The following is a 288358-nucleotide window of genomic DNA, read 5'->3' as shown; positions in this document are numbered from 1 at the left end:
TTCCAGGGTTTTCTATACCTCAATTCACACTGCAAGACAGAGGCAGATAGGGGTCAAGAAGAAAAATATATGTGAGTAACTGGTCTGTTAATTATCTTCACAGTGGTAATGTCACCTCTGACATGTCAAAATCTGTCAAATCATACCCTCTGAATACATGTAGCCTAACATATGTCATGGCACCTAATTAGTTGCTGGGCTCTAGTCACTGCTCTGTGTACAAGGCTCAGGAGCTACAGACAGAGGATGGCAGCATGTGCTATATGTATCAAGCCAGGGCCTGCTGCTCAGAGAGGCTCCTGGTATATAAATCAAGGGCACCTAACTCAACTGCTGCAAGCTTCAGAGAAAATACAAGCTTAAAAGAAGGGAGCAGGGGAACCCTAGTGTGGTAAGCCTGGGAGCATTTGAACAGAGATCACAAGAGTGGGCACAATGACAGTTTTCACAACACTCTGCTCAGTTTAACCTCAACTCAATTCTTCCCATGAGGTTACTTTCCCCCATCAGGAAAGGGGCATCATGATACAGGATATGTGAGATCAAGGAGAGAGAAAGAAATGAGCCACCCTGAGCTCTGGTCCTTATCTCACAGAGGGCTGGGCCTAAGACTCATCTTCCAGTCACCTGAATCCAGCTCTGTCTCAGGAACTGGTCTTCAGATTCTGGAGTTGAGAAGGGAATAAACAGAACAGGGTTCTGCAAACAGTCAGTATGGTTCATAAGAGAACAAGAAAACCACATAAGTTCCAGCCCTAAACCACTGATACGTGCATACTGAGTTCACAATATAGTAGGTGTAGAGAGAACATAGTCACCAGGATGAAGATTCTTCAGGCTGAGGAATTCTTCTTCCCTCAGTCATCATCTTTCCCGTGACTGTGTGGCCCAATTCTCTCATACAGCAGGTCCTAGTGGCTCTTACACTGGCCTTCACTGTTCAAATTAGAGCAGGAGGCTAGGGGTTCCTTGCCTTTCCACTTTCCACTGGGCTGGGCCTGAGGCATCCTAAGGAGTGTTCCCTCTGTTCGTACACCCTTGTAGTTTTACCTGAATCTTCTGAGAGTGCCTACCCTGGGTCTTCAGAGTCTGCATTTGGGGAACTTTTGAGTCTGCCCTTTTTGTGTCAGTGGAATGTGCCAACTGTTTGGGCTGCAGCAAGTGCATACAGGGCACCCCATCCCAGAGGGCAAAGATGTAGTTGGACAGTGTTCAACTACCAAAAGAAATGTGGAGGGAGCTCACATCCTAGTTTTCTACCTGGAGTTCCCCCATGGCTCAGCATGTTCATAGACTAGGAAGTGGCCATCTGATATCTCACTGCTCCTCATCCAGCATGCCACTTAAGAAGCCTTAACAGACAAATCTGTGTCTGAACCCAAGAAGAGCCAGTTGGAGGAAGGGTCAGGCTGGGAAATGGACTCTAGAGTTTTCCTAGGCAGCCTTTGCTTACCTCATTGTCTCAGGCCTGATATGGCCAGAAAGGGAAGCACCTGTATATAGCCTAGACATCTTATCACTCTAAGGTGGAACCAGATGAATGGTCACCAAGCAGCCTGACTTCCCCCCTGCTGAGAACTTATTGTGTGCATTGAGCACTTACCATGAACCCCCATTAGGTAATCCACCACTCTTATTAAGCCCCCACAGACAGTCAGTCAATACAGTGGATAGGTGGGTGTCAGGACCAGAAGAGCATAGTTGTATGTGGCCCTGTGTTTCAGGCTCAGACAGCATCATCTAGTAGGCTACCAGTGGCCTAACACTAGCTGCCTATAAGAATAGGTATGCCCTTGGCTGTTTTCATGCCATCTATAGTTTTTTTTTTCATTTCCCTTGCGTTTTTAGTAAAGTTGCTTTGGGGATTTTTTGTTGCTGTTGTTCAGTTGGGCAGGTCCAAAAGAAAGAGGCCTCTGGCTGTCTAGCTCTCAGTGTAAGGGGCAGGGTCTCTTTCTCATGAGTGTACCTCCCAATACCAACCTCTCTCCTGGTATCTGGAGAAGCAATACCCAAAACAGGAAAATAAAGAGCATATTAGGGGCCATAGAGAAGAAGCAGATCAAGCATTTATCTTTAATAATAATCACCTGGGTTGACTGTCCAAAAGCCACACATGTCTAATGGTGTTGAATGTCCATTCTTATCTAGAAATTGCTTAGAAGTGATCACAGATTCCAAATGTCTAGCCGACCCCTGACATTTTGCCTCTAAGATCATTGGAGTGGGCAGAGCCAGTGCACTGGGGAGATCCTCCCAACACGCTTGTATCTCTTCCCCAAGAGCATACTGAGAACTACTTTTCCCAGATCTCTTATACCTCCTCAGCACATTCAAACTATTTCCCTTTCCCTCCCCTAGCCCTAAGCCATGAAGAGAGGATTCTTGCTCCTGAATCCTAGCCTATTACTATTCATTCTTCCTCATTTCACTTGCAGGGTTTTCTTTGGGTCCCTAGAATCTGCTCTTAGGCCTCCTCTAAGCTATAGCCCTAAATCTGCTCATGACACCCTAATGGCCTCAAACTCTTTCCACTCTTCAGCTCTATCTACACACCCCCCACACTTCTACACAGGGTGCTAGGCCTGCTGATAGCAAGGTGGACATTGGAAAGAAGGAAGTCCTTCATTTAGGCAGGGAGCAGAACTTAGAGAATTAATTTAGAAGGTTAGCTGATTAGCCACATGGAGCCAGCAGAAAATGGAACCTCAGATGAATGACAAGAAGTACCATAAAGGATATGTCAGGATGAGCTCTGACAGACAGAAAGGCCCCAGAAGGGAGGGAAAGCAAAGTCAAGTGGGGAAGGAGAAACTTCTGAGTAGTGTGGCAGCAATGGCTGTGCATGCCTCACAGACTCTGTCCATTTGGTGAGGGATAGTGAGCTGAGACAGGGATCCTGTGGCCTCAGGAAATGTCACTGTATTCGCTACACACACACACACACACACACACACACACACACACACACACACACACACATACACAGAGAGAGAGAGAGAGAGAGAGAGAGAGAGAGAGATAAACACACAAAATGAAGTACACATACATACACACATGCAGTCACACTCAAATACGAATATGCCTCTTGGTGTTCCACCATAATTTGGCAGAGATATCCCATTTCTGTCTTCCTCTCTCAGCCTACAGCCCCACAGCTCCTATATGACCCTCACATGGAGCCTTGAAATGCTTTTTGTTGTTACTTTTGGATTTTAGCCATTTTTTTCATCTTGCCTCTGATCAAACTGATGGTGCAAAGTATGTGACTTGTAAGCAAAATTCTGAAGGTGAGATTCCAGAGCTCTGGCCACGATGACCTTACCACCCAATACCTACCAACTCTTAGCTATTTTTATAAATCATTGCCTTCCTGAGTAACAGTGCACAATGGCCTACTGTTAATGCTGGATTCCTCACGTTCTTCAACATCCTTCATTCTGCTCCCACACAGGAATACAGAGCCACCCCTACCCCCAACTCCTCACCTCCAGCAGCCTTGCTGGTCTGGGACATGTGTTCCCTGGAAACCCTTGCCTTGAATCATGTCATCTCACAGAGCATCTATCAAAAACAGCATGATCCTCTGAGCCACATCCTCTCTAAGACCACATCCTCTCCACAGGGCCATGTAGTTTTTGAAGACTACATCCTCCCCACAGATTTGCATCCCCAAAACCCTGCCATGGCTACTTGACAATCTCCAATTATCACTTGTATGCTTCCTCCTACTTGGTGGACACTCACCTGTAAAGTCCCAGGAGTGTTGACCAGCCTCAGGACAGCTCCTCAGAAGGGATGGAACCCAAGTGCCCATTGTGTACCTCACTATAGGAACTAAGACCCTGTATTCCTCTCAGGACTGAAAACCTCCTTGGGAGACCTCTATCATAGATGCTATCTATAGTAGAAAGGCTAGAAGGAGGGCTCTTGGAATCCTCCCAGAAAAGTGAGAACGCACTTGAGACCAGAAAACCAGAAAAGTCCAAGAATGGCTACCTCATTCTTACAGAGGGCCCAGAGCTATGCCAATCTCTCTCTCTCTGGAAAGTTCCAAGACTCTGTTCACATACTCATCTTACTAACACAGAATGGCATCCCCATAGGCCACGGTCCCTGTACCTGAAGTACATCTTCCACCCATGATAATGATTGATTTAGTGTAGGTGTGAACTGAGATAAACCACACAGAGTAAGCCTTCCCTCAGTACTTACCAAATGGATAGTCAGAAAGAGAGTTCAGGTTTTATGAGCAATCTTAAGATCCTTACTAGCACAACATTAACTAGCATAAAACAGTATTGAAGAGGTGTACAAGGGAGTGAGCACAGCCAGTGAGTGGCTGGACCTAGACATCACTAACTCCTCCTGATATAATCTAGGAGTTGCTGTCCCCAAGTTTACTCTGCAGAAAGACATGCAGTCTGGCTGGGATCAGTTCCCATTACACCTTGGTGGCACTAATGAGGAGTTCCCAACTCAACCTGTTGGACCAAAGCATCTGTAAGTCCTGGGCAGGTCCTCCTAGGTAATGTGGTTCAGAAGTGGTGTCAGCCTGGCCCTTCAACCATTTCTGGACACCTGGCATTGTTGCCAGGCTCTCCTAGAAGCCAGCCTTCCCTTCCCTCTTTTACAGCCCTGGGAGTTCCATACAAGTCCTCCTAGATGAGAAAGCATTAGAGGGCCTCATTTTGTGAGCAAAAACTCATGTCACTGCAAACTTATCACCAGCAACTCAGAGACCTACAGCACAGATGGGTTCACATGGGTGATGGGGGAAGTTCTGTGTATATGTCAATAAAGCACTCTTGGCCAATAGAGAAGTTAGATAGGTGGGACTAGGAGTCCAGGAGGACTCTGGGTAGAAGAAACACAGGGAGTCAAGATGTAACGCCATGGGGTAGGAAGCCCAGAAACTTCTCCGGTAAGAGAAATACTTAGATTAACCATTATGGGATAATTACTTAAGTCAGAGCTAGCCAGTAAGAAACAAGCAAGGCCAACAGCTTCATAATTAATATAGCCTCCTGTGTGTTTATTTGGGACTGATGCAGCTCTGGAACCAGGCTGGCAGGAAGGCTTCTCTTTACACATGGGTCTCTAGGAGTCAGAAGTCTGAACAAAGTCACAGTAGCCTGAACTCAAGGTATTACAGACTTGGTTCCTGGATCCTGGTTCTTTACCTGTTCTGGCTTCTGGAAGTACCTATACTCCTAGGCTCACAACTTTCCTCCTCTGTCTTCCACTTTACAGGGCTCTGTGCGTGCACTAAGATCACTGGAGGATCAAGGATAATCCCCTTCCTCATGGGCAGCTCTAACTGCCCTTTTCATGCCAGGCCCCAGAATCAGGACAGGACTCCAGGACCATGTAAATGGAGGACAAGATTCAGCATAGAGGTGGAAACACAACTGTTATGAAAAAAAAAGAAAGAGGAATTGCTATTTGGAAACTTTTGCTGATCTCAGATTAGAAAGTAGAGGAATCACTAGAAATCTAAAGAAGGCCTGTGTGCTCTTTCCCTGACCACTTCATGTCTGTCTGTGTTCCTGAAAAAGCCCATAAGCAGATGGTTAGGGGATGTCAAAGCCAGTGACCACAGGTTAGGCATAGACTAGCTGTAGGGATTTGAGTGTCATCATTAGAAAGACCCTGGCATGAACGTGCTACATGGAAGCATTTGTTTCTCCTTCTCCACTATTTTCAATATTTAAAAAATTGTTTTAGTTTAATAGCATTAATTTTATAATCATTGGAAATCCTTTAAAATCTGGTGTTAGGGGAAGGTTTAACTGAGTAAAGACAGCATGGTCCCACTAAGAGACTGTGGGTGGGAAATGCCTACCACACATTCCAGACACCCATTCAGAGTCTCTGCTCTGACCCTGAATGCTCAGAGCCTTCCAGAAGTAGGAGTCATTGATTATGGGTCAAGAACGACTCAAGTTATTGGGTATTTACAGCACAACGTAACTGCAGGAGTCTGGGTTTAAATCCAGGTGGCAAGGCTGGCAGGAGAAAGCTGGAGGCCAAAGGCAAGCCTTTGCAGCTCTGGAAGACTGTGGAAACCTCTAGAAGTTAGAGTACTGGAGTAGGGGAGAAGCACCGATGGCAGAAGTCAGGTCTGCCTGTCTGGTAAAGGCAGCATCAGTGTGACCACAGCAGGTAACCTGCAGGCAGATCTGTTAGTGTGTGGCTCTAGGTTCCCATTCCTTGTCTCTACCGTAGAGGCATCACATTGGGCCTTGTTTCCTGAAAATAAAAATGAGATTACCAACCAAAGGATGTATGTTTTCTTGGAAAAGCTGCTGATATGCTCCCAGGCAGGTGCTATTGAAGTCAGCTCACCCACCTGTAGGTCTTGCTATCTTGCAACTGTATCAGTGTGGAACCACCTGAGCATGACAGGGGCACCCACACAAACAGCTTGATATTACCCTCATCCTAGTATTCCACAGGGTAGAACTCCTTGTACTCCTGTGGCATGTCACATTCAGAATCTTTTTTTTTTTTTTCGAGACAGGGTTTGTCTGTGTAACAGCCCTGGGTAACCTATTTAACTCATTTTATAGAACAGGCTGGCCTTGAACTCAAGAGTTCTGGGATTAAAGACATGTGCCACCACTGCCCAGACTATTCAGAATCCTAAACCGGTACCACAAAGCAGAAAATGAGGTCCAGGATATATCAGGGACTAGCCAGAGTAGGGTGGGGTGGGGTTTGGGTGGGGCTGTGGAGTACAGAGATTGGGGTCAATGCAAGGGCAGGGTTTGCCTGTCTGTCAAGGAGAAGTAGATATTCACCACCAAGCTTCTTGGGGCATTCATCCAATAGGAGGAGGCCTAACAAGCATCCATAGACGTTCCCACTTCCTATCTGTAACATGAAGCCCCAGTAGGTAGGACTGGGGAGGGAATGGGCTCTCCATGCACAGGAGATTGTCCCAATATCCTGAAAATGACAAGTCATAGTCTCCCAAATTCCAGCATGCCTGAGGAACCAGAAAGGTCCACGGAGTTTCAGAACTTAACCAGAAGGCAGCAAGTTCGAGAACAGGGCCTGTGAGCTGGGACACAGACAGGAGATGCAGCCAGCAATGAGTTCCGATCCACATGTTTAAGAGAAAAGGAAGTAGAAGAATCATGGGGTCTGGGCTTGGTACCTACAGCAGGGCATAACATAAGGCAACAGAACAGAGAGCAGGGACAGGCAGTAATGGGACAGGGGACAGCGCAGGAGAGTAGGCAGCACTGGGGGAGTGTGGACAGTATAGTAGAGGGGACAGTGAAAGCAAGGGGCAGAGACAGTCCAGGTAGAAAGGGCAAGGGAGCGGGTCAGTGGGAAGGAGGAGAAATGCAGGAGAGAGGGTGATGCAGAAGGAGAGGACAGCATAGGGGGAAGGAAACGGAGCAGAGGCGGAATGGTAAAACAGAAGGGACGGTGCAGGGAAACAGGACACTGAGGGAGGTGGGGCAGTGCAGGGTTAGGAAACAGTGCAAATGAAGGGAACACGATAAAGGGGCAAAGAGAGAGAAACCTGTTCAGGGGGAGGGAACAGCTGGGGGCTGTGTATGGGACTAGAACAAGGGATGAGGAGGAAGGGAAATGAAGGATAAGGTACGAGGGGGCAGTTCAGGGTAAGGGGGCGGTATGGCAGTAGGAGATTGTGGGAACAAAGGTTGGACTGTGTCAGAGGAGGGAAGAATTGAGGAGCAGGGCAGTGTGGGAAGGGGTGGAGGCAGTGTAGAGGAGACAAGACAAAAAAGTATGTGGATTTTGGTAAGAAAGGTGAAATTTGGGACATAAGTGGGCCAGGACTTGAGGCTCCTACATAGCTCCCCTTCAAGCTCTGGACAAAGTCACAGAGTAGCTCCCACAACTTCGTGGCACATGCTAAGGCTGTGTGGGCTTTATGGTTCTCTGAAGAGGCATCTTCACCTAGCACCATGGCTCCCATCCAGTACCACGGCCCTTCCCCAACTCTGCTTCTGTCCCAGGACCAAGCAGCATAGGCCATGGAAAAGGACACTCCCACACGGAACCAGGTATCCACCTAGACATAAATGTTAAATGTAAGGAGTTGTCTACAAATGATGTCAGCACCTCCCAGTCTCTTGGGCCCTGCCAGCTCCAGCCAAGGCTCTATCACAGAGAACTTTTTTTTTTCACCTGTTGGGAAGCCCAGCTGTCTCTCATCTTGTGCAAGTAGCCTCACTCCCAGGTGTGTCAAAAGTTGAGCGCTCCTATGAGTATGCCATTCACCTTAATCTGGTAAGGCTGACCCCAATCTTCTGTAGAGACAGGTGGTGGCCAGCACACCATTCCTGTTCTGCAGCTTCCTGTAGGCTGAGAGGAGGAACTAGGAGGGGCTCAACTGGGCATGGCATCTGTGTGACCTAGTCCTGCTAACACAAGGTACCATAATCACCAGTCCCAGTAGGGCCCAGCCCATCACCAACTGCTGCTTCACATCCTCATCCATGGACACACACTAGAGTGGTGCACACCTAAACTAGCACCCCAGCCTGGTGCTCATTGGCCGTATCAGTCTCTCCTTAGTCTTGCAGCAGAAGCTGTGTGGGAAGAAGTACCTGGTGAATAAATAAAACAATTGAGTCTGTTTACCCAGGAAGCCTATAGCTGGAGGGGGAGAGGGACACAAAGTTTTCAAAACTTGCACAGGAGGCAGCAACTCCAAGAACTGATGAGGTTCCAGGCAGGATGCTAGCAGGACAGGACCTGTGAGCTGGAACACAGAAATGAGATGCAGCCCACATCCAACTCCCTATAATGGAGTGAATATTCTCTTTTTGTTTCTTTTAAAAGTGTGTGTGTGTGTGTGTGCAAGTGCCTGTGGAGGCAGAAGAGGTTGCTAGGTCACCTGGAGTTGGTGTTATAGACAATTACAAGTCACCTAACATGAATGCTGGGAACCAAACTGAGGTCATTTTTAAAAGTAGTAAGCACTCTTAACCATTGAGTATCTTTCCAGCCCCCAGAATAAATATTCTTTCTCCAGATGTGGTATTTATTGTAACTTTTGGCTGTGACCTAGTTGGAAGTGGAATCATAATCATGTGAAGATGAGTTCATCAGGGTGGGCCCTAAATCAGTGATCTGTGTCTTCCTAAGACAGAAATTTGACCCAGCACATACAAAGCAGAAGTCACGTGGCAGGGAAACAACACCAGAGTAAGATGGTCACAGGCTGAGGATGCCTGGAGTCACCAGAAGCTAAAATGTCCCTCCTGGAGTCTCTAGAGGAAATGTGGTCCTGCTCATACCCATTCTGGTTTCCAGAACTGTATGAATTAAAGCCTTCTATTTAAGCCTCTGAACAAATGGTGTCATTAAGTAGGCTAGCCCATTGGTGTCCAGTGATTTGTAGTGTATATTTGGGGAAACTTGTGGTCAAAGGACAAGCACTGACTCAGTGGAAAAGGTGTAGACAGATGCAGAAGGCAGGAGTGGCCTGGTAAGAGCAGGGAAGGAGCACATGCCTAAAGCTAGGCAACACCATCTAGAATTGTCCTGTGAGCAAGAGGTCTGGGGACAGCAGTACCACAGATGAGCAGAGAAGGTTCAATGCAGGCACCCATATGATAGGTTAAGATGGGTCTAATGGTTTCCTCTCTGGAATGGAAGAAGCATACAGTCTGGGAAGGTTCCCAACGGTATAGATGGCCTTTAAAAGTCGGAAATAAAATGAATGGAAAAATAAAAAAAGTATTTGTTCCATACATTTCTATCACAAGAATAATAAGGTTGAGTGATAACCATGGAAGCCTCACAGCCACCACTGTGCACCATAGCCTGTCTCCCACCAATATATCAGACCAAATGCAATGGCTAAAGTCAGTTTTCTAAAAACACTACTAAATGGTACACCAAAGATATCCTCAGACACAAGAGTTTGTTTCCTATGGACATTTCTTTTTTACAAAAAATATAATAACTTAGTTTGCATTTTACAGAATTTCCAATGGGTCAGGGCATTCTTGGCTGAGACCTAATGGGTCAGAGCAGCATGTACCTTCCCAGTTCAAGCACCAGGCTGGACCTGTGCCTCCACCCGGCAGCCTCTATCAGGATTTGATAGAGCAACTCAGGACTCAAATCGTGGCTCATTTGAAGAACAGTACCATGTCACCCTGCAGGTCACTCCATATTGATCTCACAAGGGTTTATGCCCCTCTCTTCTGCATTCCTGTACATCCTTTGAAAGTCACTAAAACGTGGGGCACATCCAAGCTGTGCCTCCCCAAAGTGCACATGTCCAGTGAAGAGGAATTCCCCATGTCCTGGCCGTACACCACACTCCAGCAGTGTTGTGACATGGCCCAGCCAGTGGCCGCTGCCCTCAGGAGCTGGATGGAAGACCCTGCTCTTCTGACGGTGGAGCCTGCTCACCCGCAGGTAGATGACTGATGCTTGCTGCTCTGGTACATGGGTGACATCCTGGATGAAACCTCGGACAACTGCAGAGGAAGGAGACTAAAGTCAGCAGATCTAATGGACCCTGTCAACGATGGCAGGCACATATAGAACATGTCACTCTGGGCACATCCTTGCCTATCAAAGACTGAACCTGAACTCACTCTGTCACCTACTAGCCTTTAGAATGCTCAATGATGAGTAGCAGTCCATGATATTGACAGTGTCAGACAAAGGTATTCCACTGAGCATCAGCTACCCAGCACATGCTCTTCAGGTAAGAACAAAAACACAGGCAAAATGCTCTGCAGTTCTGCCTCCTATCAGGCTTCACAGCACAGCTCAAAGGACAAGAATGATGTCAGGGAAGGGGACAGGGAATGGTTAGGGCCATAGAGAGTAGAGCAACAAGGAGTCAAGATCCTACCAAGTGATAGTTCTCAGCTTTTGGATGAGGGTTTGAGGAGGGCCAGCTGGGCCCCAGCTTAATATGGCCACTATTATGGCTGCAGTTCAGCAAGGACTGCCCCTGGTCTATGACCAAGAAGAGCACTGTGCAAACTAACCCTGACTCCAAAAAGGCTTCCAAACCTCCAACCACCTGGATGAAGAATAGGCAGAGCTCTGAGCTGGGGCTGGTGCAGGGACACACCAGGCTGCCCTCTGAACTATGTTCCCAGAGAACTTCTAAAAAGTTACTGGGAACTTAAGGACTTCCAGAGTCCCCAGGAGTTTGCGAGCTGCTGTGCACAGTGAGAACAAGTGACACTGATTTAGGGCCCACCCTAGTGACTTCATCTTCACATGATTATGAAACACCTAGAATGCAAACCCCAACTCTGCCTGCATGTGTGGTGTGCAGACTTACCTTAGTGCATACAGCGCATTGTACCCTGTGATTCCAGGGTGAAGTCAGGTTGAGCAGCTTCAGCCCTGCCCACCCCCCAACACACACACACATATAAAAGAAATTTATGTTGACTTGGGAAAACCGTCAGACCCTGGAAAGACAACCACGGGACAGACTTACCAAAGTCACTGGTGCAGATGGCAAGGAGGACTTCAGTGTCACTGCAAGGTCGACATGGGGCTGGAGAGGAAAAGAACAGGGTGGATGATACAGCCCAGACAACACTGGTTAGTCACAGACCCTCCCCAGCCCTGACACTGCAGAATATAAAAGGCCTGCCTCCCTGCCCTACATTTGGGGACACAACACCAAGTCAAGGTGAGACCTCTGGCCAACTCCAACTCTACCATGGAGGTGAACAGCAAAGCAGGAGGCAGACCAACCTCTGTCAAGCCAGACCACTTGGCCATCCTGGCTCATACTGTAGCCACAATAACATGAGCCCAGACAAAGGAGTTCCATGACACTGTTTACCTTGTTAGTGTAACTCCAAAAAAGCAACAACTATACTCATTTGAAAACAAAACAACAACAACAAAACTGTTATCAAATGCCTGCCACAATGCAAAACATCCCTAAGATGAACTGAAACCATGTGTCTATACCACCCTACCAAAACACCTTCCCCCAGGTTCTACACCCACATCCTAAAATGACACGGTCATCTCACTGGAAAGCAGACTCTCTACTGCAGCACGATGTCTGCTTCCCAATCATAGCCCCAGTGGAGAATCTCCCTCAGACCATCTGCCCCAGGCATTTCCTACAAGAACCAAGGCTACAAGTCTGCAGAGAGTGTTAACTGAAGTAAGGGTAAGTGGGAAGTGAGTGGGGAAATCTGTCTGCTGTGGATACAGGGTCTTGGACTAGGGCCATCAGTTTAGCCCCTACTCTAGGCCTACTCTAGTTATATACTATGATAGCCATTGAATTGAGTCCTACTCACAGGACTCTTAGAATGAGCTACCCCACTGGTCAACCACTTATACAACCTACTTCTCCAGAGATAGCCCTCTCCTGCCCTTTGTCCCACTTCCCTGGTGTGGAACAGAAACTGGCTCAGCAGCTTTTCCACAGACCACTCAGAGTGGATTCAGGAAGATGGAAGCTTGTTATTTGCTGTGAATTAATGTCTCAAGGCTTTGTCCTCAGTTTCCTTATTGGGGCCAAGTTCTCCAAATAAACAGAAACCCTGAGGTATAAAATCTCAGTAGATAAACTTTGCTAGGGCCAATCCCTTGCAAAGGCTTGGAGGCAGCCCTTGTTTCGGGGGTTAGCTTGGTCCTGAAGAAACTCATGCTACCCACATGCCTGGAGGCCACACAACCTGACCCTGAATGCTGGTAACTTGGCCCCAGGGGAATCAAGACAACACTCATGTGGGCGAAGGGCAAGCAGGCCAAGTGTTTCCAAGCCAACAGAAGTTCAGAGAAACTTTATGAGGTCCTAAAAGAGTGAGCTTCAGACAAAGCCTTAGGGTTTACAGTGTCCCAGTCAAGCACAGCTCTCAGTGGACCCTTGGGCTGGGTGTGTCTGGGGCCCTATCCTTTGGTCCTACCCCAGAAAGGGGGTGGAGTGCCTCCCAGCCTCAGCAATGCTGACTCACCCACCCACTCACCTGCCAGCACTTTGCTTCTATTTAGCTATCAGAAAAGGGAGAAGCTGCAGAACAAGTACAACCTGTTGGCATCAGCAAAGCCCATCAGAAAATCAAGCACTCCCACCCCCATGCCAGCCTTACAGCCCAGAGACTTCTACTGGGGAGACCTGGATGCAGCCAGACTCCTGGAAGCTGCAGCTTCCTGGTCCCTTGGATGTCCCCCCTTAACCCTGGTGGGCCTGCCACTTCTTTCCTTCCTGTCATATTTGCTTGGGTCATCACAGCCCCCAGCACTGGGAGTCACCTGATGATCAACTCTGAAGCTGACAAGGTGTGTGGCTTCTGTAGCATACTGGTCATCCTCACACTGACTAGGAACCAGTGGCTCATACTGGCTGTGGGCAGACATGGGTTGCTCTGATCCAGAACAGACAGGGTCTGAGTACAGGAGTACTCCTGCAGTACAGGAGACCTCAGAGCCTAACATTCTAGGCAACATTAGATTTACAGCACAGTACTCTAGGAAGTCCACCCTGGTTGGCACCTGACCAGTGCCTACAGGCAGGTATCGACCCTGGCGACCACAGCCCATCTGAGGATCCCTTCAGGATGGAGGGCAGCAGAAGCTAGGGAAAGGGTTGAGGGTCAGGCCACACAGTGTTGAGAGTTGGAGACAAAAGTCCCCAGAAGCTACCCTAAAGCACCTCAGAGCTGAGAGTTGAACCAGGGCAGCAACTTACAGTGGAGAGGAGCTGAGGGGCAGGGATCCCAGGCCTGGGAATGTAGCCTGAAACATGTCCATGAGTTTTGCCCTCTCTGTGAATCATGTGTTCTGGGACCTCAGGTAATACAAGCAGAGAACATGGAAAGACCACCTGCTTCAGTTGTGCTTGCCCTGGCACACAGCTACCTGCTGGATATGCTCCTTTGTCAGGCTAGTCAGCCCACAGACCTGTGCAAGCCTCAATGAGTCGGTGCCATGAGCTAGCAACCCACCGGAGGCATCCCTGTTCTAATTCTGAGCTTCACTTTTGCAGAAACTCAATGTGATAATAAGGACCTCAATCTAGGAAGAATTATCAGACATTCAAGTTCATACCAGTTGTAAAATGTGCTGGTCACAGATGCTGGCATCACATTTCCTGGGAGCCACTTTGGAAACCAGGCAGGAGAGTGCATAAAAGAAATCAAATGAGGATAAAGAAAACAGAATCTAAGGAAGCCTCCTGAGGACACCTGAAGAGTCAGGTGAGGGCTCAATCTGGGCACAGTTGCCTAAAGGAAGGAAAAGCAAACACAGGCAAGAATTGCTGGATGCTAGGAGGGTCTGCAGACCTGGTAAGCCAGACCAACTTGTGTGTGGGCAATACTACCTAACGAGGATAGCCAGGACGACACACACAGTCCCAAAGAGAAAATCTTACACACCAAAGCCCTTTAAGGTCCCTAGTACACTCTGTGACAGATGGTGGGTACAATGATTTAACAGGAACAGAGAAGCTGGACTAGGAGCTGAGGGCTAGGCTTCCTCAATGATCACCACTACCAGGTTCCATCAGAAGGATGATGACCCAGGGGATTCTCTGAACCCTTCATCCTAGCAAGGAAGTCAGTGTAGACACACCCTTCTTTACCCAAGGTTGGGAGAGGGTTATGACAAAGATAATTACAAGGTAATTATTGTGGCCTGAGAAACCACCAAGACAGGAACAGACCAGAGGATGCATAGCTCCAAATATCACACCCTTTGTTCTTCAGCTTCCAGGACACAATGTTTCTTCCCACTTCAAGACATGGCCACTGATGAGCATGGTGGTGCACATCTTTAATCCCAGCACTACAAAGGCAGAGGCAGGTAGATCTCTGTGAGTTCAAGGCCAGCCTGTTCTACATAGTGAGTTCCAGGACAGTCAAAGCTACATATAGGGAGACCCTGTCTCAACAAAACAAACAAACGAACAAAAAAGACATGGTCATCAACCCTCACACCATCAGGGAAATGCCGGAACTCTGAGTCTACCAAAGGAACCTGGGCAGCGGGGCTCCATATAGCTTCTCAAGCCTACTAGCCACAAGCAAATCAGGATTTAGAAAGAACAAGAAGACACACTTAGAAGCCACCAGCTACACCCTGTAAGTTTGAGCTCTATGAGCCAGTAACAGTGATGGGAATGAAAAGTGTCCTGCTGTCAGTCAGGCGGTGGTGGCACATGCCTTTAGTTCCAGCAATCGGGAGGCAGAGAAAGGTACATCTCTGTGAGTTTGAGACCAGTCTGGTCTACAAGAGCTAGTTTCAGGACAGCCTCCAAAGCCACAGAGAAACCCTGTCTCGAAAAAAAAGTGTCCGGCTGTCCACCTCTTCAGCTATGTGTCTGGGATGCCAGTATTGCCAACAACCCCCTCGTTGGCCTCTCCTAGAGTTCCACAGCAATGGCAAAAGTTATAAGCCCACCAGGATGGAATGGAACCAGAACCTACCCAATCTGTACCTGTTTCCTGGACCAGACAGAACCTCCCCCTTGTTGGTCACCCCGCAATCATTTCTCCCACATAGTTGAGCCAAGGGAGGTCAGCCTCCAATTGTAGTTTTATCTTTAGTCAGATGTACTGCCTTTAGAATTCTGTCAGATTTCTCTAAGGGTCAGAGGTAGTGCCAATGTCCAGATATCCTGAGCAAGGCCACAGGGGCAACAGATGCAGGGCAAGCAGCCAAATCCAGCATCGCAGATGCTGGGGTCACCTCTCATATGACCTATCTATGCCCATGGAACAACACCATATCCCACTGTTCTGGCCTTTTCTGTTTTGATGCAGCTCACAAGTGAAATATACGATCCTAGTGGACATTAAGCTAATACTGCAAACACTCCGATGGAACTCTCCAAGAGCAGTGGCAGGTTCCCTCCTTTCTGGGTGGGGAGCAAGACTCACATGCACATGTGCATGTTTCCACCAGATTCATACTCACACGTTCTCTCACGCACTCTTGTCTGAGTTCCAACCCGCGGCACCAGCGTTCTCTTGAGTCAGCACAAATGAGAATTGATTCATCTAAGAGCTTGTCTGCCTCTGGCATAACCAGGTCAGGTGCATTCTTCCTTCTCTGGCTGATACTGCCTTAACTCTGGCTTACATCTTATTTCTGAACCTGCACAAGGCCAGAGCAGGAGAAGAGAAAAAGCCTGCCACTAGCCATAGAGACCTTGGGAGCTGGCCCAATCTGAGCAGGGCAACATTTCACATTATATACCCATTCCTTAGGCACTAACAGCTCATGATCCTCATTCCCCAAGAAAGCCAAATGTCCAGGTTGAGACCATCTCAACTCTGAGTTAACTAATGCTCCCTAGGAAGGGTGGCACCCAGCTCTGAATAATACAGATGTCTATGACTGTTTTCAGCAATGCTAGGGTTGGGCCAGAGCTCAAAGCCACCTCAGTCTGAGTCCCTGTTCTGAGTTTTAATAGTCACTGTATAGCGACTGACACTAGCAAGGTGTGAAAAGTCACTGCAGGTTTGATTTCAGACATCCAGGACCAAGCAGGTGTATGTTTTAGGATAGTGAGGGGACCCTGAGTCGCAAACACAGCAAAGTCCTAGACACAGGGATGGCATGACATTTTACCTGGTACACTGCGTTATGTGAGATCCTGTGGCCTGAGAGGTGCATAAAGTACTGAATTCAGGACTACAGCTAAATACCCATGCTAAGGGCTACTGTCTTCCTGAAACCCCAGGAGAACCTGAGGCCACTCAATTGACCCCCACGGGTCTCCCTCCCTTAGCCTGGAAGTATGGACACAGAAGCAGCAGTCAGTAAGGGACAGAGAGGAGAGAGGGCAGCTCTTGGGATATATCAGTCATCCTTGTTTATGACCAAAGAAATAAGACCCTGATGGATCACAGCACAACATGTGAGACCTGCCTTCCCCTAATGTAGAGTCCTGACGCTGACATCTCTCTACCATCCACCCACAAAGCCACACAATCCTGAAGGCAATTTGCCTGTCACACACACCAAAAAAATCTGCTTGTGTCAAAACAAAACAAAACAAAAAAACAAAGCAAGCCCACAGTTTTCAGTTATCAGGCACACATGTCACCTCATCTGGCATTCACCGTCTTGAAGAAATGTGTACCAGAGCCTCATCATCAATCACTGTCCAGAGCTGACCCTGCATTGGTTTCTGCTACTCTGTCCCAGTGGGGAACTCCTCTCAGGTCTACCTACCACAATCCCTAAGGAGGCACCTAACTACACAACTCTCTCAATCTCAGACCCTAGGTACTTGCCAGAATCTCCATGCAGAAGCCTCTCCATCAGGTTCCTGACTCTATCTTGTGGAGATGGAACTGGGTCAGCTGTGCTCTCCCTGGAGACCTTACATGGTGATTTTCTTAATCCTGACTAATATCCATTCACAAAAGCCTTGGAATACCACAGCTTTATGTTGTTCTGCTCCCCACCCAAAACTATCTCAAGGTCATGGTAGACACTAAAAACCCAAGCCAGTTTGTGGGACAGCTGGAACGGTAGAAGCCCCATCTCAAATGAGTTATAAAGAGTCCTTTAGGGATCAGACCATAAGCCACTCCCGGGGAACACAGCCTCCCACCATCTCACTCCCCCAAGTCAGAAACTCCAGGGTTCTAAAGGAACACCACAATCAGAAGTCTTCTTAAAGGAGATCTTGGTTGAAAAGACTGCATTAGTTTTAAGACCCAATACCCTCTTACCTTGCAGTCCCTCGGTAGGACAAAGGGCTCATGGAATGAGCATACCACATTGAAGCCACAGACACAGGAATGTTTCACAGAGGTGAACAAGGGATAGGGTAAGAGAAAATCAGAGTAACTATTCGAACTTCCAGTGTTCCCTGAGAAAGAGCAGCAGGATTAACTGTTAGCTAGCCCATGCTAGGCCTTCATGAGTACTCACCAGACAGCACATGCAGGTCCAGTCCCCTCTGCCCACTCATCAGCTCATACTGGAAGCCTGTGGTCCTCCTGCTGATGTCCTGTTGGGGTGTTGCCTCTACAAATAGGCCACCCCGCTCTAGGCTGAAACACTGCACCTGGCCAGGTTCACCACTGACGTCCCGTACCAACAGTCTCAGTTCTCCAGTTTTTTCCAAATAAATATTGGCCCCAGAGGAGCCCCTGAAAGGCTTGATGCACACAGTGAGGTTCCTGGCATGTGAGAAGGTGTTGGGTCGCAGGTTAACAATGAGGGCCCCAGTTGGGTACATCCACTCCACAGAGCCTGATGAGCAACGCAGGTACACCTGCTCCACCTCCTTGCTGTGTGCCTCTCGGGTCAGCCCACTGTGGGAAGAGGGGACACAGTCAGGCAGACCTCAGAGCAAAGATCCCCATATGCATTCACCCCACATACAGCCTCATTCAGGAGTCATTCACATTCACCTGACACATGTCTAGGTACCCACCACTCTCAGCTTCCAGTGGGCCTACCCCAAGAGACAGTCTGAGCCAGACCAAATCTCTGATGGTACAAGCCATGCAGGCTCCCCAGGCCCTAGATAATCTTCATGCTGCACCTCAGGGCACCAGAATCTTAGTAGGTTCCTTAGTCAAGGAAATGGTACCAGAAAGTTACAGCAGGAACACTCTGGGTAGTCCAAGACATGGAGAAAAGCAGCCCAGCAGGACCACTATACTAGTCAAGGTTTCAGGTCACTCAACGGAGTGAAAGATAAGGAAAAAACTTTCATGTAAAGATGTCATGGATGTACTACATATACAATAACATATTCCAGGGAGCAACTTCCAGTGCAGTACTTAGCCACAGGGAATAAGAAATTTTGATTTTCCTTAAGCCACTGATATGACCATTTTTTCACTCATTTTTGAACTTGAAGTTTTATATCACCAATCATATTTTTTAAAAAAATGAGCCCAAGGGCCATTAAAACAGGATTCAGTATAAAAGCAAAGGAAACACCCCTTGGGCAGGAGAAGGGAGAAGTCTAAGGGCAAGAAGGCTTTTGGATGGGATTCCTAAAATAATAAGGTCCCTAAAGTAATAATTTGGCCTCACAAGTGACAAATGAAAAGAGACATGTAGTATGCTACACTCTTGGGAGGCAGTATTGTTTTCAAAACTTCGAAGCTGCCGAAAATGCAGTAGTTTCTCCTGCTCAAACTAAAAAGCAAAAGTCAGCCTGTTGTTAAGGTTATGTCATAACCACAAGTGGTCTTGGACAGAAACCAGTGACTTCAGCTAAGAGTTCTATTACATGAATTTGGTTCTGATCACATCTAAGACAGGTTCACCCACATTCTTAGGATTTTTATGCAAAATAAAAAGGTTGTATCCAGAAACTAGCCTAAGTGAGTTACCAGAAACCCTTTCTGCAAGAGAGAAAATGTATAACACATGGCATACCTTTACTGCTAGTGACTCATGCTTCCGGCCCCCAAAACCTCATTTTGTATACAAGGACTGAAGTAGTCTAGGACTGTAAGTCACCCCACAGACCACATCAGAGATAAGCATTGTGGGTGAACCCCTCCTGACCTGCTTCCCACCCCAACAAATCCCTGGGCCAGGCAACAGTCAGCACTACCCAAGACACACACATAGAACAAACTTAGAAATTACAGTCAATAAAACTCACACAAGCCATCTGACACCTATGTAGGAATGGGCCTAATTATAGGCCTAATGGGCCTATTTGAAGATTAGACTAAATGTCAAGTAGCTGATAAACATGGCTAAAACCTAATTGTTGTGTCTTTTTCTCTCATGTCTCCAGCATCAAGGGGGAGCTGACACTTGTACCAGGCCGGTCATAAACCTCAACTCTCTTCCATACAAAGCACCCAGCTTGAGGTTTTGCTTCCTGAGGCTCAAGAGGGTGGAGGCCTCACCACAGAGGTTCTGTGGGCCTCAGACCACTGAACCTCAGTGCAGCAGAGGTAGATAAAGGGGAAGACTATCCTCCATCCACAACACAAGCAGGAGCAGAAGGAACCCAAAGGGCCAGCCCACAATGCCCAGGTTAGGGGCTGCCATCCCATCAGTCACATGCATTATGTGGTGGCTATTGCATTCCACCTAATTGGAAAGAACAATATGAGTGCAGGGTACCCACGGAAACAAGAAATCTGCTAGCTCACCTCTACTTAGGCCTCACTAGCTAAGGGAAGGTTTATGTGTCCATCCCAGGACACATATATCCCTTACACTCTCTTAAAATATTCAGGTCAAACTGGGCAGTGGTGGTGCACACCTTTACTTCCAGCATTTGTGAGGCAGAGGCAGGCAGATCTCTGTGAGTTCAAGACCAGCCTGGTCTACAAGAGCTAGTTCCAGGACAGACTCCAAAGCTACACAGGGAAGCCCTGTCTTGGAAAAAAAAAGAAAAAAGAAAAAAAATCAGGTCATACCAAAACTAGTGCAATATGCATAATTCACATTTAGAAGTAGGAACTAAAGTAAAGGGACCCTCAGCCTAGGACCAGACAGAAGATCTTTAAAGCAATCAAGACCAGACATACAGGTTCCCACTGGAAACCTAGTACCCTAAATCTCCATTTTCAATACCCAGCACCATAAATTCAAGCATATCCTAAATGACCATTAATCAACAAAACGTCATCATCTTCATGAGATGTAGATGATACACCAGCTACACAAAATAAAGCAAATCATTGCCATGGTTAAGCTACAGTACAGACAGAACTGACCCTAGTCTATACCATAAAATAGACAAGGCTGAGTTCATCATAGATTAAACTGAACAAATGGTGTGTGTGTGTGTGTGTGTGTGTGTGTGTCCTGAGTAAAAACACAATGTATTTCACACTTGCATATGCTGGATAAGCACTATACCATTAAACCATATCAGTGGCACAATGTTTGTTTGTTTTGTTATTTTCAATCATCAAGAGTCACTACCCAGATGAACATACATATTTGAGTGGCCTTGTGAGACAAAGTGTAAATTCCAGATTGGTATGAGGACTCACTGATGTGAGCAGGGCTTATTCAGGTACACTACTCATACTGGGACAAGACAAGGGCCTCTAGAAAGGTTTGGGATCCAAGTGAAATCTAAAGCCTCTGCTGCTAAGTTTTTGCTTTTCATTTTCTACCTTGCAAGACAGCCCAGGTGTGATTACACCTGCCATGCGCCTGCTGGTAACAGCAGGAAAGTTCATGGTCCACATTTATGACACTTTCTAATAAACATGGACAGAGAATGGGATTTCAAAATTTCTAACTTGGAAACACGTAGAGCCTACATGAGTTTAACAGAGTGGCCAGTGCTATGGAGAGCAACTCCCTTTTTTTATCAGAGGCCAGAATCCAACATTTTGAGGCTTGCTCCACCCAATGATTTGTTCTAGATTGCTTGAAACAAAAAGTCATAAACACTGTGGCCAGGCAAGCACACCAGCGTGCTGGACAATAGTAAATTGACCTGTGAAGCAGGGGCAATGGTTCTAACACAGGGGACTTTTATGTGTTCTCCCAATCCCACCTATCTACCTATATCTTCCATGTGCCTTCAGCTGTCTTCTGCCAGACTGTGCCTCAAGCGAATCCCAGAATAGGAATGAGTTTGTGTTGATGGAGGAGGCCCAAGTAGGCAGGCCTAAGTGTGACCAGTTACTGGACACTTCCCAGCCTGGCTCTGGAGGTGGGCAGGAGAGAGAGGGAATCTAAGGGGACAGATAGCCAGCTAACAATGCCCAGACATGAATCTGAGTGCTGCCATCCAAGCAGTCATATGCATCACGTGGTGGTCATCTGAGTCCACTTAAATGGAAGGAACAACGTGAGAGTGGACCCACAGACATAAGGTGTCTTTTAGTTTATCTCTACTCAATCCTTCTCTAGCTAGGGGAAGGCCACCCCTCACCACAGATCTCTGGGCTGGGGGAAGGAATCTGGAAGAAAAGCAAGTGTCTGGAAATCTCATTCAACGGCAAGAGTTCGGTTTCTGGTTTTGGTCTGCTGTAACAGGGCACCCCAAGACCCGAGGCTGGAGTACACTGATTCAGCAGTGCAGTCTGTGAGCAGAGAGCTAATTACCATCGGGAAAAGGGCAGCCCCATAAGAGCTCAACATCACAGGCTCACGGCCAGCTCTCTGACGGCGCCAGCATTCCCAAAGCCAGTCCTCCCCCAGATCCCATCTGCCCTGGTCTACTGACTCCCCGCTATTGCCGGACAGAAGGGATTTCTACTAGAGATAGAGAGCTAAAACTCCCTGAAAGGAGGTGCGGGAGCATTCAGGAGGCAGCGTTCAGTCTTCCAGTCCAAGCACTCCAGCAGGGGTCATTATGAGGGTTGATTGTGGTCTCCGTGGTTCCTTCAGAAAGTTAGGCACTGTAAGTGTATAACTATTGGTGCCCTGCTTACGCAGAGCCTGGGCGTCATTCAACATCCAGCCTTCACAGAAAACCCTCTTCACCAAAATCACCCATCACTGCCCGCATGAGACCAGATCGCGTACCCTCACAGGCCTGCGCAGGCGCCCTGCCCATGGGATGAGCCACACCAGACCCCCACCGCCGCCCCAGCCCACGTTTTCAGCGGAGACCCGCATCTGCGCAGCGCGCTAAGCAAATCGCTGAATTGGCAACTTGCAGTGTATAAAACTGGCTCTGCAAAGAGGGGGCCGGCCGCTGTGCCTGACGCGCCCTCAGTGTCCAAAGCAGCTACAACTCCTCAGGCACCCCGCCCGCGCACACTTGTGACTTGCGCTCTTTTCCACACGTCACACTTCAATTAAAACAACAACAAAAAGTCCTGGGCTGTCACCGCTGATGGGGACCGAAGGGGGCAGGGTGCCACGGCAACCCCGCGCCTGGCTGCCAAGGGCGGCTTGACCTTCACCGAGAGGGCGCGGGGCTCTATCCTACTGCATTTGGCCGCGGACAGGTGTCGATCCAGTCTCACTGCCCACAGGCGCGACTAGTGCTGCAGTCGATACCGGTCGCGTTTGGACTCCGCGCTCTCCGCGCCACAGCTGTCCCTCTGGATGTGCTCAAGACCAAACCTTCCTCAGGGGTCAGAAATCCCAACCGTTGGAGCACCGAACCCGGAGCCGGTCGAGCTCAGGAAACTCATTAGGGCAGAGATACGCGCGCGGAGAGTGGGCGTCTTCCGAGACCGACCCAGACACTGCCAACTCTTTTGTTCAGAAACCAGAGCTAGGGCGGGGGGTCACCAAACTTGGCCAGCATCGCGGACCCTACCCCGCCGCCGCCACCAACTCTGCATCTCTCAGCGGAGGGCTCTGGGCCGGGTCCAGGCGGTCCACGCTAGAATCGCCCGCAAGACTCACCTCCCCTTCCAGCTGCACAGGTCACTGGAGTACTGCGCGCTCGCGCCTCCCAGCAGCAGTAGCAGCAGCAGCAGCAGCGGCGGCAGCAGCGGGGGCGGGCCGGGCCCAGGGCCCGGGGACCGAGGCCACTGCTGCCCCGCGCGCCTCCGGGCCGCCCACGCCGCACCCCGCATGCTCCGGCCGAGTCTGCGTCCCGAGCGCGCTCGCCCCGGAATAGTAGACTCTTGAGCCACTGCGGCCGGCAGCGTGGTTCCGTTTACGAGCTGATCACGTCGCGCGTCCGCAGCCCATCCCGGCTCTCCCCTGGCCGCCCACCACAGGAGCCGCCCGAGCCTCCCAAGCTGCAACCAGGGAAGCGAGCCGGCTGCTGCTAGAACCTCTGAGCTGGCAAGTTGCAGGACCAGGGTCTGGCTCAGCTGGGGGGCGGAACCATAAAGCTGTCCCGCCCCTGCCCGAGCTCCGCCCCTGCCTGGCCTTCGGCCGCGGCCAGCAGACCCGCCCTGTGCCAGCTCAGAGATCTGCGTCCTGCCAGCTCTGGCCTGGAACGCCCTGGTATCATACCCAGTGGTCAGCATCTCGCGGCACAGGACACGGGAAAGTGTAGCTCGGGGTGAGGCAAACGAAGACACTGCAGAGAGGAGTGCGTGCGAAAGACCCGAATAAGATCCCGGAGGAGGACTAGGGTTGGAGTGCAGAAGCTGTGGGGATGGAGATGCCAGAGTTTGAGGCCTATGGGAACTGTACCGGGCTGCATAAAGTAAAGAAACATGAGACTTGGAGTGTTTATCGATTGAAGCAAGCCGAGCTCCTGCCAGAAGCTAGCCTCCATCCTTGAAACAGCCTGAGTGGCCTTAAATGAAGTAGAGGTTCATTGTCGAGTGACCCTCACACCTCACCAGCGGTGTGGACTTCCTGGCACCCTCTCTTACCCCTCCCGGAACTCAAAATTTGCCTTGGTGGAGATACTCTGCCATTAGTAAGAGTCGGCAGCTTCTGCGAGGTTAGGCGATGGAGCATCCAGCCCACAGAAAGGCCTCAGTGTGCAATCCCCAGGCCACATTTCCAAGGGACCTGTGATCTCTGTGTCTAATACATCCTTTATCATCTTGAAGCTAAGTCTGAGGCTTCTTTACAGTGGAACCTATCTTGGGCAGTGTGGGACTCTAGCATCATTCAATCTTGGTGCCCATTCTATGTATCAATAGTATCTCCCTCTGGAGAGATGGCTCAGCGGTTAAGAGCATTGACTGATTGCTCTTCCAGGGGTCCTGAGTTCAATTCCCAGCAACCACATGGTGGCTCACAACCATCTGTAATGAGATCTGGCGCCATCCTCTGGTATGGATGAAAACAAAGCACTCATATACATAAAATAAACAAAAGTTTAAAAAAATAGTATCTCCCCTCCCACTCCTAGGTTTGATAACTCAAATGGTCTCCAAATATCCCTCCCACAGAAACACGAAATAACCATCTGGGAGCTCAAAATAAAGGAGGGTTATTCCTCCAGTGTCTTCCTTCTATGAACAGTCATATAGATATCCTAACATTTGTCAGGGAGTGGCACAGGAGGAATTTCAGGTGACTGGTGGGGATGGAGGGGATTGTAGGATGCCCCTCTCCACCAGGAGAGACCTAGAAGTTTAGTTTATTGGATGGTGACCACACTGAGAGCAGGAGAAGGACAAAGGTATAAATCTTCAGGATAGAAGAAGAGCTAGCACCAACTGTGGGTTAAGGCCACTAAAGAGAGCTGGGAAAAGGTGAAGGGACTGCAGATCAGAAAAAGGACTAAGATCAGTGCCGAACAGTCCTACAACTGAGCAGGCCTTTCTATGCAACTAGAACCTACAACTGGAACCCTACATAGCATAGAAAATGATGTCACCCTGAAATCCAATGCCTGATTTGAAGCTCCAGGGACACACTTGTGCAATCAGAGTTAAGAGACCTACTCCACTAACTCCAAGGGCCTTAGATGATGGGCCTTGCCCCTGTCACTACAGAGTTCCAGTGTAAAGAATTACCTGAGCCAGGTGATAACCCCAAGCTGGTGAGGAAAGGAACCTGCTAATTGCACACTCTAAACTCCAGCCACTTTCTATACAGCAATTCCTCTTACCAGGGCCTCTGTAGAGCTGAATACACTATTTGCATGTAACCAGTCATGTCTCATCCATCTTGGAAAGGCTATACAGCTTGTCAGACCATAGCATCATGGAAGCAGGTAAGAGTAGTGTCCAGTGCATTAAGAGATAACGACCTGCAGTCACTAATCAGTGTCTCAGGTTGACCAAAGCTGGTTCTATCCCAGGGGATGGCACAAGTTCATGTGTGTAGTGATAGATCTGCCTCCACACCAGTAGCACTGATCCCCCAACCCCTCGGGGGCAAGGAGTAGAGTTTGGGTTGGAAGCCCCTTCTGGTCTTGGAGAGCATCAGGGAGCAAGGTCTGTCTTCTCAGAGTAGGAATGCTGTAGCAGTTACTAATTGCTTTCCATGTGAGTTATTTACTAACAAACTCCACTTAAATTTACTGGTCTGGTGAATCCATATATCCATGCCTTTACATGTGCATTTGTCAAAACCAGTAGAACACAAGAGTAAACTGGAATGTAGACTTTTGCCTTCAGTTTATGGAATACCAATACTAGCCTCACTAATTATCACACATATATTAAGATAAAATGTTAATGACGGTGGAAGGAAGGAGCAGATATTGGAGATTTCTCTATTTTCTGCTCAACTTTATGTAAATCTTTAAAAATCAAATTAAAAAATAAGAAGATAAGGATGAGTATTTGTCTGTTAGGGTTCTTGCAAGAATCCTATAGGACATCAAGGAGCCTGGTACTGCCTTCCAGGACCCTGATCCTCCTTCATTTTGTTCTCCCTTACTGGTTTTCAGAGCTGCCACTGGAATAACTACACTATGCTGGTTTGTGGAATTTTACACTGTAGAAATCCTCAGAGACTCCTGGACCTGTGCTGACCACTGTTATGCAGAAAAAAAAATCCATCTTCGGAGAGGACAGTCCCCAAAAGACAAAGTTCCTGGAGGCAGGAGAATTAGGTAGGCTAAGGCTGTTAAGTTGCCTACCAACCACTGCCTCCTTCCATGCCTAGTTCCTGCAGGTTAGGGTTAGTCTCTCTGAGATTTTCCAGGGTCCCTTTGGGAAGTTCTGTAAGGAAAGAGCCTGGAATGTATTATTCCATGATAAGTGAGAAGGGACTACTTCTCAAGTAACACTTTATAGACTAAACCCACAAAGGGCTTCAGCATCTCCCTCCTGCCCTACTATGGGGTGGGGAGGGAATGACCCATAGTGGTCCTTACAGCATTAGTACAGAGTTTGGTGCAAATATCTACGATAAAAGTTTAAAGTGCTCCTGGATGGAGCATCTATAGGTAGTCAGATGTGAGACTAAGAAAGCATGTGACCTCGCAAATCTGAGGACCAGGGTAACAAGTACAGGATCAGCTATGTATGTGTGGCCCCAGAGATTTTCTGCCATAAAATGTGGGCTAGCACATTTCATGGGACCCAGCAATAGAGAGGAGATTCTGGGGCCTAGCTAAGTGAGACTGGATACCTCTCAACCTTTTTAAACTTTAGCATGCACATAGATAGACCCTTGTGACTGATAGACTATGTGGTTTAGATACCAATGCCACATTATGGTTTCCACAGTTTATGGTATTGGGGCCCAGTTTTGAACCTCAGTTACTTCCAAAGTAGGATAGCTCTAATTCCCAGAGTGAGACAGTGTTCCCAATGTCAGCATATAACACCTCATCTTTGCCTGGGAGCTGGTCATCCGAAGCTCTTGGGGACAAAATTCAGGTATCTCTCCTTTAATGGAAGGCACATTAGTGGGAAGTCTCTGTTTCCCCATAGCAGGGACTTTGTTCTATAGACACAACTTAACAGACTGGAGACAGTGATGGGTTTTGCCTAATCTTGAGGTTTCCATTGTATATCGATGACTATTTTGTTAGTCTAAAAATGACTATCACTAAAGAAATAGCTAGGAAAAATTGTGTTTTCTTTCAACATTTGAAAATTTTTAGGTCAGTCAGCCATGGCCCTGCTGTGCCCTTTGGTGTTCAAATGAGAACACCTATCCCACTACCCTGCTCAGTCCCAGCCCCCAAGTGATCTGTCACCCCAGTATTCCCCCTCTGAGGTCACTCTGCTGACCTCTGGCAAGGACATAATTATCATAATTGTGGTCAAATGATGCACACAGAGCCAACGCTTGTAATTTAACATTTAGCAACTGCAGTGAGTAACCTGCAATTACGACATGAAACAGCCTAGAGGCTTCAACTCGGCAACCTTCACCTAGCCCCTCCTAACCTAATTTTCTAGCAGGTTTGCTATCTGTGAGTCAGAGAAAAGTGGGAGGAAGAGAGTCACAGCTGGCTTGGCTGGAGCCAAGGGCCTCCCTCAAGTCCATAGCTCAGATTCAAATCCAGGCAGACTGGTCAATGTATAATCTAAGATATGTAAATATGGGGCACAGAAGTATAGGAAGTTGTGTGTGGTACCTGGAAGATCACAGCCCAAGGGGAAGCAAGCTGTAGTGACCCCACCAGTGGGCCCTTGACTCTTGAGGCAGCTCTCAGGAGAGAAGGGGTGGCCTTAGGAGAGGTTCAGCTACATCAAAATTCATACATGGAAATGACAGCTTGGCATGCAAGTGGACCCAGGTTGTTAAGCAAATAACCATAGAGGCCTGAACAAAGAAACATATGATAGAATACCAAGCTATTGCTGTGCAGTGGTGGCGCACGCCTTTAATCCCAGCATTCAGGAGGCAGAGGCAGGTGTGTCTCTGAGTTCAACGCCAGCCTGGTCTACAGAGTGAGTTTCAGGCCAGCCAGGGCTACACAGAGAAACCCTGTCTGGAAAATTCAGGGTTAAAAAAAAAAAAGACTACCGAGCCAGCTATGTGTCTAACCTAGGTAGGCTGCACATCATGATTTCTTATCTGAAATAGCTGATGTATATCAGCAGTTGCCTGTGAACTGGGAGTCAGATAGTTCTGCCTAGGTCAGGAGAAGGTGTAGAAAAGCCAAACACCAGGGTAAGAACTGAGGGGCAAGGGATACTTGCGTGGGCACCTGGTGTAGCAGCAGCTGAGAGCATTGGGCAAAAGCATGAAAAACAAACTCAGAGAATAGGGTGGAATGTGGTAGGGCCACCATATGACAGTGACCATAACCTAGGGTATGGCTGAGTGACCCATACACAATCAAAGGTGGGAAGCTCTCTGTATGTAGAAAGCGGGGAGTGGGGGAAACGACAGTGGACAGTGTGATCACCACTCAGTAACTTCAACTTCCCAGATGGCCTGGATTTGGTGTCTCTCCTATAGTTCATAGCTGAGGTCCTCAGTGAGAGACCCAGGGCTGGTCTTCCCCAAAAGACAACAACAATTTGCATCTCAGTGACTCAGCCTAGCTGGCAGGAATGGCTATAAACTTTGATCAATAAGGATTTGTCAACTATATAATCTAACTATATTATCAACCCATCTAGTCCTGTCTCTGGAGAAAAGATAGACTCTGAGTGTGTAGCTGGAAGCTGTCCCAACCCAGAGGGTCTGAAGCCAGACTTTCAGCCCTGGAGCGATGAGAGGCATGGAAGTGCTCTTCCAGGGTAGGGCCCCATGCTGGGCACATCTGAGACAAAGGCAAGAACCTGGAGTTCACCTGTCCTAAGGGTTCCACTGGACAAATGGTTTTACCCTGAGTCAAGAGGCAAACATGTAGCCAAGCTCAGGGGATGTTAGTTGGATCCTGTATTCTGTCTCCAACATAGCAATAAGTTACCTGTGTGTGCTACCTTGTCCTCAGGCAGGGAGCATCCGATGCTCCAAATACATAGCTTGGCAGAGTCAGTATCCTTCACCCCAGTCCACTATACAGTGTCCAATAGGGCTGGTAAATAGCTAAACAGAGACCTCAGAGGGCTGGGCAGGGTAGATGCTATGAAAAGAGGGGATGGCAGGACACAGGGGTGACCTAATTCCATCACACTGGACCTAAGCAAAATAGGCAGGGGTAATACTGAGCCTGACATACCTTCTGTGCCATCTGTATCCTGCCAGTAGGAGAAAATATACCTAAGGAACCCCAGTGGACTGGGCAGTGGTGGCACACACCTTTAATCCCAACACTCAGGAGGCAGAGGCAAGCGGATGAGTTCTAGGCCAGCCTGGTTTACAAGCTGAGTTCCAGAACAACCACAGCTGTTACACAGAAAAACCCTGTCTCAAAAAAAGCAAGAAAAGAAAAGAGGAACCCCAGTGGTTTTCTGACTGCAAGAGTGGTTGATGGGGTCCTTCCAAGATTGCAAAATTGTGAGTAAGCATCCTTTTCCTCAGCATCACCCCCACTGGGATGGGATTTGGAAAATCTTTGACCCACACAGCAGGTTAAGACAGTCCTTGCAGCAACATGGGTTTCAGGCTCCAAACAAGGTGCCCAGGCTCCAGCTCTAGTCTTACCTTACTCTCCCCATCTTTGGGGAAGGGACACTGTGGTTTATTTAAATTTTTATAAGTCAGAAAGTTCAGAGGAACTCTCTGGCTATCAATTCAGCTTCTAGAAAGACATCTGAGCTCTAGATGCTATGGACCCTGGACTCCCTCCCCTCATTCTCCTATCCTACAGTCCCCTCACCCTTCACCAGATTGGCTTATCCACAAGTGTTCCTCTTTTTCTACCCTGTTGTGGGGGCTAGATTATTTCCACATAGGCCTCTAGGTACAGAGGACCTCCTTACCCTGGCTCTGCTCACAACTAGTCTTTGAACCATTTGTAACAGCCAGTGTTGGTGGGTATACTCCTGTGGGGCTGACAGTTGTAAGTGACCCATATGCACACACCTTCCCCTAAGAGGTCAGTGCTAGGGCCGTAGGTGTCATAAAGAGGCCTAGCTCAGTTTAAGGGAAACTCCAGACAGCCTGACCCTGGGAGGGTAGCACAAGCTGTGTAGAGGGAGAAAACAATGAAACCACATTAGTAGGAAGAATAATACCACACATCTTTATATACAGTGTGTAAGTGTTGCATCTCTAAGAGAAAAGGTATCCTGGCAGTCCAGAGGCAAGGAATGGCCCTTAGAGCATTCTGGGGGACAGGGCCTGACAGTTGGAGGTTCTCAGGGATGGGCCCCCATTTCGTCTATTGATATGTAATCAGGGGTCGAGTAAGGGGGGAACATTATCCTCAACATTATATCAACAGGACTACTTCCTGTTAAATGGGGATGTTGAAGTCCTTGCAGGCCTCTGGGCTAGGGGCTGGTAATCCCCTAATAGCAATTGATTAAGTTTGGCTAGAAATCTTTTGGATCCATTGTTAAGGAAATTCAGGCAAGAAGTTTGTAAGGCAGGGTAAGACTAGTAGGATTAAGAAGAGGAGGAAAGGGGGGCTGGAGAGATGGCTCAGAGGTTAAGAGCACTGACTGCTCTTCCAGGGGACCTGAGTTCATTTCCCAGCATGGTGGCTCACAACCATCTACAATTCAATCTGGTGTCCTCCTCTGGCATGTAGGCAGAACACTGTATATGTAATAAATAAATGAATCTTTAAAAAAAGGAGGAAAGGATGTTTAAGAACAGTAGTATCAAGCCAGTGGTGGTAGCATATGCTTTTCATTCCAGCACTCAGGAGACAGAGGCGGGCTGATCTCAGAGTTCAAAGCCAGCCTGGTCTACAAAGCAAGTTCCAGGACAGCCAGAGCTGTACAAAGAAACATTGTCTCAAAGAAAAAAAAAGTACCCAGTTCCAGAAGCATCAAGCTGTTCCTCATGGTTTTTGGAGATCTGACAGGAGTTGTTGGATCTTGTCTTTTACTATACCCAACTGGTTGACATTGAAGCAAGATTCCTCCCTGAGGAAGAGGCAAAGGCCACCCTTCTCTGCTATTCGTAGATCTAATCCTTACCAGTTTTGTGGTACCACAGTGGCCAGCAAGTCTATTTGGCCCTGAAGCCACCTGTTGGGGATCTTGGATGAACTGAGAGGAAAACTAATAGCAGAAGTTAGTACCACTGTTTCTAGTGGTAATGTACAGTCATATCATCTCTAATGGTTTGGGTAGAAATAAGAGGTTTTTTTCTTAAAGCAACATGATGACCTTCTTGTTCTGAATGGAGTAGATCAAGTGCCCTATCATATTGTAGAACTACTTTAGCTAATGAACTACCTATTGATAGTTTTGGGCCTATTTGGTTCTAACAGGAACCTTTCCTGTTACTCTATTAGGCATTATAGGTAACCATTTGTCTCCTATGTCAGGGAGTTTCCGAACATTCCAGCCTTTTGTAGGCCTTTCAAGGCCTAGAAAGTTTGGAATGCTAGTCAGAGGTCTGGAAGGGATTTAAGCCAATAGGCAAGGCCACAAATGGTGGTGATGAGTTTGACCCAGGAGGGACACACAGCAGACATTCTCCAAAGTAACTAGGCAGAGTGTTATTTAGTATCTGATATCCGGATGTTAAGGTCTGAAACAAGAGATGGAATGGCCGTGAGGGCAGACAGGTGGGGGTCAGTCTAATCCATGCTCTTCCCCCCCCCAGATGGCTGCATGTGACAGGAGAATACGGAAGGCATATTTGGAATCTGTATAAAGGTTTAGGGATTGTTCCTTTGTCCCTTGCTGGGTAAGAACTATCAGTTCAGCTCATTAGTTTGTTAATTCTGACTGATCATCTTGGTATCTAAAACATCCTGCCTTTCAGATCTCCTCATGGAGAAAGGAACTGCCATCTGTGAACCAAGTGCAGGTGGCCTGAAGTAGGGCTACCTTGTGGATATGTGTGGGACGAGGTAGTATTTCTTCAAGGGTTTTGATGCAAGAGTGAGATGGGGAATATAGCAGGATTGATGGGGGAAGGAGATTTGAAATGTTGAGAGGTGGGCATGGATTAAAAATAAGTGTGGTGTCCTCTACCAATGCTGTCTGAAGAGAGGGAACTCAGGAAGGGGATAGTGTTTGGAGACCATTGTATGTTAGAAGGTGGAACAGGTGATTGGGAGAAAAAACGGTAATAGGTGACCTGAAAGTTAACTTCTTTGATTCACATATAAGAAACTTGGTTGTGGCCACAACATGTAGGCAAGTTACCCATCCTTGGATAGTATGGTCCTATTTTTTTTGATAAGTATGCAGCAGATACATAGGAAGGTCCCAGTTGATGACCCAGGACCCTGAGGGCATATCCCTCATTTTCTATAACATAGAAAGAAAAGGGGTGAGTTAAGTCTGAAAGGTGTAGGGTTAGGACCTAGAGGAGGGCCTGATGGCACTTATGGAAAGGTTTGGTTATTGGTGCAAGGAGGGGTTTGTGTGAGGGGCCAAGGGCTGCCTCATATAGAGGGTAAGCAAGAAGTAAGAAAAGGCATTCAAGAGTGTAGGAAATCAGTCCTCCTTGGGAAGGACAGAATTTCATCCTTGGTGGTTAGGACTGTGAGTGACGTGACTGAATTATGTGTTTTCTGTCTAGGATAGTGGCTTTGTGAGTTGGAATAATAGCTAGCCTCAGATAAGTAACCTGAGGGGTGGACAGCTGGGCCTTAGAGGATAAGACTCTGGCCCATATCACTGGCCATAAACAAAGTTTAGTAGAGTAGAGGTGTCTGGCTAGTTCATTTGTAGGGATGGGCTACAGAGGAAAAGATCATCTAAATATTGTATAAATTTGGATTTAGGAAGATACAAAGAGAGAAAGTCAGAGGTCAAAGCCTGGCTGAATAGATGTGGGCTGTCCTGGAACCCCTGGCGTAGGACAATTCAAGTAAGTTGGATAGAAAGTTGGGTGTCTGGATTAGTCCAAGCAAAGACAAAGATATTTTGTTACTCAGGATCAAGAGGAATAGAAAAGAAGACATACTTGAGGCAAAAGACAGAAAAATGAGAGGTTCTTGCGAGGATGGTGGAGGAATTAGGTACTATGGGGTGAAGGGGAACCACTGCTGAGTGGATAAGTCAGAAATACTGAACCAATCAGTAGGTTCCATAGGGTTGCTTTTAAAAAACCAAAACAAAACTGTAGTTTGTGGCTGTTAAAGTAGACATGGATTGCAAAAGGCCTTTTCTTAAAAGGTCTGAAATAAGAGACTTCAGTCCCCTGAGACTTCGGAGAGAGAGTGGGTATTGAGCCTGGGTAATGTAATTGGTAAGGTTTTGCAATTACATCTAATTACAAAAGGGGAATGATGTTTGGTTATAGAGAGGTTTTGGGTGTCCCATACTTGGGGGTTCACCTGGGAGGCTGGTAAAAGGAGAGGTGTGTTGGATTGTATAGTTTGGAGGAAAAGGAAGAGGGAAACAGGGGAGAGTCCTGGTGTCAAGCAGATGGCTGGAGCAAAAGAAATAAAGGCCCCCCACTTTGGCTAGAAGGTCCCTTCCCAGCAAGGGGATGGTGATGGGGGAAGTCCTGTAACTGTGTTCTTACTTGATAACTGTTTTGTTATATATAATCTGACTATGTTAAAGTTAAGACCTTTTTGTTTAGACAGAAAAGAGGAGATGATGGGGGAAGTCCTGTGTATATGTCAATAAAGCACTGTTGGCCAATAGGGAAGTAAGATAGGTGAGACTAGAAGTCCAGGAGGACTCTGGGTAGGAGAAATACAGGGAGTCAAGATGTAACCATAGGGATAAGAAGACCGGAAACTTCTCCGGTAAGAGAAATACTTAGATTAACAATTATGGGATAATTACTTAAGTCAGAGATAGCCAGTAAGAAACAAGCAAGGCCAACAGCTTCATAATTAATATAGCCTCCTGTGTGTTTATTTGGGACTGATGCGGCTCTGGAACCAGGCTGGCGGGAAGGCATCTCTTTACAGGAGGGGACAGGTTGGTACCACTAGGAAGGACTGGGTAAAGGAAATACCTCTAAAGATACACCTAAGTGGTGGGTTTTGGTAAGGCTGCTAAGGTGGTCCCCCTACCCTGGGAGAAGAAGTTGGTCATAAGGAATTGTTTCCCATCTACAGTTTCAGGATCCAAATTGGTATATTGTAGGAGGGCCTTTGCAAGGCAGAATTAAGAAGAGTTTTCATGTTTGTCCTGGATGACTCGGATTATTTTCATAATTTAATGCTTTTAAGGCAGTTTATAGAGACTGGCCAGGAGAAAAGTTATAAATTGGTCTCTAGCTAAAATGCCACTCCCACTACCACCCCCGGGTTTGTAGTTCCACTTGGATCCTGGTTGGGGACCAACTCAGCCCCAACTGGGTGGTCAGTGTTAGTTAGTCTGTTGGATTTCATCTGCATGCATCCTAGTCTGGTCCCAGACTTGCCTGTACTCCTTGGGGAGAAGGTTGTTGGTGAGAATCATATAAACATCATGGAAGGTGAGCTTCTAAGACTGGGTAATATATTGGAACTCATTAATGAAGAGGGATTGGTGGTATAAAACACCAGTATTTTTCTCTCTGAGAGAGTTTTCTTAGTGAGAAGGGGACATATACCCTGACTAAGCCATCCACATGGGTGACTTCTCACAGGGAAGAACTGTAGCCAGGTTAGGCCAGGTAGGGAAAGGTAGAGAGGGTGCCATGGTGGAACAGGAGTGAATAGCATGAGGACTAAGGGCTACCAGTGGGCTGAAAGTGGGTACTTGAGAGGGTTGATTTGGACAGCTTGTAACTGAGAAATGAAGAAAGGGAGCTCAAAGAAGCCGCAGAGGGCGAGTAGGAACTGTGGGTTAAGGCACAGATGTTCTGAACCCTGGGCCCATCTAGCCACTCATTGCCTTAGCGTTCTATTGCTGTGATGAAACATCATGCCCAAAAAGGAACTTGGGAGACAAAGGGTTTATTTAACTTACATTTCCACATCACAGTTTATCATTAAAGGAAGTCAAGGCAGGAACCCAAGAAAGGAACCTGGAGATAGGAACTGAAGCAGAAACCATAGAGAAGTGCTACTTACTGGCATGCTCAACCTGCCCTCTTATACCATCCAGAACCACCTACCCAGTCATGGCACTGCCCACAGTGGGTAGGGCCCTTCCACATCATTTGTTAATTAAGAAAATGCTCTATAGACTTTCCCATAGGCCAGTCTTACAGAGGCATTTTCTCAGTTAAGATTCCCTCTTTCTGGCTATGTATAGATTTGTGTCAAGTTGACAAAAACCAGTGAACACACCAACCAAGACCTAGAATCAGAATAAGGACACAGGGTAGGCCATCTTGCTGCTGAAGGAGCCTGACCCATGTTAGAAAGAAGAGCACGGATGTATTTTGACTTGGGAAAGGAACTATCCTGTTGTGCACATAGCACTTGAAGATAATTTGGAGGTGTTAAAATCCAGATGTCAGCCAGGAGTTGGTGGTGCATGCCTTTAATCCCAGCACTCGGGAGGCAGAGGCAGGCGGATCTTTGTGAGTTTGAGATCAGCCTGGTCTACAAGAGCTAGTTCCAGGACAGCCTCCAAAGTCACAGAGAAACCCTGTCTCAAAAAACAAACAAAAAATTCCAGATGTCCCTCTAGTTCTAGGATAATTCAAGGGTAGGTGGAAGGTCCCTTCAGAGTTTTATTGGGATACAGCAAGCTACATTATCCATCTATCTTGAACAGTCTGTTTGATAGAGGGACAGGAGTAGCCCATGATTAACAATCATTTATATTCAGCAAGACATTGTTCTCTAAAATGAGAGCTGGAAGGTGTCTCATGTGAGCTACAATAATAAATTTATGGAACTCATTAATATGAAAAGGCATGTCCACAGAAGTTTGCATGTAAGAGAAAGATCTGAGCCAGGCATTGATAGCACGCCTTTAATCCCAGCACTCAGGAGGCAGAGGCAGGTGGATCTCTCTGAGTTTGAGGCCAGCCTAGTCTACAGAGCGAGTTCCAGGACAGCCTCCAAACCAATACAGAGAAACCCTGTCTCGAAAAATCAAGAGAGAGAGAGAGAGAGAGCTGAGATCAATCAACAGCAGAGAGCATGGAATGGGAGTGGGGGAGTCAGAAATATTGGGGACAACTTGATGTTCCCTGAGACCTCAGGAAGGAAAGCAGTGCTGCTAATGTAACTGTCAAAGCTAGTGATCTTAAGTTGACAGCCTCGACTTCTGATGAGGCTTGGGGGGGAAGGGAGAAGACTGCTTCAGGATCTTCCTTAGCAGTCCCTGACCTCACAGAGGGATGTGCTGAGAAGCAAGCTTCAGCACCATCTCCTTTGCAGCCAGGAAAGTGCCAAAACATGTTTATTGACACCTCTTTTGGTCCATACTACAGTAGCGTGTAGGAAAAGCTGTCACTGGACAGGAGCCTGAGATAGAGAGTGAAGCCAATGGCTCAGGGGCACATGGGACCTCATTCTCAGCTCTGCCTTATTGACCCTAGCCTGGCCATTGTGGGCCATTGTGCCCACAGAAACTTGGGTACCTTATTGCAAATTAGAGACCCCCACCATTAACAAAAGCTAAATTGCCTAAGGCAGGTGACATACCTGGTTACCATAGTTTGTGGCAACAATCTTATTACCAGGAGGCTTGTTAGGCTGTGTAGCCACCACTCTATTCCTTGTTCCTCTCCAGTTTTTCTGTGAGCATTTTTAGCACCTTACTTCGCCATGGCCTGTGGTACATTACATAGTTTCAAGTTATCCTCAATGGTCAAGTCATTATGGAGGTGGAGGCAGGTGTCACCAGGATCACCCTGAATCCTCAAACATTACTCCTGGACATCCATTCTAGAGCAAGGTCCAGGCAAGTGCCTAGGATGATAGATAAGTTGCCCTAGAGAACTTTCCGACACACTGGGGCTACAGAGTTGATGATGTAGGCTGCCACTGGCAAATACAATCTGAGTCTATTTGTGGCTGTTCTGTGATAAGTTTATCCCTATGGCTACAGTGAAGACACTGACTAGAAGGTGCTGGCCCATAGGACGTCCTGTAAGCACAGAGGAGCTACACAAATAAATAGCTATAGGGTCAGTAATAGACTAGGCCTCAGAATCTAAACTTGGCTTATGCAACTACAAAGGGCTCAGGAAGAATTCAGGCTCATTCACAAGCTCCCGGCCCAATGAAAAGCCATTCCATGGTAATTCCAGACTACACGTCTGCCGGGGATAGCTGCCTCTGTGCTTTTACTGTTTCCCCTTACCCCCACACTTTCCAAGAACACCATTCTAATCTACATGTCTGAGCCAGCTAGTTTTATGTCACTGTGACACAAGCTAGGACATATCTAGGAAGAGGGCATCTTAATTGAGAAAATGCCTCCATAAGATTGATATGAGTGGGCCCAGCCCACTATGAGTGGTGCCAACCCTGGGAAGGTGGTCCTAGGTGCTATAAAAAAAGCAGACTGAGCAAGCCAGTAATTGGCACTCCTCCCTGGCCTTTAGGTCAGCGCCTGCCATCAGATAGCTGCCCTGTTTGTGTTTCTGCTATGACTTCTCTCAGTGACTGACTTTGCTGTGGAACTATAAGCTAAATTAAACCCTTTCCTCCCTAAGTTGCCTTTGATCATGGTGTTTTATCTCAGCAATAGAAACGCTAAGACAATATCAAATTCAGTCCTCCTCAGATGACAGGCATCTGTGACCCCCTAATCTTGTTTGAGAGCTGCTTTAGGCCACCCCACCTCTGCCATCCCCCCAACCCCACTGTCTGCTCTTCCCTTCTACAGGAAGTCCTTCTATTAAGGACCTTCCAACACTGTCTCCAAACTGCTGGCTCTGTGGGGGCAGGGACAGGGTCTTTTTTTGTGCACTGCCAAGTCCCCTTTGGCTGGCGGAGACCAACAGTCACGTGAGCTGGTTGCTGATGCTGGTCTAGAATTCTGGGGCCAGGAAGTATCACAGGCAGAAGGGAGGGAAGGGGCTGGCTCCTCAAGACAGACCCTGAAACATTTGGGGACTAACTCCCTGAGGATATTAAAGTTGTAGATGCCTCATTTTATTAGCCACACCTTCAGGAGTTACATTTCAGCAGCCCATGAACCAGAGTCATCCAGTACCAGGAACACCAAGTTTAGTTCCCAGAACCCTACGTATCCCACACCCAGCTGCCACTTCCTATATGTGGAACTTTAGGACATCCTCACATCCACCCCTGTGTTAATCAGTATTTCTTTGTTGTTGTTTTATCTGTATTTTATGTAGTAAAAAAAAAAGTGCATTACTTCTGAAATAGAAGCCATGCTTCGGTCTCAGGCCTTGCCCCTAGTCACCTTTCCCTCTGTTTTGGATGGCTTATTCTCTGGGTCCTGTCCCCACAATAACACACAGGTGTCATTATCTAGGCCATGGGCAGTCACAGCAGAGAAGATGTTAGGAGACAGACATGCCACAAAGGACTCTCCACCTGGAGATCCAGCAAAACCTGGAGTGGGTCTGGTCCCACAACCAGTGTATGCCTTCAATGAGCACTGAATTCTCAGGCTGCTGCTTTCCCCTGTGGGATATAGGTAATGGTGAAGATGGAAACCTGGGTTTGTGGCAGGGGTAGTGCTTTGTATGCTAGCTCTTTAAGTTTGCAATGTGGATGCAGAGTATCCCCTTTCTTCCTTCTCTGTACTATGAGCTGAACCCTTAGCCCTGAATCCTCATGATAGATAGTGAAGCTGTTAATATTGTTGTCCACATGGGTCAGCCCCAAGGCAAGAATCTCCTGGGACCTGTCTCCTCTCCGGGACTGTTTTTTTTTTTTTAATAGACACCTACAGCCACAGCATCAGGCTTGTTGGTCTCCCTGGTAACTAGGGGCCAGAGCCTAAGCTTAAGGGGTTGTGGGATTCAACCTGAGCTCCTCTGGCTACAATCATTTCTAGTTGTGTCTCATTTCCAGGGGGTTGTTTGTGTCTAAGGACCACACCTAAGCAAAGCAGTCATAGACAGAGGCCTAATGGTAGTCCTTTTGGAAATGAATGGACTTGTGTCGGATAAGATTTAAAATGACAAGACCTAGTAGGCCCAGAGCTGCAGTGCTTGGTAGCACAGTGACTCTGTGTCTGTAGGTCATGCCCCTTGGGGAAGAGTTAGCTATTTTTGCTTTCTGAGGTTTAGTGCTTCCTGCCTGGATGCCTTGGAAGTACAGGAAACATGGGGTTTAGCTGAGGGAAAGTGCTTCCCAAAGTGTGAGCCTTGGGTATGTGTGGGGGAGGCTCTTTACATCATGGTGCTGGAGAACTAGGCTGGCAAGATGGCCAGTAGAGTCTCCTAGGGACCCACAGGAGGTTATCTTGCCCAGTTCACCTTTTCCAGAAGAAACTATCCCCAAACCTTACTTAAATTATAATTTTAGGATAGAAAATAAGTCAAAGCTGTTTTGTGGTTATGGAAATCACATGTTCACAAGCAGAGAAAAATTAGGGAACAAAACCTGAGTGAAACCAAGATGCATAGTGTGAGGCCAGCATTCCACAATGGGAAACAGGGTGCTACATACACTCCTGGAACTCCAGCAGCCATGCTTACCTTGCAGATACTGGCGTAGGATCTTTCTGGAATCTCTAGGGGCAGGCTACTCTGGTCAGACCTATTCTGAGAAAACACCGGAAACTCCCTTCCCACAAAACTAACATGAGTGCTGGGGCCCTCGGGCATGACTGACCCAAGCTGGAGTTGGGGCCTGGGCCATCCTTCCTCCCCCTTCCTGGATCTCAAACACCTGGCACACACCTGCACATGCCTCCACACGCTGGTACATGCTGGTCATACTAGTTTGTCCAGTGTCTTCTGTCCCATCCTCCAAGTCAGAGAAGGACATTCAAGGCTGGAGTTCTGCCCAGCTGGTCCTTGAGCCCAGAGCTTGCCAGGACGGTCCAACTAGTGTCCACATCCTTCAGCTGATGTCTAGTGTCTAGGAGGAAGTGAGGTTCAGATATTCAGTACCAAAGTGCTGGATACTCTCCTATGGCAGATGTGCTTTTCTAGTTAGAATCTGGTGGCGCCCACTTGTAAAGACTCCTAGAGCCTCTACCATATGTAGAACTTACTGGGCCTCATTGACAGGACATGGAAGTTGCCATCTAGGGAATTGAACAGGTGCTGCCTGGCCAGCTGTGAAGCTATTTGAGAAAGGGCTGGGGGTAAGGGCAGGGTAGACAGGAATGGAATACCTGACACCCAGCCCATTGGCAAGTGTCACCCTAACTACCTCCCTAAAGATGACATTTGGTCTTCAGCCTCTCAGTGTACTCTCAGCTCCACTACAGAGTGGAGATTGTGGGACTGTAGGGCTCATGGGGACCATGAAACCCTGGGAAGGGTCAGGAGCAGGTAGAAGTGAGTTGTACTGGGAGACAGCCAGGAAAATTATCTGGGGATGGTGGTCACCAAGGGAGATGACAGCCATTCTGCCCACCGTTGCTGGACTTCAAAAAGACAGCATTCAAAACTACCCACAAAAGGGCTTCCTGTTGACACTTTCACTCCTTCCCCTTCTCTGAGGCCAGAGCCTCTTTGGGCTCCACCCACCCTGCTGGAGTAACAGGCAGACCATGGACATGAAACCATGCCACCCAGCCTCCAACTCCGCAGTGTGCTTTTTTGAAACTCAGTTTGAAAGCCAGATGTTACTCCACACACCAGCCAGCACTAGGATGCCCACCATCACTCTACAGTTTATGCTGAAAGTCAGAAGTGAACAGACTAACATAGACCAAAAGTCATACAGAACCCTAAATATATACACACTCCAGGAGTCCAAGATAACACATGCTAACATGGGGTCACTCCAAGGTGAATGGAGGGATTCTTTTTTACCTTCACGACTCTGAAACAGTTAATGTTTTTTTCAATAGACACACATATTTATAGGTAAGAAGAATGCCTTAAGCCTTTCAGTTAGATGCAAACACAAGCCCTATTCTTTCCCACCTTTTATCATCTATGACACAAGGCTCCTAGAGGGCACCAATTCAAGGGGCTGGGTAGGAAAATAGGTAGCAAACCCTAGCAGATGTTTGAGACAAGATGTGAGGCACTGGACCATTCAGAGGGTAAACAGACTCCAGAAGGCAGTGAGGGAGTAGACATTACTAGTGGCAATTTCTAATGCTCACAGATGAGGTAGGATGGCAAGCCAGGGTGGCTGAGTTCAAGGATGGGCAGTGGAGAGACTGAGGCAGAGGGTCTTGTTCCAAACAGCCAGAGAAATGAGAATCTTACCTTGTTGTTGAGCAGGCTGATCCCTTCCCTAACTCTCTTCTCACCCAATTCTGTAATATTGTCAGTTTACTTGAGAGGGAACCAGCTTCATTGGTCACTGGTAGCCAGTCACATAGGACTCATGTCTGTGGTGAATACTTGTCAGATGTCCACATCCAGAAGCCCCTTGTGGGTAGTCTCCCTTCAGCAACATCCAAGATCTGAGCCCAAGGAAAGCGCTCAGGCTGCAATTGGTTTCTAGGTCAATAATGTCCCTCGGAATTTGGAATAGTCTGTTTCCCTTTCTCATCCCTTTCTTCTTTCCTTTCTTCCTTTTAAAATAGTTTTCTTGCTGCCATAACAGCAAAACCTAATCATTGTAGAAATTTGAGGGAAATACTGAAGAATGTCATACAAGCTAATCATCTAGCTGATCTGGTCTTGTTTTTTAATATTAGTGTTACACTGTGTAAGCCTCTCGGGATGACCCAACTCTGCCAACCACCAGGCTCCACCCACAGAACATTGGCTATAATGCTTGGACCCTGCCCCTCAAGACGCAGGCAACCATACAGGATAAAAAGCCCAAGATCAGACCACAAAATCCCACAAATACCTGAAACCACCCTAGAACGCTCTGCCCCCAAGGAACGCTACATAAAGCCCGCCTCCCCGCCCCTCAGTTCTTTGCTGCTTCTCTCCCAGGCAGAGGCAGCGACCCTCCAACGTTTTTCACCATAAATCTCATGTGAGGTCTGTTGTTTGGTGTGACTTTGTAGTATTTCTTGGCTTCCAACTGCTGGGATATCTTTCCCCTCAGAGCTGTACCACTTACATTAGTGTCCTGACTCAGATAGGCTCTCCCAGTGCCTGTGGTCCCCCTCGGGATCTGAGCTGCATTGGGACCCAATCCCTCATCTCTGGTCCACCATCAGGCTCACCAATCGATCAGCACCCATACACCAGAGGCAATTAAGTAAGTTTCCCCTTTGGTCAGTGTTTGAGTCCTAGGAAGTGACCGTTGAGTGTCTGGCACCTCTCTAGTACTCTTGGAGGCAAAAGCACCCCAGCCATAGTCTTTAGGCTATGGCTGGTTCTCTTCATTTGATCCCATCCCCAATCTTTACAGCTGCAAGCCTGCAGCTTCTTTAGGCTCCACCAGGCTATTATGCCCCCTTCCTGCCCTTTTCTTCCTGCCTTTCCTTCAGAGCTGCCCGTAAATCCACAGCTCCTCTAGGCCCTCATGGCTTTTGTGACCTCTCCTTGAGTTTGGTTCTCATCCTTTCCTTCTAGCCTCTACCAAAGCCCTGGTACCAGGCACTGAGTGTCTCCTTGGGCTTAGCCAGGCTAAGTCCTTGACCCCTGTTGAGGGTAGTGATGACCCACTGAACAGCTTGTGTCTTCCTCTGGCCCTTCCTGAGTCACAATCTGCCATTTTCTATGGCCCAGGCACCCTAACCCACAACAGGAGCAGTTCAATTGAGGTAAACTGAGGTTGGTCCCATTTGGAAACTTGGAAAGAACACTGGAGTTTGTTGAGGTTTCACTGTGCTGAGAGTCCACCTGGGCATTACTTTAAAGCTTTCATCTTGGCCTTGGCTGGTGGTGAGCCTGGCAGACTGTCACTGAGGGCCCAGGAATGCCCGAGAAATCTTGTCCTATCTGTGTAGATCTGCAGTGAGTCTTTGACTTTGGTACCAGCGTCATGTAGTCATAAAATTCAGAAACTAGCGTCTTGTATCAGCCTTTTTCTTTTGGGCTGCTACTCAGCTCCCAAATCATGACACAGAAACTTCTTATTAGTTATGAATATTCAGTCTATCTCTTTGAACTTAAATTAACCTGTTTCTCTTTATCTCCATTTTTTTTTTTTTGGTTTTTTGATACAGGGTTTCTCGGTGTAGCTTTGGAGCCTGTCCTGGAACTAGCTGTTGTAGACCAAGCTGGTCTTGAACTCACAGAGAGCCACCTGCCTCTGCCTCCCAAGTGCTGGGATTAAAGGTGAGCAACACCACTGCCAGGCTCTTAAACTACCTTTTGTCTCAGGGCTTTTTACCTTTTTATCCCTTCTGTATATCTTACTTGTTTCTTTTGGTATATCTTGGTGAGACTCTCTCTATCTCAAGGGGATCAAGCTCAGGCTCCACTACCCTTTAGCACTCTAAATGTTTGCAAAAAGGAACTTCCAGGTGTTGTGTGACAAAGCTTTTCCTGAGATGGAGCACACATTCTAGATAGGGAACCCATGACAGACTAAAGTACAGCCACCACCCAAGTCCAGTTTGGTGAACCAATGAGTTTTATTGGGGTTGCTTTCAAGAGTAGAAATGACTCAGACAGTTGCATCACCAAGGGCCAGCATGGTAACACCTCACAAAAGCTGAGAACCTTGAGCACACTGCACAGCCTGCAGGCAGCTCAACAGGTTGGAGAGTGTCCTTTCCAGGTGCCTTAATTAGTCTAAACCTGTTCTAAACAGCTTGGCTAGTTTCTGTTTCTTTGAGGCAGCTGTTTTGACCTAAGCTGCCTTTGCATCTTTCCTCCTCTGAGAGTCTTCTTTGCAGCCCAGCTTCTTTTAGTAGGAGAGGGATTTTTCTCAGCTTTTGTTTACTCTGGCAGGGAGGGGGGGGGCTTGTGAATCTGGTCAGTTTCAGGGACTTCCTGAAACTATTTTGAGCTGTTTAGCTTCCTGCTTAAGGAGTTTCCCTGCAGGATGAAATTTTTCAGTATCAGAGGAAACTATTACACAACACTAGGGCTGTCAAAATGGCTCAGTCATGAAGAGCACTCGTTGTTCCTGGGAGGATCTGAGTTTGATTCCCAGCAACCACAAGTCAGTTCATAACCATCTGTAGCTCCAGTTCTAGGTGATCTAGTGCCTTCTTCTGGCCACCACAGGCACCATACACAACGGTACACATATATACATGTTGAACATCCATACATATTAAAAAAATAACCATACTTTTTAAAAAAGGGAACATCTAGTCATATTGTGTTGGAGGATATAGCAAAAATCAACTTTCTTACCGAAAAAGATTACAAGATGTGAATGAAGGGACTGGTATTACACCCCAAGACCAAGTTCTCAGCATAAAGGAGATTTATTTGTTCCAGAGGGACAAAGTGCAGGCAATAAGAGACAAAGACAAGAGACAGAGGATGAGGGACAAGGGGAAAGCAACAAGGGAGAGAAGGAATGGATATTTGTCCTGGAGGGACAAAGGACAGCCTCTGAATAGAGAGACAGATGTGAACCACAGGCAAGTAGCAGTTTATAAAGGTAAAAGGGGTAACCCTGTGTTAGGATGAGGTTTTTGTCTGACTGTTTTGCTTTGTTTGAATTGGGCATGTTAATTAGGGCAGCCAAAAGCAAGGTTTTGATTGCTGGACTTCATTACTGGATAATGAAGTTGGATCTTGGTAGTTAGCCTCAGGAGGAGGAAGTGGCCAAATCAGGGAGTAAAACTTGGTGGCTAGCTTCAGAATGTAATCTTCTAATGTTTTTTTTTTTTCTTAGCAAGGAAGGGGTAGTGGTCAGAGGGCAAGGCCATGCTTGCCATGCTCAGGTCAGCTAGAGCCCCTGCGATGAGAGATAAGCAGCGGGAGCCTACTTAAACGCCATGTGCTGCAAAGGTGCAGAAACTGCCTGTGTCTCCTTATCTTTGACCCCTTATTTCTAGTCCCTTCTGGGAGCTAGAATGTTGCTTACTACTAAGTCATTTAAAATGAAACTATTCCGCATACATTAATTCCGAGAGACCCCATTAGGTCTTTGTAAACAAATTCTTAGATTGCTTTGGTCAGACATCTACTCATCTCATCTAATGCTTTATACATTCTGTTGGCTTTTCGGATAAGATCTAGTTTCACATGTAACATAGTGCTTTGCTTTGTAAGAAGTTACGGAATATTTTGCTTTTGACCTTAATTTTTAAAGAAAACTTTTTTTTCCTCTGAAGGAGGTGCTCATAGACAAGAACACTTAAGAGTAATGACTGAGGGCCGGAGAGATGGCTCAGTCGTTAAAGGCTAGGCTCACAACCAAAAATATAAGAGTAGTGACCGAGTTAGTCTAGATTAGAAAGGTAGCATAGCACTAGCCAAAGCATACTCAATTTACAGAGTTCTCACGGTTCTTGTTGCCTGCTTGCCTCCTCTATGTGGGATAACTTAGGGAGCTCCCACAGTGACCTGCAGAGGTTCTTCATAGCCCCATCCCAGATTAAGGGAAGAATGGGAACACCCTGTTTATACAAGCAGGAGAAGGTTTGATGATGTCTGGAACAGGCTGTACAAACAGGTTGAGTGCCACTGTTATCTCCTAAGATCAAGCTGGTAAGACTGCTAAGGATACTAGGTCCCTTTGCTAAACTACTGGGGATGCTGTAGATTCTTTCCTTGAAAGAAAAGCATGCTGCTGTATTTTACTAAGGAAAGTATTTCAATGCATCAGCACTGCAATCCTTAGCTGGAGAGCTGGCTCACCAATTAAGAGCACTTGCAGAGATAAATGGTTTTGATTCCCAGCACCAACTTGGTGCCTCACAACTGTCTGCAATTCCAGCCCCAGGGGATCTGACACTGTCTTCTGACTTTCATGGGCACTAGGTAGGCATGTGGTACACATATACATGTAGGCAAAACACTCAAATACATATAACATAATGGATCTCAAACCAATTTTAAAAAGGCACTGCAGTGCCCCAAAGCTTTGCTGAGATTGTTGTTTTTAAATTACATTTTCTTTAGTTGTTTTGCGTGTGTGTTGGGGTGTGGGTGAGTATGAGCCACTGCCTATATGTTTGGAGGTCAGAAAATAACTTATGGGGTAGGTTCTCTTGACACCATGTGGATCCCAGGGCTCAAAGTTGGGTTTTAAGGCCTGGCATCAAGTGCCTCTACCCGGTGAGCCATCTCTCCCATCCCTTCCTTCTTCTGCTATTTTTAAGTGTGGAAACTTTTGAGGGTTGTTTGGTGCCAAGGCCAGTGGGTGACCTCAGTGTCACCCCTCAGAAATGAAGGGTGTGGATGACCAAAATATGCCATCTTAAAATACACTTCTAGTTGTGGGATGAGAAACTGCAGGCACAAGCATAAGCCAGAAAAGCACGCTGGAAAAGAAATGCACATGGGTTATCTACATTAGTAATCAGGCCTATTAGTACCTTTCATTCAATCCAGAGGTTGTCACCTGACCTTTGAGAGTATTTCCTGCAGACTTTTGGCACTATGGATCTCCTGCACTTTGGGACTCCCACAGTTCACAGAACACTTCCTTCCTTCATCAACCTCCAGGAGCCCTTGGGCCAGTGAATCGCTGTGTGGCATAGAAACTCAGTCATCTGGCTTTGACTGGCTTCGCGCCTCCAAATGCAGGCCACACACTAGAGTGGCTGGGTCCATACACACTATCTACTGCTGGTTTACTCCATGCCCAGCCCAGCCCAACCCGGCGATCCTCCCACCAGGCAGGATCCTTGTTCCTCTTATGGCTCAGTCAGACCAAACATAGTTCAGATGAAATGTCGACTATTTGTTTTAAACTTATTGCCATTTTCCTTCTTAAAGTTATACAGGCCCAACCTCGGGTGGTCGTGTTTGTACTTTTAAGTCATCACCTACCCCACACAGGGTGGCGCCCCTCACAAGTTCCCCCGTTTCTAAAGTGTTTTTGTAACATTCGTTTGACTGTGGACTTCGGTTTGCGATTATTTCCATCAGGTGGGGCAAGACGACTTCCTCAGGCCAACAAGCCGCAAAGATGGGCGGGCACTACGAGAAGGGCGGAAAGCCAGGAGCACCCACGGACGAGCCAACCCTTTGCTCGGCAGACCCCGCCCACATTCGGTGCAGGCTACGGCCGCCTCTTGGCCCGAAGTCCCGCCCTGGCTGCTCCGGTTGAGGCCGGCGGCTTGCCCGCGGGCTCACGAGTCCTTGGTAAACCAAGAGGCCATCTCGCTTTGCTCTCTGCGTGAAGCAACGCCCTCTATGACTGACGTGTCTCTGAACCTATAGAACGTAGCTATTTTCTGCCTCTGCACGGCCAGTGCCTAGCAATCCACGTGGAGCTGCGCCAATCGGAAGTGGTCCAGTGTCTGCACCGCCTCCCGGAGCTCGCTGTGCACGCCTTGGCTGCCTTAGCAGGACGCGCGTGCAGAAGAAGGGCGGTGGAGCCCTGCCATGCAGCTCCCAAAGGACGCCACCGGGCACAGCCCGCTGGCCTCAGTGGTAGGTATGGCGGGGTGAGACACGGCCCCGCCCCCTCGTCCCTTCTATAGCCTTTTCTCCCTCCGGACCGGTAATTATCCTTTTGGACTGGCAGCCTCTAGGGTCTTTCCGGAACGCTACCACTGGTTCAGGAACCTCAGCTTGGAGGGCTCCCACCCTTTTCCTGTTTCAGTGCGTGTGTACAGATGGCGTTCCTGCCCGAGCTCCTACCGTATACTAACCTACACACCCACTTGCCCAGCACACTGTTGCCACCATCCCCACTCTCTTAGCCCGTTCACCTCGCCAGCATGCCACCCTTGTCCAACGTACACAGCTGGTGAGTTAGATGTCAGGGGCCAGGACTCATTGTAGGCATGGTTCACAGGCTCAAGTGGATTGCATTTTTCATGCCAATCTTAATAAAATTGGGAACTGGTAAGTTAAGGCCTAACCTTGTCAAAAATTCGCGTTATATCCCCTTTTTGTTGCTAGGTCTCCTGTAGCTCTGGCTGGCCTGCAACACAAGCAGCTGAGAATGACCTTGAGATAACCCTCCAGCCACCACTTCCCACTTAACTGATAACAAATTTGAGCCACCACACCCTTCTTTAAATCTTGTGGGTTTTAGAAAACGAAAAATGTTCTTTTCCTTTAGAAGCTCAAATAAATAATAAATAAAAAGTATCTCGGCAATCATTTTCAGAACACAAACAGGATGAAATGCCATTTTTGGATCACCAGCTCCTTAAGAGCATTTCATTTGTAAAGAACTTGGTAAATTTTGTCTTCAATACTCATTTGTAAGCTATTTATAACTATGTTCACATTCAGTAATTTAAAAATGATTGTGTAGATGTTACCTATAGTGATCTATATAGATATTGTAGGTAGACCTTGGAGACTATGTAGTTATTGTCTGTGTCACATAATAGCTATGCAACATGTGCGTATATGTGTGTATATGTCCACACTTATGTAACCTATTGGTTTTCCATCCCAGAAACTTGTTCACTTTTGTTTTTGCACGTTAACACAAGGGTGACACCGACTGTTAATTTCTGTGGCTATTCTTTTCTGCTTACTGTGTTATATAAAATTGAGTCAGTTCCCGTGACAATTGTAGTTTTAGTGATTTTATTTCATACCACTTTAGAAACATTTGACTTTATGAGACTCCCCAAGAGAGTGCTGGTGCCTGAATTCAACTTTAGAACAAAGATACAGACCTCTACATACCCCTTGGTCCAGCTTGGCTGTGTGATTAGCTGTGCAGTAATATGAAGGGGCCACTCTGTTAGAGTTTTCCTAAGGGTGAGTTTGCCATCTAGTCAAGGGCTGGTTCTCATGAGGAGGAGATAGATGGTTTAATCAGAATAATGATGCATTTGCCCAGTGATCATGAATTTACTATGGAGCTGGGGGGGCATTTTGATACTTTTCAGCCACACACCCCCACCCCTGCTTCAGAAGCATCTAGAAGGGAATGTGGATAGATAAATAGATCAATGGGCAAAGGCACTTTCCATCAAGCTTGACAACCTGAATTCATTCTCCAGTGTCATGCGTGCATATTGATAATAGATGAATAAATGAAATAATTTTTTTAAAGCATCAAGAACTTGAGGGGACGAAACAACACAGAGAAACCCTGTCTCGTAAAAACCAAAAAAAAAAAAAAAAAAGAACTTGAGGGGAACCTAACACCTATTAAGTCTTATGGACCAGATGAATGTCAAGAGCTTTAGAGAGGAGAAATAAGGAGAAATAGATACCTTTGGTTTGTTGGGCATGCCCTAGCATGAGGCCTGGTTCTAGGCCTTCTGAAGGCCAGATCCTCATCTTTAGGGATAACTGCCTCATGGATGCTGAAGGGAGTGCAGTTCCTCATGACTGTTTGTTAACCCATTTCTCTGAATTCTAGTCTATTATCCTCCCAGTGCACAATGCTGAACAGTGGTTGGATGAGTGCTTGGCATCTGTTTTGCAGCAAGACTTTGAAGGCACCATGGAGCTCTCTGTCTTTAATGATGCCAGCAAGGTATTTATGGGCCAGCTGTTGGGTGACTTAATGCTTTACAAACCACATTTAAGGGATGTTGCCTGACGTGCAGTGTCACACTTACAGGACAAGTCTAGGACCATCATTGAAAAATGGAAAGTGAAACTGGAAGATTCTGGCATCTCTGTAGTCATTGGAGGCCATGACTCTCCTTCTCCCAGAGGAGGTAACATACTAAGTTATAATTATGGTTTCTTAGCAACCTATAAACATAAATGATTTCATATTGTTCCAGTCTGGAGAAAAGTATCCTGGTGAAGAAAAGCATTTTGGTAATCTTCAGGTCTGGTGATTAGGTTTGCAACCCTAATCACCAGACCTGAAGATTACCAAAATGCTTGTACACAAATATTTGTATGGGCACCATTGATAAGAATTTCCACAATACAGAAAAACCCTGTCTCGAAAAAAAAAACAACAAAAAAAAGAATTTCCAAGTGGAAAAATCTAAATGCCTATCTACTGATGAAATTGATAAATAGAATACTCTATCTGTACAACTGAATTATTCTCTAGTAAGGAATGAAGTATTGAATTGATATAACAGATGAATATTAATAAAACTGTGCTTAAGGACATAAGTCAGTACATAATCTGGTTGTACTGATATTAAATGTCCAGAACTGACAAATCTGTAGACATGAATGACATCTGTGATTGCCTTGAACCAGAGTAACCCATGATACATCCAAGATCAATGCACTACTTGACTTGGTATTTGGTGAAGGCTAATTCCTGGTTCACTGAAACTATTCAAGGCCTCTATCCCATTCTCATTCATGGGTCTCCACCTCCATACCTCCTAAAACCTACACCTGGATTAGGTTCCAACTATACCTACACATGGATTAGGATCCAACTACAAATTGGGAGTGGACATAAACATCAAGACAGCAATAAATCCTTACCAAAGAATGAGAAACTGGTTGGCTGGGAGGAGGCAGAGATAGGTTGATCTCTGTGGGTTCAAGGTCAGCCTGATCTACATACCGATTCCACACCAGCTAGGACTATACAGAGACACAGAAACTGAGGTCCACTTGGTTTAATGTGCCTGGTGTCCTGGAGGCCAGAAGAGGGTGTCAGATTCCTGGAGACTGGAATTATAGACAATGTGAGCTGCCACCTAGGTTCTGGGAATTAAACTTTGGTCCTCTGTAAGAGAAGAGCGGTCCGTGCTCACCACTGAGCCATCTCTCCAGTCACCTATAGCTTCCTTCCTTCCTTCCTTCCTTCCTTCCTTCCTTCCTTCCTTCCTTCCTTCCGTCCGTCCGTCCGTCCGTCCGTCCTTCCTTCCTTCCTTTCTTTCTTCCTTCTTTTGTTGTGTGTGTGATTTTTCAAGATACGGTTTCTTTGTGTAGCTGTGGCTGTCCTGGAACTCACTCTATAGACTTGGCTGGTCTTAAACTCAGAGATCTGCCTATCTTTGTCTCCCAAGTGCACCACCATGCCTGGCATCAACAGCTTTCTTAAGAGACTTTTTTTCTCCAGAGAATTGTCTTGACACTCTTGTCAAGAATCAGTTCACCACAGATACACACTGTGGACTCTGTTATACTTCTTCGGTCTCTGTGGCCATCCTTATGTCAGTACCATGTTTTTGGCTATTATAGCTTTTTTGTTATGTTTTCTGTCCATCTGTGTTGCATGTACAAGCAAATACTTAGCCTTTGGTGTACATTCTCAGCCAAATAAATAGTTTTCTTAATTTCCTATTGCTTTACTGCTTATTTTTCTTATTGTTGATACTGTAGATCTTACAGCTTTGCTTACTTTATTTATTAACACTAATAGTTTTTTTCTTTTTAAAGGTAGTGTTGTGTATTCACAGAGATAGAGGTAGTCTTCCTTTTGATTCAGTTTGTGTGTGTACAAGTGCGTGCATGTGTGTGTGCATTTGTGCCTTGTAGCCCAGACTAGTGGCCTAGAACTCACTATGTTGCCTAGGGTGGTCTTAAGCTCATGACCTTTCTGTTAAGTATCCTGGGTATTGTTCTTGTGTCACCATGCCTAGCTCCCTATTTGGACCTTTTCTTTTTCATGTTTAATTGTGCTGATTAAAATTTCTAATAAAGTGCTGAAGTAATAAAAGTAGACATCCCTATCTTTACCCTGACCTTAGGGGGAAAGCTTTCAGTCCTCCACTGTTGAGTATGACACTAGCTAAGGGGTTTACTAATGCCCTTTATCAAACTAAAGAAGTCCTCTTACATTGCTGGTTTATGAGTATTCTATTTCTAGTAACCAAAGGGGTGCATGGGATGGAGTTTGTCAAGTAATTTTTTTTGGCATCAATTTGAGAAACTGGATGTTTTTCCTTCATCATGTTAGATTATGTATTACACTGATATCCATTATTGAACCATTTTTGCATTATTTGGGTAAGTCCCACTCAGTCATGCTGTATAATCTTTCTAGTAGACTGTGTGTGTGTGTGTGTGTGTGTGTGTGTGTGTGTGTGTGTGTGTGTGTGTGTGTGTGGTGTATGTATGTCGATTTGTGCATGGAGGCTAGATGTCCAGTGTCATTCTCCACCTTACTTTTTGGCACAAGGTCTCTTATTAAACCTAGCATTCACTCACTGGGCAAGAGTAGTTGGCTAGCATTCTTCCTGTCTCTGCTTCCCCAGTGCTAAGATTATAGGCATATAATACCATATTTGGCTTTTTATATGGGTTCTGGAGATGCAAACAGTTCCTCATGTGTGTATGGCAAGCACCTACTAACCGAACCATTTCCCATCTCTTGTTAAAGGTTTTTTTAAATTAATTTTTTTTAGACAAGCTTTCACTATATAGTTCTGGCTGGCCTGGAACTTGCTGTGTTGATCAAGCTGGCCTAGAACTCACAGAGATCCACATGCCTCTGCTTCCTAATTTCTGGAATTAAAGGTATGAGCTACTACACTCAGCTTTTTTTTTTTTAATGATGTATACAGTGTTCTGTCTGTATATCTGCCTACACCTACAGGCCAGAAGAAGGCACCAGATCTCATTATGGATGGTTGTAAGCCACCATGTGGTTGCTGGAAATTGAACTGAGGACCTCTGGAAGAGCAGCCAGTGCTATTAACCACTGCGCCATCTCTCCAGCCCCTACACTCAGCTTTTATTAAGTATGTGTGTTCATAAGGGATGTTGCTGTATGGTCTCCAGTTCTTACACTACTTTTGGTGGCTTTGATGTTGGGAACTCTGCCCTGTAGGACAGCTTACAAAACTGTAAATATAGGACTATGTTGACACTCCTGTTTGGTAGAATTCATTGGTGAATCCATTAATTAGATCCTGGACCTATTTCTTTGCTTTATTCTTGAGTTGATCTCTTGCTCCTGAGTCACTTTTTAGTTTGTTTCTTGGTGAATACAAAGTCCCATTTTCCCCAGCAATGAGGCAGCTGTTTCTCAAGAGCTGAGTTGTTTTCCAGATGCCCTGGGATGGCTTTGGGCCTCATGCTGTTCTTGGTCATCAGCATCACAGCCTTCCCTTGAAGAAACACACACGACCCCACTTTATCTGCCCCACTATGAAGCATTTTTAATGATCGTCCAGAAGTTAGGTGATCTTAAGGAAGCAGTTGGACTTGGAGGTTGCCTAGTCTTTCCTGGTTATTATGGCATTAGAGATTGGCATGGAAAGTTAAAAATTTATGTCACTCTAAAATTTTAGTCAGGTACTGCATTTGGCTTTTACCTGGGCTTGGGGATTAAAAAAAAGTAAATAGCAAAAGTAGAACACATGTGCGATGGTTAATCCTGGTTATCAGTTTACTAGATTTGTAATCAACTAAAAAACACACTGCTGTGCAGTCCCTCGAGGGGGCTTCTTGATCAGGTTATTTGAAGTAAGAAGACTAAATGTGGGTAGCACCGTCATACTACATTAAGAAGCTTTACTTTTTGCCTGTATCCTTAACACACTGGCAAGTTTACCTATCTGTTGGCTGTTGAACCCGCTACTGCCATCCTTCTCTCAGATCAAAATCTAGCTGCTTTGAGATTCCAGTGTGAACTGAAGACTCACACCCTCTAGGAATCCTCAAGGCCTTCAGCACCAGATTGGACTACTGAGATACCCAGTTTCATAGACAACAGGATTCTCAGCCTTTCCAGTATGAGACAGTGTTGTTGTACAGGACTATTGCCTGAGCCAAACTACTGCCTTTGTCAGGGGTTGTGCTCACAAAAGATTCTGCTCACAAAAGATCACCACAGCTGTGCCTCATAGAAGGAGAGGTGGGGAAGGTCTTAGAACCTTCAGTTGAGTATTGAGTTTCCCCTGCCAACTACCTGTATGCAATTTTGCCCTAATTACATGGGGTCTTGGAGGAAGGGTTAGAGGATATAGGTGTAAAAAGACCAGAAGAGGGGCCTCTATCTGCGCAACCCTAGAGAAGCTGTCATTCCTGCTGAGTGCAGACCTTTCCAGTGTGGCCACTTTAAGGCCAGTGCCTTGCCTGTAACCTCTCACCCATGTCTCTGTAAGTATGTTTAATAAACTCATCAGTTCCCCAGGTGAACTTTTATGAAATCATACCTCAGTTTGTTGTTGGGTAGATATTGTTTGTCTCCTACAGGGAAGGAATTTTAGTAACAGCCATTAATAGACTACCCAGACATAAAGTCAATCCAATATATTCTCATTCAATATATATTTATTCTATTGGTTCTGCTTTCCCCTTGAACTCTGAACACCCTGTAAGTGACAAGCCATTTCCTTCTTGTAACTATGTAGAGTTTATTCGTATCTTTTTGGCATTTTTTCTACATTGTGATTTATTTGTTTTAGAGTTTATTTGGCTTCCTAAATGTTCATTACTGTTTGTTTGAATGTATCTGGGCAGTTTCCTGCCATTATCCTTCCATGATTTTTTTCTGCTTATTTCTTTCCAACACTTGCAGCATATATACCACGAATATACATTGAGTGCTTTTTTTGGGGGGGGGTTCGAGGCAGAGTTTCTCTGTGACTTTGGAGGCTGTCCTGGAAGTAGCTCTTGTAGACCAGGCTGGTCTCCAACTCACAGAGATCAGTCTGCCTCTGTCTCCCAAGTGCTGGGATTAAAGGTGTGTGCCACCAACTCATTGTGTGCTTAATGGTGTTTTTTTGTTCTGTTTTGTTTTTTTGTTTTCTCTTGTTCTTCAAGTAGCAAAATCTTTTTTTTTTTTTTTTGAGACAAGGTTTCTCTATGTTGTTTTTGAAGGCTGTCCTAGAACTCACTCTGTAGACCAGGCTGGCCTGGAACTCACAGAAATCCACCTGCCTCTGCCTCCCGAGTGCTGGGATTAAAGGCGTACCCCAGCCAAGTAGCAAAATCTTTATTATCTATTTTTCAAGTTTCCAAATTCTGCCAGTGTTAATGTAGTCCTGAGTCTATTACTGAGAATCAGTTTCTGTTGTTACACTTTGCAGTTTTAGGGTTTTTGTTTTGTTCTTTATTCTTAATGCTATTTTGAAAAATACGACATTGTTGCAGCTTTATTTCTGTAGTCAGGGTTTCATTTGCACGTAATGTATTTGTAATGACTGCTCTGGCTCTCAGCTTTAAACCTGGTGTCTAGTCTGTTCTTACTGAAAGTTTCTGCTGCCTGCCCTTTGACCTGAGTGTAGGGCATGCGTTCCTGTTTCTTTTCATGGCTTCTGTTTTCTGCTGGAAAATGACAGTACAAATAGCAGGCATCTGGTTGCTGCTGATACTGCACAAGATGTGTGGTGATGCTCCTCAGAGGCAGGGTTACCTAGGATGGCAACAGTCTTGGCTGGGCTGTGGACCTCTTTCTCTTTCTATACCTTCAGGTATAGTAACTGCTGATTGCTCTAGGGTTTTTTTTTTGGGGGGGGATGTAGTTTGTTTGTTGAACATGAGTTGGTACAGAGATGAATCCAGTCAAATTTAAGCCCCTTTGAAGGGATAGTTCCTGAGGTCAGTGCTTTCAGTGGTGAATCTGGCAAACTGCCGTTCCCATTTCCTCTGCAATTTTTTTTAGGGCACCTAGGCCTGGGTATCACCACATTATTAAATGTAAGGTCTGTACCTTTATGGTCTGTATTCTGCTAAGCCCAATTCTCCTTGGCCATTGTGGTGGTTTGAATAGGAATGACCCCTGTAGGCTCATATATTTGAATGCTTGGTCATTAGGGAGTGGCACTACTTGAAAGGTATTAGGAGGTATGGTCTTGTTGGAGAAGATGTGGCCATGTTGGAGAAGTGGGCTTTTGTGTTTCAAAAGCTCAAGACAGGCCCTATGTGTCTCTTCATGCTGCCTGTGGATTCAGATGTAGAACTCTCAGCTCCGTGTCTGCCTACATGCTGGCCAAGCTTCTCTCCATACTGACAATGGACTAAGCCTCTCTAAAGGTTTCTTTTATAAGAGTTGCCTTGGTCAAATCAGCCAGATAGTCCAGTCACAGTTCTGCGATGCAGGTGAGATAGTAGAAGCTCCCTTCTGCCCAAACTTGATAAGTGAGCTGAGGGCTTTTGGCTAGCTGGACAGTACTCCCTGATGTCACCTAAGTTTGTCTCTCCCCATGGGATGCCTACTTTATGATACAAGCAAAGATCAGGACACTCAGGGCCCCACTTTTATCAGGGACACTGCTGCCAAGACAGAAGGAGCCTTCATCCTGTGGGTCTGGGAAACAGATGGGAACTCCCAGTTCTCATGCAGGAATTCCAAGTACTCAGCCAGTTCACCTGGGACTTACTAGTTTATACCCGGGAGCTGGATGAGGATGAGAAGTGTGTTTACTGGCTAGTTTCGTGTCAACTTGATGTTAGTTACCGGAAAGATTATGTTGGCTAGTTTTATGCCATCTTGACACAGGCTGGAGTTATCTGAAAGGAGGGAACCTCAATTGAGAAAACAGTTTCCATAAAATCTGGCAATAGGGCATTTCTTAATTAGTGATTGATGGGGGAGGGCCTAGTCTGTTGTGGGTGGTGCCATCCTTGGGCTGGTGTTCTTGTGTTCTGTAAGAAAGCAGGTTGAACCAGGCGGTGGTGGAACACACGTTTAATCCCAGCACTCCAGCACTTGGGAGGCAGAGGCAGGAGGATCTCTGTGAGTTCGAGGCCAGCCTGGTCTACAGAGTGAGTTCCAGGACAGCCTCCAAAGCAGTACAGAGAAACCCTGTCTTGAAAAACCAAAAAAAAAAAAAAAAAAAGAAAGAAAGAAAGCAGGTTGAGTAAGTCAGTAAGTAGCACCCCTCCATGGCCTCTGCATCAGCTCCTGTCTCCAGATTCCAGTCCTGCTTGAGGTTCTGTCTTGACTTCCTTCAGTGATGGACTATGATGTGGAAGTATAAGCCAAATAAACCCTTTCTTCCCCAACTTGCTTTTGATCATGGTGTTTCCTCATAGCAATCGTAACCCTAACTAAGACAGAAATTGGTACCAGAATAGTGGTGTACTGCTGTGACAGACCTGACCATGTTGTTTCTGGGAGGATTGTGGAAGGACTTTGGAACTTTGGGCTAGAAAAGCCATCGGGTCTTGGGCACAGTTCTGTAGGAGTTTGGAAGATAAGAATGTTCAGAGCAGTGCAGGTGAGGGAGGCCTGGCTTGTGGAGTTTTAGGGAGAAGCAAAGACTTTACCAGGCCTTTTGTGTAATGAATCTGTGATGTCTGGTCAGCTGGAACTGAAGAATCAGCTGTGATTTAACAAGGAACTAGAAACATTAAGGTTAAACCTTTGCTTTTCTGGGACAATGGACAATGGTCAGCTGGGACTGAAGAATCATCTGTATTAAGAAGAGACCAGCATCACTGAGGTGAAGTCTTTCTGGCAAGTGTTTGCTTAGGGTCAACACACAGAAGCTGTGGTACAGATTTTCCCAAGGTTGTACTCACGTTGGCAGCTGAGCTTCATAGTGTAAGAGTCATCCAGGTGGTACTGGTTTTGAAGGCATGAAGGGGTCGGTCATGGAGAGAAGCTGAGGCTTCACACTGTGTGATAAGGCTGGAGCCTCTGAAGTGAGCCTGGGAGAGGCTATTGGTGAAGGTGCAGCCCGACTGCAGCAACAGACTTCAGCGGTTTGGAGATGACGACCGAGAACAGTGCCTCAGTGGTTTCGTGGAGCCAGCTGGAGCCTAGAAGACAAGTTGTGTGTGATGCAGAGGGCAGAGTCAGGGAGGGCACAGAAGATCATGAGTGAATCCCAGACATTGGCATTGAGATATTCATACTGTTGGGGTTTGGTTTTGCTTTGTTCAGATTGTGACTGTGCGCTGGTTCCTCCCTCTTGCTGTAAGAAAATATTTAATTATTTTTTATTTTTACAGGACTCCACAGTTGAAAGACTTTGAATTTTAAAAGAGACTGGCTATTTCAAAGAGACTGAATTTTTAAAGACTGGAATTTTTAAAATTTGGAATGTTTATATTATAATGTTGATATTAATATATGATCTTGGGGAAGAACTATTAATCCAAAGATTCACTAGGGAAAAACCAGTTCCACCATTTTAGTCCAAATTAAGGCAAGTTTTATTAAATATTAAATACTGGCCAAGATGGAATTTGGTCAGGATGGCTACCTGGAACCTATCCCAGTTGGGTGGCCCTGAGACAAGTGTTGTCAGGGCTTTTATGAATAAAACTCATTTAGACCATATTTTCCCATGAAGTTTTGTTAATTTTTCAAGAACTACATCTCCCAGCATCCCAGGAAGTTACCTGGACTTGGGCAGGTGGGGCTTACAGGTTAGCTTAGGGCATAACCGGACAAGAAAGGAAGGATTATGGTTTAACAATGGTGTGTTTGTCATATTAAGTGGACAAGGGTCAGTGTGATATCCTGCTCCTCTTGCATCTGGGAACCAGGAGAAGCGACCACATGTCCCTGTTGCTTGTGGCTTCTGCTTTGCAGAGCAGGGAAGGAAAAAGAGGGAGCGAGTTTTAGTCTACACTGTTGGCATCCACCGTACTCACTGGGTTTGGGGAGATTTTCTTGGACAATGGTTTCTTCGTGTACCTTAGAGCCATTTCCAGGGACTGTAAGTGGTGTTTTGTAAGTACTCCTCAACAGCTATTCTGGGGAGCAGAACACTTCATGCTGTGTGCTGAAGCACTTTAGTCTCATTGACTTACAGTGCCCTTTGTTTCCTTTGTGACTCTGACTCCTTGCTCTGCTGTTTTGGTGTTCAGTCTAGGACGTAGAGTGTCTTTAGTTACTGCAACCTCCCCTTGGAGTGTATGAGCCAGTCTAAGTCTAGACCTGTGGAGTGGCACTTACTTACACACTGTCTTCTGTCCTCTGCTGCTAGTACTAATCCACACCTTCACACTTTGCTTTATGTGGTTATGAATCCCCAGCATTTTGTCACTAATGTAGCTTACGGGATATGAACAAAGAGAAGAAAGCTCTCGTATTCATGTCTTTTTCCAGTGTCCTCCTTTTGCTTCATGTAGAAACAGATTCCAATCTTACTATTGTCCTTCTGCCTAAAGGACTTCTAAAAACCATTTCTTGTAGTAATTGTCTGTAGGCAGTGGGTCCTTTCAGATTTTATTTTATTTATTTCTGGCCGTGTGAATGTGATTAACACAAGTGTGATTTCTTTTTTGCCTCTTTGTTGACTCCAGTTCTTCCCTGAGAATGCTGCCCCCTCAGCCATCTTGAAGCTCTTTGCCTATCTGCCTTTCCCCTCCCTCCCTTCTCACCTTCTTCCTTCTTTTCTTATCCTTCCGTGAAGCTCACTTCCCTTTTGTTGTGTGCCGGTGGGAGGTGAATTCCCTGAGGGTGCAGTCAGGTCTCGGACTGTACGGCCCTCTTCTTACCCAGTTTACACAGTGCAGAATCCTGGGGTGAGGTTATTCAACTTTATTATCTCACTGCCTCCTTTACCTCTTGTTAGACCTTCACACATTATTATGGACTTCTTACATAGACAATGTATTCCTGATTAGATATTGTACATTTGTTTTCTGATTTTTACTTTTGTATTTTTGCTTGGTGTGGACGTCTAGAAGGATAATGTGAAGTCATGTTCATGTTGGCGGAGTCCTGAGAGCTCCTGTCTTGGAAGGAAGCAGGTGATCCCTTGGTAGGCTGGGATGTGAAAGAACCTTGTTGCACCTTCACTGGTTTCACCATATACCTGTAACTGGCTTTCTTTTGGGACACCAGCCAGCTCCCAAATCATGACATGGAGACTTCTTATTGGCTGTGAATGATCGGCCTTGTCTTATGCTTGTCTCACTGGCTCTTATAACTTATTTTAACCTGTTTCTCTTCATCTGTGTTTTGCCTTGGGACTTTTTACTTTTCTTTCATTCTGTATGTCCTACTCCATGTCTGCCTGCCTGGCTGGCTGGCCGGCCCTGGAAGTTTTCCTATCTTCCTCCCGTTCCCTCTTCCTCTCTTTCTGTCTGGAGCCTAGATTCCTCCTTTTCCTAATTCTCTCTGCCTAACAGCCATGCCTTTCCTTCCTCTGCCTAGTTATTGTCCATTCAACTTTTTATTACACTAATCAGGTGCCTTAGGCAGGCAAAGCAGCACATCTTTACATAGTTAAAAGTAATATTCCACAACATAAACAAATGTAACACATTTTATAAATGCAGCATAGCCGGGTGCTGGTGGCACACGCCTTTAATCCCAGCACTCAGCAGGCAGAGGCAGGTGGATCTCTGTGAGTTCGAGGCCAGCCTGGTCTACAGAGTGACTTCCAGGACAGCCTCCAAAGCCACAGAGAAACCCTATCTCAAAAAACCAAAAAAGAAAAAAAAAAGGCAGCATAAACAAATATAACACAGTTAAACAAACATTCCACAATAACTGCCCTCCTCCCAATGACCTCCCTGCAAAATTACCAGTTTTTCACAAGTAAATGTATCCTTTGGTTAGTTAATTCCTATTCTTTCTAATTAGAGCTTTTATATTATTATAATATAGTTACACCGTTGAAGCTTGCTGAGGTTCTATTCTCATGTAACTCTTCTGCTACTTGTTTTGCCAGTAGATGGATTCTAGCATACAGACTTTATAAAAGCAGTGTTGGCAGTATTGTAAATGTGTAACTTACATAGTGTAGTAGGTGTTGACTCAGAAGGAGCAGTGATACCCTGGGGCTGGATTTCCTGAATGTTACAACCTCATAGAGCCTTGAACCATATTGTTTCCATAGTGTTCGTTTCTATTCACATGCTGTTTTCTCTTTATTTCCCTTTGAAAATTTTTTCTTCTTACATGTTCCTTTTCAGTTTTCTGAAGCTACTATTTAAAATAATCTTTGTGCCTGGGATATAGTTGGTAATGCATTTAAGATTCCTACTTGTCTGCAGTGCCTTTTTTTAAGTCACACTTAGTTTGGCTGGGCAAAGAATTCTAGGGGCAAAAATAGTTTTTCTCATACTTGTAAAGGACTCACCTCATTACCTTCTAATGTATCATTAAGACACTTGGTATTTTACTTATTTTTTTTTTGAGACAGGGTTTCACTGTGTGTAGTTCTGGCTGTCCTGAAACTCACTCTGTAGACCAGGTTAACCTCGAACTCACAGAGATCTACCTGCCTTTGCCTCCCTGAGTTCTGGGATTAAAGGTGTGTTGTGTACTACTACCACCTGGCCCCGGATTATTGTTGAAGATATTTTCTTTGAAAGATACCTTAAATGATATTTAATATTCTCAGTTTTGAAATTTTCTAATGCCGGATAAAGGTTGTTGTTTGTCTTTCCCTTTATTTTCAAGGTTAAATGATTTCACGTATAGTCTTTCTTCTTATTGTAATAAGTCAGGGGCTCTAAGGTCTTAGATTTGGAAAGGGACAGGTGAGGTCATTCTGTACCAACAGATTGGTTTTTAGATAGTTCTTTTTAGTGAAAAAAATTTTTAAATCTATCTTTTTAAAAAAATTGTGGTGTGAGTGTGAGGTCAGAGGATTACTTGTAAGGTTGATACTCTCTTGCTGCCATATGACTTCTGGGACCATACTCAGATCCTCAGCGAAGGTGGCAAGCACCTTTACTCTAAGCCATCTTACCAGCTCTGCACTTTTTTTTTTCAAGTGTAGAGCTAGTAAGTTACTTGCCAAGGATAGTTACTTGTATCCAGTGTTCAGTGTTGGCTGCATTTGGAACCATCCCTGTGTGATACTTAAAGACCCATGGTACCCAAGTCTTACCTAAGATGGTCTTGTGGAATCTGTCTGGACTAGAGTCATATTTCAGCATTGGAAAGTGGTAGATGTATCCCAGGAGTTCTGAGATAAATTTGGGGTTGAAAGTCATTGCTCTAGCATACTGTCTTAGTCAGGGTTCTATTTGTATGATAAACACCATTAACAAAAGCATCTTGGGGAGGAAAGGGTTTATTTCACCTTATAACACAGTCCATCACTAAGGGAGTCAGGACTCTAAGTAGGAACCTAGAGTCAGAAATTGAAGCAGAGATGGTGGAGAAACACTGCTCACCTGCTTTTACTTCCTGGATCACCAGTTTGCTTTCTTATATACCTCAGTACCACCTGACTAGGGTGGTATCACCTACAGGGGACTAAGCTACATTGATCACCAGCCAAGATAATGTCCATAGGCCAGTCTGATGGAGGCATTTCCTCAGTTGAGGCTCCCTTTCTCAGATCATTCTAGCTTATATCAAGTTAGTGTACAGCCAGAACATACACCCTGTTCCCAATTTTTTTTTGCATTGTCCAGATGGTGTAGTCCATTAAGCTCCAGTGTATTTTAAGGGCATGCAGGCAACAGGCAGGGTTCCCTCTAGAACATAACTTTTGACGGCCTGGATGTGTAGGACCTGCTGCTGCTAGGACTGACTTAGATCCAACACGTAATTCCCCAGGCCTGACTCTCAACAGCTTCCTTTGGGAATTTGGAGTAGAGCTGTGTGGATGGAAGGTGTGAGTGTGCTTGTCATAATCTGGTGGCTCTCAGGAAGAGGAATAAGAGGAAGACTTGCCTTGCTGTTACCAGACTTGATGCCACATAGCTGTCCTCCCTTCCTGCTCTTGCTCTTTTATGCTAATGTTGCCTCTGGATGACTGCTGTAAGGATGATAGTGATGACGGTCCTGTGGCCTCAGGTCACTTAGTGTTATTTCCTCCCTCCCTTCCTATCTCATCAGGTAGCCTAGGCTGGCATCAGCCCTGAGTAGCCCTCCAGGCTCAGCCTCCTGGTATTATATGCCTGTGCTACCATGTTTGCTTTACTTGATTCTTATCGTGTACATCACCATGGTCTTAAACAGTTCTTATTTCACTCTTGGGGGACAGGGGTCGTTATCATCCTCCAATATCCAGACATCAACCTAGGCAGCATGAAAAATTGGACCACAGTGTCTTAAGGACCTTAGACCAACCTTAGAAGATATGAACATTTCTGTCAGTTCTCAATAAACATAGTTTTCTGATCTCTGAAAGTAGCTTATACTTCACACCCTCGCAGTCTGAAAGCCTGCCATGCTGATGTTACTTCCCTTTTCTGTCTCCTGCTAATGTTTAGTTCTTCTTGTGTTTGTTGTTCTGGGTGAAGTACAGAGTAGATGTTGGAAGCTGAGGTCAGCACTGTTGGACTGCCGAGACTCAGCTGAACCTGATCCGTCAAGATGAACCCTAATGTTGCCTCATTAGTGTTGTTTGAGGAAGGAGAACGGCATGGGCAATTCTTAAGACAAAATTTAAATAAAACTATATTCTAGGGCTGAAGAGATGGCTCAGTCAGTAAAGTGTTTGCCTCACAAGCATGAAGACCCAAGTTTAATTCCTAGAACTTGTGTCAAAAAGCTGGATGTGGTAGCGAGTTGGGAGACAGCCAGCCGAGCCTGCTTAGTGAGATCCAGGTTTGAGAGAGACCTTGTCTCACAGAAGAAGATGGACAACATCTGAGGAATGATGCCTAGTATTCTTTCCACCACTCTTCATCTTGTGCATCTGGAAAATGTTAATATTTTCTGGAAATTATTTCCTAGTTTTATTATCTTTAGTTTGAAATAGAAAACTATATATACATAGTCTCTCACCGAATGTCTGTTTCAACTTCTGAGACATGAATTTGTTTTTTAAACTAAATGTTCCTTGCTATTCTTTAGTTAAAAGGGACTTTGCAGCTTCTGTCATTGAATGGAAAGGACATTTTGGTAACTGATGTCCCCTGTCTCCATTTTAAAAACAGGTTTTGTCGTTCATAAAACTTGAATGGCTTGTCACTGTGTCTGAATGCATTTTGTCTATGTAAAACTCAGGACCCAGGTGGACTGCTGGGAGATGACATCACCTCTTTGTCTGTGGGAAGGGAATGAGAATTCATGGCAGTCCTGTATGACACAGTGGAATTTAGCTGATTGTTCGGAAAGACATGTTTGCCTGTAATAAGTAGGATGTGTCTTTAAAGGTTCTGTTTTTCAGGAGTGTTGGGTTATTTGCAGTGAGTAGGACTCATTTTTCATAACATTCATATAACAACAGGAATACACTTCATCATGTGACTTTTTGCTAAAGGCGAATGAACCACAGCCCACTGCTCCTCTTCCAGGGGTGAGGAATGTTAATATCTCCATGGAGCTAGGTTTTTCCTGTTGGAACCATGACAACCATCTACTCTCACAAAGGGACTGGCCTCCCCAAACATGGAGCCCCACACACAAACATTTGACTTTCTTCAAGGCAATAATATTAGAACGAATTCCTTGTCTTTGCCAAACATAAGATTCATTGTGAGAAACTTCCAGCATTATATGGATTCAAGGATTCAGTTTCTCTCTTAAAATCTGACTTTCCATAAGCAGCTTTTGTAACCGACTTCTGTTAATTTCAATGTGCTTGTGACAAGTGTTGTTTTTGTTTTTGAGGTTCTCGGTTTTATTCTGCATGCTTGCCTTGCTCGGCTGGGATGGCCAGAGTTTCCTTGTGGTGGCAAATCTATCTCAGTAGGAGGCATCACATTACCTTTCTTGGTCATTTCCTCCTTTACTTTTGTTTATGCCTGTATCTCTTTAGAATCTGGTATCATTGCTAACTGGTTTGGACTGACCAAGTTCTAGGGATTCAGGGTGAAAATTGAACTGCTACTTGCTACGAACCCTGCAGAAAGATGCTGCTTTGGGCTGGATCTTAGGGGTATGAATGAATGGGGCAGCCTCCAACATCTTGTATCTTGCTTCTTAATCATAGCATTCCCCCCCCTGTGGGGGCGGGTTGCAGCTCTTTTGTATTAATAGGCCCCATATGAGGGGCCCTGTGGGAGAGTGTCATAGTTGGCTGAGATACACATTTGGCTGGTGTTCCCTCAGGACTGATAACTTTCTTCAGCTTGTCTTCAAGAGATTTATTGTTTCAACTTTGTAAACATCTGTTTTGCTTTGTGTGTCTTTTCTCAGTGGCATCAAGACTGTGACTATCTCGTTAATGTGATTCGGGTGTTGGTAGTCTCTTTTGTAGGAACAGAGTTTGTGTTCTTCAAAGCCGCATTAGTGCCCTCTTCTGGACTGAACACCCTTTAATGGATCTGCCTGTAACACCCAGCCAGAGCTTGTGTCACTTTCTGCCTGACAGTCAGCTCCTCCAGAAGTGGTTTGTTCTTCCATCCTAAACTGTCTGCACCCAAGTTACCAGGTGCTCTCCAGTGTTCTGCCCTGCAGTTGCATTTTCTGTTTACATCAATTAAAATGCACAGCTCTGTCTGTAATGCTCTTGTGGTGGTTTTTTCTTTTAAGCTCTTGCACTTTTTCAGCCCCATTCATTTAGTTGTCACTGCAGGTTTTTTGTTTGTTTGCTTGGTTTGTTTTTACAACTCAGTTATAATCTTTGAAGGAAACTTTTTGTTTTGTTCTGTTTTTGTTTTCCGAGACAGGGTTTCTCTGTGACTTTAGAGCCTGTTCTGGAACTAGTTCTTGTAGACCAGGCTGCACCATTAATGCCCAGCTGAAGGAAGCTTTTTTTTTTTAAACTTTAATATCTATCTCCTGGGGATAGGATATCACCAGCCTTTGAAGCCCACGCCAAGCTGGCTTCTCCATCTAGGACAACCACTTTCCCAGTTCTTAATACCAGATGGATCTCTTTGCTCTTGTTTCTGTGTCCTCTGTTGTCTCTGCTTCTTTGAGAGCCCTGTCACTCAGCAGTACAGTGAGAATCACCTATGTTGCTGTGTGAAACCCTGGGCTCTGTGTGCTCACTGTCAAATAAGCTGGTTTTTTTTTTTCCAATATGCAGTTAGTAGTCCCAGCTCTGGACTTTTAGGACTAATTGTGACTAAATAAGATTCTATTGGGTCTGTAATAAAGAGTGCATACTGCAGTCAGAGCTGAGTTTTCATGCTCAGGCAGTGATCTGGGTTGGATATACACACATGTCGCAGGCATTGTCAGTCACTTCACCTCACTAGGTGCTCAGGTAGCCATCCGTGAAGTATTCAAATTGAGGTATTTACCAACCAGTCACACATAAGTAGGCTCTGTGCTTCTCCCTTGTATATTTTACTTTTATTTTAGTACTGTTCTAGATGCCTGCCATGACTTATCCTTGGCATAGTCTAATATCATTAACGAATATGAACATTGCTTTCTGTTTACCTTCCTTTCATTCTTTCAAAACTATACCTGAAGTTTTGTTAGTAGTGTCAAATGACCTTAGCTTTCTTAGAGTATAAAGTATACTTAGTTTTATACTGTTGAACATTGAATTCTAAAAGAGATGTTTTTTCTTTTTTTCTAATAGTTGGATATTCTAAAAACCAAGCAATCGCACAGAGCACAGGGTCTTACCTTTGCTTTTTGGATTCAGTAAGTAGCTCTCTGTTTTGTTTATAGTAGCTTTGTGTATATTGACCAAATAATGATTGTGAATTTTAGTATGGTTCTTAAAATTTTAGATGTTATGATAAATCTCAAAAGTTTAATAGGTTGTTGCTACACACTGCCATTGCACTTAATTAACAATAAATAAGATTATATAAAAATGTGAAACAGGACCACAGAGAATATAAACAACATTAAAATAAGCACAGTACTAGTAAATATGATAAGAGATTAAGGTATAGAAATGGAAACAGTCCATGATAGCCAAAGCAAAACATGAAGCAGATTTATAGGTAGCGGTCAGGAGTAGACCCATAGATGACAGGTATACTTATACAAAGATTCAAATTAATCAAAGTTATACTAAAGTTTAAATTTGTAATCACATTAAGTTAGCAAGATACTTCCACAGAGCAAATTAAGTTTTCAAAATGTAGGTAGTATTTCATTGTGAATTGGTACTGCATTGACAGCATGATTGCACATTTTTGTTCAAGAACTTAAAATGCTTGTGCCTTTGACTTCTGATTTTCACGGTTGTTTATTATAACAGAAGTTAGAAACTGGTTTCTGTGTGCTGCCTGAGCACTGATGGAGAACACTAGCAGACTGTCGAAGAACTGTCACATTTATGGGGCATTCTTAGGAGCAGGACACTTGGTTGTAATGGGTGAACAGAGACTGTATACAAATTGTGCTGCCCTTAGGAACCCTGATAGCAAAGCAAACAAAGTGTGTTAAACAATGTAACTTTTATGTATCTAAATTATTTCATAGGTTGGGCTCCTGGATTCTTAGAAACCTGCATACCAGGGCCCATGTATATGTTGGCCATTGGCTTATACAGCTGTTACAAGTTTTGTTTCTGTTTCCAGTTGGTTATTCCAGGTAACACAGACCAGGAGGTGGAAAACCCCTCCCCCTTCATGCAAGGGACAGAAGGAGAATTGACCCACAGGGTTACCTTGGGAGGTCTGACATTTTGAAGTCAGAGTTCTGCGTAATGTCATCTTTATTGTATTTAGACAGCGTGCTTGTCCGTAACTTGTTGGAGGCAGATGTTGCCAGTTGGATGAGGAAGTGTCTCTGTGATTTTTGTATTTGACCTGTCCGTTGTAGTGTGAAATTATTTGTAAAACAGTGTTGGCGTTAGCTATGCAGAACCCACTTCAGCTTTCGGAAGCAGGTGAGGACTGTGGCTGTTTTTAGCCCCATGCATGTACCTGGCAGAAAGGATCTGTGTGGGCTGCTGCTCTGCTGAGCTTTACCATGACATTTCTAGCTTCACCTTCAAGTGTAGGAAACAGAAAACAAGCTGTTCATTCTGAGCCTGTGTGTAACTAACTAAGGAAGTTTATGAGAGACATGGAGGGAAAGAAAAACTGGGACCTGAGGCTCATGTCTCACTCCTGTCTTTTTTGGTTAGTTTTCTCTTGCTTTATAGCTAGCTCTATGCAGGGAACTACAAATTTTCATGTGAGTGTGTCTATAATTTAGGTGGACTTATGTTGTTTTAAGAGTTATACCAGGTGGTGGTGGACATACACTTTTAATCTCAGCACTAGGAGGCAGAGGTGGTTGGATCCCTGTGAGTTTGGGGCTAGCCTGATCTATAGAGCCAGTTCCAGGACAGCCAAAGCTACACAGAGAAAACCTGTCTCAAAAAAAAAAAAACCTAAAATAAAATGGAAGTTGCTCTGCTAAATTATAGAGGTCATACTTTTTATGATGTTAAAGTATGTCACAGTACCAGCCTCCCTCCATTAAAATAAGGTCCCATCTCTTCAAGCTTCCATTACTTCCCTGCAGTACTAAGCTTTGACACATGGGTATTGGGGAGATACTCCAGATCCAAAATACAGCACCCAGAAAATCTCATTTGTTTTCAGAAGTGATTTGATGGGCTGGTAGTCAGTATGAGGCTGGCCACCAAAAACTAGACTAGAGTAAGGAGCGTGGCACTTTTAGCTGCGGGTGTCAGAGGGGACCAGGGCTGGAGGTTGGACCTGGTGAAGCCTCTGTAAACCTTCATAAACAGAGGAGCTCAGAAAATTTCTGATTTGGACATGGTGAAAGTCCCAAAGGGTAACATACGCCAATCCCTTGGGCCTCACTGTATATACCTTACCATTTGGCTGTTCACCTGTGCCCTTTACTGTGTCCCTTCCAGTTAACTGAAAATGGAGTTTGTTTTTCACTCAGCCATGCAAACCTATCGCAGATTGCTTGAAAACTACTCATTTGTAGCCAAGTAACATGGCATCTGCATTGGGCATGTTCTTGAAGGGTATGAGCCTATAAGCCTGGAATCCGAGGATTACATTGGATGGAAAGTCCTAGCAGAGGCCTTCAGAGTTGCAGGGCTGCAGACATACAGAGATGAAGATAGCTCCATCATCCTCCTCAAGGTTCTTTGGAACAAACTAAGAAAGATGAAGTAGGACCACAAATATATGATTGATTATAGTGATGAGGGGGGGGGGGAATCGCAGCACATGTGTAGTCAACTCCAGCCTAAAGTAATTCAGAGTTTATATGCTGTTGCTTTGTGGGAGGCTAGGGAATGTGCATAGCTTGAGAGGAAGGGAGGTAATGTAGAGGAACTTCTGCTTTGGGGTATAGTCTCTGGGCAGCACATTCCGCTTGTCCCACAGAGTAGCAGTGGATTGCCAGTGGTTTACTGTGCCACACAGTGGCATGTGGTAGCTGTCTGTCTGGTATGCTGACATCCTGTGGCTTCTCTGTCAGAAGACTTTTATTTGGGATCCTCAGGGAATGGACCACAAGTGTTGGAGTTAGACACATAGGATCTTTGCAGAGAGACTGACCCACATGGCGAGGGGATCAGACCTGACTTACTGTCAAAGGCTACAGCAGGTTAGGGCTTGACAGCACTTAATGATAAGAGGAAAACCCAACACGTCAGAGTGCAGTGGGTCAAGGAACCCTTTGGCATATGCAAATCACAAAACCCTGCATTCAGAACAGGCTCAGGAAGTGATTGGGGTTGTTTCTCCCTAAGTTTCTACATCTCATCCAAAAGCCAAACACAAGGTGAGTGTGTTCTCTGTGGCTGGTCCAGTCAATGTCCCTAAGGTCTCTCTGCACCTGTCATTCTCAAGGGTACCTTGCTTGGAAAGATTTCACTGGAAGTCTGTCTATCATTTATTCTTAGAGTTCTCTTGACTAGCAGCCTTTCACCAGATACTTTTATGTCAGGATGGAATAGCATTTCATTCTTACTCAATGCTTCTTTAAAATGAGAGAGACACAGACAGAGACCAAGAGGCAGAGACTGAGAGGCAGAGACAGAGAGACAGAGACGAGAGATGTAGATGCAGAGAGAGACACAGAGACAGGGTTAGGGTTAGGGATAACAAACACCATGTGTATAGTTGCCCAAGAAGTTCAAAAGAGAATATTGGGTCCCGAGGAACTGGAGTTACAGGTGGTGTGAGCCATTCCATATGTTGGTGCTGGGAACTGAACTCAAGGCTTTAGAAACACAGGAAGTGCTCCTGACCATCTTTCTAGGCCCTCAGTACTCTTTCTACGATGCTTCCGGTTTCTTCTCTCAGGCAGCCCTATCATCCCTCAGTGGTGATTCCCTGATCATAATTGTGGGATTTCAGCCCCTCTGGGAATGTTGTGCATATCCTGGAATGCCAGGAATGATGTTTCAAATCTACTTCTCACTGAGGAGAAAGCTCCAGGTAATATTCCTTGGCATGAGCCCTGAGAAAATGTCCTCTGCTTTTATGGTTGGTGCCGACAGCATCTTGGATTTGGTCCATTAGCACCTCTACTCCACAATTCAAAATGCAAGCTGATTCCTGTTAACTGATCGCAGTGGTCTTGCCCACGAGGGAGTAGGAGCCAGTGGGTCAAGTTTGGCCTGCAAGAAGGGGAAATGGGGACCTTCTCCCTGCAGTAACACTTCTGGCCTGTTATCAAAGTTCTCCCTTCTTTTCATTTACAAAAAATAAAATAAAAAGACCTTTTTCATTCTCTAGTATCTGGTCCACCTTGTTTTCTATCTGGTGACCTCAGGAAAATAAAGACCTTATGTTGTTAGTCACCAGGCTCTGTAAAGTTTAATACCTGCTTCCCTGTTAACTTTTTGGATTGAATGTCTGTTCGCTACATCTTCTTTAGCTTCTCAGCTATTTGGCCAGTGTGTGTATTAATTCCATTTGTTCTCTCTTTGCTCGTATTGTAGTTGTTGACTCTTAAAAGCAGAAGTGGTAGAAATCACATTTGAATATTCTTTAGGTTCTTGAGAGCCAAACAATACTGACAGTTCATGATTTTTCGCATATATCCCCGAATTGTAACATTGGAATCTTGGTTAATTCCATGTGAATTAGTAAGAACCCAGACAAGTGGAGCAGCAAGGTGGTGTATGTGCATGTTTGTGTGTGTGTGTGTGTCTGTGTGCGTGTGTGTGTGTGCATGTGCAAGAGAGGGGTAGAAGTTGGGGGTATTAGTGTCTGTCCACTGATAAAAATGTTCCTCTCTCCCATACCCATCTTCACAGACATAAGCATCTTGCCACTTTTCTGTGCAGCCTTTAGTCCAGTCAGGTTAGCACAATAAATTAGTCATCACATGTCCACCCTTTGCTGACCTGGCACACATATGCATCTCCCTCAACAACACTTGGGTCCAGCCAGAGTTAGGTGGGGGTTGTAATACACAGTGAAACCATGCTGCTTATAACTGAACATTTGTAGTCTCTTCGTCAAAGAGGCATAGTCTTCAAGTGCTATTGAGTCTTCTGATGTCCCAAAACTGAAATGAGGAAAATAAGAAAAGGAAGAAAACAAAGATGTTTACCTAATGTGTTTATAACAAAATAAGGTATTATAACTCTGATAGCCTCATTTCTGTAATTGATCACATGGTCATAGTTATTATACTGCTCTCGAAGTCCACTCAGTGGGAAATGTAGTAACAACTGCTCTGATCAGTAAATCTAGGACAAATGAACAGATATAGTATCACTTCACATACTTAAATTCAGACCCTAGGAAAGTTGGCCATATTTGTTAAGTGCATACATAATGAAGACAGAGAAAAGTAAGGACAATGTGGCCCCAGAAGCCAAAACTTGAGGTCCCTTTGGGCAAGAAGTTGCTGGAAACAGTGTCAGGGCAGATCCACAAGGTGTTGGCAATAGGCACTTCTTTCTGTCTTCATTTCATAATTCTCTATCTCGTGATCCTTACAAAGCACCTCAGTGGAGTTGGTTCTTCAACTGAAAGGTGACTAACACCTTTATTCTGGAAATGGTCTGGGACATTGCCATACTACCTGGATTGTGGTGCTGTGGTTTCTTATTGGCCTGAACCACAGAGCCTGGTAATACTAAGAGACCCTTTTCCTAGTCTCCTTTGTAGAGAAGTCATCCGGTTCCCCCCAGTAGTCTGGGTCAGCCACCTTGGCATACACTATAACCCCTTTCTTTATCTGTTTATTTTTGGACATAAGGAGTCCAGAGTGGCAGGTAGCCCCTTAATTTCTGGTCCAATCAATTGTAGCATTATTTTTTAGAAGGATTTCCTCTGTCACCTACTCCCATACCCCATTAAGCACTTAAATCTTGGTCGATTATTTCTTTCATGATGCTACTTCAAGCAACTTCCTGCTTAGAGTGACCTGGGCTTGGGCTTTTGAGGCCACACTGCCTTCACTTCTCTTTATTGTTTTCATTATGTGTGCACTTAATAAATAATGTGGTCAACTTTCCTTGGGTTTGACTTAAGTGTGTGAAGTGATACTATATCTGTTCTCTTGTCCCAGATTTACTGATCTAAGCAGCTGGGACTGCATTCCCCCACTGAGTGGCCTTTGATAACAGTAATGGATGTAGTTTGTTTCTCCATCTGATGTTTATTGACATGAATGTTCTATGTCTGGAAAGTACTGCCCAAATCTTACTTGGGTAGAGGACCTTTTCTAAACAGATGGTGAAGTTGTTAAGTCTTAGGGAATCTTTACCTCCAGCTTTACTGGATGGTGCCAAAACATGTCTGAGAACAAGCATGATGCTTCACAGACACATGAGTGTCCTCGTTGTTCTTTATCCTGAGTACACTTGGACTGCCAGAATTTTCTCTTTTCCCACCAGTCATACAATGGCTTTTCCTTGATGACCAAGTTGGGTCCTGGTTTATGATCATCTGAGTTGCCTACTGACATTGTTTGCTGTTATGTTCTTGGACTTATGTGCCTTTCTTAGTATGTTAGAGTTGCTGTATGTTAATATAAAATGTGTTCTCTATACAGGATGATGTTATGATGCCCCAGAGAGTAAGGCTACAGCATGAAGCTGCTGTTCAGCACCCAACGAGTGTGAGTACAACACCCTTTCTGTGCTGTCACCATCTCTAATGAATGCTAGTCATTTTTTTAAATTGGGATTTTATTCCTTGGGATTAGAAATAATCTAATTTACAGTCAGATAGTCAGATCAGGGAGAGACTTGTGACTGCCATGTTTCTGAGCCTTTAAGTATACTTCTGGTTAGTGGCAACAGGAGTAGGAACTAGAGACAAAACTGATGTGGGATAATGCTCTTGTACACTGTAAAGATTTGTCACTCATAGTGGTTTGATGAAATGCTGATTGGCCATTAGCCAGCAGGAAGTATAGGCGGAGCTACCAGACTAGGAGAATTCTGGGAAGAGGAGAGCAGAGAGTGGGCCGCCAGCCAGACACAGAGGAAGCAAGATGAGAATGCCTTACTGAGAAAAGGTACCAAGCTAAACGTAGATAAGAATTGTGGGTTAATTTGTGTTAGCTGGTAATAAGCCTGAGCAATAGACCAGTTTATAATTTTTAAAAAATGGGTACCAAAATATTAAAAGGAGTTCTTAATTGGTCTAAATAATAAAAATGTGGAGTCAGATATAGAGGAAAATGCTGAGAGATGAGAGAGAAGGAGCAAGCGAAAGCCACCTTTACCTCCTTAGAGTCTCAGTTGACAAGAGAGTGAGTGCCCGTTTCTTTCTGCTTATATCCTCTTTCCGCTCAGCCATCTCACTTCCTGTCTGTCTATACAGACCTCCAGACTTCTATGGTTAGCTAGTGGCAAGCTCCATCCTCTGATCTTTGTACAAGCAAGATACCACCATGCTTGATGAATAAAACGCTGTTGACCAATAAGGCAGGAAGATAGGTGGGACTAGGAGATGAGGAGGATTCTGGGAAACGTAGGCAGATGGAGTTGCCATGAGGAACAGAGAAGATAGGACACACCAGGCGTTCTCCGATTAGATAAGGCCATGTAGAAATACTTAGATTAATAGAAATGGGTTAATAATTAAGACAGCACTAGCCAATAAGAAACCCTAGTCATTAGGCAACAGATATATAACTAAAAAAAAATCACCATATAAAACTACCTTGCTGCCTATAGAGGCCTAAGGTGTTCTTTTGCAAGAATGCCACTGAGATCAGAATTCTTAACTTCACCAAAGAAAAGGATTTCAGGACAAGTGACTATGAAGTAGAGTTGGAGTTTATTAGGAAGAGATTTTAACATAGACCCAAGCAGGGTGTTAATAGACGAGTATTTAGGTAAAGGTGTTATCTATACTTCAAGTATGGGCATAGACTTCAAGAGAATCATTTAAGGGTCTTACCAATAGCTATCTATATCCTGGATGAGGTGGCACACGCCTTTAATCCCAGCACTTAGAAGGCAGAGGCAGATATATCTCTGTGAGGTCCAGGCCAGCCTGGTCTGTGGAGTGAATTCTAGGATAGCTAGGGCTATGCAGAGAAATCGTCTGGAAACACAAAACAAAACATAAACAGAAGTGGAGCTTTTCTTTTGTCCTGACTGCTCAGTTCCAAGTAATCACACAAAAGCTTAATATGAATTATAAGCGGTTTGGCCTATTGCTCAGGTGTATTACTAACTAGCTCTTACAGCTTAAATTAACCCATTTCTATTGACCTACATTTTGCTATGTGACCTCATGGCTTTACCTGTTCTCTAACATGTCTTGTTCCTCTGGCTGCTGGCTCCCATCTCTCTCTCTCTGACTCTGCCCCTCTTTCTCTCTGTGTTTTCAGTTTGGCTTTCCTGTCTAGCCTTATTCTGCCATGCTATAGGCCAAATCAGCTTCTTTATTAACCAATGAAAACAATGCATATTTATAGCATTCAAAAGGATTATCCTACTGCAAAAACAAAACAAAAAAATTGCTATACATATAATTTTGGTGGCTTCTGAAGTTACATTGTTTAAAGGATTCTAAGAAATTCTTTTATCTTTCCTTTTTTGTTTCTTTTGTAAATGAGGTCAGAGGGTAATTCCTGAGGTGCGTTGGACAGGAATAAAAGTTAATAAGGTAAAACCATAGGCCAGAAGAGTTCAAGGGATATTTACTATATTAGGTTCCTGGGAGTTAAGACATGTTTTTACTGTAAACAAAGTTTACACTATTCTCAGAAAATTGAAGTTTCACAGCTGGAAAAGGAATAGGCCAAATGCAACAGGGTCATACATGCTTATAGACCTTCAGCACGATCTGTTGTCATTTTAACTCTTACTTGAAATATCTCTGTATAAAAACAAATCGTCCCTGTGTAGTTAACCTTCGCAGCAGACTTTTATTAATTATACTGGAATTCTTGACTCTCAGCTAGAGAAAGACTTCAAGCAAACTCCATCTTGGGTGAAAGGGGGTCCTTTCTCTTCTATGTCCCCTTAACATTCACTGTCTTTCTATCCTGTCATTTTGGAAAGCAGTTGTCACTTTGAAACAGATAGATTTCTTTCACCTTTCCCTCTCCCTTTGTCTCTCTCTCTTGCTTGCTTTATGATGCAGTGGTGTCTTTCCCTTGTAGCCAGCCACTTACCCAGGACAGGTATTTGCTTCCTTCTAGGGAGTTCGACTCCATGTGAGGTCAAATTGGACTACACCCGGCCTTTACTTCCATATTACACTGGTCCATTCAGAGGGGAAAGCTCGTAAAAAAACAGCCTTCCCAAAAGATACTTTTGAGGTATCAGGGAATTACCACCAGGGCAACTGGTTATCCTCCAACAGGCATTGTTCTGTGAATTCTGACTGTAACTCACATAGTGTCTGCTTTTACTAAATTGGCACCTTTTACTTATTTCTCACCTTCCCCTCCCTTTGATCCCGAGGACTAGTCACTGGAACTTGAGTGTGTAGGCACAGACCTCAGGCCTGCCTTTCCTGGTGTAGGGAGTTGCCTTTCCTGGAATTTGAAGTCCGAGGCTGAAGACTTAATGTAACCTGAGCTTCAGTTGTTGATACTGTGGAATATACCTGTAAGACAAAAGGGAAAATCATGATAGTCCTGGAGAGGTCCCTGGGCAGAGGGTGGTAACTTTATGTCCCATATGGTAGCTCTGTAACTTTTGGGGGTGGGGTTGTTCTAAGTAGGGTATGTGACCAGATCAGCCCCTATTACTCAGACAGCCTGCCTCATTCTGTCTTTCCAAGCCCATCCTACCTAACCAACCCTCGAGGCTGCTTCCAACCATACAACCACTTCTCTCTGCATAGAAGGTAGATGCTGAGATTTGCCATGGGAAATCTCAGAATAGTATAGTTTTAGGGCAGGGACACAAGCTACTCTGCCCATGTAGGCAGTAGTGTGTGTTAGTGTGAGAATAGATGGAAATACAGAATATGTTCACTGCCTTCCTAGGAGCAGAGGGGACCAATGTAGCTACCTTCATGTGATTACAAAAGGTTCTGAGGGACTCAGGACTCCAGGGTGTGTCTGCAGCACTTCTGTGAGGTATGTTTTTGTGAGGAAAATGAAGATCTATAACATTCATTATGTCCTGAAAGGGTTGTGAGACAGCAAAGGAACCACAAATCATAGTGTTCAGTGACCACAGACTCTAGAAGTTGCTTTTTTAAAGTTCAAAGGAATAGAATATTTCATTTCTCCCCTTTCTAACTGGGAAAGATGTCGGAAGATGTCCAGCAGTGTCTGACGGTGTGTGCTGTCATGGAGCCTATGGGAACTCCATTTACACCACGCAGTGGTGTCCTTCAGCTCCCTAGGGTGGAATCACTAGGTCTCACCCAACAGTTCAGGGTTTGCTACCCCAGCCTCCAAAGATGTTGGCAGGCTCCTTATCATATGGAAAAACAGACTGTTTTCTGGTGTGGTATGTTTGTTGGGAACAAGTCCCATCCAACGTGGGTTTCTGTGCTGTGTATATGAAGGTTACTTAAAGGCTAGGATTTGTAGAAGTTCCTGCCCAGTGGCTGACAGTGAGATAATGGTGGTCGTGGAAGTCGGAGAATGAAGGACAAGTGCAGCATCAGAATTACACTGCCCTGAACTGGGCCTGCTTGCTGCCTCTGACTCTGTGAGACATGTCCCTCAGTGCTTTACCTGTCCCAACAATCACACCCCTCTGAAAGGGAGGCACACAAGCCTGTCTCTGCCCCAGCAGAAAGCAGGTGCCTGTGGATCAGGTTTTCATGTAAGATGCCATGTGTTTTACTCAGAAATGAGAGTTTCCAATTATTTTGATACTGTATACACTGGAAACTTGTAAAGAATTTTGTAACAAGTATTGATGTTTTAGAAAGCTGTATTCTGTTCAAATGTCTTAAACTCTTTCATTTCTACCCAATACTAAAACTAAGCAGACTGGCTGCATTAATGAACATAATTCCGCAGTTTTTGTACCATTCATTGAAATGAACCGTGATATTTAGAGATGTTCAGCAATTTAAAAATAAAACTGTGACTTTTTCTCATAGTTAAATCAGCCTTGACTTCATTTTTTTCAATGTTGCTTTAAGTTCCGGATTATGACTTTTCTTGCTCAGCCTCATTGAATTCTTAGATACTCTGTCTCTCATTAAGTAGAGAACCTTGTTGCGCATTTTCCTCCCAACCTGAGAGTCTGGTGACGTACATCTGTTCTTTCTCTCCCTGACTCAGTATGTCCAGACCATTGGCTCTGTAACATAAAATTAGCCTGAGAAGAAGAAGTGACTGTGATTCTGGGTTTGAAATCATGGCTTACAAAGTCCTAATCTGTAGTTGCTGGTTGGTGGCTATGTTGATTATTATGCTTAGTTTGTTCAGAAGGAATGAAATGAATGTTGGCAATATGATCCTACCCAGTTGTTACTTCTTTTTAGGCCATTTACAAGAAAACCACTTACATAGGAAGGGAAGACCCCTGATGGCAGCTGTTATAATGTGTTCCATTGTTCAATCACTGCAGAATTGTTGGGTTTTATGTTTTAGGCATTATTAGCAGCTCTAAATGTAATTTATTATTATTATTATTATTATTATTTTTAATTCCTATCATCCGTCTCCTGAACCTTTGCAGCTTAAACTGGTAGGATAGTGTGGAAAGCCTCATGCTGGCTCAACAGGATCCCCAGTGCCTTCCCACTGGATTCCTGAGCAGAGGCATGAAGGAAAGAGTGGTGGTAAACACTGGGTGTCAGGGATGCCAAGGGTGAAGGCAGGAAAGTGACATCATCTCACCTGTGTGGCCCACTACAGTCAAGCATGGTGGTGAGTGGCCTCAGTACTAGCTGGCTGATAGTTCTTTTTGGAATCCTTGTATATAGGAAGTGAATGTCATCTGTTGTCAGTGTCAGTAGTATCCAGTAGGCTCCAAATATCATGCTCAATATTAGAAATAGGCACAAGAACATTAGTGTAGATGAGCCTTCCTCTTCCAGGGTCTGTCTCTACAGGGTAAGCTTTCTCATTAGGAAGTAGTTTCAAAGCATTTCCTATCCTTTCAAATCCCTATCTTTGAACTCTTACCTACTGAATGAGACAGGAGCTTCCCCTACAACTACAATTGACCCTCATTTAACCTATGAGGTAGGAGCTTCCCCTTAGGTGGACTTTTCTTTCCTGCCATCCAGTTCCCAAATAACTACACAGAGACTTACTATTAATTATAAATGCTAAGCCAATAACTCAGGTTTGTTACTAACTAGCCCTTATATTTTAATTAACCCATATTGTTTTAATTTAAAAAAAAATAGCGTGTGACAGAGCTAGGGTGGAGGGGAGCCGGGAAGAGGAAAGGGGGAGAGGAGGAGGGGAGAGGAGGACATGGGGGAGCAAGATTAAGTCGGTGGAAGAATAGAGGAAAACAAGATGAGAGGTACCATAATAGAGGGAATCATTATAGGTTTGGGGAGGGACCCTCTGTGGGGAATCACCAGAGTCTGCCATTTCATCCAGGGCAGGGCCCAGGTCCTTCCCCAAGAGATCAGGCTGAGAGAGCATCCCTCATTGTGGGAGGGGCACCCAGAGTCCATTTGTATGCCTGGGACAAACACCAATCTACCACCCAAGGCCCCATAGATTGTCCAGGACTCCTCGATGACACCCACATTCTGGGGTTCTGGATCAGTCTCATGCTGGTCTCCCAGCCATCAGGCGGGGGTCCAAGAGTTCCCCCTTGTTCAGGTCAGCTGTCTCTGTGGGTTTCACCAGCCGGGTCTTGACCCCTTTGCTCACCATTCCTCCCTCTCTGTCGCTGAGTTCCAGGAGTTCAGTTCAGTGTTTAGCTGTGGGTGTCTGTCTCTGCTTCCATCAGTCACTAGATGAAGGCTCTAGGATGGCATATAAGGAAGTCATCAAACTCATCATCAGGGATGGGCATTTAAGGTAGTCTCTCCACTATTGCTTAGTTTACCAGTTCATGTCATCCTTGTAGATCTCTGGAAATCTCACTAGCGCCAGGCCTCTCCCCTTATCTGGGGTACCATGCATATCTCTCTTAGGGTCCTACCTGATTCCGAGACTCTCTGACGGTGGGATTGTAGATTGGTACTTCCCTGAGCCATGTCTAAAACGATGGAGTCATATTCTAAGGGAATGTTTTATGAGATTGAGTGTGTTCACTATTAAGACACTTCTTGGGACTGTCCCATATGGGATTGTCATTCTGTTCTCTCTTCCTCTTGATGCCAGGGATTTTTTTTTCTTAAATCAGCCCCCAATTTATGGGTATCACACTTACTTATAAAACCTTAAAATCTATTTGTTGTTGTTTTCCACAGATCATAGGATGCCAAGTAAGGAGAGACCCTCCAGACTCTACAGAGCGATACACTCGTTGGATCAACCAGTTGACATCTGATCAGCTGTTGACACAGGTGACAACCACTGGGTGTTTGACCACTTATAGGCTCAACTGTTTCAGGTTTTAGTCCCCTGGGACTATGTCCAACTTCTTGACACATTCTGCCATGGTATAGTCTTTGTATCTTTAGTTATCTACACACTATTAGACAGTGTCTAGCTGGAACATACCCATGTTGTTTTGAGCTTTGATGGGTCAGTCAATGTAGGACAGTATCCCAGGTACTGTTGCTTGGAATCCAAAGAAAGCATTTTAGTCTCTGCAGTGTGTCTTTAACATGTCCCAGGTAGCTATGCATAGAGTTAGAAGCCACAGTGGCCCCAGAATTAAATACAGTGGACAAAGGGTGGCTGTGACTGTGCATGAAGAGCAGATATAGAAGCAGATAGACGATGGCTGTAATATTGGTATGCTAGTATGAGACCAGACATAGTTTCACCTAGTAGCCACTGACTTAGGTCTCACCAGTTCTGTTAAGTAGGATTTGTGGGCATCATGGAGTCAATGATTGTGGTTTTCCTCTGTGGGGTTCCCTGTCTATCCCCCCAGGCAGGCAGAGATTGTGTTGTCACCTTGTGTAGAGGCAGTCAAGGCCCAGCATCTGCCACAGAGCCCTGGCTTCATGTTGCTGTCACAGGATTGAATGCTGTGAATAGGAAGATGTGCTTTAAGTGAATTTTTGAGTGTTCGCAAAACTGACTGCCTCATGCAACTGCCCCTGAGAGCTGTAAGGTAATGCCATACCAGCAGAACCAGTGTGCACTCAGTGTATCAGTGTGGCATACGTGGTGGCTGCTAGGGACCCCTGCTTATCCCTTCCTCATTCAGTGACATCCCTCTAGGTTCAGAGTCAATCTTAATAAAAGAGAAGGGAAGGGTCTGACTATCTGCCATGTGTTTGGGTTTCTTATATAGCCCTTACTGCTCCCATAGTACCTGCTCTTATAAACTCTTTTTTTAATTTTTTTTCATTCATTTTACATTCCCACCACAGTCTCCCCCTCCCTTCTCTTGTTCCCTCTCCCCACCTCCCTTATACCCCTCCTGCATCCATTCCTCCTCCATCTCCATTCAGAAAGGGGCAGGCCTCCTATGGGAGTCAGCAAAGCATGGCACATCAAGTAAAGGCAGGACTAAGTGCCCCCCCTCCAGTATCAAGATTGGACGAGGCAACCCATCATGGGGAATGGGTTCCCAAATCCAGCATAAGCGCCAGGGGCAGAACTGTTAGTTACTGGGATAAATGTAATGTGTTAGAGGTGCTGGAGGGCCAACTGGGTAAATCCTTTTATCTCCTGTTTACAGAGCGTGCTTTCTCTAAAAATTGTTTTCTAAAGTTGGGAAATACTAAATATACAGATGTACAGAAAACAAGGCCGTGTTATAGATGGCCCCAGGCCTCGTCAGCACATTGTATGCTACTGAGGCATGACACCATGCCCAGGCCTCATATGCTTTCATTTTATATATAATCATTGGAGAAAGGTCTACTTTTTTCTTAAGGATCCATATGCTTCAATATGTGTAAAGTTACTGTGAATATGCCCTGTACCCTTCTCTTTCTGGGGTTCTAACATGCCTGGTACAATGTCTGTTTCTCTATTTTTTGTCTTTGCTGGCAGAACCTGAGTCTTCAGTTCTAATAGACACCCTAAAGAGCTACCTAGAACTCAGTTTTATTGTTTGTAAATGTGAGGGTTTCACCAATAGGCCTAGTTCTTTTCATGGCTGACCATACAGTAATCCATTCAGTTGAAGATCTTTAACAAAATTAATAGAGGAAAATTACAGCCTTTTCTCTGAACTGTCCATGCCCCTCCTAGCTGTTCACACCCTTCTTTCTTGCTATGTGGTCCCCATGCTGTAGGTTCTGGTGACCCGGGACCCTATTGTCTGTAGCCATGAGAGGCCACTAAGGCCTCTTGCTCACCCAGCAATAACTGAGACTCTTGTGAACAGGTAGAATGAGGACCATGGACATGAAGCAAAGAGGAAAAGACAGACAGGCATTCATTCCAACTGGGTGGCACCTACCCTCCTTATGTTCTTTGTGTTACAACAGAAAAATAGACTTTACCTAGGACATGATGGCTTACTTTGTTTCACTTAATTGAGTGTTTTAAGGTTTTTTTTTAAACCATAAAATGTGTTTGACCAAGTGTTTTACTGTTGATGGCAAAAACCTAAGAGCAAACTTCAGACTAGGACTTTGGAACAGAGTCAGAGAAAGTGAGGTCTTGCCTGTGAACTCCGAAGCAACAGTTTAAGAAAACGGATTGTCTGATTTCCCATAAAGGGAAGGTAGCCTTGCATGAAGGAGGTAACAAAAGCAAACAGGAAAGGGAGGAATCATTGGTGCGGCCATCAGTGCCACCAAAGCTCTCCTCCCTGTTTCCTGTTCCCTGTACTCCGTAGTCTAACCTGTGTGATGCCCTCACAGCCTTCACCCTTCCCATTTCTCTCCTGACTTTCTACTCCTTTCCCTCTTACCTGTCTCCCTTATTTTCTCCATGTCTATGGCCCTCATTTTACCTGTCTATACCCCTCATTCCTCCTAGTTTATTATACTCCCTTTGCCTGATTAAAATCCCTCTAACCTGTCCATAGCCTTTTCTCTTAACTGCCCATGCCCCTCCTGGCTGTTCACACCCTTCTTTCTTGCTATGCTCCTGCCTGTTCACACTTTTCCAGAATTCTTACCTGTCCCCTTCCTATGTATGGCTTCCCTTTTTTTTTTTTAACCCCCTTCCTGTCTCTTACCACACTCTTCACTCTGCCTGTTCATTTTTCACTCAATGCAATACCCAAATGTAATTTCTTGAGCTGGGTTAGACCTGCTTCCTTGCAAGTCTGTGGGGCCTTACGCTGAGTGCCTTATGACTGTTCTACTGTCCTTGACTCAGCTTCTTGAGCATCAGTGCAGTTGTGTCTTCAAGACCACCGTTACCTAGCCTCATGTGAGCAGGTAGTATAGGCCTAAATCCTCTCAGCTGCACTTTACTGACTTGGGCTCCAACATCAATCCCGAGACACCTCTCCTCAGCCTAGGCCTTGTGGGATATTCTAAAGTCCCTACGCATGACCTTTCTGCAGTTTGAGCCTAAACACACCTGCATGGTTTCCTCCTTATTTCTTACCTGCTCCCCAAGTTTTCCTCCAGGAACTGTTCTCCCTAGAGTTAGTTCTGTGAGGTTCTTTAGGACTAACTGCTTTCTCTGCTGTATGTTTGCTAACTCTCTACCTTCTGCATTTCAAATAAAATTATCTTAGCATTTCTACCTCTGTCAGCTTATAGAGTGGGTGGCTGAGGGTATGCTGCTCATGTGTTGGCTGAGGCTCTCTACGAAGCTGGCAGCTCAGCATTTCTGGTCTGCCCTTTGGTCCTTGTGCCTCTGATGTGGTCACTGGCTATTAGGGGCACAATAGGATTGTCTGTAACTTAGTAGAAGTTGCTTGGCAACAATAAATAAATCCCATTTCCGTAAGAAACTCTTTTCTTTGAAATTTTAAACTTGTCTTATTTCACTAAACACAGTGTTTTCAGAGTTTATCCGCACTGTAGAAAGCACAGAGCCTTATTTCATTTTAAAGCTGCCAAACAGTCCATCATGTGTATTCTCTCTGTGTTTTGGTAGACAGCAGGTCTTCTTTGCCTTTTGGTGATGGGGAGTAACACTGCTGTGAGTGGCTGGTATGCATTCTCTGAGTCTCGGTTCAGTTCTGGGATTATAGCACGGGAATGGTATTGCTGGGTGAGATGGCAATTCTGAGTGCTTTTGAAGAACTCCTCCCTTACTGCTTTCCACAAAGGCTGACGGTTTGATTCTTACACTGACAGTGAAATACATTCTCCTGTTCTAGGAAGCATCTTTGTTCTTGGATGTGTGTGGAGGATACTGATAAAATAAGAAACAAAAGTGGCACTTTAAGATGTACGTGGGAAGCAGCAGCCCTGATGCAGGACTGTGTGTGATCCGCCCTTGCAGTAATGTGTGGTCTGAAATGGTTCTCTGTACTGAGATGTTTATTTCCTCTTTCTCACCTGTCTTGGGGACAGAGATATAATCCCTAGTATTTGCATAGGGTCGGATAAGGCGAGATAGCACCAAGGCCCTCAGGAATCTGTATATTTACAGGTGGAGACCAGAGCTGCACTTTCATGTGTTCTGAGACCACTGTCCTAGAGAGAAATGCCAGGGACCAATTAGTTAGCTTGTGGCCAAAAACTGACACCAACTGTTTACTAGGCAAGAAACTAGTGGTGATGGCCAGCCTTCAAGTAATGGGGGCTGCCTACCTGACCCCTGGAATGTAGTTTATGAGCCCCAAATTGGGATTAAAGCAAATAGCTCTGTGTCAGCTTTAGGGTATGACTGGGGTCCTGTCCCCACCACAGGCCCTACCCACACTAGGGCAGCACCTGATCCAGTAGAACATATCTTCCACAGGTAATCCAGACCCTCTCGTTTCTAATTTCAACTGTCAGAACCTTTTCATCCATCATTAGTTCCATAAATTTTGAGACTTTTTGTTTGTTTGTTTGTTTGTAAGCCACGAAATATGGCAATCTGGTCTTGTCAATATAAGTGAATGGACAAGCTTAAGTTTAAAAATCTGAACTAAGCCACCCATGTCAGCCGGACAAAACCAGTTCTTTGGAAATACTTTCCTTTGCTTATGTTGACCTCAGTGGTAAATGCCCCTGTCCTTGGACCTGAGCATATTGACATGGTGTTCATACATATAATGCCACCATGGGACACAAGGTATCCACAGAGCACTAAAACATGGCTGCATGACGATGTTTGCCATCCACAACCTTTGAGAGGGGTTTCTCTGTATCTGAGTGTGGTGAAAAGGACCCTCTGGAAACCAGGTGCTTCCCAAACCTTTGGGAGAGACTCCTCAGCTCAGGTGACTAGCATTCACAGGTACCACGCCACTGCCTTCAAGCCACTGTCAATTTGTCTAACATTTAAAACTGCTTGTGGGTGGCCTGATAGCATCTATGCTATCTTTTCTGACTGAGTGTGGCCTGTGCTGTGGGAGTGTGTACCACCTCAGCATCTGATGACTTGGACCATAGCTACTTCACGGGCCTGTGGCCTTTGTTGTACAACCTCTTCACTGTTGATCTCCCTTGGCAATTCTTCTGGCCATTATTGGAAATTGCCACACTGTAGAACGTGGGGCAGGGGATGGGACATATTAACTGTCAGAGGAGTATGTGGAGAGAGTACCTAGTATTAGGGCCTGTAAAAATAAAGGTCTACACTTCGTTTTTCTTAATTTTCAAAGGCTAGCATTTTTAATTCTGATGAAATCGCTTTCAGTTTGTGAGTTTATATTCTACTTTGAAACACAGTGCCCAACTTGCAAACATTTTATTGCATATTTTCTTCTAGAAATTTTAGTTAGGACTCTTGTTAGTATTCAGGCATACGTACTGGCCTGTCCTTAGGGTTTAGCTGCAGTCACTAAGAGCATCACCTATGCATATTCATTATTTTCCCTTTTAAAAGGGCCCTGCCCACCCCCCATCCCTCTCTCCTTCTGTCTGTCTCTCTGTCTCTGTCTCTCTCTGTCCCTCTTTCCTTTCTCCTGCTGCTCCTGTCCCCAGAGGCCAGTCTCCCCACTCCCCTTTCCCCTTTTTATGATCCCTTTCCCTAATTAAAAAAAAAAAACTCTCTGCTTGAACCCTGTCACATGGCATCTTTCTCTCTCATGCTGTTTTTCTTAAATTACAACAACTCTTTTTTGTTTTTGTTTTTCAAGACAGGGTTTCTCTGTATTGTTTTGGAGCCTGTCCTGGAACTCCCTCCATAGACCAGGCTGGTCTCAAACTCACAGAGATCCGTCTGCCTCTGCCTCCCGAGTGCTGGGATTAAAGACGTGTGCCAACTCTTATGTTGAGTCTTGTTATCCATTGTATGATACATGGTTTGAGACAAGTGCTGAGGTGCATCTTGTTCCATGTGGATGTCCGGTCCAAGCACTTGGATCTCTTCTTTGCTTCACTGGGGCACCTCTGTTAAAAATTAGTTGGTTATGTGCATGTGGATCCACTTGAAGATCTGCTGTGCACATCTGTCCTTACTTCAGTGTCTGGTACAGCTTTACAGTAAGTTTTCATTGAATTGTATAAGTGGGTTTTTTTCTACTTTTGTAGAGATATTTTAGCTTCTTTTTAAACTATCTTAAATTTAGAATTGATTTCCACAAAATCTGGGATTCTTAGATGGCATTGATTAAGAGGCCAATTAATAGAATTTGGTTGGATGTCTTTAATTATTAGAATTGGTAGTTTTCATTTATGCATCATACACTCAATTCGTCTCTTAAGTATTTTGTATTATGATACTATTATAAATAGTTTAAAATTTTTAGTTTCTAGAAGTTGCTAGAAGGGATAGTAGCTTTTTGGCTATTCCTAGGATTGTTAACATATGGTCATATTATAGACAATTTGAATGCCATAAGATTGTTATGTTTGTTGTGTTGGATAGAGGTTCCCAGGTGTGGTACACTAGCCAGAAAATAAGTTGGGATGTTTTGGCAAATAAAAGTTGAAAATGGTAGCTCATTTTTTGCTTCCTGATAATTTCCAGATACCAGCATGAGATTCTTTTTCTCTGATGGCCAAAGAAAAGATACATGCAGAGCACTATTTTAGGGGAACGATGTTTGTCGTAAGCTGCTAAGTATTAGTGAACAGAGGCTTCAGGGCCTTATAGCTTTTGTACTCACATGCTCAGGCTGACTCCTGGAAACTTCTGGAAGGTGCTGAACCAGACTGTATGCTGTCACATCCCACAGCAGAGATGCTAAGTGGAGGCCTTTTAAATTGGTGGAGACTTATTATGTTGCCCGATGTTTAGTGTATCTAGTGAATCACCTGGGTGACTGACTCCTGGACTGGCCCATAGTATCCCTCTTGTCTGTGTGTTTGAGCCTACAGAGCTCACACTCTGTATGTCCCACTGTAATATGAGGCTCAGAGCAGCCAAGAGCTGCAGAAGGGAGGGGTCAGGTGTCTGTTGGGCATTTCTCTATCCAGCTGTGGGGCCCATGTATTAAGGGATTATGATGGAGTAGGGCCATCCAACATAGTTCTTCTGTCACAGCATGTCTTAAAAAGAAAACAAAACAAAAACAAACAAACCGAAACAAAACATCAACCCTACAATGAGGATGTAGCTTAGGCAGGGCATTTGCCAGCCATGTGTACGGCCTTGGATTCTGTCCTCAGCACTGTCACACAACCCCTTGCGACCTCAACCCTTGACTAAGACAGACACGACAAGTTACAGAGCTAAGGGATGAGGACAGGTTAAAGAAAGACTGTCTGGAAAAAAGAAACCTGAGCCTACTTAGAGAAGGTTGTTTGTCTGTGGGCTCTGAATATTGTCCTGGGGCCTCAGCAGGTGGGGCCCTGCGAACCACGTGTTGTCCTAGATCCTGTGGAGGATGTTCCCCTTCCAGAGGCCAGATGCTCTCACTTCCCTTCTGCTTTACTAGGCTGCGGCTCTCTGAGAGATAAGTGTCACCTCATATTTGAGTGCCCTTAGCTGTGGTTCCTTTCTGCAGACCCTTGCTGCGTGTGAGCCCTGCTTCTGCCCTTCTGCGTCAGGAGGTGGCACAGAGAAAACATACTTGGATCGTTTGGATCCTTCCTTAGTTTCCATGTCTGTATCTGATGGGCCTTAAGTGGGTTCAGGCTACACTGGCACAGGCTGCTGCTGTGTATCTGAGGTTATGTTGTGGCCGTTTTTGGTGATCATCTCAAAGAAAAGTACAGCCTCAACTTGGCAACCTGTCACCACCACTGACAGGTGTGGGGCCTCATTATCTCAGCTCAGCCTCTAACCCTGGAGACAGGATGTCTACTCACTCTCTGTGACTTTGATGCCCTTTTCCTCATTCAGGGTTCTTAGGGCTATGACAAAGGCATTTCAGTAGTTAGTGAAAATCCTTGGAAGTCCTCTGTTGAAGCAACACCCAGCTAACCACTAAGTCTTCTGTTGAAACAGCACCCAACTAACCACTAATGGCCTTCATCTTTCCCACATTTCACTGGGTGGGAGCAGGGGAAGGTAGAAGAGCCACAGTATGCCACAGTCCTCCTCAAAGGATTCAGGAGCCACAAAGCCAAGTGCACGCCCCCCTCCCCCCACCCCACGCCTCCTTTCTCTAGTTTTATCAGAGCTTGGTCCACAGGAGGAACATGTACTGTTGGCCCATTCCATGGGCAGGGAACCTAAGTTTAAGCCTCTCCCAGGGATGAGGGAGTCTCCAGACCCTGTGTTACCAAGTTCTCTGTAGGCAGAGCTCCATCTGGCCCAGAACCCACAGGTAAAGGAGGGCTACAGAGTACTCTGTATCTGTCCTGCCTTGACACAAACCTAGAGGTCACCTGGGGAAAAGCACCCTCAGCTGAAGATTTTCTTTGATCATATTGGCCCGTGAGTATTTTCTTAATTGCTAATTGATACAGGAGGGCCCAACCCACTGTGGATAGTCTTGGGCTACATAATAAGATCATTATCAGATCAAGCCATTAAGCAGTGTTCTTCCATGGTTTTTGCTTCAAGCTCCTGCCGTAACCTCCCTCAGTGATTGCTTATGACCTAGACCGGTAAGCCAAATGAACTCTTTCCTACCCAAGTTGCTTTTTTTTTTTTAAAGATTTATTTATTTATTACACATACAGTGTTCTTCCAGAAGAAGGCACCAGATTGAATTGTAGATGGTTGTGAGCCACCATGTGGTTGCTGGGAATTGAACTCAGGACCTCTGGAAGAGCAGTCAGTGCTCTTAACCTCTGAGCCATCTCTCCAGCCCCTCCCCCAAGTTGCTTTTTGTCAAAATGTTTTATTACAGCAACAGAAAGAAAACTAGGGCAGCATAAGTGACGTAGTGCCCCATAGGCAGGTGAGGTCCAAAGATGAGGCTCTGCAGGTTATCCTGCTCTTCTACACACCAGCTATTACAAACAAAACCAGGCCACCCTACTCCTGGAGAACACAGCTGGGCAGGGCCAGTCCCCCCTGGGAAGGTTTCATGGGCTGTGTTAAGGTGAGCGACTCTGCCTTCAGCATTTTTACCAACTATTTTTGTTTTCTGGAATACAATTTTTATTGGAACATTTTCAGTTTCATGTTTGCAAACAGTGTAATACAAGGACAAAACAGAAGCACACCATACCATGCTTCCTTAACTTCTAAAGCAAAAATAGAACCATGAAGAAAGAGTAAGGTTTCTGGAGACTTCCACTTAAATGAAAAACCAAAACAACAACAAAACCAGACAGAAGTTGAAGACCTAGCCTCACTTTCAGCCCAAGCTAGCCTGGAGCTGGAGGTCCTCTTGCCTCTGCCTCCAGGTACTAGGATTTTAAGGTGTGCCACCAAGGTCTTTATACCTGGGTAAGAAGAGATTGCTTTATAACCTGCTAACTGGATGATTCTGGAATTCTAGACTAGGTCCAAAGACTGCTGTATTCCAGTCTCATAGCCCTCCTAGAGAACTCTGGATCCCTGCCTCAAGGATAGTCTTGGAAAATTTCTGAGTCTAGACCTCAAAACCGGTGATGGAACCCTGTGCACTGGGGCCTCAAGTACTCAACAGACCTCAACGAGCGACTGCTGGGTGGAAATTTCATGGACTGAAGTAGGAGAGCAAAAACACTGGGCTTCAGCTTACTGAGCAAGATTCTCTTGAATTTTGTAGCAGGAGCTTGTGGAAATGGTCAGCCAAGATCATGATCATCTCAGATATATCATGTTGGAACTAAAGATACCAGAACATCAAGATCTCAGGGTCCCACCAATCTGTGTGAAACAGGGTGTGCATCATACACTTAACATTTCTTCTGTCAGTCATGACTCCAGGTGAACTACTTTCAGACTCATCATGGACTCTGTGTGGAATCATCTAGGTAGCTTGATGTGCTCTCCAAGCACCTGGAATAATGATCCTTCTCATTACCGAAGCTACATGAGTGTCTGGAACCTCTTGGAAGTGGTCATGAGGCACAAGTGTCACTGCAGGCAGCTGGTACAATGGCAAATTTGTTTAACAATTGTTTTTGATTGTAAAAGTACATGTGGATTACACCATTTGAGTACTTTTTCTTTTTGCACAGCTCAGTGGCATTAAGCATATTTACATGATGATGTGGCCATTGCTGCCTACAGAACTTTGTCTTCCCAAACTTAGACTCTTCTGAGTATTGATATCACCCCCATCCCAGGCCTGCTAATAGCCTCCCTGTCTCTAGGAGCTTGACAACTTTAGGGCCTCATAAATGGAGCCATGCAAGTCTGTTACTGGCTGCTTCACCTGGCATAGTGTCTACAGGGTCATCCGTGTTCCAGCAGCTGCCAGAACCTCTTCTTGGGGCTGAGTCAGACTCCATGACGTGCTTGGGCTGCATGCTTGCTTGTCCGTGTTTGCCTCCATCTTCTGGCCGCTGTGAGTGTGAGTTTACAGACACCTGTTCCATCCCCACTTTCAGTTCTCGGGTGTGTACCCATAAGAGGAATTGCCAGATCATACGGTAATTCTATTTTCAAGGTTTTAAGGAACTGCCAACCTATTTTTCACAGCAGTTTTACCAGCAGTGGTGGGGGTAAGGGATCCCTGATTTCTCCATAGCCTTATCATATATCCATAGCATCTGATTGGGGAGGAGCAGTGATAGCAGATTCCTACGGGGAGCAAAGGTGCATCTCACAAGGTTTTGACTTCCGTTTCTCTGGTGCCAAGCAAAGCTGATCAGCTGTTCATATATGTGTTGAGCTCACTGTGTCTTTTGTGGAAAAATACCTGATCACATCTTTTGCCCATTTTAATTGAAGCTGTTAGGTTTTATTGTTCATTGGTAGAAGCCTTCTTAACATTTAGATCTTTCTCCACTCTGAGGGTTGTCTGTTCAGGCTGACCATAGCCTTTGATGCAGAGGCCTCTTAACTTGCATAGTGTGCTTATGTGTGTAGTGCATGTGCACACACGTGTGTTACAAACTTTCTGATCACCTCATCTCATAAAGATCTGCCTGCACTAGGGAATGTGGGAGTCCCTTCCTTGTTATTGTCATCCCTTGTTGGCAGAGCTGGTCCAGATGTTTCAGGACCCTGAGGAAGGTGTCACAGCTCTGTTGTGCCCTGAAGGACATCTTTCTTCTCCTCATCTCCCTGTGAGGAAGGAGCCTTGTTATTATCTCTTATAGTTACCCCAGTGAGATCCTGAAGTGCCCAGGCCAGATATTCTGATGTCATCCTTCAAAAATGGGGAAAGTGGAGAGCCCTTTGCACTGAGGATACCAGCAAGCCTGGCCTTATCTCTTCAATGCCTTCCCTGTGTTCCCAAGGTAGCAGAGGCAGAAGAGAAGGTACGAAGTGATCAGATGTCTGACACTCATCTCTTGCTTACCAGTAGAGGTGACTTGTTCTATGCCCCGGGTTTATACCATTCCCCCAAACTGCCAAAAGTTCTTTTTCTTCTAAGGCAGCTTTGAACTTCTTATAATGACTCATAGGATTAACGACATCTCCTGAGAGAAACCATGACCCCGAGTCAGTGATCAATTGGCCAAAGCCTCTGGTCCTCTCAAAACTTTCTTGCTCGTGTGGACTTCTTGTAGTGGTAAGAGAGGAATGATCTTGTTAGGGTCCTAGGTAAAGGGAGATATATGTATTCAAAGAGAATCACCTGCTGCCCAGTTGCATCCCTGTTTGGGAACCCAGATCACTGACCACTGAACATACTACATTTTACATCTTGACAGGTGAAAACAGGTTAGTTAAGAATAAATAAGTGGCAGTTTAAATGATAATAAAATAACCAGTGGCTGGCAAGTTTCTAAAGCATCGGGAGCCTTGCAAGTGCTGTCTTGTTGGAAACCAAACTTTAAAACACCCCAAGCAGAAACAAGTTCTTAGGTTAGCACCCGCTGAAAGGGCAGTCACGGGAGCTGCCCACTTACTCAGGACAAATAAATCTCCAGGACCCTGTTGATTGCTCTCACTTGGCCTGTCCTATATTGTCAAGTCCACCGATAGCCAGCCATTCAGTACATGTGTCCACATGTGGTCTATACCTATACATGTGTCTGTCTTTGGAAGTGTATGTGGTGCATGCCTACATTTCTCTGGGGTCAGGAATGTATGTGCATAATCTTACAGATTGATGTACTGTGCTAGACTTTCCTCAGCCCTGGACCAAGTTTAACGTCCCTTCAAGATAAGAGCCACAAAGAAACTAGGAATAGAAAGACATACCTCAGTGTATTTGGCTGTACGCCATAGCTGTAGCTAGAGATAACATTTGACTGAGTGAGAAAACTGAAAACATTTCTTCTAAAATCAAGAGTGAAATAAAGATATCCACTCCACTCTTCTTCAGTGTGGGACTTGAGAGTCTAATCTAGAGCTATAAAGCAAGAGGAAGAAAAGGGATGCAAATATGAAAGGTGTCAAGTAGCTATTCCTGTTTGTACCCAGTATTACCCTATACTTAAAAGATACCCCCAACGCCTCCACCAAAACACTCTTACCTCTGTTAAACACTTTCAGCAAAGTATTAGGAGATAAAAGCAACTACAAAAAATCAGTAACTTTTCTATATGCCAGTAAGGAACTTACTAAGAAGTTTTTACAGTAACATAAGAAATACCTAAGAATAGCCCTAATTAGGAAGATGAAGGACCTCTACAATGAGAACTTTTAAAACTGGGAATGGAGTTGAAGACAGCTTAAAGATGAAAAAACCTCCCATGCTCATGGATCGGGAAAATTAACTCCAGTAATGCCAGGCAGTGGTGGTACACACTTTTAATCCCAGCACTTGGGTAGCAGAGGCAGGAGACTATCTGTGAGTTGGAGGTCAGCCTGGCTACAGAGCAAGTTCCAGGAAAGCCAAGGCTACATAGAGAAACCCTGTCTCACAACAACAGCAACAAAAAAATCATAACAAATTTTACATGGAAGCATAAAGGACTCTTAAGTGCCTAAGCAATCCTAGACAGAAAACAATGGTATAGTTGTAATACCTGCTTTCAGATACCACAGAGCCATAATAGCAAAACTGGGAGGCTAGTGATACTAAACCAGGCATACAGACCTGTGGAGCTGAAGATTCATAAATTGAACTTCTTTGGACCACAGGCTCCCAAATGATGGCACAGAGACTTTTTATTAATTATGAAAGCTTGGCCTTAGCTTAAGAATGTTCCCAACTAGCTCTTAAAACTTAAATTAACTTGTTTATATTAACCTACATTCTGACACATGATTTGTTACCTCCCACCGTGACACTAACAAATCTCTCCCACCAGTTTCCTTCCAGAGTTCCTGTCTCTGCCTATGCTCTCTTGCCTAGCTATTGGCTGTGCAGCTCTTTATTAAACCAGTCAGAAGGTACCTTAGGTAAGTGAGGAAGGACAGAGATACATCTTCACACAGTGATCAAATGTCCCATAACATAAACCCATTCTGTAAGAGATCAGTATTGTCTCAGGACACCTCAAGACCTAGGTTCTCAATACAACAGATTTATTTGTCCCAGACGGACAGAAGACAGGGATAAGTGACAAAGGCAAGATAGATGATGAAGGAGAAGGGAATAAAGGAAAAGGGGCAGGGATAGTTGTCCCCTGGGGGAAACAAAGAACTATTTCTGGTTAGAGAGGAGACAGGTGTGACCCATAGGAAAATGGCAGTTTATAAAGGTTAAAGGGGAACCCCTGTGTTAGGATGAGGTGTTTAATTTTAATTGGGCATGTTAATTAGGTAAGCCAAAGGGAGCTTTTGATTGTTGGACTTCACTACTTTGATAGCTGGACCTTGGTAGTCAGCCTCAGGAGGAATAAGTGGCCAAATAAGGTGATAGACTTGGGGACTAGCTTCAGGAAAGTAATCTAATGGTTTTTAGCAAGGCAGAGGGGATGGGGGAGAAGGATAAGGCCTGCCAGAGCTATGTTTGCTAGGCTAGAGCTCTTTCATGTGCAGCCAACAGTCACCTAATTAAATTTTTAAGATTTTATTTTTAATTCCTGTACATGAATGTATGTGGTGCCACTGGAGGCCACAATGTGGTACTTGATTCTCTGGAACTTACAGATGTTTGTTAGCAACCATGTGAGTACTGGGAACTGAACCCACATCCTCTGGAAGAGCTGCAAGTTCCCTTAACCACGGATGCATCTCTCCAGACGTGCCAAAAACATTTTGAAGAAAAAAAAAAACTGTGCCTCCAACAACTGGTGCTGGGAAAACTGACCTGCACTCTATCAACTGAACTATATCTCCAGCTTGAAAGTATTTTGTTTTATTTTCGGAGTGATTATTGCTAGTACCTAGAATCCAGTTGAATTTTGCTTTGCTAAAGATTGGGTCGGTCTCTCTCTCTCTCTCTCTCTCTCTCTCTCTCTCTCTCTCTCTCTCTCTCTCTCTCTTCTTGGGTTTTTTTATTTACATAATCATGTAATCTTCAAATAGCGAGTTCCTTTCCACACTGGGTTCTGTTTGTTTAATGTCCACGTGCACGGGCTAGAATTTCCTCTCACAGTGTTGAACAAGAATGATGAGAACAGACATTCTTGACCTCAGGGGCAACCTTCCAGCATTGCACCATGTTAAGCCAGGCATCTGCTGTGTTTTTTGTTTTGTTTTTTTGAAGCACTCCATAGCAAGTTAAGGAAATAACATTTGACTCCTAACTTAAATAGGATAAGGTCTCACTGTGGGCTCTGGCTGGTCTAGAACTTGCTGTATAGACCAGGCTGGCCTCAAACTCACAGAGGTTGATCTACCTCTGCCTTCTGAATGCTAAAATGAAAGGTGTGCACCATGCTTGGCTACTACCCCCATCTTAGATGTGAAAGCCAAAAGTCACTTTCCCCTGGGTCACAGACCTTGTCAAGAGCTGGTGACTCCAGAGACTAGTACTTGAGACTCTAAACGGGAACCGTTAGCAAGGCCTCTCCAATGGGGCTGAGCCAAAGCCTTGGGACAACCTCTGGTTCTTTCCTTTTGGACATCCAAATCCAGTCTAAGACCTAGGGATTCTAGCTCCAGGAACCAAGAAGGACAGTGATGACTTAGTAATGGTGCTGAGAGTCTGGGCCTTGTGTCATGGGGAGGAGCCTTTCCTTAGGGGAGGTTGGGGGACAGGGTGGTCAGGAGATAAGCACCTCCTCTCGGGGGTCAGTGCTAACTTTGGAGAGTCCTAATAATGGGCTGAACTTGCTAAGGCTAGGTCCAACTTGACCTCTATTATTAGACTATAAACTGGGCGTAATCCCAGTCATACTGGGGGCTGAGATTAAGGCTGGAAAGTTAAAGACCAGCCAGGGCAACTTAGTGCATCAAAATAAAAAGCAAAGAGGGCTGGGAATGTAGGATGTCTGTGTGAGGTTCTGGGATCAATGGAACAAAACAAAAACAAAACAAAAAAAACCTGTAAACAATAACAACCCTTCCCCCAGATAAATAAACCATATTGATATCTCTGCATTGAATAGCATCTACATCATGTGGGGCCAGTGCTAGGTCAGTGGATTGAAGCAGTGGTTCCCTGGATACCATAAGGCACCTAGAATCAAGTTCTAATAGGACCCCTGAGGCTCAGAAAGAAGTGAGAAGGTTCTGGAACTCCAAACCCCACCAAGAAGTGGAGGTAGGAGCTAGAGAGTTGGCATAGTGGTTAACATACTTATTTTTCTATCCAAGTGCGGACCAGGCCTGACCCTGCTTAGCTTCCGAGATCGGGTGCTTTCGGGGTGGTATGGTGGTAGACAAGGACACTCATTCTTGCAGAAGACCCAGGTTCAATTCCCAGCACCCACAGGGTGCCTCACAACCATCTATAACTCCAGCCGTCTATCCAGTTTCCTCTTCTGACCCTTGAGGGCACCAGGCAGGAACATGGTGCAAGTCATACATGCAGACAAAATACTCACACACATAAATAATAACCCTTAAAAAAATGTGGAGCTGGTGTGGTGGCGCATGTCTTTAATTCCAGCACCTGGGAAGCAGAGTCAGGTGGATCTCTGTGAGTCTGAGGACAGCAAGAGCTTACATAGTGAGACCCTGTCTCAAAAAACAAAAATTGAAAAAAGGGGTTGGGGGTAGGGAGCTGAGACTTCTGCTTACAGATTGAATCCTGAAACCTGAAGGCGGATGCTTTGAGGGCCCCGGGACCCTAGTGTCTGTGACTCAGTATTGGAGCACACACAGACCTACCTTGTTTGAGCACCACACATGTGGCATCTCAGTTTGAGTGGGGGTTATCAGAACCAGCTACTTGGACCCTTGATAAGAAAAGACATCCCTTCCTCTTCTTCTAACATCTGGCTGCCCATGAGATGTCTGGTGTCAATGGCTCTCAGGGACTGGAGCTACCCAAGTAGGGCCTGACTTTGAAGGCACTGAGGGAAGAAGGGTTTTATAGCAGTGATATTGGCATGGCCCTTTGCCTATGGGTCCCTCATCTCTTTAGTTGCCACCTTCAAACTGCTGAGGGTGGACATAGAAACTTATCCAGGCACTCCTGGACCCTAGCTGCCCCAGGTGTCAGTGTCTGCCCTATCCCCTGTGCCTTCCCCACTGCCTGAGCAATCTATCTCTGACTCCGTATTGAAGCAGTCTGCTGACATCCTTGTAAAAACAAACTTAATTCTCTCCCTTTTGGGGGACAGATGGAAAGAATTTCATGTCTTTGTCTCAAAGGAGGGAGGGAGGGAGGGAGGGAGGGAGGGAAGGAGGGAGGGAGGGAGGGAGGGAAAGAAAGACAATATACTTCATTTCTGACAGCCATTTCTTTGGGACAACAACTGTGAGGCTGTCACTCCAGCAGGGACTGGACCAGACTTCAGGGAGGTGGGAACTAGACTAGTGGGAAGAGTCCCTTTGATTTCCTTTTCTCTGTGTGAAGTTCCTAAAAGTCTGGGACCTTGGGATCGCTGTACCCTAGGATGTGGTGTGTTGGTCACCATTGATACCAGGCCTGCTCAACCACCATAGCCTGGAACCTAGCCACACAGCTGACCTTCACCACTCAGATGGATATTACTACCATAGAGATTTGTTTGATGGTGTTGAGGTAGGTGGTCATGTCAAAGACATCACTGGAGAGTTCTCCTGCTGGTGTACTGGGGAAGAAGCAGGGAAAGGGGACCATTAATCAGGACAGACACCTGAAACAGGTAACACAGGAGTTAGGGCTGTGAGTCTTTTTCCCATCCAGGGCAGACCTGGCTTAGAGATGCTGCAGTCCCCTCACTGCTGTCTCCTTTGAGAGCTGACTTTTAGTTTTTTCATCGTGAGGCTCATGTAGCCCAGGCTGGTCTTGAACTTCTGATCTTCCAGCTGTAGCCTCCACATTACAATTGTGGTTTTAAAATGTTTTAAGCATTGATTGATTGATTCTTTGTGTGAGCATGCTCCTTCCATTACCCATGTGTGGAGGTCAGAGGACAGTTTGAGAAACACTATTTTCTTCCTACCATATCAAGTTTCCAGAGGTTGGACTCAAACCATCAGGCTTGGTGGCAAGGACCTTTATCCATTAAGCCTAATTTAAAATGTCTTTTATTTATCCATTCATGAGCGTGTATACATTGGCATGCTACGGTACCTTGACAGTGCTTAGATTATAAGTGTGTGTTACCACATCCAACAAGATTTGGCTGTTCTTTTTTACCTTTCTAATATAGACATTTGCCCTAGGTTCAGCTGGGCCTGGGCCCAGGCCATTTGTTTTTTGTTTTGTTTTGTTTTTTGAGACAGGGTTTCTCTGTGTAACAGTCCTGGCTGTCCTGGAACTCACTCTGCAGACCAGGCTAGCCTCGAACTCATAGAGATCCCTCCGCCTCCTGAGTGCTGGAATTAAAGGTGTGCATCACCACTGCCCGGCACCCAGACCATTTGTAATCAAGGTAATGCAAGCATATTGAAATCGTCCTATCCAGAAGGTGCACTCTGGGCACTCTCTGCCCCCCCCAAGCTCCAGCCAGTGCTGAGAGGCAAATTATAAACAGCTGATTGCATGCAGTGTGATGACAGAAAGCTCTAGGGAGGGCATCCCAGGGAAGTGTCTTTTAACTAAAAACATGCTGGTTGGTGTTTTAAAGGGTGCGTAAGAGCTGGCTACTAAGAAGGCAGAGCGATGGATGAAAAAGAATGGGTATGTTTGAAGTGCATGGCAAACCTAAAAGTTAAAGGCAGTGGAGGCAAAGAACTTAACTGAGTACTGCAGGGCACCAGTCTTGATGCCTGCCAAGTGATTTATGCACATTATCTAAGCTGATCCTCTGGACAGCCCAGGGCTTTTATTGGCAGAGAGTTGGGTTTTGCCAAATGCTACAGTGTCTATTTAGGTTCTTGACATCAGTCTGTTTCTGGTGCATTTGTCTAAGAGTGAATATCACCTACTCTTGAATATGATCCTTTTCTGTGACATAAGCTCAGTTCACAAACACTTTGTTGGCTCTATTCGTAACACGTGTGTGTTGCTTTCTTGTGACATTCTTTGCCTGGCTTTTGATCCGGCGATCCTGGCTACATAAAGTGACTTAGGAACACTGCACAGTTGCTTTTGGAGGAGACTGTGAAGAGGGTGTTGGCTCTGTAAGCGTTTGGCAGCATTCACCAGAGATCCACCTCGCCTGGGCTTTTCTTTGTGGGAGGGCTCAAGTCTCAGGCTCGTTAGAAATTACTCAGGTTTTCTGTCTTGAGTCAACTCTGATATTTACGCCGTTCTAGGAAGCCGTGTTCAGCTTCCTGTTCTAGTCGTCGTTGGTATCCTTTCATGCTACTTCAGGTTTCTTTTCTTGCAGTTAAGAGCAGTGTTTACTGTCAGTTCCTACACACAGCATAAACAGAGGGTTCCCTAATACGCTTAGTGGTGAGCATCCGGTGGAGAGAGTGGCAATTTGGAAGTGGCCTAGGTTAATTTCATCCTGTCTTATGGCCCAATCCTTGTTCCCACAAAGAAGGGGCATAAATTCTTTTTGACATTTTCTCAATGACACTGAGTAACAGACTGTGGGTTTTTTTTTTCTAACAAGCTGTTCTTTTCTATTAATGACATTGGTGCTAATTGCTTTTAGGTGTTCACCTCCCACGGCCCCACAGTGATCATGCCCACCTGGTTCTGCTCTCGCGCCTGGTTTTCCCATGTGGGCCCATTTGATGAAGGAGGACGGGTAAGTGCCAACCAGTAGAACTTGGGCTCTTTGTTGGTTCCCTAGGGTGGGGAGGTGCCTGCAGGGCACTGGTAAGTATGCTCTAATCTACACCTTCTTTGGTGCATCTTTGGCTGTGGGTTTTACGTACTTCATCCTGGATTAATGGCTGTTGGTGGGAGGGCATATCTTCAGCCACCTGAGAAAATGAGCCCAGGGCTGGGTTGTATCCTGCAGGGAGCTGGCTAACAGTCATTTGGCCATGCTGTCTAGCCCCTGCCTGGCAGCAGTGAACATTGCCACCCCTAAGCAACATCTCTGTTCTGGTGAGCCTGACGCCAGCCTGAGCTAAGCCATTCCTCAGATCTGTTTTGTATTATTTACTCTCTGTTTTGGAACCAGTTTGAGTAGGTCTTGATTTTTCAATCCAAAAATGTTCCCACTTCCACTCCTTCCGTTTTTTCTAAGGGTGTGTGATACAGCTCAGAGACTTGTCTCAAGATTTGTTACTTGATCACATTTGTGTTTGATATGGAGGGGGAGGAAGTGAATTTTCATCTTGGTAATGTTTGTTCTGCTTGAGACAAGTGTACTTTCACCTCCCTGGCTCCTCTGCCTATTTCCTGATTCCTGGCTCAACATCACCCCCTTCTGCCCATGATGTTAAAGTACAGCCATGTAATAGTTCCCTTTCATCTCAGCCTTCCTTGCATTCTGACCCAGCCGACACACACACACACACACACACACACACACACACACACACACACACACACACACACATTCAGCATCTCATTGAGTGAGCTTTCCATTCCCAAGGCCATGCAGCTCTTGTGCTTATGATTATCCCAGAATTGATACTTCAGACCCCCATCTAGACTTCCCTCTATTGCATCCTCATGTCTGTCTTAGAGTTCGTTTCTTACCTGCTGAGAAAACAGGCTACTCATCTCCCTTTCTTTAGTGTGACCTGCACCACCCTACACATCTCCCTTGAGTGTCAAAGAGTTGGGTTCTTTTTATTGAGACGGAGTCTGGCTGTGGTGTTCAGGTTGAGCACTAGCTTCTGGGCTCAAGCAATCCTGTGAGCGCTGCTTCCCAGCAAGTGCCACCATACTTGGCTCTAAGCAAAACACCCTCCCGTAGCATCTGATGGCCTAGGTCAGTACCCAGCATGCTAAACACTGTTCTCTGGCTTTTTCAGGGGGTACCAGAGGACCTGCTGTTCTTCTATGAGCACCTTAGGAAAGGGGGTGGTGTATTCCGGGTGGACCACAAACTGCTCCTCTACCGCTACCACCTGTATGCCACCACACATTCAGTCCTTGAGTAAGTAGGACATAACCAAGTTCTGGAAATACCCGGGATGGCCCAAACACAGGTGAGATGCAGATGTGGCCAGGCCCAGATCACTTGTAAGTCACTGGTTTGGTTGGGCCCAGGATTGGTGGAGTCAGGGCTCTCCCATGAAGCTTATAATGGTGGGATATAGGACCTACTACTGAGGAGGGAAGGGTGGGGTCAGAGTATACTGTAGTACCTTGAAGGGAGCCCTTCAGGGTTTCTGGATGTCCCGTTCCACAGAGGTCAGGAAATACCAATGCCAAAGCCAAACACCAGTTTCCCTGATTGTGTGACGTGAAGGCTTACTCTCAGCTTTGTTCTCATTTGCTCTAACCTAGTTGGCTCACCATGGGACCCAAGAGGTGGTCTGACAGGCTAACAAGTCCCATGGTAGCAGAAGTTGTCACAGTTAGTGGCTGAGTCACGCCTCCATAGCTGATGGCCCCGTTCACTTTTCTTTGTCTGGCCAGCTGTCCTTGGCCCTCCAAGCCCACTGAGTAAAGATTTGGTACCAGGCTTGCTCTTCGTGTAAAAGAAGAGAGCTTGTTAACTCTTCAGTCTGCACTGTGCATGAGACAGAGGTATGACAACAGAATGAGTGGCAGACCATGTTTCTCGATAAGTGGTCAAGCATCAGTCACACTAGCAAACTAGGTCCAGCCACGTATGTGAAACAGATACATAGCTCAAGTACAACTGTGTTAAAAATCAGCTAGCATGGTTTACATAATTTTGTGTAAACTACACCTGAATTAAAACACACAGCACTATTTCTCCAAAGAAACCCTTTCCCACTGTATATTGACATTAGTGACAAAGCACTGTGGGAGCTATCTGGTCACCAAGCTGCAGGTGTTTGTGGTGTTGATTCTACTGACTGAGTGAAATACTATGCTCATCCAGCATCGTCATCCTGTAGACCATGTGAATGTGAGATGCCTCGAGATCATGTGATCATTTGTGTAAGGGAGGTCCTTCCCATGCTTGCTTGTCTGTGGGGCTCAAGACGCCTGGGTGGTGGCTTGCAGCCCACCCAGCAGGCACTCTCATCATGCCCCTCAACAGAGCAGCCTGTGTATACATAGTTCACTCCTTTGTGTTTGCACAGTAAGCTTTGCCACCCACAGCATAAAAATAAGTGACCTAATATGAGTTTCTGTGTTGGATTAAAGTCTTTAAGCTGTGAGCTGCAGCACCTCCCAGGATAACAGCTGTAATTATAACCCGAGGCTTGCTTAAGAGTTGCATTTGTTTAAATTATCAGAAGTCTTCAGGTGGTGATGCCTTGATTCTGTCATTTTTATTTCAAGCTCAAAATGGCCTGAATTGGTGTCATTTATCTTTGTGTGGAATAACTCAGATACCAAAAGACATATATAAGAGAATAGCATCTTTAGGAAATCAGACATTCCTTAAACGTGTGAGCTGTTCAACCTACTGTGTTGCCACTTGATCCTCTTTATATTTTTACTGATATTTCATCTTATAGACATTATGTTTAGTCTCCTATGATACATGTGCTGCCTATAGCTGTTTGCTTTCTAGTATAACAGTTGAGGTCTGTAGAGAAGCATGTTTCTGACTTTGTTTCCATGGCAGTATGATGCTGGATTTGTGCCTTCATCAAATGTTTGGAGAGAACCAGATAAGGCTGTTTCCCCAGATGAGTATAGCAACAGAGCGTGCCTCAGAAGTAGGGAAGAGGGGACCAGACAGGCACCCCTAGTGTCCTGACCCCTGGTATCCAGCCTCAGACTACCTGTGCTGGCATGCTGCTCCTGTGGTACTTGACAGGACAGGGCCATGCCCTGTGTGCCTCTAGCAAGTTTTTTGTAGCTCTTTTTCTGGCCACAGATGCTGCTGACCAATGGCCATGCCTTCTGGGAATATGGGCCTTTCCCATCCCATCAACCACCGCTAACCGGTGGACAGGCATGGTAGTACAGTGCTGAGTCTGTGATGTTCCAACCCCTTCCCAAAAAGTTCCAGAAGCTTGAGCATATGGGTCTAAGAAAACCAGTTCCCTTAGCTCTTAACCCCAGCTCTAAGTTGATGGTCTCTTAACAAAAAGAGACAGACTTGCTGGGTGTCAGATGGCCTGTTTTCTAGGCAGACTCCTCAGAGAAACAGGGCCAATGCAGGATGCTGCTAGCAAGGCTCAGATGTCCAGCAGTTTCTGCAGCATACCTGTTCATAACTGCCTGCACACACACCTCAATCAGAGGCCACCTAACAAAACTCAGGGCCTTATGGCGGACATGTTTGTAATTGCTGTATAAAATCATTGGTGCCCAGTGTTTGGGGAACCAAGTTAATTTCACTGTACAGTTAAACCTGCCATCTTGCAAATAAACTTCACAGATGGAACATGGAAATATCAGGGTTTTTCTCACACAGAGACACCCAGTCGATCCAGCCAGTGTATGCAGGATATCACCCACACATCATCTGTGCTTAGTCTCTAGCAGCAGCTGCTGTTGTACACATGTTTACTTACCTATGGCCATGCCACATATACATATGCAGAGATGCATATGTGTGATCAATCACTGCATATGTGCACATTTACCACACAAGTACACTGTACATATACTCTCATACATACATAATACAGTGTACATCATGCTCAGGCACTGACTGTAATTACCAAGGCTATGGGGACAAATTCTCAGGTTGTCCTCAGAGATCAAGTAAGGACAAGCAGCTACCTAGGCAGGACATTCCTTGAGGAGCCTAAGATGACAGAGGGGCCCAGTATCCTGTTACATCTCTTGTGTTGCTATAGCCATGAACCCTAATAGTGGGTTCTCTCCAAGCAGGTCCCCTGAAAAGGCCCTTGCTTAAAAGGTGGAAGGGAAGGGGGACACTTGTAGCTAGGATGAGGTTGGAGGATGGACAGTTGGCATACCACAGGGTCTGAGCAGCCTGTGCCTGGAGGTCCCTCACCCACACTTAGGCAAAGCAGATAGGCATATGCATGTCACCACCTCTTCAAGAGACAAGTCTTAGCTTTTTTGCCTTTGGCTCTACCCTTCTGTTCCCACCACACTGAAGTTTGCTGAGGGATAGAAAACAGAAGGGCCTTTCTTGGCTTATGACATTGGTGAAATATCTGACCCTTGCTTGAGGCCTGTGTTGTGAGATCAAGGTTCTCGCTCTTAGTGTGTTCCATTTCCTTGTGTGACAGCATGTTTGCAGAGATGTACACTGTATGGGACTGAAGCACGTCCTGTTTATGACTTTCTCTTATAAACGGGGGGGGGCATTACAGCCATAGAGAGGACTGTCTGGGGTTCAGAATGAAATGTTATTCACTTACACAGTTCCCCAGAACCTCTAGGGAATCCCCTAACAAAATCACTGAGCTCAGCACAAACCCTAATTAGAATGTTTTAACACAGGCAGTCTCAGGAAAGTGCTGAACAGGCAAAACATACTTTGATGTGGGTTAGCCCTGAATACAAGGGAGGTACCATCCAAAGGACCAGAGTGCTGGGGTCTGTGCCCAGAATGCCTGGTCCTAAGATGAGGGACAGCATGTGAGTAGAGCTCAGGGGTCCTGAGAAGGAACCAGCCCTGGAGATCTGCATCCTACTGCCTGGGGACAAGTCTGTCTGTGCCCGGAAAGGGACATCTTTGGGATTGTCTGAGGGAAGAGACACAAAGTTTACTTCCTAGTGAACATAACTTTTTACCCAGACCTTTCTCGTGAGTATTGACTCATCTGGGAAATTAGACCAGGGAGACTAGACACCTTGTAACTCCCTTTTCAGGTTCTGACTCAAAAGGACTAGAATTTGGGGCCTGGGGAGATGGCTGCCAGTGACATGCTTGCTACAGGAACACGAGGACCTAAGTTCAATCCCCAGCACCCACATAAAAAGCTAAAAGTGGCAACACACACCTGTAACCCTAGTGCTGAGAAGGGAAACAGGAGGATCCCTGGAGCTTGTTGGCTGGTTAGTCTTGATGACTTGGTGAGCTCCAGGTTCAACCCTGTCTCAAAACATAAGGTGGAGAATGATAAAGATACCTGATGCCAACAGCTGGCTTTTGCATGAACCCTCCTGTATGTTTACATATGTATACATGCCTGCCACATACTGGAGACACTCATGTGCTGGTATGACTGACAGCTGTGGAGAGGCCCCATCCATCAAGTCTACATCTCTCGAGGTCCCACCTAGAAAGCAGGACCAGTATGAGGGGCTAAAGGCCTCCCAAAGGGCATTGGTTTACATGGTGACTCGTGTTGACCTCTTGACTGTGACAAATAAGGCCAGATCTCCCTTGGCTATGGTTCGTGCGCCCTCACCCCTAAACAGGGTAAGCCTAAGTACACATGTGTGCCATTCATGTGTGTCCCCAGGGCTAATGGGTGAGGTGGCTCTAGAGCCCACAACATCCGGCCAGCCCTAGCTTTCCCCTCTTCTTGGCTGCAGGATGACCATCTGGATCCACCGCGTCCACTTTCTAGAGGAACGGGTCCTGCCTCGTTGGAAGTCCTTCACCATTTGGAATGCAGGCAAGCAGGGGCGAAGGTTGTACCGCAGCCTGACTGCAGCCAGCCGGCGCAAGGTAGGACCCTTTCCTCCTCATGCTGTTGGACACTATCCTGACTCCCACGATCCTATCACGACTTTATCCTACACACACCACCACCGTCTGACCTGCTGGTCCATGTTCATCCCCAGGTGGTGGCCTTCTGTGATGTTGATGAGAACAAAATCAGGAAGGGCGTCTACTGCCACGAGGACTCTCAGGTATGTAACCGTGTGGTGGGGCACCAAAGCACCTTACAGGGAAGGGTCATTCACACCATCCAGTTTTCCCTTACACTCGCTTTGGCTCTGCCCCAAAATGTAGCCCTCAGCCCTCAAAGAGTCTCCAGAATCCTTTAGGACTCTGCCCCTGTCCTTGGGGACACTGCTACATATTCCTTTGGTCTGGGCCTCAATGTTGGCATACCAGAGTTGGTTCTTCTTGTGGTTATCAGGTGGCTGGGGCTGCCAGAACCCAGGTCACAGCCACCTGTCCTGCCCTATTGGCCCAAGACTCCCATCTGCTACTTGACCAGAAGCTACTGTGAGCAGAAGCCATAGTTAGGACATGTCCCCGGGAGCTCCTTCTGTGTGAAGCCCTGGTGATTCACGGCTGGCACCATCTCTATAGGAAAGACCCAAGCCGAAGGTCCCCATCCTGCACTTCCAAGCTGCCAAGTCACCCTTTGTCATCTGTGTGAAACTGGTAGGTGTTGGGTATGGTTGCAGGGCTCCTGGGTATCAGCCTTCCCGCTCTGATCATATGACCAAAACCAAGGACAAGACCTGATCATGGGCATTGGGACGCAGCCCACTACCTATACCTGTACTGTAAATCAGCTCTAAACCCCGTTGCCATAAAACCATCCTGAGCTAGGTTAGAGGCACAGCTGCTGCTCTGTGGGCTGGAGGCAGCTGGGGAGTGGCCCTGTGAGTGCTAGAGGAGGGTAGGGGGTTGAGGTGGGCATGTCTGGTAACACTCATAAAGTGAAAACCATTATTCTGAGCCCGGCCGCCACCACCATGTTCAAGGTGCTGTGGTTCATGTTACTCACAGGGTAGGTTTGCCCACATGTAACAACAGCCTGGTGGTGACCAGTGGGACTATAGGACCCTCCTTTGGTTTATCTGGTTTCTCTGCTTTTGGTCATGTGGGCACAGGTGCCAAGCATTCTGTTTCTGTGGAAACCAAGGTTACTTGTGGTCAGTGCTAAACAGAGTCCCACACTCTCTCCAGGAAATGAGTCCCCAACAGTTGTGCCAAGCTGAAAATGACAAGACAGCAAGCTTCTTACTGGAGCTAAGGCTAACCTTCCTTTATCTGCTCTGGGCACTGTTCATTGGTTGGGCAAGCGTATGGCAGGAGACTCTGCTCTTCCGATTATTATTCCCAGAACTCTTTAATGTGATGACACTAACTGGTTTTATAATGACAGTTTAGTATCCTGCATAGGAAGTTCTTTCCTGTACATAGCATCATGCTTATTAACAGACAGCATCCATCAGAGTTGAGTTCACCTGGAAGGGATATGTGCTGGTGGAGGGCTAGTACGTCCTGCCCATGTGACCTGCCCCAGGTAACTGACCATGTGCAATCCTGCTAGTCAGTAGCCCTATCTCCCATCCGTGGCTTTTCCTCGCTGTAGTAAAATGGGCCTGTCTTTACACTGAGAAGCTTCTGGGTGCAGGCTGAGCCAGAGCCGAGCACACCTTGTACCTCAGTCACTCTGGTCAAACTGCATCTGCTCACCGTTGGCCTCTGACCAGCAGGCGATAGTCAGCATTCCTGCCACCCACCATCCTGCTCCAGCTTTGGGTCCAGGATAGTCTTATTCTAAAGACCCCTCACTGCAAGTGCTGGTAAGTTATCTGTGGTTTGCTTGACACCTTTTGCTTTTGAACAGTTTTTCAAAGTCCTTGTGGGAATTTCCAGGAGTCTAGCCAGGTGAGAGGGCATGGCCACCCTGAATGTCAGCAGCCCCAGGACAAGGTATTACCAGTTTCAAAGATAGTGCTTTCTCCCTCTGTTACCAGTGATGGACAAGGTGGGCCCTCAGGAAAACAAGATGGTGGATGACATAGTTGGAACTTCAGCTCATGTTTCAACCCTTCCAATCTGTGACAGCTCATTTCAGGTCATGGTAGGGTTAAGCCTGGGTCCTAGCCACCCAGAAAGTGAGACATGTCTGTCTGTCTGTCTGCCTCCTATGGAGTGATGTCACACAGTAGCAGATGGTAACAGCCACACCTGGAAATAGGAAGGTAACAGCATGCTACGGGAGTGGAAGGCCCCTCCTTAGTTGGCTCTGTTCCCACTGCTTACCAAGCATTTTCTAGCAGTAGTGTTTCTCTTAACACAGTAAGGAAGATAGACCTACCTGTGATGTGTCACATATCTTGAATATAGTTTGGTGTGTGTGTGTGTGTGTGTGTGTGTGTGTGTGTGTGTGTTATATTGGTTTGTGTATGATAGTGGAAGACCGAGGATGACACTATCTTCTGTTGCTTTCTACACCATCACCGTTATTACTGAGACAGGATCTTTCACTGAACTCCCTGGCCAGCAGCCTGAGGGCTTCTCCCGTCCCTGACTCCTCACTGCTGGGATTGCAGGTGTTTGCCACCATACCCAGCCTTTACTAGAGACAGAGCATAGCAGCAAGCACTTTACTGAAACCATCTCTGGCCCCAGAGTTTTAATTTATACCTGATTACATTCTAACCATTTAGAGGAGCTTACGTTATTTGACTTGACCCCTTGGGGAAGTTTGATTCATTCTGAGGTGGATATTCTTGACTGTGACACACTACAGAGCACTGCCCACACTTGTATCTAGGACTTCTGCTTCTTAACTTTATCTGTGATACAGTGAGAAGTTATTTAGCTAGGAATTCCTAGTTAATCTATTTTGAACATCTAATTATCCCAGCCTCACATATTAGGCAGCCCATTCTCTTCATATGGAATGCAATGGCTGAGATGGTCATTTCTGCCCCCTGGTATCCCTCTACCAATCACCTACTCTCATTTCAGGGCCTCACCACTTATTTGGCTGCCCTTATTTTTCTTATTTAAACTGCTGTATTGTGGCCCATGACAGACACACAATATGGCTCAACACAGGTTGGCAAGCACTGGCCTACAGGTGACATTGAACCCTCCACCTGTTGTGGGATTCCCACCTGGGTCCCATTGCTGCTTTAGCCCCCAAATAACACACAGGACACTATATTAATTATGAGGCTGTTGGCCATTTGCTATTGTTTCTCCTTAGCTAGCTCTGACTTAATTATTGACTCATAATTACTAATATATATTTTATAAGGATTTATTTTTACAAGGACTCATGCCTGATGTGTCCGTTCCTCCCAGAACACATGGCGACCACCCTCTTCACTACATTTCCCAGAATCCTCTTAGACTCCTAGTCCCACCTATCTTGCTTCCCTATTGGCCAACAGTGCTTTATTCATCAACATAAACACAGAAGGACCCCATCATCCCCCATCATCCACCTGTTTTCATGAGTGGCTTTATTAGACTACAGAGGATGAACACGCAGAGTCCCATTACAACCTCCTTAAGAACAGTTCTGGCCGGGCGGTGGTGGCGCACGCCTTTAATCCCAGCACTCAGGAGGCAGAGGGAGGCGATCTCTGTGAGTTCGAGGCCAGGCTGGACCGACAGCCTCCGAAACAATACAGAGAAACCCTGTCTCGTAAAACCAAAAAAAAAAGGAAAAAAAAGAACAGTTCTGATGTTATTCCAAGGAGATGGGCAAGGTGCCCAAAGCTTCCTATCCAGTGTGCCCAGCCTCAGAGAAGAGCTATGGGCAGCAGCAAGGCACCTCAACTGGCAGGACCATGTTTGCCACTCGTGTGAATGGACTCCAACTTTTTATGTCTGGTTCTTCTCAGCACCTATGTGATGTAGACTGTTGGATCTTGTTGGCATGTCAAGACCCTGGCTTGTGGGAGTCAGTTGTCATCATGATGCTGTGAGCTCCTATTCCTCTGGTTTATCCCAGAAGTCAGGTTGTGACACCTGCAAAGGCCACCTGTATGGGACAGACTGTTTCTACCTTTTTGGAGAATGATTTTGCTATGATTGAGAGCACCACTCATCTGGTAGAAATTTGGATTTCCTCTACCATGTTTATAACTGGGCTTCCTCCTCTACTGGAAGTGATGGCAGAATCCTCTCCAATGCTGGTGTTATCCTTGTTGGCTTTGGGTCCTGCAAACACCTCCTTTCACACCTGTACTCTCATTCTCCTAGGGACATGTGACATACAGGAGCATCCATTGAGTAGTCAGGGCAGACTCTGACCTACCCTGGCCCAAGCCTGATACTTCTTTGAATATAGGGAAGGGAAAAGAAGGGAGGTGAGAGGGGAAAAAAGGAAGGGCATCAGGTGTGGCCACTGTGGATCTTTCTGCTTTTCCGGGCACAATGGTTTTCACTCAGGTGTTTTGAGACAGAGTTTCTCTGTGTAGTCCCGGCTGTCCTGGGACTTGCTCTGTAAACCTGACTGGCCTGGAATACATAGAGATCCACCTGCCCCTGCCTCCCAAGTGCTGGAATTAAAGTTTTATGCCACCACTACCACCCAGATCACTCAAGTGTTTCTAACCACTGGTAGCAATGATGGGTGGGACAAGGTAGGGTCTGAGTCACAACCCAGTTCAGAGGCCTCTTGTGCTGCTGGCCCAAAGACAGATTACTTCGGAGGAACCGAGTGATCCCTCCCATATCCTGCCAGATTGCCGTCCCATCTGCCACTAGTTGGACTGTTGTTTAGCAAGATCATAGTTCTTGCTCCCTTTGGGAATTGGGGGCGACAGGTAAGAGAAATCGGGGTGGGTGCTTGGCAGATCCTGCAGAGATGAAAGGCAGAGAATACACCAAGTCCCCTGACTAGGCAGGAGGATAGGTGAATCAGCCTGAACCAACAGTGAGAGTGTCTTAACTGCCTTCTGGAGAGGGCCAAGACCAGGTGGCAAGGGCCTCACCCCTATTGGTGACCAACACAACTATGTAACAGCAGAACTAGCTGCTGCCCTCACTGGCCTTGGTTTCCTTCAGGCACCTCCCCTAATAAGTAGAGGAGCAGAAGTCAGTGTGAGCCACCTGACAGCCCCAGCAGCAGTCTTTGCAAGCATCCCATAGGGCAAGAGGAAGCCCAACTGAGCCGGATCTCCTCTCCCCACAGGACCTCACAGGGGGTGAGTTTGAAGACAACCTGAAGTCACTGCACTTGCAGGAAGGCCAGGACTTCGTTCATTTCAGCTGAGGCTGCTGCCAAGTGCTCTACACTGCAGGTTCTGAGCCTTGTCTGCTCTGCTTCCCTTTTGCAGACAACTGTCAGTCACCCTTTGCTTCCTTCAACTTCTCCCTTTGTGTTCTGTGCGTTAGTTTTCGCCCTTTCATTTCTGCTACATAACTTGAGGCCTCAATCTTTTTTTTGTGTGTGTTTTGTTTTTCAAGACCGGGTTTCTCTGTGCAATAGTCCTGGCTGTCCTGGAACTCACTGTAGACCAGGGTGGCCTTGAACTCACAGAGATCCACCTGCCTCTGCCATTAGAGTGCTGGGACTAAAGGCGTGCACCACCACCTTCTGGCTAGATGTTTTCTTTATGAGTTGCTGTGGTCATGGTGTCTGCTCACAGCGATAGTAAACCCTAAGACATACACTATACACATCATTTAGCCAAGCTGACAGTCATATTTTTCAGGACAGTAGACTGTTTTCCAATGGTGATGCCCGATGATGAGCTGGTAGCCACTGTGCTTTCTCAACAGGTGTGTAATTCCACCCAGTGTGCCTGGTGCCAGCTCATCTAACCATGAACATTCATAGTAGTCAGAGGCAGCAGGGATACATACAGACTTACCAGGGCAGCAGGGACACAGACAGACTTACCAGCTGTTCTCTTGGGGCACTTCTGACCTTGCAGGATTCTTTTTGCCTCTGTTTGAGCTGGGGCCTCATCTATATGGGACCTTTCACCTACTGCTTCTGCTTCTGCTATTTCCTACCCCAGAAGCTCTTCTGTCTCCTAATCTCATTTTGAGGTTTTGTTTTTTTTTAAATTACAAATATTACATCTGAGTATAGTTTCTGCTGAGGCCAAAGGTATTGAATTCCCCTGAAAATGGAATTACAATATGGGTGCTGGGAGTGAACTCAAGTTGTTTGCAAGATTACTATGCTTTTTTAACCACTGAGCCATCTCTCCAGCTCCTATCCTAATCTCTGATAATCTCTACCTCTTAACTTTTGGGGGGAGGGGGTTATTTATCTATTTGTGGGGAGGAATAGGGTTTTATATATCTCAGGCTAGCTTAAAGTGCTTTACATACCTCCTCAAAGATGAGCCCCCCAAGTGCTAGGATCTTAGGTATTTACTGCCATACCTGGTTTATATGGTAATAGAGGATCAACCCAGGGTTTCTTCTGTTGGCACAGGGTTTTTCTGTGTGGTCCTGGATCTCACTATGCAGACTGTTGTCCAACTCAGAGAGACCTGCCTGCCTCTGCTGGAATTAAAGGTGTGCACACCACTCATGACGACCCAGGGTTTCTCGCATGCAACATCCCTAGTCCTGTGGCTTTACTTTTGGAAATTGTTCTTTTATATTGGTTCTAAAATTACTGGCAGTGACTTGGTTCTACTGTCTTCTTGATAGGCGTCTCTCCCTGTTTGTGGACATCAGTTTCATCCTTACAGTTTGTATCTTCCTGTCATAATGTTTCTTTTCAACACAGGAGTTTTGGGGACGCAATGGGTGTTTCCTCTTCACCCAACACAGTAAAGACCCAGCAAGAACCAGAGCTCCTACCAGTGCTGAGGGCACAGCTATGTAGAGTCCCAGTTTTATTAGGTTTCTTGAGGCCTTTATCTATACACCCTACTACTAAAACTTCATTACTAGACCTAGGGACATGGCCTTAGGCACACAGCCCCCAGATGCTTTCTTCCTGCTCTTCTGTGAGCACACACATCTAATTGGCCTCCTGCCCAAACATGCCCATTGGTGAGTTTTCCTGATTCCTTTACACTTAGACAGACAGACAGACAGACACACCTGCTATTTGTTGAGCTTATCTCCTAGCACCCAGCATTGCTAACCTGATGGACCACCCTGCCCACTCCAACTGTCATGATGCCTTTAGTGGAGGGCTCCCCCTAAGTATTTCAGTGGAAATCCCTCCTGCTGAGGACATTCCAGACCACCAGGAACCCAGTGGGAACAATTGTCTGTGGATGGGTGGGGTCTGCATGCAGAGGTGGCTGGCTAGGAACAAAATCCTTTACTTTGATCACTAAATCTCAGGGAAAGAGGTGTCATTATGCTAGACTGTCTGTAGCAGGTCTGCTGGAAACCAGTTCATCTCCATGTCTTAAAATTTCATGCCTGGAATTGCTTTTAAAATAATACTAAAAATAGTTAATTCTGTTTTCTAGAAGTTGTCTGCTCCACCCCATTAGATATGACAGCATCTCAGCTAGGCTTTTTCCTGATCACAATAGAAAATTCTGAGTCTAGGAGCGGTGTGTGAAACTGGAATGAAATATGAGCCAGGACTCAAGCAAAGGTCCCTGACACCAGATCAGCACAACAAACCTGCAGACCTAGGCCTAGAAAATGACTCCCAATACAGGCAGCAGCCTATGTGCTGTCAAGTCCAGCTCTATGAGATGCAGGCTGTTAAATGAGTGAATACATACTACTACAGGCCTGGCCACATTACCTTTGTATGAGCAGTTATCAAGTCTGTCCCAGCCATGCTTCCAGCCCCAACTCACCTGAAGCTGGAGCTTAATGGGCAGTGCTCAGTAGTCCTTCCCAGGCCTCGGATACAGAGTTCCAAGAGGCAGGATGAGGCTACCACAGCAGGACAGGTAGGCATCCAGGCCTTGGGACAGGAGGTGCAAAGGATCCAGGCCTCAGGACCAGAGTTGTCATCCACATTCCCACAGGAACACTGGACTCTGATGATCTCTTGCTCAGATCATCGTAGCTGGTGATGTGGCTGGCTCAGCGTGTGGGAGAGCTGCCTGCCCCTGCATCTGCCCAGCATGTCACACCCTCCACCAGGATGTGAGACAACCATCATGCTACGCCAATCACTCAATGCTGCCTTAAAACACAGCAAAGCACTGGGGAGTGGAGCCCACAGTGAATCTTCCAGTCCCAGAGATAGACAGAGGCTGGGCTATACGGTACATGATTTAATGAGAAGTGCATCTGTGTTAGGACAGCAGAAGTAAGTAAGGGGCAGTCCAGGCCACCAGAGCACAGCATGAAGAGTTACTGCTCTCTGTGGATGGCTTCCCAATCCATGTAGCAGCATATGCCACCTTTCTCAGAGTTTCCATGATGGTAAAGCTTGTGGAGCCTCAGGGCAGGATATTCCAGCTAGGTAGGCAAGGACTCAGCTTCCAGGAGCAGGCTGTAAAAGACACATAGCAACATCAGGCTGGTCCCCACCCCACCCTCTCTAACATATGGCTAAAGATTGCCATGTACCAGGATTCTGGTGGCTTGTCAGAGTGGGTTGCTAAACTGTTCACATTTACACATGTTCAAAATTTTCATAACAAACGTGAAGAGCATAGTTGAAAATTCAAGTCCACTCTGCACATAGGAGACTGAGATTACATCATGGCTCCATTTGTTGTCACCACTCCTAGAGCCATTCAAGCAACCAGACCACTGCTTGTGTGTCTTATGGCTCCTGCAAGGGGGAGGACATAGGCACACAGACCCAGTATAGCACACACAAGGGATGGAAAGAACAAAATTTTTCCCAACATGACAAGGAGGTAACAGGAGCTCAGAGTATAAAGCTAGATCATCAAAGCAAACAGAACAGTGAGGAAAAACAGTAGCTGACCATCAAGACCATATCAGCTAAATACCAAGACCTCAGGGTTAGGGCAACTCTGTTTTAGACAGGACTCTGTAGCTGGAGGTCAAGGTCAGGGATAATGCAATGTGTCAAGAAAGAGTGTTGGCCCCAGGGTAATCAGGGACAGAAGAACAGAACAGTGAAACAAGTTAACAGGATAGGAAATGAAATCCAGATAAGGGGAAAGGAAACATTAAACAGGAAGGTCAAACAGGAAACAAAGATGATGAATGTAAACTTGTCAGAAATTATACAGTAAACACAAATGCATGAAACACTAATTAATATTTTTAAATGATGCTAAGGCATAATCTTGACTATACCGTTCATAGACATTGAAAGTATTATGACAGTAGACATGCTAACCAGATGTCACCATACTAACAGTAAGGGAGATGTCAAGAGTAGGAACACTTAGTAACACAGCCTCAAAATGCATCCCCCAAAGTTCAAACATAATTAAAGGACATTTGAGGCAAATGCACAACACTGCTTTCTCAGTAACTGATGGAGTAAGATGACAGAAATGTGTACTGATGCCTTTGGGCTGGTGTGGTGGCATTAGCACTGTGACTCAGCTTATGCACAGGCAGCAGAGTCTGAGGCCCCACTCAATACAGAAAAGTTGCACAACTGGAAAAAGTCTTTTCAGAATGTCAGAGAACTGAGATCTCTACTGTGAAACCGGAGATACAATGTGTATGAGACACAGAGCCTAGCAAAAGCCACCCAAAGGCCTATGTGTACCTGCAAAGGCCTCGATAATACCAGCCATGGGGGCCTGCAAGGTTCATCTCATGTGATCTAAGAGACATTCGCTCAAACCCAGCAAGGTAGCGAAATTCACCTCTGTTGGACATACCAGAACCATGTTTTCTAGAGAGGGATACAGCCCACAGTCCAAGCCCAAAGTTGGAGACTAGCTGGATGATTGGAATGTTTCTTTGCCTCCAACTCACCTAGGAGTCCAGCATGAGGCTGGGTTTCTGAAGGACTCAGGTTCTGTAAGGGCAGGGAGCCCAAGGTCAAGGGTGAAAACAAATGGAGAAACCCTGAGGCCTATACCACAGCCAACATCCAACAGCAGCTTCCAGCCAGAAAAGCAAGTCCACCTACTGTTCTCCATTTGATCAACATGTCTAGTTCTTAGGAAGGACACACATGTTAAGAAAAGCATCACTCAGAGACATATTAGGTGTCCCAACAGCTTGTGACACAGAGATGGGGATTATCAGGCTAAGAAAGTCATTCCAAGATGGTGAGCTGTGGAGAGCATATAGGAACTAGTAGGTGGATGCAGTGGTTTGAATGAGAAAGCCCCATAGGCTCATGTTTGAATAATCCTGACCGAGTAGGTAGAACTGTTTGGGAAGGATGCTTGGAAGTGGTGTAGGCTTCGGAGGTTCCAAATGACTCCATTTCCAGTGTTCTCTGCTTCCTGCTTATAGATGTAGATGTGAGTTGTTCCCACTGCCATATCTCTGCTCTGCCATTATGGATTCTAACCCCCTGAAACCATAAACCCAGTGAAGTGCTTTCTTTTTTGTAAGTTGCCTTTGCCATGGTGTTTTGCCACAGCAATCAAAAAGTAACACAGCAGAGGTATAGAGAAGGGGTATAAGAAGGAAAGTGTCATTAAGCTAGCATGTGAACAGGTCAGATGCAATTGGAAAAACATGAGCTGTTCCAGAAACTGGGGACCAATCACACAGACAGCATCTCCATCTATAGGACTGGGTGACCTTCCAGGGCACATAAGCCCAGTGAGGGCCTGAGGCCTTGTGTCAATTAGGCACCTCAGCTCCCTATAGCCCCAACATAGCCCCAGGCCAACCTGGCTGGTTAGTATGTAAACTAATTTTGAGAGTTTAACCAAACCCCAGGGGTCAAGAATGAAAACAATCTTGGACAGAATAAAACTGGAAGACAGACATGGTGGACACCCTGAATTATGAAGTCCATGCTTCTTTCCATCATACGGTTTGTACAGATGGATAGCATCATCCATGTGTATGAAAGGGATTCCAAAGTGTGTTACTTAGGCAGTGGTGTGACAGGACACTGTCGGAGGCTGGCTGATACAGGCAGCATAAAATGACCCTCCCTTTACACCACAGTTAGTCAGTCCCAAGTGAACTAAATTTTTATGTGAAGAGTCAGTACACAGAGCTTTCAGAAACATCAGGCTTTCCACCTGCTTACATGTGTTAGCTAGTTTTATGGCATCTTGACACAAGCTAGAGTCATTTAGGAAAAGGAACTCTCAATTGAGAAATATCTTTATAGGCTTATGTGGGAGAGCCCAGCTCAGTGTGGGTGGTGCCACCCTTGGCTGGTGGTCCTGGGTGCAAAGACACTGCATAACCTCAGAGCAGATGACACTATAAAAGGGAGAAAAGCAATAAGCTGGGGGCATGTTCCTAGGATGAAAACTTAAATACATAGAATTTTTAAAGTCCACAGACTGGCCTACAGAACACAGGAAGAAAGCACAAGGGCATAATAGGCCCTAGCTTTCATGACAACTTCAAAGTACAACTTCAGCACAAGGGGCCTCAGAAACAGCAAACATACCAAGGCCAAGATAGGTGGAGAAGATAAGCACAGGGAGTCAAGAGGACTGAAGCCCCAGTGGGCCAGAAGTCCAGGGAGAGTGGGGAGTCTGATGGGACAGGCGTCCTCAAAGGAATAGAGCCCCACTAGTATGTACATCCAGGCAGGGAATGATAAGAGAGCTAAAGTCCCCTACCCACACAGTGGAAGCTTTCCTAGGAGATAGAAGCTGAAACAACATGTGGCCTCCAACAATTGCATACCTGGCAGCTAGCACTATGAAGATAGAACTTGCCCACCCTGGCAAGAGAAGCAGTCCTTCCAGTTGGTCTGGAGAAAGTAATGGTAGTGATGGTACTGACTGTGGGAACCAGTTTACCTTTAGACCAGAGCTCAGAACAACAGATAGCATGGGTGCTATTGTGTCTTCAGATTACAAAAAAGCATTACCTTTGGAACCAGCTGGGGTCTGGGCACGCCAAGGAGATCACACAGGTGGTTCCGATGCCCTCTTACAACTGGAAGCTCTGCGTCCCTAAGGAGGAAAGTATTTGAGTCCCCCATGCCAACATGGTTCATGCCCCCCTGACCCTGTATCCCTCAGAGTAGACAGCAGGGGCCATAGCCCATCCCAGGAACATACAGAAGAGATGCTACTTCAGGCTAAGAGAGCTTCTGAAGCTTTACTAGCTGTTGGCTTTCATCAGAATAGTATGAAGTGTGTTTTGTATGTAAAGAAGTTAGTAAAAAATAGTCCTCTGGGGGGGGTTGGTGGGAGGGCACGGGAGGAGGGGGAGGGACCTGGAATTGACATGTGAAGCAACCTTGTTTCTAATTTAAATTTAAAAATAAATATATATTTATAAACAAAAGTTTTCTGTAAACCAGGTGCCATGTTCTTGCAAAAAAGCAGAGTTCCTAACACCCAGGTAGGACAGCTCACAACCCTCTGTAACTTCAGCTCCAGAGGGATTTGGATACCCTTTTCAGGCCTTGGTAGGCAACTACACTCACATATATATGCAAGCCTTGACACATGCATACACATTGTAAAGATAAAAATAAGTCTTAGAAAACAAAGAAGTTCCTCCTCCCTCCCTGCTGTCCTTACTCAAGATGAGTGTTCTAGAAAGTTGGAATCAATGGCAACTGTCTTCTCAGAAGACACCAAGTTGAGTTTCTATTGACAGCAAAGATCTTGAAATGCATTCTGGCCTTCCAGGCCCCCACAGCTCTCATCTAGGCAGGAAGGCCACATCCTAGCATTAGCTCCTAGGGAGATAGCTGTTCTGAGGGGCATGCATAAATACACCATCCCAACGGACCTGCCAGCATTTGAGATCAGCAGCATCCCTCTCCATCATACTGAGGGGACAGTGTCCACAGTCAGTAGCAGTAACTTGGGCTACCTGGCTGTGCCTCCCAAGTAATATATCTAGAACAAGGGATAAGCCAGCTTGAAGTTCATGTGTACACACATGATGGTTCTTTGTGCTTGCTAGTGTATACATGTGTAACTATATGAACAGTGGTAAGTGTGTGATCATGCATACAAACTCATATATGTGTGCAAGGTCATGTGTGTACAATGCCTGGATCACAGGTCATTACAGTCCTTGCAGTTGTGACTGTAACTGCTTCCAGGCTCAGCCTATAGCTGTGAATCACACCCACAGGCTCTACATCCCACCACCCCCCTCTGCACTTCTTGACTTTGAAGTCAAGTCTCTAAAGCCATTAAAACAGAGGAGAGACCACATGGCCCTTGCAGTAGCAAAATAAAAGCTAGCTGACATCCACTTGGTTGCATCCTGATGGCCCTATAACCCAGTTACTGAAAAACACCACTACCCACCTTGTTCACAAGAGGAGAAAAGCAATTGCACATTAAACATTCTCCCACCTGAAGCTCCCAAGGGTGTGTCCTCAGCCCTATGCAAAGCTGAGAGGTGGCCCTGAGCAGTTGAGGGTTAGAAATGTCTCCCCTCTTTCCATCAGAAGCTATGGGGACAGGAGAGGGTGATATCAGGCTCAGGCAGGCCGTACTTACCAGACTGTGTCACTGAGCACAGACATGACCTCATCAAGCACATTGGCGTCTACCAAGTCACTATAGGTAAGCACCATCTCGTACACCTCGCTTGCTGTGGTCTTCCGGATCTGGGACAAGAACAGCAAGTCAACAGGAGGAAAACCCATTACTACCCAGGAAGCCCAAGGGGTCTTATGAAGGTCCATTAAAGGAGGGTGATGAACTTGGCCAGAGTCTAGATACTTCTGTCATCACAGACAGGCAGCAGAGGAGAAGAACTGCAGCCTTTGTCAGAAGTTGCAGTAGGGAATCCTACCTGGGAATCTGTCTCCCTTGCTCTTTTTTGGTTATGTCCTGTGACAAACTGTTTCATATGAGGTGTGATCTACCTTAGTAATAAGCACTTCTGACAAAGAGGCTAAGCTGTGGGTCATCCCACTATACCTCAAAAAAAAAAAAACCCACTGTCCTTTGCACAAGTTCCCCTGACTTTTTAGAAAAAAATGTCACCTTTGGGATTCTTAGAGTTCTTGGATAAGAGAGGGAAATCCTAACCCTGGGCTGTTAACACCCCACCCTCAGCAATGTTTCCCCCATGCTCACCCTAGTAAGTACTGGCACTCACATTCCTTTCATACAAACACTAGCGAATTGACTAACATACCCAGGGCTGCCCACACCTGGAAACTATCTCCACAAGCATACCATCTCACCCTGTGTTTACTTCAAAGTTATACCAACATCTACTCATCTTTAAAGGCCACATGTAAGCATAGACCTTAGATGGTCTTGAGGAGGGACAGACACTCACCACAGGGAAAGGGTGGCCAAGGAGGAGGAACAGTTGCAGAAGAACCTTCTTTCTCACATCACCATTGAACTGAACCATCCCACAGAGCCTACAGAAGAACCACAGGTGACATGGAACTTACATTGTTACCCACGGACCCAAGACACATGGGAGACCTAAAAAGTAGACAGCATAAACCCATGTGTACACACCTGTGCATTCCACACTAGTATGCTCCCATGTGATACACAGCCATGTATGCAAGTGTGCATTGTAAACTAACATGCTCCCATGTGCTTACCTATACATGATGAATGATATCTTGGTGCTAACACGTGCCTGTGTGTCCAGATTCCTGCATTCCCATGTGTGCATGTTTGTAGACCGAATGTGATTGCCTATACATGACCAGTTTTCTGTTCCAGCATGTAATTGGCACATGTGCCCAGATCCCTACACTAGTATAGGTGTATTCACATTTCTTGGGCATCTACAGGGCCAGTAATGTACCAGATCAAGTGACACATGTGAGTGAGCAAGTGAGAGATACAGCTTTCCGTTCAATTTGGTCCTCTTCCCAAATGCCATTACTGATAGAAGTAGTCTGAACTTAACTTTCCTAAATGAACACTCAAACACTCCATTTTAAACAGCTTTGCGATTAAAACTGTATTTCCTACCAGGAACTACAAAGTCCCTCCTATTTCCATCTCCACCCAGCAGCACTTAAAACTCACACTGCAATGCTCGACCGAAGTTTCTGGATGTCTTTTGAATTCCTGATTTCTTCCTTACAAAGTGCAAGCAACTTCACACAAAAGGGGTGGCTTAAAGGAGAAAACATTATTGTAAGTACATCTTTCATAGGAATACAGAGTAATATGATTCATGCTGTAGTAGCATCCAGTGGCGCTGTTGGTACCAAGTAACCTGAAGGTCAGTTTTCTCAAAACATGCAGGGCTAGGTGGAATAAGCCACTTTCTTTGGTTCCCAACACACACAGCAGAGAACAGACATCCTATCTCATTACCCATGGAAGATATTCCATTACCCACATCAACACCTGGGGAGACAGACCCTGGCACAGTTATGGTATGACCATATCCAAGTGACTCTCCCCAACAGAAAAGACCCTACCAGCAAGTGCTACATCATGGAAAGAAGCCCTAGGAGGGGTCTCAGTTACAGAGGAGGATAATGAGTACTAGTCATCCCCAATGACCTTAATACAGGGCTACTACACCAGGATAGTCCATGACAATTAATTCCCAGGTCAACCGTGGTGTGAAAACACTGCTGTACCCTGGGACTTTGATCTGGGTCACATGGATCTCAATCCTTCCCTGACTAGTACTTCCCAGGTATGGAATGACTGTCATATTGCTGAGGGCTGTGGTTATTGTTGTTCCCAGCTTGCACAAGGACTCTGTGTATCCTTAGCTGATCTTCCTATAGGGGTCATGCACAGTTCTATTGCTTTTCTAGACTTAAAGGTTACATACCACAGACACTATGGTCCCAACTGTTGTATTCAGGTTTATATTGAGCTTTGTGATCTCCAGCTAACCTGTTGGCTCTCATACCAGGATTCCTGAAAGACTCCCATTGAGCTAATCCAAGAGGCATGATTCCTCCCATGACTGGGGTCTAATGAACATCTCAACTCTGCCTGTCTCAGTGGAGTGATATGGCTTCCTGGCCACACCTCCTTTTCTGAAGATTTCTGATGTGGAAAGAGACACACAGGCCAAACATTTTCAGCTGCCACGGCTCCCTCACTCTCACATCTGTTGGCATAATGCCCACAGATTGTCCAGCTCCCTCTCTTGCCAGTCATGCTCAGGCCTGACCTCCTCAGTAGCCAGTTACTGCTCAGACCCCAACAGATATTCCCAACATGACACCAACCTGCAGACCCCAACAGATATTTCCAACATGACACCAACCTGAAGTAAGCCCAGGTTTAGAGTATCTAGGATTAGGGGATATACTAGCACGGAGAAGGCACTCCCAGAAGAGGCAGAGTTATGGACCTGTCTCCCACCCCTCCTGGTGTGGCTGAAGTCGTCTCTAGACAGTCAAGAAAACCCACAGTGCCTGGAAAAGGCAAACTCGAGTCCTGATTGCTGAACATTATCTACCTTTGCCTAGGCCTCCCTCACTTCCAAGCCATTCTCCAAACTCAACATCCAGACACATCTGACAAGTGGGAAATAAAACACAGAATCTTATGTTCCAGAATGGGGACACCTTAGAGTCATAACCACAAGAGGACCTCATAGATTAGTGAAGGACATGTGACAGAGCAGGTGTGAAAACACCAAAAAGAGAATTTAACCCCTGACAATGTGTAAGAAACAAAAACAATAATTCCATAAGTGATCATTTTCAGGGAATCTGTAGGGAGGAACTGCCGAAGAGACCGTGATTTTTAAAATCCTGGCAAGTAGAACATCTGGTGAGGGGACAGAGTTGCTTAGGAGAAGACATACAGGAGGAGCAAGAGTAAGCGGAATGTAGTTTTGTTGTGGGACTTATCATTTGGGCCATAACTCTTAAACAGTGAGGTAAGCTGCCTAGAATTCTAGATCTTCTGATGAAGCAAACTAATACCATCACCAGCCAACCTCACAGTGGGGCTATTCTCTAGATGTGGGAGAGGATGTGTGTACACAAGATGCAGTAATGACACAAAGCAATAAAAACGCAGGGACTTCAAAATAACACTGTTAGATCTCAAACCTAGGAGAAATGGTTAACTGGGGTGTCTATTTAACATATCAAAATGGACCAGGCAGCCAGGGTCTCCCAGCATCCTTCAGCTCTGAGAAATGCAAATCAAAACAACTCTGAGATACCATTTTATACTGCCCAGAATGGCTAAAATCAAAAACACCAATGGCAGTCTGTACTGGAGAGGATGTGGAGAAAGGGCAACACTCTATTGCTGGTGGGAGTGCAAACTTGTGCAGCCACTTTGGAAATCAGTATGGCGGTTTCTCAGGAAAATGGAAATCAGTCTACCTCAAGATGCAGCAATTCCACTCTTGGGCATATACCCAAAGGATGTGCATTCATACAACAAGGACATATGTTCAACTACATTCATAGCCGCGTTGTTTGTAATAGCCAGAACCTGGAAGCAAGCTGGATGCCCCCTCAACTGAAGAATGGATGGAGAAAATGTGGTACACAATGGAGTACTACTCAGCAGAAAAAAATGAAATCTTGAAATTCACAGGCAAATGGATGGAACTAGAAGAACTAGAAGAACACAATGGAGTACTACTCAGCAGAAAAAAATGAAATCTTGAAATTCACAGGCAAATGGATGGAACTAGAAGAAACCAACCTGAGTGAGGTAACCCAGTCACAGAAAGACAAGCATGGTATGTACTCACTCATGGATATTAGATGGAGCAAATGACTACAAGCCTACAATCCACATCACCAGAGAAACTAGGAAACAAGGAAGACCCTAAGAGAGAAATACATGGTCCCCCGAAGAAGGGGAAAGGGACAATAACTCCTGAGCAAACTAGAAACATGGGGGGAGAGGGAAGGGAGGGAGAAAAAAGAGAGGGGGAGAAGAGGAGGGGGAAGGGGAACAAGAGGGATCAGGAAGACTGAGACAGGGGAGGAATAGAGGAGAGCAAGAAAAGAGATCCCTTAATAGAGGGAACAAATATAGCTTTAAAAAGAAATCTGGCACTAGGGAAATGTTCAGAGATCCACAAGGATGACCCCAACTAAGAATCCAGGCAGTAGTGGAGAGGCCACATTTGATGCCCTTCCCCTATAATGAGATTGATGAATACCTTAATTGCCATCCTAGAGCCTTCATCCAGTAGCTGATGGAAGCAGAAGCAAGACACCCATAGCTAAGCACTGAGCCATACTCCTGGAATCCAGTTGTAGAGAGGGAGAGGGGATGAGCAAAGCAGTCAACACTGTGCTGGAGAAACCTAAAAAGTAGCTGACCAGACCTAGTGAGAGCACACGGACCCCAGTCATAAAGCTGGGGAACCAGCATTGGACTGAACCAAGCCCTCTGAATGTGGGTGCCAGTTAGGAGGCCTGGGCAGTCTATGGGACCTCTAACAGTGGAACCAGTATTTATCCCTAGTGCACAAATGGGTTTGGGGAGCCCATTCCCTATGGAGGGATACTATCTCAGTCCTCAGTATAACGGAGGAGGCCCAAATGACGTGACAGACTTTGATGATCATAAGGCCTCACTATCCTTAGGAAGTGGGGGTGGGGAGCATGGGATCATGGGAGGGAGAAGAAAGGGGGGGTGATATGTAAAATAATTGTTTCTAAAGAAAAATAGTGAAAGCAAAAGTACAGTCCAAAGCAAAAAACCAAAACAAGCCAAAGTACCGCGTAAGCAAAAGTACCTCCAAAAACAACGAATCCATCCATTTGATGAGAGTCAGCCCTACATTTGTATGTGCCAAAAATTCAACTTCAAAATCCATGAAGCAAAAACTAACAAAAATATAGAGAAATAAAATCTATTTTATAACATTTTCCTCTATCTTATTTTGAAATTTTTAAGCCAAGAAAATACACGTCAAATCCTTAGAACATTCCAAAATGAATCCAGCAATGTAGAAAAGAGTGTCACAGCCGGGCGGTGGTGGCGCACACCTTTAATCCCAGCACTCGGGAGGCAGAGGCAGGCGGATCTCTGTGAGTTCGAGACCGGGCTGGACCGATAGCCTCCAAAACAATACAGAGAAACCCTGTCTCGTAAAAACCAAAAACAAACAAAAAAAAAAAAAAAAAAAAAAAAGAGTGTCACAGCCAGGCTGTGCACTATTCCAGCAGCAGGTTTTAGAAAATCAGGGAAGTCCTATGGTATCAGGTTAAATCCATCTTGGGCATCCAGCAAAGACAGATCTAACCTTCCCTGCCAAACAGTTAAAACCCAAAGACACTAGAGACTAAGTGCAAGCTGGTCTCCTGCAGCAACCCTGGGCGTGTGATGTATGCAGGATCTCAGGGCAGAGCATCAATACTAAGGAGCTCCTAGCCTTGGGTGTTCACCCGAATGCTGGTCAGCAACAGTACAAGAACACTGCCCAAAGTGCGGGAGGCAGAAAAACAAAACAAAACAAAACAAAAAAAACCCCACAGGACAATGGCACAGATCCTCTCAGTGGGGCAGAAAATACAAAGCAAATGGCAGTGAACAAAGACTCAGAAGGGGAAGATCAACTGAGACCCAGCTGATTTGGATCCACCACCAGTTAGTTTAAAAGGAAATCCAACACCACAAGGCAGTTAGTTTCTAAGTAACTTAAAATTGGTGCAACAGATGCTCAGAATTCTTCATGAAATATTAAGCTGTCCAAACCAACAATAGAGAATTCAGTGAAGACCATAAAGTAAAAATAAGCAAGATGGTATCACTCACTCAGGAAGCCAGCCTGGAGCCTACATGGACATAATGCAGCTTGACTGTCTGCTCCTTTGGACCGGAACCACAAACCACACACAGTAGGAAGCAGCTGATTTGTGCCCTGTGTCCCATAGTTTCTGTCTAGCTGGGCCCCATAACACAACCCACATACTGTTCTATTTCCATCAGGCCCTTACTGTATCTCAGGCTCCATCAACTTCCAGACCTCTCTGCCCACCAGCCCTAGTAGGTAGACTACCTCACCTGTCCAAGTCTACCTTCTTATGTGGACAATCCTTGCTGCCTGAGTCTGCAGTTTGTCATTTTCTGGGTTCTGAGATCCTAATCCAAGTGTTCTTTCTTTAAAATAACAGCTATCTATGGTAGCCATAGACTTGTAATCCTAGCATTTGGAAGGCTAAGGGGGTAGGATCATGAGACTATAGCTAGCCTGAGCAACACAGTGAGATACAAAAATAATAAATACAAATTCTTAAAATTCGGGTAACTAGGTTCCCCCAGACAGGGAGCACTAATCAAGCAGATACTCACTTCTCCTCAGAGGTGAAGATTTCGAAGCACCCATTGGCCAGTAGCTGGTCCAACATTTTCAGCAGTGATATGGACACCCTGTGAGCATAAGATAAGCAAACATGAAACCCACATAAGCACCCAAGAACTAAGAGCCACCCATGTGAGGGGCAGGCAGATGCCACTGACAAGTCTTAAAAAAAAAAAAAAAGACCCTTAACACCACAATGGCTCTTCCTAGATGGGACAAGAGTCAAGATACTCTTGTCAAATTCCTAGAAACAGACATAGCAGTACTATAATTCTTTCAAGAATGTCAAAATGACTATGGGAAGTAAGAATAAAGCCAGAGCCAATGTGGCGTCTTTCAGGAATTACCTAAAGCAAAGGTAAGAACAGAATTCCTGATGTAACCTTAAAGGTGGCGCAGTAGAGCCTGACATTCACCTGTACACTTGAAGGTTCTGACAAGGGGCAAAACCAGTGCAGTGAACCATTTGCAAAATTAAGCTGAGCACATACAAAACTACCTCAAAACAGACTACAGAACCTAAAGCTGAAACTTCTGGAAGAGAGGAGCTCTCTAGGACCTCCAAATTAGGCACACAAGCTCACTGAAGCATAAGACAGGTGAGAGCTGGGTCCTTCACACCACAGCTGTGACAAGGACTCACCCAGTACAGTGAAGGCATCAAAAATCAACAGTGAGAAGGAAAACCCAACTAAACAAGCTATGCCAATGAACAAACATCTTGACACTAGGAGGGCAAGTCAAGTGTCCAACAGAAGAGCTCCCTGAGAGACTGACCACACCAATGCTGGTGAGACAAGGAACAGATGGAGACAGCAGCTTTACAGAAGTTAACAAGTAATACACATGACCCAACTGTCCATCACTTGATGTGTGCCCAAGAAAAAGAAATGTGCATCCACAGAGATTCATCCCTGCATGTCCACTGCAGCTGTCTGTAAAGCCTGGAACATGAAATGTCCAAACAAATGAGTCACTTCCTGCCCACAACAGACCCTGACTGGGCAACAAGAGGGATAGACAGACAGAGATGACTACACTGCCTGTCTGTTTAAATAGAATTCTACAAAATTCCACCTTGACTTTGGTGGCAGATCAGTGGCTGCCAAAGTGGACAGTTAGGAGGGCTCTGAGGGGCAGGAGGAAACCTTGGTGAACAAGACAGGCTTCATGGTATACACATCCAAAGGAACCACCCCACATACTTTATATGTTGTCTTTCAGGTTTCTTATATTCTCAAGGCCATCGCCTTAACCACTCAGCCACGACGACCTGCAGGTTTCCTATATTCTCAATGAGGTTATTATATACAAGAAAAGGTAGAATATCCCTACAGCCTAGAATCTCATTCCACTTCACATGGTATTCTGCATCTCAACATGCACACAGAAAACACCATTTTCCAGCCCAGAGTGCATCAAGGGAGAGTGACCACAGGAGATGAGTGACAGGAACTTGTGAGACCCAGGAGATGAGTGATGAGTTCACCAAAGGTAAGTGTTGGGGCCAGAACCTGGGAGCCAGCAGGACCTGACAGCTTGCTGGGCCCTGCTCCTCACCTACTAACTGTGACAGTGTGTCCCAGGGAAACCTAGCCTCTGTGGAAATAGGATCGGGAACACGTACCATGACCTCCCAGCTTCAAGACACCACTCACCTGTCATTTAGGAGGTTGTCCTCAAAGACCTTCAGGAGTGTCCCACTAAAGCTTTCCAGGACCTGAGCATCCTTCTGAATCCCCTTCATGTACTCAAAGAGGCTCTGTGTAGAATGCTTGACCTGCAACCCAAAAAGCAGTATTGTGGCATAGCAAGGCTAGCTTCTCCCTTGGTTCCCCAAGGCTACTTCAATGACAGTAAATGCCTGGGGTCAAACAAAAACAACTGCAAACTACAAAGACATGAGGGCCCTACAGGTGCTGGGCTGTTAAGACAGTGAGCATGTGCAGTACACGCATATGGGACAGAACCCTCTGGAAGGAGTCCCCTGTATCTCCTGCTCTACACAGCCAGATGCCTCCTCACCGTAGACTCTGTCAAACCACCAACAGATACGGCCAGGCCCAGCAGGATGTGGTATCTGTAGGTGGGTAGTCCCAAGAGCTGGGTGATGAGAGGGAAGGCCTGGGAAGGTGCGTTCCAGTTCACAGAGGCCACATCAGACCTGAAAGAAAGTGATTTCTTCAAGGCCATCCTTGGAGGAACTGGGCTGCAAGGGGATCCATACCTGACAGTACCTGGGAAACAGACTTTCCAGCTCTCTGCGGTTGGGAACATGGGGAATGGGAGGGCTGTCGAAGTGCAAGAGAGTCAGGAATACCCGGGCAGCGTGAGCACGGAACCGATCAATCTTCTCACATGCCTGCTGGGCAATGCAACACATGACACGCTCACAGCTGCAAACAGAGGACACAGGCATGAGGCCAACCTGGGGACATGTGGGCACCTTATGGTCAGTAGCTGCTGAAGCCACATCAGGATGTGTCTTAGTTTGGGTTCTTATTGCTGTGATAAAAACACCATGACTAAAAGCCATGTGGGTAGGAAAGGGTTTATTTCAGGTTACAATTCTTAGGTTATCTCCATCACTGAAGGAAGTCGGGACAAGAACTCAAGGTTTGAGGCAGAACTAAGCAGAGACTATGGAGGAACCCTGATTCCTAGCCTGCATGGCTCAGGTCCACCTTCCCAGGACTGGGACCTACCATATAAATCATCAATCAAGAAAATGCCTATAAGGCCAATCTTATGAATGTATTTTCTCAACTGAGTCCCTGTTTCCAAATAATTCTAGCTTGTGCCAACCTGACAAAAAACTAACCAACCCAGGATGGGTCTGATTGCACTCTGCATCCTAACATCTCAGGAGCCATGTAGCAGGTACATGTAAATGTTGATGCACTCTTGGGGTAGAAGGAGTGAAAGCCAACAGGACTGAAGGTCAGCGGAAGGAGGAGGATGAGAAACCAGGTTGAAAAAGATCAGTTCACTCACAAAGCAGTAGAACTTTGGGCCTCAGCAGTGTGGCAGAAAAGGTTAGGACTCACAGGGGCTGGATCAAATGATGGTAACCCACCCTGGCAAGAACCTTAGCTATGGAACCCCATTCAGAGGCCACCACAGCCTCACCCCCTGAAGCTGGCTGCCAAACAGGCCAGATCAGAGGAAGTCCTGGCACAGGGCTGAGGGGATGGGTACACTATGAAGCCTGTCTTGGGGATACAGAACAGAAGGAGGACCCTGGCCATGTGGGAGGGTCAAAAGAGAGGTCAGAGAAACTTGTGTGAGAAAGCATGGAAGCACCAGGGCAGCCCCAGTTGGCCTCAGATACTCACATTTGAGCCTCAATCAGCACTGGCTCTGTCTGTGCCAGCAGAAGTGTCAAGTCCATGAGGCTGGTCATGGCAGCTTCACGGACCCTGTGGATAAGGAGACATAAGAAGGTCAATCTAGGACAGGGATCCCAAGCCCTGGTCCCACCAATCACATCCATTTGGGTCTTATAAGAATAGCTTCTACAAGTAGTCCATGAGGGGAAAATAAGTCTTGAGACACCCAGTGGCCAAAAACAAGCTTGGTTTCAGAAGGCCCAAACATAAGGAAAGTTTTAGAGCTTACAGATATCTCACGACAGTGTAAACCGTCAGAGAAACCCAGTGCCGGCAGCTGGCAGTCTTTATTTAAATCCCTTGACTGGAAGATGAGGGATGTTATGTCTCTCATACTGTAAAGCAAGACGATTCAGTCTTAACATCTGAAGACAGACTGGACAAGTCTCTGCAAAGCCTAAGACACTGCACACACTGTCCAAGAAGGTACTTCCCACAGCCTCCTCCCATGTGAAGCTGGCCCCCTGTGGTGTCTCTCGGCACAAGGCTGGCACTTCTGGTTCTCATCAGAGAGCAACCAACAGTCATATCCATCCTGGACTTTATTTTCTGCTAAACAGAGTTGTCTGTCATTAATTCATACAAAAACAAAAACAAAACAACAAAGAAAAACTGATCTAATTCCAGAGCAAAGCAGCCATTTAAACAGGGATACGGGTGCATTCAGCCAGAGTTAGGAAAAGGAAAATAAAACTCTCAGGCCTGGGGTTATCTCTGTCTTAATCAAACCCTCTATGGGGCCTGTACCAGGTTCCCACTGTGAGGCCCACGGGACTTTCTAAGAGGAGTCACAGACAGCAGTGCAGCACAGGGTTCCAGGGGACTCCTCAAAGTCAGGTGAAGGTCACTGAACACAAAGCAAGCCTGTGGAAGGTGAGGGAGAGCTGCAGTGTGCTACAGGGACACGGGTATACATCTGCAGTGAGTGCCAGGGGATATAGGGAGGGAGATCTGCAAGGCATGCTGGGGTGAATGGGGTACACATCTGCAAAGAGTGCCTGGGAATGGGGAAGATCTGCAAAAAGCATGGTGGGACAAAGGGGTGGTAGACTGCTCAGTGTGTTGAGGGACGCAGGTGCATATCTGTAAAGTCTGCCAGGGGAAACAGGGAACTCTGAAAAAGTGCCTAGGTCTGTGGGCACACAATTAGAAACGGGTAATCTGTACATTTCTTACATGTTGCCTGCCACCTCTTAAACTGTCATGCACAACACAGCAGAAACCAGCTACAAGGAGAAGCTGTGCCCGCCAAGCACAGGAATAGGAGAAAGAACTGGGTCCTGAGCCTCAGAAGTCCTCATATCCCAGATGTGCTCAATAGTGCTGAACTTAATCCTGGGGGCAAGGGTAATTGAATGAAACCATCGTCACAGAGCCTAATCCACACCACCAGGTCTGTACAGACTTGTTCATCCCTCTCTGTGAAGCCCTTCCACTCTCAGTGACCTAGAGATGACAACATAGTAGCTTTCAGTGGTGTTTGGCTGGCCATTATCACCGCCTGCTAAGAGAAAACTATATTACACAAGTCCTACCATTTAACTACAACTTAGGAAACTCTGTTAAAAACTACAATAAGAAAAACATAACAAATGCTAAAATAACAGAAGCAACAAAAAATAGATTAATCAAATGTACGGCCTTTACAATAACTCTGAAGTAAGTGAAAAAAGGCAGAATCTCAAAAACAACTGAAATCTTTGAGAAAGTTCTAGACACTGATCAATTAAAAAACAGTGTCAGGGTGTGTGTGTGTGTGTGTCACTGGTTACACAGCACCCACAGCAGGGTTACCATGCCATGCTGGTGGTTAAAAACAGAGTGTTGGGGTGTATGTGTCACCAGGTACACAGTACCCACAGGGTTATCATGTCATGCTGGCATCATTACTTCCATCCTTTGGAAGTGTGCAGGGAGCCTTCCAGTACCATGAAAGCCAAACCTCAGGGAAGAGGCTTTCAGATCAGTTCCAGCTCAGAGGTATATACTGGCCTTAGCATTGGGGACTTACCTTCCACCTCTGGGGGGCAGCCTGGGGCAATAGCAATAGCCTGTAATATTTTGGGACTTTCTTGGACAACCCTGACCACCAATTCAAAAGAGGGCTCCTCATGAGTTGTTAAGTTTTGTATTAGATGATCTTTAGCTCTCTTGGAGGGAACAATGTCAACCCAGATGGGAAAACTATTAAAATATACATATATGTTTATACACCAGCTGACATGTATTACAGATATTTTGTATAATTCCATATGACTTTTTTAGATTCCTTACTATTGTTTTACCTTCTTCCTTTTATGTGGGTAACAGTTCTCTAAGTTGATTTAAGGCCTTTCAATAAGAGGGAAATCATGCTTTATATTGGAAACCAAGCCAACTATCCAGGACTTGTGAAGTCATGGATCTTGGAGGAGAACCTACAACCGTCACCACCATACTAACCCTAACTACATTCTAAACATTTGTCCTTATACCTACAGAAAAGTATTATCCTCAACCTTCATCAGGGAAACTGCTCATTCCAATGGTCAGAGACCTTCACAGAGAGCCACAACCAATCAAAATGCAGAGTTGTGGAGCTTAGGCCCAACTGACATATCTGCAATACAGCAGCTAAGCCTCAGGGGTCACGGTAGAAGTGGAAGCTGATGGGGGAAGTCCTTCTGTATATATGTTTATCTTATTGGTTGTTGAATAAAGCAGTTGGCCAATAGGGAAGCAAGATAGGTGGGACTAGGAGTTGAAGAGGATCCTGGGAAACAGAGGCACAGTCACAATGTAGGATGCCAGAGGAGTAAGAGGTCTAGACCCTTTCTCCGGTAAGAGAAGACCAAGTGGAAATACTCAGATTAGCAGTTATGGATTAATAATTAAGTCAGAGCTAGCCAATAGTAAGAAACCATAGCAAACGGCCAACAGCTTCATAATTAATATAGCATCCTGTGTATTTATTTGGAACTGACCCGGCTCTGAGACCAGGCTGGCGGCAAAGAATGTATGTTACAGGAAGCTAAAAATGTCCCCAACATTACTGCCTAAAGCTAAGCTGAACAAAGACAACAATGGTAACATGGATTGGGGTGGGCAAAGCCTCAAACCTACACAAAGAACTACTAAGGAATTCGGAGAGTGGGAAGAATACACACACACACCGTGCATAACAACAACTAATGAAAAAAGAGGCCATGAATTTGAAAGAGCAAAAAGAGAGGTATATGGGAGTTTGGAGAGAGGAAAGAATGGGGAGAAATAATGTAATACAAAATAAAAATTTTAAAAGAATGCCTGGAATTGCACCATTCACTGCAAGTAATTCTACACTGATCCCCCAGGGGCAGAATCCTGGAGGCCCATCTTTGTAGAGTGAGCTAAGATAGGATAAATACCACAGAGGGTCAGGCCCCAAAGACCAGATCTAAGGGGTATCTCAGTGGCAGGCAGACTACAAAGAAAGACACTGTTGTATAACTATGTACTCCAAACTGAAATTGCTTTGGGAGCAGGGGCTCATGAGATTCAGGAAGGTAATGAAACTTAGGAAGCTCAGAATGTTGCAAGATCCACGGAGTTTCTTCCCCAAGGTCATAAAAACAGTAAAAACTGCTGGGGAGAGGAAACTTCAGCTGTGAGTTCCCTAGCAGTTTTTGTGAGCCATCACCCCTGCTAGGGAGTGCCTTTCAGTGATACAGCTGCCTTTGAGTCACTCCTTATCTATGTTCCTTCCTGTAAGTAACTTCAGTAGACCCATGGGTTCACTAAGCTAGACTTGGGTGGAATTGTTCCTTTAGTCTGTCTTCAGTGCCCTATACTGGGTAAATAGACAGCCCACATGACATGCTATAACCAAGAAGATAGATCCTTCTCAAGGAGAAAGGCAACAAGGCTTAATAAATCTATGGCAAGACAAGCTGACCATTGTCACTGAGGAACCCTTGAGGTCAGACCAAAGGAGCCATTTCTCATGAAGATCTTGCTAAGAGATACTACAGAAAAGCAGCCAGGTGGTGATGCCTTGTAGCTGGGGAGCCACAATTCAGCTGTGCCAGTAGATCTTGGCAGTGTGGGAAATGGTCATGGGGCCCCTCAAAGCCTCCATTTTCCAAGCTCTGATGAGACTGAAGTCAGCCACAGGAAAGCCCTTCCTGTGTCTATATAAATACCTTCAGACAACTCAATCCATAACAGCGGAGGGACATGAAGAGAGTTGTCCTAGGGAGGAGGAAGCTATGTTTACAATGAAGGAAACTACAGGAAATGCCAGCAAACAAACTGGAAAGACCCAGTACAAAGTCAAATTAATGATCAATGTAACATGAAATTAAAACTATTAGATGAGCTTAATAGTAGAAAGAAATAAAGGAAGAGTCAGCAAGCAGAGCATAGACTGACAGCATTTATGCAACCAAAGAAGAGCAACAACAAAAAGTTGTACGAAATGAAGAAACCTTCAGGATCTGTTTGGCATGTGACAAGTGCTTGAGTTTCAGGAATGTGAAGACATGGAGGATCTCCAAAATGATCTGTAAAGTGGGGTGACCAGCTAGACAATAGGATTTGAGAAGAAATAACTGGCTGGGTACCCAATATGAGGGGAAGGGAAAATTAATAGGCAGAAAGAACATGTTAAAAAATAAAGTCTGAAACATCCTATACAAGGGTTAACATGCTCTCTCCATGTCTGGATCACAATCAAGACAGCATCCTCTACAAGCTGTCTCTGAGCTCTTCCCATTGCCTGTAGCCAGCAGGAGGGAGCGTGGGGTGCGCGGCAGAGCCGTTGACTCAAACAACAGCAGCAGCACCCTTGTTCTCTCCCTCACAAGGTGTTTCTGCAACCTGGGCAAGAAACTTGCCCTACAGGAGGAGGAAGGAAAGACAAGCAGACAGACTCAAAGGACTCTGGATGCCTGAGCAGCAGAGCAGGAAAGCACAAGTTCATCATTGCTCACCTGAGACGTCAGTGCAGGCCGCTCCTATGAGAGTTTCTACCATGACTTAATACCTGTTGTTTCAAGTCCTGGGTACCTGGGATGCCATGTCCTCCCCTATCTCAGGACATTCACGAGACAGCAGGGACGTCATACTACAAACAATGTCCTTACCAGGCTCCCACATCCCCTCTGCTGTCTGTGGTATAATCATTCATGCAATCCAGCAATGCAGAATAAATCTCAGAAATGTTCTCTTTGCACACGACTTCATCCGAAGGTCCCTCTGCTTTCACACCAACCGTCTGGCAAATTCTGAAATTAAAATATGCATGTCTGTGAGCTCATCCTTCACATTACAATGGCCTGAAGTGTCTTGCTTTGGGGAACATCCAGCATGGCATAGGAGCCTGGGGTAGACGTAGAAGCCCAGGGCACCCTCCCCACAGCAGGTGCAGAATGGTGCTCACTGTAAAGTCACCTTCGCTGCCCCCACAGTCTGCAAGGTAGCTAGTTCTTTCTGTCTTCCACCCTGATAAAAAGGTTAATGCTGTGAGAAGTCAGGACTGAATGGGCCTACCTACTGCATCTACAGACAGAAGTCACTAAGACACAAGATTCAGCCATTGTTCCATTTGCCAGCCTCAAGCTGAGGCACAATCCCCAATTCTTCATCCATTTTATTTTTTTACTTAGTAGTATTGGGCATAGATCCCATAGCCTTGTGCTGCCACTGTGCTATTCCTAAAGTTAGCACGATGCTTTGGTTTGTTCATGTTTGGTTTGAGGTAAGGCCTCAATGTTGCCAGGGCTAGCCTCAAACCATTGTTGCTTGCTTTGAGGTGGTTGTCAAGTGAAGACACAAATTGCACCCTGACAATGCTCTAAAAGGGAAGAAATTAGAAAACAAGAAATAACAAAAACATCTCTGGATGCCCACCTGCCATGCCAGATGCTCACCTTGAGATCGCCTTCAAACCGTCTCTCCTGGCCTCAGCAAAGCTCACATCCTTGGGAGAAATACAGGTGACTCTTCTTAGACCTATGAGAACCTAAGGGCAAAACAGTCCCCAAAAGAAGCGTCAGCTACAAAGGGAACACATGCTAGACAGCCACAATATGCAGCCCAGTCCAGCCTTGAACTTGAGAATCCTCCTGTCTCACCATCCCAAGTGCTTCGTGTGTACCACCAGACATGGCTGTCAACACACTTGTTTCAGAGGTGTGGCTCTGGGGCCACAGGACACAGTAGCCATGGGTGGAGCTTGCACAGCAGCCCATAGCCACCTCACACACAGGACAACAGGCCCTGATTCAATTTCTAGGAGAACATGTGAAAAGGGATCATCCCACGGCCTCCCCTCTGCTGTACCCAGACTCCAGCAACTGCCATGGATCTGGCCTCATCCCTACAAGGTATTACTGTCTATCGTTCCCGTCTTGGACAAAGGAAAGTTGACATTCTGGCTCCCAACAACAAATGAGTAATACTACTTGTATATTTTCTCCTACCCGCTCTCCCTGCTCTCCCTGCTCTCCCTGCTCTCTCTCTCTCTCTCTCTCTCTCTCTCTCTCTCTCTCTCTCTCTCTCTCTCTCTCTCTCTCTCTCTCTCTCTCTCTCTCTGTGTGTGTGTGTGTGTGTGCGTACAATCACATATGCTGTAGCGTGTATGTGGAGGTTAGAGGCCAAATTTGTGGAGTTGGTTCTCTCTACTTTAGGCAGATTCTAGGGAATCAAACTTGGTTTGTTCATGTTTGGTTTGCCAAGCAAGTGATTTTATTCAGTGAGCCACCTTGTAGGCCCAGGGCTATTACTTCTTGAACTGATAGTTCAGTTCTAAAATCTTTCATGTTTATCCACATTTCAAGTGGGGGAAAAAAAAAAAACAAACCAGGGTGAGTTCAGTTATTACAACAGCTATACTCAGCTTTGTACAGGGTAAAAGGCCTACTCATCACAACATCAAAAGCTGCCTGATCCCATAGGAGGAAAGAGAACCAATTTATATAGAAACAAATGTGAAGAGCTTGTCTTACTGCATCCCAACCTGTGTGGCAGGCAGCAGGGACAGACAATAGCAAACACATCTTTGGGGAGGGGGTGCTGGCAGGGCCAAGCCTGGTGTTTCAATTCACAGAAAAAAAAATTCATGAGCTTAATGGACTATGTGAGTGGGAAAAGGAAAGTCTCCAGAGCCAGGCTGGAGGCAAGCCCAGGGCCTGCCTCCAGGACAGATGATTTAGGATGCTGAGAAGGACAATGGGGAGAGAGCAGGCCACATCAAAGTAGATGAGACAGTGTGAGAAAATGATACTGAGGCAGAGAGTGCCTCATGTGTCACCTGGGGTAAAAACCTAGATGGAAGAAATGAACAAACCTCTCAACTCAACTGCTTGTCAACTCAAGGCTTTCAATGGTGGAACCAGCAGAGAAAATAACTCTTGGCATTTCAAGATTACAGGGGATGGATAAAGGGGCCTGGTAAGCCTGAGAGGGTAGCTAGCATCTGAACCATTTTGCTCTGTTAAGGTAGCCACAGCCATAATAAGAATAATAGCAAAATAATAATACATTAGTCTTCTGAGGCACAGGCAGAAAAGAAGCCCATAGGATACCAGGCTGAGAAATAGGACACTCATACCTAGCCTACCTTCCACCCATGACAACAAACAAGGTAGGACACCAGATACATAAAATGTCCTGAAGAGATGGTTGTAAGAATAGAAGACACTTCGGGCACTAGCTTCTGCACAGAGGCAGCAGTTTCTCAGGACAGTGCCTTCCTATCCTACAGACTTGAGTGCAACTCTCTGTCTTGCAAGAGCAGTTAGCCACATCCTGGAGTGCAGGTCCGGCAGCCACTGCCTTCATGGCCACGCGTGAGAATTCCTTCCCAACCAGAGGTGTGCAGATTAGTTGCCAGTTCTTTGCATCTGTGCCCGCTTGGGGCTGTTGGTACCCTCACCTGCTGCAGATGACCCCTGAGAAAGAACCTTGGGAGAGCACCCAAGGCTGAAGAGAAGCCACAGCGGGTCATCTCCTCTGGGCTCTGGAGCTCTGCAAGGTACTGTGGAATCAGCCCTGTTGTAAAGAAAGAAAGAGATGTTTACAAGTGGCCTCTGTTTAGTGGTCCCCTCAGAAATACAAGTGGGATGTATCGGGTACGCCAGGACAATGTTCTGATGCAGACATACCTTCAAGGTAAGATATAAGACATAAGAAGAATTGTATAAGGTGGTTTTAGGGTTTCCTTAAGATTTTTTAAAATTTTCATTTATTTATTTGTTTGTTTGGTTGGTTTTCTGAGATAAGGTTTCTCAATGTAACAGTCCTGGCTGTACTGGAACTCACTCTGTAGACCAGGCTGAACTCACCTGCCTCTGCCTCCCCAGTACTGGGATTAAAAGTGTGCACCACCAGCACTCAGCTCCTTAAGATTTCTTTCTTTCTTTTTTGTTTGTTTGGGACAAAGTTCTTCTATTTAAACCAGGCTGATCTTGAACTCACAAGGCTTTGGCCTCCCCATGGGTTAAGAGCTATGGTAGCTTATCTGGGATCATGGACATGCACTACCAAACCTAGCTTTCATAAGGAATTTTAACTACATGACTTCATTATTAGGGAAGTAAATCTGAGACAGAATAGCAGATACTTTCAGAACTCTCACCTTTACTTACTAAGTACATAAATGCTTTTGATAAATATAACACTCTAATAATAAGAGTCCAATAAGAAAGGAGTGAATACAGGTCCAAACTGATAGCAAAGCTTTGGGACACTGTGACCAAGTAATTCTGGGGCAAGAGGAGTAGGGCACATGGCAATGCTGGTCAAGCACACAAGGCTATGAATACAGCAACAAATATCTCAAATGGAGAAACAAAAACTGAGAAGCCTAGGGGCTCAGAGCAGGGTGAGAGGAAGAATTTTGAAAGTGAGTAGCTAGCTCAATTCTTTTACAGTGCCATTTAAGCAAAGTGAAGAGAGGACGGATACCATGACTGAGTCCAGCCTGCCAGACTTTGGCCATCACTGGCTGCTAGGACCCATTCACTGAAACCCTAGAAACACATTCTATCCATCCTCAGATGTAGGGGAAGAAAAGCATAACACTCTCAATTCACACATTCGAGCAAATTCACTTCAGTAGTCATGTGAAAAAAAAAGTCTCTTTTTAGTGTACACAAGTTTAAACACACCAGTGGTTGATGGGGGAATGTCCTGTATATTTGTTTCTCTTGTTGGTTAATGAATAAAACACTGTTTGGCTAGTTACCAGGCAGGAAGGATAGGCAGGGCTACCAGACGAGGAAAATTCTGGGAAGTGTAGGTAGATGGGGGTCACCATTTAGGCCACCAAAGGAGTAACAGGTCTGGGCATTCTCCCGTAAGGTAAGACCATGTGGAAATAGATTAGTAGTTATGGGTTAATAATTAAGACAGAGCTAGCCAATAAGAAGCCCTAGCCATTGGCCAACAATTTTATACTTAAATATAAGTCTCCGTGTGTTTATTTGTAGCCAAATAGCTGCAGGAATCTCTAGCAACAGTGGTTATGTGGGAACATCATTTATTTTCAAACAGACATGACATGATACTTTCTATTTGAAAAAGTAAAATGTGACCTTATTGTTCTACTTTTAAAAGACAGACTGTCTGCACAAAGATGCCAATGGTTGAGGAATACTGTAAGTATTACTAGTTTAAAGTCTGCTATTTTAACTCCAGTTTCAGGGGAACTGATATCCTCTTCTGGCTCCTGTGAACATCAGGAAACAAGTGATTCACAGATACACATGCAGGCAAACACCCATACATGTAAAATAGAGATAAAGATTAAAAACAAAAAGAAAAAGTCTGCCAGGGGCTGGGAAGACAACTTAGTCAGTAAAGTGTTTGCTGTTTAAGCATGGGGACCTGGGTTTGAATCCTAAACAACCACGTAAAAAAGCCAGATATGGTAGCATGTGCCTATAATCCCAGAACTGAGGAAGTAGACAAGAAGATTCCTAGAGCTCACTGTCCAGCATAACCAGTGAGCCCAGGGGAAAGGAAAAAAAAAAGGGTGAGGGGACAATAAAAAAGACACCCAACAGCAACCTCTGGACTCTATATGCACAAATGTGAACACACAGATAGACAGACTGCACACAAAAAATATCTGCCAGAAGATCAAATCCCAGTATCTTTTTTAATCATAAAAATGTGGACTACTGGATAGGCAGTTTTGTTTTGTTTTTTGGTTTGTTTGTTTGTTTGGTTGGTTGGTTGCTTGTTTAATTGGCTGGTTTTTGGTTTTGGTTTTTGGAGAAAGGGTTTTTCTGTGTAGCCCTGATTGTCCTAGAACTCTCTGTAGACCAGGCTGGCCTCGAATTCACAGAGGTCTGCCTGCCTCTGCCTCTCAAGTGCTGGGATTATACCTGCATGGACAAGTTATTTTTATGCAGAGTGTCTAGGAAGTTGTGTTCCAGGGAAGCTCCCTGTTCAGAGATTAAGATGCCTCTTTAGGCAGCTATGCTGTCTGGATGAATCTAGGGATGTGGCCTGAACCCAAGTGGCTCAGGAGAGACCATGTGAAGGCTACTGCGTAACTGAGAACCCTCTTCCCACAGCCCAGCTGCCTGGCATGAGCTGGGTGGGTTCCAGGAAGGTGATCAGACAGGTTGCTTCCACTGGTCAACTCAGCCCAAGCTTGCTGGGCGTCACCCAGCTCCCAGCTTTAGGATTCCTGCTTTAGGCCCAACATACAGCTCACTCACTCTCAATGGCAGAGTCTGCCTCCCCAGACTCCTTCATGTAGTATTCACTGCAGAGGGTGGCCAGGGCTGAGACAGCTGCCTCCTAAAAGAGAAGAGAATGTGAGTGAATAAAGGGTCTGTCTGAGAAGTCCTCAGCCATAGATGTATGTGTCACTGCAGTGATTGTGTTTAAAAACAAATTAAAGTATGCCACTGCCAGACTCTGGTTTCTCTAATAAACCTTCTGATATCAGCACCTGTCAGATTTATCAATCACTTTAAATTCTCTGCACTAGTAAGCCTAAAGTGAGAACTCTATTTCTTCCACGCAGTACAATTTTTATGTGTTCTTATATGGCACAGTTAATGTAAGACAAAACATTTTTTCCCTTCACAGCATAAGCAATGTGGGGAGTGGGTGTGTTGTTTGTATGGACAACAACTCAATGTAGCACTGCTGGGACCTGGTTTAGAGAACAGGAAAGTCCACTGGCATCTCCAACAGAAGTGCATTCAGGACAGACAGGGTAAGGAACCAGTCTTAGCCCAGTAACCTTGATGGAGGTAGGATGATGCAGTGTCACACAAGTCAGAAGGTAGTGGTGTGGTGTCTCCTTGATTCCCCACCTCCACAGTCGGCAATAGATGACTCCAACTTAGTTCAAACCTTCCGCTCAACCCCGCCCCAAAACCAAGGAAAGAGAAACTGAGGAGGGACAGGGTGAAGATCAGCATGGGAGTTCCTCGGCACATCACAGAGATGTCACATGCACTAGTTAAGCAGCAAAGAATATCATGATCATGGCCAGTGGGACTTGATTATGGATCTTGTTAAAAGAAAATTCTGAGACATCAACCACGAGGCCTCCAAAGACTATACCAGAATTCCACAGAAAGAAGCGCAGGGTAGGCAGGGGCTCATATAAGCATGAATGTGCTTCTACTCCTCATCTGGCACAGCAGAGCCTTTCCAAAACATCAACAATTACAGTTACTACCTAAAAAGGTGGATTACATATAACAGGTCTGCCATCTAAGGCCACCTGACCCCGAGACATGAACATAAGCCCTAGTAGCAGCTAGTTGCTCAAGCAAAGTCTGGTTTGTATTTTTCTCACCTTCATGTGAATACTTTCCAGACCAAACCTACAGCTACCAGAACTCAGGTGTGACCTTAGCATACTATTACTGGCAAATAGAGAAAAGGACTGGTAGAGACAGAAAATGTAGTAAGAAAGAGTAAAGTTTCTGGATACCAATGGTCATTCTAGGCTACCTGTGTAAATCACGCAGGCCCAATGATGGTGTTATGGATTGTGAGGTTAGTGCATGAAAGGGCCACTGAGACCAGCGCTATAGACAACATTTCTGTCACTCTCTGCAGTGGAAAGACATCTTGTTTAGCATACCTTGATCTGTTGTCTGGAATGGGTTGAAACAAGCTGAAGACTTCTGAGAGTGTCATGTATCAGCCACAGCCAACCATCTGCCCAAGAAGCAAAGATAATGACTTACCTCCCTCAGAGTAGTCAGCTGACATTTAAAACAACAAACATCTTTACTTAGTCTTAAGAGAAGATGATGACCTCTAGAATGCATCCTGGAAAAACTCTAGAGTGAACATTCTTCACACTGCACAAAAGTTCAAGGGCCCCAGTTCTAGGAAGGAGCCCACCTCAGTCTGCTAAAAGCCAGCATCCCCACACCCTGCTTCTACCACCACTGTGTAGAAAATGTCATTTTCTATAAACCAAAGACTTGCACATCATGATAGGGAACTTTTTGTTTTGTTTACAGTTGCAAGCTTCAAGTGATCTTTTCTTATCTCTCTCCCTTGGACAATCTCTCCTGGTCCCTGGCAACTTAAACCCAACTTCAACTCAACTATATCCAATAAATGAATTGGATATATGCTTACTCTGTTCAGCTAAATAAAATTAGTAACTTTAGACCGGGGTACAGTAGACTTGAGGAATACTGAGCCTCTGTTTCAGCGATAAGAACCATGTAGGCAATAAATACCAGGAGAGGAATGACCACAATATCCAGGATTGGGTACAATGGTGGCAGGCAGTGCTACAGCTAAGAGCTCCAATGGAAGGTTCCAGAAGAACTTCCCTGTCCATTCTAGAAGAGGGTGGCAGGAGTCTGCCCCAGTTTCAAGACCAGATATCCCACTATTGTGACCCTTTCAACTATAATCCTTCATCCTACCACAACAAGTTCATCTCCTATTTTGTAACTTGATTAAAAGTATTAAGAAAATGCTATCTGTGTCACTGAGGAAAGCACCTACCTATAACGGTGTCACCTTTAAAGGGAATTCTGGAAAGTAACAACTTCTTTATTAAAATGCACACTGTAGAAAAAGAAAAAAAAAACATTATTTTCAAAAAGTACATAACCAGCACCTTATTCTTCCACCACCTTTTATGCTGACCAAGCCATAAGCAAGTCCAGCTGTCTCCCCAGATGGACACCAGGAAGAAGATACTCCAGGCCTAGCTTGGACACAGAAGCCTGGGAACCCCTCTTAAAAGAATCTGTGAGCCAGGTGTGGTGGCCCACACCATAATCCCAGTACTCAGGGAGGCAGAGGCAGGTGGATCTCTGTGAGTTTGAGGCTAGGCTGGTCTACAAAGTGAATTCCAGGGCAGTCAGAGCTGTTACACAGAGAAACCCTGACTCAAAAATGAAGAAGGAGAAGGAAGAGGAGGAGGAAGAGGAAGGGGAGGAAGAGGAGGAGGAAGCTCACGGGTATAGGGCAGGAGGACATCTGGGGGTGTATGATGTAAGGCATTTCCTTTTATTTATAAAACTGGAATCTCACACCAGTCAACAGAACCAGGGACAAATTCCCTGAAGTCTAATGCTAGGCAGTGGAGTCTCTACATTAGTGAAGAGGACCAAGATCAGACACCATGGACACAGATGGGCAGTGAGCTACCTCTCCTTATACCTCCTGCCCACGGTGACTACTCAGTCTTTCCTCACACTTGCCCCTTTGTGCCTTCTCACACTTGTCCCCCAGAGTGACCACTTGGGCCCCTCTCCTCACTTTCTTAAGTCCACTACCATGTATAGTATCTCTTCTTCCCATATAGGGATGGTCCATCTCTCATTCTCACCTAGAAGTTCATGACAGAAGTCTTCACAAGTGTGGGCAACTGGAGCTATACTAGGGCAACAGAATTTCAAGAACCCACTGCTGATATCCAAGATTTCCCCTTGTTCATGGTATAGCAGCTTGGGAACCCAAATAACACACAGAGTAAAGCCCATCCTTTTCCATAACGTATGACCCACAAGAACCAAAACTAGGACACAGCCCAAGACAGCCACAAGGGGGACAGGCCCTGGGAGCAGGGGTAGCCTTGGTAGACGACCCCACTTTGTGCCCAGTAACAGCAGAACCAGCCTGCAGCATTTCACACGCTCTTACACAGATGTACAAAATATGGACACAAAGTAGTCCATTCATTCCTCTCCCAGACAGACCAAACTGCCTGTTCTCTTCACTGCAAGCAAGGTGGCTGCACACATCTTGCAGGAATAAGACTACTGCCCATTGCCCCAATTAATTTACAGGATGCAGAAGAGATTGGACACACTGCCAAGTAAAACCATCACTGCAAATGCCAAAATAAACCACAACACTTTTACTCCATGAGACAACCCTGAACTGTCTCTGTTACCAACATACTTTGTGTTCCAGGAAGGAAAACCCTTACGGCCACATCTCAGCAACAGGGTAATTTGCACTAAATGAGGACAACCTGAAAAATGAACTCCTCTGATCCAGACATAAATTAGCATTTCCAAGCCACCAGTTTACACAGTATCTGGTTTACCCCAATAGCATTCATATAGCTGGCTTGTCCTGAATCCTTTCCCTAAATCAGTTATTTTTATTGGCCATTTAAAGGGCCTTTCTATCACAAATGAAATACATGTTTCAATATTTAATCTATTACTCTTATCTAAGTATCTACATTTTGTCTATGAACTTTTTTTTGTTTTTCGAGACAGTGTATCTCTTAATTCATGAGCTCCTGAGATTTATGTGGGTCAGGATATATGTGCCTAGTATCTCTCCCCAAGACCCACATACTTTGGGTCCTCAACATATCCACTCAATGCACAAATGAGTCTTCTAGCTGCCACTGGCCTCAGTCCTATCTGCTTTATAGTGTGCATTCTCTGCCTTCCTCCAGAACCTTCTTTACAAGGGAGTTCCATGGTGTGCCACGTCTAGCATACAGTTCTTATCTTCCTGAGTGGTATCTGTGTAAGTACCACTGGGGCTCAACTATGGTTTTCCTTAGCACTGGCCACTCCCTTGTACAGGCAGCCTGGGACATATACTGAGCAACTTGTTGGGATCCCTGTGCCTCTACATAGGTGCTGTCACCTCTGTTCTACTCTGAAATGTCAAGTGCCAACCAGATTTTGGTGGCAAGGAAAGAGGCATAACAGCACTGCAGAAGGCACTGCTTTTAAAATGATCATAGAAGCCTTAAGCTCTTTAGCTTGTGACTGATTCCACCTCTCTATCCCAATATGGGGTACCTAAGACCACCTGTGCCTAAGCCATCCCACCCCTGTCCACCACAAGGAAAATGCCAGGACTCGCAGTAGACCTGCCTATAGAAACATGGCCTCTGAATGTAGACCTTAAGATCCAGCCTCCAGATGACCATAGGAAGCTATGAGGTACAGTAGAGAGGACATCTACCCAAGTGCAGACAGAGCCCACTTGGGACTGTTGCCAAGACTTACAGAGAAGTCTAAGGGTGACATTGACAGTTCTAACTGGTCTCAATTTGGGTCATAGCAGCACACTAAAATATGTTTCCTCTCCCACTTCCCCCCACCAAACCAGTATATCAGCTGCCAATGTGGCCAGTACCAGCCAGGATATCTGGTGATATCCCCAGATAAGCCAGCAAAAACCTGAGTTTTCTATTACATTCAACTAGGTAGGAGTATTCACCTGATTACGCTGTGAAATCCCTATGGACATTAACATACAATCTGATTAACCATTCCTTACTCCGCAGTACTTAGTATAAAGAAGAAATTTGTAGCCGACATATCCCTAGAACCACCCACAGCTACCAGTCCTGTGGCATGGAAAACAAATCAGAGTTTGGGAAATGGAGTAAATGGATGCACTAGACCATGTATGATGTTCACATCCTCCTGGGATAATAGCAAGCCAGGGGCAGTAGCAGGATCTCCAACAGAAAGGAACTTCTACCACTTGTTACTGGGAGGCCTGCCCTGAGCTCAGGATATTCTTCCTCATACTGGAATGAAGGACAGCGGATTCTTTGCCCAGACCTACCTGCTTGTCTCATAAGTTCTCCTCCCAGACCCCTAAAAACCAAAAGGAACAGACAGTGTTAAAATCTTTTGCACCTAAAACATGAAACACCCCATCAATCAACATATACAACTTCAGGCACCAAAAACTATGCAGTTTTAATTAGGGGACTTAGTCTCCCAGAGTGTGAGCTACATTTTTGGAAAGAAACAAAAATCTGTGGCAAGATCATCCTCTGGCAGACTCTTGTCATTTGAGCTTTCCCAGGGCACTTGGTCATCACTGATAAATCACATAGAACCAATCACACATGTTGCTTAACCACACTTCACAACAATGCCAAGATGACCATCATGTGGCCCAAAGCAGTGGTACACTACTGTTCACCGTCACCCATCCTGAATGCCAGAAGTTACCCAACTTGCAATGATAGCAAGCAGGATCTGGGAAGCACTCGGATGAGAAAACAGCACTGGCTTGGGAGGCTTTGGCTTCTGACCCAAACAGTAACAAGATCTGCCTTAAACAAGTAGGAAGCCAGAGAATATGTGCGTTACACAGCAGACTCTGGAAGCCAGTGCAGCATGGAGACTTCTAATACCTCCGGGAACCACCATTTACGTTCCCATGGACAGATGTGGATGAAGCCCAAGTGGAGCCCCTGGCTGCCCTGTCAAGACAGGCTCAAAAGAGAGAGATGCTTAGTGGGTGAGGCCATGAAGGACAGAGGACCTATGGATGACACTGAGCTGTATATGCCAGGAAGGACTCTAGTGTAGAAGAAAACATAAGGAAGAAGGCAGGATGCTTCTCAGATCTACTCAGGCTGGAAACGATTTCTGTCAGTCAGGAAGAAAAGGCCAGGGCAGGATCCTTATAGTGGCTGTGCATCAGAAGCAGGGTTAACACTGCTCTGGACAACAAAGGCTTTGATGAAGTCTTGAAAGTGTCTAAACAAAACCAGAAAAGAAAGGTAGGTGTGTGTGTGTGTGTGTGTGTGTGTGCGTGCGCACGTGTGTGTATTCATGTTCCTTCCAATCCCAGAAATGTAAATTTCAGAAAAAAAAGGGAATTTCATGGAGAACTACCAGGAAAAGTATCTAAACAAAACCAGAAAAAAGGTGGTGTGTGTGTTCCAAGCCCAGAAATGTAAATTTCAGAAAAAAATGGGAATTTCATGGAGAACTACCAGGAAAACATGACCACAACTAAAGGAACCAACAACCCAAAAATGTTCCAGCTGATAAAGTTCACACATGAGGTCATTAATACAGCTATTATATTCCTCAGATTGTCTAAAAGAATGGAAAGAAATGTAAGCAGAGGGAGGAGGGAAAAAGACACAGAGAACATGCAGAATACTTTAAGAACTTGAGTATGTAAAAGAAAAATTGCGCCAAACCTAGTTAACAGAAGATTTAAAGGAACAGAAGAAAAAAATTTAACCTAGAACAGCAGAAAGCAGGTCTATGGTACCAGGAGCTGGGGGAGGCCTATCTAGCTCAGGTTATGACTCTGAAAAAACTTGCCAAGTCTTACAAAATTAAAACTAATGAGCTTTATCACATGCAAACTATTTATTCAAAAAAGTTTAATTAATCTCTAGGATAAACAGCAGAATAGGAAAACCCCTACATCTGCTTTCCAACACAGTAATAGCGATGAATATGCATCTGAAGATACAGCCGCCAGGCTAGAGTCTTCCCTATGCCGCTCATGCCAGTAACCCTGCTAGAATATCAATCTGATCCAACGTCATTCAGAAATATGCTGTGGCTGCCAGAAACAAGGACATCAGCAGCAACCCCAGTCATCATCATCTACAGAGGGTGCCTATGATCCTATCTGGGGACTGAGGTGCCACATCTCTGACACCTTGTGGCTTACCGTAAGCTCTCTAAATAAAATCACACTGTTCTTCCAAATCTCTAAACTATTTAAAAACAGTTCCTTCTGTAGCTTTCAGAAAACACTGCAAAAATTAAAGAGATTTTAAAAAATGTTATGTGTATGTGTATTTTGCTTGCATGTATGTCTGTGCACCATCTACATGTCTGGTACCTACAGAGGTCAGAAGAACTGGAGTTACAGATGGTTGTGAGCTGCTATGTGGGTCCTGGGAACCAAACTTTGGTCCTCTGGAAGAGCAGTCAGTGATCTTAACTGCGGAGTCATTTCTTCAGTCCTCCAAATTAAGTTTTTTTTAATTCAGACCTGAGCATGGTTCAGAAACAGGGTGTAACAAATGCCAAAAAAAAAAAAAAAAGAAAATGTTTCAAAGTCCTCACAGAAAGAAGTGGTTAATATGATGAGAGTTATGGACAGGCAGTTCTGACAGACCAGAGGCCTAAACGGGGGATAATCTTAGCTCCACAAAAACTCTCAGGTACCATATAACTCACTGTGTGCACCTATATCACTATCTACTCAATAAGATACACAGGAAGTGAGGCTTCCCACTTCAAGAGTACAGAACAGCCAGTGCTCAACCCCACAACACAAAAAGAAACAACACAGCAAGAAATGAAACAGAGTGGGAGGAAAACAGGGAAATCCTGTGTCTAACAGAACTCAGATCCAGAATATACAGAGCTGACTGCTCAACAAGACAGATGTATTTTTAAGAAAGTGAATAAGGGCTGGACATGGTGGCATACACCCTTAATCCAGCCCTCGGAAGGCAGGCAGAGCTCTGTGAGTTTGAGGCCAGCCTGATCTACATAGGGAGTGCCAGGATGGCTGGGGCTATATAGGGAGACTCTGTCTCAAAGGAGGAAAAAACGGAATTCAATGAATGGTCACTCCACAAGAGACAGGCAGTGCTCAATCAACAGGATGCTCAGCATCACTTAGTTACTGGGAACACATAAAACTACATTCACAACAAATTAGAACAATGACTACCACTACAATATACCACAACCATTCAGATGTGGGGCTGGTTAGGACACAGGACAACGAGTTGGTGATCTATACACCTGCCAAACCACTCCTGATGTACCCAAGAAAAGGAACAAACATGTACTCCAAGATAAAAGCTGATGTGTACAGCAGCTTCAATCCATACTGTACCCTGAGTTGAGATGACACCCTAAACACACACATTGTTTCTTAGCAATGAAAGGGAAAAGAAAACAAAACAAAACCACAACAACAGCAAAAACCAAGTCTGATGGAATCCCAGCACAGGGAAAATGAAGCAGGTGAATTGCCAGTAGGGCCAAATGTGGTGGTATAGTCTTACCAGCACATAGGAGGCAGATGGAGCTCTGAAAATGTAAGGGCAATCTAGTCTACACAGTGAGTCCTAGGCCAGCCAGGGCAACATAGTAAGACCCTGTCTTTTTTTTTTTTTTTTTAAGGTAATTCTCAGGGCTGGTGAAATGGTTCAGCAGTCAAGAACATTAGCTTCTTTTCCAGAGATCCAGGTTCAATTCCCAGTGTCCATGCAGTAACTAACAACCATCTGAAGGAAACAGACACCTTCCAGCCTCCTTGGGCACTGCATACATGTTGTCTACAGACACATGGTCAGGTAAAACATCAGTATACATAAAATAAATATTTTTTGAAAAGACAAGAGTGGACCATAGTAAGACCCAGTCTAAAATAAAACAGAAAAATAATATATACAATAGCATAGATGAATCTCAAACACACTGGAAGAAAGAATCAGGATGATGGGAAAGTCCTGTATATATGTAAATAAAGTTGGCCAATAGGGAAGCAAGATAGGTGGGACCAGGAGTCTAGGAGGATTCTGGGAAAATGTAGTGAAGGGAGTCATCACCTAGTGATTCCCCGGAAGAGAGAACACGAGTCTGGCATTCACAGAAAGATAAGTACTTATAAAAATATACATTAGTAACTATGGTCAAATATTAAGTCAGAGCTAGCTGATTAGAAACCATAGCAAACAGCTAATAGCTTCATAATTAATATAGTGTCTTATGTGTTATTTGGGGGTTCAGACAGCTCGGCAGGGCCCTGACAGCAGGCAGGAAGACTAAACGCTACACCAGACCTGGAAGCTTTACATACAATCCTACCTGCACAGATCTAAAGGAAAAAGACTGCAGAAACAGAGAGCACTCAAGGTGCTGGGCCCAAGAGTCAACAGCCACCAAAAGCAGATAGACAATACCTACTCATTTGGGCAGGCTGCAACTGTCTTCAGCCACAGAATTCACAGGGACACACTGAAACATGGGGTGCCATGACTTGTGACTTTTTAGCTTCCAGAAAGCCTAAAGACGCCAAAGAGTTGCAGCCTTCATGCCCTTGAATATTGGGCTGCATGTCTTCAAAGTGAACATGTAACAGTAAGGACAGATGAAAGTGAGCTATTAGCTACTTCAAAGTACAACGAGGGATAGCAAAATGGCTCAGCAGGTAAAGGTGCCTTTCACCAAGCCTGACAACCTGAGTTCAGTCCCTGGAACCCACAAGATAGAAAGAACCAAGTCCTACAAATTGTCCTCTGACCTCCACTAGCACATATGGCATGTTTTACACACACACACACACACACACACACACACACACACACACACACACACACAGAGCTTCAATGAACCAGCTGTTCCAGACAACACACATTTCCATTACACATGTAAGAAGTTTTACCCTGTAGGCTTACCTATAGAGATGACGATCATAAAGCTAAAATTAAAGAATGAAAAGTCAGTAATTTAAGTTATTTAGTTAGACAATTTGTTATGCTTATAACAGTGACTATTATCAACATAAGAATGATGGCAGGGTGACAGAAAGCCAGTCAGGAAGGTCAGAAGACCAAGGCCCACCCCACTGTCCCTGGTCTTGGTTGGGTTCTTCAGGTGCATTATCTCTAAAAAGAAACTGAGGTGCACAGGCATGAAGAAAGAAGGTGGCCCCTTTCATGCTGGCCTACTGATCACCACTCAGGTAGAAAACTAATTATGCCAAATGGCTCTGGTGTTTTCTGTCTCCAGAAAAACTCAAAAGTAATTTAGTTCATTGTTATGAGTATATCCAACACTTGCTGGATATTCACACAATTACTACCAGTTCTACTAAATATACTTTAAGTTCCCACAAAAACTAAAAGCAGTAGCCTGTCACCACCCACATTCCTCAGAAACAGGAAGTCCTGGTTCAGAGAACACAGGGGCTCCATTCTCTCAGCCTCTGCATGGGGCTGCTACCCTCCAAACCCTCACTTCCAACACTGAGCAAGAATGCCAGGCTCCACTGTAAAAAAAGAAATGCTAAAACTAACCAAATGGCCTCATCAGTCATTATGATCTAAGACAAGCCATTATATAAAGAAAAAAATTGTAAGGAATAGAAAAATATTTACAATAAGAAACAATAAAACCATATAATTCCTTAGGAATGTGGAGGAATTTTAATTCCTTGAAAATATCTTGGGTTTATATTTTTTCTCTTTTATGTCATAGAAGGTTTTGAGAATATTAAAATCCCAGAAAAATATACATGCATTCTTACAATCCCCAAAATGAGCAAATCAGCATTAAATTTCAGGAGAGTGGAGACTAGAGTCACAGGGGCAAAGTTATAAATAAAAGGCCTTTGTTTTATAGGCACCTAACCCTCTAGAAGGACATCCAATCCCTCAGCTGAGAACTCCTGTTAAGGCCCACAATGAGACACCAATACAGCCCTGAGACCCATTGATTATGATGCCACCCAATAAGACGGCTTCTGGCCCCAGAGAACAACTAGCCCTGCTACCATTTCCAGATACGCCCCCCCCCCCCAGAGTAATGTTGATGGAGAGAACCCATAGAGCCATCAAGTCCTGGTCAACTAGATAAGCAGGTGGAAGGGGTTCAGAGGGACCACACAGACCTGCTGGTGGATCTGCTTCACGCTTTGCACTGCCTTCTCATCCAGATAGTCTGTGACAGGCCTGCGGAAGGGTAAACACAGCACTGAGTTCAATAAGGATTAAGCCGGAGCCCAGGGTCACAGTAAAGAATACAGACTCAAAGATCAGCTTCTTGCTCATGCTCCCACAGTCCCTGAAGATCTCCCTCTTCCGCCTCAATTACAACTGTGTTGGGGACTGGAGAGATGGTTCAAAGGCACATGATGCTATGAGCCTTCTGCTGTCCTCAGAAAAATATCCGCTGCAGTCAACCTAGCACTTAAGACTCCAGCAGAGAATTCTACCTTGCCTGACTCAGGGTAACTCACTGAGTATATGCTATAATGTAAATCACAGTTCATACTGAACATCTGTTCTCTTCTACATATGGCATGTGCCAGGCAGAGCTATGCAGTGTCAATTACCCAAAGGAGCTACAATCCCCTGTGTTTTAGGTATAACTGTGCATCCCCACAACACCCTGGGGATCTGATATCTATTACTTGCCAGGCAGAGCTATGTGGTAACTAACTCCAGCTCCCTGGAGATCTATCTAGTCTATGAGGTGCTAGGCAGAGCCACACAGAGCCCAATGCCCTGGAGGTCTGAATTCTCTTACATGTTGAGCAGAGCCATGTAGAGCCTAACACCCTGAGGCCATGTATAAACACAACAGCTTGGGAATGGCTCTCAAATGTACCATATCATTACAATGCACTGCTGAGAAATGTCATGGCCCATGTGCCTTTTACCATAACCAAGGAGAGGAAGGCCATCAACACTAGGTGCCCATTCCACCTTTACAGACCACCTATACATACTATGAACAGTCTACTGGGGCCAAGGAACAACCAAACTTCCTGATAAGCAGGAATGAGGGCCACATACCCATCTGCTGTCACCCCAAACCAGGGAGCCACCAAACGCAACAGGAAATGACTTAAGTACAAGTTTCAAGCTTGAACCTAAGGGGATCTATAAGATCTTATTTTTGAGGAGTCAACTGCACAGTGACATAAAGGAATTACACAGTCTTGGAATGCTCCATCATTGGCCTTAACTTCTTGCTTTGTAGTTCTATTATAGATGTAGCCATTGGGGAGAATTCTCAAGGGAAACTTCCACACCTACCTACCTACCTTTTCATTCTTTTTTTTTTTCTGTTTTGTTTTTTTGTTTGTTTGTTTTTTCCCAAGACAGGGTCTATGTGTATCTCTGGCTGTTCTGGAACTCACTCTGTAGACCAAGCTGGCCTCGAACTCAGATCTGCCTGCCTCTGCCTCCCAAGTACTGGGATTAAAAGTGTGTACCACCACTAAGTAGCCCTAACTTACCCGTTCAAGCAGTTTAAATTATTAAAGTAACAAATGGGAACTGAGGAGATGACTCATCAAGAAAATATCTTGTCACAAAACCTGAGTTTAGATCCTCAGAACCCAGGTAAAAGCCAGACACAGTGATGTACTTGTATGTACTCCCAGGAAGATGGGCAATATAGACCAGAGAGTCATCTGACACTAACAAGGCTAGCTTAGTGAGCAGCGTACTGACACTGCCTTAAACTAGGTGGGGCATGAGGAAGATGTCCAAGGTTTGCTCTGACCTACACACGTGTTCTGTGGCACACAGGTGCACACATGTACATAGATACACATTCACAAACACAGAGTGACAAATTAACTGCTCAGTGCCACCTCTGAACAGGTGTCATTGTTCTTGTTGTCTGAGTCATAGCCTTGGCATCATGATGGGAAACCAAACGGCAGAGGTAGCACAGACACCTTATGAATGTCAACCAGCAGTCCTTCCCTGTGGTTAGGAGAGTAGTACTAACTAACCACTGACCACCTCAACATAAAATGGAACCCTAAAAACACAAGGAACCAACAGTCAGAGCTGACAAGCTGTCCTCAAACCCTAAATCACTACTGTTACCTAGCTTCCAAGATGGCATCTCCTACCTGTTCCTCTGTGAAGCCAGCTTGTATAGTGCATATGTGATCTCTGCACAGGAAAGGATGGCACCATGTCTTGTGTGTAGATCTGGACTCAGTGTCATCAACAACAGTGCTGGGAATACTGCAGTAGTCAAGTTGAAGGACACACAAGGGACAACTCATTACTTACAAGTATTTCCTCTGGTGGTGGTCAGGGTCACCACCACTGTTCCTTCTGAGCCACCAGGGAAATGTGCTAGGTCACAGCATATAAATCAGTACATGCATACAGGCCCCCAGATGCCCAGTGAGGGACAGCTGAAAAAGGTCATGTCTGCAGATTTTCCCATCCGCACCTCTGATAGGCAGAGGCAGCAGGAAGATCAAAGGCCACACAACCATAAAAGGTGACAGGCACTTCCACTCCTTATTTCTTCCCAGTGAGAGCCTCTGGTGTTTAGGGAGGAGAAAGCAGAAGGGCTCCAAATTCTAAGTACACGTCAATCTAGAGGCACTGACAACTCAAATGAGCCCCTGGAATTCTCCGCCATTTTTAACCTATACAGTGCGACCCATAGATTCCTTGTTTTGTGGATGGCACCTGTGTCTGATGCCACCCAAAGCTGCCACTGGACAAACATGCTGCATTTGTCTTCACAGTCTATCCTGATTTAGCCTGTGGCTTACTCTTCAGCAATGGACATAGGACATTATCTTCATCCACTATGAGAACAGCACATCTTTCTGCTGTGTATGTCCACACATATGCACACAGGTGCACTTGTATGAGTGCTGCAGGAAGTAGTATGCACACCTACCATGAGTGGCTATGTACTCAGGTTCTTGTGGGGTCAGGTTGTGCAGTGCCTTTGCAGACAGTTCTCGGATGGCCCTGAGAAGTAACAGTAGCTGTTAGTAGAGCTCATATCAGTATTATTCACAGCAGCCTTAAGATGGATGCACCCAAGGATCTATCAATAATGAATAGATAAGCAAAATATGGCAGATAGAGACAATGGAATATTACTCAACTAAAAAGGAAAAGAATTTGGACACTTGCCATAACAGCATGTCAATTTGTAGTCAGCAGGTCAAAAACTGCCCAAGGTTTCTTTTGTAAAGCTCTAAGTTAAGGACAGTTTTTACATTTTTAGGGGTCATATAAAGAAAAAAAATACATATATATGAGACAGAGACCTAAGGAGTTAACTATCTGTCCCTTTAAAGAAAGAGCTGATAGCCCATGCACACAGATTCACTATCATGTTATACTATGAAGCAAAGAGAAACATTTCATAATGATAAATGTCAGGAAGATGAAAAATCAGAGGTATACACACATCTAAAAAGAAAGCCCCACTCAAGATACAGGAAAGAACAAGTGACAATTAGAAAATCAATCAGAGATCTCAAAAGTTCAAAAACTGAGTCTAACCTAGGGATTACATATTTACAATGTGGTTTTGAATGTCTTGTTGGCTGGTAAATATGAAAGGAAATTTAATTAACCTCTGGCTGAGCAAGTCTAGGCATTCTTCTCCCGAATAGAGATTTAACATCCCATCTGCCTGCATGCACATAATCTCCTGAAGGAAAGGAGGGATTTCCTGGTAGGTGGTCACAGCTAGTCAATCGAACTACATGGAGGCTTGAGCCAGAGGCTCCTCACTCCAGAGTCCAAAGCAGACTGCACACAGCTACACAAGCTAGTGTCAGCCAACAAATACTTGAAAGGCTTTTGGTCCTTGGGAGCTGAAACACAGTCCCCGGTATCAGAGTGGATCTTTCAACCACAAACACCCACCCGGACACTGGGATTTGGAAGGGACACAATGTTCCCCTAGTATTTTCTCTGTGTTGGCTGACTAGGCCTACCTAGAGATGGTAGCAAAACACTGACAGCGCTTATATCTAAGTTACAGTTGCCTTTCTTCTTTGAAGACACATTTAATTACGTATGAAATACCAAGATGGCCCCCAAGCTGCCATTGTAATTTTGACAACTACCACTAGCACCTATTCAGTTCTTAGGTGACAACATATAAGAGATATCTATGGAGGCCAAGCAGAGCAGAATCAGTATGGAGGCAGGTCAAATGAACAGGGAGACCAGGTTATTCCAACTGCCTGAACTGCTCTGTCCTCAGGCTATAACTTCCCTATTACACATGACAAGGGTATTCGGGTTGAGTTACATCTCAGAATTGCCTGACCAACAGCTCCAGAAGTGAAACAAAACAGACATACAGACCATCAACAAGCATGCTACACATAGAGACTGGACTTTTCATTACTTCTCAGATATAATTATTTTAAAATAGTTTGTCTACAATGAAAATACACACATGAACCCGTTGTGGGGGAAGGAGGAATTTTCAGAGAGTCACAAAAACACAAAACTTACAAATCCCAATGGTTGATTTTCATGGAAACCAAGTGGTCAATCATTGGCTTGGTATATTCCTGGAAGCCAGCAATAAACACACTGAAAGGCAAAATATTAAAAGCCAGAGAAAGGGGTAAATATGAGAAGATACAATGACACACATGTATAAAACTCTCTTAAGCCATTATTTTATGTATTAAAAATTAAGATAAAAATAAAGAACATGGAGAAGCCAGAACCTTCATATACTGCTCTTGAGAATGGAAACGAAAACAATTATGTTCAAAAATAGCTTGACCATTCCTTCAAGAGTAAAAACTACCTACCAGATGACCCAAACATTCCCTGCATCGGCAGCTACTCAAGACAGGAGAGCCTTCACCCAGAAACGATGCACACAGCTCAGGAGCATACCCAGAGCTGTGCCTAGGAGCAGCACTCCACGTACATGCGGCTGATGGAGAAGCAGATTGCTTATCCATCCACATCACAGGCAGGACAAAGAAACAGCTTCTTGTTTCAAGCCTGGGTCTTACTACGTACCCCTGGATAGCACAGAACTTGCTATGTTGCCTAGGCTGGTCTCAAAATCAAAGCACTGAGATTGAAGGCATGCACCATCAAACCTGGCTTTTTGTTGTTGTTGTTTAAAGATTTATTTTTATCCTATTTAATTTGGCTTTTTGAACTTTCTTTTAGAATTACATACATGAGTACTGTATTTATATCATTTTCATCCCACCTTCTCCCAGCAACTCCTTATGTCCACCCTCTAAATTCCTTACAATTTCATAACCTCTTTGGGTATGTTTATATCCTGCTGCATTCATTTAACACACTTAAGGCTGCCGGGAGAGGCGGGGGTGGTGTCCCTGGGAAAGACTGCCCCCTCTGTCGGCAGCCACTGATTGCCTATAGCTCTTCATCTAGTGATGCAGCCTATGAGACTTTCCCCATCTACACTGGAATGTGAACTGGTGTTGCCACGGCACAGTTCCCTGTCATACATAGAAGACATTATCTCATAGACAACGCTCTGGCCCTCTGCCTCTTGCAATCCTTCCAACTCCTCTCCCATGATGTTTCCTGAGCCTTAGGTGTATGAGTTGTGTTACAGATAAATCATGTAGATGTGTATTTCAATTCTCTGATGCAAAGGCTAATATGGGAATGTGTGGAGATTTAACTTTGTACAGAACTGTGAATGTGTGGTTTTGACCTCTCCATACCTTCCTGAGATCGGCAGCAGTCGGTCTTTGAATGTCTAACCATTCAGAGAATTTCATCTTTGAGCTAACCTGTGTTGGACATATTGTCATGTGCTTACTGAATTTTTGTTTCTCTTTTTTAGTGATATTCCTCGGCAAGTGTAGGCCAATTTTTTATTTGGATTTTGCTTTCCTTATATTACTTTAGTGCAAACTGTTTCCCAACTGTGCCTTTTTTTCTGTACATCACTTTTAGTAGCCTTATTTATGTGTAATTAACACATGTTACATGCATACAAAGTATAAAGCTTGCTAAGTCTGACAGAGAAGGACACTTAACTGTCAGATGGGTAACAGGGTTGTGAGCATACTTGTCATCCACCAAATTATTTTTCTCGTCTAGATTGCTTTTCACCTTTGCATAATTTATTTTCCTTAGCATGATTGTTTTGCAACTCATTCACTTTATATGTCATGTCAAGAAGTTCAGGAGAGAGGACTCAATGGTTAAGAACATTGCTGCTCTTGTAAAAGTTGTGAGTTTGGTTCCCAATACCCATGTCAGAAGGCTCACAGCTGCCTGTAACTCTAGCTACAAGAGCTCCAGCACCCTTTTCCGGCCTCCTCAGGGACCCACACACGTGTAGTATTGCTAACACAGATTGTAACACACATGTATGACTGAAAATAATAAAAACAGATCCTGTGCACCAGACCAGTCTGTTGAGTTCACCTGACCCTTAGCCTACCCACATTCTATCTAACCTCTAGGCCTAGCCTGCGTCAGACATCCTGTCCTCTGATCTAACCTAGGCATTTTTTAGTTTTTTAATATGATGAACAAGGCCTAGCTGCTGACCAACTGCTGATCACCCTGGCAGGCAAGCCGTACAGCACCATAGCAGAAGGGAAAGCACAATACAGAGGCACCTACAACAGGGAATCGGTGTTCAGTGGAAGAACTCAAAACGAGAAGAAGCACTCTGCAAGCAGTGCTAATGCAGAGCACCAGCCACTCAGAGCCAGGCAGAACAGATCACAGAGACAGTGAAAGTGTAGGTTCCCCAGGTGGGTACACTTGGCACTTGCTAAACTGTACAATAATGAGGGACACACATTGGGTTGGATATGATTAAAGTTACAAGGCTGAAGGTATTGAGTTATTCGGTGTGAAGGCTCATCTGGCAAGCATGAGGGCATGGGTTCCATCCCAGCACCACTGGAAAATCACTCTTAGAAACAACAAGATGGGGCTTAAAAATATAATCTATAGGTAGGGTGGACCATTCTGATTAAATGAAAAAACTAGAACCATAAAAGAAGTTGAAGTATTAAAACACAAAACCTTTAAGGAAAATGTCTTCCAAGGAGGAAAAAAAAGTCAAAGCAAACAAACTCAGAAAAAAGTATCTTCTACTGGTATCGCAGAAGACTTCCTTGAAATAATGAAATTCTTTCACTTAGTGGGGACATCAGTCCATGAGAAAAATCATCAGAAGCATCAGCCTCCAGAAGCTAAGTTGAGCCCCATCACACAGGAAATGAAAAAGAGAATTTAATGCATCTTCCAAACTACTATAGAGGGCTTGCCATTGTCAGGAGCTAGAAGGACCTACTGTGGACAGGGCAGCTCCTGTATATAATGGCCACATGACCTAGGAACCTAAAACATAAAAGTTCTTCTTGTTCACAAATCTACTTCTGGTTTTTGTTTGTCGCATACAATGCTGGGCATGGGACCTAGGGCTTGCATATGCTAATAAGCAAGTATACCCTAGACTACAACTTCACTTTTGATGATATTTTCATGTGTAACACACAAGTAAAAAGTTGTATCAACCACACAGCATTTATAAAGATTTACTGAGCCCGAGGATCTACTGAGATCAGTGTCCAGATACAGATGGCCTGTGCTTCCACTCAGGAAACATACTAGCTGACCAGTGGACCAAATATGCTCCTTACATAATCAGTCAACCTGCCCATATGCAAATATAAATAGACACTGAGCAAACTTGTTCTGTTTTGTTTTCAAAGCAGGGTTTCTCTGTGCAGCTTTGGAGCCTGTCCTAGAACTTACTCTGTAGACAAGGGTGGCCTTGAACCCACAGAAATCTGCCTGCATCTGCCTCCCAAGTGCTGGGATCAAAGGCATGTGCCACCACCACCCGGCTGACTCTCAGTAAACTTATGACAGGAACTCCTGGATGGGACCCAGAGACTGGGAGAAGGCATAAGTGGCTTTCCCTGGGAGACTGACAGGAGTTGGGCCACATCACCAAGGAGCTTCGCTGCAAAGTTCTATGGCATGTCCCTTGTATGCACAATAGCCTGGTTCACAACCAAGCCAGCAGCCCTAAAGTCTGCAGCAGGGCCAGGGAAGGGCAAGATTCCAGAAGAGCATGAAAATAATTAGTGCCTCACAGAAGAAGGGAACACAGAGAGGGGAGACCAGACCATCAGAGACCAATCCCAGGTCAGCCACCAACTAGTAGTGACCTTATGGACATTGGCCTAAGGCAACAGTGAACCTATATGTAGCATTCAGGGTACTGGGAAGTCAAGTGCCAATCAAGAGGAGTCTGCCAGAAGGTGGGAGAGGGGAGACTGAGGCAAAGGCACAGGCAGGGAAAGGAGTGAGGTAACATGATCTAAGGAAGATGTCAGATGCCAGGGTGGCAGGACAAAGCATAAATGGGGATGGGCCCTGCCACATGGCAAGCAGTCAGGGATGTGAGGAGGGCCAGAAGGTGAGACATGTTTGAAGCTCATGAGAGATGAGTAAATGGAAGAACCAGGTGACCCATCACTGTGAGGATGAGAAAAGGAACAGAAATTATGGTTTAGGCAGATGGAGGCACTCTACCTTGAGGCCACCTTGCTTTGAGTGACATAGAGAACATAAGCATATGAAATTCCTGGAAAACAAGCTACTAGGGGGGAAAAAGGTGACATGAAATTACTGTTTTCCAACTACTCACTTGCCCATGACCTTACACATACATATTTAAAACTATATTACAACTGTATGTCATGAAACATATACAAAAAAGTTTTTCAAAAGGTTCTGACATGGAAGCCTACAGGACACTGAAAGAATCTAGCAGTCTAGTTAAAAAATAAATAAATAAACATTACTATCAAACATCTGAGAGAGAAGATATGACCCTCAAATTCCCACCATGCACAAAGCAGAGCACCACAGGCTTCCCTATGTCTTTCACTTGTGCATATCACGACATACGCTGAACACGTGCAGTAACCTGATGGGGGGAGGCCCTTCTGTACGCTGTGAATATATGTTTTTCTCATTGGTCGAAGAATAAATGATGTTTGGCCAATAGCCAGGCAGGAAGTATAGGCGGGGCTACCAGACTAGGAGAATGCTGGGAAGAAAAGAAGCAGGGAAGCAGTCACCAGGAGAGACACCATGTGGCCACCGATGGAGTAACATGCCAGAGCATTACGGGTAAGCCATGGCCTCGTGGCAATACACAGTTTAATAGAAATGGGTTAATAATTAAGGGAGAGCTAACCAATAAGAAGCCTTAGCTATCGGCCAAACAGTTTATAATTGATGTAAGCCTCTGTGGTTCCTCCTCTCAAGATGACTTTAGCTTGACATAAAATTCAGCTCAGGGACCTCAAGACAAACTATGTTCTTACTTCACCCCACTGAGGTTTACTGAGGCCCCACAATACGGCCTTCTACAAGCCTTCTGCCTGCTACTACCCGGATAAATCCTGCCCTCCAGGGTTCAGCTGGGGAGATGGTACTCTGATCAGAGGCCCTGTGGTACTAGGATGTGGGGGCTGTCCTCATAAGACAGCAGCTGATCTACTGCTCAGGCCCCATCATCACACGGGTCCAATGTACTGGAGAAGAAACACACTAGGGCTAGGTCATGTTCTCAAGTATTTTTGCTAAATGGACATAATGATATGTTAAATTTTGGACTGGTGTGGAAACCTTAGCAACAAGTAGAATTTGCCAAAGCCCAAACTTAACTGCCAGTTATTTTACCTAAGAAACTCCAAAAAAAGGTCACAGAACCTCACATACAACATTCAAGCCTTAATAATCAATCAGAGAACAAAGGACACATGTACATAAGACATGAAGAGCTGGGCTGAGGGGTAACGGCATGCAGATGAGGACAAGTTTGGTCACATTCTTCCTGGGGAAGAGATTGGTCACTTTTTTGGTTTTAGTTTTTTTTTTTTCTTTTCTTAAGTCTGTCCAGGCTGGTTATGGAGACGTGTAACTTCTGCATGGTCTGCACAGCAGGGCTGTTAAGAAATCTACCCCCAGGGTATAAAATAGTCAGTAACTTTAAAAAAAATGTACTTGGCATGTTTCTCCCAATTCACAATAACTAATCTACCTCATAAAGCATTACCTTTTCACTTTAGTATTACAGTGGGAAACTACTCCCTAGTACTTAAGTTATATAAGTAAAAATAACTTCATGTGGTTTCTGAAAACAGCAGTTAAGGGTTTGAATATTCCTTGACCTGATTTCTCAATTATCTTTCTTATTGATCTGACAATCAGATAATTTCAACTTGGACACACTATTTTTTTGAAACAGGAATTACACAGTCACTTAGAATCCAAAATGTCATTTTGAAAGACCGGTACATTTGTGACATCTGGTGGGAAAGCTGTCACACAGAAGGACATACACAGCTGTGCTTGTGGATACTCACTGTATGCTACCAAGGTCTGCAGAACAGCACCAACCTAAGATGACAACAAGGAGGTGAAGACTGATGACCAGAGACGTGACGGTCTAGTCACCACACTGAAGTGCAAGGAGGTACCTTCTACGGCGCATACCGTAGAGCATAAAGTCGGTATGAGAACAGTTTCAGTAACTGTTCCCACTTCGGTTTCCCCGTTCTACAACATGAGTTGTATTCACACCAAGTAGACCACAATATAAAGGAGGAAATGGTAGAAGCCGATGTTTGACACCCAAGACAAAGAGACTAAACTACAGTTACGTTACACACATTAAAACTTACCTTATAACCAGGAAACAGTTAGATATGTTACCAACTGCAAAATAGTCTGCTGTAGTCAAAATATCAATTCCATGAGGGAAAGTACCCTAAAAAAAAAAAAGTAAAAGTGAAGAAAAAAGAGAAGGTAAGAAATGGCATCTGAAATCAGAGGGCAGCCGAAGCTGAGCCATGTGGCTCATGGAATGCCCAGCTGGTATGTTCATGCTGCCTGGCCAGAGGCTGTACTGTTTCCAACTTCAAATGCTATGAAAGTCCTTTCTTTAGAAACACAATGGGTTTCAACAGTGCTGACTGTTGGAGCTTGGTCCCCCTTTCCGGTCACAAAGACAACAGCACAGCCCTCAATTCCAAAGCCTGTTGGAGCAGGAAGGCCAATGGAAGGCAGGCAAGCCCGTGGCTGGCTTTGAAACCTGGACTAGGGCCTACACCTCACTAGTTGAGATAAGGATGAATGAGAGAAACAACCACTCTCAGGGCTAATAGCCAACCTCTCAGAGCATCAAGGAAAGAAGCCATCGGTCCCCCAAACTCAAAAACAAGAAGAAGGTCCTCTATTCTCACTCACCAAGAATACTCCTACTGGAGCCTCAGCCCTAAAATCATCACAGTATTGGTATTCTCTAATATTATCATTTGTGGTAAAAAAAATTATAATCCTAACCTGCAAAGATCCTACAGGCTACAGGAAGGGAACAGAGCACACATACACACACACACACACACAAGACCTACACACAAGACCTACATCTCCAGCAGGCCAACCCAAGGGAAGGAGTCAGCGGAGGTGGGGGGGGGGGGAAGAGTCAGCCCTGTTATTTCCTGGACTACTCCCAGTATCCTCTACTGCAAACTTAGGGCTTCAGACAGTATTCTTGCCCCACCTCCCCAAGCCCCATCACCTTTCACACAGCCTATTCTGCACACCATTGTAGGGCTTGGCCATCCTTTTACCTTCCTCACTTGTAACATTAACAAGCACCCAGGCCACCTTCTATCATGAAACACTAGAGAAATCATTCTTAGCAGGTTTCTCTCAGGGACTCTCCTCCTCCCTGTTCAGATTCATCTTGGTAGCAGCCACTTTTCCCAGCTCCTAACCCAGTAGATCTCAGCCTTCTTAATGCTTCAACCCTTTAATACAGTTCCTCATGTTGTGATGACCCCCAATCATAAAATTCATTGCTACTTCACATTTGCTACTGTTGTGACTTGTATGTAAATATCTATGTTTTCTAATGGTCTTAGGTAAGCCCTGTGAAAGAGTAATTCAACAACGCCCAAGGGGTTGAGAACCACTGCTCTAGTCCCCTCTTCAGCTTCCTGTTAGACTGACCATACACTCCAGTGTGCCAGAATCTTACACATGAGTGACTCTAAACCCTACTTTTATGGCCTGTGATGAGTGTCAAGACTCACAGGCATGGCTTAGGCAGCCACAAGCACAGCTACACCACCAGTGAATATCAAGAGCAGCTGTGTGGTCAAGGCTTTTGGAAGGTGAGGCCAGAACTTATTCCAAAGAACCCAGCCTCCAAATAAATCACAAGCTAGGGAAAGGCCAAGGCCTATAGGATCCAAGGACTCACCAGGACATGACTCTTGGTACCTGGCACATATACAGCCCCCACAGCAGTAGGAGAGGCAAGATCCTAACCTGCACAAAACACTCATACAGGGTCTCCTAAAGACACCTGGGAATCAGTGCTCCCTGGTCACATTATGGTGGGTCTGGGATCAGAACTGCCGTGTTTATTAGCTTACTCTGAAGTGAGGCTTATTCATTACCCACACCCAACAGTACAAGAAGATATGAAACCAAAGCTGTCAAGATTCCCACCTCTAAGCCTACAGGAAGTTTCAGAAATTAAGATTTATAAAGTGGCCATACCTGTCTCCCCACGTTCTCCTGGAAGGCAGCCTAAGGAGCAAAAAGAACAAACAGAGCAGGTGAGCGAGGTTTGCTTCTGCTAAACATCAGAAGATAAATTCAAAACAAACACAGCGCAGTGTAAATGACCCATGGCTTTACTTTTTAAATAAAAGTCCTCTTTGTTGGCTGATCAGAGCCCCGAGGGTGGTTTGTCACTGTTTTTATGTCCTGGTACTATTTAAAACCACAGTTCAAGAATTCCATTTATAAAATCAGATACAACCTGAGAGTGGTCTTTCACTGGAAATACATCTTCATGCTAACACCCCAAGGAAGGTCCCAGAATACAACTCTGAGAACAAACTACATCAGTAAGTAGCAGAGCTGCCTCCTAGAGGCACATAACTGTCTCCAGCCAACTCCCTGAACTACCTAAGTCCTACACGCCAGGCACAAAATCAGGGCTGAAAATATCCCATGTGAACTTGAACAAAATTAAGTACTTCTAGGTAAACCTTGTGCAGGTGACTCTTCTTTCTTCAGTGACTTTTCCTGTCTCTCACACCGTCCTACCTAGGACTGTATGAACAAAGTGAGAATGAAACCTCATGCTCAGTTTATTACCCAGTGGGGTTTCAAACTTTCCCCAAGGCAACCAAAGCTGAGTTCCAACCAGGATGAGAGACAGCTGTAGACACAAGCTTCATGTGGAATTGGAGTAAAGTTATACATAACTATGCAACATGCACCATCCTGGCAAGCAGAGGTGTGAACAGACACAGGGAGAGGGCAGTGGTGGCAGAAGAAACACCCCTTACCAAAGCAGACATTCCCACGTGAGTTGGGGAGTTGAGAGCAAGCATAGATGTGCAGAAAGAGAGCAAACTGAGTCACAGGACTCCAAGATCTGTGTATCAACCCCACAGGACTGGTAAACACCAAGACAGAAATGTGGGGCATCTCCAGGATAGAGCCTCATGGCAGGGCAGAGTTACTAGGTGACTGGTCTTCACGTGCTTCTAAAATGGGGTAAATGAGATGCCTTTGCTGCTTGCCATTTTGTAACTACCCACCCCCCTTAAGATTTACTTTTTCTTTGTCTATCTGAGTATTTCATCTAGTAAGACAAGACCACATGGAGATACACAGATTAATAGAAATGGGTTAATAATTAGGAGAGGGCTGGCTAGTAAGAAGTCTAAGTCAATGACTACACAATTGTAACTGATATTAAGTCTCAGAGTGGTCATTTCATTAAGAGGCGGTGGGACCCAGACAGTCCAGTAGGACCAGGATAAATGGAGAAAATCACCTTCGGCACGTATCAAATACATGTCTAGTGCCCAGGGAGATTAGAAATTGGATCCCTTTACTGTTATTAGAGATGGCTGTGAGCAACCATGTGGGTGCTGAGAATCAAACTGGGGTTTTCTGAAAAACAGCTATTGCTCCAGCTCCTTGAAGTCAATTCTTTTTTTGTTGTTGTTTCATTTTGTTTTGTGAAACAGTGTTTCTCTGTGTTGTCCTGGCTGTTCTGGAACTCCCTCTATAGACCAGAGCTGGCCTCAAACAAACTCAGAGATTAAAGGTGAGCCCCACCATTGTCTGGCCCTTGCAGTCAATAAGGAAAGAAAGGAGGGAGAGAAGGAGGGAGAGAAGGAGGGAGAGAAGGAGGGAGAGAAGGAGGGAGGGAGGGAGACCAAAGAAAGGTGCTATAAACGGATACAATGTGAACTTAAATATAATCAGGGTCATGTTCAAACAAAGTTAAAAGCTAATACAAGATATATGTTGAAAAAAATCTTGAAAATAAGAGGTTAGGGGATCACCCAACACAATATGAAAACAGACCACATGAACCTCACTACAGAACATGCTACCACCATGTTGAATGCTGGGAACAGGGTCAAGTGGTTAGCAGCCTTTATACTGAAAGCACACACCAAAGACATAGATAAACAAGACTGAAACTTCAATCAAATAGAAGACTCCTGTGAGGAGGATGAAAACAACCTTAGACTAGGGATTCACAACACACATCCAATATAAAGGACAAATACCTAGAATGCATAAAGACCTCTCAAAACTCAACAATAAAAACTATCAAATCATAAATAACTAAGATTTGAAGAGACACAACTTACTCAGGAGGACACAGACAGCAAATGAGCATCTCGAACAGCCTCAGCATCATCAGAGAAAAGGAAACTAAAACCACACACACACACCAACAAGACTAAAACAGAACAGTGACCAGGAAGAAACCGGGCAACCTTGCCACATCTCAGCAGAGATGAGAACCATTATAGTACAGCCACCTTGGGGAACAGTTAGCAGCACCTGGAAGAAAGGACCCAGAAACTGTACTCTAGGCATATACCCTAAGAAACAGAAACTATGACATCCTGTTTCCTGTGAGCCCTTGGGTCAAGTTTTGCAGCCATCGTAAAGATCTCTGCCATGTTGGGAGGACTCCTTGTGTTTTTTGCATCAACTCGTGGTTTTCTTAACGTAACTGCATCCTGTGTCTTATACTGGGTTGAGGTTAAAGTGATACATTCTGTTGGCATGAGAGACCTGCCACTTCAAGCCTATGAACTCTCCCTATGATACAGCTATCCTGTCCCCTACAGGGATCAAGACGTATTTGTGTTCTTTTATCTTCTAAATAGCTGTGGAATCAGGGTCCATGAATTGCCACATGGTATAGTCACTGAAAGTTCAATCATGTATGCTCCAGTGCAACTAGGTGTCACTTTACACTATCCAACATCTTGCTTCATTCCAAAGAACACTTCACTCTTGTTGAGCCAGAAAATTTCTCTTTCAGTTCACTATGGGAATGTAGCTAAAAATTCTGAAAGGAGTTACAACCGTGTAACCTTAAAGTAATGGCTTAATGCGGATTTCACTGCTTCTTCAGAATGGAACTAATAATGCCCATGATTACCATTCTTCACCCTTTTCAGTGGGACATTTTTTTTACAAGAAATTTGTCATGTTGTTTACATATAAGAATAATTTCAGAACCTGGAAGCAATCTAGATGTCCTTCAAACAAAGAATGGATAAGGAAAATGTGGTACATTGACACAATGGAGTACTACTATTCAGCAGGAAAAAAAAAACAATGAAATCTTGAAATTCGCAGGCAAATGGATGGAACTAGAAGAAACCATCGTGGATGAGGTAACAAAGACATAGAAAGAAAAATATGGTATGTACTCACTCATGAATAGATATTAGACATAGAGCAAAGGATAACCAGCCTACAACCCACAACCCCAGAGAAGGTAGGAAACAAGGAGGACCCTAAGAGAGACATACATGGACTCCCAGAGAATGGGAAAAGGACAAGATCTCCTAAGCCTCGGCAATGTGGTGATACACAGATTAGTAAAAATGAGATAATTTAATTGAGTTAGTCAATAATATGGCTGAGCCATTGGTTAAGCAATTATAATTAATATTAAGCCTCAGAGTGTTATTTTATAAGCGAATGCAGGACAGGTGAGATGCATAAAAGCTATCAACTATACATAACCTATGATGTTACCCAGCAGAAGCAGGGAAAAGGGTAAGCAGATTTTACTACACTCTCATAACAACGTGAATCTCAATAATCTCAATAATGTCAAAATAAAACACAAAAAATAAATTAGAATGAAATATCAAATGAAATAATGAAAACATTGAAAGCTTGCAACTACTGCTTCTCTCCTCTCTCCTCCACCCACCCTCCCTGTCTCCCTCTCCTCTCCATTCTTCATCCCAAGCTTCCCACAAGAGCCACACCCATTTCCTATCCTCGGGAAACGGAACAGGCCTTTTCACAAAGTCAGCACATCTAGCCTACTGGATACTATCTAGCAATACCTGGAATAGTTAGCAACTTGTAACTAATCCTTCCCAACAAGCAATGCCAGGACGGCCCTGTTCAGCCCCTGAATGTTGACCACCATAAAGAGCCAGCAACATGAAGTTTTAATGAGTTTCCAAAACAATGGCCCTATTTCCTCAAAGCACTGTGGTCACCAGACAAGGGACCCAGGAAGAGGGGATGGGTCAACCAACAACAGCTGAAAGGTAAGGCCAAGAACTGGCACCGTCTGGGCACTTCACTGTTCACACCTCCCAGATTTGGGCCAGGTAAACAGACATGTCACACACTAAGAAAGAAAAACCCTGGAGAGGTGTCAGTCAAGAGGCCGAAGAGTCTACCTAAAGCAGCAGCTGCCTGAAGAAGTGGTGTCCTGGCAAGATGCTCTTGGTTCACTCAGAACACTATGTCTTCAAATGGCCTCAGACGGAGAAATCCCTCATTTTCTGCATTTGAATCCTACAGTCTACTATGTAAACAGTGCTGAACTCAAAAGGAACACAAGAATTTCTTACTAGTTTAATAGGGTTTTGACTTCAGGTTAAAAAAGACAAACAGATTCATCCCAGGTCACATAAAGTCACAGGGCTATGATTTTATTATTGCTTCCCATAAATATGTCTTAGGTTACAGAAAACATAATAATATATAGTACAGATTTAGTTTAAAATTTTATTATAATCAGACTTGCAGTTACTGACTATCAGCTAACTATGAGAGTAAGACTGCTAAGGTCTCCCAAGAAATCACTGGGCTCCTATTAATACTGCAGATAAAATGGAATCCCTCTGGGGCTGCCGACAATTTTAAAGGACTCTGGGCAGGGTGTTTACATCCTGGCTTCTTCTTGGTGCAGATGTAGGCAGAAAGCCAACAGCAACCACAAAAGACCACAGGCATCCTGAGCCAGCAAGACCTCAAAAGTCACCTGACCAGAATACCAGAAGCATGACTAACCCCTTGGCTGAGATCCTATGATCCAGCACTGGAACAGCTGGGCTTCTAAGCCCTCCGTAGTAGGTCTTCACATTTGAGTACCCAATACACTGGCTACTATGCCAAACACATGGCTGAGGCAGCAGTGAGTATATAGGAACTAGAAACTCAGGATCTGAGTGCAAATCTGCTGCAGTACAGTCAGAGGCCAGCAGTCAAGTAACAGACAGAAACTCCATCACTTGTGACAGGCAAGTGAACAAGACAGGGACCACTGTGATAGAGAAGATGAAATCAATTGAAGCCTTTGATAACACCAAATCACCTCACTTAACAACATAGAAGGCTCATCTTGAGAAACAAGAAAGACGGGCAGATCTGTAGTAAGTAAAAGCAACTGAAAATAGTGGAACTGTTTTCAAAAACAAAAAAAATGACTAGATAGATTCTTTAAGACAAATACTACCAAATAAAATAGAAAAACATCAATCTCGTAAAAAAACAAAACAAAAAAACCTATGGTACAAAATAAAAGAAAAATACTTCTACACCCTCACTGGTGCTAGTTCATCTTCAGTTCAACTGCACAGACAAAAATACCTGAACAAAAGACTAATAGCCCTCATGAACAGGTTCTGAAATTCCATTCCTGAGACTCCTCTCCATCCTGCTGTGAGGCCTGGTTCCTATGCCCACAGAACTGCAAACTCAATCACAGTCCTCTCAGAGTTTGGATATCTTATTGGCACTAACAAACCCCACCGGTATACCGTTACCCTGTCCTTTCTCTCGGTCTCAGAGCAGTTGCAGTAGTGTATCACCGGCAGTCTGTGCCTATGACCAGCTGAAACAAGGATGTGAAGTCTCTGTGCTCAAACCATGGGAACTCCTAACTCCCAATTCCACAGAGCTCACAGCTAGCTGCAAGTTTCACCTTACAGCTCTCTCAGAGGCTTCCCCTACATTCCTGAGCACCCCAAATGTGTTCAACTGCTGGCCTGCCTATGAGAGGGAGATTCAGCCACAGACTGCTAAGACATCACAGCACTCCTGACAGAGCCTGGTTTATCATCTGAGGTCCCCCCCAGCACTCACGGACCTGGCCTCAGCTACTGATCACAGCAGTCGGCTAGCTACATGTGGAGTCAGCAAAAGCTGCAACATCCCCACGCAGGCAACCCTAGAAAAACATTTTAGTCTCTTCCTCTTGTAAAATATGAGACTCATCATTGGCCCTAGCCAACATTTCTATTCACACACAGAGCTACTCAGGCTCCTTCTATACAAACCGATCCCAAAAGCTGGATCTCAGGTAACCTGGGTAACTGAGTTCAAAACACAAGGCCCACAGGCAGCTGTAAGGCCAAAGCTCACCCAGGAGGATCCACTCAAATGTGGCCAGAAATGCAGAGTTAACCACAGCTTAGTAACAGCTCCTCCTAGAGCACAAGGCCTCCAGTGTCCCATCCTGCCATCCCTGGACCAGCCCTGCCATGCCATTTAGAGTCACAGAATAAATTTCTCCTCCTCTGAAAGAGCTTGAGCTACCCTGAACTTGGTCTCATTACTGACCAGAAACCTATTCACCTGTACTTGTTCAAGATGTTTCACCACAGATGACTGTGGCTCTCTCAGCAGCATTGGATGGAGGCTTTGGACCTTGACTTTCCCAAAATTCCCACAGTAAATGCCCTACCATAATGACTGCTTTACTCAGCTCTTTCATCCGATCTCTGTAGTGATACACTGTTTATGATTTAATAAGGCTTGCCTGGGGATCAGAATGCAAAGCTAACCATACTAGTTAACTATAGATGCCAGGCAGCGGTGGTACATGCCTTTAATCCCAGGACTCAGGAGACAGAGGCATATGGATCTCTATGAGTTCAAAACCACTCTGGGCTACACAAGAGTGAATCAGTCTAAAAGAGAAACAGAGCTCACACCTTTAATCCCAGCACTAGAGAGGTATATAACGAAGAAGCAAAGGGTCTCATATGAGATTCAGTTTCCAGTCACAGGGAAGACAGGGTCTCCATTTCAGCTTTGGTAGAGGTAGGAGCTACTGGCTGACTGCTTTGCTTTTCTAATCTTCAGCTTGAACCCCAATATCTGCCTGTGGGTTTTTATCATTTGTGCTACAGATCTCCTTTGCTGCCATGGGGAATAGGTTTTCCAGGGAGACAGAGGCCCACATACAGAACATTAGCAAGAGTTACACCCCCACCTCCAGGTAAGGAATGTACTGGGGACAATGAAACTTACAGATGCTGCTCTTCTGCAGTTCACATTTCGGTCAAATATGGCAGCAATGATCAGTGCACTATAAAAACAAGGAAAATGATTAATTAAAATGAAATATGCAAGGTCTGGGAAAATAACTCAGTCGGTAAACTGCTTGTCTTGCATGAGATACGTCATAAAAAATGTTGGTGAGGTGGTGCATGCTAGTAATCCCAGGGCCGGGGATGTAGACAGGAGGATCTCTGGGACTGCTGCCCAGCCAGTCTTGCCTAGTGGCCAACAGGAAACCCTTTCTCAGGAGGTAGACAGAGTTCCTGATAATGATACCCAAAGCTGTGCCCAGACCATGTGACATCCTCCCACCGTTCACTCACTTGCTGTCAAAGATGCTCAATGCAGGATGCTCAAGGTTCCTAGAAGCTACAACACATTTAAGGGACCTCTAAGGTATCAAGCATTATATCCCCAACCCTAACATGCCCTTAGATGGTGTGCCCCCTGAGCCTCTAGTGTCTCGGAGAAAAATGTCTTTGGCCTACTAGGATCACATGTACTCAACAAAATGCGAAGACAATGGTGCTAGAGGATGAGAACTGGTAGCATACAAATGGTCACAAGTGGGCGGCTAACACCAACACTCCTAGACCACGGCTGCTTATGCCTTCCAAACCACATTGAACAGCAAGAGCTCTATGCACCCTGCAGGTAGCTGTCCCCTGGAAGTGCCCAAACATATGGTTTCAACAATGCCGACGGGTTCAACCCAGGGTGAGGCATGATAGATCATGCATTCTCTATATCTGGGGTTGAGAGATACGAGACATGATGAGGATTAGATGAGGTCAGCAGGATAGAGACCAAGACTGGATCCTTGGGGTTTTACAAGGAGACATATCCCATACTCTGCTCCCTTTTAAGGTGGTACTCCTGCTGCCTCAGGACTCTGCTGGCAAGAAGGCCACTACTACATACAGCCTCTTGACCTTGGACCCAAACCACAAGTCAAAATAAGCTTTTTTTTTTTTTTAAACAAAGTAGTATCCTTCAAGTATTTGATATAGTAATGAGTAACTTGCTAACAGGCGGTCAACAGGTTATATCAGTCACCATAGAAACACCACATGGAAGGCAGCTGTTAAAACTTTTTCTACATGCAGAAATAGTTAACACTACACCAACCCAACTACTTCCAGCTCTCACGACACTCAACAGACTTTAACTAAGTCTTTTTCTTATATACCAAACGTCAGTACTGTCAGATTCTAGAGAGTCCTTGCTCCTCCCCATCTCATGTCTCTCATCTCTCCTGCATCTACCAGTTACTGCTATGGGCCCCATCCTCAATGGGAACACTTCCCAGGGAAGCATTTCCCTATCTGGGATTTCTCTCCTTGGTCCCTACATCCCTTGGAGCCCCAGGGATGTTCTCAGGAAACAGCAAGGTGTAAGACCTTGGTGAGGTCTGCATGGAGCAGCTTGTGTGTGTTCAGTGTCAGAGACCAAGAGGAACCGTGGCCAGCATTTTCGCTGCCTAGAGAAAAACAGTTGAAACATTCCTGTGCTCTGAGGAGCAGGGTAGCTGGGGCTTTTGTGAGCACACAGAGCTGTCAGAGTAATTGTGGAAAGGATGGCCACATAAGTAAAGTAGGTGGCCAGGCCTGCTGCAGCTGCCTTCCCACTGGCCATGGTCCCCATGGGAGGAGCTACTCCTCGGGACTTCTTGTGTTGATTCTGAGCACTGGAGAGATGCCTACGGATACATGCATGTAGCATCCCTCAGCTTCCCACACACCTGAGAAGGACAAGAGGAGTTGGGAGAGGGCCCCAGTAGGGGCTACCCTAATTACCACCTTATCAGGTCTTATCTGCAGCTGTAAAGTCACTCAGTAACCTGTGGAAAGCATTTTAGGAAAAAAGGTGATTTGGACAGAGCCCTATCCTTAGGAGGAAGAAAGTATAACATTGAAACTAATGCTGGACTCAGCCTCTTGTACAGCTTTGGTTTTGTTATCACCATAGCTGGCTGAGGCAGCCTGTATGCCATTTGGGGTTTTCCTCATTCCCACGCCCAGTGCCTGGATGGATAGAATGCGTAGAGGGCTATGGAAAGAACAACTTTATTTTCTGAATGGCCCGGCTCCTCTGGAATGAACACTGGGTTGAAATTGGACTTTGATCAGCTTGCCTGGGTGGGGTAGGATGTCTGCAGATAGGCACCCTCAGAGCAGATCAGAAGACACTTAACTGGGGACTTAGCAGGTCAGTTAAAATGGACCGTATCCATGACTTTGGAGAGGACAAAGCTGTCTGGAGATGGTTTCAGGTGTTGTCTATGTTCATTCACTCTTCTTTAGTCAGTGTTCCATGTCTTAACATAGTAGTTGAGCCAAATGCATGAACAGGAAACTCTAAGAATTCAGTGCTGCATAACCTTTCAGTATTATCAACTGTGGCCTACATTTCCTCTAGGCAGACATTAAAGGAAAGCAGAAATTTTTACTTTCTATTCCTAGAAAATGTGGTTTTAAAAAGCAAAGCTCTAATACAGAACAGTACTTAAATTTCCATTCTAAAAGCATATTTAGAATAAATGCCCAATATACTCCTTAAAAAATAGAATATCTTCTACTTATTTTTGACGATTTCATATATTTATACAATGTATCTTGAGCATATCTACCCACAACTCTGCCATCCCACTCCCCTGGCAACCCCAACAGGTCTCCCTCCCAAGCCCTCTTCTTTTTCTGCTTCATTCATAACTTTGGGGGGGGGGATTGTTTGTTTGTTTGTGCATGTGGTGTTTTTTGTTTGTTTGTTTGTTTTGAGACAGGGTTTCTCTGTATTGTTTTGGAGTCTGTCCTGGAACTCGATCTGTAGACCATGCTGGCCTCGAACTCACAGAGATCTGCCTGCCTGTGCCCCACCAACACCTGGCTCATTCATAAGTTTTCTTTCTTTAGTCCAGGTTAGTCTCCAGCCTTAGCCTCTCAAGTACTAAGATTATAGGCATGAGTCAGGACTTACAGGGTTTCATCACACTTCAGAGATTATACTGAGGTTAAGTGTAACAATACTTGGGAAACACTGCTTTTTAAGTAACAGTAAGCTTCAAGTTAATTAAAATAAATCTACACACACTTATGAGTATAACAGGTTTTTAAACAGTTTCAATTTGGGCTGAATTTCAATTTTTAACTTTCTATTCTTTTTTTCTTTCTTTTTTTTTTTTTAGTGTGTTTATGTGTCCGTGTACCACATGTGTGCTAAGCCAGAGGATGCCAGACAGAGGATTCAGATTCCCTAGAATTAGAGTTACAGACAGTTGTGAGCTACCATGTGAAGGCTGAGAATTGAGCCAAGCCCTCTAAAGAGCAACCCGTACTTTTTTTTTACCCACTGAGTCCTCTCTCCAGCTCCAGACTACCTTAAAACTATTTTCCTGCACTTGGGAGGCAGAGCAGGCAGATCTCTGTGAGTTCGAGGCCAGCCTGGTCTACAGAGCTAATTCCAGGACAGCCTCCAAAACAATACAGAGAAACCCTGTCTCAAAAAACCAAAAAGAAGAAGAAGAAGAAGAAGAAGAAGAAGAAGAAGAAGAAGAAGAAGAAGAAGAAGAAGAAGAAGAAGAAGAAGAAAAACTATTTTCCTACATTCACAACAAGACTGGATTATTTAAAAATACAAATATGTTTTAAATGCAAAGGGGTTTAATGACATTAGTCAAACAGAAGTAGAAAAGCGTATTCCTAAATCACTGCTCTCATTCGTACTAACCTTCACCTGGTCCTTAATCACCCTCAGCAGGATGACCCTGTGTGAATTCCACTCCTCTCACTTCAGAGAAAACCTCAAGGAGCAACACCTGGCACCCACAGTGAAAGCCACTATCTGAAGAGAGGTGCTTGTGGGTGTGTCCACCGGCCTTGATCTCTGGGAAAGCTGTGTGATAGCTCACCAGGATTTACCAACACAGAAGGAATACTGTTTTTGGTATAAGCCAAGGGAAAGTGACATGCCTCGGCCTGCTTCTCTCCGTCCCCAGTCTTACACCTCACTTCAGCAAGTGTAGTATAACATTCACCCAAAACTCATTTTTTTCATTTGTATGATACTATGTAGCGCTCAAAGGCAAGCATAATTGCTTCTACATGGAAAACAATAGCACTGCCATTCTGAAGTAATTTTTAAAAGAGAAGACTAATAGCTCACTGTCCATCTATGGTTTTTTTAAGTTGCAAATCCCATTAAAATATAAACCCTGCATTTTACTAATTTCCCTAAGCCATAAACAGAACCATATACTTTGGGGTCACAGCTAAGCAGCACAAAGTTGGGCCTGGCAGACCAAGACTGTCTCGGATGGCTGGCCTCCCCACAACAGGAGTCTTCCCTTCTCTGGATGGCTGGGCCATTCAGAGAGGCTGAGAAGAACAAGACATAGCTTTGAGCAATGCTTGCTATTTCCTGATTTTTTTTTTCTTTTTCCAGGACAATCTTGCCCTGGAGGAAGAGATCCTACAGAGCCAATCCCAGGCTGTTCACAGGCAGCCCACGCTGCCCTGCCGGTTTGCACAGTGGAGGTGAGAGTCAGGAGCTGCCCCTGGCACGGGCGGGCCTGTGCCTGGGCGGAGGGAACGTCAGCAGGAGCTCAGCTTACAAAAGAGTTTCAGGTGAGGAAATCACTAGAAGGTGACAGGCAGAGCACTCTGGCAGCTGCAGACAGGGTGCTTTCTTTTCTTTCCTGTAGACCAGACTTTGACATCTGCTTAGAAAGAATCATCTGGGTAACATACATCCAGCCATCACATTCCCACTTCACATCTGGCTGCCACTGCACTGCACTGGACTTTTCAGGAAGCCAGGTCAAAGCCAAAGAAAGACAGCTTTCAAAGTCAACCAAAAAGATAAAAGTCTTTCAAAAAGACAAAAATTGAGGGGGAAGAACGACTGACTGGCCCAGTTTCTTCAGCCAAAAGTTAGAAAAGGTTAGCGGCTGTCTCTGCATCAGGCACCGGGCCACAACAACAGAGCTCCTCAGATCACCTCCCTGATTCTTTCTGACAGATATTCCTATTTATTCTGGGATCTACATTTGGATCTCAACTCCACTTTTACAGGATAGACTGAGGAGTTTGTGAAAGTAAAGATACCAAGATTTTATCATGTGCCAGAATTAATGGTCTTAAAACCTGATAATTAAAAAGCATGGTCACTCATGACAAACCTCGCAAGCAGGTCTGCAGGGCACACCCGACCGATACTCAGACAGCACAGAGCTCCAGGCGGGAGGTAGTGCAGGCCCCAAGCTCACTGGCGCACCTGACTCACCAGGTGCCCTCCCCTACTAATGCCTCGAGTCAGATGGGCCAAGAAGGGCCAGGCGCAGGTTCCTCAGAACCTGTCCAACCGGCTAGAAACCTGCAGCAGCACAGATCCAAAGGGCACTGCTGCCTATCTGAGGCAGGTGCGGGCAAAGGGACCAGAGGAAGCCTTTTCAGAAGAAACTCCATAGCAGCTACCTCTGTCTGCTGACTACCAGCTCAGGAGAATCGGGAGGTTATGAAGAAGCGGGCTAGCAGCGCTGTAGGCCAGACAGCTGTAGTTTCCATGTGCAAAACACAGACATGAGCTCCCCAGCAACCCCTCAGGCTTTCCCACATGTCAGTAAGTCCAACCTCTTCAAACCCTCTCTGTAGGACCCACAAGAGTTTCTACAGACTACAGCTAGACATGTTTGCACAACAACTACTCCTTGGCCAGGAAAGTTAGGGTCATTCCAGAGATTGAGCTGTATGTACATAAAGTCAAGGCTACTTTTGTGCTCACCCAGAGTCCTAACAGAAGCAGCATTCTTCACACCACACCCAACATCTCAACCCAACAGGAAGAGGACCTCACATCTCCCCATGGAACACCCCACACTTAGAGCAAGCTCAATTCACATAAGTTCTGGGAAGACCATGCCGAGCTCAATCTGGGCCACCTTCTACAGTCTTTAGATGGTAAACATCATGCCCAAGAGAGTGTGCAAGGTCAACTCTGAGTGTTCATTTTTTTTTCTGAAAATGAAAATAGGATATGGTGAGTAGGAGATAGGTATAGAGCCAGGTGTGACCCTGGAACAACACTGGTGAACTGCCAGGAGTTTGTGTGCTCTGGTGTACAGTTGCCTTTTCTTCCCTGAGTAGGAAAGGACGACCATGTTCCTTCAGCAAGTACAGAAGCTCCTCACCATACTGCTCTATGTGTGAGGAAAGCTGCAGCTGGGAAAGACAGGACAGAGCCCAAAGACCCACCTGAAGCCCTCCTGAAGCCCTAATACCAAGTCAGGGCAGCCGACTTCAGAGCCACGTCAAGCCTATCAGACGTGTTTTTCAGAGACTGCTCCTGTCTTTTTACAAAATCCACCCAGAGATCAATCAGTGCTTGATCTTGTGATGCATGTTCTATAGCACTGAGTGAAAACAGGCACTCTGGTGGGAACTGTGTGACCCTGGCTTTTCACTCTGGACCAGGTGCCCCACAGGTCCTTCCAATCATGAGGAAGTCAGTGGGAACCTCTCATCTGTGTACCTCTTACCTTCAAAAGTAGCAACATGGTCTTGAATCCCCACATCTAATAAAAGAGAATGGGGAAATAGCCACACACTGCCTCTGACATGGCTGTATGCTCCCAAGCCAGCAGGCCAGCATCTATTCCCATCACTGTGTTCCCTCGGTCAGACCACCCGCCTTCCTACCTCCTGGATCAGGGGAAGTAGAAGGACATGGTATAGCATTCTGTAAGTTTGCTGCTCTCTGACCAAAACTGTTAAACTGAATGGAATCTGTAAGGATTGTTTTTACTTTGAATTAGGAAACAACTGCACATCAGAGCCAAGGTCCCTCCCAGTCCTTCACAATCTCCTGGCAGTTCATCAGTGCCATGTCAGGGTCACACCTGGCTCTATTCAATGCTCTATCTTCTTTACATCCTATGACTGCAGCTACCCACCTGATAGAGCCCTACGGAACTGAGCAAGACGCCATCAATCTAAAGAAGCTTCATGGCTCTGGGACAGGTGTGAACAGGAGAAAAACTTTTTTCTACTTATATACTTCCTGAAGGTGAGGACAAGAAAGCAGCTGCAAGAACCTCCTTCAAAGCCACATAAACAGCAGAGGATGGATCCATATGGCAGTGGAGTGGAGGTCACAGCCATGGATAGGGCCCAAAGCTCAGCAGAAACCACTGGACAGCTGGGCTCTTGTCAGCCAAGTCTACAAACAATAGCACAGCTCCCTGCATACGTCATGTTCCCTGTGAGTTGTACACCATCAGTACATGCTTATGCTCCATGAAATGAAACAGGTCCACAGAAGCTCCTTTCTGAGATCAGGTGGAATATTCTGGAGCTGTGCCTGTACGAGGTGAGCGGGTGAGTCTTACCATAGGGATATTCCAGGGAATCCTGGCTCACACTTCCAGAGTTCCGGAATATAGGAATATCTGCTTTTCCTGAGGCTGGTTTGATCTGTCCTGATTTCCTAAGTTGTGTGGCCAGTACACTTGTACCTCACCTTCCTTCAACAGCTTGTGATATAAACAGTACTGGAGAGCTCTGTGAGACAGGGAAGCATTCTTAGAAGTGGAGGGGCAGGTGCTGGGTCACCAGACTCTAGTAGCTCTGGCCAAGCAGGGGTAGGGTACCAGGTGTAGGGGTGGTAACTCTGGGTCTGTAGGCTCTTAGTAGGAGTTCACTGGCTTCTGGAGCTCCATGCCTCAGGTATAGTACCAGTGCTCTTCTGCCTGGCTTTTGGGAGTATTTTTTCCTTTCCCTTTGAAAGATTCAGAACAAATGGGTCCTCAGCATAAGTGTCTCTCCAGTTTTGTGCATCAATAGGTACATAACACTGGCAGGGAGTGGCAGTCACTTTCTTTGAGTTTGAACTTCGTTCTGTTTCTTTCTGAGGAGCCAAAGGAGTGTGCCAAGTAGCTCACTATGGTCATCATGGTGTGAATGTTGTAATGGGTCCTCTCTGTCTGAGGCTTGTCATGCTCAGTAGGGCAAGGCCCACAGCTTGATCTGTCCTTAGCACACTGTGGGACAGCTGCTAGTGGCTTCAGAGTCACTAGCAGCATGGGTTCCAGAGTATTCTAGTGACTGAGTCTTACTCTGTTCCCATGCATGTCATCTCTCTGAGGTGGGACCTGGAGTCCATTTGCTTCCCTGGACAGCGGTGCTTGGAACCCTTTCTCCCCCACCTAGTAGATCCTGTCCCATTCCATGAGATAAGGTAGTCTTTTCCAGTCTTGTCCACCTGTTAGAGAGGAGTGGTGAAGTCCAAGGATGCTGGTACTGGAAGCTAGTATAGAGAATGGCTTAACTGAGGACAAGAAGTTCAAGGCAGATGGTATGTTTGCCTGAGGTATATCTACCACATGGCATAATCACCCTTTAGCACAACCAGCAGGCTTTACCTTGAAATGGCAGTCACGAAAGGTGTCATCTCCTGAGGCTCATAGGCACGTGCAAAAGCCCAGCACACATAGCAGGCAGCATCCCTGACGTTGGCACCCACACTGCAGGCACCCCGCTTCTCCTCGTAGGTCAGTGCCTTCAGGATCACTGTGACAACTGGCAGAAGACAAAAACAATGAGCAACTGATGGCACATCGTGAGACAGGATCATTGACAGGCCAACAAGAGTCAAAATATGCTCAGAACAAAGCCCTGAAAGGAAAACAAGTTCACCAGCTCCAACGTAAAGAAGTAGTTTTTGAGTTTCCCAAGAATTACACAAAGAAATGACAGTTCTTCAAAACAATAACCACAGCTAGGCTCCCAAGTTTGTGGTCATACCAAGAGAGTGCAAAACTCAGAAGTTCACACCAGGATAGAAAGGATCATGTGTTTATGGGGAGTGATCATGATACCCACAAATGAAGCAGAAGGATGTAAAGCCATAGGACACCATACAAGTCTTGTCATCGCAAGACTTCAACAACCTCAGAGAAGGGAGGAGACACCATGGAGCCTGGACCAGAGAGGGGCCCTGAAAGTTCTAGGGTTGAGGAGGCAGACACAGAAAGCCAGTCCTAGTAGCCCTGTGCACACAGGACTGTCTGCTCATTTCACCATCTGAAGTGTATATAGTAACTGAGAGATAAAGGCACATGAATTCTTCTTCTGGTTCTAATGAAAATATACAACAAAGTAACTGATACACATTCACACACAGAGACAGTCACACACACACACACACACACACACACACACACACACGCACACAGGGTAGTTGATACAAGGAGGTGGGAGAATTTAAGATGTATGCAAGAATGATGGAACATTAAATTTATACTATCCCTGGGTATTTACTTGAAGGGCTCACAAAGATACTTGCTCATTAACGTTTTGTTTTGTTTTGTTTTGTTTTGTTTTGTTTTGTTTTGTTTTGTGTGAGACAGGGTCTCACTGCGTAGCTCTAGTTGGCCTGGAACTTACTACGTAGATCAGTTTAGGCTAGCCTTGAACTCTGCCTGCCTCAGCTTCCCAAGTGCTGGGATTAAAGGTGTGTGCCACCACGTCAGGCACATTCGAAATAGTGCTACTAAGTTATAGAACCAACCTAGGTATCCATCAGGAGAATGGATAAAGAAAATAAAGTATATCTAAACAATTAAGTTTTATTCTACCATATAAATAAGAACAAATCAAGGGGCTCAGTCAATCAAGTGCTTGCCGTGCAAACATGAGGACCTGAATTCAGCTCTCTAGCACCCATATAAGTATAGTAGGGTGTGTAACACCAGCCCTTGGTAAATGAGGGGACAAGAGGATCTCTGGGACTCATTGGACAACCAGCCTAGCCAAATCAACGAGTTCCAGAGTCAGGGAGAGAACCTGTCAAATAAATAAGATAGATATCAACAGAAGATATCTGCTATCAACCTCTTTCTCTCACGTGCTCGCACACCCACACAAACACATATATACATACAACACACAAAACACAAATAATGAAATCATGCTGTTTACAGGAAAATGGATCCAACTGGAGATTATCACACTAAGCAAATTAACTCACTCAGACAAATACCACATTTTTCTCTCGTTTGTAGACCCTAGATTTTGTACAAAAATTACACATGAAGCAAAACTGTTTGGGAAAACAAAAGGGAACTGACAGGAGGGAAAGGGGGAGTAAACGCAAAGGAAAGGAGAATATGGCAAGAAACACAGTCAAAGTATACTATACACTTTTATGAAAATGTCTTATGAAACCCAGTACCCATTAATTAATGAGGGATGCAGAAATGGCTCAGTCAGTTAAGTGATCGCCACACAAGCACTGAGGACCTCAAAAGTTCAGATCCCCAGTACACACATAAAAACCCAGACATAGTGTTTCATAGTGTCTCACACTTGTAATCCTAGCACTGGAGAAGCCAAGATAAGAGAACCTACTGGACAGCCAAACAGACGCAATTCCAGATTCAGTAAAGAACCTTGTATTGAAAAATAAAGAAGAGCCAGGCAGTGGTGGAACACACCTTTAAAGCCAGCACTCGGAAGGCAGAAGCAAGCAGATCTCTGTGAGTTCAAGGACAGCCTGATCTACGGAAGGAATTCCAGGACAGCCAGCACAACACAGAGAAACTGTCTTGAAAAACCAAAAACAAACATAAATTAAAATAAATAAAGCAGAAAGAGAAGACACCCAAAATTGACCTCTGGCCTCCACAAACACACACACATACATACATATACCACACAAAAAAAATAGTAAAAACAAATGTTACTGTATTTGCTCTGTGTACTTATGTATTAGTGAAGAGTTGCTTATTAGAGATGTATACACTTCTTAAAGCTTAAACATTGCATTTACTGAATCACATAAGGAATTTAATTTATTTCCTATGTGTAGGAGAGTTGTGGGTGGGTGCACAGGAATTAGTTCTCCTCTTCCACCACGTGAGATCCAAGGAGTGAACTCGGGTTATCAGGGTTGGTAGTAAATGCCTTTATCTGAATCATCCCAACAGTCTGGAATTTAATTTTATAAGAAGATAAATTGTTAATTTTTAAAAATACTCTTAAAAGTAGTAATGGAAAATGCAACAGAGAAATTTTTTTTTAAAACCTGATTTTTACAATGCAAAGATATGTTACTCTTTTAAAGTCACACTAAATGGACTTTTCTAACAAAGCATACTAAAAGTCTCAATTTCTTGATCCCAGATAGACAACCACCCTGCAGTAGGAATGCTAGGCAGCTCTCGCTGGCATTTTTAAAAAATATGTTTAAAATAGAACTGGTCCAATGGTAGAGCACCTGGTGCCTAGAATGTGTGAGGTCCTGCATTCAGTTTCTAGCACCATATCTAAAGAGGAACAGAGGGACAGCCTGCTGGCCTCATCCTTCTAGCAGTAACGATAGCCATGTGTCCTGTAACATGGCAGGAGGTTCCAAAGCAATTTGAGGTTCAGTGATCACTCTTACTGGCAGAAGCTGGCCACAAACACTGAAGGCCATCAAGGCCATTCACAGCTGACAGAAAAATCAAAGGATTTAGTCAAATACGAGCAGCAGACACAGAGGATGTGAAAGTGCCCAGGGACTCCAAAGACAAGATCAATGGAGCACACTGCATGCCACCCTCAGAAACCCCAACCTGTGCATTCTACATCCTGACCACACATGAGTACCAACCCTTTGTCCACAAACAGTGGGAAGAATGGCACCACTCAGATGTGTTTATGTGAGATAGTCATTTCTTGCCTGTGCAATTATCCATCAGAAAATAGCACCTAGAAATATAGCCCCCTCCCAAAAAAAAAAAAACCTGAAGGACTATCAATGTTATAAAACCAAATCTCTGCCTTTTTGCTTAGAAGGATTTTTCCACTTAAACATCAAAAGTAATGATGGTTCGGTGGAATACATTTCATATACCAATGGTATTCAGGGAGACTGTAAACTGTGCACAGGACAAGTAGTAGACAAGAAACCTGGACACAAACATCCTAAGAGAAGCAAGACAGTACGTATTGCATCTCACACAGATGTTGACAGCACCCAGCTCCTCCTGTGAAGAACCACAAATAAAGCCTATCCCCTGACAAGTCCCTTTTCCTGACTATCACAGCATCAGGACATCTGACTTGGGACACATTGTGGCCTCTAAATGTCCAAGACAGAGCCCATAGTTCCAGCAGTTTCTCATGTAAGTGGCCACACTGATGTCTTGGGAATAGTGTAGCGTAGGGCCCAGTAAGTGGTCATCCCAGGGCCAGCTACTCCTGGCCTCTTCACAGCCAATCTCTGAGTCAGCCCCATCCACAGAAGCAGCTTCTACATTCCAAAAGCTCAGCCCAGCCCAGCCCCCATCATTCCAGAGACACTCTGTAGTCACAAAGACTGGCTCCCCTGGGTCATTCTTAAAGTCCCTACAACTTGTTCCCAGCTCCCATCTAGCCTTGCAGACCCCCTCTCTGCCAGAACTCCCATTGCAGAGTGTGTCCCAGAGACTCCCTTACCCTACAAGGCTCCTCTACACCCCAAGGAAGAAGCACACCGCCAGGCAGACTCTCTAGAGCAGGAAGCAGAGCAGCAAGCTAGAAGCTAAATCTGACAGGCTATTACTCCTGTACACACCCGTTTCCCCAAACATGAAGCTGACAGTTAAATATAAACTTAGCAAAAGAGAACCGCCACGGCTGCTATGGACTAGGAATCATAACTACATTTATCTCGACTTGAACTATATCAAATCTGAAGCAGGCCTAGCTGACCTGGAATTGCAGCTCAAATTCACTACTCTGTTAATTAACAGGGCTGCCTGCTAGGGAGCAGACAATGTCAAGAAAATTAGCTATGGCACCTATGGGAGGGTAGTGTCCATATATATGGTGTCACTGCCAGCTGGACTCCCTGGGGCTCATGTAGGCACCACATCCCAGATGCTCTGGGCAAGGCCAGCCAGCAAGCCTCTGGCCTCAGGGAAATCTGAATGTGCTCTATAAGTGTCAACTTATCATTCCATAGGACAAAACCAATTTCTAGACAGACAACTCCAAGTGGCAGCCTCAGCACTCTCTACATTCATTTCACATCTCCCCTACACAGATTCCTCACCAGGAAACTGCCTGGTGCCACCCAAGAGCAACCCCAACAGGCAGACACAGGCCTCACACACCATAGTACCCAGCCAGAGTGCCCAGATGTCTGTCTCCAAGTTGAAGTGAGATAATTCTGGAAACTAGCCCTTCTCAGGGACTAATGACATAGCCAGCCACAAGAAACTCAAGTGATGGGTCTGTATCCACTAACGGTATGTCTTGACAAACTTTCTCAGGGTATGATCCTGCTTACTGTTCAGAGAACCAATTAATTGCCTAGGACACCTGGTGGTTCCAACTACCCAGACTGTCTGAGAGGCCACAGGAGTTGAGGGCTCCAAGAACCCACTCACATCTTGCTTGTCTCCAGCCAGGGCCAAGACCTTCAGATGTCACAATATGCTGGGCCTCCCTTGCCTGTGTTCTTCTACAATTATAAGTTAGAAAATCAGAAAGCAAAGCTCACTGGAGCCATCCATAGCTGCCAATGTTGCCCAGCAAAGACCTGACTGGTCTCCCCCTACTCTGGCCTTCAGAGACAGAATCCTGGCCTTTCTCCTGTTAAGAAACATGAAAGCACCCTCCACAGATGCACAGCAAACCAGGAGCTGACAAACAATGTAGTATGGCCACCAATGACTGGCTGCTAAGTGGAGGCTGGCCCAGAAAGGGCAGGATGCTATGATATGGATCACTGAAAAGGAACTGATTTATAGAAAAGACAACAGGTTGGGGAAAGACAGCAGTGACAGACACCGTATCAAAAAAATAGGGAAGCCAGGCTAATGTCACTGATTCATCCCCAGGTAGTGAGAGCAGCAGCCGGGCATGAGAAGACAGGTTGGGCCTGCTTCTGCTGCTCTTAAGAAGGGGCACCTCTGTTGATGACCTACTGGGCTGTATCCAGCCTCTGCCATGTGAAAGAAAGGCATTGAGTTTCCAGCTCTGATATTCAGGGCTCCAGGAAACAAGAGCAAGGGTATCTTTAGTGGCTATAAGGGCACTCAGAAAGCTGGGCTGGGGGGAGAGGGGGAGGTGATTTGTAACACGAAACTCTTTGCCTTCAACCTTTATATAATCATTATCAGACAGAAATTCAGAAACAGCTCTTTCCAGATTCAACAGGTTTAAAATAAGGAAACTGTTCAATAGCTTTGAACAAAAACCTTTCTCATGGTTCCAATTACACACTGCAAATGCATGTCAAATATATATATCATACCCCAGAGGGCTTCCTTTTGGCAACTTGGGAGTCCGGCAAGGTAATTTGAACGCCCTTCTCTCTAGACAGCATGTCGTTTGTTTAACACAGGTTGCCTAAAGAAGAAGCAGCCTCCGGGTGAGAGAAGTGGTTTAACCCCAGAGTCCCACATTTCCTCACTACAGGGTCTATAGAGCCTATAATCCAGGGAGACGAGGATTCAAGCATCCTCTGCATAAGCAGAAACAACCAGCCCATAAAAATCACCACACAGTTACATCTCCTGACAGTCACTCAGCCACGCTCATTTAAAACAAGTTATCATTCTGGGCAATCATGAATTGCACAGGTTCCTGAGGTGTGTCTGGTGCAAACCCCAGGCTCTGCTCGACCTTCCCAATTCAAACTCCATGATAAAGAAATTACAGAGATGGAGGTACACAGTGGCCTGAGTGATCCTAAGAGAAGAGTATGGAAAAAAAAAATCAACTCTTTCAATGCAGCCTAGGAGGCAAAAAACAGGCAAAGTGCTGGCCATGGACAGATAGACACATCACAGACAGCAGTGTCTCCCAAGCTATGCTTACATCCTTGCAATATCCTGAGCCATCTCATCCCATGAATACACCTATGCCCACAGAGCCTGAGCCCCAGAGTCCCAGCTTCCTGGATCAGGTGTGGCTACAGAACCCGCCCTTATACCAACAGCCAGTGTTCCTTAAGAATGTAGTCCAACTTGCTCAGGAAAATGCCCCTTGAATATGCTGGAGATAGGAGGGGTGATGCACAGAACATCAGGCTCCATAGACGTCTAGGTTAATTTCCCACAGGCCCCTCAGTGACTTGCAGCAGCAGCAGCAGCAGCCTCTTGCCTATGGCTATGGAATCCTCAACTGTGCAGAGTTTGGCCTGTCCTTAAAGAGCCAGGGACAACTCACCCCAGACTTGGGGAATGTACTTTTCCATGCATGCCCAATGGATACTTCAGGTGTTTATGTACCCAGCAGATTACTACATTAAGCCCACACTTAATCTAGAAAAAGGTTCTGCATTCATCTGAGTCCTAGAAACCCCCTCCCAACAAGACATCCTCCAGCTATACCGCCAAGGGCCAAGGCCCATCTGTCACACAACCCAGCCAGGTGTCCTGAAATTCCCATGAGAAACTCCAGCAGGCAGGTACACAGCAGCTTGATAGTGCCTTCATTCCAAAGGTACTTCCTCCCCAAGAAATTCAGTGAAATGAAGTCTCACTAGGTGAGGACCCTTCAGAAATTCTAAGCCCAACCCACCCACACCAGCGTCCTAGGTGGTACAGCAGGTTCTCCTGGGAACAATGACAAGAAACACATTGGTGAGATGTGTACAACCACTTCCATCCCCATTAGTTGGATAATCAGATGAAATCCACATAATAGCTAGTAAGTATGGGGCACCCAAAAACAACACATTTTCTTTTGCAAAATGTTTTAATGTGTTGATTTTTTTATTAAAACAATCTTTTTTTATCTTACATACCAATCCCAGTTCTCCCTCTCTCCTCTCCCAGCCCCCACACCTTCCCCCACCCCACCCCCTATCTCTCCTCAGAGAGGTAAGCACCACATTCTTGATGGATATGATTGGGAGTAGAGAACAGAAGTGAGATAAGGGAACAATACTGAGGGAACACAAGGCTTGTGATGACACTGTATGAAAACCTCAGCTATGGGGGTAGTTTAGGCAAAGTCACATCTGGGACTGATAGTATGTGAGTAAGCATGCATACACCTGGGCACGTGCGTGATCACACGTGTGCGCCTGTGCACACACACACTTTCACACATAAACACACACACTCACTCATTTGGGAATCTTCCAGCTACACTCTGTGCCCAAGCCAACATTCTGGTTTGGACACTAATTCTGGTGTGTCACAGAGAAAACCCACTGGGTCTTTCTGAACACTTCTTTATAATCTTGTAAATCTGTAAGTGCTTCAGAATGGAAAAAATATAATAATAATAATAGTAATAAATCTGTTCGGGTTTGGGTATGAGATGCACCCCCAAAGATTACTGAGGGCTTCGTGGCACTACTGAGATGACTGGATGACAAGGGTGCTAACTGTACCAATGGATACCGATGATCTCACCATGTATGGACAGTGGGGCCTGACTGGAGGAAGTAGACCACTGGGGAAATGCTTTAAAAGATTGTATCTCCTGCTTCAACTCCTTCCTGTTGTTTGCTTCTGGTCATGGCGCAGCTGTTCTGCCACCCTATGCTTTCTCTGCCACAATGTTTTGCTTCATACCACAGGACCAAAGCAATAGGACCAACTGATCATGGTCTGAAACCTTGGTATCATAAGCCAAAATAAACCCTTCCTTCCTGACACCCTTTTCTCAGGTATATCGTCAAAGCAACGAAGAATGAGTAGACAAAAGTCAAAGCGGACTAAGACCCCGCAACAGATGATAGCTCACCTAAGAAGCACCAAAGGAGCAACCTGAATATCACCTGGACACACAATCAATGCCTTGACCCCTGCACAGGTTATATTGCTACCGAGTTGATAATGATGTCCCTCCCAGGAACCACAAAAACCTATATATAGGAGGTGTACAGAAACATAGTTCTGCAGTTAGAATATCTGTGTCCCTCCAAAACGCATGTCTTGAAATACAAGCCCTGGAGTGTTGTCAAAATGGGACATGGGATAAGGTTATGAAGGCCCCACAAAGAATGAAATGAGTGTCACATATAGTAGTTTAACAGAGCTCTTAAGCCCCTTCCATACAGAAGGACACAGCAAGTGTGACAAGTGTAAGGAAGGGGATTTTGTCTGACCGATTCAACTGGGACTCCCAGCTCCAAACTGGACACAAGCAGTAAATTTCTTCTGTTCACAAATTATTTGTTCAGCATAAAACTAAGATACTACATCAAGAAAAATACAAAACTCTAAGAAGTCACACTGACTGCACATGGTCTAGCACCTATCTGGATGGAAAGGCCAGAAGACCTTCTTCACCTAATGTTACCAGGAAGACAAGGAGAAGGCATAGGTGAATGATTAAGAATCAAGAACACCAGCAAAACATACACTCAGTTACATTCACAGACGTCTGAGAGAACACAGCAACACAGTTTTGTCCCAGTATGCATAGCAAAGTCCCCATGTCAAGCCAGGCTTCATAGCTCACTCAGAAATGACAATTTCTGACTAATCCCAGCACTCAGGAAGCAGAGGCAAATGGATATCCGTGAGTTCTGGGACAGCCTGAGCTACTGAATGAACTCTGTCTTTAAAAAAACTGAAAACAAAACAGCTTCTGTGAGAGCCCACATGTTTAGAAGGACAGAGAGGATAGGCTGCGAGAGTTCACTTGTGCCCCCGTGTATTTCAGAGGGTTGGCAAAGGCCACCAAGAGTGAGCATGCAAGTTTTCAAGACAACAAGGAAGTCAAATGTTCTGTTCCACTGGAAGACACTACCACTTCCCCAGGGCTGTGTGCTTCTCTCCAGAAGGAGCACCCTCCCTGGAGGGTTACGTACATGCCAGCTAACCAAAGGCAGCAATGCCTCTCTCTCAGTCCAAGGTTGTAGCCCCTCCCAACCATGATCCACACCCTGGAAGTAATAGCAGATAGCACCACAGGTCTATGCTATCTGCCCTTTCAGCACGGTGGAGAGTCACCTTCACATGCAATACGCTGCTCTGTGTTACAAGGGTTTCTGGCAGGAGGGAAAGATGAGTTGCCCCTGCTAAAAATGAAATATGGTGTCCAAGTGCTGTCAGATGCTCGGACAGCAACAGACCAACAAGAGATGACAGATGAGGCTGTAGGGAAAAGCCAGACATCCATGGGAATACCCAATTCACTTCCCACCAAACCCCAATTTATCAGCAAAGGTCAACTGAGTCCTAAGTTTAAGGTCTATACAAAATAAATGGAGGCTCCTGCCAAAATCAGCTCATGAGAGGTTTCCCTTCCATGCTGGACTAAGAGGCAAATAGGTAAGCTTTGCAAGACATCCTTCCTCCTTGAATTCCATTCAACTTGTCTTGACAGAATGTCCATACAACCCCACAGACTTCACTGCACCTGCCAATGACAGAGTATGCACACAGCCCCTACAGACCTCATTCCATCTCTCCATACTAGGTGTACACAAGTCCCACAGATTCCATCCTACCTACCCATGACTAGGTGTACACACAGTACCATGGACCCCCCACTCCATCTGCAATGACAGGGTGTGCACACCACATCACAGGTTCCATATCACATGCTCATAGCAGGGCATTCCCACAGCTGCACTTCCCCTCCTCTGTGTTCTTCAGGACTAGACACACCAACAGCCCCATGAACCCCAACAGACAGACCAACAGCCTTATGAACCCCATCCTATATTATTCAAACAAAATGAGGTTGGAGTAATCAAGCAAGGTCAGTATAGCCTCGCAGGGAAGCAAAACATAGACTCCTCAGCATAGAGCAAAGGGAAATGATTCTTACAACTGCCCAAACACACAAATACCACAACAAACAAGGCCACTGCATGTGGCTGGATCCCCTGCCAGGAGTTTAGTGGAGCCCAGCAAAGGCATATGAAAAGACCACCAGACTGACAAAAAAGACTCAGTACCTTCTCTATCATGAGTCAGCCAGTATATCTGCTGAGTATCTCAAAGACACTCAAGTGCTGACTTCCAGGCAGGCCAAGCCTGCCCGGGTTTGGACTCAATGCTACACTAGTCTTTTCAAGTGATGCTAGTGGTTCTTTGCCAATTAAACACTCCCAGACTCCCTAAGTGACCATTTTCAGTGAGACCTACTACTATTGGCTCCCTTTATCTGTGCCATTGGTTCCTTTTGTTATCACCCTAGCAGCTGTCACAGAGGCAAGGGCCTGTCAGTTCCTGCTCACTGCTACCACCAAAGGCCACCACAGAGAGAGGATATGGCATGGCATAACCATGAGGCAGGAGGTGCCTCCAGGACCAAGGGTGTGCTCCTCTACTGATGTTGTGCTGCTAGCAAAAAAACACCCACAGTTAATGACAGAGTGGCAAGTACAACAGCTTGAAAGAAGCAAAAACAGCGTCCAGGAGGATTAAAGGCTAAACCAGGAAGTCAGACCAGTTCTACCTGACTCACAATCAGGGTCCCCAGCCCCAAGGCCCAGGCCACCAATGGCCCAAGACAATGACCCTGGCTCTAGCCTCTGGGAACATCACAGCTATTTCAGAGACAGCAGGATCCCAGGAGATTGTAATGTCAGAGATGTGCCTTAACCCCAATGCAATGTTGCAAGAGATACACAAGGACCCCAGAAGGAACAAGGTCATAGAGGGCATCTAACACGGTAGAAAGTCCTTAGTTGTGGTAATGGCAAGTCTGGCACCCATCTTTGGAGAGGTTCTGGTGTCACTATTCCACATGTCTACAACTTCCCTATTCCACATGTCTACAAACTAGTCATGATCATGGACAGGGGAACATGCAGTTCCTGGTGGGAATAGTCCCACTAAGTAGGTCTCAGACTTTGCACCATCACACTGCCTGGCAGTCAGCCTTGGCTACCAATTCCAAAGGATGCTCAGCTAGTATCTGCAATTATAAATTCTAACCCCCATCACTTGTGTTCACCACAGGAATTGGATTCTACAAAAAAAATGTTACCTATCACCTGCAGGAACAGCCCACAGGCACAACATCCATTCTTCATGGCACTCACTTTCTCAAAATAAACCAAGTCAATGCAGGGGAACCATTATGGTTTAGAAGTGTTCAAACCAAATGAAAAGGCTCATGTGCTGAAGGCTAGGTTCCCAGCTGTTGGAGCCTGTCACTGAGAGGTGACCAGACCATGAGAGTGCTGACTTAATAGATTGATGAATGTTTAATTTGATGACATTACCTGGAGGAGGAGGAGGAGGAACTTCAGGAGTAGAAGCTTTTGGAGAAATAGGTCTCTCCCTTCCTAACGAGTGTAGAATATATATTTTTAAAAAATTTTTGCACGAACCCAAGCCTGTCATTTCTACTGTTCAAGTGTTACATACATGCACAGTATTAGACAGGCCAGCATGTATGTCTGGGATCTTGTTTCCTATTGGCTTCCTACTTGACTTTATTATTATCAATAATGTGGAGAATTTCCAGGGAACTGGAGCTACCAACTTATCTCTGCAGCCCTACTTTTACTTTTCATCAGTTTTGACATCTATAGTAACACTCGGGGATACTGCCAGTATCACACATGTAATGCTCAGCTCAGAAGAGCTAGCAAGGCCAGGGTTGACTGACTGGATACACATGACCCACTAGAAGAGGCAGAGGCCCTGCAGAAAAAGGAAGTGCCCTGCCTCACGAGGACTCGTTCTGCTGTTGCCTTTCTCTCACTGTGTACAACTGTCTCCCGGAACCTCCAGGGGAGACCTGCAATAGCTAACAGGATAGAAAACCCTGGGCACCAGCCTAGGATGTGCTGTTTTCTATGAATGGACCATGCTGAAGACTTGAGAATGAAGGTGTGGACTCTGCACCCACTGTTCCTTTTCTATAAGATAGCCATAGGACTTACAACTTCAGCAAGTAGAGCCACGCCTCACATGTTCAACGAATGATGATCCTTACTTTCAAAACTATATAACCTTGGAGCCAGGTTAATCCCAGCATTTGGGAGGCAGAGGCAGGCAGATCTCTGAGTTTGAGCACAGCCTGGTCTACAGAGTAAGTTCCAGGACAGCTAGGGCAATACTGAGAAACCCCTGTCTTTTAAAAAAAAAAAAAAAGGACACTCTTAAAAAGAAAAGGGGGAAGGCCAAGCACAGTAGTAACATCTGCAGTTCTAGCACTGGGATAGACGAATAGAAAGATTAGAGTTCCAGGCCAGTATGGACCATATAGCAATACCCTGTCCTTTTTTTTTTTTTCCTTTATAATGTGTATAGCTATTGTGCCTATATTTATGTCTGTACACCACCTGCATGCCTGGTGCCCTCAGAGGCCAGAAGATGGCTCAACAGTTAAGAGCATTGGATTCTCTATCAGAGGACTCGGGTTTAATTCCCAGCACCCACATGATGGCTCTCCATCACCTGTAATTCTAGTCCCAGGGGATTTGATGCCCTCTTTTGGACTCTGTAAGTACCAGGCATGCATGTGGTACACAGACATACAAGCAGACAAAACAATTATACACATTAAATAACAGGCATACATGCCGACAAAATATTCATATACATTAGTTAAGTAAAAATTTTTAAATAAAAAGTGAAAAATTAATGTCTATAATTCCCACACTCAGGAAGCAGTAGAAAGAGAATTGCTCTGAGACTAATGATGGCTACATAGCAAGATTCAGTCTCAAAACACTAACAACAACAAAAGTTAAGAAAAGAAGCAATGAAAGTCATAACACAGAAAAGGAGAGGAAGGAGATCAAAATGAACGTTTTGAAACAGGTAAAAGGCTAAAAGACACTGTAACAGATGGAAAGTGATCAGCTCAGGACACAGCCAATGAGAAAGAGTAACCCTGAAATCAAGCTTGGTAAATGACACACCAGTGTGGAGAGGCTGGTCAGGGAAGCTGGGCTGAACTTTCTACACATCTGTCTGCTCACAGGTATTACTATCATAATTCTTATAATGCATAGCATGGATAGAAAAAAAAGAAATCACGTCAATTTTTTAAATTTTACCTGCTCCTGTTTAGTTTAACTGACTCTCTACAGCTGTGAGCATAGCAAAAGTGTCCAGAAAAATTTCCTGGGCTACACCTGCAACATTAACAAGTCCCAAGCATAGCCAGAAAACAAGGCCCTAGAGCTGCACTGCTGGGCTGGGAGAGCAGGCAGGTGAGGAAAACTGTGGGAATCCTCAAGACTTGGCCCAAGTTCACAAACCCAAACTGAGTTTCCCAATCAAAGACAAAGCAAGCCGCTGCTCAGAGTTTCAGGTTTCCCTTTAGACACAGAGCATCGGCGCCAACCAACACCAGAAGGGACGGGAAGAACCAGAGACTGTTTACACAAACACAAACAAAAAGCCTTTCACCCTCAATCATTCACCCTGAAGGCTCTTGAAGAGCCACAAGGAACCTGGTTCCACACAGCTCAGAGGCAAAACAGCCAGGAGAACATGTGCCCTACACAAGCTGCCCACGGGCCACATTCTAGTACAGCCAGGCCTCCCCACATAGGGCAGCTCTCAGTGAGATACCACTTACCCTCATGAGCATTTGTAGGAAAAGTGTATCAAGTACCTTGTGTTCTAAATACTCCCCAAAACAAATTATCTCCAGGTCTATAAAAAGCTCAGAGTGGTATCACCTTAATAAAGAAACTAAAACTTAAGTGATAGTATCACCATCTGAGCCTTCAGGTTTCCTAAAGCTCTACATTTACCCCTCTCAGGAAAGGAAAGGACCAACAATAAATCTTTCTAACATACTTTAGCCCTGTCTCTCTAGAACTGTCCAGCTTATTCTGCATTGCCAAATAGGTGAATAAAATCCATTGGTATTCTTAGTTTTGTTTAAAATGAGAAACCAAGTACACCACCTACCAGGCATGTCCAACCTACAGCCCAAGGAATGTGCACAGCCAAGAAGAGTGACAAATGCAGTCTCAGACCTACATGAAATTGTAAAACTACTTAAGACATTGAAGGGTTTTGTTGCTGTTGTTCTGCTTTGGTAATTCAATTACAGGTTCTTGAGCATAAACTCTGTAGACAAGAATATCGTATTCCAATGTCAAAAGGTTTGACACATCTGAGTCCTACAGACTGCAAGAAGCACTAAGGGCTCCATTAACATGTCCACCTCCTGACTATGGCAGGTGAGGACCCCTAAGGCTGTGAGATGGGAACAGACTTCACTGGCCAGTGATCAGTGATCATAATCCACATCTGGCCCACCCTCCTGGATAGGTTCTAGGAATAAGCAAGAAGGGAGGGAGGTGGCTCCTCCCCATCTTGGCCAGATGCCCTGCTGGGCCTGCAGAAACCCTGAACAGTTCTGTCTACTATTGAACAGCAGCACTTACCCCCTGGGCTATAGCTCCAGATCTAGCCAATGGCTTTGAGCAAACAAGAGCAGTGCCTAGGGCCAAACCCAAATCTAGGAAAGTGTCCAGACCACTGGGAACAGAACTTTTCACAGTCCAGCCAGGACTTACTTTAACAGAGATGGAATAGGAAGAAGGCTTGGGAAGGGAAGGAAGGGATGCTGGGAAGGGGCCATCCATTACCTCAGAACTAGCTCAACACCAGAACTCTTAGGAGATTTAGCAAAATAACTTGTTTCCATGGATAGTCTCTCACTGATACAATCCTAACTGAAAAGGAATTCCAATCAAGAAACCCTAAGAGACACCCTCTTCAGTGGGAAAGAAGTCTTCGAGGCAAAGCCAAAGACAGACTTACTAAGACATGGGACAGGCCCTGAGCCTTCTGTTACTCCTCTTAAAAGCTTAGGAGTACAAGACTGCCCCAAATCCCAGAACCCTGTACACTCCCCCAGAATCTGGAACTGGGCAGGAGGATGCTGTTGTCCTTCTCCTGCCACTCAAGGGACCCTGTACTCCTGTCTCAATCATGTCACCAGGACAGAGCTCAAGTTCAGGGGAGACCTGAGCTGCCTGCTGCCCAGACCTGCCCCTGGGGCACTGCAGGGCACTAGGAAACTGAAACCAAACTTGTAATATCAATATAGCAATTTTCATTTCCTTTTTACTTCCCAGATGTTCCTCACAAAAAAGGAGCACAAAAAAAAATTACAGGAAAAAATCATCTTGTGATTTCTTATAAGGAGGGCAGAAATATAAAGTGATTCCCCTTCCTTCTTCATAGATGTTTTCTGAGAGAGGCTGCTGTGTGAAGTGACTCACCAGACTTGGCAAAGCCTGTGCTATAACCCTCTTACATATTGTACACCCCTGTGTTGCATCAAAGGAGACTCAGTTTAGCTCAAGCACAGGTAGAAAGATGTTTGAGGGATAGGAAGGAAGCTAAAAGCCAAGCCATGCCATGGAGTAATACTTATGTTACATGTGACCATACTGCTTGCCTTCCATACCCTGCAGTGTAGGGAAGTGTCCCTCAGATGGCTTCAACAGGAACCCAGGAAAAATAGCTCTGACACAGCTGACCAAACTCATAGCAGTACCTGTACCCAATGGCACCTACCTGCATTCAGTTGGGATGCTGCTGCTCACGAGGCAGCTGCCCCGGACACCTACTCTATATCCCAGCTTACCTCCCCTGCCACATGATGAAATTGTTACCTACCAGACTAGGTTCCTGGGTCAAGTTACTTAACCCCTCTGTGCTCATTTAACTCTTGTAAAGCAGGTGCATAGCAGTTCCTGTGACTACAAAGGATGATGCAAGTGGCATTCAGCACAAGGACCCACATGGAAGATGCTCAGTAAACACTAATTGCCACTACCAGTTCTCTCCCCTACGATTTCACTTACTTCTCAGAAACTTCATCAAGATATCTAGGTCATGTAAAATACTGAGACCAAACATAAGGGTTTACCCCTCACTAAGAATAACTGGAAAGACCTTCTTCTTCTTATGTCTATAGGTGTTTTTCCTGCATGTATGATTATGTGCCATGTACATGGCTGGTGCCCTCAGAGGCCAGAAGAGGGCATCAGATCCCCTTGGACAGTAGCTTTAGATGGTTGAGTCACTGTGTAGGTGCTAGGAATAGAACCTAAGTCTACCAATAGAGCAACCAGTGCTTTTAACTGTTAAGCTATCTCTCCAGACCCACCTTCACTTCATAAGGAATAAGCTATGAGGTCAAAGAGGATAGGGAACATTGCAAGAGGAACAAGCACATTTGGTGAGGGACCAAAGGCAGTCCAGCCACTCCCTACACATCAAGTTCATAAAAAGCCCAAGGTCTTGGTCACCAACAGCTCTAGGATTTCTTTCAATCAGGAGCACTACAGAAGCCCTGCCCTGCAGGAGACAGAGTTGAATCTCTGCACAAAGTCCTGAAGCCCTCCAATTCTGGCAGAAACCATCACTGGAATATTCAGAGCACTTAGAACAAGGTATCAAAACAAGGTTACTCACAACCCCCAGAAACCAGAGATCCTGACTGTGGAATATGTTGCATGGAAATGTCAGAAGATACAATTAAAGAAATTGAGAATCTAAGGAGAAAGAAGAGGCAACTGCAATGCGCTCATAAAGCCAGAGATTGCCCTTAATCAAAATCCAGAGCATCTGGATGCCATCGGTCCACAGCTGCCAAGCCACATAAGAAAATGGTGGCAAGGCTGGGCCTCAAAACAGTCAATGCCCATTAAATGCCACACTTGGCTGCATGAGGACTCTCCATTGAAGGAAGCACTTTAAAATAACATTAAGTCAATATGTCTGTTCAAGTTATGTTAGGGGTTGATTGTAGCATTGTCCACCCTGACTATGAAATGCAGAAAACAAAACACACAGGTGGTTAGAAAAGAGGGGAGGAAATGCAGAAACTATACAGCAGCAAAGACAGGGCTGAGCTAAGTGGGAAGGTAGCATGGATTCTAGCATAGTCCCCACCTAGGAAGGAGGCAGAGCCCCCAGGAGGGTGTGGGAGGCGACACAGAGGCAGAAGAGTTAAGCCTCTTTTGCGGCTAAGGGAGTCAACTTTGAAAACACATGAAATCAGGATTGCAAATTAGAATCAAGGAGTAAATAAATACCAACTACTCTACTCGGGGAGTGGGGAGAAAGGAGTAAAACATCCAGTGACTTCCTACTAACCATCCATCCCTTGCACTCAGCTTGCCCCAACTGCTCAGCAAGAGAAGTGCAACAGAAATGGCATTAAGATAATTCTCAGCCTGGCCTCTCCATTTTGCTGTCTTGGGGTCCTGAGACGTCCAAAGGCCATTATCTTCTGTGGAGTCCTCTACAGAAGCAGAGCAGCTAGGGGACTTCACCATACTGGGGAGCCTCAGTAAACAGTACAGAGTAGAATCCCTGCCCCAGGAGTCCTGTCCAGACTTCTTCCAAAACCACAGATGTAACAAACTGGTCACTGTCTCCAGACAGAGTGTAAGGCAACTTGCTACCCAGAAAGAGATGTGAGGAAGCCTAGGGAATTGCTGTTCTTACAATAAGATTACATCTGCTTTTGACCCTTCATATAAGACAAAAATAACTGGAGGAATCAAACATAGGGGCTGAAAAGGTAGCTCAGAGGTTGGGAGCACTGGCCGTACTTCCAGAGAACCCATGTTCGATTCCTGGCACCTACATAGTGGCTCACAACTATCTGTGGCTCCAGTTCTGAACGATCTGATACCCTCTTCTAGTCTCTGTGGGCACCACACAAGTATATGGTACATGTATATACATGCAGACAAAACACTCATATGTATAAAATAAATCTAAAAACAAACAACAACAACAACAAAAGAATTAAACATAAAGGTGAAGCCAAGTAAAATCTTGTCTTAAATAGGCTGGAGGAGAGCACCAGTGCTCCAACCCTAGGGAGCCTGTCCTTTGTGTTTTTGTTGCTCTAGCCCTTGCTAGCAGCTTCAGGTAAGACCAAGACCCTGGCAACCACCACGCTGTCCTTTCCCTGTCCCCAAACTGACATCACATTCTAGCCTTCACTGAAGCCTGCACAAGCCTCAGAGCAAATAGGTAAATGGGTTAGGGGAATAGAATAACTCCAAAATTAAAAATCTAATTCATGGCTTCAAGAGGGGGTGTGAGGGTGTGCACTGCTGACGCCCGAATGACAGACAGCACATGTCAGCTCCACCACCAGTGCAGGCCCTGGGCATGTTCTGGCAGGTTCCTGTGACAGGGCAGCAAGTTTAGCACCCTCTTTGCCACCCTGGTTCTCGGGGTGACCTCAACAAAAATCCTTGGACAGGGTGAAAATCACAAAGGTGATCAGACACTTCTCTTGCCCTCACAACAAAAACACTATTAGTGTTGTCTTTGGTGACATGTATTTCAAGATAAATGTGTGTTCCTCTGCTGCTATGTACATGTGCTGGAGTAGTGAATGGGGACGTTCTATACCTGAATCTTTAACGCACATCAAAGCTTACTTACAAGAGAAGCACATCAGCACTATAGTCTGCATCCTGGGACCCTGTCTCCCCTGCAACTGGACAGCCCTGACAGGAACCCCCACACACAGTGAACTTAGGGTCCTAAGGGGCACCTGGAGTGGCACGGGACTCTCTGGGTCCCTGCTCAGTGAGGCTGCGTAGAGCTCAGTGGGTGCAAACACATGAATTGTAGCTGCAGGCGGAGGAATATCAGGTGCATCTCTACGCCCTGAGGGCTCAACTCCTACACTTAAATCCCTCCCACTGGAACAGCCGGCTCCAGTTTCACCGAGCCAGCGAGCCAGCGTGAGAACAGATCCTGCTCCTCAGCCCTCGGCACCTTGCACGGAAGACTCCGCATCCCAGCACTGTCCACCTCGGGTAAGTGCTTACAATTTCTTCAAGTTTTCTTTCAAAACTACTCTACAATGTGTCTTGAGGTATCTAGCTAAGTAAATCACTTGCTGTTGTCTGTTCTTTCCTGCTCTATTCCCTAAGGATTACTCAGAACCTGGCAGGTGCATTTTGGAGATGCAGACCACAATTACAAAACTCCTAATGGGGCTGATACTTTATTCCAAGAACATAGGCAAGCTTATTTAGAAATCAAGCCCTCTTTTCTGCTATAAAATTTATTTTAAAAATAAACCAAAACATGAATCTATGCTTTTCCCCCTACTTTTCAAAGAAATTATAATAAATTTCAACATAAAAGAGGCAAAAATCATATGTATGTAGAAATGTAACTATACAACTGCTGGTTTTCATTTCTAACTTAATACCTAAAACTCATCAAATTTAAAGTTAAGTGTTGCCTTAACAAATCCTTTCAAAGACAAGAAGCCAACAAAGTTCAAGTTTCTGTTTGGTTGTTAAGGTTACATACATGGGGCAAGAAGGGGGAGGATATTTTTCCTATATGAAATTTCCCATAAATCTGTATGAAAATAATTACTGATCAAATAATCAGCCAAATCATATTTCATTTAAGCATAACCACCTACATTTGTTGTTCTAGTGTTTTCTGAGCATTAGCAAAGGTTCTCTGGAATTTTAGAATGTGTGTTAAGGAACCATGAGGCAAGGTGATCTCTGGTACAACAATGGCCTGGGAGCTGTGTGTGTACTGTGTGCGAACACAACAGAACCCAGTTGTTTTCTGGATCTTTTCTTCCAAAAACACTCTAGAAAACTGCTTTCCTCTAAGGTTGTGGCCGTCCTACATTCACCTTCATCTTAAAGAACAGAAAGTTTGGAAGGGAGTGGCGGCCAGTCACCGCAAAAGCTCAACTCAACTAAAACTCACAAATCTCGTTCTTGCGACACCCCAGTGGGTAGACGACAGTGGCGTGCCCTTGAGTGGTGCAATAATGCCACATCACAGTGCTGTAATTATAGCATGCCCTTCACGATGTTCCACCTGCGAGGCTCTGTGCCAGACAGCTGGACACCACCAGAAGGAATATTACAGCACTGTCTTGATTTGCAGGTCAATTCGCAGGACAAACATAGCTACCTAGCCTGTCACACCGCTGTCCTATAAAGCAAAGCTGTAATTACCTCCATTGTGTCCTACCAGAGTTCTTTTTAAATTACTCTTTCTCTTATCTGTTTTCTAAGTACAAGCCCCTTAGAAACTTTTAAAACACGCCAGCCACTCACTGTCACCCTGACACCAGCAGCTACATTACCTGTCCACACTTAGGGATCTGCTAAGTGCTTTAAAGACAAACAGAACTCTGTGGCCAACCGAAACCACACAATTCTCACTGTGTGGGCAGGTATCCCGGATGGCACACTGTGGGCAGAGGGAAGGTGCTCTCAGCCCAGGGCCCTTTCCAAAGGCAAAGTCGAGCAGTTGAATATAAGAGCTATTCAAATCTCGTCACACAGCTGATATATGTCAGCAGAAAAATTAGGACAGATTTTACAGATCTTAAGCTGGACACTGTACATGATCTTAGGTCACTGTACTAGTGTAGATAAGTTTCTGCTGCATCCCAGGATGATTCAGAGAAGTAAGTCTCAAGCCAAGGTGGTCTGGGCAGGCATGTTGGGAAACAGGGCTTCCCCAAGAAAACAGAGGATGCCTGGAAGCTCCCTGCCAACAGCCCTTGATCCAGGCTGGTGTCTGTGGGAAGACACCCTCGTGAACCCCCTAACTATCATATGGGAAGTGAAAGGAAAGAGGATAAGGTGCTAGGTAAAACTCGTCTGGGATTGTGTCAGCATCAAACATGCTAACACTACAGATCTCAGACAGCCATGGCTCCACATACAGCCTTCCAGAGATGTATTCCCAAGGTAGTAACAGGCACGCCCCAAAAAAGAGACAGCCACATACCCTTCTTACTACCTTTAGGAAGAGCTTCATCTTTGAATACAAATCCAAACTTACTGTAAACAGTCAAAGTTCTAGGCTTTACTGTTTTGGCAACAATGTGCACTTTTGGGAATATTTAACACTAGCAGCTGCCAGACAGTACAAAGTCCAGCAGGTATAAACTGACCAAGCAGGACTTACTGTAAGCCTCCATGCCCACAGACATATGTGCCTGGCTGTAGTCATAGCTGTGAGTTACTTTCTTCATACTCATAAACCTCACTTGGGTAGGACAGAGAACTCACAGGCTGACATCATCATTCGAAAGCTTACAAAAGCATCAATTTTATCCCACTTACTTCTCTAACACAGTAGTTTTATAGATGAGTTACACCCGCCTTACACCTGCCTCCAAGCAGTGAGTGCTCTGCCTTAATTAGCAATTGTGAAATCCTGAGGGGTCAGTTTATCCAAAGTTACTGAAACTACTACAGCTGAGCCTCCATTTTTATACTCATTCCCGTCCAGTTTTAATAAGCCTCAGTAAACAGTCTCACTCTAGAACCCTTGCACAAGAGCCACTGGGGCATATCCCACTCAACCTGCTCACTGTCCTGAGGATTTGTAGGTCAAAAAATAAAAAGGCAAAAGGTTCAAACCAAAACTTCAGATAGCACTTTAATATATATTATATTTTAATAATTTAATATATAACATATATAAAACCTTTATACATATATAATAGCAATTATTTCCTAAGTTACTCTTTAGGATAACATATGGTGATTTTTTTAAACTACTTGCCTCCTGTAAGACATAAGAAAACCTTACCATGACAGTGTGCTTATTTAACCACTGTAGGTGTTCAATACTGGTGTGCTTACTTCTTCTGCCCCAAACCATCAGTAGCATTCACTAAAATTGCTTCCAAAGGCCCATTTCCTTACATCTAGAAGGGCCTTTCTAGCTTGTCCAATACACACAGTACAGTGTCCGTGTCCATACTCAGCAACTGGGAAGTAGCTTACACTCGATAAATGTTTGCAACTGTCATCATTTTGATCATGATGCTCCCAGTTAGTGATGAAATCATCTCTCTCAGATCTGTGCCATGACATATCCTATACAGCCATGGGAACCTGTCTTGCAGAGGTTCTCACGCCTTCAGAATCAAGAGTGTAATGAGCATGCCAGCACAGGCCCCACTGACTTATCGAGCTGCCTTCATCAGCTAGTCAGACAAGGCTTCTCGGGTTCCCTGACAGAGGCAGGGAAAATGCACTCCAGGTACAAGTCAGGCCCGCAGAGAATTTCTTTACATTTTCCTTTTAATAAGACAGAAAAGAGAAAATCACAAGGCTATTACTTTTAATATGATCGGCTTTGACAGGGTACCTTGTAGCTTCTGCAGCAAAAGTGTAGTCCAGGCAGGGTCCCCTTTGACAGCTTTGTCTCCCATATCCCCAAAAGAAGCCTAGGACCTTCACTTCCTCCTAGCCATGGGGCACCTTCATTCTTATCTAAAATCTGTGCTTCAGTCACTGCTATGCAGACACTCGCAGTGGACTACTTTCAGTATCGGCTGAGCCACTGTTCTCCCAAGCAACTATTTAACAAAATAACCCTAAACTATGATAATAGGGTAGCTGGTAATAGGGTATGGTAGCTCTTTGTGGGCTGGTTCCTGTTGTTTTGAGAAAAAAAATTTTTTTGCTAAGCAGCACAGGCAAGTCTTGAATCTGAGACCCTTTGCCTTAGCCTCCCCTACATGACAGAATTGCAGGTGTGCACCACAGTGCTGGGCATAGTTCTTTGTGTTTAATATATATATGTACACATTTATGTATAATTTATTTTTATATATTATATATCATATACACACACACACACAGAGAGAGAGAAAAATACATTAGAAGCAAAACCAGATAGCATCCTCAGAATACAAAGCATACAAAGTAGAAATAAAGGGCCTGCTCTAGTAGCTGGTCACTCCATCCCACTGCCCACTATACACATGCACACTGAGGTCAGGAAGACAGACAAGAGTGAGGACTTAGGTGTAAGACTTTGGTGGCTGGTTCTGTTTCTAAGGGTCTGGCTTACAGATGAGTGTCTGGCTAGGTCTAGAGGGCGCAGCTTTATACCTTTCTCACAAACTTAGTTTTAAAGCCGAGAACACTTTTCTTAAATAATTTCCACTGAATGTTATTTTTAAGTGTTTAAGATGCTTAGCAGGAGATCTTTCCCTTTTTATCTACTCTATACAAATTAAGGTGCCTGGACTAAATTCTTCACCATATACCCAAGCTCCATCTGGAGTCACCCCAGATGTCTAGGCAGGCCGTTTCACTGGGTACTCAGCTTTGAGTTAGGAAATACTGTAAGGTCTGGATACAAGAGACACCTGAGGCAAAATGATTTCCACCCTCTACATGGATACCATGGATATAAATAAATATATATATACATGGAAAGGAAAGGCAAATCTGAGTTTATTCCCAAACACTGATGAGTGGCAGGTCATAAAGTCACTCGGGACTTGCAAATATTTTAACAGCACTGCAAACTCAATTGACTGAAATAAAGCATTCACATTTTTTGAGCTAACGTAAATGCTACTCACTAGGGATAAGGATGTAGTTCAGTGATAGAACATTTACCCAGCATGTATGAAGCTATGGACCTGAGCATCACCAGCACCCTCAAAAAAGTATACTTGTTGATAAAGCTGGCTTTCATTTGTGATTGAAGTCCTATGTCTTAAATATTCTCCATTTTTAAACATTCATACACAAAATGTCAGCATAGCTAAACAGGGCCAACCTGCCTTGTAGCACTTAATCTTACATATTCACTAAATGCCTGCTCCTATAGAGCACTCAGGAAGGGAGGCTGTAGTACAGAATCCTATCTGAAACCCCACAGAAATGGACCAAGGAAAAGTCCAAACTGTAGAATAAAGGTCCCCAAAACTCAAAAGATCACCTTTGACACTGCTTTCTTGGTCCCCAGGCAGTGCTTGCAGGTCAGGCTTGAGAAAAGATCACAGGAAGCTGGTTGCCAGCAGAGCAGACTAGCAGGGGCACAGGTGTCACCAGCTCTCTAAAAACACTAGGCACCTTGTCTGTCTTTAGTGGGACAATGCAGACAATGACCCACTAACTGTGCCTGACACCAACCAATCTCTGTCTGCCTTCACAGCTTTAGGTGCCAGATGGAAGGAGTTTTCCTTGTTAGGCCCTCAACTCACAGAGCTGGCTCCAAATAGAGTACTCAAAGCAAGAAAGAAGACCAGTACTCCCTCCTTCAAAGCCACCAACGACATCCTGGTCAAAGAAGAGTCAGCAGTGACCACACACTGAGCAGACCAGACTCCAAATACAAAGGACAATGAGTCTCCTAAAGGAACGGAAACCAAAAAAGCCACACTATATTCCACGGCCCCCAGGAAAGCCATTCAAGTACAAATGCTTCCAGTGTCCTTTTACATGCAATGAGAAGTCACATCTTTTCAATCACATGAAGTACGGTCTCTGTAAAAACTCTATTACTTTAGTGTCAGAGCAAGATCGTGTTCCCAAGTGTCCCAAATCTACTTCACTGGACCCTAAGCAGACCCACCAGCCAGAGCCCACCTCAAAGCCAGTCACTTCCAAGTCTCTCCCAAATGGACTCTCCAGCTTTGATCCAAAGTCTCAGCAGGGCTCTGCAAAGGAAGAGGCCAAAGAGAACCTAGAAATGCAGGCCCGGGGGACCCACAAGGGTCCCCAGAAAACAGCCCTACAGAAAGAAGTGACATCAGAAGCCATTCTTAGCACCCAGCCTGGCCTAGACAGTGGGGCTAGATCTTCAGCATTTGTTCCAGTTGGGGAGCACAGACTTAGGGGACCAGAAGACACAGAGGCTTCTGAAATGCTGGCATTAACCAGCTCCACCACCAAAGCCACCTCTTTTCATGCCAAGTCTGCATTCCATACTCCTGGTTACCCCTGGAAAGCTGGCTCCCCATTTCTGCCACCAGAGTTTCCACATAAAATCCCATCTTCAAAGGGGTTTGGTGCTATCTCCCCCTATATGCACCCTGCAATCCCAGAGTACCCCCATCCCTTTTATACAGAGCATGGGCTGACTGCCATCTATTCCCCCTACCTCCTGACTGGGAACACACCTGAGTGTGACACCACTTTGCTGTCTGTCTATGGGTCCCAAGATCAAAGACACTTCCTGTCTCATCCTGGACCAATCCCCAAGCACTTGAACACAACTCCATCAACATATGACCACTACAGATTTTTCCAGCAATATCACTCAAATCTGCCAATTCCTTATGGATTTTACAGACCAGAGTCTGCATTTCCCTCCTACAGTCTCAGGCTCCCACCTGTCACTGGTATCACAAGAGATCAGAGCTCTCGCCTGTTTGAAGGAGCAGCCCTGGCTTACCCAGCCTCGAGTCCCTCCGAGTTAAATCTTTCAAACTCCCACAGAAAACACATGGAGTTTGAGAAGGAAAGTCCAGTTCCTGAGGCAAAAGATCCTTCTAAAGACGGGCAAAGGGATGCAGAGGAGGCGAAAATGAGCCCCCGAGCAGGGAGCGCTGCCACAGGCTCCCCAGGAAGACCAAGCCCTACCAATTTCACTCAAACAAGTCAAACATTTGAAGGCTTGTGTGACCTCTCAAACAAAGCAGCCTCCTCGGGAACCCTGGAACGACTCCAGCAGCCTGAGCAGAGCCCCACTGCCTTCAAACCTGTCCAGAGGAGCTCAGAAAGTCCTCACTCTCAGCCTCCTGCAAACAGAGCAGAGTCTCCAAAAAGGTAAGAAAACTTATTTTTCAAAATCTTCAATGTAATTTTGCTCAACACCAAGTTTACACTTGCTCAAAATGCTTTACATGATCATTTTCCTAAGATTTCTCTTGATTTCTTCTAGCCTTCAGGCCATGAACAGTGACTCTCCAGCCCAGATAGAAACCAGTTCCTCTCTCATCACAGAGGCGTCACCTTCCAGCCCAGAGGACCACTCCAGGATAGCCCCCCTCAATCTCTCCAAGAAGTTGGAGACAAACCCTGCAGCCACTTATGGGCCCATGTATGTGGACAATGCCCAGGCAGACACCCTGGGCTTCTCAGGGCTGCAAGACCTGCCACTCAATCTCTCTGTAAAGGATTCCTGCAATGCCTGGGCTCCTAGGCCTGTCTTCCCCAGCCCACCGCAAGGTGCAGAACCTACTGCTGCTCCCAAGACTGAGACAAAAGGTTCTGAAGGTAGGACAAGCCATGTGGAGACACATCAAGACAAGGCCCACAGCAGGAAAACCCCAGATGTACACACGGTAGACAGCAGTGATGAACAGAAGCAGACAGCAGCTGTAGCGCTCTGTCAGCTGGCAGCCTATAGCCCAGGGAATGTCCGAGTGGGCGATGACGAGAGCACAGCCCAGGAATCCACCTGTCAAGACGTGCCCACCCACAGTTCCACAGGGAACCAGGGGGCTCACAGTGACCTCAGACCCAAAGGACAAAAGAGGACAAGTCAAAGGGATGCAGGAAAATCCCAGCAAGGAACTAAAAAGCCAAAGCTGAACAATGCCGTACCAAGAGTGCTCACTCTACGCAAAAGAACCCGGGTGTCCTGAGACCTCACGCGCTCAGTGCTGTGGCTGAAAAGATGCCTCTTACACCATGTTCTAAGCAGCATCTTCACTTTTTTTTTTTTTTTTTTTTTTTTTGCTTTTTTGGAGGAGGTACAGTCTTGCCATGTTGCTCAAGCTGGCGTCTAACTTGTGATCTTACTGCCTCAGCCTAAGTGCTGGGACAACCAGGACACCCACAGTTTACCTTCACTTTTTATCAAGCCAATTTTTATAAATACAGTTTCTCTTTCCTTCTCAAAAAAAAAAGACAAAAGGCTGTAATCTTGTTCAGTTTTTTGTAAACATTACGAATAAATATTAAAAGGTGTTTCTACTTCTGGTTTTAAAAAACATCCGAGTTCTTATGCTCTCCAAGACTGATGAATTAAACTGGGCTTTCCTGTTTGTGACACATCAGGGAAATATACAGAACTGAAAAATAGCTCAGCAGTGTGAGTCAGTGTGAGAAAAGACCTTTTATATGTACTATTTTCAGAACTAGTAAACTTTTACTGTTTTCCTTTTAAATATAGTTACGTGTTTTGATGCTAGAAAGATCTTCAGTTTGAGCATCAAGTGTTACATGTAAAAATTGTTGTGATTAGTTTTTACTGAACTGCCCACAAGCATCCAGAGATTGACTTTACAAGTAATTTATTTCCATCAGGGAAATACATTGCTGGTAAAGGTATGATCCATTTATTCTACTTGTTTACGATGTCACAGCAAACTTTCTCACTTAGCCTTGCATTCAACTCCCTAAAATGATGTACATGTTGTTAATTTTCCAATAAACTCTTTTGTGAACTTTGAGAACACACAGAGCAAAGACCAACCTCAGATCTGTGGTATTCTTCAGAGTTTTCTGCCGTAACATTCAACAAGAAAGAGTTGACAACTGAGGCAACAATGAAACTAAGAAAGTGCTTCTGGGGTTGGTGAATAAATTAGTAGTCAAAGAGTCCAGACATGTACAAATCTTCACTCCTGGGGCTTTTCAAAGACCATCTAGAAGCCCTAAGTCTCAGAGTGCCTACAGGGTAAGTCTCAGAAGCCCTGGCCCTAAATGCTATGTGGGAAGGGTTCCACCTTTCTTGGTCTCCAGAAGCCCTTATACTCTAGACAGAGATGACCATTTATCCCAAATGTATAGGCACTGAGCACAGGAGTTCATGGTTCCTTTTGCTCAGGCAGCATTTCCAATAGAGGATGTCCAGTGAAAGCTGACCAGTGTTCTACCTCCAGGTGATGTTAGAAATACAGAAACTTTGCAGCTGGTTAAAGTCATATAAAACTCAAATAACAACATATAAGCAGGATACAGAGTTTTTCACAGCCATTATGAGATACATGAAGCCAGTGCTGCACGCCATCTCTAAAGGTACAGAAAGTTTCCCACATATGGAAGCAGGAAAGTCTTCTGCTTTCCATATACAAGGGGCTAGACAAAGCCTTTAGGTCTATCACACCACCACATACCACTAACCCAAATGTACTCTCTTATGATATAAAACCAATAAATACAATCATCTTATTTTCCAGCCTGGCTCTTTTTTTATGTTTGGCAAAGAAAGAAAACTCCCCATTAAGTAAAGGCCTTCAGGGGAAAAGGAATGATCCATCAAGCACTGTTTGCCTGGCACTGACAAAGTCTTCCTGATGTGTTTAACCCAAATAAGAACTCAACCCTCCATTCAGCCCCAGAACTCTGAAGTAGTGTGATACATAGATCACCCACTGTCTATATCACCGTAAATGGCAAACAAGAACTGGATAGCTGCCTGGGTGAGGCATGAGAAAGCTACTCTACCAAACAGGAGATACTCAGTCTGCAGAAAACTGGTCTGTGCATGGTACTACCAGCCTCAACTGACAGACCCACCATGGAAAAACTCTGCCCTCTAGGAACAGTTGCTCCAAAGGTCACCTTCAACAGCATACCCATGGCAACTAGAATAGATAATTCTATCTGCCTATAAAACAAAAAGAATCCCTACAGCTACATAATAAAACACTAGGCTCTTACTTGTTTCCCAATTACTACCTCTCTACATTCACATATGATTGACTGAAGAGTAAAAGCAAAATCAGACAAAAAGCAAAAACAAAAGAAAAAAAAAAAGCCAAACTTTTAAAAGTTAAACAGAACCACATGACCTAGCAATACTACTGCCAGATATAGCATACAGACCTGAACACAAATCTCAAAGAGACATGCTCATCTCCTGTCCACAATAGCCAGGAGATGAACAAAGTGGAGCATTACTCAGCCTTACAAAGAAAGACATTCTTGCACATGCTACAGTATGATGAGTCTTGAGATCATTATACTCTATGAAATAGGCCAGCCACAAATGGCAAAATATCGTACACATTTTGTACTTATATGAAGGCCCAAGAATGGGCAAAAACATAGGAACAGGAAGCCTATTGGAGTTACGTGGGGTGGGAGACAGGCTGTCTATTTAGAATAATAGATGTTTTAGAAACAAATGTATGAAATCATTGCCCAACAGCAAGAACATAGTAATACTACTGAGAAGAATGCCTGGAAATGGCTGTGACAAAAATTGTTTTATATATTTTTAACTGTAAGTTTAAAAGAAAGGAGTAATGAAATATATCAAAATCCATTTAATTACAATTTAAATGAGTAAACTGTAAGGTAGGTAAAATATCTCAATTTATATTTTAAATCAAAACAAACAAAAACCCTTCCTAAACAATCTCAACAAAGGTCCACTGTGATTTGTCCTCTTCCCACAAGACCTCTACAGGGCAGGGAACTAGATACAGAACAGGCACTCTCTCAAAGGAAAGTAGAGGAGGACAATTCACCAGCAGCAAAGTCAAAGGTGCCACATTGCACTCTTCATTTTCTTACAAACTGGGGTGTCTGGCAGCTCAAAATGCCACAAATGCTAAAAACTAAATAACAGTGCAACTCTGAGACCTGGTCAACATGGCCCTGACTGGGGACTCTGTTGCCTGGGACCTGAAATGCCAGGCATCCCACATATGTATTATCAGGGCCAATGGAGACAGATCTCAATCTCCCTGTCTCCCCACCCCCATCTCTCTCACAAGATTTCCCTAACAAACTCTTGCATATTTAATCCTATATGGCATAGGATAAGTGCCACAACACTATCCAAATGTTCCTTTTTGGATGATGGCATGCAACAAGGCAAAACAAGAGTTCTGTGCTGAAGTACTAAGCTGGCCAAAACTGATAGGATCAACTTTTGCAGAACTCTGGATACTAATCAAGCTCTTATGATAACCAGAGAAATGCTTAAGGAAGAAAACACTCACAGATACTCTCTCACATCATGTTTGATGCTGAGATATGGAACAGACTGCAGTAAACAAAAACAATACAATCACTGGGACAGTGAACACCACAGGCCTCAATATTTCCTAAGAGTAAGTGCCTGTGGGGAGGCTTTTTTTCTGATGGTGCCTATTAGAATATTCAAAATATTCTGTTTTAAACAAAACAAAAAAACTGCAAGGCAGACAAAGGAACAGGAAAGTATAACCCAAACATGGCGGAAAACATCTCTGAAGCAGCCCAGACATTGGATTTACCAGACACAGCTTTAAAATGCTCAAAGGGAACCAAAGACCATACCTGAGCAAGCTGAAAATGTCAACAAAGGGATAGAAATTATAGCAACTTAATAGAAGTTCTGAAATTGGAAAGTCAACAGTTTAGATGAAGGTTCTCTAGAGGGGGTGATGGTTGACACTGATTCCCAATGTGACAGGATCTATAATTATTTAGGTGACAAGGATCTGGGTGTGTCTATGATGGAGTTTCTAGACTGAGTTAACTAAGATAGGAACTTACTTTGAACGTGGACACACCATTCCATGAGCAGGGGTCCCAGATTATATAAAAGGTAAAAAGTGAGCAAAGCACCAGCATTCATCTCTCTCTGCTCCCTGACTGCAAATGCAATGCAACCAGCTGCCTCACACCCCTGCCAGCATGACTTCCTAGCCAAGGTGGACTATACTCTTAAAACGCATGAGCCAAAATAAACCCTTCCTTCTTTAACTACTTTTTTCGGGTAGTTTCTGGTCACAGTGATGAGGACAGGAACTAACACAGGGCTTACAGTCAGATTTGCACAACTGAAAGGCAGGGTCAGTGATCACAAAGACAAGAAACTGAAATCACCCAGTATAAGGAGCAGAAAGATAATAATAAAGGAAAAGGAACAGGGCCTAAGAGACCTGAGGGACACAACGGAGCACAACTGCATACCTAAAATTCAAATCCCAAAGTGAGAAGAGAGAATGGGGCAGGTGAAACATTTAAGGAAGTCAAGGCTGAGCACATTGGATGAAAGATAGGAATCTGCATATCCAAGAAGGTCATAATATATAACTCATAGGCACAAAATTCTCCACTGAGTCAAAACAGCAAAGAAGGAATAGAAGGTTTTAACCAAATGTCCAAAGAGATAAGAATGTTTACTTTTAAAACATAAAACTGGGGCGGGGTGGGGGAAATCAACCACAAAATTAGGAACACAGGTATATACTCTATTAGAATACGAATACTAACACTAATCAAATACAGTCACGGAGAGAAAACAAAGGCAAAACCCTAGACTAGCCTGATGCCCCATGGCATATTCACCATGAACATGGTTCAAAGAGCAACTCCAAAAAAAAAAACAAAAAAAAAAAAAAACAGGAGGACCAAAATTAGGAGCAATAAAGCACCTGGACCACCTGAAATAAAGGCTAAGCAGTCCTTTGATAATGGCCCAAGTCCTCATCCACCAAAGCAAAGATCAAAAAAACAAACTTAGGCACAATGCATGGGGAGTACATGTGTACGTGTGCATGAAGACACCTTGGCAGAACTCTCTAAATAACGACCAAGCTGCTCCTTCCTGAGACTTTGCCCAGGTCTTGCTCTCTAAGGCTATGGTGAAGTCAATCTGACCTCCCCAAAGTTACTTCCTCTCCAACTTCAGCATGCACCCAGAAAGCTTCCCATGTCCTCTGGGACAAAAAGAAATGAACAAATATTTTTCGTTCATCTACACCTTGTCCGTCTAGATCGTGTTTATACAGTAACCTTACACCTCAGATATGTGCTTTTCCTTTTCTTTCTTTTCTTAAGAGATACAATCTCTCATTTAGCTCAGGCTAACCTCAAACACCAAGAACAGCCTTGAACTCCTCTAATTTCCAAATGATGAAACTGTAGTGCTTTTCCTTTCTGTCAATTCAGAAGACTATACAGTACACAATGGCTATGAGAAGCAAGTACCCTGCTATGACTTTAAGCAAACAAGACCACTCTCAGAGGAGTGGTGTGGGCTCTAAAACAAAAACATAAAAAGCATACTTCAGGTGCTCAATGTTAGTGTTAGCATCTTCACATAGGTTCCAGAGCCCCTGTCACCCTTGCCTGACATGACGCTTCTCCCATCAGGAGACAGCATAGTGTGCCCCTGTCACAAAAAAGAAGCTTCAGGGAGGTTCAGTTTACATGGAGGCACTGCAGGGCAAGAGGACAGCTCCCCACAGAAAGGTCATGGGCTAATTTATGTTTTTAAACAACAGCTTGACATTTCTCACTTATGACACCAATAATACTCCAGCTGGTAGGATCAATGCTGTCTGATGTCCCGAAATATGGCATAACACACATACAAGCTAGCCTCGTGGAAGAAAACCAAAGAGAAACAGCACTGGTTCCAATTCCATAGCACAGCAAGTTGTAGAACCTCATTAACTAGGTTTCCAAAGCTGAGCTATCTGCACAGACCTGCTGACTTCATGGGCCAAACCAACACATGGGTTGAAGAAACCTTCCCACCACTCCCAAAGTTTGTGTCCAGTCCTTTCTTACAAAACAGTGTGACTTTGCCACACCACAATTTCTGACAAACGAGGCAGTCACAGCTATAAAAACAGCTGCCAAAAAAAAAGGCCAGGCGGTGGTGGGAGGCACTCGGGAGCAGAGGCAGGCGGATCTCTGTGAGTTCAAGACCAACCTGGTATACAAGAGTTAGTTCCAGGACATCCTCCAAAGCCACAGAGAAACCCTGTCTCTAAAAACCAAAACCACAAAACAAAAAAACCCAGCTACCATCTGGAAACATCTTGGAGAGGTTTCAGACTTCCTCCTTGGCCATCAGTGACATACAACCAAGCCGTGAAGAAATGGCTGACATTTTATAACAGCTACAGTATTAATTACTTTTTAAAAAGAGGCAAGGCAAAAATAAATAATTATGAGGATGTGAGGATAGGACTGGTGGGAATGCATAGCAATGCAGACATGTTAGAAGAGTCTGACTTGTTTCTTGGACTAACCATCATTTCCACTCCCAAATCTACATCCAAGACAAATGATAACACATGTCTACACAGAAACTCATAAACAAATGTTTATTGCAGCATTACTCAAAAAGTCAGAAGGTGGAGGCAACCAAAATGGTTAAATGGGGTAAGCAAAAATCAGCACTTCCACGTAATGGAATGAAGCACCACCCCACAGTGATCATCAGAAAATTACATCAAGTTCAGACACAAAAGAACAAATACCAAAGTCTGTTTACATGAAATGTCTGAAAAGGGCAAAACAGAACAGCATAGAGAGGACCAGAGCTTGCCTCAGGCTAGGTAGTAGGGTGGGAGTGACTGCTCTGTAGTGCAGGATATCAGCCTAAGGCAATGAAAATGTTCTGAAGTTAAATTACATAATGTTGCACAACTCCAAATACGTTCAGAGACCACTATAAACTGTAAACGGGTAGACTATACAGCATCCAAATTATTGCAATAAAACTGTGTTTTTAAAAGCAGAAGGGCTAAATAGAATGCAGCTCTAGAAGACTTCCCTTGTGTCCCCATGCTGACACTATAGCTTGGCATTAGTGACATGCAACCCACGATTCCAGTGTCTTGCTCTAGACCAGCAGTTCTCAACATGTGGGTTGCAACCCCTTTGGTGGTCAAATGACCCTTTCACAGGGATGTCATACCAACTATTCTGCATGTCAGATATTTACACTAAAATTCATAACAGTAGCAAAATTATAGTTATGAATAAGTAATGAAGTAATTTTATGGTGGGGGGGTCACCAAACATGAGCAACTGTATAAAGGGTTGTATCATTAGGAAGATTGAAAACCCACTGTTCTAGACAAAAGCCACACCCTGCATAATCTCTGTAGCACGCTTCCACTCACAAGTCACCTCCAGACAGTGGCACATGGCCATAGCCTTATTCTCTGACGCCACCTCACCAGGACCCAACAACTAGCCTGGGTTCATGGCCTTTCTTCACATGCCTCCTTCACAGGCACTGCACTGTGCCTCCTCTCCAGAAGCTCAGCTCCACTGCTGCCACAAGTTGTGTCATTCATCAGGACACTTGTCACTGCAAGTAATATAATACACTGTGGGGGTGCCAAGTGCTACATCTCCAGATGCTCTCAATGGGTGACTGCACCCCTCAAGAGTGAAAAAAAATTCTAGAGACAAGAATACCAAATATTACCAGTGGCCATGACTCTCCAAATCCAGAACAAAGAGTATATGCAGCATGTAGCTACAACATGCTAAAGAGGTAATTAGTGAATTATAAAGGCTGGCATGAGAAAGCAGCCTGAGAAATATATATATATATATATATATACACACACACATATATATATATACATATATATATATATATATATATCATGCCCTTCCCCAGAAGCACTGATGTCTGTGGCTAGCAACATTTGAGGAATCCCACCAAGTTTCAGCAGCCCTGAGGATGCAGATCCATGCACTTCAGTTACTTACCCTCTGAGAGTCTTGATGGCAGCAACAGGCCTCGTCTACCCAGTTCCGCCAATGCCAGACATCCACCATGCCATGCCTTATCTGTCTCCTGAAAACTGAGACCAGAGTTCTAATGTCAACTCCAGGTTCAAAGCCCACAGTTTTGCAAGAAGCACAGCTTGATCTACATTCTGGGCCCATGAGCCTTGCTAAAATCATTTATTTCTTGATTAAATAAATAAGAAATTCAAGCCTAATGTGAAGATATCTGCCACATCAACAATATTCTTTAAATCACCCCATAATAATGAAAGGACTTAGGTCAGCTCAAGGCCATCCTGGAGACATTCTGTCATCTTCAACATCAAATCAGGCCACCTACCCTAGATAGTGGCCTGCCACCACGGCCATAATGCTCTAAACTCAGCCCACTCTGATCAGACAGTAGAGAGACCACAGAGATTCCACCCAACTCAGAAGACATTAGTAGATAAAGAACAGGAGGGCACCTTTACATGGCACCCACTGTTACCTGAGTGATCACAGGCAAGATTTAAAAAGTGATTAAATAAAAGGGACACTGTGTCACATGCCTCTAAACCAAGTACCTAGGAAGTGGAAGCAGGAAGGTCAGAAGTGTAAGGCCATCTCAACTACGTTAAGTTCAAGGCTAAGTTTAACAGGCTGAGATACATGAGATCCTATCTCAAAAAAAAAAAAAAGCATTTAAAGACTTTTTCAAAGTTATGGAAGTATCAAGTCTGTTGTGTTCCTCAACCTCCCAAGTAACTAGGACTACAAGAACCCAATTTTGCACCCAACTGAAATGGAGTCTCATTAGTAACATTTTATATTTAAAATCAATATGCCTGGGTACTCAAAAGTTCTCTTCAGGGTGTGGTCTGTCATAACTATGATGTGAACAACTGTCTCAGACTGGTCAGGGCTGCTCTGAAGTTTCTGTATTTTGTTGCCAACATAAATATGAAAATGCACATCATAAAAAAGAATGACAAGCTTTTACCTATTCTGGCTGAATTCATTTGACAGCAAAGAAATGTATAGGAAAATCATCACTAAACTGTACAACCAGCTACTTTGTACACAAACTATTAAGACAGGAAAAGAAGTCACTAATGTCTACGAGATGGACACTGCATGGGCCTTCATGAGCTGTTAGATACAGCTGTCCTCCTACTCACCACCACCAGTAATGACTCACTCATGATTACAATTTTTTAAAGTACCAGGTGTCTTACCAGGTGTCTGCTCAGAGGCTATGTGATCATTTTAAGTCTTGGGTTTTCTGTTTTATTGAGACAGGCTCTCATGTACCCAAGCTGACCTCAAACTCACTATGCAGCTGAAGCTGGCCTTGAAATGCTAATCCTCCTACCTCTACCTCTCAAGTGCTGAGACTATATAAGAATATGCCACCACACCCTGTTCCATTTCCAAATCTTTTTCTTTTTTCCATTTCTAAATCTTAATGTCCCTCAGGATTAGAGATGCTTCCTCACACTTCTATGAAGATTAATATCAGAGTGAACCTGATACAGTATCAATACAATGATGACTCAAATACAATAAACTCACTTCATTCCTAAACTACAAGTGTGTCACTATGGCTCCAGGCAGGCAGGCCTGAGATGCTATAAAACCCAGCCCACGATGTGGGCTGAGGATTCAAGAGCAGTAACATCTTTTCTCTCTCCAGAACACAGCCACAAAAACAGGACACACTTTAGTATCTGCTGTCTATTAAAAAAAAAAAAAAAGACCCATAAGAAGGTTAAATGAACTAGACTCCAACATTAGACCAAGACAGCAAACCAGGAGGAAGGAACACAGTCTGGAGAAGCAGTACACACCAGAGCCCTGCAGCACTCTAAAGAGATGGGCTGAGGATGCCAGAGAGACTGGAGGCAAGAGAGTGCAGAAAGTGTTCTGGGGTGGGGGAGGGGGACGACCCACACCTGTATAAAAAGTTCTGAGTGACCAGAGGAAATATGCAGAAACACCCTAAGGGGGATGGGCAAAAACAGTGTTTGAAACTCAGGGAAAGCTAGAAAATGATAGACTCCCAGCCCTTCCAAAACCTTTGCTCACTTGGAGAGCAAAAAGGCCTTAGTTGCCCTCAGAAGCCAGTGAGTATTGGTACTAAGTTCAGGGCATCGCCAGCACACCCACCCCATGACCTCCAGGAAGGAGCTCCAGGAACAAGGCCTAAAACAAATCTAGAGAATCTTGAGAAAAGAAGCCGTAAGCATTATCTTCTCTCCACTCTTCACAAAGCAGACCCAATGAGAATGTACTCTGCTAGTACTTCCACTACCTACAACATCATTCCAAAACAGTCTCTGCTAATGCACTATCCCCTGCAAACTGCAATCTGTCACCAAGCAGCCCCAGGCAAAATGAAGAAGGGCCCACTCCAGAAGGAAGCTGACTTTGGGCTGTTGGTGGACCATCTCTAAAGACACAAGGAGAAAGTGCTGGTGAGCCCAAAGTGCTGTTAACATACTTCCTGCCAGCCAGTCACAGTCACACGGAATAGCAGGCCCACAACTGAAAGTCAACAAAGGGTCATGAAAAATAAGTGTCTGGACAGGGTATGCCCCTTTTTAATTCTCCACTTCCAAATCCCAGAAGAAAAAAAAAATCATACCCAGGGTGATAATCATTGGGAAAAAAACACAAGCAATGCCCCTGTCTACGAGTACACAATGCCAATCTCTGCACCCAGGATCACAATAAGCCATCATACACACAGGCCATACCCAAAATGTCCTGAAAGGCTAAATGTCATTTATTAAAATGTTACTCCAAATCCAGGCCTCAGTCACTCCAGGGTCTTAGTATCCACTCTGGCTAGCAGCAACATCAGGCATGTATTCAGAACATCCCCTCATTCTAAGAAGCTCTGCCTATCCACACTGCAAACACAGAACCTACACTTGAAGACAAAGACCTACCTATATTTGCATGGGTTCAATATTGACTTCATTTTCTTTCTAAAGGTTTTAGATACATAATGGCGCTGAAAAGAACAACATATCAGATAACAGGGAAAAATAGGCTTTGGGGTTCTAACACATAGCTCAGATGAAAGAAAATACAATACACAAGAGCTAAAAGCCACAAGTGACAACTTACCTGAAGCAGTCCAACACAGACCCCACCACTTCATCTGCCAGCTCTTTGGGAAGCCTTCCAGCTATCCTACCAATTCTGAAAAAGAAAAGCAATAGTCCATCAGCTATATATGACCATCTTGAGTAAGCCTCCCACTCCACAGAGGATGGCAAACCTCGAATACTGCTCGACAACAATGCCAAGGACAGGGCAGGTGGTTCTTTGGACATGTGAAAAGAGTACATGGTCGCCGTTCCCCAAAGTAATATAGACACTGAACCCATCGCTGGTAAAACCCCCCAGCACTAGACAAATGCTGCAAGAGCCAACCTAGGCCCTCTCACCTGTACACTATCCCATTTCTACAAAAGGCTAGCCCGGCCCCTGCACAGAGGAAAGCCAGAGACCTGAAGTCAGACCCAAGAGAAGGCTCTTCCCAGCATGTCTCACTGTGCATGCATCTGTCCACCCCTTCCAGCAGGACAGACTTCAGGTCAAGATATATCTACTGCTGACATAAATACAAATTCCCATGGCAGCCCGCTTCCGTTTGTGCAGAGCTTCACATTTGTGACGCCAGGGGAATCTATGAGCAAGAAACGGCACTGCATCGCTTTACTTTTACCACAGAGAGCATCTTCAACAACCTAAACATCTAATTTGTAGGAATCAACTATCACTAATATTAGCCTCACACCACTTTAGGGAAATCTAAAATTTAACCTCAGAAAATTTTCTTTTTTTTTTTTTTTTTTGAGACAGTGTCTCACTGTGTAGCTCAGGCTGCCCTGGAACTTCCTACATAGATTCGGCTGGCCTTGAACTCACAGCAATCTGCCTGCCTCTGCCTCCCAACTGCTAGAATTAAAGGCATATACCACCATTCTCAGCCAGTAATTATCTTTAAACATATGGTATATAAAACAATAGTTCTATCATTTTAAAAACTAAAAAGTATTTACAACTCTCAAAGCCCATGTAAAGTTTTGAAGAATGAAGAGGCAACACTGACTGAGATACACCTGCCCCTCACTTTTGGCACTTAGCCCTTGCCCTCACTCCAGGCATTTATACATACCCTTTGGCTGCAGACCACCGCACCACAGTGTCCTTGTCCTTCAACCCAACCAGGAGCTGCTCTGCAAGAACAAGGACACAAACCATCAGCCTGTATGAAATCTTAACCTTCTTGCTTATATGTAAACTATCCCACCAATCCTGCACTCCACTGCAGAGAATACACCGTGGGACCTATGCCAAGAATCTTAATTTTAGCCAGCCTGGGTTACACATGCCTATAATCCCAGCACTTGAGAAGCTGAGGCAAGAGGACTGCCTTAGAGATGAAATCCTAGCACTCAGGAGGCAAAAGCAGGCAGATCTCTATTGAGTTCAAAACCAACCTGGTCTACAGAGAGAGTTCCAGGCCAGCTAGGACTACACAGTGAGACTCTTTCTCTAAAAAGAGTCTTAATTGTTTTTTGTTTGTTTTTTGACATTAGTGGAGGATGGGTGTGATGTGGGCATGCCACAGCATGTATGTGGAGACCAGAGACAACTTCTAGGAGCTGGTTCTCTCCCTCTACCACATAAGTCCCAGGAGTCAAACTTGAGTTGTCAGGTTTAGTCCCTTTACCCACTGAGCCTTGTTGCATGCCCAAGAGATCTTAATTTTATTTTAAATGTTATATGTATGAGTGGATTGTCTGTATGTATGTATATATATCATGTGCATGACTGGTACCTGCAGAAGTCAAAAGAGGGGGGTCAGATCCCCTGGAACTAGAGTTACAGATGATTGTGAGCCATCTTGTAGGTTCTGGGAACCAAACCAGCAAGTGTTCTAAACAGCTGAGCTAACTCTCCAATCCTGGATCTTAATTTTAACTACAATGAAAGTACTTCCTCCCTGTTTTTAAACAATCACAAAAAAATGCATTTCTGCCACTTCCTAACAAGTGGAGCTAACCCAACAGGAAAAACAGCAGGGAGCAAGTTGCCACCCCAGGTAAAGGCCTCAGTAAGCCATAGATAGGGGATCAAAAGAAACTAAAACATCTGGGAAGGCTTCCACAGAGGAAGATGAAACCTTCGGGGACTAGCCAGAGGCAGTCAGAAGGTTATTCCAGGTCACACCACCCTATAAGCCCAGCATGGTCCAAACACTGGCCACAGGGCAAACCCCAGAACTGACATGGATAAATAACTAAAGGTTGGGGGGTGGGAAGAAACACATCAGCAGACTGGGTAGTCTTTGGGGGAGCAGAATGTAAAATAATATGCCCAAGGCAGGTAGGCAATAACAGAGAAGGAGCAAGAGAACTCCTCCTGGGTCTATGGAGTTCAAGGTGGTTTAGAGGGACCCAGGATAGGTGCTGTGCTACAGCAACCAAGAAAGAGAATCCTAAGGGGGGTGGGGGGAGGGGTCGAAGAAAAGACCAAATGTATGAGAGTACAGTGGTCAAGGAGACAATACAGACAGCAGGTATAGACAAGTCTGGGGGAAAACCTGTCCTGAAGGAACCCAAAGGGTGGCAGGAAGAGTGAGTGGACAGCAGTGAACCTGAGGCTAGGCATAGTAAAGGACTGACTGGGAACAAACACTGGGCCAAGATTCCTGATAAGTGTGGAGACCTAAAGTAGTTTGAGATGATGGAAAGCATGCTTGGACAAGACAAGCGTATAGAGGTTGGAGACATGAGTCCCATGTTCCAAATCTATTTTCCTGGGGGGCCCTGTTTCCCTGAAAACAACCAGGGAGAGCAACTTAAGGGTCAGGTTGCAGAAAGGCAATGTGGAGGGGTGAAGAGACAGTGGGAAGCTGGGCTGCTGGAGCAAGTGTCCATGGAGAAGTCAGGTCAGTGAGCATGTGCTAGGTGAGGTCATAGAAGGTCATAGAGGTAAAGGGGGAGGGTAAACAAAAAGGAAAAACCTAGATTGTGCTGCAGAGGGAGGCGTGCATGACATCTGCTGTAGGCTCCACTTACCTATCACACTCTCCACCCCCTCTGGAACATCATAGTCTTCATCAACATCAGAAGTTAAATTATCAGACAGCAGCTTCTGCTCTCTCTTACCCAGGGCACTGAGCTGCAGATTGGCAGTCAAAGACCGACAGCCACGCTGATACCTATGCAAAGCAAAACAATCTCAGGTTGGTAAGTACAGCCTGGCCCTAAAAATAAGTTTTCTGGTAAGTGAAGCCATCAACTTAGCATCCCTCAAAATCATACATGATGCCTGCGAAAATCTCACACACCATGAAGACTGGAGGAAAAGGAAGACCACTGATGTAATACTATCAGGACAAGCCTCAAAGAAAGCCAACCTAGACCAGATGCATGCTCTAATTCTGAAGAGCCTTCCATAACAAAGCTTGATGGCAGAAGGCAATGGCAAAGTCTGGTCAGAGGGTACACATGGAAGATACCTTATCTATTCACCAACTGCAGCTCTGAACAGATCCCCCACTTCCCTGAGGAACAAGAAAAGAGGAACCAACAATAATGTGGCTCATGGACACCACTCAACCACCATCAACTGTCTAGCCTCGACCAAGCAACTCCCTCCAAAAAAGTCAGCATGCCAGAGTAAAGAAAGTCCAACTCCAAAGAGAATTCAAAAAAGGAAGGTAGATTCTGTCTGAATCTCTATCCAATGGAGAGACCCACTGGGTCAAGGCAGGGTACTGTCCTTTCCTCTACTCCCCAACAGAAAATCACAGGTGTGTACCACCTACCCCTCTGTACCACAGGCATTGTCAGGACTGCAGCTAAAACAGCACAGAAGTGCTATATAGCCACAGGCAGAGGGAGGGGGAGGGAGAGGGAGATAAAAAGGGGAACTGAACATGGGAGTGCATGCCTATAATCCCAGTACTTGAGAGAAGGAGGCAGAAAAATCAGGAAACCAAGGTCATCCAAATAGCAAATTCAATGACAGTCTGGGTTACATGAGACCCTTTCCCTGCCAAGTGAGGAAGGAGAATGAAATAGAAGGAAAAAAAATAGAAGAGAAAACAAATAGCAAGAGGGTAAATTTAAAATCCAATCATTATTCAGGCATGGTGGCTTACTCCTTTGATCCCAGCACTTGCAAGGCAGAGACAGGGGCATCTCTGTGAGTTTGAGGCCAACCTAGTCTACAAAGCCTAGAGTTCCAGGACAGACAGGGCTACATAGACAGGTTCTATCTCAAACAAACAAAAAAAACATATTTTGGTCTGGTTTGTCTTTTTAAGGGACAGAGTCTTATATATGTAGCTCTGGCAGGCCTGGAATTCACCATGTAGAACAGGAAAGCCTTGAACTATCCTCCTACCTCACAGAGTGCAAGGATTATGAGTGTGCAACCATGCCCAGCAAAACTAATTCTATTAATAACTACATTGTTACATGTGCAAAAATATAAACAAAATAATGGTAGTACTAAATTATTATTTTCTTAGACTAAGGTTCTCACATTAACTAAACACATCTGGTTTGTCTCTGAGTCCCTTCTGGACACAAACTATCTCTGGAATAGATGAGTCTTGTTAAATCAGCTCATAACCTGGGCAAAACAGTAGGCTGTCTCTCCTACCTGTCAGCCTCTGACTAGGTCACAGGCTCTTCCTGAGTCTCCAGACTGCCACTCAGTCTTCAGAACTTAGGTTTCACACTGTGTCCACATCCTATTGGTTTTGTTTCTGTGGAGATTTTCCATGGAGTTTTGAGAACAGATCTCTAGAATACAGCCTAGTAACCTAAGAGAGGTCTCTATATCATAGCATACTTCTTTGGAATTCACTACACTTTGGAAAACGTTTTAACTAAACTTAAATACTTTTTCTCAAATCACACATATTAATAATTGAATGCTGCTCAGTGCTAGAGCGATTGCACAAATAATATTAATAGCAGTAACAACAGCAGCACCTTCTAGACATGATGACACAGGCCTAGACAGGAGGAGTGTAAATTCAAGGCTAGCCTGGGCTACAGAGCAAGACTCTGTCAGAAGAGAGAGAGAGAGAGAGAGAGAGAGAGAGAGAGAGAGAGAGAGAGAGAGAACACCATACTGTGAGAATATTAGAAGAAGCTGTGTCTACCAGCAAGAAAAGACACTTTCATTTCTGAATGATTAATCCAAAGTGAGCCAGGTTTTCTCTGAGAGATGATTGATCAGGAAGCTTCCCCCAAGAGTCGAATCCAACAACTTGCAGGTATACCTGAGCAGCACCTTAGGGAAAGGCAGAGCAAGTTTCTCCCGTTACCATTCTAGCTTCAGCTATGCTACTGAAGATACAGAGTCAAAAAACAGCCAATGGAAACTATTCCCTTCAAAACCACAAACACTCAAGACACCAAAGGGAAATAAAAGCAGAGGACATTGCTGTTCAGTCCACACAGCCCTGTTCTCTAGAGGTAAAGCAAGGTCACATGCCTAACTTACCTCCATGTGGCCACCTTTGGTTTCAGGAAAGTTAGCCCCAGTCTCTGGACAAGCTTCACACCAAGCTTCCGCAGCAAGGTTTGGTTGCTCTCGGGGAGTCTGCATCCATCAAGGCACTGCAGCACAGTGTTGGCTGCAGATGAGAACATGCAACTCAATGTCACAGGAGGTGGCATGCACCCCTGAAACAAATCAATCCCACAGCCCCCAGAGGGGTGGGAGTTAATTCACACGGAATCCCTGAGCAAGACCTCTTTCTCCCCAAGTCATCTGCCACGAATAGCTACAGTGAAGCCTATTTATTGTCCTAACCATGTAACAAAAAGTAGAAAAGGCCCAGAGCATAGGGGACGCCATCTTGCTGCAAGCAATCATACAGGGCCTGAGGCACACAGGGACAAGTGTGGGCACACAGGGACAAATTTACCAGTGTTTCTGGGGTATGTTTTATTCATGGAGTGTTCACTCAGAACTACAATAGAACGTAAGCAATGCTGAGGCAGGACATTGAGCCCCAAGGGGAACAGAACACAATGGGACAATCTCTTGCACGGGACCCTGGGCTGCATAGGGCATTCAGGGAACGAAGGTGGGGCAGAAGAATATGATAATGGCACTATATAGACAAAACTAAAGCCTGGGATAGAAGCATAGGGCTAGGTCTCAGGGGTGGGCTTGAAATAAAACAGACAAGATTGAGACAAATCATTTAAGGGTGAGGAAAAAGTAAGCAATGGGGAGATGAAGTGATGATGGGTTAGGGACTAAATGGTAAGAAATGGAGTAATGGGGAAGGGATACAAAGTGATAGAGAGGAAGGATGAGGTGGTGGGGAGGAGGATGAGGCAATGGGGGCGGTGATGAGAAGGAATGAGATGATGGAGACAGAGAGGATATGAGGTGATGGGGAGAGGGAAATAAGGCAACAGGTAATAGGAATGGGGTAATGAGGAGGGAGAATAAGGTACGGAGGGGGAATGAAACAGTGGAGAAGGGTATGAAGGAGAGATGAAATGGTAAGAGTGAAAGGGATGATGCATGGGGAGAGGAGAGGAGATGAAGGGGGAATGAAGCAATGGGGGGGGGGGAATGACATGGGAAAACGCAGCTGCTATCCAGTCCCAGGTGACCTTAGGACCATGTCTACTATGACCAGGCCCCTTCAAGATTAAGTCAGGCCACTTGGAGCATTGCAAAACCCAGATCTTCACTACAGTCTTTAGAAATTGCCTCTTTTCAGATAAGTAGAATAGTTTATCAAAGTTATAGTAAAGAACACAAAACAATGTCAAAGAACTATGACAGTGTCCAAATACACAAAGCTACAGGCTCATGCTTGAGTAAAAGGATTACAGCAGCAAACTTGATTACATACCCACAAACTCACAGCACAAAAACACTGTTCTTTAAATTAATCTTACCATAGGGTAGACAATCTTCTCGTTTCCCATGCTTAAATATTTGAGCCTGAAAAAATAATACATTTTAAATACAGTTCTAAGTTTAAAATGTACAGGAGACATCAACAATATTCCAGAATTGTTGCTGAGCATACACCTGTGGAATATTCTTTTACACTGTGTGAATATATGTCACTGTGACTGGTTTAATAAAGTTGACTGGCCTACAGCTGAGCAGAACAAGGTTAGGTGGAAACACCTGACTAAGAGGACTCTGGGAAGAAGAGGATGGAGTCCGTACTAACAGAAGGTATCAAGCCATATGGCAGAGAGCATAGATAAGGAATAGAGGTTAGTTTAAAATTTAAGAGTTAGCTAGTAACAAGCCTGAGCTATTGACCAAGCATTTACAATTAATAAAAAGTCTCTGTTTGACTATTTGGGAACTGGCTGGCAGGACAGAAAGGTCCACCTGTATACACCACCAAACACCAGTTCATGACAGGAAAGTCTAGAAAAAGGGTCTTCCAACAGGTCTCCTCATAGCAAGAGCATGTCAGTGGACTCTAGTCCTCTAAGGGGCTCAGATCCTAACCTGCAGTATGTACAGACTCAACTAGAAGAAGGTGGGGAAGTCTCATCACTGTGAAACCTGTGTATAAATGAAGACATCAAAGAACAAGAGTTACAGACCCCAGGATCCACACAAAGGTGAAAAGCACAGAAGTCTTTTCTCATCTCTCAGCCAGGAAGGCATCCCACCCCTCACCTTCTACAGAACACATGTCTACCCTCTGCCATAATTTACCACTAGGCCTAGGACCTCCCAAACTCATCCTCCTGTGAGGGTAGCCGCACAACATGCAGACCCTGTACACAGTACTATGGGTGACTTTGGAGGGCAGCAGCCAAAAACTAAAACACTGGTCCTCACTAGACTACAGGCCCTTACTAGAACACTGGTCCTTCAATTAGAACATCGATTCTCTAAGTCTTGGAATTTGTTCCTGACTTCTACACATGCATCATGTCAAGTATGCATCAACATTCACACATGTACACACACACACACACACACACACACACACACACACACACACACTGACTCTCACCGAAACACTGGTCCTCACTAGAATTCTGGTTCTTCTCACTGGAACACCAGTTCTCTTCCAGGTGCTACACTGATTCCCCACATTTACACACATGAAAAATGCAAGCACAAGTGGACATGGTGGTTCATGCCCATAATCCTAGCACTTGACAGAGACAGGAGGATCACAATAAGCTCACAGCCACTTAGCAAGTTCCAAGGTATCCAGAGCTACATAGGAAGAACCCTATCTCAAGAAACAAACAGGCAAATAAAACATAAGCATAAACACATGTAAACACACAAGTCATAAGCATTTAAAACTGGCATAGACCCATGTAATGACATACAAGAGCACACATATACATATGCACCAATTGCAAAATCAGGTCCTGTCAATGTTTAGTCATCTGCATTAGACCCTTCCTGTTAGCCTGTTAGTCCCCACATACCTACACAAACACCACACACACACACACACACACACACACACACACACACACACACACATACACACACCCCAAAATGTAAAATCCAGGTCCTGATGTCAAGTCCCAGCACCACCCAGTGCTATTAAGAGAACCCAGAGAAGTTTCTGATGCTTGTTGGCTCCCCCAGACTACAAGCTGCTCAGAAAGAAGTCCTCAGAACAGGTAGTGACAATGGGGAGCTTCACCTAAAAGCACAAACTCTAAAATCACAAGGCACAAACTCTAAAATCTGTCCAGACAGTAGAGCAATGATAAACTCTAATCTCTACGATCACTGGGTGGAAAGGCAATCCAACTGCTTCAACTCCCATCTAGGAACTGGGATCAACCAACCACGGCTTCAAAATTCTGGCAGTCACAAACTGTTAGTAGAAATCACACTACCTTCCTTCTGCTCTTTCCACCATTTTTCTTTCCATCAACTCAACCCCAGTCCCATGTCTTTGCTTCACTCTAGAGACCCAACGCTACAGACAGCATCATTCCAACATACTACAGTGCAAATGGATGGCACCTCTGAAATACCATGCCGTATCTTAGGAAATCATTCCCAAAATACTCAGTGAACTTGGGTTCATAATAAGGGAGTCATTTGGAGCCCCCCCCCCTCCACAGCTTCACTGGAAACCTGAAGAGGCCTAAAGGAGGTGTCACGGAGAAAAGCTTTAGCTTGGGCAGTCCAGAAGGAACCTACCAGTGGATCCTAGGGCTCTGCACTTTCCCATTCACTAGACCTAACCCCACCCAGCCGCCAGTGAAGAAGCACCTGAGCAGAAGGAAGGGCTCTCCCTCCTCCCCATACATAACTGGACACAACACAAGCCCTATACACTGCACCCTTGGAGCTGGCTTGGCACCAGGAGAATAAAAGGAGAAGAGCATAGCCCTGCTGGCTAACCTGACCATCATCTGGGACAGAGGCCAACCCCACCCTGCTGCCTACCTGTCCACCCACCTCTCTCACAGCACATAAAACCAGCCTAGGTTTGCAAACTGTGAACTCAGATAGGTCAGGCTCAGATCATAAATCTCATGGGGGATAATGCAGAAGTTAGACCCTTTTTTCACTTTTAAAAAGTTAGGACAAACTTCACATGAATAATCAACTTTTGCCTCTAAACTGCTGTGTATCCCTTAACTCTAAGAACTCCCCTCCCAGCAGGCTCTAGGGACCATGTCTTTCCTGCTCAGCAGACCCTAGCTGGAAAAGCAAGGCAGAATCCAGGGGCCTGACCTCAATACACCTTTCAGAGCTGGCACATCCCAGAATTCCACCAAAGCGCCTTTTCACTGATGTACTCACCTCCAATCAGATGTCAACTATCCTTATCCCTTTCTTAGTCATAGGTGGGAGAAAAAAAAAAGGCCCCCCTTAACAAAGACATCTTACAAAAGTAACAAAACCTGAAATGAACATTATGAAGCTTCATATTTTTTATTAAAACCATTCAGGTTTCAATCCGTTTTCAAGGTAATATTCAAAACCCTGATTAGTCTTTGGCTTAAAAAGTAATTGCTAAAACAAATGTTCCCAATTTTTCAAACACCAGGCAACAATGTGCCATCAGATACAGATGGAAGTAAGTCAGGGGGTACTTTCCTGAGTCACCTCCTCAGCTGTACAGAACCAGGACAGCATCACACGGGTCCACAGCTATGCAAGTGAGACTTGGTGCCTGTCCAGAAAGCAGCCAGGAGCACAGACCACAAGCCATAGAACAGGCAATGGCAACAACGCTTAAAGCACTATGGGCCCCAAAGCACCTCTACTTCCAAAGCACACTGAAATCAGATCTGCTGTGCGTGGGGAACAACTTTTCCCGCTTTAGAAAGAAGCCCATAGGGTATATATCTCAGGGGTAGATGCACTTGCCTGGTATCATTAAGACCTGGGTTCACAGGCCCAACACCAGGAGAAAAAAGGAGAGAAAGAAAAGAAAACAAACAAAAAAGCGCAGCATATATAGATAGATGTGCAAAGTCAGGGACATGAGAAAGTCAAAGGACGGTGCCTTTGAAAGGATAGGTAAGAGTTTTATGACCTTTAGGGCAACAAATCAAACACTTCAGAGGAAATTAGCATAGGCCAAACAACAGAAATGTTGCCACTCTTGCAGAGACCCAAGTTTAGTTCTCAGCACCCACGTGGCTGCTTGCAACCACCTGAAATTCCAGTTCCAGAGGATCCAATGTCCTCTTCTGGACTCCATGGGTACTGCATGCATGTGGTGCACATCCAGATCAGCAGGCAACGCACCCATACAGAATTTTTTTTTTTTTGGTTTTTCAAGACAGGGTTTCTCGCCGGGCGTTGGTGGCGCACGCCTTTAATCCCAGCACTCGGGAGGCAGAGGCAGGCGGATCTCTGTGAGTTCGAGGCCAGCCTGGTCTACAAAGCTAGTTCCAGGACAGCTTCCAAAACAATACAGAGAAACCCTGTCTCGGAAAAAAAAAAAAAAGACAGGGTTTCTCTGTCTAGCTTTGTAGACTAGGCTGGTCTCTAACTCACAGAGACACACCTGCCTCTGCCTCCTGAGTGTTGGGATTAAAGGCATGTGTCACCACTACCCAGATGAACTTTTTTAAGAAAACTAAATAAATAAATAAATAAATAATAAATAAATAAATAAATAAAATGGAAACTGTGGTTTAGAATCCTCCCACAAATAAAGTCCTAGTATAAAAGCTAGTGACTTCACTACTGAATTCTAGCTAACATTCAAGGAAAAAAAAAATACCACCCTGAGCAAACACTGAGAAAATGATTGCCAACTGGCTATATGAGGTCACTGCTACCCCAATACATAGCCAAGATTACAACAGAAAACTAACCAACATCTATAACACAGATGTAAAAACCCTGAATGGATATTAACAAACTGACTCCAACAACGTGCTATCAGAACGTTTGGGGTTTATCCCAGAATCAAATGGGGTTTATCCCTCATCTGCAATGAATACAAGACTAGTTTAGTGTCCAATAATCCATTAATGTGATATATCAAATTAACATAACAACAAATAAAAATACATGATCACTTTCCTGATGAAAGCCAAAAAAAAATTATAAAGGAGGAGCTTTCTCAACCTTATAAAAGGCAGCTATGGAGGCTGGAGAGAGAATTCAGCCATTAAAAGTATGCACTGCTCTTCCAGAGGACCCAAGTTCAGTTCCCAACACCCATATTAGGTGGCTTACAACCACCTGTAATTCCAGGGGAATCTAGTTGACTTTTCTGACCTCCATAAGCACTGTACTCACATGACAAACTCACACACAAACATATACATATACACACAATTTATAATTTAATTTAGTATTTCAATATTAAGTGTGATATTAAATAATTTACTTTCATTGATGTAACATTGTTTATTGTAGTTTAGTTATAAAATGAGAAACGGCAGAACGAAAAGGCGAGCAGCAGAAAGACACACACCAGCAGCCACATGCATGAGGGCAGGGCCAGTCCTCAGGCGGCCAGGAGGCTCGGGCCACCACCAGTCAGCCTCACCCCATCACCAGGCCAGTGCCACAGACACTGCTGCTGCCGCCACTACCACAACCACCACTACTCACACTGCTCACCCTGCTGAGTGGAAGAGAACATGGAGCTGCAGTGCTACCCAGACTAACTATCCCGACTCTGAGCAACAAGATATCGAAGATGAAGGATGGCTCATCTTCTGGATTAAGTTTCCTTGAAAGACTTCCATGGTACATGCTGCCACCAGAGGCCATGTTGACGTCCATGATCCATGATGCCTCAGAGACAATGTTGATGACCATGGTCTGTGCTGCCACTGAAAACTGTTAACATCTGTGATCTGTGCTGCCACCAGGACCAGGTTGATGTCCATGAGCCAAGCTGTTGCTGGAAGCTATGTCCAAGAAACCATGCAGAAGTCCATGGTCCATGACACTGCCAGCTGCTGTGGACAAGGAAGCTCCTTTTGCAGTGGCATCAATGACTGCAAACTCACAACTGAGAATGGGAAACATAAAGGCTTCTGTGACAACATCTGACCCACCCTACCCCACCCCCCAAGAAAGAAACAGACAAGACACTATTGAAGAGAGTCCTTAAAATTTGTGATAAAGATGTTGAAGTGTCGTTCTTCACAGTTGATGGCATCTGGCAGGGGTGGGGGAGGGTGGGGAGGGACTCAGTTTTCTTTAAGGGACTAGCCACTGGGAGTTTACCATGCTTACCAATGAGTTTATGGGCAACGCAAATTGGATTTGGTTTTTTCTTTGGGGTTTTGGTTTGTTTGGTTTTGTTTTGGAGGGGGTGGGACTGAGGAAAATGGGAGGCAAGTGTGATTGGGGTGCACTGTATGGAATTCCCACATAATTATTGGGGGGGATCTGTGTCTTCCCTAACTTGTTAGGGTAGAATTATATCTATACTGATCAATATACATCTACTTGGAATGTTCTGTGAAAACTTGTATAGTCTGCTGGCTAAACTAGTTTACTATGCCTTTAATCCCAGCACTCAAGAGGCAGAGGTAGGTGACTCTCTGAGTAACAGGCCAGCCTAGCTTACAGAACTGTTGTGGAATATTAGTTTAAAATGTGTTACACTTGTTTATGCTGTGAAATATCTGTTTAATGATGCAAAAATGTGCTGCATTCTTTTATGCTACATTTGTTTAACTCTGTGAAGCTGTGTTACTTTGCCTGTCTAAAACACCTGATTGACACAATAAAGAGATGAACAGCCAATAGCTAGGCAGGAAAAGGATAGACAGGGCTGCCAGGCAGAGAGAACAAACAGAAGGAGAGAAAGAGAAGAGAAGGAGTGAGAAAAGGAGAAGAGGAGGGCCAGTCACCCAATCATACAACCAGTCATGGAGTAAGAAGGAAAGAAAGGTATACAGAGTAGAGAAAGGTAAAAGACCAGAGGCAAAAGGTAGACAAGATAACTTCAGTTAGGAAAAGCTGACTAAAAACAAGCCAAGCTGTGTCCAGGCACTCATAAGTAAGAATTAAGTCTCCATGTGTTTATTTCGGAGTTTGGTGGCAGGCTCCCCAAAGAGCAAAGAGTAAAAATATCCAACTATATAGATCGAGTTCCAGGACAGCCAGACCTACTCAGTAAAACCCTGTCTGGGGGTAGGAAGACTATCCATGAAGCACCCAGGAAAAAAGAAAAAAAAATGAATGTAGGATTTTGATTTTTCACATAAAAGGCATTCCCACAACACTTAAAAGGCTGGAGCACAAGAGGAGGATCACAAGTTTACAGCCAGCATGGGTTATACTTTACTTTTTTTTTTTTAAGAAAAACTTTTCATAGTACTTCAACCCTTCCGATGTTGATCAGTGCTTGCCCTACCCTGGGGAGAGTGACTCTCAGCTTCAGAGGAACCTGAGCATTCACATTGATTCATACACACGCCCCACTTTTGAGTATGCATAAAATAGGAACCAACACAGAGCCAGCTGCTTTTCTGGAAAGCATAGGCAGCACCACGGCAATTATACCACCAACCGTTTGGAAAAAAAATACCTCTCAGCACAGGAGGAACAACCATGTCTGTTTTTGTTGTTCTAGAAACTAGCTCAGTGCAAGGTGCAAACAAAACCAGTTTCCCAGTAATCATCCTAACCCACCACCGCACCTCTCTATTGCTCCCCACCCAAGCTAGCTTCCCCTCCCTGGGGCATGCTCTCCAAGCCCTGTAAATCACAGGCTGAAGAGCCACACAGAAGCAAGTTCACCCTGCTGCCAAGCAAGAGGTGCTGGTTTGAGGCTCCCTGAAGGCACTGCCAAATTCAAGCCAAGAAAAACAACTCCACCCCAGGCCCTTGGAGAAAGGTCCCTGCACTGGAGCTCAGGTGTGGCTGTCACTGAAAGGCAAGGTCTCTGAGACATTCACCAATCTGAAACCTCGGGAACACTGACTAGCACTACACCAAACTCAAAGCCCAGCGTTAGAATAGCAGGGTTCCATTAGCACCTCAATACAGGTTCTGGGCTCTCAGAAGGACACTGCTGTACCCATACCACCTCACGGACAGGACAAGGCACAGGGCAAACAACTCTCCTTGGCTCTGTCCTAAAACTAAGAAAGTTCCCCATCGTGAAAAGCTTGGCAAAGCACTGGAGATAGAACTGTCACACAAGAAGTCAAAACCCAGGCAAAGATTGCCAAAACCCACACAACCAACCCCAGGCTGAGCACCCAGCTGATTAAGGTTCTTGCCTAGGCCAGAGACTTGGCCCTCATTGCTGCTTCACCAATGCAAAGGCACCCAGAACAGGTCACCCCTAAAGCCCCTTCCTCCAGCATTGTGGGGGAAAGAAACTCCACAAACTAGAGCCTAGAAAATTGAGGCCTACCACACCTACTGGCTTATAAAAATAAAAGTGAAAAACATCTTCTGTCCCAAGAAGAGCAATAAGCTGATCCTAAAGAGGGAGTGCTCAGATACAGGGCAGGAGCCAGCCCCAGGAACACCATCCAGGGCAGAGGCATCACCTGCCCAACAGGCATGCTGCTGAAATCGGTTGTCAATGGTTAGGATAGATAGCTCATTAGAATCAGAGATGGTATGTCTTACTATGCCTTCCTCATAGCCCCAGCTCTTTGAGTAGCTCTATGACCACAGATGTGCCAAACATTTTTATTTTGAGTGGCTCCCTAGATGGCAGTGGCTCTGAACCACTTCTGAACTATGGGATCAGCCCAAATTCTCAGGATATAAACAAGCCACTGGGCAGTTTCAGATTTGACAATATCCCAAAGGCAAGATTTCCAGGAAAGAGAGTGTTTCCTTACTAGAATAAAAAAAAAAAATCACAAAAAAGCTCTTCCAGCACAAAAATGAAAGAAATTATCTCATTAATAGGAGAATTTTATATAAAAGAAAGCTAAAACATCATTTATATGAGACAGGAGCTCCCTACACAGTCCCAGATGACCTCCAACTCATGATCTTCCTGTCTCGGCCTCCTGAGTGCTAGATTACTAGCATGTACCAGCACAGCCAGTTATAGAGAATCAATTCTTCATAGCAACAAAAACCAATTACTCACTGTAATCTCCTTGATGTAAAAAAGAAAACTCACCAATAGGAAAGACCTTAGACAATAGGGAAACGGACCAATTATAAACACAGATAACTCCAGGCCCTCATGTCTGTGCTATTGCTACTTATTTCAATTTCTAGTGCTTTTTAGGTAAAAATAACCATTCATCAATTAACTGACCAATTTGAAAGAGTGTGGTAACACTCCTCCCCGACAGCCCAGAATTGAAGGTATCCCAACATCATGGAGCTTCCCAGGCTCAAAGGCAGGAGCCATGCATACAGAGCCAAGTAGTTGCGCACATGAAGGAATGCCCGGTATGGCTGAGGCACCTAAAGTCAGAGACCAAAGCCCAAATATCCCCCAGTGAAGGCCAGGTCAGTACTGGCCCGTGTGGAAGTGAGGCAGACAAAAGGAGCAAGAAAAGAAGCACAGGCAAGGAAAGCTTGAGGCTCTACCAAAAATCATGTCTTCAGCACAGCACCAAAGACAAAGACGACACATGGAAGGGAGGGCAAGCAGTACACACAGTCCCCATAAAGTCAGCACAGGAGCCAGCACCACCTTTGGCTGAGAGGCATCAAACTGATCAAGAAGGGCGCTGTGACGCATGTCTACAATCCCATCACTACAGAGCTGGGTTAGGATGATGAGCTAGATCAAAGCAAGCCTGGGTTATACAAGATCTCTATGTCAAGGTGTGGGGAGGGTAACACAAAGGCTCTCCAATGACTCCATGGGACACACTACAGAATGCACAGGTCCCAGGCCCTTTGTCATAACACAAAAAAGTAGGGAGGTGTCAAGATAGAGGGCTTGCCTGGCAGGTCTAGGCCACTAGAATGACCTAGCCCAAAGGACAGATGGTCTATTCGCATAGACCAACGGTTTATAGGATCTTTGAAAAGAACCAAGTGTCAAAACAAAGTACCCAATGCCCAAAATTTTTGAAAAAGGATACAGAGGGAACAATTTCAGGGAACTGATACAGACATTTTGTTGTCCCACAGTGAGAGCATGACTCAGCCACAGAGGGCTTGACCAACCCATTACCTATAGGGGACTGATCACCCCATTACCTATAAGGGGACTGGCCAACCCATTACCTATAAGGGAACTAGTCAACACATTACCTATAAGGTGACTGGTCAACCCATTACCTATAAGAGGGCTGGCCAACCCATTACCTATGGGGGGTTGGTCAATCCATTGGCCACAAAGGGCCCAGCTTCTCCAATGACCAGACAGAGCTTCATCAGCTGAGCTTCCTAGTCAACATGCAAGCATGAAGACAGTGCCAGTTGTCCACCTTGGAAAACTTGGTCTACTGATTACATACTGCCATCCTCTGTGCTCAGATGGCAGGAAGACACTCCACCCTGTCCTTGGCAGGTCTTCCCTCTGATGCCTCTCACTCCTTATTCCCTTAAAGGGCAGCTTACTATATACAGAGAACCCTGTCTAGGCCAAGGAACAGCACACAGTACCGGTAACCCAACAGACAAGGAGTGATACTAAGGGCCCCATGGAGGTACTTCAGAGTGGGATGGCTTGTCATCCTATCAGAAGATAATGATCAAGCACAGCACATGGGATAGGCTTGAGTGAGGGCAAAAGATTAAGGAACCACATTGTAGGATAAAGGCTTGTGGGGTGGAAAGAAGGTCATGGAGGGGTGTCTGAACAAGACAAGGGAGACAAGAGAACAAACAACACAGCAGGCATAGAGGTCACAGGCAGAAACAGTCCCACTCTCCAGTGTGTGTCTCTCTCTGTCTCTCTCTCTGTCTCTCTGTCTCTCTCTCTGTCTGTCTGTCTGTCTGTCTGTCTGTCTGTCTGTCTCTCTCTCTCTCTCTCTCTCTCTCTCTCACATACACACACACACACACAAAACCGCTGTCAGGCTTCCACATTCACAAGGCTAAGGAGGACAACAGGCATGAGGTGAGGTCGTGACTTCAGAGGTGTCTCAAGTGCACCCACAGAATGAGGGCTCTAGAACAAGGACAGAGAACAGGAAACAAAGATCAAGGGCAAATCAGAGATGAGTTGTCAACAGCCAAGGCCTGAGGGAAGCATGTGAGAAGGAAGGCCAAGGAAAGTATGGGCAACCAGATATCAACACCTGTCCAAGGGCCAGATGAGAAAGAAGGGGTAGAGCTGTGAGGTATCCAAATGGCCTGCAACAAAGCCAAGACTAAAAGGGAGTGGGAGGGGGGCATTAGGCTCCTCAGCCTCTAGCACTAACCCAGCTCACATCAGCAGGTGGGCAGATAACACTTTCCTTCTACTTAAAGGAACAAGGAGGATGAGGCCTATGACCTGCGAAGTCCCTTCCCCTGCCAAGTGTGGAACCCTGCATTGCTTGCATGTATAGACATGTTCCTATGGGGCTCATCTATGTAAAATGCTGAGCTACATGAAATTAGATACAGCCAGAGCTAGCAGTTCACAGTCTACCCAAAGCCCAACTCAGGAACTTATTTCCCTGAAATTACAGACACAGAGCATTCAGTACTTGATCCCCGAACTGTCATACATCTTCTCCACCCAAAATCCTACTTTGGGGGCTAGCAAGACGACTCGGTGGAAAAAGGCACTTGCTGCTACCAACCCTAAGTTTTGATTCCTGGGATTCGTATGATGAAAGGAGAGAATTCTTTCTGCCTCCACATTAGTGCTATAGCACACGCACACACGCGCGCGCACACACACACACACACACACACACGCACGCACGCACGCACACACAACACACCACACCACACCCGCAAAATATATAAAAAGAAATAAAATGAAAAGAAAAGCTACCCTGAGCACCAAAGTACAACCATCCAGATATTCTGCCGTTGGCACAGAGAGAGAGAGACAGAGAGACAGAGACAGACAGAGACAGACACTAGAGAGTGGGACAAAAAGAGGCCAGAGCCCAAAAGACCATAATAGGCTAAGCTCTGCCTAACAACATGACTGGCACTGATCAGTCTCCACACACTTCTGAGGCAAGAGAAGTTTGTCACTTCTCTTCCAGAGAGAGCAAAGTACCACACCTATGCCTCAGGCCACTAAGAGAGAAGAAATCCAAGTATAGCTAAAGCCTATTTAGAAGCCAAGGCCAGGACACCTTGGTTAGGTGGCTGAAAGCCCAGGCAGAGCCCAGTCCATGACACCGGTCCCTCACACCTGTCCACAAGAGTGACCTAGTCAACAGTCACTTGTACCCAGACACCTGATCATTTTCATCCTTAAACTACACTCAAGAAAGAGGCACGCCAACGATTCTACTGGTGGTTGCCATGCAACAGCCTGGGATGGATCTATGGTCCTGGTGCTGTTGGCTTTCTTGAGGTTTTTTGGTTTGGTTTGGTTTGGTTTGGTTTGGTTTGGTTTGGTTTGGTTTAGTTTTTTGAGACAGGGTTTGTTTGTGTAATAGCCTTGGTTGTCCTGGAAGTAGCTCTGTAGAGCAGGCTGGCCTTGAATTCACAGAGATCCACCTGGCTCTGCCTCCTGTATTTTTGTGTTTTAATACTATTGTTTATGAGGCTTCTGGGTTTTGGTGGAATTTTGTGGTTTGTTTTGTTTTATTCAGTGCTGAGTAACAAACCCAGGGCTTTAGGCATGCTAGACAAGTGTCTCTGTCACTGAGCTAAGTTTAGTAAGAATCCTACCTTTAAACAATAAGAAAATAAATTTAGAATTTTATTTTTTGATTTGTTTTGTTTTTTGTTTTTCGAGGCAGCTTCTCTGTGTAGCTGTGGCCATTCTGGAACTCTCTCTGTAGACCAGCAGTGGCCTATCTTAGGGACAGAAGTTCCTTCACTACCATGGCCACTGCAGGAAATGCAGAGAAGCCACAGTGGTCAGAACTTTCAAATCTGAGGAAGAATCACAAACACGTTTACGTGACAATGCTTTAATTTAAAAAATATTTTCCATTCTCAAGTTTCCTCTATTTGCACTAATACTAATACTCAAGAGTAAAGGGGCCTTCCAGAAAAATGAAGCTGCCAAGCACTTGTTTCCTTCCCACAAGAGTTAAGAATCAACGCTACAAGAGGACTATGCTTCGAGGGAAATAAAATCAATCCTAGTTTCGATGTGACTTGTTCAGGGTTCACCTGTTTCGCCTAACCCACACTAATGAACAGGTGGATAAAAATGAAGCCAAGTGCATCAAAGGAAACATGCAATCCTAAAGCACAATACACCTGCAAGTTTCATCACGCACAGGACACCCAGCCCTCTGCCTTCAGGTCTGACAGGCCCATGGTGAAACTGCTCCACCCACTGAGCGTAACTTCCTCCTGCCCTGGAGCCAGACCAGACCCAAGTGACCCTCCAAAAGAGAAAAGAAGGCAAAGGGAGAGACTGGAGACACTGCTGTCCCAAGCAGCAGAGACTTCAGGTTTCTGGGGGCCAAAGCCAGGCGCTGTGAGCCCAAGAGAATGAGACCACCATGGCTGTTGGTCCAGTTTCATTCATCCACTTCCCAGGATTTCAGTTGCCTGCGTCAGACAATTGCTCACCATCCTCAGGGCAAATCTCTCTAGATAGAGCAGAGGTGCTGTTGCCAAACCACCAAAGCACTCTGCCCCAACAGCAGAGTTGGGTCTCATCTTCCCCTCCCTTGCCAACACACCCAGCTGGGGGGTGGGGAGCAGGAGACAACTTTTCTAAGCCTCTGGGAACCCTTTTTACATCTCAGGAGGAAGGTAAAAAGAGAATTTCTCTCCCTCAACACTGGAATTTGAGGATGTTCAAATAAAAGGCACACATGTCTAGCCGACTTAAGTCACTAAAAGGAATCTCAACCCACTGGCATAACTGGCAAGGAATGGAACAGCAACTGTCCTCCAGTATCTGAGCACAATCTATGCTCTTCACACTCCCCAAGCAAGAAAGGAAAAACAGAAAACTTGGGAACCACACAGAGAGACAAAAAAAAGAAAGAAAGAAAGAAAAAAAAAGAGAGAGAACCAAAAGGCTGTGAGCAAAGTATGTAAAACTAGACTCTTTGTGACTTCTCTGACACCCATATGGACAAGCCCACAGGCACTCTGCCCAGGACCTCCATAAACCTTCAGTTACTGCCCAGCAGGTTATCCCACCTCCTATAGGAGTCTACTTCCCCTAGGCAGGAAGCCTGCTTACCCTGCCAGTCACATCTGTGCTGCCAGGGCAGCACAAATCAGAGAAACTCCTGAGCCAGGCTGGCAAGTAGCTAGCTGTAGACCCTAAAGCCCCTAAAAATGTACATGGCTAGCTAGGTACAGTGATACACACACACATAACCATTGCGTTGACAAGACAGAAGCTAACCTGAGCTATAAAGTATGGTCCTTCTCACCTAAGCCCAGAAAGAATGCAGACAGCTGAACAAAACCAGTCTAAAGTCAGTCTCCTGAGATGAATCACGCCTGCCCTCCCGTGTCCCATATCCGCATGCTAGATAGGTCCAAGACCCTTCCCTCAAGCTCCGCCATGGATTAACAGACTTTAGCTACATTTTGTCAGACCTTCCTATATTCTCTTGATCTAAACATTTTCAGCAAGACTCAAGCCAAGCCACAGGTGTTTGCATACACCTGGAATCCTAGTACTTAGGAGGAACAGTCAGAAATATCAACACAAGTTCAAAGCCAGCCTGGTCTACAAATTCCAGGCAAATCACGGCTACAAAGTAAGACATGCCTCATTTTTTAAAAAAAGTGTAGAAAGTCAGGCATAGTGCTACACATCTTTAATCCCATTACTCTGGAGGAGGAAGAGGCAGGCAGATCTCTGAGTCTGAGCCCTATCTCAAAAATTAGCTAGGTGGTAATAGGGTTTCTCTGTGTAGATCAGGCTGGACTCAAACTCAGAGATCTGCCTGCCTCTTCCTCCTCCAGATGGTATCATATCTCCTGAAACTAGTTCAGGGAATTGTATACCTCCCAGCATGGGTACTGGGAACTGAACCAGGAAGGCAGCAAGTGAGCCATCTCTTGAGTCTCACAACCATAATTTTTAAAAAAGACTTCAAAAACAAAATATGATATTTTCAAAAAGTAAACCATCAGGGGCTGGCTAAAGCTAGATGATTCAGTGCTTGCCCAGCATGTTTAAGTGTGACACCCCAGCATTACCAGAGAGAGAGAAAAAAACACTATGAGCAGAAACACTATTGACCGAGTTAAATATCTATTATCATACACATTAGAAAAAATTACTGCTACATACCCAAGAGAATTGTAAATGTAAATTTAAAAAAACTTTTATGTTACCAGTAGCATTAATCAGCAGACTAATTAGTCAAAACCAGTCCCATAGTGAAACATTTTCTGACCATAAAAAAGGAGCGAAGGAGAGAAGAACTGACACATGCCACAGGGTGGACAGACCTTAAGGACACTGTGCTCAGTGAAAGAAGCCTATCCTGCGTCAGTCTAAATATGCAAAATGTTCATAAAAGTCATCTCCACAGAGAGGTGCAGGTCAGTGACCACTAGCACTATGGAGTATTGTGTAGCATGTGGAGTGACATGCTAAAGGGAGACAATGGTTACTGCACAACTTTGCGGACATAACACAATGAGGAAACCACCCAACTGAAGGGACAGTCTTCATAGCAAGCAACTCATGTCTTGCTTTTAAATTGTTGTTAACATAGCAGAGAAGAAGCATGGGACACGAAACATCTTATTTTCCCAGGTTTCCTTCCTATGTGTTTTGAATGGCAGACCTCTGAAGGCAATAGCAATACAACTGAAAATAGAGACTGAACATTTCTCATTCCCACAACCAGGATGCAGAATCAAATGCAGTAGGTTCAAAGAGCCTCTACTCACCTTCCTATCTCCAGTCCCACATCCCCTTCCCAGGATTACTGGCACCTGGCCCTGGCACTGCCCACTTTGCCTCAGAACCTGTGTAAAGGTGCACAGACAGCCAAACCCAAGATGGCAGTATGACTAGTTGCCTTCAAACTTCTCCAAAGGATCCTGCTTCTGAGTGACCTGGCAGTTTCCTTTCCTCCAAAACATGAACAAGAACTACTCTCAAATCTCACCCAGTGTAATCAAAGAAAGAGCCTACAGTCCCAGAAGGTCATCTATAACCCTCCAGAATGTGAAACCCTAGAGACCATGGCCGTATAGGACTATCTATGCCCTCCTCCTCAATGCTGACTCCATGACCTCAGAAAGCCTCTGTGACATTGTAAACATTAACCCTAGAAACAGCATTGGAAAGTCATGACCTTGTAACAATGCACATCAAAACCAAACAAAGACTTAGGAGTCCATCTGTGACCTCACGAATACTGGTCCAGAAGCTTCCTAGCCTCATTCACAAGGTCATAGCCTCTCTGTAATTTCACACTGCAGCTTTTCTTCTTGCCAGTACTAAAAAGTCATACAACAGACAAGCAATAGGTAGGTTGGGCACAAAGGGCTTCTCTAAACAGGTCCCAGAGCCTGTATTTATACTTAGATATTTGAAGCTTTGCAACACACTAATCCAAACAGGATCAGATTTCAAGCTCTCTGCCTTTTTCACTAGGGCTAGCTTCAATAACTGCTTTAGAACAAAACTAAACTCCCAGGGACATGGCTGCAGTTCTGCAGGCACTACTGCCCCCTAGTGGTGATGCATATATATATAATCAGCTTCCTCCTGTGAGCCACCACTTCAAGCCAGCCTCACACACTAAAGTACACAGCAGTCAGTAGAAAATGAAACCACAATTTTGTGATGCAAACAAATCCCACATAGAGTGAATGGAACAAACAGAGTTCGGGGATGACCCATCAGTCTGGAGACAGTGCCAAGTCCTACAGTTCCACAGATCCACAAGCTGTCCCTGGTACTTACCAGGGCCTGCAGCATCCCATCCATTGCAATGACACCATCAATGGTCTGGAAGGAAGAGTTGGCCAAGGTACACAGGCTCCAGTCCAGAAAACTGGCCATCTTTCTCTGCTTGACATCAGGACGTATGATAAGCCTGAGGGGAATATAAACACAAGGAGATGCTCAACAAGACTCCAATGTTGAGAACTCACCCACATTCCACCAACCACATTTCCTCCCAGCCCTGAAGCAGGTCAGTTGCCTACATACATGGCCCTCTCTCTAAGAAAACAAGCCCCTGACCATCATGGTCTAGCAGTTCATTCCCTACCAGGATATCTCATGAAGGTATTCACAGGCCTCATCACCTTCCCTCCTTCCCTCCCGGGGCCCAAGTCATCTAGCAGCTCCACAATTGACAGATACCTTTATCCCCACCACATCCAGGGAACATCCTCCTACTTCTCAGCTCCAACTCCTTCTGAGTGTATCCCTTAGCCCCAGGGTACATCCTCAACAACACAGTCCAATAGGGAACCCCAACCCAAGGGCCTCTCGACCACAACCTCTATGGATCACACAACTCCCACCTCATGCTGCACAGCCTCTTCCCTCCCACCCAACATCGAGCTGACAGTGTGAGCCCAAACCACTGGCTGGGTGATTTTGTATAGGTTCTATAATTTAAAAAAGAAGCCAAGTTCTGCCCTCTCAGGGCTGACGCCAAAAGAAAAAGCAACCCAGAAGACTAACAGAGAGAGGGGGGGAGGGAGGGAGGGAGGGAGGGAGGGAGGGAGGGAGGGAGGGAGGGAGGGAGGGAGGGAGGAAGACAAATTGCAGAGGGAGGAACACAAGGTTCTGTCTCTCCAAATAAGGCTCACAGACAACCTCAAGGGTACTTGTAAAGGAAGGATGCCAGCCAGGTGGGAAAGCTCTGTGTAGGGGGGAAGGGGAGCTAAGAGGAGATGCATAGCAGTAAGTATAGGGACCAGGGTCCAAAGGGCCTAGGCAGGCCAGGCAGCAGGTCTGATGAATGTCCTAACTACAATCCAAGGACATTCGGGTAGGAGAATGGAAATGGAGGTGTCAGCAGGTAGTCACAAGGCAGTTCCTCGTGAATAGTGGAACTGTGGGTAGAGAAAGGGTATGAGTCCTGGGGACAGAGAGGCCCACTTTGGGGTATTCCCCATGCAATGCCCATTAGAGTTTATGTGAGTCCACAGTTTCTGAGAAGAGTCAGAACTGGAACCACCAGTTATGACATCCATCCACCCTCTAGTGTCCTGACCACCTGGGAACTAAACCCACTATACTATACCTGTCTAGCTCTTCTAGAGGGCTAGTTACTCTCTTGGTAACAAACCCTCTCAGCATACACTGGTTAGTACTATGTTCCAGCCCCTCCCAGAACATGTACAGGCATGTGGACAGCTGGCACTCTTCATCTTTCCATGAGTGGTAAAGACCCCACCTCCTGAGGGTCACACCTCACAGGACATGCTCAAGGGTTTAGGTTTCCTATTTCTAGACAACATGGTCCAATACTTGCCTAACCTCAGTGGTCCTCCTATTCAATCTATGTGGCAGATAACCAGAGCTTTGCCCTAAGCAGCAACTACACAGTCTAGTATTTGTCCTCTGCCTTCATCCTGTCATGGCTCATAATCACAGATTTATTCCCATGGCAAAGCACACCTTTAAACTTTAGAAAAACGTAGAGTTACTTGCTATATTACCAATTTGACGACTAAAGAAAAAGCAAAGTTGAGCCACCAGCAGGCCAAGCTGCAAAAGCAGCAGCGCATCCAGTAGGACTGGCAACCACAAAAGAGATAGAGCTGTAAGACTGGTGGTTGCCAGCAGCAGAAATTAGAAGCAACAAACAGTAGCTGCCTTTGAACAGCAACAACTCTGACAGAAGCCATGTTACAGTAGGTGCCAGCTGAACAGGTCAGCAGCCATGGCAGGAGAAATAATAACAGCCAAAGTAGAGAGAAGACAGGAGAGAGTGGGGAATTGAGACTACAAGACAGGCTACGAAGAGCCAGAGATCAAAAACTACAAGGGCTTCAAAATATCAGGCCAAACAGCTGTAACACTGAACATTACTAAGCACTTAGGAATCCCAATACCTACATCTGCACAGCAGCTGCTGCCAAGGGATGAGGAATACTCATAAAACTACAGGTCCTAGCACTTTGGCTGTCTCAAAAACTGTAACACTGGTAGAACTAAGGACACCACTCTCAGAAGCTTGCACAAGATCCCTAACACTAGAGGACCCCATCTGCTGCTGTTTCTGCCTGCTTATTCCTGCAATTTGATGCTATCAAATGCTAATGAACACAAAAGATACCAAGACCAGCACTAAAGTGTTTCATTGCCTACCTGTGAATTCTACCTAAGTAAAGCAAAGGGAACCCCAGACAACTAAATAGGAATCCTAGTCGCTGGATTGACTTGAACACAGCCTCAGAGTAAAACAGGTGACATACCTAAACATAATAAAGGCAGTTTACAGCAAGCCCATAGCCAACATCAAATTAATGGAGAGAAATTCAAAGCAATTCCAATAAAATCAGAACAAGACAGGGTTGTCCACTCTATCCACACATATTCAGTAAAGCACATGAAGTCTTAGCTAAAACAGTAAGACAACTGAAAGAGATCAAGGTGAATCAAATCGGAAAGGAAGAAGTCAAAGTATCTTTTTTACATATGATAAGATAGTATACATAAGTGAACCTAAAAATTCCACCAGGGAATTCCACCTCTACAGCTGATAAACACTTTCAGCAAAGTTGCTAGATACAAGATTAACTCACAAAAAGCAGTAGCCCTCCAATATACAAATGACAAACAAACTGAGAAAGAAATCAGGGAAACAACATCTTCCACAATAGCCTCAAATAAAATAAAATATCTTGGGGTAACGCTAACCAAGCAAGAGACTTTTATGATAAAACCTTCAAGTCTTTGAAGAAAGAAATTAAAGAAGATACCAGAAGATGGAAAGATCTCCCATGCTCATGGATCACTAGGATCCATAATAAAATTTAACACAATAAAAATGGCCATCCTACCAAAAGCAATCTGCAGATTCAATGCAATCCCCATCACAATCCCAATGCAACTCTTCACAGACCTTGAAAGGACAATTCACAACTTCACATAGAAAAACAAAAACCCCAGGATAGCTGAAACAATCCTGAACAATAAAAGAACTGCTGGGGAAGATGGGCAGAGGTGGCTCATGCCTTTAATCCCAGCACGAGAGGCAGAGGCAAGTGGGTTTCTATGAGTTCGAGACCAGCCTGGTCTACAAAGCTACACAGATACACAGAGAAGTCCTGTCTCAAAAATAAATTAAAAAAAAAAAAAGTAAGAAGAAGAAGAACTGCTGGAGATCTCACCATTCCCAATTCCAGTTGTACTACAAAGCTACAGTAATAAAAACTGCATGGTATTAGCATAAACACAGACATGTGGATCAATGGAATTGAAATGAAGACCCAGACATAAATCTACACACCTAAAGACACCTGATTTTTTTTTTATAAAGAAGCCATAAATATACACCGAAGGGAAAAAAAAGCATCTTCAACAAGTGGTTCTGATCAAACTGGATAGCTGTATGTAAAAGAATCCAAATAGATCCATATTTATCCCCCTGCACAAACTCAACTCCAATTGGATCGAAGACCTCAACACAAAACCATACTCACTGAACCTGAAAGAAGAGAAAGTAGGGTTTAGCCTTCAACTCACTGGCACAGGGGAAGACACAGGCACTAAGATCAACAATTAATAATGGGACCTCATGAAACTGAAAAGTTTCTGTAAGGCAAAGGACACTGTCATTCAGACAAGCAGCAGTCTACACACAGAATGGGAAAAGATTCTTACCAACTCCACATCTGACAAAAAACTAATATTCAAAATATATAAAGAACTCAATGAAAGGTTCAGGCATTACTCTGGCCTGCCCTGTTACCTGGCAGGATGCGCTCACGCAACACTCTGGCCAGCCCAAAGTTCCGTGAGAACCAGGCAGGTGCAAAGGACCCCTTTAAGGGACTGACCCCTGCCCGTTTACTCTCTCTTACTCTCTTCCTCTCTTACTCTCCTCCTCTCTTACTCTCTCTTGCCTTGCTCTTACTCTGTCTCTCTTATCTCTCTCTCTCTGCTCCCCTTTTCCCTCCCTGTCCACCAATAAACTCCACGTGGGATCGTTGAGTCGCGGTCTGTGTCTCCTTACTGGATAAACCTAAACATTTTAACAACACTTTTAAACCAGGTATCAAATAGTCCAATTAAAAAAAAGCTAAACAGAAAATTCTCAACAGAGGAAATGCAAATGACTGAGAAACAAAGAAATGTTCAACATCCTTAGGCATCGAGGAAATCCAAATCAAAGCTTCTTTTGAGATTCCATCTTACACCTGTCAGAATGGCTAAGATTAACACTACAAGTGACACCTCATGCGGGAAAGGTTTTGGAATAAGGGAAACACTCATCCATTGCTGGTGGGAGTGCAAACTTGTACAGCACTTGGAAATCAGTGTGGTGTTCTTGGGTATATACCCAAAGGATACTTCATCTCACCACAAGGACACTTACTCATTTATATTCATTGCTGCTCTATTCATAATAGTCAGAAACTGGAAACACCATAGATGTCCCTCAACAGAAGAATGGATAAACAAAAGTTGGTACATTTACACAATGGAGTATTACCCAGCTGTTTAAAAAAAAATGACATTATGAAATTTGCAGGCAAATGGATAAAACTAGAAAAAAAAATCAAACTGAATGAAATAACCCAGACCCAGAAAAGTAAATATGGTGTGTATTAAACTTACATGTGGATATTAGCCATTAAATAAATGATAACTAAGCTACAGTCTGTAGACCCAGAGAAGTTGGGTACAGAGAAAGAGACTGGGGGGACACATGGATCTCCCTGGGAGGGGGAAATAGAGTGGATTTTATGGGTGGACTGGGAGCAGGGAGAGAGGATGGGAAATGGGAGGATCAAGTGAAAAGGAGGGGAAGTAGAGTATAAGGAGGGAATGAGGGGAAAGACGGCTAGAATTGAGTGGCATCTGAAGGGTGTTACGGAACCCTGGTGCAATGGAAACCTCCTAAAATATATGAAGGCAATCCTAATGAAGTCTCCAATTAATAAGAGAGACAGAATTCCATCTGGGCATCTCTTGTTACTAAACGAAGCTTCCAGTACAAGGACTGAGTTATATCCGATTGAACCACTGGCCAAAGAGGTCACATTGAAATGCCCCAAAAAACCCAGGCTGTTGCCAATACAATAGGTTGCTCTCCACAATCTGAAAGCAATGCTCCATTGCTGAAGACAACACCCACCAATTCACTGAACATGGAAAGGTTAAGCTGATGCCTACACAGAATCTTCACCCCTATGTTCTAGGGTCTATGATATGGGAAGGTACTACCAAAAGAGAAACATAAATACCACCTGGCCACAAAACTTTTGACTGACAATCTTTCTGTCTGCAAAATATGCTAGGGCAATGGTGGCACAGAGCCTGTGGGGTGCACGCCTTTAATCCTAGTACTCGGGAGGCAGAGACAGGTGAATCTCTTAAGTTTGAGGCCAACCTGGTCTACAGAGTGAATTCCAGTACTATACAAAGAAACCCTGTCTTCAAAAACCAAAAACAACAACAACAAAAGACAGGAAGAAGAGAAGAAATGGGGAGGGAAAAATGGAAGTAGAGGAACAAAACTTTAGTCCAAAAAATAAAAGGCCAACAATCACGTTAGAAATCCATCCCACAGAACTGTTCATGCTAATGGAAAACAAACAGCCCCAAGAATCCCACAAGTATAAAGAGGTCATGTTACAGAGAGCATATGATACTTGAGAAATGAAAAGTGGGGAAACTTATAAGCAATCGGTTATTTACTTTTATGGTTTGAATATATGTGCCCCACATGCTGACATTTGGAATGCTTGTTCCCAAGCTGACAAACTATTGGGGAAAGATGCTGTGGAGCCTTTAGAAGGCAGCTCACAGAAACAGGTCACTAAGAACAGAAGAGCAGGCATTTAAAAGTTATAATCTGGACTCTAGCTCTCTGCTTCCTGGTGCACTACACATAAACAACATTCCCAATATATGTTCCCACCATAATGAACTGAGCTACTAGGTATCTTCTGCACAGTGAGATTTCTTGTCAAGTATTTTAGTCACAGCAATACAATGTAATATAGATACCCACTAAATGTTTTAAATGAATAAGACATACTCGTCCAGCTCAAAGCAGTGTATTCTCCAAGAGAGGCACTGCACAGCAGAGCACTAAGGCCCAAGATTTGCACCTCTTAGAGTCTATCCTCAGAAAGCAATCTCGATACTGAAACGGGCTTTTATCACGCTTTCATAATGACAGAGATGACAGAGGCAATCACATGCCTGACATATGTCATACACAAAGTCAGCCAGCAGTTACAAAAAAACAGTAGAAAAGTAGGGTGCCACCTTGTAAGGCTGTGCTACATGTGTCCAATTTAATAATAGCACTGAAAGTCAGGTAGTGGTGGCATATGCTTTTAATTCCAGCACTGGAGGCAGGTGGATCTCTGTGAGTTCAAGGCCAACCTGGCCTATAGAGTGAGCTCCAGGACATCCAGAGCTGTTACACAGAGAAACACTGTCTTTGAAAAACCTAATAATAATAATAATAATAGCACTAGGAAAGACAAAAATATAGTATGTGTCACTAGAATTCATATGTAGAATTGTTTTATTTTTTTCTGTTCCAAATTTCTTTTTCTTCATGATTGTCCTGCTTCACCCTCTCAAGTACGGACACTACAAGGCTATCATGGTCAGTATCCCTTGCATATAAAAGCAGAAAACAGTAGCTACTTTTTTTAGCTGATACCATCAAGAGTAAAGCTAGGAGCTGAGGAGTTAGCTCAGGGATTAAGAGCACTGGCTATTCTTCCAGAGGACCCAGGTACAATTTCCAGCATCCACATGGTGGCTCATAACCATAGGTAACTCCAGTCCCAGGGGATCCAGTGTACTCTTCTGGCCTCCAATGGCACTGCAGGCACGTGGTGCACAGGCATACATGTAGGCAAAATACCCATATACATAAAAAAAAAAATGTGTGTGTGTTTGTGTGTATGCACTTTATGAAAAAAAATTAAAGAGTAAAGCTCTATCCTCATCTTTTTTGTTGTTGTTTTGTTTTGTTTGTCAAGACAGAGTTTAACAATGTAGCTCTAGTTAGTCTAGAACTCACTTTTTCAACCAGGCTGGCCTTGAACTCACAGAGATCTATCTGCCTTCTGAGTGCTGAGATTAAATCATGAGTCACCATGCCTGACTTCCTTTAACAGAGCTTCCATGTTTCCGTATCTTACTGTCTAAATAGCTCTGCAACAACTTAATGACAATAAGAGTTACAGGACAGGGTTCCAGAGACCCCCATCAAACAATACAGGCTACTTCCACTGTTCTTAGATACTCACTAGAACTTCATAGTAAGACTCTATTGCTAAAGACACACACTTTAATCACGGGACAGAGAAATCAAACTACTCAACGGGAAGCTTCCTCCTAGCTGGCTAGCCTTCATAATGCCAAAAGGTGATTCACAGGCTACTGAGGGAGAAAAGTCATCAACAGTCTGACCCAGATGTGAATCCTGTAAGCGACAGTAATGACTGACTGGCCTGGAAAGACAGACACTCATGCCTAGTACCAAATACCTAGTCACTAATCCATGCCTGGGGAGATCATAGGCCCTAACTGTATTATTTTTCCAAAGGAACACAGAAAACAAAACTGCCTTCTAAATACTTATCTTTGTACCCATAGACCAGTGGATTAGGAACAACAACAACAAAAAGACAAGAAGCTGAGAAGGGAACTGGTTGGGCAGGGGGAGTGTTCCCCAGAGAAGCTAGAGGCGGGAATGAGGGTACAGTATCTAGACAGCATCTAAATAAATGTGTTGTGTTCATGTATGAAAATCCCGAATAATAGATAAAAATTTAAAAATAAACTTTAAAAGTAAAGTAATAACTAGGAAAAACAAAAAGTTGCAGGAAAAGTCAACCATGGTAGCTCACACTTGTAATTTCAGCAATAGGGAGACTGAGGCAAAAAGATTATAACCATTTTTGAAACCAACCTGAGCTTCACAGTGAACCATAGGCCAGCCTTGCTTGGCTAGTGAATAGAATCCTTTCTCAAAAACTTGAAGACAAAAGGTTACAGGAAGCGGGTGTGGCTCGGGAGCCACAGGCCGAGAAGAGCACAAAATGCTGCTGGCAGCTAGTGTAGCAGGGCAGACAGAGTTTCAACAAAGACCAGCATATTACTGTGCATAGGCACACTCTTTACTCCACCAACAAGGTAACTATGGAATAGGGGTGACTCGGAACCATGTAAACAAATTCACTGAGCACCTCTGGGGTCATTCCCAGTGACCGTGTCAGTCTACTCAAACACCCTGGGTCCTCACACACTGCACATGAGTGTACAAATCTGGCAATAGCCTCTCCAAGGTGGATGCCAGCCACACCAAATGAAACAGTCATTCTGTTCACATCAGCACTAAATGGAACTGAGGTCCTGGTGCTCCAGGCTATGGCCTTTCCTATAGGATCCCAAAAAGTGAACAAAAGGCCTTGAGTTTTACCTTCTGTGGGTCATAGACACTCCATAGAGCAAAGTTTGGCATAAATCTACCACCGTCAATATGTTTAGAAATAAGAACAAATATAGGATAGACAATAGGGCTGGTGAAATGGCTCAGTAGGTAAAAGTACACATACGTACACACACACACACACACAAAAACACATGCAGTAAATAATTAAATGTAATATTTTTACTAAATATATTTTTTTAATTTTTAAAAGACAATAGTTTTCATTTGACAAAATTAACAAGATGTTCACAAAGTCTCACCCAGCTGGCAAATACTGAAAAGGGAACCCTCAATTTACAGTGACTATATTTTAAACCCCCCCCAAAAAAAGAAAAACCTTCACCCCACTTACAGGAGTTCATTCAATGTAATCAATCAGAATACAATAGTACAAAGTCTTATGTGGAACATTCAGGAATGGCCATGTTAATCTTGATCACCAAATAGGAAGAAGGTCATCTACATGTCCGGCAATAATATAGTCACATTTATGTCAGGAAAAGACAAAGACCCAGGGGCATCTGGGTATAGTGACTCAAAGAGAACATGTGATCACCAGACATGCACCAGAATACAAGCAGCTACACCTCCCAGAGCAAGAAAGAAGATTTGGTTACAGTCTTAAATGTTTGAATCAGAAATAGCCTGAAAGATCATGTGATCAAAGCTACTTATTGGCTGCTAGGGCTTCTCAGAAGTGACTGTCTGGATCAGGAGGGCTCTAAACTCAGCAGAAACTAATCCCCTAATGGGTTCATGATCTTATGGCTTTATTGATAGTACATGCCAGCCTAGCTGGAGGAAATACATCAGATATTCACTGAGAGGGTTATATTTTGTTCCTGGCCAGCCTGTCAGTGTGTCCATCCCTCACTATTGCCCAGATACCATAAGGTCAGCAACTCTGTCCCATCCTCTCTGCTATGTTCTGACACGGCAGAGGCCCAAGGTTCTTTCCCTACTTTACAGAGGTAGAACAATGACTAAGACAGATGTACCATGAACTAAAGACCCTACAAAACTATGAGTCTAAAGATGCTTTTCTTCCTTTGACTTTTCTCAGGCATTTTCCCACAGCAATGAAAGGTAACATTTTTATAATTATAAAGTTGTCATCTTTTCAGACCTTGATAAAGGGCAGAGATTTTCCTTCCCATGTGAGGAGCTGGGCATAGTGGCACATACCTTTAATTTTAATCCCAGCCTGACTCTACATAGTGAGTTCCAGGACAGCCAAAGCTACATAGTGAAACTGTCTCAAAAAGACAGAAAGAAAGAAAGAAAGAAAGAAAGAAAGAAAGAAAGAAAGAAAGAAAGAAGGAAGGAAGGAAGGAAGGAAGGAAGGAAGGAAGGAAGGAAAGAAGGAAAGAAGGAAAGAAGGAAAGAAAGAAAGAAAGAAAGCGGCCTCGCCAATTCCAGGGGACTAAGGTATTCTTCCCCTCTCTTGTCTTCTCAGGACCCATACCTCATTATTGGTCATGTTATCTAACATGACATCCAAGGTTATCAACTGCCCAAAAAAGTGTCTCTTCCCACTTTACAGAGGTAAACACCATAAAGATAGTCATCCCTCATTTGAGGTGCCAACCATTATCTAATCAAAACAACCACAAGACTTTACAAACAACTTTCAACAATTCAGGAGGGAAAATGTTGAAATTTCTAACTTATGTAATGATGCGCATATTTAAAATCACATCATTGGGAATCCTAACATCTACCAGAAGTCACACTTTGCTAAATAAAATTCCTAGTACCAACTGCCAGGTATGGTAAATATGCCTTTAAACAACACTTAGAGCAGTGGTTCTCAACCTTCCTAATGCTGTGACCCTTCAATACAGCTGTTCACATTGTGGTAACCCAAACCATAAAATTATTTTCGTTGCTACTTCATAACTCTAATTTTGCTACTGGTATGAATTATAACGTAAATATCTGATGTGTAGGATATCTGATATGCAACCACTGAATAAGGGTCATTCAACACCCAACCACTGATTCAGAGGGAGTCAAATCTCTGAGTTTAAGGCCAGCCTGGTCTCACAGCAAGTTCCAGGACAACCCAATACCAAGTGTGGGATACCTCTCCTTGAGTTGTTGGTCAGAGCTGTCCCAGAGACCCTAAAAACAACACAGGCATTGTCATTACTCTTGGTTGCCCACCAAAACTTTGATGGTAAAACCCTATTGCTGAAGACACCACACACAATGGTCACAGGACATGGAGAAATTAAGGTTATACTGTAAGACCCCGAATTTATAGAAATAAAATATAAGCTTAAACAGGGAGGGCACCCCACTAGAGAACTTGGGAAGTGAACAAAGGACCCCATCCCAGGAACCGGCCATACCACAGAATGGAATGTATGGTTTAGAGACCTTAATTGCAGAAGGGCTGTAAATCCACAAAAAAGCCAATTATGGGCTGCCATCTGTGAAGAACTGACCAGGGCAAACAAGACTAGTGGGAAACAAGGAGATAACACTATTTACTTAGGGAGAGATAATTAACTCATGCCAAGGTTTGATATGAAGGACATCTACTTCCCAGGGACAGGAGTCACGTACCCCCTTCCCCCGTCACGAGATAAGGACCCCTCCCAAAAGCTTGTGGTTTTTGTCTTTAAAAGCTGATTGTAACTGAACCTCGGGGCCAATCGGTCTAAAAGCTGACCGAGAGGCCCATCTGCAGATGCCTAATTAAAGCCTCTTGCGTGTTGCATCAATTGGCGCGTGGACTCTTGATTCTTGGGGTGACAAATCCAGCCTGGGGACCCTCCTCAATTCGGGGTACCCCAACAATACTGGCCAGGAAGTTTCCTCACTGCTGGATAGCTTCTATAGTACTCAAAGTTACTATGTAGGTGGCTGAGGGCAGGTGGGAGAGCCACCAACAATCTTACCCAGCCTTGAACCCTGTAAACTGTAGCACAAATTCTAATCATTCTTAATAACAATTGTAGAGAGCTGCAACGTGCCGCACATTAAAGATGGTGCGGGCTTTCACCTACCACCCTCCCGACGGTGAGTGCTCTCTGTGATAAACAACTCCTTATTTGGTCAAGGCTGGATATCAGGCTTGCTTCCTCGTATGTGGACCTATCTGCTGTCGCCAAGTGACGTGCTGGGGTTGGCTATGCCTAGGCCATATAAGCTGTGGGCTGGCTTTCCCCAAAAAGGAGAAGGAGAAGAAGATTGTTCATCAAGGTTTCTGAATAAACTGCTTGGAGAAGAGTCCGAGTGTTGCGTCTTCCTTGCTGGTTGAGGTGGGCGCGACAAACAATAACTCAGAGTCAACTATAGGGGTTAAAGCTGAAGATCAGAGGAGCAAATCGTCCAGTCTCTAGAGAGTTCTCATCTCTCCCAATGCTCAGACCAAAGGGGTGATCCCGTCCTCAGACTGCCTCCTCAGACTGCTTAGACTGAACTGTTCCTCAGACTGCATCTCTCTCATCTCCTCCTGCCTTATATTCCTCTCTCCCAGCCATATCACTCCTGTCTCCACCTCCTTACTGTTGGGATTAAAGGCATGGCACTCCAAGTGCTGGGATCACCTTTGTGTGAGCTCTGTTTCTCTTTTAGGCTGATCAATTTCATATAGCTCAGGATGGCCTTGAACTAACAGAGATCTGTCTGCCTTTATGTCCCAAGTGCTGGGATTAAAGGTGTGTGCCACCACTGCCTGGCCTCTATGGCTAACTAGTGTGGCTAGCTTTGCACTCTGATCATAAACAATGTATCACCACAGTAAACTATAACACTGAGCAGAATAGCAAGATATGCCCAGAGGTATAATAGAGACATGAATTATTTATAAGTATAACCAACTGCTTTCTGATTGGATTTAAGACCCAATCCACAAGACGAAACACATGCCTGGTATTGTAAATGTGAAGAACTGATGGTTAGGGAGTTCACAGGGCCCAGGGATGAACCTACTACTATTATCCTACTAAGTGTACATATTATCAAACTGCCTTCTAAATTCATATCTCTTTACCCATATTTTTAGGGCAGCTCTCAGACCTCATCAGAGAAGTTTCTCCGTGCAGTGAATGGTGGTTAATACAGAAACTCACAGCTGTCAAAGTGCAGAGAATAAGCATCAATGGAATGCTCAGTCACAGGTGGGATAGCTATATCACACACACACACACACACACACACACACACACCAACCACAAACGCGCTCACACGTATTTGTCTTCTGGACAGGACATGACCACTCATGAACTCACAGTAGCTACTTAATTGCCTGCACACAACCTGCACAAATCAAGCCAGTCAACATTATACCATGAAGGGGGAAGGGGCTCGTGAGTACCAACACCCAACTGAGGACCTATATAGACAGCTGATAGCTTCTGGAGGAGGGAAAAATCAGTTCTCTTTAAGGATGTGGACCCTGAAAGGTTGACCATGCTCCAGTGGATTACCCCATACCCATGAATATATGGGCAACACACAAATTGGCCTACATAGGTTACAAACTGTGGGAGAGTAGGTTTTCTGTATCAATTTCCTCCCAGATAAAACCATATATATCAAGACACAGAATGTTGGGGCTGGAGAGATGGCTCAGAAGTTAAGAGCACCGGCTGCTCTTCAAAGAACCCAGGGTTCCATTCCCAGAACCCACATGGTGGGTCACAATTATATATAACTCTAATTCCATAGAATTCAACACTTTCTTCTGATGACCACAAGCAATGCACACTCAGGGTATAAAGACACAGATGCATGCAAAACACCTATACACATGAAATACCAATTAAATAAACCTTTTTTAAAAAAGAAGATTAAATCTAAAACAAGAAAAGGGCACAAAATGTTAAGGAAGTAAAACAACAAGTTCTAAAGGAAGGTGAGTCCATCCTACATAACACTCCTTAAAGCTCAGGAAGTCCTGAAACTGACCAGATTCATTGAGGCCCTCCCACCCCAAGCATACATAAAACATTCTTAGACAAGCAAGCTACCTGGAAGAGCTCGGGCCAACTAAGTTTCCTGGAAAACACAGTTTCCAACCTGTTGAACTGCCTACAGATTATGCAGTGTGCTCTAAGTTTCTTGAGCTGTCAACTATGCTGGAGTGGGCTTTGGGGACGAAGCTGTGTTTGAGTTGTCTCTGTTTCTATAAGTAAACCCTCACCCATATTCCTGTAAGTAACCACAATAAAACTTACTAATTAACAAGTTGGACTTCGGAGGCATCCATACCTTTGACCTGTCATTATTAGCTTCCTATCTGAAGTGAGTAGACACTTGTTCAGGTCTCCCCAGGAATAGTGTCACATAACAGTAGCAAGGAATGGGTGAAGTTGGGAGAAGCTAGGGAGAGAAGTAAGGAGTAAATATGATCAACCCAGGCGTTGGTGGCGCACGCCTTTAATCCCAGCACTAAGGAGGCGGAGGCAGGCGGATCTCTGTGAGTTCAAGGTCGGCCTGGTCTACAAGCTCCACAGCAATACAGAGAAACAATGTCTCAGAAAAAACAAACAAACAAATAAATAAATAAATAAATAAATAAATAATAAAATGCATCAATAAATAAAGGAGTAAATATGATCAAACCCTATTGTATGAAATTCTCCAAGTATATTTTTAATGGTTTTTAAATTTTCATTTCTTTTTTTTTTTATAGTGTTTTCCTGCATGTATGTCTGTGTGAGGGTGTCGGAACCGAATTACACACAATTGTGAGTCACCATGTGGGTGCTGGGAATTGAACCCAGGTCCTCTAGAAGAACAGCCAGTGCTTTTTTTTTTTTTTTTTTTTTTTTTGAGACAGGGTTTCTCTGTGTAGCTTGAAGCCTGTCCTGGAACTTGCTCTGCAGGCCAGGCTGACCTCAAACTCACATCTCAGTCAACAGCACCACACAGCCAACAAGACTTACTTGGACACAAGGACAGCAGCTGCATCTCGAGCCTTATCGCTGACCACCAAATAGGACTGCAAGAATTTGACAAATTCCAATTTAGTATTCTTTTCTTTATTTTCTAGATGTCCTACAATTATGTAGTACTTACACAATATTCAAAATTAAATGCAAAATGAATAGTTTCCCTAAACTATTACAGTAATATATAATTTATGATTTATTAAAGCTTTCCTGAGGATTCAGAAAGCAAAGCCAGGCATCTAATCTCCACATAACTTGTCACAATTTCAAAGTAAGTTGAGGTAGAATTTTACCCAAAGCAAGCTGAGTTATTACTGATAGCAGTAATGTTAGTCAAAGCAAATAGCAAATATAAATATATACACCAAAAGTTTATCTAACTAAACTCATTTCAAGACAACATAAGCATGAACAAGTGTACAATTAACTGTTAAAGTCTGTATCATAATGGTTACCTTTGCTATTTGCAGAATACGGTCCATTATGGGTATTCGTGTTTCTCCAGATTGAGTGGGGAGATTCCCATCAAAGCGTGAAAAATCAAAAGGGATCAAGCAGGTCACAGAGAGCCACAATAAAAGCATGTAGCGTGTTTCCCATGTCTAAGGAGTTAAATCACAGTCAGAATGATTCCAGTATAGAAGACTCTAACACTAAGGCTAAATAGTAAGACCTGATCTCAAAAAGAAATGTAAAGAAAAGAAAAAGCCATCAGGCATATTGGTACCCACTCACATGTAATCCCAGCATTCAGGAGGCTGAGTCATGAGGAACTCAAGTTCAAAGCCAACCCATACCGCACAGAAAGTTCTAGATTAGTCTGGGCTACATAACAAGAACCTATAATAATTAAAGAGAGAGAGAACAACATCCAACCACACTCCACTGGCCATCCTATTGGCGTTCCCACCAACCTGGTGTCTACCACAGGCCCTTAGATACCATCAACCCTACCCTCACTATAAGCACAACACTGTGCAACGTCTTTAAGTCTTCCTAGGGCACCTTGGAACTGTGATGGTCTTGGAGACCTAGCACAGTCATACTGAGGTAAAAGGCATACTCTTTGCTTTATAAAGGATAAATTCTAAGAGAATAACTTAAAGCAACATGCGTAGAAGTGAAAGAAGCAGAAGAAATTCTTTTAAACAGCCTAAGATAAAACCAATGAAAGTTGGAAGGTAGAGCTGCCAGAGACAGTAGAGCTGGCAGGGAGGGCTTGAGAAGGACTCACCTTATGGTCTTTAGGATTCTGACCTGTGAACATATCTAACACAGACTGAACATCAGCTACTTCATGAGGAAATAGACGCAGAAATACTTTATATCCACGAACCTGCCAAATAAAAAGACATCAGAATATAAAGAAGATAGACTATCCTATATAATCAGAAAACAGAAAGAACAGCAAAGTTATCTTGATACTTTTATCAAGAACCATCTTCTATGCCCCCCATGATTGAAGAATTGTATCATATTCCAGTGACACAACTCAGCAAGACCAAAGGGACAAGAAAGCTATATTTATTTATTATTTATTAAATATGTTCTGTTCCAGTTTGGCTAACAAATCATATTGTGTGCATCAGAGATGTAAGTATGTTACAAACTAAAAACTTCTGCTTCTACCCTGTTCAGAGATTACTCTTCGACATTTATGAAAACGAAGTTCTGATGCACCTCAAAAGGCCCCACCAACACTTCTATAAGACATGCAGTGTTATCTTAACAGCCAAAGGCCTCACCCTGCTACAGTTGGAATGCTTGAACATGTTTTCCCTGAACAAAAATTACTTCAAGTCATTACCAGGTCTCTAAGTCTGGGGCCAGCATATGGGCATCACCAGAAAACTTGCAGAGAAAGCAGACCATCAGCTCCAGACCTTCTTCCCCAGAGCTACAGCATAAGACTCCCCATACTAAGGTAAACAAACAACTTCTATTGCTGAGTGTAGTGAACACACTTTTAACCTCGGCACTCAGGAGGCAGAGGCAGATGGATCTCTGAGTTCAAGGCCAGTCTGGTCTACATAGTAAGCTTCAGGGCAGTCAGAGCTACATAGTTGAGACCCTGTTGGGGAGGCTGGGGGTGGGGGGGAAGCACTTATATTTCCATCGAGCTTTTCTGCTTTTTCCTAATCTACCTAAAGAACCTAAGATCATCAAGACCCAAAACATACTAAATAGAGAATGAAAACCCACAACTTGTGCTGAAGAACCATGTTCCCCAAGAAATAACATTTAAGGGATTAACTTCTAGAGCAATTAGATGATAAAGTATCTGTCCACTCTATAGTGCTGTACAAATGTTACCTTGGTGATAACATAGAGAAATTTAAAAGCCAGATGCATGAGGGCAGGCGGAGAAGCCTCATCCTGTACTAGGTCCAACAATGAGTTCATCATCCACTCTAGGGAAAAACAGATATGAAATACTTACCTTAAAGTAAACATCAACAGGCAAAAGAAAATGGTTTTATTCCATATTAGCAAGCCTATTTAACAAAGTATCAATACAGTAAAGAAGTACATGTCCATCTCAGCCATCTCTGAAAAAAAGCAGTACTCACCTTAACACTCAATCCTATTTTTAAAACACAGAGAAAATATCTAAAATTGGTATCTGATACCATGTTTTACAGATGGCACCAGCAGGTTAGGTTGCACTAATGCAGTGAGACAGAAAAAAAAAGGAGGAAGATGAGGGTCATGCAGGGCACAGCCTTCTCCTGACTGTACAAAGGCCACGATCGGAACCCAGTACAAGGTTAACGCAAGGCAGGGCACAGAGGGAAGAAGAGAATCTAACAGGCTGTTAGCTGACAGCCATGTAATGTAAGAGCTCCACCCATACTCCACTGACCATCCTACTGGCCTCCCTACCAATCCAGTGATAAAATAGACCCTTATACACCACCAACCACATTCTCAGCACAAGCAAGACTCTGTGTTATGTCCTGTAAGTCTTCCTAGGGCACCATGGACATGAGGTGGTCTTGGAGACCTAGCACTGTCATCATGAGTCAAAAGGCCATATTTTAAAGGATAAATACACAAAAATTATAGTGTTCCTCACTTTCTATTTCTTTTTGTTGTTGTTTCATGCTCTGTGGGGCTTTTTTGGTTTTGGTTTTGGTTTTTTTGGTTGTTTGGTTAGAGTTTGTTTGTTGGTTGGTTTTTTGAAGATATGATCTCGCCACATAGTGTTGGCTAACCTGAAATTCCCTATGTAGATCACACTGTCTTTGAACTCAGAGATCTGCCTTCCTCTGCCTCTGCTTGTACTAAAGGGGTGCACTATCATGCCCAGTCCCATTTTTTACTTCTTTAAAAAAACATTTGAGTGTCATCTTGAGAGATGGCAGTAAGAGCACCTACTGCTCTTTCAGAGACTAGAATTTGGTTCCCCCGCAACTCCAGCTCCAGGCTTTCAAGCCTCCACAGGTACCTGCACATATTCACATACAGACACATAATTAAAAATAAAATCTTAAAAAAAAAAGAGGGCCTGAAGAGATGACTCAGCAGTTAAGAGCACTACCTGCTGCTCTTCTGAAAGATCAGGGTTTGATCCCCAGCATCAACATGGTGGCTCACCCCATCTGTAACTCCAGCAGCAAGGGCTCCTATGCTTTCTTCATACCTACATTGAATAGCTAACAACTGTCTGCAATTGCAAGAACTGACACACGCACATGTACGTAGAAATAAAAATTATATTAAAAAATTATATATCACAAGGGGGAAGGACTGCTAGATTCTGGGCCTACTACCAAAGATCAAACAGAAAGGAAGAGACTGAGCTTGGTTGCAGAAGCCTACAATCTTAGCACCAGGCTAAGCCAGGAAGATCAGAAGTTCAAAGTTGGTCTAAGTCATACAATGAAACCCTGTCTCAGAAACAAAAGACAAAAAAAAAAAAAAGAAAGAAAGAAAGGAAGGAAGGAAGGAAGGAAGGAAGGAAGGAAGGAAGGAAAGAGACTGATTCCAACTCAATTAACCCTTATTGGATAACACACCACACATAACATCAAAAGGCAAAAATGGAGTCACAAAATGTGCCCTGCACAGGAAAAAATCAAAACAAGCAAGCATCATCATCTTCATCAAAAAGGGACCTATTTCTATTTCCCAGAAGACAATGTACAATCAAAGCACATTAAGCACCACCAGCAGTGGTGAATTAAAACCCCAGCACTTGGGAGGCAGAGGCAGGTGGATCTCTGTGGGTTCCAGGCCAGCCAGAGCTACATAGAGAAACCCTGTCTCTAGATAAATTAGACAGACAGACAGACAGACAGACAGACAGACAGACAGATAGATAATAGATAGACAGATTAGATACATAGATAGATGAGTAGATATAGATGACAGATACATACATACATACATACAGAGATGATAGATACATAGATATACAAGTTAGATAGATAAATGATAAAATAAAACACTGATGGCACACAATAAGCATCACTCTGGGATCCACAGCATAGAGGGTCTGGCAATAAGGGCAGAGTTACAGGTCCAAAGCTGTCACCAGAAGAGGTCTAACAGTTCCTTTCACGTCATGGACAGTGCCTACATCTGTTCCATGGGGACAACTAGGAATCCAAAGGCATCAGATGAGGACCAGAACACCCACTATTCTGCCACTCTCAGCATAGCCAGTCCTTCAGCCTGACATCAACCACTTGCCTGCAACTGGTCCCTTCAAAGACCCATCTTCAAGAGGCTCAGAAGAGGAGGTATTTAAATCCTGCCTGCAGTCTCATCAACTGTGTGGCATGGAACAAGCTAATTAACCCCTCAGACCTGTGTTTCAATTTCCCCATTTGTATAATACAGTGTAGCTTAGGATAACTGACCTTCCACGGGGACTGTGTGACTAAATCAGTTGGATCACACACATTCTTGCACACATGGAAAAAAATAGAACAAGACCAAAAAAAAAAAAAAATTAGCAAGAGTGCTAGAAACCAGGCAGGGTTATATAGCAAGACCCTACCTCAAAAAAGAAAAACCAAGCCAGAAGTAGTGGTTCACATCTGTAATCCTAGTACTTGAGAGGTTGAGGCTGCAAAACTGCCATGAATTTAAGGCCAGCCAGAGCTACACTGCAAGACTCTGTTTCAAAACAGAAGAAAAGATCCAAACAAAAAAGTAATTAATATGAAATGGGTTCAAATATAATGAAAGCGATGAAAAGCAAATAAAAATTCCTTCCTAGGGGTAGATGTAAGCAATATCTACCCCTCCTGTAAGATCCCAAGAACAAAGATGAATCTAGGAAACCCATAAGTATATAATGGGCTTTTTTACAGAACATGGATGAGGGTGCCAGCCAAAAAAAGTCTTTACCCAGCAGGGATGATAACTTTCCCATAGCCACATAGATGGGAGTCTCCCTCCTCTAGTCTTACCTGACCTATATACTCTAGGGTCTAGAGTACATATGTATAGAGAACAGTATATAATATCTAGAGAATAATATATATACATTATACATACTTATATGTGTGTGTGTGTGTGTGTGTGTGTGTGTGTGGTTCTCAACCTTCCTAATACAGCAACCCTTTAATACAGTTCCTTATGTTGTGGTGACCCCCCAACCATAAAATTAATTCACTGTTACTTCATAACCGTAATTTTACTGTTAAGAATCACAATATAATTATCTGATATTCAGAGTATCTGATATATGACTCCTATGAGGGTCAAGACACACAGGTTCATAACCTAGAGTCTAGGCCCTCCCTAAGGCCACCTGCAATTAGGATAACATTGGATACAACAGGTGGCATAGAGCCAGCGTACTCAAATAAGGGTCTACTGACCCTTTCTGCCTCCATATGAGAGGGTGTAGCCCAGTTGGGATAATCTTCTGCAAGTATACACAGCTGAACTCCACAGATGATGGCTGTTTAGCTCAGAGGATAACCCTGTGCAACAATCTCCTTATACTAAACACATGAGACCAAGCCTCATTGTTTCTATCTGTAAAATGGAGATGACAGATGACATCATCAACTACTGTGTAGGTAAAATGGGACCTTTGTAAAACACATGATCCTACATGACAGTTACCAGGAAGATAACAGCTGTTCATATAACAAACTAAAGCACACATAAGGAGAAAAGACGTATTCTTTAGATAGCAACAATCAGAAAGTAGCTTAGACACATCTGCACACAATCTAGACTGGTAACGGAACTTCCAGCTATTCATTATCACAGATCCATAAAGCCAAATGGCAGACAAAAAGAAAAAAAGACAGTTCTAGGGACACTTCATCTGACACCTTCTGTTGGTAGCCCACAGGGGTGCCAGCAGGACATACAAGGCCTTCATGGTGGTCTGATATTGAACCGTCAAAATCACCAGCTTCTATGCTTACCAAGGTGTGGGTCCAGCAGGTGAGGCTGCTCCTGGTATTTGTCCATAATTACTAAAAGGAAAGTGACATGAACATCAAACCAGATGCCCTTACAAACTTGCCCTATTGGCTCAGCAACTCACGAGACAGCCTCCCTCTTCCCAGCCTTTGTAACTTCCAGAGATACACCTGACCTCTTCATGCTGACAGATGCTGCCAGACACCTGTCAGGTTCCTGGGGACCAGGGTGACCACACCTTTCTCTTGGATCCTCTTCTCACACATCTTCTGATGCCCTAACTGGTTTTCTTCCTCCACCCCTTTCTTCACGCTCCACAACCCCACTTCCCCTTGTCAGACAGACACCCTTCCACATCTTCAATACTCTGTAGACCGGGCTGGCCTCGAACTCACAGAGATCCACCTGCCTGTGCCTCCCAAGTGCACCTCTGCTAAGCATGGTGCCCTCCCATCCCACCAATCTTCAAACCAGTGATTTCACAACCTCCCTAATCCTGGCCACCTGCTTTCCATCCCTACCAGCAACTTACTCTGCTTCTCCTCAGTCCAGTGATTTCTCTGCCTCTGCAATTCTCACCTACCCCTCCACTATGCCCACCACCCTGCCTTTCCCTAAAACTAGAGCCCCCGTCACTCCGAACCAAGGAAGGCCTTGTGGAGAGAATTTCCTTAGCTAAGGAATCCACAAAGATGACTCGGCTCAAGCACAAAACTTTAAGTATCAAAGGGTTCATTTGGACACTGCCCTAGATTGCTTTCCGTTCCTATGATAAAACTGACCAAAATCAACTTGAGGACGAAAGGGTTAACTTGGCTTACACAGCCAGTAACTGAGGGAAGTTAAGGAATGAATTTAAGCAGAAGCAGCAGGAACTGTAGGATTGTTGCTCTCTGACTTGATCCCAGGCTCAAGTTCAGCTATCTTTCTTATCCACCCCAGACTCGGCCCGGCCCGGGGATGGTACAAGCCCACATTGGGCTGGGTCCTCCTTCATCTGCATAGACATGCCTACCAGCCAATGTGTTGGTGGCAATAACGTGATTTCTCGCGAGGTAGTCTAGGTTTGTGTTAAGTTGACAAAAGCTATGACAGACAGTATTCATTATAAACGACTGTAAAGGCCTACCTAAACGTGGAGAATTTAGATCCACCAGAGAAACCTAATGGCACTGTCCACCCTCCTGCCCTGCCTGCAGCCGAGACACTAGTTAAACTTGGCGCTTAACCCTAACCCTAACCCATAGGAGCACACGCCCCAAGCCAGACCGCCCCTCTTGGCTTGCCACTTTTGCTCTCGGCAATTCTGCTCATTTCCTCCCTCCTCACAGAGAAGCCCCAGGTGTGCTCTGCTAGTTCCTGAACACCCCAGGGCAGGCAGGAGGTACGGCTCCCCAGATCCCTTCCTCCCAGCAGCAATGACTGCAGGATAGCAACTAGGGGGCCCTGCCCGCACCGCGGAATCGCTCCTCCGCCATCTCCCGGGCCGCGCGCTCGCCATGCACCGCAGGCAAGCTGCCGAGCAGCGCGCGGGTCTCCGCACTCTCGCTGAAGGCTTCCAGGGCGGCGCCGCTGGAAATCACATCATCCTCCATCTCCTCCTCGGCGGCGCTCACAGCCGGCTCATTGCTCGGGACCATCCCGGCAGCAGCTTCGGTCAGAACCATACCGGTAAGTGGGAGAGAAAGGAGGAGCCCCTGAGAGCTGCCAGCTCCGCCCCGAGACCTTCGACCCCCACTACAGGGCGCGCCAGCCGACAAAACAGCTCGCGCGAAGTCGGCTCAGTGCGCAAACTGTGTGCGCGAGTGCTGGGCGGCACCAGGAAAACGAAGCCACCAGTGTTCTCCAGCCTCAACCGGGAGTGGGTGAAGCCCGGCAGGGATGGGGACCATAGAGAGTGTGGCCTGAGGAATTGGCAGGTATGAGCCTTTCGCGAAGTTGGGCGAGGAATGGTTTTGGATGATTGGAGGCGAGGCAGGGGATGGAACTTCTGGACAAGGAGGTTTAGGAAAGGGCTGAATTTAAGATTGGGACACAACCGGGGAGTTTTGAGCTAGTGTAGACAATGCAAAAATACTAAGTAGAAAGGACTGGAGGTGGGGGGCGGTGTCTAAACGCAGGAGGTGAGAATGTGGTGAGCGCCTGCACGGTGGCGGTATGCTGTAAGCGTGTAGGAGGCAATGGGGGTTTGGGACAGGGGTGGTGTTCCAGGATAGAGGCTTTTGAGATGACGTCTTAAACATCAGAACCATGCTGGCCACCCACGGCAGCCCTGACAAGAGATGTTAGCTGCACACTGCTGGTCCTGCGCTCACCAACATAACACACCTCACTGGAAAGTGGGGTGCTGGAGCGATGAGATAGCTTAGTGGGTAAAGTCTCCTGCACTAAGTCTCAGGACTTGAGTGTGTAAACAGAGCCCCAAACTTTCATAGCAAAATACATACCCCCACATCCCACACACACACACACACACACACACACACACACACACACACACCTTAGCACAACTGATTCCATGATGGAAGTACCATTCAGGCTATAAAACTCAGCGTGTAGACAGCACCCACCAGCCGAACTGAAAACAAATACCTAATCCATCAAAATCCACAGTTCCAGGAAAGTCTCGAAATGTACTAATGTTGCTCTTGGGCTTCTTTAGCTCCACTTCTGACTAACTGTCCTTGTTAACTGAAATATCTCAAACCAGGATATGTTTTTTGTGCTTAAAATCTTACCCTGAGAAAGACCCAATGCTATGCTGGGATTCCAGACACCCACTATAGTCGCTGGCTAGCTAACAAAGACTTTCTATTGGCTTAAATCCATATCAGAGCAGTCTTCTCAGATATGTTGTGGATAACCAACAAGTTTGGTACCCACATAGTGGAAGAAGAAAACCACAAGGTGTATATAACCTATACACACACATTTGAACATACATACACACAAAATAATGTCTAATAAAATAGAAAACAGGGAGGTGCTGGAGAGGGTCTGGTGACGATTGCAACTGAATGACCAGAGCCATGTGTTGTCATTTTATAAACACCACGAAGAGAAGTCACCCCATACAACAGGACTCACATAGGAGGTTTATTGGAAGAGGCAAGAAAGGGGGCAGAGAGGAGGACAGAGTGGTGGGGAGGGAGGGAGGGAGGGATGGAAAGAAGGAGGGAGGGAAAAAGGGAGGGAGGCAGGGAAAGAGGTTGGGAGATGGGCGGGACTCTTTCAAAAGGAACTTATAGTGAATGTGCACAGGTGGTGCTCTTAGTGGCTGCACCTGAGGGCATATCCTGTCAGAACCCCAAGGACAGGCCAGTACACATGCCTGAATACTAACACCCTGGGAGGGTGGTCCTTCTTCCCCTTCCCAGCTGTGGTACTTGAGGCTGCAGCTGCTGAGGTGGGAACTTGCCATGAACAGTGATGCTGCGGTGTTAGTATCAGCCTGAGCTAGCAGTGCCACAGCCTCACAGCCTCTTGATGAACTTGTTGGAGGACAACCCAAAATCAGTCCAGTTAGGGGCCCATTGTGACCTTTTGTTAGATCCCAGCCCTCTGCTACCTGAGCAGCTTCCTCATCATTCCCAGGGATGGGCTTCTATACTCCCTTCCAAAGTGGTTCCAATGGTTTAGGTAGTTAAAGAGCTGGTACAGCATTAGGCGCTTGTCAAACCCAGGAGCCTTCGGGATCTTCCGGTGGTAGGCAGTGAAGAAGGATCTGGGGAACCCCCCAAACATCAGTGCAATTGCCAGTTCAAATTCAGAATGGCCATAGAAGGAAGCTGGATCATAAATAATGGGTCCCTGGTCATCCTCAGCCACATTTCCAGACCAGAGGTCCCCATGGAGCAGAGCAGGGACAATCTCTATACCAGAAAACAGATCCGGGATCTTCACCTAGAAGAGAAATTAGTGCAAATATGGGACTCAAAGATCCTTTAATTCCAGCACTCAGGAGGCAGAGGCAGGTGGATCTCTGTGAGTTCAAAGCCAGTCTGGTCTACAGAGCGAGTTCCAGGACAGCTGGGACTACACAAAGAAAGTCTATCTTGAAAAATAAAACAAAACAAAAATAAAGACCCATGGACTCATTATCCAGAGCTTGGAAATAGTGTAGAGAGCCATGGATTCATCCAGAGTCCAACCAAGTAACCTGTCAGGTTCAATGAAAAGGCTCACGTGATTCCAGAATGCAACTTTGCCTAGCTTTCTGGGCACTGCCAAGTGAGTCCAAAAGCTTTACAGAAAAAAATCTCAGAGGTTAGTTCTATGCTGTAGAATATATGAACTAGTTTTGTGCCTACCCTCTGAACTGTGTTTTTATTTTATTGGATATATGTACTTGCATCCTTCTGTTAAATAACATTTCTTTGATGCATGTTCACCCTAGACCAGAGGTTCTCAACCTTCCTAATGCTTCAACCATTTAATACAGTTCCTCATATTGTGGTGACTGCCAAACATGAAATTATTTTGTTGCTACTTCATAACAGTAATTTTGCTACTGTTACGAATTGTATATCCCTGGTATGCAAGATATGTGATATGTGACTCCTGTGCAAGGGTCTTTTGAATCCCAGGGGCCACAACCCACAGGTTGAGAACCATTGCCCTAGACTGGTAGATGAATTATATTTCTAATATATTGGAGTTATATTTTGAAACAAGCCATGCAGGAACACACATCTTCACTAAGGGTGGCACATATGGTTCTTTGGCAGAGGAAAACAATGAGGTTAAGAGTGGGCAAATAAAATGAATGAAGTCCGGGAGCCAGGGGTCTAGACGTCCCATCCCTCCACCCACCTACAGGGTAAGAAAGTGGTAGCTACAACTTGACCGCTCTAGCATCAGTGTACCCTACTCCGACTCAGTCCGAAGAGGACCTTACATCCATGTGGTAGGCACGTAAGAGACAGCCTATTTCGAGGGAAGTGTATGCCCACCTGTAGTCTTGACCATAGTTCTTGTGTCTCCCGATCAGCATAGTCCTTTTCAATGAGGTTCAGCTGTGCTTGGAGCCGGTGTTGAGTGAAAAAGGTTGGCCAGTCATCCTGCCATTCATTCACCTGAGCAACAAGAGGCCGGTACTGTGACTACAATATATGCGATTACAGGTACATGACACTGTGCCCAGTATTTTTACAGTAGTGCTAGGGATCTGAAACGAAGCCCTCGTGCCTGTATGACAAGTACTTGATCAATCAAACCATCTCCCCAGCCCCTAAAAAGAGGTATGGGGGGCCAAGAATTGAACCTTGAAGTCACTATGTAGCCAAGTATACCTATGAATGGATAATTCTTCTGCCTCCACCTCCCAAAGTTCTGGGATTACAGGCTTATAGCATAATCTGGCTCAACTTAATAATAATAATAATAACAATAATAATAATTGGCTTTTGCCAGGCATAGTGATGCATACCTGTAACCTCAGCACTCTGGAGGCTCAGGTAGGAGGATCACAGGAAGCTCGAAGCCAGCCTGGTCTACATTGCAACTTCCAAGTCATATAGGATTGTAACGTGAGACCCTGCCTCAAAAAGGCAAAAAGGGAAAGAAGAGAAAGGGTAAGAATACATACAGAATTTGCATGCATGTTACATATGCTTCATTCACATCCAAGTCACTCGTAATAGAAATACAAGACGGAATCTCAGAGTGAACACTTCCTCCTCCAGCTGTGATAGCTTCAACTAAAAGCAACTTCAGAAAATATCCAGTATAGATAAGAGTAGAAAAAAAACTGGGACTCTTATATGAGTTTATGAGAATATAAACTGGTGCAACCTCGTTGGAAGCATGGGGAGTTTCTTTTTATTGTTGTTTTTAATAATTTTAATAAATTTTCTGTATATGTACCTCTGTGAGAGTATGCCACCTGCAAAGGCCAGAAGAGGGCATCAGATCCCCTGAAGCTGAAGCGACAGGTGACTGTGAACCAAACTCAGGTCCTCTGCAAGAGTAGTATGTGCTCTTAGCCAACTCTCAGCACCATGTGGCAGTTAAATAAAACTTAAGTAAGAACCTAACTGTGCAACCCAGGCTTTCCTGTCTTGGGTCTCATGTATTCACCTAAGATAAAGTACTTGTACACAATGACTTGTACACAAAGGTTCATAGCAGCTCTATTTGCAAAAACACGCTAGGGACAACCCAGACGTCGATCAACAGATGAATGGATAAGCAAACAGAGATCATGGTTTATCCATACAGGGGAATCAACTTTTGACACATGTGATTTCATGTATACCAAAATACTTGACATGGACTCATATCAATGTGATTATATGAAGTAAAATATGCCAGATTGGAAAAAAAAGTGAAGGGGGACTGTAAAGAGAAGCTTTTTGCTTGAGAGAAGCCTTCCCGCCAGCCTGGTTCTAGAGCCGCATCAGTCCCAAATAAACACACAGGAGGCTATATTAATTATGAAGCTGTTGGCCTTGTTTGTTTCTTACTGGCTAGCTCTGACTTAAGTATTTACCCCATAATTGTTAATCTAAGTATTTCTCTTACCAGAGAATAGTTCCGGGCTTCCTACCCCATGGCGTTACATCTTGACTCTCTTGTGTTTCTCCTTCCCAGAGTCCTCCTGGACTCCTAGTCCCACCTATCTAGATTCCTATTGGCCCAACAGTGCTTTATTGACATAAGACTTCCCCAACAGGGGACATACTGTATGATTATATAAAACTTCACAAATCACAAGCAAGTCTGCAGTGACAGAAAGTAGCCCTGCAGGGGCCCGGGAGCAGGGATGGGTTACAGGAAGAGGTTGTAAAGGATGTGAGGAAGGGTCGGTCATTTTTACCTGCAGTGAGCAATTTGTGACTGGCTGCCCGAGTTATCAAACTGTACACCTGAAATAGGTGCAATTTGTATCACCTAGGCTTCCATGGAGATAGACACGAGCTAAGGTTATTCCAAGAGTTTCTCTGAAAAGCCCCAACACAGAGCTTTTGGGGTGCATTCTGAACCTGAGAGGCAGCCTAAATAGTCCTAGTCATCCTCTTCCTAGAGTCTTTCTTGGGTGCTTCAGTCATTTAGCCTAGGGTTTACCCCCTAGTGTCAGGTGTACCTCAAGAGATCCTTCCCCACTGCCAGCAAGCTCCCAAGCACTGTGGTCCACCATCACAGCACTCCACCATTCCATATTTACCTGTCAAGGATCCCAGTTCCTGGGGGCTCTCCTCTTGCCAGAAGTTAACAAGGTCACAAAAGGCACAATTTCCTTTTGGGCCAGCATTGGCAAGTTCAGTCTTGTCATTTAGGGCCAATATTCCCAAGGCCACAGAAAGATGTGACCTTCCTACTGAGGTACTAAAGGCAGGTTCCACATGAGCAAAAAAACTGAGAAGGGCAGCTCAGTGTAATGGTTAGAGCCCATCTCTGAGGCCAGACTATATGTCAAATCCTGGTTCATCCATTCATTATCTGCATAGTCTCTGGGAATGTTACTTAGTCTCAGTAGTCATCAGTTTCTTCTTCTCTAAGATGGATCAGTAATATCACCTAATTCTTTACCAATTGTGGCAACTGGTAAGCGGAGTCAGGCAAAATGTTTGGAATGTTCTTAGCAGAGAATAAAACTCATAAATTCCCAGGCCAACTGGACTAGTGGTTACAATGGATTTGACTGCTCTAGGTTCTAAGAAGTACACTTTCAGGGGTTTCCCACCTATAACTGCAACACCTCTCAAGAGCCCACTCAGTCCAGCTAGGGAGTAGGATGCCTAGGAGCTTGGGTCTGGTTGGAGGCACTATATAAAGAACAATATTGTTGTGGGTGGACTTGGACTCAGATGCTCTTCAGGCAAGACCACAGCTAATTTATGATCCCAGAGTCTGAAGGAAACTCAGAGACCCTCTGTCTTTTTGATTGACCAGCTCCATTCTCATCTGCTTTATACACAAGATATACAGACTATTTCATCTCTCAACTCATGAACATTTGAAAAAACACTGCTTCATCCATCAAGTCTTTGAAGACCCAGAACCCCAAGAAGTCCTTAAACTCAACATGTAAATCAAGACAACAGACCATGCTTGTCTATGATAACAGAGGCCATGCTAGGCCCTAGCTCCAGCCAGGTGTATAACACCAGAAAATGGCTGTGATTAGGGAGTCTTTCACAAGCTTCTGTGTACAGTTGTTTTTAGGACCTAGAATTACAGCTGCTTATTGGGTGTAGTCTTGCCGCAAGTCATCCCCGACTAAGACTCACTTCAAACCCATGCCTGGGGGAGCTTAACTATTGTCTACAGTAGCCCAACTAGTTGGAGAAGGCTTCAAGGAAGAGAAAAAAAATTGAAATTGTTGGTCCTTCAAGTAGTAACAGGCTTAAATTGGAATGGCTCTTATTCAAGAGGTGTTCTGTCTTTAATAAAGCAAAATATGGTCTAGTAATGGCTTCTCTGAGGTAGGTGTAGGGCAAGTAGACTGCCCAGGAGATAAGCCTAAGATTCAAGGGGCCACAGTGTTATTTAGCCATAATCATAAAGAATGGAAACTGGAGACACAGCTCAGCTGATACCAGAACATACTGCTCTCCCAAGGAACCAAAGTTGAGTTCACATTGTCCACATCAGATCGTTCAAAACAACTTGTAACTCCAGTTCCAAGCAATCAGACACCATCCTCTGGCCTCCTGTGCATGTGGTCATGCATTCTCTCGCTCACATACCACATGAATAAAAATAAATCTTTTTAAAAATAGATGGAACCAGGCATGATGGCTTACATCTATAATAACAATAGAGAGGCTATGTCAGGAAAATGGCGAGTTCCAGCCCAAAATATGATCCAACTATGGTGATATTTTGTTCATGATCTAACAAATAAAGCTTGCCTGAAGACCAGAGTTCAAAGCTAGCCACACTAGCTATCCATAGAGGCCAGGCAGTAGTGGCACACACCTTTAATCCCAGGACTCAGGAGACAGAGGCAGATGGATCTCTGTTAGTTCAAGGCCGCCCTTAGCTACACAAGATTGAATCTGTCTAAATGAGAAATAGAGCTCACACAAAGGTGATCTCAGCACTTGGGATCCCACACCTTTAATCCCAGCACTAGAGGAATATACGGCAGAAGGAGAAAGGAACATAGGATAGTCTGAGGTGTGTTGGAGACAGTCTGGAGATGCAATCTGAGGACAGGATTGCCCTTTTGATCTGAGCATTAGTAGAGGTGAGAACTCTCTAGTGACTGGCCACTTTGCTTCTCTGATCTTCAGCTTTAACCCCACTATCTATCTCTGGGTTTTTATGATTAATACCAACTAGAATTCGTGCTGCATCCAACCATAAAGCATGACACTCTTGCACATGCTACAGTGAGGTTTAACCTTGAAAACACTGGTAAGTGAAAGAAGCTGGACACAGGTCACATGCTGTATAATGCTACAAACACAAAATGTCTAGAATGGCAAAACCATAGAGTTGTACAGTAGATTTGTGATGGCTGGGGTTAAGGGAAGGCGTTGCTATTGGGTGATGAAAATATTCTGGAATGAGATATGATAATGAATCTATAGACATATCACCTGAAAACAGTTGACCTCATCTGATCTCAGAGGCTAAGCAATAGGGCCTGGTCAGAACTCAGATACAATATAGCAGTGGTAATTTCATTAACACTGTGATTGTACTAAAAACCATTGGATGATGCACTTTAAAATGGAGAGATTTAGCTGGACATAGTGGAGGCAGGTAGATCTCTGTGAATTTGAGGCCAGCCTGGTCTTCAGAGCAAGTTCCAGTACAGCCAGGGCTGTTATACAGAGAAATCCTGTCTTGAAAAGCCAAACAAGCCAGGCGTTGGTGGTTGATGCCTTTAATCCCAGAACTCAGGAGGCAGAGGAAGGCGGATCTCTGTGAGTTTGAGGCCAACCTGGTCTACAGAACGAGTTCCAGGACAGCCTCCAAAACAATACAGAGAAACACTGTCTTGAAAAAAAAAGAAAGAAAGAAAAGAAAAGACAAACAAAAAGTAGAGTTTTGTGTTGCATGAATTACCTCTCAATTGTATTTCAATAAATACAATAATTTTTAACAGCCCTGGAAAAGGACCTGAATGATAAGGACTTCATCTTTAGCCTTGTCCAGTCTACCCTCTTCAGACTCTTAAACTAGTCAAGTACCCTCCTACAAATGTCATTTGCATCACTGTTGCCCAAACCTGGAATGCCGATCAGCCGACTGCAGTATCTACTACCTCCAAGCTTGGCTCAGGTAGCCTGCCCATCTGCTTTCCATCATAGGTGTCACCGCCTGCACTCTGCCTTCAGAAATAATGGTTGAGTGCTGTATTCTGGTGTCAGGAGAACCGGCACTGTTGCACACAAGGGGCCAGTGGCCAGCACTGGCACTTTAGGGAAGGTTATCAGCCAAGCACTGGAGCCTCAGGAATGATCATCACCAAGTAGGGATGCCCTCACTCAGATACTCACCTGCGGGATGAAGCCACAGCATGTCACTGTGTTGAAGCCGAACTTGGTCACACCCTGGGGCTCAGCACCCTCAGCCCCACAGCCTGTCAACAGAAATCTTGGTCTCATTAAGCTACTCATTTGTCATGGGAACCAGAAACTCAGGAGAATGCCCTGCAGGCCTGGCCGCATCCACACAAATGGTTCAAACACTGGTAATCTGAGGGCTCACTAGGTGGAAGTGACTAGCCAGCACATAGATTAGCCTGGACTTTTCTACCTTAGACCAATGGACAGACTGTGGGACTGGTTAGTCAGAGGTCAAATCTACTCATTCACCAGCTCCATTAAAATTACTTAATCATCTCATTTTCACAATGTACTTGGGGCTGGAGAGGTGACCCCAAAGTTAAGAGCACTTGCTGCTCTTCCCAGCACCCAGGTTAAACAATGTACAACTACCCGCAATTCTACCTCCAGGGAATCAGATGTCTAGCCCCAGCAAGTACCTATATATATGTCTCTCTCTCTCTCTCTCTCTCTCTCTCTCTCTCTCTCTCTCTCTCTCTCTCTCTCTCTCTCTACACACACACACACACACACACACACACACACACACACACACACACACACACTCGGGAGGCAGAGGCAGGCAGATCTCTGTGAGTTCGAGGCCAGGCTGGACCGACAGCCTCGAAAACAATACAGAGAAACCCTGTCTCGAAAAACCAAAAAAAAAATTGTTTGATGAACTGTAAAGGGAGATGCTATACCACTCAACCCATTACTGAAATGCTACCCAGAAGCTCCATGAATACTCATCTAAAGTAGCTGATGGACTAGGCCCAAGTTTTGTTTTTTGGTTTTTTGTTTGTTTTTTAATGAACTGAACTTACCCACTGTGTTCTCCCTGGCCTTGGACTTCTCCCTGAGCTTCTGATTGTAAAGGTGCAAATCTGCCATCTGGTCCCCAAGCTTTGATGCCTGACTAAAGAAAGAAGAAAGGGTAGCAGTTAATGTGGCAAATGCTACGCAGTATGCTCTGCTTTGAGAAATGTTAACCCAGTGTAAATTAAAAAAAATAAGTAACAGCCCTTATGGTAATTTCTGTAGCATCTCAGCAGACACTGGCCTGGTCATCGGGCACAAAGCCTCAATCAGTAAGTAAAAAACATTCAGCTCTAAATTTAAATTTTTAGAAATGCAAACTAAATATAGAGAAACCCTGGGACCACAGTCACATGCTGAGATATGAGCTGTGGCAACACCCTGTTGATAAAATGTTGATGCCTTCTTTACCAGAGTTTGTTTCATACAATGAACATGCATGACTGTAATGGAGAAAAAAAATTAAGATGCCAGATAATTGATGAGCCTCTCTCAGTCCAAACTGGATTAACATACTATATAGCACAAAGCAAGGGACTTTTTCGGATACACTTATTTTATGCAGCCTCACTGAAGCTAAACTAACCGGAGGGGGGGAAAAAAACAAAAAACAGCAATTATCTCTGTCTTGATTAAGAATGGATTGAGGATGGGGGGGGTTGAGGGACCGCTCAGCAGTTAAGAGCACCTTCTGCTCTTCCAGAGGAACCGGGTTCAATTCCCAGCACCCACATGATGGCTCATACCTCCTGTAACTTCAGGTTGAGGGGATTCAAACCCCTTTTCTGACTTCTGAGAACAGTATACAAATGTGATGCACAGACATACACGCAGGCAAAACACATAAAATAAGGTTTTTTTTTTAATTTAATAGAGAAAGACAAGTTGGCTTTGTTACTCTTATAAAAGTTGATGAATTAATACAAGCTTTGCTTTCAAGATCTCAGGTCCAAATAGAGAAAACCAAATAAATAAAGGATGGACTTCGGGAAGAAGAGGTGGCTGAAGAGGTGCCTCATCAGTTCAGAGCACTAAGTATCAGACTCAGGTTCCTAGTATCTGCATGGCAGCTCAGAAACATCTTTAGTTCCGAGTCCAGGAAATCCAACACCCTTGTCTAGCCTCTGTAGTCGTCAGAAATGTACTTAGTGCACATACATGTAGACAAACATATACATATGTATATATGTTAAAAATCAATCTTTTAAAATGGACTCTTGACAGCTGGGTGTTGGTGGCACACGCCTTTAATCCCAGCACTCGGGAGGCAGAGGCAGGTGGATCTCTGTGAGTTCGAGGCCAGCCTGGTCTACAGAATGAGTTCCAGGACAGCCTCCAAAACAATACAGAGAAACCCTGCCTTGAAAAACAAAAAAAAAAAGGACTCTGACAGCCAGCCAGGCATGGTGAACATGCCTTTAACCCTAGCCCTTGGAAGGCAGAGGAGCCAGCCTGGTTTACATAGTGAGTTCCAAGGCCAGTCAGGGATACATAGTGACACCTTAAAAAAAAAAAAAGACTCTGGCAACTAGACTGAGTTATGTAAGTTCAGCAGTGTTCTTTCTAGTGTTCCCTATTGTTCTTTCTCTCTCTTTCTCTCAGTCACTTTCTGTCTCAGCTGAGACTGGTCCCTAGTGTCCCCCTCCCATTTCTCTCTCTCTCCCCCTGTTTCGTCCGTCTTCTCTATTTCTGCTTCTCTGTATCTTGTGTCTGTTTCTGTCTGTCCCTGCCTCTTTCTGAGTACATGTGTCTCTTCCCTCCCCCCTCTTTCTGTACCTGTCTCTCTGTGTTTACATCAGTCTCTCCCTATTTTTTCCTCTTCCCATCTTGTGTGCCTTCGTGTGTGAAAATGGCCCTCCCTCTCCCCATACACACAAGAGTACTCACCTGCTCAGGCTTTTCATCTTCAAATACTCCATCACAAAGGCAGCCCCGCCCCCTGGCAGGTCAATCACCTTCATGGGTTTAGGTACCCGCACCAAGCCAGTGCTGCCGAGGGCCTCCAGGCTTGCCATCTCTCCCTCAAACATCTGCCGGGCCTGCATCCAAATGCCAAGAACCCTGTCAGCTCTGCAAACCTGGATTGGAACGGGGCCTTGCTAACCAAACCAAGGGACTCATGGCCCTTGACACAGGCCACAAGACCTAGTACCTTCAATTACTGAAAAACAACCTCACATCCACCCCTCAAGGCCAGGGTGGAAAAGAGACCCCTTCAGGTAAGAAGGAGCCTAAAGGATAAGCCTGAGGCCAGAATTCAAGGGGTCTATGGGAGGATCCATACAGCACTGTGAGGCCTTGCTGTGGAAGGTGCACTGGCCACAGGGGAATGCCAAGGGTCGATAGGCGAAATGGTCCAGTGTGAGTCAGCAAAAAGTCTGAGCCTAGGCCTGAGTCCTCTGTGGAGTTGCTTTCTTTCCTGCCTCTGAGTAAGGACAGGCAGTCTTGGGATTGGTAGAAATTACCTGGGCTCATATTTGGGTCAGAGAAGGCAGAGTGGGGAGGTCAGTAGGGCCTGACTCAGTTCTAGCAAGGGACTAGACTCATAGACCCTGCTTGCCCACCAAGGCCTTTTCTGGCACCCAGAGGCTTTCTGTTTCCTAAACTATTTCTACAAATACTCCATTTATTTTTAGGCAACTTTCTTATTGTCCACTATACCTTGGTGAAAACATGCATTTTGTTTATTTACTTACTTATTTGTGCTGGGGACTGGGCCTCAGAGATTGTGCATACGAGAAAAATGTTCTGCTACTGAATGGAATCCACAGCTAACCTCCTACCCCAGTGCATTTATTCATGGGGTTTGTGAATTCTTCTATAAATAGAATCATAGGGGGGTTGTTTGTTTGTTTCGTTTGGTTTTTTTGAGACAGAGTTTCTCTGTGTAGTCTTGGCTGTCCTGGAACTCACTCTGAAGACCTGGCTGACCTCGAACTCACAGAGATCTGCCTGCCTCAGTCTCCCGAGTGCTGGGATTAAAGGCATGCACCACCACCCAACTAGAATCATAGGTTTTTGTTTTTGTTTTTTTTTAATTAAAAGTAGATGACTCGCTGGACAGTGGTGGTGCACACCTTTAATCCCAGCACTGGGGAGGCAGAGGCAGGCAGATCTCTGTGAGTTTGAGGCCAGCCTGGTCTACAGAGTGAGTTCCAGGACAGCCTTCAAAACAATACAAAGAAACCCGCCTCCCCCCAAAAAGTAGATGACTCTGTGGGTAAAAGCATTTATCACACAAGCCTGATGACCAAACTTTCATCCCCAGAGTCCACATAAAAAGCCAGATGTGGTCATGTGCATCTGTAATCCAAGCCTTCCCATTACATGATGGAATGTAGAGACAGGATAGTCACCTAGAATCTTTGAGACCACCTAGCCTGGAACATTCTGTGTGGGGGCAGAAACAAGAGAAGCCTTGCCACAAAACAAGGCAGAAAGAGAAAACCAACTCCCAAAAAGTTGTCCACTGACTTCTATATATGTCATCGTATGTGCAAGCCAGAGGTCTCACAAACAGACATATACATGCATATACGCAAAACAATTGAATATTTTTTAATAAAAAAAACTTGAAGCCAAAACACTTATTATCACACATGAAAATAATTTATCCCCTTTAATTCAAATTTCCAAGGGGAAAGTCAGACAGGTATCCTCAAATTGCCAGCCTGCCCTTGGGATCAAGAGGCATGTGTTGAGAGTACCCTGGATAGGAGGGCATCTGCAAACCCCAGCCATGCTTCCAGGGTAAGCCTCCAAATGATGCCAACACTACAGAGAATGCAGAATAATCCCACTCCTGACACCATCTCTAATGAGAAGGGATGCTCTGGAATTCTCTCTTCCCCCACAGTCAGCATACCTACTAGAACCACGGTCCACAACTACTCCCCACAGAGCATAGGACCTCTGGAAACCCCCAGAGCAGGGGAGGGGGAGAGCACGAGTCTGTGCCATCAGCAACTTTCTCTCAGGGCCTTTAGCTAACACTCTCCATCTGTCTTAGAGTTTCCCATGCATTCTTTCGTTGTTGCTAGTTTTGTCTTGTTTTTGTTTTGAGTCAGGGTCTCCTCATGTAGCCCAGGCTGGCTTGAAACTCACCATCCTCAGCCTCCTAAGTCCTATGCTTATAAATGGGTGACACTATTCCTGGCTCCATATGTTCTTAAACAGGAATATCTAAAGGGTCCTAGTAACATCACAGCTCGTGAGGAAGATAGTGCTACCCTGGTCCTGGGAATCCTGTCTTTCCCCATGTTATTGGGAGAATGCAGGACCAGACACGGGCAGATGCAGCTTACAACTAAGACTCATCTCCTCCACGGTCAGTAACTACAGAAATTTAAAGCCTGTGCGTGGAGGCAAAAGCAAGAAAGTGATTATGCAGTAAAGACAAATCCTCCGGTCCGAAGAGGAAGCCTGCCTGCAGGTGCTGATCCCTCGGACAGGGTAGGGTCTTGTTCCCCCACCACTTCCCGGACTTCATCCTTGCACACCCCTCAGCGCACCTGCGTCCTGCGGTTGACCTTGACAAACACCGGGCCAGTGTCAGTGTCATAGGCACGGCCTTCGCTGATGCAGCCAGCCCCGGAGCTCCCAAAGGCCCGCAGTGTCTTGGTGCGCAGCTCGGCGCGCAACAGCTGCTCCATGAAGACTAGGGGACCAGAATGCCGGGAGATGACACAGAGGAGGGGACCTGGATACCAGAAGGAAACCTGCAGTTGGCGGGGGAGGGAGGGAGACGCTGCCGGGCTGCCACAACAAGGTTTGGACCCCGTGACGTGCGGCCTACTGGCTCCTAGCGGCCACTTGGGTGCGCACTGTCCCTAGCGCACCAGGGCTGGGGAGGGACGGGGAAGAAGAGGGAATTGGATCAGACAGCTATTTCTCTCTCCAAGACAATCTCTACCCGGGTAGCAGGGATGCAAAGGCTCTCGAAGCTTTCCTACAAGGCTCATTCCGGAATTTCTATTCCAGCTTGACTCACCCTAGAGGAGTAGGAGCCCAGACCTGGTTCTGAGTGTTCTGTAAAGCCTGGGACATAGAAAGGAAGTGTCCTTGTGTCCTCACAGCCTGCATGTGATATCTCAGCACATCTGCACCCATCTGTGGTCCACCCTAAGCCCTGTGCTCACTGCACAACTGGGCGGATCAGGAGTGCCCACAGGAAGATTTGGGCCAGGGCTTCTTTATCCTTGCAACACAAGACACACCCTAAAGACTCAGTTATCCTGTGGAAAGGTTATATGCTTAGCTCGACTCTCACGGTCCAGATTAGGGTGGTGTCCTAGCCAGGCAGGGTGCCCTAGCTAGGCCCTAGTGGCAACTTTAATGCCACAGGACTGGGTGATAAAAGCTGCTCTGGGGGTTGTGATAGCAGCAGCCTACCCCACCCAGGGTAGGTGGGAGACTCTGGATAGCCATGATAGGAAAGGAGTTTCAAGACATAAATGCTCATGTGTACATGGGCACACACATATGTATACAAGAACACATTCACAGACTGGTATAAGGGACAGCCTGTGCTGAGATAACCACCAAGTATTTTAGGAGAGGTTGCCTCCAATCCCAGCCCCCACCATGAACTGCTGGTGCCCCTCATATACTGTAATACTAGAAAGATTAGTGGAGTGAATGATCCATTGCTGAGCTTTCAGTGTGTGCTAGGGCACAAGTGAATGTCAGCCAAGTTCACAACGATGTTATGAGAGGATCCTACAATTAGTTATCACCTTCTCTATGAAGAAACTGGAAGCATAGAGGAGTTAACTTGCACCGGACCCAGTTCTGGGTCATAGCTCAGAGTATGTGAAACCGAATCTGGCTTTGGGTCCCAGCCTCTGAATCCTAGTCTCAGGTCCCTAGTGGGATGTGTCTTAGAAAGCCTGACTACACCATGCAGCTCAGTATTCCCCTCTTGACCTGCCAGCTGTCAGCTCTTCAACACTGTTACCCTATCAGACACCCTCATATTAATGGTGAAGTTACTGTGAAGATGAAACCCACAGCACAGAAGAGATAATGTGTATGAGGCTGCAATCCACAAACCTATCTTAGGAGTTCCAGCAGGCCTCAGAGGGGCAAGACCTGTCAGTTCTGGTTATCCCTGTAGTCCTTGTGGTCTGTCCCTGGCTCAAAACCGAGACAGGGTTCCCTGAGGTGCTTTTGTTTTGTTTTTTTTGGTTTTACGAGACAGGGTTTCTCTGTATTGTTTTCGAGGCTGTCGGTCCAGCCTGGCCTCGAACTCAGAGATCCTCCTGCCTCTGCCTTCCGAGTGCTGGGATTAAAGGTGTGCGCCACCACCGCCCGGCCCTCCCTGAGGTGCTTTAATAATTCCTGTGTCTGGCACCTATGTGGGATGACTGGAATCTGGGCTCAGCAGACACTATCAACCGAGGCACATTGATATGGCCTTCCAATGTGGCTTGGTCATTTCCAATCATGGAGACCAGAGTGGACATTTCTGGAGCCAGGGTTCCACCCCAAGGGCCTTTTCTAACTTGGTTCTAAAGCCAAGCACCATTTCCCCATCTTCCCTCTGTGCTGAGTCTTACATGGCTAATTGGGGTGGTGAGGAAATGAAGACAAGACAAACATATGGACACTCAGAATAGCTGGAATAAAGTGGACTGCGCTGGCTCTCTGATGGAGAAGCTCAGCATCCCCGAGTCTCAGTAAGTTCACTATTTACAGCAGAACAAGTAGACAGGGTTTGTGGTATAGAGCTAAATCAAGGAGCCAGGCTTAACTAACCTCAGTGGGAGCAGTCTCTGTAGGGGCACAGTCTTCAGGCAGTAACTATCTGAGAGGAAAAGCCATGGCGGGCATTTTCTGCATGCCCTATCTATTCACACTCAGTCCGTAGGAAAGCCTTGTCATTTCTGTGAGCTTCACCTGGAGGAAAGGGTGTGCCAACTCTCATGGCTCTGAGGCTTTGGTGTTGATCTTGCAAGCTCATGTAAAAAAAAAAAAAAAACCCACACAGGCCTTCTCTGCTCCCCACACTGCTGGCTATGATCCTTCAAGGCCATACCAAGTAAGTGGACTAGACACTACAAGGTCACTACAAAGAACAAGTAGAACAGCCATCTATAGGAAACCTAACTGGTGTTTCCGTTTGAGGTCTGCCCTTTCACTGCACCTTGACATAAAGCATTGAGACCAGTACAACCAGACACTTCTTTGTTATTGGCTGACAAATTGTGTATGGAATTTCAGGTCAGTCAGACTCTTCTCTTTCAGACAAAGAAGGCACCATTGCTTGCTATCTTCTTTAAGTATTGGGAGGTTGGAGGCATTTTGATTCTTCGTAGGATTTGCCCTCTCTTTGGAGGTTTCTAGGCTATTCTGTGTAACTGGTGTCTAAAAATCCCAGTGATGTGTTTCAGGTGAATCTGTCAGCAGTCTCTGGATAGACTGCTAGGGTTATCTCAGGAGGAAAGCCCCTCCTCTCACAGCCCCTTGTGCTTTCCTTCACACAGGTCACATGACAGACTATAATTACAAAGTCAGGCGCATAGAAAGAGCCTGTGAGAACAGGAGACAACTGGATAGGGGGTGGCTAATAAGAGCCACTAACAATTCAGAGGAAAGATAGTTGGGATGCCAAATCTCTTAAGATAGTAGTAGGGTTAATTTTATGGGTGTGAAAGACATTATTGTAAGCAAAAGCAAAAAACAAACTGGAGTGTTTGCGGAGGTTTCTCGCTTGTCCCACCAGGTCCCACCACCACTTCAGCCCCAAATAAGCACACAGGATACTATCTTAACTATAAAACTGTTGGCCAACGACTAGGGCTTCTTACCGGTTAGCTCTGTCTTAATTATTAACCCATTTCTATTAATCTATGTATTTCCACATGGTCTTGACTTACCGGAGAATGTCAGGACCTTCTACTCCTTGGTTGACTATATGGTGACCCATCTTTGGTGGGCTCTCTCTGCCTCCCTTTCCCAGAATTCTCCTCGTCCTAGTCCTGTCTGTCTTCCTGTCTCTAGTGGCTATTGGCCAAACAGTGTTTTAGTCATCAACCAATAAGAGAAACACACATACAGAAGGGCATCCCCCATCAGGTGAGGAGAACCAGGAATTCAAGGTTAGCCTAGGCTACATGAGACACTGCGGTGGTTTGAATGAAAATGTCCTCCTTTGCTCAGATGTTGGTAGTGCTACTTGAGTAGGTTTGGAGGTGTGGTCTTACTAGAGGAAGTAAGTCACTGGGGGTGGACTTGGAGGTTTGAAAGCTGCAGGTCGTTTCTGGTTTTCTCTCTGTCTTCTGCTTGCAGTTTGAGATATGAGCCCACAGCTCCCAGTTAGAGTCACCAAGTCACTTGCTGCCATGTGATTCCCTCCATTAGGAACCCAAGCCTCTGTAATTGTAAGCCTAAGTCAACTCTTTCCTCTATAAATTGCCTTGGACATGTTTTATCACACCAATAGAAAAATAACTAATACAGTCCCCTTTCAAAACAGGAAGAAACAAAAGTTGTACCTATTTATTGTTACAATATAGCATTACAATATTTTCTGGCAAATGGCTAAAATGTTGAGTACATAAATATGGAAATAAGTCTTAGGCATCACTGAAACAACTGCAATTTTATTCAAATTTCTAGGCAAAAAGATTTATCAACATCAATGTCATTCGTGAAATTTCCCATTTCTACAATGTTGAAAGACAGAAAAAGATGTTAACGCAAATGCTCATATGTTGCAATGAAATTACAGCTTTGGCTATGGTGGCGCACACCTTTAATCCCAGCACTCAGGAGGCAGAGGCAGGTGGATCTCTAAATTTGAGGCCAGCCTAATCTACATAGTGAATCCCAGGACAGCCAAAGCTATACAGAGAAACCCTGTCTCAAAAACAAAACAAAAAGAAAATAAAACAGCACAAAGATGGCATAACAGGAACATTTCCAGGCTCCTAAACTGAACCAAGTTACCCTAAGGTTGCTAGCTTGATCAGTCTTCAAGCCGATCTCCAGACCTGCTCAGCTTGTAGCAGGGTTTGGAAGCACTACACAAGCAAAGGGAATATCATTGATTTTAGAGTTGGTCATTACTCAAATCTCCTAACAAGATGACTCCATGTCTAGATCAAGCCTAGTCATCACAAAGGATCACTGTGAATAGTTCAGAAATGTTGAGAATAGACAACAAGGAAGTGGTGGGAGGTGGACACACTGGCCATTTCCCTGCACAGTGGGTACCCTCCAGCACACCAACATAGGCACTCACATTTCTTTACCTTTGCTTGAGGAGTGGGCTCACTATCCCTAAACTTCATAGGTCTCTGTTCGTAACACCGGGGAGGCCTAATCCAGCCAGAAAGTCTTACAATGTACACAACTTCAGAATTATATAACCTTTCCTCTGAAATAACCTGTACTTTACAAAGCTTAGAAATAAGATGTCAAGGAATCTTAAGCAAGTCCAGTCATGGAGCAAATGAGAAGAATTCATGAGGAGAAGGACCATGAAGCATAACGAGCTCCTTGACCATATAGTTGGAATCTGGCCCCCTGACTCCCAGGCACTTCCCTCAGTTCACAATGATGCTGTGATGGGTAGACTTGGTCTAGACATGGAGTCGTCTTGTTAGAAGATCCAGCACGCTCATAAGAGACTCCACCCTCCAGCCAGTTCATTTGCTGAGATTCCTCATTATGTTTAGAGAGGACCCTCTGTACCCAGATCCAAAATGATTCCAGTGGTTCAGATAGTGAAAGAGCTGATACAACTGCAAGCGTTTCTCAAATCCCGGGGTTTTAGGGATTTTACTATGGTAGGCAGAGTAAAAGGAGCTACTGAAGCCCCCAAACATGCCGGCTATTGCCAGCTCATATTCTGAGTGGCCGTAGAAGGAAGCTGGATCAAAAATGATGGGCCCAGAGGAATCTTCTGCTACATTCCCTCCCCAGAGGTCTCCGTGAAGTAAAGAGGGCACAATTTCCAGGTCATGGAACAGGTCAGGAATCTTCAACTGCAAGGAAGAAGATGGAGCCTTAAACAAAGTAGTCAATGAATATGGAGGTGTAGATGTTTTCCTAAGTGCTGTTTCATGTATCTATCTGAGCCTAACTCAGATGTGTCTAACTTAGAGGGAGTAGACTTCTGGGACACTGTTGTAAGAAGTAGACTCAATGCTACCCCTGCCTTGGTGCCTCCCCTTTATCCAGGCTCAGTGGGGCATACTGTTGGCACATGGCATAGAGTAGAGGTCCTGCTCACCTGCAGAGCAGACCACAGCTCAAGAGCTTCCCGGTCTCCAGACCTCTTCTCTACCATATCCATCTGGGGCTGAATGCGCTGCCTGGCATAGAATGTGACCCAATCCTTCTGCCAGTCGTTTACCTGCATAGGAGACAGTAAAGGCGAAAGAAGACTGTCTTAGTCAGTGTTTCTATTGCTGCGACAAAACACCATGACCAAAAAGCAAGTTGGGGAGGAAAGGGTTTATTTTGCTTACACTTCAGCATTGCTGTTCATCACAAGTCAGGACAGGAAATCAAATACAGCAGGATCCCAGAGGCAGGAGCTAATACAGAGGCCATGGAGGGATGCTGCTTACTGGCTTGCTTCCCATGGCTTGCTCAACCCACCTCTTATAGAACCCAGGACCAGTCCATGGATACCATCACCCACCACGGGCTAGGCCCTCCCCCATTGATCACTAACTGAGAAAATACCTTACAGCTGGATCTCATGGAGGCATTTACTCAGCCAGTACCCAGACTTTACAGAAAACAGAATGAAAGGAGACCTGAGTGCCCAGAAATCCAAAAGTAGAATGGACTACAGGAAGTATCAAGAGGGACAGTAGGAGCTAAAGAGGTGAGGGAAGACCTGGCAACACGAAGCTTAGACATAGGCTGAGACTATAAGTTCAGTGTCTCAGAGGGAATGGTAAGCAGGTTATGTCAAGTGACCAGTTGCAGCCTTCCAAGCCTAAAGATCAACTAAGACAATTTAATTACAGCAACTCTGGAACAAAAGTCTGAGCTAGCTGACCTTCTGGCTTGTTTCTGACCATCTTCCAATACCTATCTGGCCACATTTTACCTTATCCTAAGAGAGATAAGAAAAGTCACATGGAGCCTCTTTCAGAAGAACTTCCAAGGAAGAATGCCCAGGCACAGGTGCTTATGATCCAGGAGGGAAGTAAGTTAGGTATGTGAGAGTAAATCAACTCAGAGCAGGACATGACACAGGAGGACAAAACAACACACACATAAGCACACATATAGGGTTACGCACATATCTGCATGTGAACTCACATGCATCATGAGTTACAGGCAAGTGAGGAAGGACCAATGCCAGCAGACACACACCCTAGACATGTAGGCCCTGAGAACCCCATACAAGGCAGGCTTACATATGACCTCCTATACATTTCTCAATCTATGGTCCCTGTGCCCACCATAAAATAGAAGTTTCTAGATTCTGCCTTTACTCCTCTTGGCAAAGAGCTTTCCTAGTTTCCTTTTTGTTACTGTGGTAAAATACCCTGGTAAAATCAACCTAGGGGTATTTCTTGTTTTTTTTTTTAATCTTACAATTCCAGATTATATTCCATCATTTCAAGAAAGTCAAGGCAGGCAGAAACTAAAAACAACCATTCACATGTAGAGTTTTTGATAGTTTGACAATTTAGGATCCACAGGGGAGTGGACCCAAGACCTCTACTCATAGTAAAGTCCTCAGATGTCCAGATCCTTAAATAAAACAATGTACTTTGCACAGAACCCACACACTTCCTGCCATATACTTAAATTACCTCCTCAATACTTATAATACCTAACTGCTTACATGGCTTAGCAGTTAAGAGTACTTGCTGCTCTTGTAAAGGACCAGAGTTTGGGTCCCAGCAGCTGATGTAGGATGTCTCCAGCACCTGATGTAGGATGTCTCTCTGTATGCTGTGAATATGTCTTATTACCATTGGTTAATAAAGAAGTTGATTTGGCCAATAGCCAAGCAGAATAGAGCCAGGTGGGAAATCCAAGCAGAGATACAGGGAGAAGAAGGGATGTCTGGGAGACACCAGCCATCTCTGGGGAAACAAGCCACGAGCATTGTGATAAAATATAGACTAATAAAAATGGGTTAATTTAAGTTGTAAAAGCTAGTTAATAATAAGCCTGAGCTAATAGGCCAAACAGTTTGTAATTAATAGTATGCCTCTGAGTGATTATTTTCAAAGGGCCTTTATACTAGGTGGGATACAGAAAAGTTCCAGTTACAAGCACCCATGTCAGGCTATTCACAACCGCCTGTGACTACAGCTCTAGAAGATCTAACTCCGTCTGCCTTAACAGGTACACACACACACACACTGACACACCTTTAAAAATAAGTTAGGCATAGCAGCATACACCTTTAATCCCAAGAATTGGTAGGCAGAAACAGGCAGATGTCTATGAGTTCGAGGCCACATCTAGTCTACATAGTGAGTTCCAGGCCAGCCAAGGCTATATAGTGAGACCCTGACTCAAAACAAAACAAAACAAAAAAATAAAAAATAAACAAAATGAAATAGAAGTTACAAATTTTCTAATTTTTGACCCCGCCTTGAAATCCAACATCCTAACTTGCTGCTTCTTCCGTCTCGTTTTCCCTCTTAATCTAACATCAACTTCTTAAAAATTATCAGGGAAGCTGGGCAGTGGTGGCTCACACCTCTAATCCCAGCACTTGGGAGGCAAAGGCAGACAGATCTCTGTGAGTCTGAGGCCAGCCTAGTCTACAGAGTGAGTTCCAGGACAGGCTCCAAAACTACACAGAGAAACCCTATCTCAAAAAAAAAAACCAAAAATTATCAGGGAAAGAGTCCAAAGGCTTACAAAATCTCACAGAAAAGGAACAGGATATTTTCCCACTGTGTTTGACTGTGAATTGGAAGTAAATTCTGAGTCACTCACCTGGGGGAGGTATCCACAGCATGTCACCACATCAAACCCAAACTGGTCCACAAAGAGTCGCTCTGCCTGTCCACTTCCTTTCCCTTTCATACAAAAAGAAACAAAGAAAAGTGACTAGTTTGTCCTCTTGTTTCAAGAGACCCTCAGCCCACTCTGGGAGCTCAGAGTGGTTGCTTTTCAGTCAGCATGCCCTTACCTCCTCATGCCTATACCCAGAGATAAGCAAAGACCCTCGGATCACTCAGAACAGCATCTGTTTTAGCAGACCTAATAATCAAGGACACTAGCTACTCAAGCAGAATCAAGTACCAGAGGATGCATGGGGATGGAGGAATACATAACACTGTCAAAAATAAATAAAAAACGAATTTGTTTAGAGAGGAAAAATAATCTACCATATAATCCATCAGGAAAAGAGGTTTTTCAGTGGCCAATGTAGTTGCCCTTTTGACAGATAACACTATTATACTTGCTGGGTAGTGGGGCACACCTTGAATCCTAGCACTAGGGGGTCAGAGGCAGGCAAATCTCTTTTAGTTTGAGGCTAGCCTGCTCTACAGAGCAAGTTCCAGGACAGTCAAAACTACACAAAGAAACCCTGTCTCAAAAAACAAAAAACAAACGAACAAAAACTTATTATACTTTGAAATGGCCTCAACCTCACGTGTCTCCCAAACTCAAGAAAATCTCAGTCAAATGAATTCATAGAGCCTGGAAGCAACAGGAAAGCCAGTTACAGGGCCTATTAGTAGATCCTCACAGACAAGACTGGCTGGTGGTACCAGCAGCATATCATCACAGGATGGGCAGGTTGCCAGGACCCACCAGTGGAACTTTACATGGTAGATTCTGGATTATCTGCTTTCTGACTGTCAGCTATTCTGTCTAACAGAGTCAGCACATGAGGGGACACATGGATTATTAACTGTTAACCTGAAAATACTGGAAAGTTCTCTCAGTGCTAGCATCAGGCTTTGTTCTAGATTCAGTGCTAACATCAGACATTGTTCTAGATGGGCAGTGTTAGGGCTGTCATTCTGAGCCTCAAGAATGGTGTGTACATGGAAGAGAAGACAATGTGTTTAAAGGAATCACTTTATATTGAAAACCAAAGCAACTTAGATTAGACTCCCTTCTGGAGAGTCAGTGGTAAAGCAACCATAATATCACATGACTTCAAGTCCAGTGATATTTCCTGTTTTCAGTATTTCTAAGACACATTATGCCAATCATATCCGTGCTGTTCACTGCACTGCAAATGTGCGGCCTTATGGTGCCATCCATGCTTTGGCATCAGCACAGGCTACAGCATTACCCCATCCCTGAGCTTATACTGGCTAAAGGGCATTCTCCAGACAGGGTCCCTTAGGGTTCACACAGTTCCTTACCCACAGTGCCAGCCTCCTTCAGGAGCCCCTCTCCAAGCTTCTTGTTCTCAAGGTGTAGATCTGCAAGCTGGGACCCAAGCTTGGCGGCATGACTAAAACCAAAATACGGGAACTAAACAGATGACACACAAACAGCAGACCCATCTGAAAGATCTCAAGGCACATAAAGTAGGTCAGACACTGAGCATAAAGTTCATTCTACTGGAGGCTGGAGAGATGACTCAGTGGTTAAGAGCACCGGTTGTTCCTCTAGAGGACCCAAGTTCAATTCCCAGCACTCATATGGTGACTCACAACTGTCCAGATGGATCCAGTTCCAGGGTTCTACCACACCAGGCATGCATGTAGTGCACATATCTGTGTTGTACATGCAGGCAAAATACCCATAAAATACACATAAAATAAGATAAATAAATCTTTTTAAAAGTCCATTCTACTGAAATAAGAAGAAAACTAGATGAGGTGGCACAATAGTAAGAATCCTAGGAAAGAAGAGGTGGGAGGATCAAGACTCAGTTGCATGAGACCCTGTTTCAAAAATAAACACACAAAACAGAAACAGTGGGTTCCCATTATTTGACCTCCTTTCCTAGTCTTCTTAGACTTAGCAACTGAGTCTTTTTCTCTCTGGCTTTTAGTTGGCAAAGAGTACATGTCACTCATGCTATACAGCCATCGTCTGTGTAGTCATGGGCTCTTTACGTCACACCTCAAAATCACGCCCCCCACCAGTACAAGATTCCAATATAAAAGAACCACACAGGAAAAAAAATAAAACCTTTGCTTTCAACCAGAAAGGATGTCGTCAGGACAGACCTGCTCAGATACCGCATGTCCAAATGCTCCATCACTAGCATGCTCCCACCTCCTGGGGCATCGAGAACCTTGATAGGCTTGGGTACTTTTATTGTGTCTGTCTTCATAATGGCCGTTAAACTCGCCATCTCACCTTCAAACATTCTTCTTGCCTGTCAGTAAAACAGTGAAGGAGATGGCCAAGGTCACCAGAGAAAGACTATTAGACATGCTTTCTTCTGGCATTGCAATCACAAATCACATTTATGCTAGACAGGGGACTCAAGAAATGGACAGTGCCTAATGGTACTCATTGGAAGAATAGGCTGTAAGTGCTAAAGTCTTACAGGTATAAGTAAGCTTGTACTTCCCAGTTTGGGACTGCATTTTGATTGTTTTTGAGACAGGGTTTCTCTGCATAGCCCTGGCTGTCCTGGAACTCACCCTGTAGGCCAGGCTGGCCTTGAAATCAGAGGTTCACTCACCTGCCTCTGCCTCCCGAGTGCTGGGATTAAAGGTGTGTACCACCACCACCACCAGTTGGGACTGCATTTTATTTGGCTGTTTTTTGCTTTTTGAGACAGGGTTTCTATGTAGCTTTGGCTGACCTGGAACTAACTGGCTTGTAGACCAACCTGGCCTTGAACTCATAGAGAACAGCCTGCTTTTGCCTCCTATGTGTGCCAATCAATCAATTTTGAAGCATCACCATCACAAGATTAAGAATCCAGATACCAACAAAAATTCCACTTTTTCTTACCCATAGCCATTGCCCAACCCGAGAACAGCTGTCTCAACCCTGGCTTCAACCATCAAAGAGCTATTCCTCCAGTTTGGCCATTCCTTTTGTGTTTCTGGGCTTGTTGTTGTTGTTTTTATTCGATGGGGTTTTGCTGTGTAGTCTATGCTGACCTCAAACTCACAATCCTCCTGCCTCATCCTCCTGAGTGCTGCTTGATCACTTTACAGAGTCATAGGGGCTCTGGTGTATTTGTTACACCTTCATCATGTACACTATTTCACAGTGTGAACATACCATCCTACTGAAGAACAGTTCTGCCATGGAAATTCTACTTACTCTGTGATCTTGGGCCAGTTACTTAAGCTTTCTTTGCTTCAGTTTCCTCACCTATAAAATGAGAGAATACTAAACTTCTTAGGCTTGGGTTATGATTAACTGTGCTAGGTGCTAACACACAGCCCATCCTGAACACTACAAATGTTATGATTACTCACTAACAGGGTCCAAGTTTCTGAGAAGAAGATAGGAACCATGTCCTAGACAGAACTTTCACAGAAGTCTGTTTAGAATATGAAGGAGAAGCTAAACTCTTGCCAAGATCCTGGTGAAAGAGACTACTTTAAGAGGCAGCCCTGAAAAAAAAATTCAGGAGAGGTTTTAAAAGAGACTGTGAAGCCATTAAGAAGCAGAGCCCTGTGCCGGGCGGTGGTGGCGCGCGCCTTTAATCCCAGCACTCGGGAGGCAGAGGCAGGTGGATCTCTGAGTTCGAGGCCGGGCTGGACCAACAGCCTCCAAAACAATACAGAGAAACCCTGTCTCATAAAACCAAAAAAAAAAAAAAAAAAAAAAAAAAAAAAAAAGCAGAGCTCCTTTACAGACATAATTTACTGCTTATATGGTCTGAAGACTCCAAGCAACAAAAGTAGCTACTTATGAATAGACCTTTAGGAAAATTAAGCCT

General features: G+C 44.9%; 6 protein-coding genes and 1 long non-coding RNA gene across 16 annotated transcripts in view; 3 read left to right on the top strand and 4 right to left on the bottom strand.

Moving 5' to 3' along the window:
• Positions 1 to 9909: 9909 nt before the first annotated feature.
• Metrnl (meteorin like, glial cell differentiation regulator) lies at positions 9910 to 23667 on the bottom strand. Its single transcript, XM_005069771.4, has 4 exons — positions 23260 to 23667; positions 17881 to 18266; positions 11462 to 11521; positions 9910 to 10475 (listed from the first exon to the last, which is right to left on the bottom strand). Exons 1-4 carry the CDS (start codon positions 23430 to 23432, stop codon positions 10156 to 10158), a joined length of 939 nt encoding a protein of 312 aa, XP_005069828.1. The 5' UTR covers positions 23433 to 23667; the 3' UTR covers positions 9910 to 10155.
• A 23619-nt stretch (positions 23668 to 47286) lies between these two features.
• B3gntl1 (UDP-GlcNAc:betaGal beta-1,3-N-acetylglucosaminyltransferase like 1) lies at positions 47287 to 111305 on the top strand. 9 transcript variants are annotated; one of them, XR_005878579.1, is made up of 14 exons: positions 47287 to 47634; positions 49538 to 49654; positions 49742 to 49841; positions 66348 to 66412; positions 72716 to 72781; positions 79483 to 79578; positions 98680 to 98775; positions 99959 to 100083; positions 104541 to 104676; positions 104793 to 104861; positions 105271 to 105345; positions 106407 to 106499; positions 109853 to 109961; positions 111110 to 111305. XR_005878579.1 is itself a non-coding variant. In XM_040750230.1 (13 exons), the coding sequence occupies exons 1-12, from the start codon at positions 47587 to 47589 to the stop codon at positions 106464 to 106466; spliced, it is 1050 nt and encodes a 349-aa protein (XP_040606164.1). In that variant the 5' UTR covers positions 47287 to 47586; the 3' UTR covers positions 106467 to 106499; positions 109853 to 110096. The 9 variants fall into 9 exon arrangements, 8 of the variants coding, with proteins under 8 accessions (XP_040606164.1, XP_021082646.1, XP_012968792.1 ...); XM_040750230.1 differs by lacking the exon at positions 111110 to 111305 and having other exon boundaries at positions 106410 to 106499; positions 109853 to 110096; XM_021226987.2 differs by lacking the exon at positions 111110 to 111305 and having other exon boundaries at positions 109853 to 110096.
• LOC121141599 lies at positions 92792 to 95080 on the top strand. The gene is made up of 2 exons (XR_005878580.1): positions 92792 to 92992; positions 93686 to 95080. It is a non-coding gene; the product is annotated as an uncharacterized LOC121141599 (long non-coding RNA).
• A 1557-nt stretch (positions 111306 to 112862) lies between the features above and the next one.
• On the bottom strand, positions 112863 to 261934 carry Tbcd (tubulin folding cofactor D). The gene is made up of 39 exons (XM_040750229.1): positions 261681 to 261934; positions 260227 to 260277; positions 256145 to 256242; positions 255066 to 255167; positions 254287 to 254433; positions 253826 to 253881; positions 239237 to 239369; positions 222786 to 222831; positions 221365 to 221497; positions 218919 to 219061; positions 217010 to 217070; positions 215953 to 216027; positions 212818 to 212912; positions 178109 to 178265; positions 169666 to 169723; positions 162604 to 162633; positions 160716 to 160801; positions 154498 to 154578; positions 152912 to 152985; positions 152118 to 152235; positions 150138 to 150198; positions 148924 to 148946; positions 144306 to 144337; positions 141255 to 141317; positions 140368 to 140444; positions 138980 to 139061; positions 136186 to 136301; positions 134180 to 134271; positions 133394 to 133534; positions 128238 to 128321; positions 127140 to 127298; positions 126928 to 127066; positions 126561 to 126682; positions 124893 to 124970; positions 119670 to 119759; positions 118954 to 119041; positions 118161 to 118270; positions 116561 to 116645; positions 112863 to 113098 (listed from the first exon to the last, which is right to left on the bottom strand). The coding sequence occupies exons 1-39, from the start codon at positions 261889 to 261891 to the stop codon at positions 113081 to 113083; spliced, it is 3615 nt and encodes a 1204-aa protein (XP_040606163.1). The 5' UTR covers positions 261892 to 261934; the 3' UTR covers positions 112863 to 113080.
• Znf750 (zinc finger protein 750) lies at positions 197280 to 205816 on the top strand. Its single transcript, XM_005069774.4, has 3 exons — positions 197280 to 197415; positions 202559 to 204174; positions 204290 to 205816. Exons 2-3 carry the CDS (start codon positions 202748 to 202750, stop codon positions 204993 to 204995), a joined length of 2133 nt encoding a protein of 710 aa, XP_005069831.1. The 5' UTR covers positions 197280 to 197415; positions 202559 to 202747; the 3' UTR covers positions 204996 to 205816.
• A 1393-nt stretch (positions 261935 to 263327) lies between the features above and the next one.
• Fn3k (fructosamine 3 kinase) lies at positions 263328 to 276348 on the bottom strand. Its single transcript, XM_040750233.1, has 6 exons — positions 276057 to 276348; positions 273433 to 273584; positions 271554 to 271645; positions 270679 to 270761; positions 265177 to 265299; positions 263328 to 264127 (listed from the first exon to the last, which is right to left on the bottom strand). The coding sequence occupies exons 1-6, from the start codon at positions 276195 to 276197 to the stop codon at positions 263789 to 263791; spliced, it is 930 nt and encodes a 309-aa protein (XP_040606167.1). The 5' UTR covers positions 276198 to 276348; the 3' UTR covers positions 263328 to 263788.
• A 3784-nt stretch (positions 276349 to 280132) lies between these two features.
• Positions 280133 to 288358, bottom strand: part of LOC101831042 (fructosamine 3 kinase related protein) — a 10819-nt gene continuing 2593 nt past the window's right edge. Inside the window, exons 2-7 of one of the 2 annotated variants that reach the window (XM_040750228.1) lie at positions 287734 to 287784; positions 286677 to 286828; positions 285861 to 285952; positions 284473 to 284555; positions 281783 to 281905; positions 280133 to 281534 (exon numbers count right to left, since the gene is read on the bottom strand). In XM_040750228.1, the coding sequence (XP_040606162.1) occupies positions 281196 to 281534; positions 281783 to 281905; positions 284473 to 284555; positions 285861 to 285952; positions 286677 to 286819 (780 nt within the window). In that variant the 5' untranslated portion in view covers positions 286820 to 286828; positions 287734 to 287784 and the 3' untranslated portion in view covers positions 280133 to 281195. The remainder of the gene's footprint in view (positions 281535 to 281782; positions 281906 to 284472; positions 284556 to 285860; positions 285953 to 286676; positions 286829 to 287733; positions 287785 to 288358) is intronic. The other variant, XM_005069775.4, reaches the window with a different exon arrangement.

Source organism: Mesocricetus auratus, unplaced genomic scaffold, assembly GCF_017639785.1.
Source record: "Mesocricetus auratus isolate SY011 unplaced genomic scaffold, BCM_Maur_2.0 Super-Scaffold_100007, whole genome shotgun sequence".
Taxonomy (NCBI): domain Eukaryota; kingdom Metazoa; phylum Chordata; class Mammalia; order Rodentia; family Cricetidae; genus Mesocricetus; species Mesocricetus auratus.
Note: the sequence above shows the minus strand (reverse complement) of the source record. Positions and strands in the feature narration are given on the sequence as shown.

Bases quoted from the DNA above. Each gene is read 5' to 3' on its own strand.
- Metrnl (XM_005069771.4), bottom strand. From the start codon at position 23,432: ATGCGGGGTGCGGCGTGGGCGGCCCGGAGGCGCGCGGGGCAGCAGTGG. The intron at 18,267-23,259 runs GTGAGTCTTGCG...CTCTTCCCACAG, and splicing joins CTGTGCAGCTGGAAGGGGAG to TGGGCTGACCCGAGAGGCAC. The intron at 10,476-11,461 runs GTAAGTCTGTCC...CTTCCTCTGCAG, and splicing joins CATCTGCACCAGTGACTTTG to TTGTCCGAGGTTTCATCCAG.
- B3gntl1 (XM_005069772.4), top strand. From the start codon at position 47,587: ATGCAGCTCCCAAAGGACGCCACCGGGCACAGCCCGCTGGCCTCAGTG. The intron at 98,776-99,958 runs GTAAGTGCCAAC...TGGCTTTTTCAG, and splicing joins CATTTGATGAAGGAGGACGG to GGGGTACCAGAGGACCTGCT. The intron at 100,084-104,540 runs GTAAGTAGGACA...TCTTGGCTGCAG, and splicing joins ACCACACATTCAGTCCTTGA to GATGACCATCTGGATCCACC.
- Znf750 (XM_005069774.4), top strand. From the start codon at position 202,748: ATGAGTCTCCTAAAGGAACGGAAACCAAAAAAGCCACACTATATTCCA. The intron at 204,175-204,289 runs GTAAGAAAACTT...GATTTCTTCTAG, and splicing joins AGAGCAGAGTCTCCAAAAAG to CCTTCAGGCCATGAACAGTG.
- Tbcd (XM_040750229.1), bottom strand. From the start codon at position 261,891: ATGGTTCTGACCGAAGCTGCTGCCGGGATGGTCCCGAGCAATGAGCCG. The intron at 254,434-255,065 runs GTGAGTCCTTCT...TTAACTCCTTAG, and splicing joins AGAATCCTAAAGACCATAAG to ACATGGGAAACACGCTACAT. The intron at 148,947-150,137 runs GTCTGTGTGGTC...CTTTAATTTTAG, and splicing joins TGAAGCAGATCCACCAGCAG to CTTTATGATCGTCATCTCTA.
- Fn3k (XM_040750233.1), bottom strand. From the start codon at position 276,197: ATGGAGCAGCTGTTGCGCGCCGAGCTGCGCACCAAGACACTGCGGGCC. The intron at 273,585-276,056 runs GTGCGCTGAGGG...ATTTGGATGCAG, and splicing joins AGGTCAACCGCAGGACGCAG to GCCCGGCAGATGTTTGAGGG. The intron at 264,128-265,176 runs GTGGGCATACAC...TTTCTCTTCTAG, and splicing joins AACTATGGTCAAGACTACAG to GTGAAGATCCCGGATCTGTT.